General features: G+C 43.3%; 2 protein-coding genes and 1 pseudogene across 2 annotated transcripts; 2 read left to right on the top strand and 1 right to left on the bottom strand.

The window, feature by feature from the left end:
- The first annotated feature begins 63,806 nt into the window (after positions 1 to 63,806).
- Positions 63,807 to 203,572, top strand: Tnks (tankyrase). Its single transcript, XM_032918953.1, has 27 exons — positions 63,807 to 64,484; positions 85,125 to 85,349; positions 110,559 to 110,654; positions 141,782 to 141,818; positions 142,554 to 142,629; positions 157,680 to 157,774; positions 159,271 to 159,337; positions 159,482 to 159,668; positions 164,029 to 164,150; positions 165,545 to 165,636; positions 165,975 to 166,053; positions 170,829 to 171,000; positions 175,361 to 175,440; positions 176,794 to 176,939; positions 179,160 to 179,325; positions 180,723 to 180,942; positions 181,323 to 181,432; positions 183,665 to 183,853; positions 184,191 to 184,428; positions 185,634 to 185,716; positions 189,023 to 189,143; positions 190,157 to 190,254; positions 191,897 to 191,971; positions 192,991 to 193,096; positions 193,380 to 193,566; positions 197,241 to 197,397; positions 201,458 to 203,572. The coding sequence occupies exons 1-27, from the start codon at positions 63,842 to 63,844 to the stop codon at positions 201,542 to 201,544; spliced, it is 3,954 nt and encodes a 1,317-aa protein (XP_032774844.1). The 5' UTR covers positions 63,807 to 63,841; the 3' UTR covers positions 201,545 to 203,572.
- Positions 203,573 to 214,642: 11,070 nt separating this feature from the next.
- On the bottom strand, positions 214,643 to 226,525 carry Dusp4 (dual specificity phosphatase 4). The gene is made up of 4 exons (XM_032919063.1): positions 225,632 to 226,525; positions 217,984 to 218,129; positions 217,141 to 217,360; positions 214,643 to 216,456 (listed from the first exon to the last, which is right to left on the bottom strand). Exons 1-4 carry the CDS (start codon positions 226,065 to 226,067, stop codon positions 216,071 to 216,073), a joined length of 1,188 nt encoding a protein of 395 aa, XP_032774954.1. The 5' UTR covers positions 226,068 to 226,525; the 3' UTR covers positions 214,643 to 216,070.
- A 38,176-nt stretch (positions 226,526 to 264,701) lies between these two features.
- LOC116914823 lies at positions 264,702 to 265,279 on the top strand (annotated as a pseudogene).
- Positions 265,280 to 277,500: the final 12,221 nt, after the last annotated feature.

Consider the following 277,500-nt stretch of genomic DNA (forward strand, 5'->3'; position numbering starts at 1 on the left):
TGCCCAGGCAGGAACTCAGGGAGAGAAGGAGCTTGGAGTCAGGAACTGAAGCAGAGACACGGAGGAATGCTGCTTACTGGATTGCTCCCTGAACACAGTCACTTTTCTTGTACAGCCCAGAGCCACCTGCTCAGATATGGTGGCCTACAGTGGCTGGGCCTTCCCTACATCAACCAGCAAACAAGAAAATGCCCCATAGACTTCCCCACAGGCCAACCTGATGGAGCAATTCCTTGGGTGAGATTCAGTCTTTCCAAGTGTGTCTAGTTCTGTGTCAAGTTAACAAAAGCTACGGCAAGCGCATGAGCCAAGACAGCCCTTTGCGTAGTACGGTGGAAAGTTAGTTGACGTTGTCTTTTGATAGCCTTTGCCAAAACTTAAGGCGAATATCTTAACACATACGCAGTAGGATATTCACTCACAACTTTGATCACAGCAGCAAATATTAGATTTGGCACAATATGAGACTTTAATTAAAATGGGCACACCCCTCCAAGGAAATGGGTTAGACTTCTTAAAACCGAAGAGGAACAGGCACTAAGATCTGTGGTAGAGTGCTTGCCCAGTATGCAGGCGGTCCTGGGTACAGTCTTCAGTACTAGAAAACATTGAAATGGACGTTAGTCAATGCTTACTGATATAAAATGGTGTCCATTATAGCCAACAGTGAAGTGATGAAGGAAATAATCTACTTTTCATGGGCGTGTGCACCTGCACTCATTAAAGCTTTCTAGGAGGCTATGCCAGAAGCTTCTAAAAATGACCATTTCTCTACTAAAGCCCCAGAGTTTGGGGAGAGTTTTGGTCTTCATTTTAAAGTATATATTTATTCATTTTTGCAGAGCTAAGGATTGGCTTGGCATAGGACAAGCAAATACACTCAAAACCCAGTTCTACCCCCAGGTCTTATTTTAATTTATTTTATTTTTCTGTAATATCTTCTCTACCGGAAAGATCGCTTTGGTTTTTTTGAAGAGAGATGGACTTAATGCCCACACCACACGTGGGAACCCACAAGCACACCCACGAGCACATGCATGCATTCCGCGGTCTGTAGAACAAAGGGTTAAAGCAATTTCATATTGTTTAATAGATCCAGGTTTATCGTTTAGAAGCTTTGTTTTCAGAAGGCAAAAGCAACCTGTCATAGTGGTTGATTAAGTGCTCTCCGTCTCCTACATACAAATACATAAGTTCAATGGCGGGGAGGGGGAGGGGAATCACCCAGGCACTTGTTTGGCATTTCGAAGACAAAGCAACCAATCAATAAACCACTTCTCGGCTTTGTGCGTCTTCTTTTTCGACAAGTACTGTGTTTGGGGATTTAGATAAATAATTCTATTTATTCAGCTATGTCCCTACTTACGGTTTAGCACTGGGTGAGGTCTTAGAAGAAAACAAGCAGAGACCCTATCTCAAGAAGTTCGGGTCCGAGATGATGGGATGAGTCGTATAAACACAAAGGCCACGGCCTTGATCGATCGGCTTAATGGAAAAATGAAGAGGCCGAGGCCACGAGCAGAATTCAAGCTGCAAAACCAATAACTAATTTTTTTTTCCCCCGAGAGTTGGCTTTTGAAAGTTAGGTTTTAATAGTCCACGTATCTCAGTAAATTATGACAAATCAGAAATGCTGCTATTAAAACGGACCCCTGGGGCAAAACTCCTCACAGAACCTATTTGAATTCAAGTCCACAGCAAAAGGAGACAGAGAACAAAATAACGTTTCCAACCCCCCTACCGCCCCCCCCCCCCCCCGTTTTCTGAAGGTAATTAACTCTTCTGAATTCAGATATAGGAAGATATTGCATAATGGGAGACAGGGACTATTTTGGGAGCTTGCTAAAGATGCAAGCATTCCGGGAGACTCCCGCCCCCTCCGCTCGCCCTTTCCTGAGTTAGTATGCCCATTATCAACCCGGTGTCTAAATCAGAGAAATTACTGAAATGCAAATTGAGCAGAGCCATTTATCTGTGACTGAAAATATCTCTGTGTTAACAGTGCACTGCTGATGAGATCTAAACAAGCCAGGGACTAGCCCAATTTACAACGGTGTTATTTAACCACAAGCAGTGTATAGCATGAAGCCATTAGGAAACACGATGGGAAATGGAGGGGAAGGTGAGGGACTGCATGGACCATGCTTTGTTAAGAAGAAAGGGGGCACGGGAGCACCACGCTACCGCTGAGTGCACAGCGGGCATTTCAGATTGGTTAGCATAATTAAGGAGGGGAATTTAACAGTAGTGTCTCAGCCTCTTACCCCACACCAGATTTACAGCTAGATAGTTCAGTTTGCTTTATGATTTAAGGTCTCTTAAAAGATTTCTGTAGGAAAGTATTTCAACCTGCCATGATACCCGATATTCTCACAATTTACGGACTCAAACATCTTGTGTCCAAGACCGCTCTCTCCGTTAAAATGAATAAATCCCAGAGAAGAATGACTCTTTATCAGCTAATGCACCAGAGGAGGCAGGCATCCTAAAACTATGGAACTCTGTAGAAGGAAGCGGTGTGAATGGCACAGACACACCTTCCTTTCCAAACGGATAGATGGGGAATTGAGATCCAAAAGCAGTCCAAGATCATCGATCTAACGGTTCATGGGATGCCTCAATGGGTAAGGGAGGTTGTCATGCAGGCCTGGTGATCTGAGTTCAACCCCCTTTAACCCATAGTAGAAACAGAGCTGCAATTCCCAAAAAGTTGTCCTCAGGTTTCCACATGCATACCATGATATATTAGATGTACTCTCTCATGTGTGTGTCACACATTATAATAATACATCATCATCATCACCATCACCATCACCACCACCATCACCATCACCATCATCATCACCACCACCATCACCATCACCATCACCATCACCATCACCATCACCATCACCATCATATCATCATCTGAGGGCAGGGGAGGTAGCTCAAAGGTTACAAGCACTTGCTGGTCTTGCAGAAGACCAGGGTTCTCTTAGCACCCACGTGATGGTTCACAGCCATCTATAACTACAGTTCCAGGTGATCTCAGGCCCTCTTCTGGCCTCCACAGGCAACAGGTACACACGTGGTGCACCATACATACATAGAGACAAACACTTATACATATAAAATAAAAAAAATAAATGTCTAAAAAAGAAACTGCCCCCTAAAGTTTGGATATTGTCTGGGACCAGTAGGACATCCAGATAGACCGAAGCAGGCACTGATGGGTGATGTCCATGGTTGCAGGGGCAAAACTTGGTTTTGTGAGAGCAAAACTAGCATTTGCAAGGGCAAAGGTAGCTTACTTTTGACAAATTACTCCTATCCTTAACTCTTTAACTCTTTGCTCTTCTATGGCCAAAACCCACTGACTTCTCCTGATTTGACTCCTGCGGTCAGCAGCAAGGGATTAAGAAAGGAAGTTAATTACCTGGGCTCTTTGTTCTTCAACTTGAGGTCTGCTTACTGATCTGGGGAATGGCTCCAGTTCATTAACACTTTGTGAGCCAGAGAAAAGGGAAAAACATTCACTCTTGATGAAGCAGAAAAAGAGGTTCAACCCTTTATTGATGAAAGAAAAGTCTTCTACTTCATTGCCATGCTTAGTATTTATACTCTCTCTAAAAAACTACCTCACTACTAACAGGATACTTGATTACAAATTTTTTTAAAATACTTTCACATTTCAACAAGTTCAGAGTAAGTTTAAGGCACTAGTTCACGTCATAGATCGGCAAGGCTTAAGGAATTACAGTAGAATTGTTTACATGTCTTTCCATTACAATTAGTATCTCACTAAACACTTATTGTTACCAGCCCCTGTTAGCTCATTAAGAGTTTAAAGTAATAACTTTTATGTCACAAGTTAGCATGGTTTTGTCACAAATCATCTACACTGTGTCTTATTAGTTTTGAAGTTTTGTGTAGATAAATTAGTCAATATTTTATTCTGTCCTTGCATCTACAATAAATTGTCCGTTCCCAGTTTATGACCTTTAGTTACCAGATAATGGTCTTATACCTAACCTAGAAGGGATGGTTTTCTTGATCGTAAATTTGTTTCAAGCCTGGTTTCTTTTTCTAGCTCAACTAACCGGTGACACAGGAAGGTTCACAAACCTCTATTTGCAGCTTTTATTCTGTAGAGGGCTTGGGATTACTTGTATAGATTTAGGAATTCTATAAAATCATTGTCAGGAATTCTGAATCATCAATTCATCTACACAGCATTACTATATAAAAGTACATCTTCATGTTGATTCTACAGAAATTCTGCCCAATAAGGTGGGCTGGTGCCCAGGAATCATTACTCTATGAAATAGTAACTGGAAAGGCGTATCTGCAGCAAGAAGTAATCCTGGAATGAGGTCTCTTGGTATCTTGCCTTTCAATGCTCACCCATCACGGGTCATGCAAAACAGTGGGTCATCTCCAAAAACCTCATGTGCATGCCTTAGCCTTTCCCAGATGGCTTCCAACAGAGTATGTCTTTCTAAAGATCATGAAGCTGTTGTTGGAACAATACTAAGACTCAGTGTCTCACTCTCTCCCTCACTGGGGCCTTTCCCATGCCTTGCTTCATAGAGCAGTCTCCTGTGTTTTCCTGGTTACTCTCTTCTGAGGGGAATGAGGTAGCCTGCTGTCCGTTTTGTTTTGTTTTTCTACTGATCTAAGATGACAAAGTAGATATAAATGCTAGTGATTCAAACAGAATTTGGGGCACACATTGAGTATGTTGTTTTTCAAATCATTATTTGTCACGGGTTTCGGTAGACAAATGTCTTTATAGGGTAAACTGCTGAAATTAGCAATACTTGGTGTCCTGTTGTCTCCAATCTCTCTGTCATCCATTGATCAGCTCAACACTGGAGTGGTCAACCATGTCCTTGGAAATGACCTCATTCCTCACTACATGACAACTCAATATAGACTCTCTGGCAAGCCAAGAACTTCTTCTAAAAGGGATGTAGAGATGATGGTGACATTTGGGGAACACAAAAGACGGAGCTGGATCTTCTATGGATCCGGTCAGGAGAGGAATGACCTCTATAAACCTTCGGGGTTAAAACAGGAGACAGTCACCATCGTGGCAGAACAGGACGCAGACCGGGAACCTGGACGAGTCATTCTACAAGAGACAGAATGGCATCCTTTATGTTTTCTTAGCCTCCGGTGATGAGCTTTGAAGCACCTAGTGGGCACCCTATAGTCCTACTGGGGCACTAGGACTGCAGAACTGCCAAAGAGAATAGAAACGATTTGAGAGCCGGGGTGGGGGTGGGAGGTGTCTATACAGATGTTTGAATGTTTCACCACCAAGAAATGATGAATGTTGGAGATGATAGATATGCTAATTACCCTGACAATCATTACATACCACACACACACACACACACACACATAAAACATCACACTGTACTGTTGGCATACCTTTTGGTGTACTTTCTTGGGTTCTATTGACTACCACCATTCCAACCCTTATTCTACCCCAATTCTTTTGAACCCCCCAACACTAGGTAGCAGAGAAAGAAGGTTAGAGGGGAAAGAGGGCATAGACTTTAGATTACTTCCTGCTGACTAGAGGTGTAGGGTTCCTTGGGACATGTCCAATCTCCATCATCATGAAATCTCCAAACATCAACCAGCAACCAGCAAGCAGCAATCCAACAATAGCAAAAGCATCAGGGAGTGAAAGAGCGTACCCCAAAACGGGGAGCTGCATCTCTCGCTCCGATCTCGGGGTGGGGTGCCCCCAGGAATCACCAGCAGCCATTCTTGATGTAAAAGCATGAGGTACCTTTATTAACGAGATCCCAGGTCTTAGCGGGATCCCGGTTACAGTATCTCACACAGGAGACAGACAAAGCAAATCTTATATAGGAGGGGCAGTTACACACATGATTGGTCAATTCAAAGACATCGTCAGCAAGGAGTACGTGCTCTCTAGCAGCTGGGCAGGGGGGAGAAGGGGGGGGGAAGGAGCAGATGATCAATGTCCTTGGGGCTGATAGCTGGTTTGGCAAGTCCTATTCTGGCTCTCCTCAGGCACGTCCGGCCCTGCACATCCGGACTGACAATTTATACTTTCTCAACATAAGTAATACCTGCATCTGGCCCTCTTGGGGCTCTCGTTTTAATTTAAAAATGACTGCAGCCTTGTAGAGCAGGAGACAATCATAGTTATCTGTTGTGGGCACTCTGAAGCAGGCCCATATCCCACACCTAGGATTAAAACAAAAACATATTTGCATGATGCAACTGAGTTTTAAGAGAAACCAAAATTCTTACTATACTATACTCCAAAGATTTGTCGGGCAGTTGTATATTAATTATTATAAGTAAAAATGGTTAAAAAAAATTAATGAAAAGTAAATTTTAAAAGTCAAAGGAATGGGCTTTGGGAGACGGCTGAGTGGTTAAGAGCACTTACTCTCTTGCAGAGAAACCAAGTTCCACTCCCAGGACCCGCACTGGGCTTCTAGGAGCTTCCTGTAACTTCAGCTTCATGAGATCTCCTGCCCTCTTCTAGCCTCTGCATGCCCTACCCTCATTTGCACAAACCTTTGAGAAGGAGGATGCTGTTAGATGGCTTTGTACCTCCTAGTGTACAGCTTGGCGATATTTTTCTTCTAAATTCATACAGCTCAAGAGCCTTACACACTTCAGACCTTGCTGTGAAAATCTGGGGGACAGAAACTCTGGTCAAGATGACACTGTACCTACATGCTTTCTTCCTTCCCTGTCCCCTAACCAAAACTAGCAACAATGACAGACAGCCATATAGGATAGGCAAAGCGGAGAGGAAAAAATATAGAAAGATCTCTATGGACCAGAAATAGAATAACCTTCGACTCTAAGAGAGACAAAAGCCATGAGGCAGCTGAGATCAGAGTCCAGAAGCCAGCAGTGGGGCTGGTGACCTCCCTACTGTGACCTGGAGCCATGGCTTTGTGGAAATACCAGGCCTTGGCAGAGGGAAGAATGAGCCAGTCTCCAACTGAGGTGGGTACCGTGTCTTCCCCTGTTGAACAGTTAGCGAATGTGAAATATCCCTGAAGCCCAACAGGAAGCCAGAAGTCCCAGGATTCCATTATAATAAGATCTGTTGCTAGACAGACAAGAGCTAACACTTTCGTGAGCCCGTTCAATCAAAATCACTGGGGACAAAACTATGGCAACAAACGGAAAGCTTCTTACCCCGTTGCTGTGTGGGAAACAGCACCCTTGGGGATGTGTGGGCGTCTCACCAAAACACAGGGGGGGAAGGGATTGGTATGGGATTGAAGGAGTATGGTTGCCTAGGTAAAATGTTGCCTAGGTAAAATGTGAATGAAGGGATCGGGTTGTTTTTGGTCATCTTTATGTTTAAGTGAGCATTTCGGTGATGTTAGCATACTCATGCTGTCTGACCCTTCCACACCGTTACCACCCTTCCAGACTTGTTGCTCCTTATCCAAGGGCAACTCTGAGCACATTACCCAATAACTCCGGTGTCTATACCTCCACCCGAACCAAAACTCCAGCAGCCACTGCACTTTTTCTTTCTGAATCTGACTACTCCAAGTACCTCACGAAAACACTCACGGACTCTATCCTGCGACTGCCTTTTGTTTCTCTGAGTAGAATGTCCCCCAGGCGCATTAACATTGTAGCCTGCTTTAGAATTTTCCCCTTTTAAAGTAAAACAGTATTCTGTGAACATGCATTTTATTTATCCTTCTAGGACAGACACTCTGATTAGTTCCACTTTGGGGCTACTTTTTTTTTTCCGGAGCTAGGGACCGAACCCAGGGCCTTGCCCTTGCTAGGCAAGCGCTCTACCACTGAGTTAAATCCCCAACCCTCACTTTGGGGCTACTAAGAATAAATCCTGCTGCGAATACTAGTGTACAGATATCTCTATGAGCTCCCATTTTCTTTTCTTTTCTTCTTCTTCTTTTTTTTTTTTTAATACCCAAAGTGCAATTCGGGATCATGTGGTAATTCCGTCTGTAAGTTTTAGAAGAACGGTCAAAGTGCTTCCCACAGTAGCTGCAGCATTGCTTCCAATAGCTTGAAGGCTTCCAATTCCCCCCACAACACTTGTAAGTTCTACCTGTTTTTCATTACAGCCATCCTACTGGGTGTGAAGTGGTATCCTGTCGAGGAATGAGGAGTGTTTTGATGGGCACAACGTGAGACAGGAATTCAAGGAGGACCCGGGGGCCCATTCCTTAGAAACTGCAAAGTTGAGTTAATGGGAAACACTGTGCTCAGGAACCTCTTTCCTGCTGCTCCCTGCCTGGCTTGGAAATAAAAGTTGCTTCTCTGCAGCCCCTCAATCTCAGGGTGGGGGTAGGGGGGACACGACAGAAAGCTGCATTCAGACCGAAACAATTTCAAACTAGAACAGTCCTACCTGTAATTTAAGAAAACAAGGTTTCTCAGTGAATAAGTAAAAGAAAAACCCTTACAAAGGGAGGGGCCGGGGGATTCTTTACAATGATAAACATCCTTGGAGAAATACTGATAGCTGCTATCCAAGCGGCCGACTGCATCTGTCTCATATCCCAGTGTGCCGAGTACTTTGCCAGCTCTAAGCTAATTTCCCCTGCTCGGCATCTAAGACAAACGGCAGAGACAAATGAGGAAAGTCACAAATAAAAACTTTCCCACTTAACATCATCCCACCAATTCAACTACAAATCACATAAAATGTAAAGACATATACCATGGGGCCACATCGGCATAAGACAAATGGTAAATGTGTCTGCTAGCCTTTTTCTTTCGTTCTTTTTTTAATTTTTTTTATTGGTTATTCTATTTACTTACATTTCAAATGTTATCCTTCCTTCCCAAGCCCCCTATCCCGTCCCCCTCCCCCTGCCTCCGTTAGGGTGTTGCCCCTCCCACCCACCCACTCCTTCTGGCCTCCCCACCCTAGCATTCCCCTACACTGGGTCTTTGAGTCTTCCCAGGACCAAGGGCCTCTCCTCCTGTCTGACAAGGCAGTCCTCTGCTACTTCTGCAGCTGGAGCCATGGGTCCTTCCATGTGTACTCATTGGTTGGTGGTTTAGACCCTGGGAGCTTTGGGGGATTCTGATTGGTTGATGTTGTTGCTCTTCCTATGGGGTTGCAAACCTCTTCAGCTCCTTCAGTCCTTTCTCTAACTCCTCCATTGGGGTCCCGGTGCTCAGTGCGATGGTTGGCTGCGAGCATCTGCCTTTGTGTTGGTCAGGCTCTGGCAGAGCCTCTCAGCCTTTTTTAAATGTTTTCATTTCATTTCAGTTGGGGTTAATATGACTCCTTAATCTTATGGGACAACTGGAGGAGCCATAAAACTACAATGTGCCTTTCGTAGGTAAAGTAATCCTGTTCTTTATCATTGTCTCTTTTATTCATCTCTGAACAAAACATGTAGAGGCCAGGGACACTGCTGCTCTTGCAGCAAGGCCATCCGGTCTGCATTCACCAGGCTCTCAGAGAGTCTCAGAGAGTCTCCACCATCCTGATGAAATCGGGGCGGGGTCAGCTGGGACCCGCCTCTAGGGTCCTCTTCTGCAATTATTTTGCCCCTTTAGGCTTTGTTTTCCTGGAGGAAGATTCCTATATTTTCTTAATATTTTGGCCTCTCTCCTGTAAATAAAAGGAATGAGTAGGAAGCCTGAAATGCCAACTGCGCAATTTACATCCATCACTGCATAATTAGCAATTAGCTGAGCACAACAAAGGGACAGCCTGCTATGAATACCTCCACACCGACAGCCTGCTATGAATACCTCCACACTGCTGCAATCCGGACCGGAAGGCAGCGTTCACTCAGAGGTGCAAACTGGGAACCATCCAGGTATTTATCCAGAATACAGTATAATGTTTAAATGAGCTGCTTGGAACTGAGGTGGGGGAAGGAGAAGGGGGGAGGGGGGGGGAGGGGGAGAGAGAGGGGAGAGGAGGAGACGACCGCAAACTTGGGACTTCTCCGGAGACCTTTTTGCCTTGAGACCCAGCTCTCTGGTCCAGGTGGACTTTGCAAGGTTGCCTGTACAACTTGTTTTTAAGGAAGATGAAGCATCGTTCTGAGCAAGAACTTCAGGCCCTAAGCTACAGTTAGCAGCTGGAGGGGGTTTTTCAGGCTGAAAGATAATATCCAAGAAGGATAAATTGCCCCTTCAGCTTGATTTCTTCCACACTGAAAGCCAAGTCCTGCTGGCCTTTGCTGGCGTGAAAGGGAACCAGGGCCAGTGTATCCTGTAAGTTTGTGCCTCTGCCCCCTAATTTTCCTGTCATTGTAGGAACTAGAAGCAGTGTTCGGTTGAGACCACAAATTGCCAAGGAACGCTGTGCATGAGGGAAATTCTCCCATTGTGCGAACAGACCAGTTTCCACCCTGAAATTATTGGTCTCTCCCTAACAAAATGAAATTGGAACTTGCTATGCCTGCTGGGCTGTATAAAATCAGACTCGTTTTTAAAAAGACCCTTTAGACAGAGGAAAGCCTTTTCTAGTTTCAATTTTTCAAAATGGAAGTTACTATGTCCAGGTCAAACCAATGGGATGGAAAACTGACCACATTCCCACCCACTGACCCACCCACCGTGTGTGTGTGTGTGTGTGTGTGTGTGTGTGTGTGTGTGTTTCATATACGCATGTGTCTGTGTATGTTTGTTCCTCTGTCTGTATGCCTATATGTCTGTGTGTATGTCTCCATGTGTGTCTGTGTGTACGTGTATGTCTGTCTGTGAGTTTGTATGTGTGTGCTTGTGCGAATGTGTATGTTTTATAGGCTTATATTTTCAAAATCCACTTTAATAAGAGTGAACCCTTTAACCTTCCTTCTAGCCCACCACCCACCAGAGGCAATGGAAAAGAGGTTAATAGAGTGAAGGAAAATGTGGACCTGTGCAGAAAAAGTTCATTGGTGAGATTCCAGTCTTCACTGACAGGATATCAGCAGTAGTAGCTTGATCCATTCACAGACACTATTCATGAATCAGCAATACGGTTCAATCCAGAAAAAATCACAAGGTTCTGCCAATGAGCCCAAGTCCACAGAAGCTCGTGCTTTTTACATCAAGAAGCCACTGGGAATATCGATTGGAGAAGTTCCGTTTGGTGTGATTTATTCTGAATGAAGTCAACAAGAAATGATGATCAGCAAAGCCCAAGAAGGCAAGGCCACTGAAAACTGAGAAAGGCCAACAAAGCATGATGAGCAAAGAAGGCAGTGAAGATCAGTGAAGACCAGCATCTGGAAGCCGGACAGAGACCAGCAAAGAGTGGCAAGGTGAACCAATACCACACGGCTGCCCACTGTCTGTTGGGTTATGTTTATACCCTTTCCAAAAATCATATGTTCTCTCAAGTGTCTGTTCTAGCAAAATAGCACCTGCCCTTTTTCTAAGCAGCTTCCATAAAAACACCATGTGTCTGCTTCAGCAAAAACATCCTCTCATTAGACAGTTTCCAGAAAAAGTCACATGACACAACAAAGAAACCAGAAATTTCCACTTCAGTTAGTATATGTGTGTTTGTGTGTGTATGTGTCTGTCTGTCTGTCTCTTTTGCTCCTTCACTCTCTCCCTTTCTCCCTCCTTCTCTCCATTCAGGCAGAACCATCTTCTGAGGTATCACGGCATAAGAACCAGAGTAGGTTCCCCTCACAGTGTGAGCTGGGCAGTTTTCTACTCTTTTTTACCGCCACGATTTGAGATTTATCCCTTCTGAAATGCCCCCACCTGCTTCCACCACTCCCAGAGACTCACTGTTCCTAGTTTCCTGAGTCCCCAAACCTTCTCCAGACAGCTTTTCCTGTGCTATCCAGGAAAAGATGATTACTCACCTAGGTCAAGCTTTAAAGTGAGCTCAGCTTACACACCTGTAACTGTGTCCCCTCACTAAACCGCGTGTCCCAGAGGTCATGTTTCTTTTGTTTGTTGTTTGTTTGTTTGTTTTGATTTTTGGAGACAGGGTTTCTCTATTTAGCCTTGGTTGACTGCTCACTCTCCACACCAGGCTATCCTCGAACTCAGAGTTCCATACACCTCTACCTCCCTCCCAAGTGTTGGGATCAAAGTGTGTGTCACCTCACCACATCCGGTTCAGAATCTGTTTCAGTCACCTTTGCAGCCTCCAGATCTCAAGACCTGTAAAACATCTTGTTCTCAATAAATGTTTATAAATGAAACACACACACACACACACACACACACACACACACACACACACACACTCATATTTGAGAGAGAATTTCACCATGTAGCTTTTTGCTGGAATTTATTACATGGACCAGGTTGGCTATAAACTCACAGAGATCTGCCTGACTCTGCCTTTCAAGAGCTGGAATTATAGATATTTGCTACCATTCCCAACAAAACGAATATATTTCTAAGCCATAAATTACTGTGTTTTTATAAGTAACAGCTTAAGTGTAGCTTTACTGAGTAGGCTAACATAACAAGATCAAGAATTTAAGTCCAACTTTGGATATATATCAAGTTCTAGGCCCCTCTAGTTATATAGCAAGATCCTGCCAAAAACAAAACAAAACAAAAAAAAGAACAAAAACCAAAAAACCAAATAAACAAAAACCAAGATTAAAAAAAGGGAAGCAAGTTTTTGTTTACAAAAAGAGAGACAAAGAAGCATAGAGACAGATTTATTGCATAAGATCATCTTGGGTGTCACTAGTCAGAGCTTTGAGGGTTCACAGAGAACTGAGGGGCCACCTGCGCTTGGAATAGCTCCCAGCCTACTGGGGAGACAACTCTGAAGACAGACAATAAGAATGAGATATAGAGATATAAAGCAAATCATAAAGAGAACCAATTCTGTCTAAGCTGGGAAGACTCCATGGTAGAACCTGAGGTGTTGAAACATGGGTCACATTCTCCATTCTCCGGGTATAAAATGATGTTCAGTATTTTATTTTTAGATTTATTAATTTATTCACGCAAGTAATTTGCCTGCATGCATGTCTGGGTACTACATACATGCAATACCCATACCCGATACCCATAGAGGTATTGCAAAAAAAAAAAAAAAAAAAGGCATCGGATCCCCTGCAACTGGAGTTAGAGATGGTTGTGAACCACCGTGTGGGTGCTGGGAACCTAACCCAGGTCCTGCAGGAACCACTGACTTCTTCCTGCTGAGCCACAGACATTCTTAAGGACAGGAACAACTGCTGAAAATAACAATTGCAAGTCTCATGTGGCGGCAGAGATGGCAGTCTCAGATGGATAATGCGTGGCTTGGGGTCTGTTTGCTCCTAAGTCCCGGCCTTGGGTGAGCTTCCATAGGAGTCTCACAACTATGTCCTGTGTGTCTTTCCTGCCCTGTATTTGAAAACCATAGATCCCACTAGGTGTGAAAGCTATCTAGATTCTAGATTCTAGAGTGATCATGACTTTAGCTACCATCCTCAAAAAAGTTAAGTCTTCTTTGGCTGCCAGTGGGGTCGCTGGAGACTTCAACTTCTTGATGAACACTTGATGTTTCTCGGTTGGTTTGTTTTCACAGAAAAGACCTCCAAGTTTCCACATCTAGAATCTTCCTAGTACAGCCTTTGCACTTCTCTCTACATTGTGTACAATCAACACTCTGATATCCAGACCCTGCCTCATACCTCACCCCCCCCAACACACTACCTCTATCTACTCCCCACCCAACCTCTCACGCCCACATATTCCACACCCACTCCTACTACCTCTTTCTTTACCCACCCTCTCCTGGACAAAAGTTTCTGAGCACAGCTAGAAAGCTGGCTAGAGAGCACCCCACAGAGACAAGAGCGTGTACACTGTCTCCACCAATAGAAAGCAAGGTGGTGTCTTCTATTTTTACCACCACTTTATCACCCACCCGGGACGTGAAATTGCTTCCCACAGGCCCTGAAGACTGAACCGAGTATAGATTGATAGTGTGGGAACAACACACTCTTCAAAAATTCTGATTAGGTTCTTCTTTTAAATCAAGGCTAACATTAAATATGTTTCTCAATTCTTCCTTTTAACTCTGCTCGCCCCGGTTTAAGTGGCCTGAGGGGAATACATTAAGCTGACTTGCATCAGTGACTAAGATCTAAGATACAACAGTTAGCCATACATCAACTTTAAGAGACATTGACCTATGAAAGTCCTGATTCAACCCCTGTATTTTGTGTTTCTCTTGTACTTTGGGGTCCCTCTCCTCAGCTCTGATAGTTTTCTAGCACTTTTATTGGACCCCTTAAAGTGATCAAGTCGTCCTCAAAGGTCCCTTCCCTAGTCTAGACTTTCTTTCCCATCTAGGCCAATGGTTTTCTGAGCCTAATGCACAGTAAAACCATCACAGATGTTTGCATTTGCTTTGCTTGTGTTTCTCTTACAATGCCAAGGCTCTCCAGCCCCAAAGACAAATGGATCAAAATTGTAGGCCTATGACCAAGGAATTAGCAGTATTTTGAAGCTTTTAGAAATTTCTACTGTTGGCTCATGGTTAGAATCGGTGGCCTAAAACTATTAAGTACATTTAGCAGTTTTAAAACTCCTTTATTTAAGGGCTGAGGAGATGATGGCTCAGTAGCTGACAGTGCAAAGCACTCTTGTAGATGACTCCTTTGGCTCTCAGGACTCATATCAGCAACAGCTCACGATACCCCTAATATTAGCTCCAAGGTCACCAATACCTCTAGCTTCCATTGACACCTGCACACATATGCATACATCAATTCAAGGTGCACACAAACACAACTAAAAATAATAAAAGAAAGTCTTTAAACAGGGCCATGGTAGCACATACCTTTCATCCAAGCACTTGGAAGGCAGAGGCAGGCAGATCTCTGAGTTCAGGACCAGCCTGGTCTACAAAGTAAGCTCCAGGACATCTGGGACTACACAGAGAAACCCTGTGTCAATCAATCAATCAATCAATCAATCAACCAACCAATCAATCATAACTAGCTAAATAAATATTGAAAAATAAATAAACAAATCTTTAAAACTCTGTCTTCACATGAACTGATCACAGGGTACAAAAGAGAATGGGAACGGTTTGGTTGGTTGATGAGTTGTGTGTGTGTGTGTGTGTGTGTGTGTGTGTGTGTGTGTGTGTGTGTGTGAAGGAAGCATATTCATGGGGTCTCTACACAACCCAAGAATTTGCTTAAAAACCAATGCTCTTCTTTTCTTTCCACTCCATCAAAATGTAACTTGCCCTAATGCCACTCATTTAGACTAATGTTTGACATTTTTTCTATAAAACCCTAGTGAATGTTTTGGACTCTGTGAGCAATGTAGTCACTATCACAACTAGTTACCATCATTTTTGTTGAGTGTAAATGCAGCCATACATAAATATGTGGGCATACTTATATCCCAATAAAACTTTATTGACAAAACAATCTATGGGCCAAGCTTAATCTGCCAGACACACTTTTCCAACCTCTACTTAAAAGCAATAGGTTTCTAAGCAAATTGTTGTTCTTCTTACAAACCAAATATATTCATTCGTTACTGCCACCTAGGTTGTATATTGTAACAGGAGCCTCATGATGACAGCCCACATACCAAGAACTGGATTTCCTGTATCACTTTGGCAGGATGAATAAAAATAATTCGACGGTGCACAGAAAGGCTAAGCAATAGGCTAACCTGGGTGGAAGCAACTTCATCTGTTGTCTTTTTAGAGATAAGCAAGTTCAGAACTGAAGTCTCTCCAACTCCTGGTAAGTCTTCAACAAAGGGCTGATTTGTCTTTGGGTTTTTTACAAGGCGGGGTGCAGCCTAGGTGTGTGCTTGACAGGGCCTTTGCCTCTCAGATACTCCCTCAACCCACTAGAGAACGTCGATGTGGAGGAGTGGTGGCTATAGTCCCCTTGATCCTGTGTTGGAGTAAAAATTGCCTTATTAAGTCTGCTCCTGTTTGGCCTTTAAGAGCTTGAAGGATCCTGTTGGCCTCCTTAAAGTCCAAAAAGAGAAGAGAAGAGAAGAATCGCACGGTCTCCAGAACACTTCATGTAGTATTTGGTGTTAATCAGAACTCCAGGGCTACGACAGGCTGAAATGCTGGAGTCTAATCAGGCCCCATGGTAACAATGATCCTCAAAATTAGGATTCCCAGCAGGGTGGCTCTCACCTGCTGGTGCAAGCTAACAAGTCTTGAATCAGACACTGACATAATTTGAGTAAAAAAAAATCTGTCTTTTTTTTTAGAATATGCCAATGTTATTTTTCCAACATCTTATACTACAAGTATCAAATATGCAGCGAAGTTGAGAGAATTTTACAACAAGCATCCGTATACCTAGAATTTATCACTAACTTTTTTCTTCTCACATACCCCCCAACCTCCATCTTTCAATCAGTCAGTTCATATCAGTTGGAGGATCCCACTAAAGGATTCTTACTAAGCCCACACGAGCTGGCCTGAGGGTGCCAGCTCAGGTGGGGGTGTCTCCAGGACAGACTCAGGAGCCACTGTTTTTCTCCGTTGACATAACAATACTGTGTCCCTTTGCCAGATTCTTCTCAGACAGTGGAACTTATTATTCAAGACAGTGGTTCTCACCCTGTGGGTCACAACCCCCTTTGGGGTGGGGAATCAAAGGACCCTTTCACAGGGGTCACCTAAAACCATCAGAAAACACAGGTATCTATATTACAATTCATAACAGTAGCAAATTTACAATTGTGAAGTGGCAATGAAAATAATTTTGTGGTTGGGAGTCACCACAATGGGAAGAACTGTATTAAAGGGTCACAGCATTGGGAAGGCTGAGAACGACTGATTTAAGACAATGTTCTCACCAGGATTTTTTTATTCATTTCAAATGTACTTGGCACTCAATTTTTCCCATTAGGAAATGTTTTGATTTTTTTAAACCTATATCCCCCCCCCCTATAAATCAGAAATGAAAAAGCAACCTACAGTTCTACTCAGGTGTAATGCCTAGGAACCACCACGGTGACCAACATGGCAAGCTGTCCCCAAGAATGCAATAGTGTCACATAAGTACCCACACCTTGAGGGTAACCAATAGCTGTCTAATTGGATGTAAGGCCTGCTTACATCTGGCACTGTAAAACTAGTGTGGTGACTTGACTATGCTTGACCCATGGGAAGTAGCACTCTTAGGAGGTGCGGCCTTGTTGGAATAGGTGTTGGAATAGGCCTGTTGGAGAAAGTGTGTCACTGTGTAGGCAGGCTTTGAGGTCTCCTGGCTGCCTGTAGAAGACATAGTATCCTCCTGGCTGCCTTCAGATCAAGATATAGAACTCTCAACTCCTCCGGCACCATGTCTGCCTGCAAGCTGCCTGCAAACTGCCATGATTCCTGCCATGATGATAAAGGACTGAACCACTGAAACTGCAAGCCAGCACCAATTAAATGTTGTCCTTTAAGAGTTGCCTTGGTCGTTTTGTCCCTTCACAGCAATGAAACCCTAACTAAGACACCTAGCTAACTAGGTTAGGTGAGGTCGTGGACCCTAGAAGAAAACCTATTGCCACATTCCTAAGGCAGTATAAGTTCTAACTGCTCATCCTTATACCCACAAATAAGTGTAGCTCTCATCTCCCACCAATGAAGCTTTGTTTTTTTCAGATGGAGTCCATTACAGAAATCTACAACTAGCCAAAATGCAGAGGAAATCTAACTGTGGAGTTCCCAACCTGAAATGATACATCTACAAGGAGACCCCTATACTAGAGGCTCAGGGAACATCAAAGAGGAGGGAGCAGAAAGACTGTAAGAACCAGAGGACCAGGAGGTCTGCTGTGAGATAGTATCCTCTATCTATATACGACAAGGAAGCTCCACAATATAGTTGCCTAAACAAGACCTGTAATATGACAACAGCAGTTGACATGCCTACATGAGTGACAGAAATCTCAAGAGGCCCCAGTTCTAGGTGACAAGCTAAAGGCAATTATCACTGACAGAGGGAGAATCAGTTTCCGTCAGAAATGAGACCCCTGACAGATTATCCAGTCCCAAGTGGCCAGCCCTAAAAATATACAAACACACACACACACACACACACACACACACACACACACACACACACACACACAAGCACATGCACACACAAACACTAAATAGACTCAGGTTGCATTTCTATATAAGTGTGTGTGTGTGTGTGTGTGTGTGTGTAAAACAATTATAATTCATCAAAAAGAGATGATACATTTGAAAGATTTGAGAGGGAGTTGAGGGAAATGACACAGAAGTCTGGGGGAAAAGGGGTGGTAGAAATGATGTAAATATAATATTTACCTAGAAAGTGCTCCAAAATTTTTTTTAATTAAAATTAGGTGGAGCCTCCCAGAAAAAGATTAGATCATAGGTGTCTCATCCTAAAATGGGTTTAACACAGTCTTGAAGGGCTGGGTTTGTTACCAGAAAAGGTGTTGCTATAGAGCAAGGTCAGTCTGTATGCTTGGCCTCTCTTCTCATGGCTGGTTCCCTTTCCACTCTCATGTTCTAATAGAACCAGCAGACCTTAGCCAAGGATGCTGGGCCATGCTGCTTGGACTTCCCAGCCCTCTGAACTATAACCTCTTTATAAAACTACCCCATCCTCAGTTGTTCAGCTATAGCAATTCAAAACAGACCAAGACAATGACATTAGGCTTTGCCACTTCCTACTGCATTGCACAGGTGGACCCACACTGTTGTTAAAGGATGCGGTTCACTTGGCAACTACTAACCAGGTTCAACGATGTGAACTGAGCTTTACGGATCCTTGAGTGCTGAACATCTGCTTCCAGGTTTTATTATGATGAATGTTTAGTATTACAAACATGCTAGAATTTACCATGCCCATATACCAAGAAATGAAACCGAGAGGACGTTCTGAACAACAGGGGACAGTGCCCATTTGTTTTGCAAAATGGTTTTTCCATTTCTGCACCCACCAGAAATGTCTCACTGTCCTCAGGCAGCACTCACTCCAGACAAATGACACTGCTTATTATTACATAGACGTAAACAATGTGAACAGTAGAGGGGAAACTTCAAGATATGCCTCCTAAGAATGAGAAGTGCTAAGCTGAGTCCCTTTTTTCTCTTTGTTGATATTCATCAGTGTTGTGTCTAGCTAGATCAGTGCTTCTCAACCCATGGGTGGCGACCCCTTTGGGGCGCCAAATGACCCTGTCCCAGGGCCCACATATCTGTCACCCTGCACGGCAGATATTTTCATTACAATCATAACAGTAGCAGAATGACAGTTAGGAAGTAAAAATGAAAATAATTTTATGGTTGGGGGGGTCACCACATCATGAGAAATTATATTAGAGGGTCACAGCATTAGGGAGGTAGAGAACCACCGCTCTATGTTTTAGGAGTCTTTGTTTCCAACCTTATGTTCTTAGATTTGACATTGTTTATGCTATGTGACTCTTCTCCGTTCCTCTTAGTCAGAGACACTGAGGAATGTTTTAAGCTTTCTATTCTCAAGAGAAACCAACTGTCCCCTTCTCAAGGCATTTCTTATATTCTGGGTGAAGTGTGTTAGCCTGCCCACACTACTTCCAAAGGGCTGTTTGTCCTTCCCTGTCTGCAAATTTGCTTCTGTTCAATGTGCAGCCTAGTGGTCGGATATCAGGGGTGCCAAATTAATTGACTTTGATATTTAGCATTCCGATGTCTCAGCTGGGTCTCTGAGATCCGCAGAAAATGCTCCCTACAGGGAACAAACGATTTTGATTCTTGACAGCTAATGCGAGTGCAGTCCAGCCATGGGCATCCCGTTCACATTCAGTAGGTACTGATTATCTGTTAGACCACCAGAAAATGGATAGCCTCCTGCATGCTTCCGGATAGGCATGACCACTCCTCACACCCTGCTCCAAAATAATTTGCATGCGTGCCCTGCACATTGGTTCACTCAGACGGGGAGGGGGTGGGGAGGTGGGAGAGGGGGGTGGAGCCTGCCTGCCACCTGGGCAGCAGCTGCAGGGGTCACCTTACACCTGCTGGCAGCCCCATATTCAGTATGCTGTGGCTATTTCCCAGTGAGTTCCCTCTCCTCAACAAGGCGGCCTTATCAGATAGCGGGTTTCATTATGTGCTGTCCACTGGGGACTCGACTAAAAGCAATAAATTCATTTCACTGTGCAAGTCTCTGGGCTATTAAAGCATTTTAGTCCTGTTTCTCCTTTAACCTCCCATGAGCCAAATATTCACTCTGACGAAATGCTATTCATTACGAAGTTAAGATGACTTTGACTCTATTTCTCTAGCACATAATACAATGAAAAAGCTTTGTCCTGGATTCATCTCCAGCCTGACAGTATCATGGACAGTCTTTTTCCTCTAAAATGGATTGAAATTACCTCCAGCTATCTATGTCTCACTTAGACAAAAAAACAGCTGGGGGAAAAACGCTATTCTGCTCATTTTTAATATCCTGACTGGTATTTATTGCTGAAGGACAATGATCGGGGGGCTGGGGAGGGGGTATGATTGGGGGGCTGGGGGAGGGGTTATGATTGGGGGCTGGGGGAGGGGGTATTATTGGGGGTGGGGAAGGGGGTATTATTGGGGGCTGGGGGAGGGGTTATGATTGGGGGCTGGGGGAGGGGCTATGATTGGGGGCTGGGGGAGGAGTATGACAATAAAGTAAATAAAGGAAACATCCCTAGAGTATAACAAAGTTCAAAGCCTTTTTATTCCTCTTTCATCCACATGTATTTTCCCCCATCCTTTTGCCTATGCTGAGGGTTGGCAAATAGAAGGGGAGTTTGGTAGATTAGAGGCACATGATAAACACTTTGCTGACTGGTTCAGGTAAAACCATAATGATTTACTATGGATGTCTGGGTAGGTCCACACCCTACTTCCGATACATATCACACTGGGCCAATGTGTCAACCCCTGGGCTTTCTCAAATGTAGAACACGGAAGCAGGTACCTTCATGGGGTTATTGTTTGGACTCAGTGAAATCACAAGTGCAAATCTCCCCAGTTAACATTAGACGAGAAAAACGTTTACAGCTCCTTTCCCTCATCCTCCATGCAGAGCAGAGGCAGAAAAGAAGAAGGGGATGAGAATACAAGATTGCCTGTTGTGAGGCTCAGGGACTGACTAACCTTTGTATCTAGAGGGGGGATGACTCTTCTGCCCACACTGTAGGAATTATTTTGACTTACCACAAAAAACAAACAAACAAACAAAAAAACGTTATGGCTGTGTTTGGTGTCAATCTGCTACTGCTGTTATTAGAAGAACTGAGGGGTTTCTTTCTGGGTGAGCAGTGAAAGCTTTCCGTGCATGGCGCAAGGCCAGGCTTGTTCTGGTGTCTTAGTGCTTCGTTCCCTACCCTGGCCCTACAGCTGTATCTTCAGGCCCAGCTCTGTTCCTATCACCCTCCTCCTGTCCCTCCGTTCCCCTCTCCTTCGTCCGTCACTCTTGACTTCCTCAGTCTACACCATTGTCTGCTACTCAGTTATGCAAGCCACCTGTGCCCTGATCTAATTACTCTGTTGATTAATTAAAACTCAGCTCTCTTGATTTCCTCTCCATACCTCTCTTATCCTGTATTTCCGCTGCGTGCCTAGTGGGAGATACAGGGGCTTCTCGGTTCTTACAGTTGAAGTTCTGTCTTGGGGATAAAGGGATTCATCCCTGTCGCTTCCATGAATGGCCAGCACTGTCCCACAGGAAGAGATCTGACTTGGAATTTCCAGAGCCCAGTCCCAAGGAAGTGGGAGCCACCTGTCTTTCTGATTAGAAATACTGCTTTTTGATCATTTATTACTTTTCTAGAAATGTTCCCGCTCATCCTCTTTTAAATGGAGTAATTTTAAGTACTTGATATTGTCAACCCTGAAGGAGTTCCGAAGGAGCTTGTGGAATCCGTTCAAGGACTTAAAACCATCTTTCAATACCTTCTTAAGTTCTGGGGCCACTTCTGAAGGACATCGTTAGCATATTGCACTAAATGAGGTTCTAGAATAATAGTGGACAAACAAGGAGAAATAATTCTGTACTTAGAGATGTGCACTTTTACTTCAAAGTGTTCCGATAACTCCTTGATCATTAACCAGCTGGGAAATTATCCAGGTACCGCACTAAATAAGCAGCAACAGAGACTTCCACCAAGCATCTTGACTTATTGTATTACTTGTGCTATGATCCTGGGAGTTTTGCATTTGGATAATATGTAAAAGTCTCCATGACATATACTCTGCCAGTTATAAACTATCTGTTTTGGATTTTTTTTTTTTTTTTTTTTTTTTTTTTTTTTTAGTGTATGTCTTGGGGTTTCATTGCTGTGAACAGACACCATGACCAAGGCAACTTATATCGGGACAGCATTTATTTCGGGCTGGCTTACAGGTTCAGAGATTCATTCCGTTATCATCAAGGTGAGAGCAGGGCAGTGTCCAGGAGGAAGGCCTGGTGCTAGAGGAGCTGAGAACAGCCACTCCAACTCAGTTGCTCGAGGACGTTTTTGAAAGATGTGGGGCTGGAGAGATGGCTCAGAAGTGGAGCGTGCACACTGTTCTTTCAGGGCACATAAGTTCAGTTCCAAGAGCCTGCCGTTGGGTTTACAACCTCTGGGAACTCAGATTTCACAGCACCCGACTCCCTCTTCTGACCTCATGTACGTATGCAGTACGCATAAAGTCACGCAGGCACACACGCCTACATGTGAATAACAAAAAAAGTCTTCTCTAAACGATGGTGAGATAAAGTGTGTAATACAGTCTTTCACATGGGCAGTATTGAGAAACACTGGTCCCTTCAGAAGCCTAAGACTCACTCTTTTAAATCTACAGCATTGAATAGGCGTCTCAGCTCTTCATGGGGTTTTCACTCTATTGACTTTAGATGATGACATCATCATCATCATCACCATCACCATCATCATCACCATCACCATCACCATCATCACCATCACCATCACCATCATCATCATCATCATCATCATCACTAACCACACTGCTAAACTAGAGACAGGAGGAAAGAGACAATAAGCTAATACTCGCCTCTACTAGAAAACCCAAGGGAGAATGCCATGTTCTCTTTGATTCCCTCTGACTCAGAACAATATCACACACCGCCACCTTGTAAACCGGAATCAACGGGAAGAGCAGGAGGCTCTCGCTCCTCACTTACCCAGAAATCAACCTCAAGGGCCAGGTTGTTGTTTGTCCTTCGAGGTTTATTTTCAACCTTCGGGCTGTGGAGAGAACCATAACCGCGCTCCGTGTTTGCTTAGGTTTTAAGCGATGACCGCCTAGGAAGGCTTGTTAGAGCGTAGTTTGGACAATTAGGAGGTTAGAGTCTAAGGCTGCTAATCTGCCAGAACCTCGAACCACCCCCAAGGACGAATTAATTTAAACTGGGCAAAGACGAACAGCAATTATTACCTCGTGCAGGGCCAAGGAGTGCTTGTTAGAGACGGAATGCACTGTGGAATTCTAATAATGGTCCTGCAGCTGGAGAGGCTCCGAGTGCTGAAGGTACACAGATTGCTTTTGGTTGATGGAACTCTTGTTTCTTGTGAAATTTGCTCCTCAGGGGAAGTGTAAAAGGAAAATGTAAGTCTTTCTTAGATCCACAGTTGAAAGGAGGGAAAAAAATGGCATTGCTTCACGGAATGAGCTGTAAGGTTCAGGGGCACAAGAACTCGGAAGCTTCATCACGTTAGACATTGCAGGGAGCAGGCGTGCCCACGCCTATGGTGCAATTGTTATTCATCAGGTACATTTCTCTGATTACATTTGGAATATAAGTCTTCAGGTGACTTGCCAAGGAGTGGAAAGTTCCCTTGGAAATGTCAGCAGAAAAAGACCGATTTGTTCTCAGCCTTTTAGCTAAGAAGCAAATGTCTCAACCGCGATAGATTCTGAGCCATCTGGAATTCCTTGAGGTTAAGCAGGCCTGCATTGCCAAGAGACGCAGGTGACCAAATGCTCTCCCGAGGCAACTGCACTCTGTATTTATGAAACCTCTTCCTTTAAAATAGTTAAAGACGCCCTCCTGCCTTCCCCGTCTTAGCCCTGGGTATTTCCAAATATGCTCCTACATGTTAGAATAAAAGTGGTTTGCTTCTTCTGTGGTTTCCTCACACTATGAAATGATAGTCCAAGGCGTGTGTCTTACTGCAGTCTGGGGAGAGAAAGTCCTGTGGAGTGACTAGCCAGGGGTTTGGAATCTATAAGACATGGAATTTTTAATAAATTCTTAAACTGTTAACTAATCTTTAATCTTTAACTATTTTAAGGGACAAGATTTCACAAATACAGAATCCAGTTGGCTTGTGAGAACATCTGTTTCACAGAGCTTTAAATAACTGTCTGTGCCTCCCTGGCCCCATGTTGGTATCAAGAGAAAGCAGGACTAACAAAGGACATTTGTTATTGGCTGTTCCTGTTGTCTGTACAATATGATATCTAGTGCCAGAAAGCGGCAGATGGATGGCCTCTGAGCATCCTCTGAGCATCCTCTGAGTGTCCTCTGAGCGATGAAGTGTGTCTTGAAGATTTGCAAAGATGGCGAAGGATATCACGTGAAGCTTTCACCCATCCTTGTCACCTCTCAGTACACACAGAACACCCCAACCTTCTCCATAACCCTGTGATCTGTGACAGAGCAGAGACCTGGGCTTCCTAGTTGCTTTGGTGGAAGCAGGCACTGCAGCAGGACCCCTTTAGATGCAGAAGGCCATCTCTAAGACTTGAAAATTCATGTGTTGACTCCTTTTCCTACCAAAAACCTCGTTCCCCTTCCTCTGGCCTCATTCTTCATTCTACTGAAAGTAAATGGCAACAAAACGCTCACCTCAGAAGAAAATCAATGAACAGAGCTAGCGAGGCCACAACTTTATTCCCTAAAGGTCACTCATTTGTATGTGGTTTTGAAAGTTTGATCCTATTTGCATGTAGAGAAAAAGACCGAAAGTGCAGAATAAGATCCCCACTATTTCGTATTTCCTTCCCAACTACTACAACTTTGAGAAGAGTAAGTCAATTTAAGGTTGGGAAGAAGAATAAAAAAATTGTTCTTTCTAACCCCCCCCACCTCTCTCTCTTTCTTTCTCTTTTTTTTTTTCTTCTTTTTTCTTTTTTTCGGAGCTGGGGACCGAACCCAGGGCCCTGCGCTTGCTAGGCAAGTGCTCTACCACTGAGCTAAATCCCCAACCCCCTCTTTCTCTTTTCCCTTCCTTCATTTCTTCCTTTCTTCCTCCATTCTTTCCTTTTGTTGTTATTTCATCTTTGAAATAGGGTTTGACTATGCAGTTCTGGTTGACCTGAACTCACTACATAGACCAGAGAAGCCTCGAACTCACAGAGATCCTCCATGACTCTACCTTCTGGGAGCTTGGCCATTGTTAATGCTGTCAAGAATGAACAACGTCAACTTGCATCATGAACATTCATTTTTCTTCTCTATGAAAACCCAGTCCTCTGTCCACACCGACGATGTTGTAGGTACTGGCACATCTTATTGGCGTAGCAGCATGGCCCGTGTAACCTTAAGGCCACCAAAAGTGTGCTTGGACCGTGTCACGGGACTCAAGGAAAGTGGGTTTGTCGGGAAACGGCTTCCAATGATTGCTCTAAGAATCGGGAAGTTAGCAGCTTGCCTTTGGATTTCTGGCTGCTCCTGTTTAAGAAAATCAAACTCGTCACCCACATCCTCCACATCGATCAGGTCGAGAGAGCATGCTACCTATGCACAATAAAGTTGTATTCATCCACAAAGAAGCAAGTTATATCATTTGCTGGGAAATGTCTGGCACTGAGGATAATTAAGTAGAACAAGCCAGACTCAGAAAGACGTGGTTTCTCTCCATTGTTGGGAGGCTGCGCATGACGCAAGCGCAGGCTTGACCTGGGGTTAAATGGAACAAGCGCTCCCGACTCTTTCCCTGCTCTGGGTGTAGACGCTGTGTTTTCAGCACCGACTCCACTCTTCTGTCATCTTGCTCCTCACCCTCAGTCGGCTTCTCCTTCACCTGTCACTCTTCGTGATATCCTTATCTGTGGACTGCATCATTTCATGCCGTGGAGCTATGTAAGTCACCCTGTGCCTTGACCTACTTACCCAGTTCATGAATTAAAACTATGCTCTTCTGGTTTTCGTGGTTTCTATCTATGAGTTCTCCAGAATATACAGACATCTGTATGTGGAAAAGACAAAGCGGCATGCTTTGGGGAAGAAGGCAACCGACAAGAAAGAGGAGAAGGAAGACCGGAGAGTGATGGAGGGTGAGTGTAACCAAAGGACATTAAATGCATGTATGAGAGCACCATAATGCAGCTCATTACTTTGAACAATGAGTAGAAACTGTGGTGGTTTATACATGCTCGGTCCAGGGAGTGGCGCTGTTAGGAGGTGTGGCCTTGCTGGAGTGGGTGTGGCCTAGTTAGAGTAGGTGTGGCCTTGTTGGAGGAAGTGTGTCACTGTGGGGATGGGCTTAGAGATGGAAGGAAGTGGTGGAACCTGATTGCGTAGCAGCACAGCTCAGACCATGTCCCTGCCAGGTCAGCATATGTCTAAATGAGAAATCACCGAATCTCCCCTCTCCATGCTGAAAGCCAGCTCTAGTGGAAGAGGAAGGAGTCTCAGTAATGAAAACAAGTCAAAGCCCAGACCGTAAGACTTGACTCTATGGCTGCTGCGGTGTACAACCTCTAGTTTATGTTCTTCAGACCCATTCTTCAACTGGACATGGATTAGCCTCACCTAGGAAACAAGCCCCGGATATGTTTGTGAAGGATTCTCTAAATTGGGTTGGCTGAGGAAGGAAGGAAGTGACACTATTCCATGGTCTGGAAACCTAGACTGGATAAAAAGGAAAAAGCAAGCAAACTAAGCAGTGATCTCTCTCCCTCTCCATCTCTGTCTCCCCCTCCCCTTCTCCCTTCCCTACCCTTTACCCCTTCCCCTACCCTTCCTCCCTTCCCCACTTCCCTTCCCTCCTCCCCTTCCTTCCTCTCACTCTGTCTCCCCTTAGGTCCCACCACTATCACCTTCCCACCATGAATGTACCTTTGAACTGTAAACCAAACCGTTCCTTCCCCCAGTAGCGATCGCCCAGCATTTTGTAAGAGCAATGGGAAAAATAGCTAGGACAAACTCCTCAAACTTCGACCTAATGGGCCAATCTAATAAATTATAGAACACAGTACTTCTTTATGCAGCCTCCAGAAAGCTAAACTCAGAAGAAATATGTGTGACTACAACCAACGGCTATTACAGACTCCAGGAAGAAGCACGGGGTGTGTTGAGCAGAAAGAATAGCTGTTTGTTGGCTCAGGCCATGACTGTGGGGCAAAGACAAGGCTGAACAAAGCAAAGAGGAGCTGAATTAAACCAGAGTCAGAGACCCAGGCTGGTGCAGACTGGTAGGCAGCTGCTCTGGCAAGAGCCCTGGGGACTCACTTTTTAAGTTACCTTTGGTTAGGCATTGTGAGGCACGACTTTCATCCCAGCTGTGGGGAGGCAAAGACAGGAAGATCTAATTTTAAGGCCAGCTTGGTCTATATAGTAAATTCCAGGATAGCTAGGGCTATAGAGAGTCCTTGTATCAAAAAGGCAGGTACATACATACATACATACATACATACATGTATGTTACTTTAAACCCTGACCTTATCTGACTTTATTTTAAATATATTTCACCTTAGCAGACTAAGCTACTTGAGTCTTTCCAGGGATCCAGCTTATACTTGGTAATTCTACAGAACACTATAGAGAGAGGGCAGACTGTTTAAATCTTGGTCCCCCTCATAACTAAACGTGGTATGAGATCAGAAGAGAAATTCAATAAGCGTTTGCAAAAACAGCAAAGAAGAGAAGGAAGATTCAGTGGCTGTTAACAAACAAACTGAAACTCGTCCGCGACTCGGAGTGCCAGGCAGGGACAGTACGGCCAGCACTGAGCTTCGGCTGTGGGATAGGAAATATCAGAAAAGTGCTTGTGACCAATGTCCTACCTGCTAGGAGATGAGAACCAAGGGGCTCCCCAATCATAAAGAAGGAATAGAGAGGGAAAATGAAAAGTCCAGCCTTTGATAGCACAGGAAAAGCAAGGCCTATACCCTGCCTGGAGAAACTAGAAAATAACCAGGCTTTGAATTACCAAGACACAGGAAGATAGTGAGAGCAGGTGCCACACTACAGAAGCCTCAAGGTGAGCAGGATTGATAACCCAAGGCCCTGGCTGCAATCATCCTTCATTGGCATCAGTGTAAGTCCCTACAACGGAGCTGAACCGACCAGAGCATCTGCGTACTGGTCATAGGAAAGGTTTGAGGCCCAGCAGAAAGAGGAGCCTACCATTACTGCACATCTTCCTAGTGGCTGGTCAATAATTTATTTGTTCAGTGCCTTGGATAATAGAAGAAGCAGAGCAAGAGACGCTCTTGGTCTGGTAAAAGACTTCTTTCTCCCATTCTTAGAAAAAAAAAGTGAAGAGGCATCACGTGAGCTGCTCCCTGGGGAAATAAGGCAGTGACACAGTTTACCCCCAGTACAGTCATTTCTGGAGAGTGGTGTGGAGAAGAGCAGGAGTGTCCTTGCAGAGGCACGACGCCCCCGCCCTGTCTTACCAGCTCCAGACCCTGGCAGGACAGTACTGTGTCTGAGGTGGTCTGATACAGCTCTTATTTTCCTGTCTTGCTATACTTAGTACACAGTTACACAGTTTCAATAACGGCCTGGTTATCTTTCCCTCCGGTTAGCCCGCTGACTCTAAGATGAGTACCCTGTCTGTTTCTTAGTTTTTACCTTTGTGTCCCCCAAACCACAGCCTATACTTTCTTTTATTTATTTTTAATTTTTTATTGGTTACTTGATATATTTTCATTTCAAATGTTATCCTCCTTCCCGGTTTCCCCTCCACAAACCCCCTATTTTATCCCTCCCTCCTCCCTGCTTCTATGAGGGTGCTCCCCCACCCACTCACCCTCTCCCACCTTCCCACCCTGGCATCCCCCTACACTGGGGCATCAAGCCTTCACAGGACCAAGGGCCTCTCCTCCCACTGATGCCCGAACAGGCCATCCTCTGCTACATTTGCGGCTGGAGCCATGGGTCCCTCCATGTATACTCTTTGGTTGGTGGTTTAGTCCCTTGGAACTTGAGGGTCTATACTTTCAATACTCAGCATTTAATTGTTGGATGAAGGAATGGAAGGAGGAAGGAAGGGTGAAAGAGAAGGAGGGAGAAAAAGAAGTAGAGAGAGGAAGGGAGAGAAGGACTTTATCTCCAACTTTAACCATAAACAAAAACAAACAGGTTTTGTGAGCAAGAGACTCAAAAGTGTTAGGCTGGCATGATGTAAGTAATTAAGTAGGGAGGTAGGTGGGTAGGTGGGTGGGTGGGTGGGTAGGTGGGTGGGTGGGTAGGTAGGTAGGTAGATAGGTGGGTAGGTGGGTAGGTAGGTAGGTAGGTAGGTGAGTAAGTAGGTAGGTAGGTAGGTAGGTAGGTAGGTAGGTAGGTAGGTAGGTAAGTAGGTAGGTAGGATGCTTGCTGCCAAACCTAGAAACCTGAGTTCAAACCCTGTTATCTACATGGTAGGAACAAAGTTATCCTCCGACCTCTACATGTGTGTACACTCTTTGCCTTAGTTAGGGTTTACTGCTGTGAACAGACACCATGACCAAGACAACTCTTATAAAGACAACATTTAATTGGGGCTGGCTTACAGGTTCAGAGGATCAGTGCAGTATCATCAAGGTGGGAACATGGCAGCATCCAGACAGGCATGGTGCAGGAGGAGCTGAGAGTTCTGTATCTTCATCTGCAGGCTGCCAGCAGAATACTGGCTTCCAGGCAGCTAGGATGAGGGTCTTATAACCCACACCAACAGTGACACATCTACTCCAACAGGGCCACAAACCGTCATACTCTCTGTTTTTCTGTTTCTCTTTCTCTCTCTGCCTCTCTCTGTGTATCTGTATGTCTCTGTCTGTCTGTCTGTCTGTCTCTCTCTCTCTGTCTGTGTATATCTCTCTCTCCCAATGAATAAATAGAATATAAAAGTATTTTTTTAAAGGTAAGTATTGTTTCTAAGCTTCCGACACAGATGTCTCCTGAGGACTGTAGTACAGCCTCATAAAAATCCCTCTCTGCACCGAACTTGGAGCCGGAAGACCAAAAATTACAAGAAAAAGAATAGATTACAAGATGCATGCTGTAACTTAACGGTAATTTCTAGGTCAGTCTCGAATGGTTACCATTAATAATTACAAGCTTTTATTGAGCTCTTTCTATTTTCGGAGTGCTTTGCAGTCGCTAATGTGTTATTCCTCACCACAGCCTAAGAAATAGACCATCATTATTATCACATTACACATGCACCAAGGATGTCACGTTGGATTTAATTGACCCGGGAATGGAGCTATTCTTAGTAGGTCATTTGGGCCCCTGCTTTCTGGTCTTAAAAATCTATGGATGCTGCCTGGAGGGTGTTGCTGCCAGAGTGCAATTTAGAAAGAAACATTGCAGACAGCCGAGAGAATCGCAGGAACCGAGAGGGTACTAAATTTCTGAAAGGAAAGAGATGGCAGAAAGTCTCCTCAACGTGTTCCGAAAGCACACGCATTCGCTTCCGATCATTTGCTCAAAGATGGTGTTTCTGCTCAGGTTGCTGCCACCTTGGAAATATGGATCTTATTTAGCACGCACGGGTCTGTAAAATGCTTGTGTAACTTGGTCTCATGACCCTGAAGCATGTTTCCCATCAGTGGTCCTTCTGACTTCCAGGACCAAATACGTTTTGTTTCTATAGGAGTTATATATGTTAATGCACGTTCACTTTGAGGATGAAAACCAATATAATCACATACTGAGGGCAGTGTAGCCCAGAAAGGTTGGTAAATGCATAAAATGGCGTTTACTTATCGAAATTGCTATCGAAACAGCTTCTTGTATTTAAGGATGATATTTTAGCTGCCTGCTAGTGGGAAGCCGTTCCTTGGGCTCTCCGTTACGTGACTTTCTATTCATCAACAGGCAGAGACTTCTAGACAGGTGTCCTCGTTGTGTGTTTCTACAAAAGCTTTATCCACTAATTCAGGATGTGGTGTGACTTGGAGATGGGTCTCTCCTGAGCTAATGGAGCATAGTGGGTCATTGGTCCAGTATGTGACTGGTGTCCTTATAAAGATGGGGGATTTCCAAATGTATGAGTTCATTAATTCTCTGAATATTTTACGTAATATATTTGGATCGTATTCACCCCCATTTTTCCCAGATCCACCTTCCAAACTTCATGCACTTCTTTTCTTTGTTGTTGTTAAATGAACTCCAGAGTTCAATTTGTGCTTAAACTGATGAGTTTGAGACCATCTACCAGAGAGTGGTTAACTTACTAGGGAACACACACACACACACACACACACACACACACACACACACACACAAAGAAAATTATACTCTCACCAGGATCCACCAACTGCCAATGACTCTGTAGAAACTGTAACATGGAGACAGATATATCAAAAGAACGGTGCTCATGTAAAAATAGAAGATTAAAGCAACTAAAAGCCAAGGAACCCCAAAGGACAGGTAACTACCAGAAGCTAAGGAAGGGAAAGAAATAGCCCTTCTTTTGGCTTCAGAAGGAATGTGTGTGTCTCTACTAAGACACTATGGGGTGTTCCTTATGGCACACTGGAGAAGCTAACACAGGCCTCGTGATGGCTTAATATCAAAATTAGTTAGGAAATGACAGACCGCCACAGTATCCAGTTATCCCTAGCACTGTCACCCCCTGTTGTGTAATAAACTTTGACCTTAGCTGTATAAAAGATAATCCTGATCAGCCAGGTCATTAGGAGACATTTAAAATTACTTCATTGTCAACTACAATCCTGGCCATAGCTTAACCCCATAAAGGTGACTTCTGAAAAGTATTTAGGCCACAGAATCACTATATCCTCGTTGGTTAAGGAGTCTTTCTTTGGAAATACATACTTTGGTCACATAGAAAAAAAAACATTGATTTTTTTTTAATTTGAAGATAGGTATTTATTTATTATTTATTATTTACATCCTGATTGCAGCCTCACATCACTTCTCTCTTTTCAGTTCCACCCTTACAAATCCCCTCCCCCCCATTACTCCTTCCCTTTCTCTGAGGAAAAGCTGCCACTTGGATACCACCTCACCCTGGGACATCCAGTCCCAGTAGGCCTAAGAGCATCCTCTCCCAGTGAGGCCCAACCAGGCAGTCCAGTTAGGGGAAGGGGAGCCAATGGCAGGCAAGAGAGTCAGAGGTAGCCCCTGCTCCAATTGTTAGGGGACCCTCATGAAGACAAAGCCACACGTTGCAAATATGTAGGGCCTAGGTCCGGCTCCTGCGTGCTCTGTAGTTGGTGGCTCCGTCTCTGTGAGTCCCCATGGGCCCAAGTTAGTTGACTCTGTAGGTCTTGTGGTGGTGTCTCTGACCCTTCCTGCTCCTTCAATCCTATCTCCTACTCTTCCACATGACTCGCCAAGCTCCGCCTGATGCTTGGCTGTGGGTCTCTGCATGTGTTTCCATCAGATGCTGGATGAACCTCTCAGGAGACAGTTATGCTAGGTTCCTGTCTGCAAGCATAGCAGAGTGTCATTAATAGTGTCGTGGATTGAATCTCACATGGGGTGTGTCTCAAACTGGGACAGTCATTGGTTGGCCTTCCCCTCAATCTCTGTTCCCTCTTTACACCTGTGCATCTTGTAGGAAGGACAGATATTCAGTCATAAGTTTATAGATGGGTTGATGCTCCCTCCCTCCACTGGAAATCCCACCTGGCTACAGACATGGACACTTCAGTCTCTGTATTCAAAGCAACAATCTTTATTATAAAAAAGTTTTATTACCTTTGAGAATTTCATGTATTCACACAATGTGTCTTGGTCACCTCTACTCCCAAGACCCCTCAACAAGTCTCCCAAGTAACTTCCTTTCCTTTCTTTTCCTTTTCTTTTTTTTAAAACAACCTACCAAATGCCGATTAGTGCTGCACATATGAGCATGTGGGGCCATCCACTACAGCATGGGCAACAAACCTGCTAATGGCCATCCCCCAAAGAAGAAAAGGACAATAATATCAAATTATTAAGTTTAATTTTCTTATTGTGGTAAAATAGATAACATAAAATTTGCCATAAAATTTTTAAACTACTACTTGGTGGCATTAAGTGCAGTCACAATGCTGCCAGCCAGTCAGTGGTGGCACACACCTTTAATCCCAGCACTTGGGAGGCAGAGGCAGGCAGATCTCTAAGTTTGAGGTCAGCCTGGTCTACAAAGGGAGTTCTAGGTCATCCAAGGGTACACAAAGAAACTCTGTCTCAAAGTAAACAAAGAAACAAGTAATAAATAAAAAATTTTCAAAGTATAGTCATAATGTTCTGTCAACCATTGTTGATTTCCAAAACTTTTTTTTACCATCCTCCATATAAAACTTGTACCATTAAAAACATTTTCTATTGGGACTGGAGAGATGGTGTCTAAGAGCACTGACTGCTTTCCAGAGGTCCTGAGTTCAACAGCAACCACATGGTGGCTCACAACCATAATGGGAATGCCCTCTTCTGGTGTGTCTGAAGACAGCTACAGTGTAACATACATGAAAAAACAAAAAAAAAATAAAACATTTTCTATTAATCCTTTGCTGTGCCCATCGCCAGTCTCTGAGAGCCTCTAGTTGACCTTCTGCCTCATGAACATAACTATACTAGTAGCCTTGGATAAGTAGAATTAACAAGATTTATCCTTTCCCAGTTAGCTGATTTCACCTAGTAAAACAGATTCAACTTTCTTCTGTGTTGTAGTATGTGCCAGAATATTCTCTCTCTCTGTGTGTGTGTGTGTGTGTGTGTGTGTGTGTGTGTGTGTGTGCCCTCTGTATCTGTCTCTGTTTCTGTTTCTCTCTTAGCCTCTTTATACAGCCCTGGCTGTCCTCGAACAACTCTCTATTCAGACCAGACTGGCCTCCAAATCACAGAGATCCACCTGCCTTTGCCTCCCAAGTGCTGAACTGAAAGGCATGTGCCACCATGCCTGGCTCCTTTTTTAAAGCTAAACAATATTTTGTTTTGGCCATTAGTGCTCCTATTAATAAACATTTGAATGGTGAATATACTTTGGCCCTTGTAAAGATTGTCTTTATAAATATTAGTGTACAAGTGTCTGAGTCTGTGTTTTGATTTCCTTTGAGGAGAGATACCTAAAAGTAGAACTACTAGACTATAGGGTAAGTCTATGTATAACTTTTTAGCAATCACAATAGCCTTTTCCTTCATAACTTGAACCTCGTAAGTATTTTAAATTCCCATCAGCAATGACAAAACTCTACTTTATATCTTTACCTTCATTGCATTCTCTCTCTCTCTCTCTCTCTCTCTCTCTCTCTGTGTGTGTGTGTGTGTATGTGTGTGTGTGTGTGTGTGTGTGTGTGTGTGTGTGTCCCTGTGATAAATGTGTGAAGAAAAAGTTTATGGCATTGATTTTTCTTTTTCTGTCTTTATATGGGTCCCGGCAGTTGAACTCAGGTCTCCAGACTTGCACAGTGAGTACATTTACCCTCAGATCCTGTTGGCCATCCGGAACTCTGTATTCTCATCAGGATCCCAGGTGACATAGTGGACTATTATTGGCCTTGAGATGACACAAAAGAATCACTGTTTTGGTTTTCCAGGATTTTGATATATTGCCTTTCTTCCTGTGAAGAACAACAGGGAATATGAGATGCTCTGAAAACAGAGCAAAATCAATCAAACAAACAAACAAACCCAGGTTGAACTCCCAGCATCCTTCAGCCTGTATATCCTTATCTGCATGTGTCCCAGTGTGCTGGGGCTGTTAATCCTTCTACAGCGGGCACGGAAGGATGTTAGCGTGGAATCAAAGACTTGAGAAGCTCCCATTTCTGCATCATCATGGAGCCGCGAAGCTCCTGACCAGCAGGAGTCATTTTATATGTGTGATTTATTTAAAGAGAATAATTATCTTAAGGCGGTCTCACTGTTCAGCCTGATTTAAAAGAACCATTATTGGCCTTGTGAATATGTAATTAACATGATTTATTTGTCAGGTGCTGAACATAGGTAAATGTCCTACCTTTTTATTGAGTTTGAGAAGTTAATTAGTATGCCTATTAAGCAAAACTCGGAGAGCATTATACAATGAAGTATTTCCTTATAACTCAAATAAACCAATTTCAAAACCTATCAGGCTATAAATTCCATTCGATAGTTCCCAGTCCTGGTTCCCTTGTACTTATCTTTAACAGTAAAAAGCTTCTATGTCTGTTAAGATGTTTCATGACCATTCTTGCTGGATGTACATAATTAAACTTGTTCTCTGTGAAAAAATCTGTGAAAGTGTCTTTTGGGATTAATAGAAAAGTACAATTTGCCTGATCACTATTACTCGGAATGTGTGTAACATCTCGTATTTCTAGTATTCCCTCTCCACTGCTTGCCTTCGAGCTTTATTTGCATTCGGTTTATTGTGGTTGTGCCTTTTGACATGCTTCAGTGGAATAAAGACCTTAGATGGACTCTTGTCATAGCTGGTGTCCCAAGCCTATCCCCCCAGAGTCACTGGAACTCATCAAAGCCATTACCCAGACACAGTCACAACTCTGTTCGTAGGAGCCAAAAGATAAGGACCAAAAACAGCAAAGGCAAAAGTCACATGGGCCAACAAAGCAAGCTTTCCCAGGGTCTTTTCCCAGCAGAACCACATAGAATGTGCTGAATCCGCCCCTCCCCCACCCGCCGCCGACAGAGCTGGGACAATACTTGTGAGGGTTATCTACAAGTCAAACTCTGATTAGAGATTGCATGCCAAGACTTTCCACGGGAGGCCAGCTAAATACACAGCCTCTGTCTACTACATACCAGACTCCCAGGAGGAAAGTGTGTATTCCACCAGGCCAGTGGATGTTGATTCTATTTTCTTGGCTGGGCTACAGTACCCAAGTAGTTGGTCAAACATTACTCTGGATGCTTCAGTGGGGGTGTTTTTAGATGAGATTTATATTGAATCCTATAGACTTTTGAGTGAAGCAGATTGTCTTCCTAGTGTGGGCAGTAGGCTTCGTGCAATCATTTGAAAAACTTGAAAGACTGGCCTCTGATTAAGGAGCTAGCAGATGGCTTTTGGCTCTGAACTCGAGCATTAGCTCTGCCTGTGTCTCCAACCTGCTGGGTCATCCACGAGATCCTGAACATGCCAGACCATAACCATACCTGCACTCTCCCTTCTCCCACCCCACGCCCACACCCTACTGGTTGTCTCTGTCAAGAACACTAGACGATAAGCAGGAGCCATATTGTCTGTACAGAGAATTTCGGCACACTGAGCTACTCTGACCAACCAACGATGGAGAAGCCCCTAGTATCTAAATTCCCAGATGCCAGTCAAAGGTCAACCTTGCAGGTAGGACCTTCTAAGACTAGCACCACATCATCCTTGCTACATTCATTCTTTTCTCCCTGTATTCTCATCTCATAAACTTTCTAAGCCATAGGAAGTAACCCACATTAGAAAGGGCTGAAGAGAGAGGAAGCTTTCTCATCTCTGGTAGATCCTTGTCCACACGCGCCCGGATTATTTTTGTTGCCCAGCAAGTCAGCGAGGCGTCCTTGTTACTGCAGACAAGCTAATCTACAACTTATACCTTCTTTCTAATTCGCCTTAACATCAGAAATTATTATCCAAATAAAGAAGCTAATGTCAAAATGAGCCAATCCACTCTCGGCGACGGAAGCCTTGCACTGTCCTTCAGGTTCCGCCCTACAACTTTTCATCAAACAACTTATCTTTTTCTCTTAACTTCACAGGAGATTCCACTCATGGATGGGCCCTGAGCACTGAAGAGTTTGCACCCAAGTACTCAGCCGAATAAAAATTGTCTGACAGCAATTCCTGCAGGACTGCGCTAGGCGCCTGGAAGCCATCAACAATGGAGATGCTCCTGGGAAGGGAAAATGGAATTTTCCAGCAGTAGCCAGAATTCATAGAATCTGAACTTGTTTACTCAATGGCTCTAGATAAGGAGCAGACAGGGGTGGGTGTGGGAGATGTATTTTGGTTTCGACATAACATACTTTCATTTTTTTTTTCCCTCCAAACTTCACCAGTATTTTAATTAGCCTTCCCAGTCTTCTCTTCCTACGTTCCAACTTACTGCTGTAAGGATTTTTCTTAAAACCATGGATCTGGTCACATTGTTTCGGTCAATCCATCAGCTCTCTCCACGGCCTGATGAATAGATTCTTAAGTCCTTGGCGCTACACCGGGAGAATTTCACAGTGTAGTTTGAATTTATCTTTCCAAATATATTTAGCTAACTGCCCATCAAGGTAAGCCAGCCGTAATTCCCCTTTGATGGGAAATTTGAGTATTGTCAGAGTCTAAAGCTCTGTGGGGTTTCTGAGACCCTCCATCATCCAATTTTTCATGTAACTTAATCTTGAAATACGCGAACAGAGAAGCACACAGGCAATGGCTGCCCAGCTTAATGTGCAAACTACGGCGAGCCCATATGTCAATCAATAAATGAAGCACCATTGCCACCCCATAGGTCTATTCATCCCCACCCCAGTCACTCCGTTACCTAGGATGACTTCTCCTTGCTTGCAAACTTCATTCAAATGGAATCAACTCTACATCTGAACTCGTGACTTATTTCGTACTGTCTGGATACATTTTCTCAATATCAGGCTTATGGCTTGTTTCTGCATTAGCTTGTGTGGCAACAGTTGTTTGGTTTGTACACATTGTTGTCCTGCATTCCAGTGTATCCATTTTTTTTTAAACCTATTGGGGCTACATCACTGTAACTAGCCTCCTGTATCTGCTTTAGTTAATAGCACCACTGTTGATGTACACTTGCTAAAACTTCTGGCTCTAAGATCGGTATCCTGAAGCTTCAGTCGGTGGTGATATTAAACAACTCTGTTAAAGGGGGTGCACCCACTTCTCCACTCATCAGCCATCGACTCCCGCTTCATTCTTTTCAAAGCCTTACTAACGATGGGTGGGGCAGGTTTGTTTCTGTCTTTGGTTGGTTGGTTTTTGTTTTGTTGAGACAGGATCTCAACTGTGTATCACTGGCTGGCCCAGGGCTCTCCATTGAGACCAGGCTTCCCTCAAACCCTCAGCAATCTGTCTACCTACCTCTGCCTACCAAGTACTGGGACTAAAGGCACTCGCTGCACCTGAACTACTCCTTATTAGCCATCTTGGAGAAAGTACAGTCATGCAGCCTTTGTGGTTTTGATTTGTATTCCCAGTTAACAACTGGTTACAACTGGCCATCTTGACTTTTGTCTTTTGTGAAGGGCTTATTATGGTCCCTTGTCCATTTTATTCCCATTGGTTTTAGTAATATTTGTATGGCCTAAATTTAGGAGAATGTGCTCATACGTTTCTCATATCCCATATCGTCCCTTTTCTCCATCCATGTAATTTTTAATGAACGCAATTCTTTAAAAGTATATTATATTTATTTACTGTTGATGGTGTGGGGGATACATGAGTATGTAGAGGTGAGAAGGCATCTCTCTGAAGTGGATCATGCTTTCCACAACAGGCCTTCTTTTTCTTCTGTGGGTGCCATGGATCAGATTTGCCCACCAAGCTTAAAGATAAGTGCTGTTACCTGACAAGTGATCTCACCCTTGCCAGACACAATCCTTAATTTTACTGAACTCCAGAGCGTGCTAAGATGGTGCTTATTCCCACCATCGAATTTTTCACCTATTCTGGTCCCAGTGCCACGCTGTCTTCATTATTACAGCTGTGTAGGAAGTCTGGGTATTTGGTAGTGTCAGTTGGCCAGCAGTTTCTTGAAGATTATCTTGACAGAAGTCTCTGTATTTTTTATATAACTGACAACAGCCTGTCAACACTCACAAAGATTAAACCGACTCGGATTTCAATTGATCTCATTTAATCTGTAAGTCTATGTGTGGGATTAATTACATTTTTAATAAAGATTAAGTCTGTCTCTTTATCAGAGATCTTCTGAATGAGAAACTGGAGATGGGGCCTCACCCTTTGAGAATTAGAAGACCTCCAGGTAATTCGGATAAATTCTAAAACCCATAGATAACTTTAAAGAGATATAAAGGTCATATCAGAGGGGAAAACCAAGGCAGAAATAATGTCTCTATGGAGCATGTAGAGATAGACTTATTGATAACTGCTTATTGTGCTTATGTATACAGTACTGTTGCCAGTATTTATGTGAGGAGAAGAGAAGAACATGGTTAAGGTTTGTTTTGTCAACTTACAAATATTAAGGAGCATTGATATGGAAAACAGCATTATGAAAATGATTTCTGTAAAAGTCCAGGACTGAAGTACACACCCTTGAAATGTTTGACAAATTTCCTCCAATGGCCACGTCTTCCCCTGTACGGTATTAATCCCTTTCGGGGGAGTTGTGCTGCTGTTGTTTTCTTAAGAGGCTCAGGTTAGCTTTTATCTTTTATCAGTCTGGCTCCATTCAAGAAAAGAAAAGCCACTGGAAGTCTTTCAGCTAATACAGGGAATGGAGCCTAAGGATTATGGAAAGGCAGAGGAAACAAGCAAGAGGGATAATGAGGCACCCCGGAGTGTAGGAAATCAGGCAGCCATTTACCTCTCCTAAGGCAGAAGTCAGAACACCAAAGTCCAGCATCCTCACCGTCTCACAGAGCACAAAGGGGGTCTTTATCAGTCTGGCAGAAATGGGTCACAGAGATCACCCACTGCCTGTGATACCAGAAGAAGCTGAGAAAGAGGAAGAATTTACCTTTGTCCGTCCCTTCTCCTGTCCCCCAGTCGCCCTTGTCTCCCATTCATTGGTCCTGAAAGAAAAAAGAAAAGAAAAAAAGAAAGGAAAAGAAAGAAGGAAAGAAGGAAAGAAAGAAAGAAAGAGACTTGTCCCATGTGGTAGGATGTTAACCAAGGAAGAGCAGGGATGATATGAGCTGTCACCTGAAATCAAGATGCCATTTCATAGACACATATGGCTCAAACAAAGAAGATGCCTTCTTCTGTTGGAAACAAATGCTAAGGCATTTGATTAGGACCTACAGCAGCAGCTGGAATCCGTCAGATGGCATTCTTCACCCTGATTTTTTTTTCATGCATACTAGGGACCTTTCAGAATGTGTGTTATTATCAAGTGGCCAAGGACACTCTTGACTGTAAACCACCATAAGAATACATGGGCCTCTTTATGACAGTAAGGGCCAAAGACAGTGGAAAGAAATCAGCCCTCGTTCCAAGAATGATAGTTAAGACACCACTAACAGCTTCCCAGTGAAGATTTGGAATGCCTCTCTTCTCTCACCTCCCTCTCCTTTCTCTCACTTCCTGTCCTCTCCTTTTTCTTTCTTTTCCCTTCCCATCCTCCCCTCCATCCACTCCTCCAACACCCCTCTTATGCTAGTTAGATTTTTTTTTTTTTTTTGTCAACTTGACACAAGGTAGAGTTGTTTGGGAAAAGGAATTGAGGAAAAGTTTCCACTTGCCTGTAGGCAAGCCTGAAGTGTATTTTCTTGATTTATGATCAGTGTGGGAGGATCCATCCCAAGAGGACTAGGGGCATCCTGAGATGTATATGAAAGCAGGCCAAGCAAGCCAGTTAGCAGACTTCCTCCACGGCCTTTGTTGAGCTCCTGAAAGTTTCCCTGCCTTCCCTCAGAGTTCCTACCCTGACTTCCCTCAGTGACAAAGTGTGATGTGAGAGTTGTGAGCTGAAAGAAACCCTTACCTCAAGTGTCCTTTGATGTTTGTCACAGCAGCAGCGAAATAATAATAATAATAATAATAATAATAATAATAATAATAATGAGGAGGAGGAGGAGGAGGAGGAGAAGAAGAAGAAGAAGAAGAAGAAGAAGAAGAAGAAGAAGAAGAAGAAGAAGAAGAAGAAGAAGAAGAAGAGAAACTAACTGTGATACTCTCTTTTCCTCTCTTTTCCTCCTAACGTTACTCCATGTAAATTGGAAACCTGAATTTTGTTAAGTCGGTCTGCTTTAATGATAGGAGAACTTCCATAGCCCTAAAAGAATTGGCTGGAAGCAGAGTGGAAGCTTTAGGGGTAGCAGTAACCACAGGGAAATACACATGTCTGGGAAACAGTGAAGGACGTGGGGGTTGTGGTGGGAAGAACATGCCGCAAGTACATAAGAGCAGCCATGTTGTGACAATAAGGACTAAAAACAGTTGAAAGAAAGTCTCCCTTGTTCAGAGGTGAATAGCTCTAGGTCATCAAAAACAGAAACTCTTAGCACAGTCATACATAAATATTCAATTGATACTGGGGAAAAATGGGGTCTCCTCCTGGGATTCGTAGTCTCATTCATTAAAGAATTTAACAGTTGACTCAAACAGAAGCTCAAGGACAATTTTATTAGCCTTTAAATGAAAACCCCTAGGCAGTCAAGCTTAATCTCAGCAATTGTTAGAGGAGACCAGAGGAAGGAAGGGGAGAAAGCCATTTACGCAGGTGTGGAAATCAGACACAGGCTGGACAAGCAGCTACGGGGCTGGGAGTGGAGCTGTAGAAAAAGCATAACGAAGTCCAGAGTATCAGGAAAATATACCTGGGTTCTAGCTAGCACACAAAAGGAAGAGACATGGAGAAAGGAGGTGGGGAGGAAAAAAGAAAAGAGAAAAGAGATAAAATATGCTTTTTGTTTGTTTGTTTGTTTGTTTGTTTGCCTCAGACCTCAGAAAGGTGGGCAGCCCCAGTTGAACCTCATGGTGACTGGTAGAGACTACACAGGAGGGCAGGGATTTTAAAAAACAAGGATCTCATTTAAGAAGAGACAACCATTCCATGTATCCTTTTTTTAGCATGGCTAACTTAAGGTGATCCTTGGGGAGGAGGGTGACCTTGTCTGCTGGGTGATTGGCCTGGCCCAGCTGGAATGTTGGGGCTCCCAGGCCAGAGATTCTATTTTCTTGACCAAATGAAGTTTCCCTAAGGGGTTGTCTTAGTCAGGGTTTCTATTTCTGGACAAACATCATGACCAAGAAGCAAGTTGATGAGGAAAGGGTTTATTCAACTTACACATTCACATTGCTGTTCATCACCAAAGGAAGTGAGGACTGGAACTCACACAGGGCAGGAAGCAGGAGCTGATGCAGAGGCCGTGGAGGGATGTTACAGCCTTTCTTCCCCTGCCTTGCTCAGCTTGCTCTCTTATAGAACCCAGGACCACCAGCCCAGGGACAGCACCACCCACAATGGGCTGTGTCCTCCCACCTTGATCACTAATTAAGAAAATGCCTTACAGCTGGATCTCATGGAGGCATTTCCTCAAGGGAGGCTCCTTTCTCTGTGATAACTCCAGCTTGTGTCAAGTTGACACACGAAACCAGCCAGTACAGGGGTCTTTACTATGACTCTAACACAGTGAGATGGTAGAGAATCCGAAGGTCATTTTACAAAAGGATTGGATTATTTCCTAATATTATTTTACTGTGAAGGACTGCTTCAAAATGCCTTTGAGGGATAACTGTTACTATCCCTATCTTCCCCACCCCCAGCAGCCATGAGATGGTAGAAGGCTTCCTTGTTTCATCATGTTAAATTTGTTCAAATGGCATGCAAAAAGTTTTAAAAGATTTTTCTCCCAAAGTTATGGAAACTTTGGAGTCAAGACATTTGTATAATAATACATAACAGGGTTTTTTTTTTGTTGTTGTTATTGTCGTTGCTGTTGTTCAAAAAAATTGTAGTTCCGTGTGGAGCATTAAGAAGACATGGGTTGTTCTTGTTTAAATCAGGGCTAGAGAGCACTTGTTCTTGCAAGGCCCCAGGATTGATGTCCTGCACCCACACGGTCTCGCCTCATCCTCACATCACCAGGCATTCGGCACACAGACATGTGCGCACGCAAAGCACTCAGATTTTTAAAAAAGTAATTCTAAAGTAGTAATAAGCTTAAATGATGAAAGGATTGACTAGAGATGTCAGTTTGTTTCTGAACTGGGATTCTCTTATCATGGTAACGAGTATATGGCAGAGGGATAGCTCTATAAAATACCCTTGTCAGCTATAAAACAATTTAGGCAGCATGGTTTCTAAGATCCCTTGTAATTTTCATTTGATTCAGAAAAGCTCTACCATGAGGAGAACAAAAGCGCAGTTTTGATGTTTGTCTCTTTAAATATCCTAGTAACTACTTGGGAGCATGTTTAGTGAGGCCATAGGCAAGAGCAGGGGTGGCTGACATAGTGCCTCTAACTTTCCTTATACACGCTTCTATTTTACTTTCCAAAGTAGACAGTGACACTAAGGTGGACCCATTAGCCAGTGGTGATTACCAGACAGAGACCGTGAGCAAACTTCACACAGCATGGGGGGGATCAAAGATAAACAGTTAGGGCTTCCTTATCATCAGAACACAGTGGACTCTGACCCTTCACCTTTGCTCCAGGCAGCAGCTGTGAAGAAAGGCAGGAGCTACCACAGGTGTCCTGGAGCTAACTTGAAAAGGAGGGACCTAGGAAAACGTGCTTCTTAAGCATTTAGCAACTGGAAAATGGAGTCACAGCTTGGGCATAAACATACAGCCATATTCCCTGGGTTAGAAAGGGAAATAATAGGTATGTGACCACAAACACTCTAACTGCTTTCTCGTGTACAGATCCGTTTCCTGTAACACTAGCTCGCAGGGAGGAAAGATCTCTGCAGAGGACACAGAATGTCACTGACAATCTAGAAGTCAAGTATCCAAAGAGCAGTAACATATGGAGAACTATAAGACATGGACTTTCAAGTCATAAAGCAAGGGGGGAAACTGAACAAGAGGAGGAGGAGGAGGGGGGGAGGGGGAGGAGGAGAAGGAAGAGATGGGAAGAAGAGGAAGAGGAGGAGGAAGATGAGGAGGAAGGAAAGAAGAGGAGGAGGAGGAAGAAGAGGAGGAGGGGAGGAGGAAGAAGAAGAGGAGGAGGAAGAGGAGGAAGAAGAAGAAGAAGAAGAAGAAGAAGAAGAAGAAGAAGAAGAAGAAGAAGAAGAAGAAGAAGAAGAAGAAGAAGAAGAAGAAGAAGAAGAAGAAGAAGACGACAACTACGACTAAGAAGTGGGTTTCAGCACCAGATGAATGAATTTAAAAAAAAGTCACGGACATGATGCTCTTAAGTACAGTGGAGGAGAAGGTTCGTTGTAGATAAAAGGGAGAGCATAGTCATAGGCAGGGAGATTTGGGAAAATCCAGAGTGTTTAAGACCCCGAGCCACGTGCGGAGAGGGGGTAGGGGAAGAAAGAGTGGGAGAGAAAGGAACCAGGTGCAGCAGCCAGGAAGTCCAAAAAACAGAGGGGTAACCAACATGGCTGGATTATTTAGGGAAGAACAGTTGGAGGAAAGGCAGTCCAGCCCCTGAGCTGGAGACATTTAGGGCAGGGAGCACACGGCAGGGTATCCCAGCCAGGAAGATCTTGTGACTTAGGGACTGAGGGATGCTGGGAGGACCTGGTAACCAGGTCTAATTTGATATGCTAAATAGGCACCTCGGCTGTTTGTGCCAGGGTTTGAGACTTAATAGAAACCATTTGGTACGAACGCCGCAGATGGATGCTTCCGGTATTATTACTGTTATTATAATATGCCCTTGGAAGAAGTTCTTTAGTACACTTATCTTTAGGTGTCTTATGTCTGCTTTTTATTCATTTCATCAATAGGAGCCTGAGTGCACTCTGCAGCTGGAGCCATCGGGCTCCCTATTCTTATTCACGGATCTGTCACTACAGTGCTCCCCATTCTTAGTAACTCCTCTTCTCCTGAACTCCTCCACCTCTCCAAGCCTGAATGATGATGATTATAAGTTCTCCGATGTTAATTGAGGCTTAAGATATTAAGCCAGCCAAATCAATAAAAGCTCGGTATAATTAAAGTTAAGCACCTCTTTTTTTGTGTGTGTGCTTCAAGAAAGCCATAATGATTCTCTCGCTCTTTAGGAAGGGTTGGCTGAAGTCTATAGATTTTCAATAAGTTAAAATTTCCCAGGGGATTTGTTTCTCAGAGGGCCAAAAGCAAAAGGATGAAAAAGAATATTGAGAATACTGTATCTCGAGAGGATTTTAAAGATAATTACCCACATTAGTCACTTTTTAGCCATTTTCTTTCTTTCTTTTCTAAATGACTAGAAAGGGAATCCAATATAACACTTTGTGATAATGGAAGAGATCCCTTCGTGGAGTGTAAGCATTTGAAGTAGAAATCCAATCGACACTGCTTTAACAGCCTGGCAGATGGTCAAATGTGCCATGTGGGGTAAGGTCTGAGATGGCACTGCAAAAGATACCAATTATGGCTATTCATCACCCTGTGTTCGGGTGCTCTCGACTCGACATGGTACTCTCTCGAGGGGTTGTAGGATGATTCTGGGTACTCTGTCCTGTAGAACATCCAAGTCATGGGGATTATCTGAGCTCAGCAGCAATCAGAAGCAACTTTTTCAGTGCTTGGAGTGTCACAACCTCCCCGTGTGGAATGAGTTGGAACAGGTAGTGATGATGACATTTCATGACACGTCTACCTGTCTCATAGCTGTGGACTGTCCCTGATGTTTTCAGTAGTATGCAAGATAGAGGTACTGTTATGGTTGGATACATGGCTTTGTGAAGCTTTCAAACTAGCAAAACTGTGCACATTTAAGCCCCCTCCCTTCTCTTTCCACCATGCCTAGATGCCTCAAAAGTTAATTTCATGTATCCATGTGACTTAGCGAGGGGATACTAAAATACCTAGCGAGGTAACTCTGTGAGGGTCTTTCAGCCATCCAACCTGTTGAATAGAACAAAAAATACATTTATTTTTTTATTCTCTCTGCTTAAGCTGAGGCCATAGCTACCAGAGATACATCCATAGATATCAGAAATCACATATATACATGTATATATGTGTGTGTGTATATGCATGCATGTGTATATATATGTATGGATATCTATGTGTGTGTATATATGTATATGTGTGTATGTGTATATATGTGTGTGTATATACATGTATGTGTGTATATATGTGTGTGTATACATATGTATATGTGTGTATATGTATATGTGTGTATATGTATATATGTGTGTGTATATACATGTGTGTGTATACATATGTATATGTGTGTATATGTATATATGTGTGTATGTATATACATGTATGTATTATTGATGTGTGTATATGTGTGTGTATGTGTGTATGTTTATGTTTGTGAGTGTGTATATACATATTCCTGCCCATAGATTTCATAGATATCATAGATCCTGAGGCTCAGACTTTTGGATTTAGACCAGAATTTTTACCACTGACCCAGTTTTTAAGGCTTGAACTTGGCCTGAACATCAATTTTCTTTGTTCTCCAATTTTGTAGGTGGTAGATTGAGGGACTTCAAACTTTATCTCCCTAATGTATATATGTGTATATAGGCACATATGTATTGATACAAATGGTCTCCCCGTGGCTAAGATAAATGGTCAGGATTAATTCCTCTTCTGGAGTGCATTGTGGGTAATTCAGGGGCTACTAAGATGGCTGGACTCTAGTACCAGTGATTTTCCTCTGGCTGGGTATTTGTATTTTTTAGTTCAAGCTCTAATGACCTATGGCTATACCTTTGAAGCTGTGCTACTGAGCAAAATGCTAAAATACCAAGCATTCCATACCCAACAGGCAAACTCTCCAACAGCAAGCTTGATGTTCTTCACTACTGCTTCCTAAATTCAGCCCTCCCCCACCCTCGTCCACTGTCAAAGTCAGTTCGAGTTGCTATGAAACAGTTTTTAAGGACTGAGTAACAGAAACATTTATTTTCTAATAAAAATTCTGTGAATGAAAGTCTCTTGTAAGGACATCAATCCCATAACGTGGACCCTCTTTGATCTAAAAGCCAAATATAATCATGCAAAACGTTAGTCCATGGACTTGGTGGGCCGCAAAGTCCAGAGATTGAAGAAGCCTGAAAGGTTTTCACCCACTCTTTTCCTTATAGTAAACGCTAGAAAAAATAAGACAAAGATTAGCTCGTTTGTTTGTTTTCAAAACAGGGCCTCACCATGTAGCTCTTGCTGCACTGGAAATCACTCAGTAGACCAGGCTGGCCGTGAACTCCCAGAGATTCACCTGCCTCTGCCTCCCAAGTGCTGGGATTACAGGCATGTGCCAAGCCAAGAACATAATTTTCACATAAAATCCAGTATAGTGGTTATCACAGCAGGAGAAGCGACTAAAGCGGGCTGCCTGGAGCACTGGTAATGTTTTTCTTCTTGACTTAGGTGATACTCTAGCCTTTACTACTAAATTTTTTAAGTGGCCATTTTTGTTTTACATAGCAGAATGATGTCTGAGCATACATCATAATTAAAGGTATTTAATTTTTTTTAAGTGATTGCCAAAAGGCAATGGACTGGAGAAGGAAGTAATAACGTGTCAGTACAGAGACGAAGGTGAAGAACGTTGCTTTAATCCTCACAAAGCGGCAGTTTTGGGTCACAGGCTGACTCATCATGCATTTGCAAGATCGAGTTTTTAGCAACTGTGAACGGCTTAGCCATGGGTGAACTGGGTCAGAAGCTGTTAGTGCACAAGACAGACAAATTCAAAATGATCCTCAGGCTTCCAGGATGATCAGATGAGTTGGTGACTGATACTAATTGATAAGATAGGGACATTACCCATGGTGATAGATGATAGTGATGTCAGTACTGGGGAGGCTGGAAGCAAGAGGAGTACGGAGTCTAGGTTCAGCCTTAGCTGTGTACTAGTGCAACTATGTGAAACAAACAAAACCAAAACTTGGAGCAGGAGAGATGGCTCAGTGGTTGAATGCTCATTTCTAAGCAATAAAAAAGACATTGGCCAATGAGCTGAGGCAGGAAATAGGAGGTAAGACATTGTCAGGAAGAAAGAGGATTCTGGGAAGTAGCAATAGACAAAGAGAGACTTGAGGACAGCCTCAAGAGACATGGGAGAGACAGACCAAGAGATGGGCTGAGGAGACAAAGAAGTGGCCAGGTCTGAAAGAGAGGTAACTAACCAAGTGGTAGACATAGGATAGTTTAAAGGGTTAAATAAGTTACAAGCTAGTCAGAGAGTGAGCCAAAGCGGGTGTCTTAAGCATTTAATAATAAATATTAGTCTCAGTGTCATTATTGATGGGAACTATGGGCCCAGAAGGAAGAAAAACACATTTAAAAATTATTTTTACACTGTTCTTGAAGAGGACCCAAGTTAATTAGGTTCCTAGCACTTATATCAAGTGGTTCACAACGGCTTGTAACTCCAGTTCCAGGGGATCGGAAGATGCTCTTCTGGCCAAAACACACACACACACACACACACACACACACACACACACACACACAGAGAGAGAGAGAGAGAGAGAGAGAGAGAGAGAGAGACAGAGACAGAGACAGAGACAGAGACAGAGACAGAGACAGAGACAGAGACAGAGACAGAGACAGAGACACAGACACAGAGAGACACAGACACAGAGACAGAGACAGAGAGGAGGGAGGAGGGGAGAGGAGAGAGAAATCTTAAAAAGTGACTTTTTAGGAAATTTGTGAAATTTGCAATGCCCACGAACAGCCCAAGTGTAAGTATCGTTGAGGCTAGTGACCACAGAGTCCAGAAATTAAAGAGATGAATCAAGCTGACTTTTCACAACAAAGACAATTTCATTTTTAGATTATAAACTCAATATATACTGATCCTATAATGTAAGGTTGGATTTCTTATTAGTTCTGAAGGTATCTGTTGTTTCTCTTGCTTTATTCTCATCTCCTTGTAGGACGTAAATACAATTGGAAAATCTGTGCCTTTATTTGTAGTTCTCTTCCAGTGGCTGGAACCACTCGCCCTTGACTGCAGGTTTACATCACATAATTTATTTTTTTCATTGTTCTAGTAGTATAAAAATCAAGGTTAATGTTTGGTTTTTAGGTTCTTGGTGTTTTGTTGGTTTTAGATAGAATCTAGTGTAGCCCAGAATGATCCTGGTTATCCTCCCTCTGCTTTCTAGTTTCTCTAACTGAAATTACGGGCACGTGTTACCACATCTGACTAGGCTAGAAACCTAGGATCTGTCTGACAGCAAAATCAGATTCTGGTGAAGGTCTTCATCCTGGCTTACAGAAGACCACCTCTCCCTATGCTTGTTAATATGATATGGCAGAGATAGCAAGGGGAGGCAGGGAGTCTCTCCCTGGTGAGTCTTTGCTTCAGGGCGCTAATCTCACAATGAAGGCCCTGCCCTTATGATTTCATCTCTGTCCAGTGAGCTCACAAACAGGGTTTCATGTTCACAAGGTTCCAGTGAAGCCAAGGGAGCAGTGGAAAAGAGCCATGCAGGCCCAGACCGGAGTGTCTAACGGACTTTGGGAACTACAACTGCTACTATCTGCTAAGGGAACCTGCTTCTGCCTCATGAATATGCCAGCTGTTCTGCGGAATCCAGGAGAAACAAAAGTCCATGAGGGGTGCCAGTGCTTAGATCACCTAACCAATAACTCCTCTGTCCCTGTAAGCACCATGGGAAAGGAGCACATGGAGAGGACAAGTGTTCTTGGTCCAGGAGACTGCACAGTGCTCTAGTGAGCACTGTGACAAAGCTAAACGAGTGAGTGTCTGACGTGTCTCTTGTCCAGCCTGTCACTACTGAACCCCAGGTGAGTTTCCTGTCCAGCTAATCACCACTGGGCTCTAGAAGCATGGTGGGAAGGATGATTTGGAAAGAGTGACTGCAACTGGTACAGTCAGGACCACAGAGCATTGACCATTGTGGACCCTTGCTGTGGGTAAGCTTATTTTTCATAACATCTCTATCAATACGTGTATCTACTGTTAGTTCCTTGTTAGCTTCCCTTCCCTCTTGGCTGAATTTTATTATTTGACCAACAGCTGCCTATGGGCGTGGTCTCTATGACTCACCCCCATGCCTCACGCACTGCCCTACAGTAGCTGGGCTATGGTGGCTGCTTGCAAAGACCTTATGTGCAAACAAGGATGGACTCCACATATGAATTTTAGGGCACATGTGATGGTTTGACCAGGTATGGCCCCCAAAGTCTCATGTGTTTGAAGGCTTGGCTCATAGAGAGTGACACTATTAGGAGATGTGGCCTTGTTGGAAGAAGTATGTCATGGTGGAGGCAGGCTTTGAGGTCTTCTATATATATGCTCAAGCCGTGTCCAGTGACAGTCTCCTCCTGGCTGCCTTAGGATCAAGATATAGAGCTCTCAGCTCCTTCCACAGCACCATGTCTGCCTAGATGCCACCACACTGCTTGTCGTGATGCTAATGGACTAAACCTCCGAAACTATAAGCCAGCCCCAATTAAATGTTTTCCTTTATGAGTTGCCATGGTAATATTGCCCCTTCACAGCAATAAAAGCATAACTAAGACAGTACACAATGCAGTTTAGCCCTGCAGGTCATTGTCTACTCTTCCGTTTGATCCTGGCTTTTCAATTCCACAAAATTTGGGCTTTTAAAAGGTTTAACTAGTCTTTCTGCACTGTTGAATTTCCTTTTTACAGTTATTGTTTCTTCCCTTTGCTCTTTTAAACAGGGTGAATTATAAGGGGCGAGTGGTTAGAAGAATTAGCAACCAATTACAATAGTCTATGAAGCTACAATACTGTGTGCATTACTCTGTAGCCTTTTTCTTTTTTATTAGTGAAAGCATAGACAGGAGAAGTATAACCTCTAACCTCGACCTTCTAGTGTATGTTGGCTTACAAGCCTTCATAACTTAGCAATTATTGGTCATATTGGTAGATGGAGAAAGTGAGTCTCAGGTAATCAGCCAAAGTCACGTAGTATGCAAGAGAGCTAAGGAGGAGACAGGCAAAGCCGAGAGGCCAAAGCCTGGCTTCCCTTTTTCCTTCCATGCCTCAAGGTGAACAATTTATCTTCCATTAAGCCCTCGCAGTTCTTTTCTACATGCTTTCCCACATCTTTACATACACTCCAATTTGTCATTTGACTAGAACTTTATGATTTCTAACAAAGGCAATGTCTTAAATTGAATAATGAGGGCCTGATTACTTTTTATATTGCTACCACCCCTATAAATATACTGCTGTAAGAGCATTTTGGTTTGGTTTGGTTTTTTCCTCCTCAGAGTTATTCCTTTAGAGTAAGTTTCCAGGTTGCTTGTTAGGGATGGACGGCAGGTCCACACTCTTCCTTTGTGATTGCCTGTGCCTTGAAAAAGGGGAAATAAACTTTGAATTTTTAAAGAGTTTCTAATTAGTTTTCTCTTCAATCCTCCTTTGTCAGGTACTCTAAGGAAACAATTAGTCGTACAAACACTGCCTTGATTCAATATATGTGCCACTTGCTGACGAGGCCATCAGATTTTCTTTTTCTAACAACATTGATTGCAAATGAACTTTATGCTCCACAAGAAACTCAATGAGCATGTCTGGATGTCTTCTTTTTCACATCCTATAGCTTCAATACTATAGCAAAGTAACCACCACTAATACACCCTTTTTTAGAGAGTATATTGATAAGAGAGGGAAGGGAATGAAGACGAATATAAGTCAACCTTTGTTATGGAAAAGGAAGAATACAACACTTAACCTTAATGTCTGACTCTGGACAAGTTGTTGTACCTGCTGACCCTAAGAACCTCCCGTTATCCCATTCACACATCCCCTGCGGGCATCTCAGTCGCTCACACTCCTTCCTGTGGCAGAATTACTCAAGCTTGCCTTTTGGAAGCCATTGCAGCACAGTACTAGCAAGGACACAGTAACCTTATGACTGTCTCTGTGACTTACTCCTGCATTATGAACTTCCTCCATGTGTCTAGACATTTCTCACTGCTGTAGAGACATGCTTGTCCTTTTTCCATCTTAAAAACCTCTTTCATGTGTGCTTGTCATTGACATGAGTTTTCCTCTTGGTGCGCCTCGAGGTTTTATTATTGATCACAGCCACTGTGGCAGAACTCTAAATGTGCTGAAGTCTTTGAAGTATGCATGTGTGGAGTTGTGTGGTTGTGTACATACACTCATATGTGTGTGGATGTACATGTAAAAGCCCAAAGTTGGCACTTGGAGTCTTCCTTCATTGTTCTCTGTCTTATTGACTGAAGAAGAGCCTCCCAGTTGAACCCAAAGTTGCCTAATATGGCTAGTCTGGCTAACCAGCTCATAACCCCTATGTCCATATTCCAACCTGTAAACTTAGAGGTGGGCCACTACACCCACTCTCTATTTCCATGGGTTCTGAAGATCTGAGCTCCCGTCCTAATGTTTGGACAGCAAGTATTTTAAACATGAAGCTATCTCCCAAAGCATATATGTTCTATCTGTCTGTCTGTATAGCTATCTGTCTATCTATCTATCTATCATCTATCTATCTATCTATCTATCTATCTATCTATCTATCTATCTATCTATTTTTGAAACAGGGTCTCAATTACATAGTTTTGGCTAACCTGGAACTAGCTCTGTAGACCAGGCTAGCCTTAAACTCACAGAGATCCACCTGCCTCTGCTTCTTGTACTGAGATTAAAGGCATATGCCACCACCCTAGGCTCCAAAGTATAAATATATGATTTTACAGATTAACAGGTAAAATATGATATTTTAAATGCCCAAAATTGAATGGAATGAATCACTATGATATTCCAACTGTCTTAATAGAATGCCTGAATACAGTTGAAATCTCTTTCTATGCAAAATAACATATGCAGGACCTATTTGTTAATAAAAACATAAACTATAAAATAAAATTATAACATAGATGTATATCCATAAGATAAAAACCCTGTCAGTCCATTTTGTTGATATTGTAACCCTCTTCTTCCTTTTGTGCCAACGTTCACTGAAAAAAAATGTATCTATTTTTATTTGGTTTCTGTTTTGCTCGCTGGTGTTGCTCCTACTCCATTCAAATTGCTCTCTAGCCACCTCCCGTCCTCTATGGTGATTTATGCCCTAACAGTTCTCTGTATCAGTCTTACTTCTCTGGTAAGGCTCAAAGTGAGTCTTAACTACTAGGAGACTCCCTCCCCAAGTGAGACACGAGAGGTTTATTTTCCAGCGCGTTGGGGTCTACCTTCCATCAGCCCCTTGTGGCAAGTGACTGAAAAGCAACTCTGAATGGCTATAACAAGCAGATTTTATAATTTTTAGGGGTACAGGTTATATCAGCAAGGTTATAGTTTAAACTTATTGGCTAAGCATATTGACCTTTGAATCTATTGGCTAGCAAGCATATGACATGCATTTGAACTCTATCTGGGACCAGAGGGTCAGGTCACTATCAATCAGTACATTTTTGGGGGTTTTCAAGAATGTCCCTGCTCCTCCCAAGAACTGTGGGTGGAGAATAGAACTTGGCCTATCCTTGATCTGAGGTGGGAAGCTGGAACTTGGCCTAATCTTGACCTGAGGCGGTGGGTGTAAAGCTGGTAGAAGCCCTTAGGGTCCTTCACAGGAACTCCATAACCTACCTACTTTCTACCAAGCCAAGCTTCTTAATGGCTCTTACATTTCAGTGAGAACTAGGGTCCTTCACTCTCTCTCTTACTTAGGCATATCTGATATGGCTTTACCACTTCCCTGTGATTCTTCTAATTGCTCAACTATTGCCATGATAGTCCTGTGTAAGAAATCACTAGCAAACTTAGTAGTATAACATGTTTGTTTGTTTATTTGTTTGTTTGTTTGTCTGTAGGTCAATTGCAGGTGAGGTATAACTACAAGTCCAGGTTGACTTGTAGTCAGCAAGCTAACTCATGTCTACCGTACAAGTGTCTAGATTTTCTTGCGTGAGCATACTGACTGGGATCTGTTTCTTTTATTACTTGATAAAATGCCGGGGTGGGGCACACACACACACACACACACACACACACACACACACACACACACACACAATGCCTCTTACATCCAGACTCAGAACTGGCTCTGATCGAATGTAAGTCCACCAGGAGGCAGTTGCACTTACTGGACCAAGGTTGCCTGTTGGGATCAGGACTTAGGCTGTGACAATTTTATTGAGAGCAATCAGACATTTTCTAATTTTGTAATGGCAATTGTCAGGATTGATACAGTTGGAGTCGCCAGAATACAGTGATGTTTGAAAGCTATACTGGGCACACAAGAATAATGTCTAAGACCAACTGTTCTGTCAAGCTTCCATGTTTCCTTCACTTCTGAGGGGACAGAGAAACACAAATATGCCTGAGCACTTCACTGCCTGAGGGACTACGTCAGTCTCTTAGGAACTGGAAGCCACATTGTGTGTGCCCCAGGAGTCATGGAGTCTAACCTGAAAAAACTATGACACATGCCTCTCTAGGCAGGCAGGCGGGGCCAACTCTATGGTTCCCTGCACCCACTAACAGAAAATCATGTCTTTGAGTCTAAAGTTAAAGGGCTAGAGATCATATTTTTCTCCAGAGGACAACATTGTGAGGTCACAGGACTAACAGTGAGTAGTATGGAACAGAGGTCAATACTAACCCTGTCATAGTCCTTCAATCCTTTTCTTCACTAGTTACCAGAACATTGGACTCTACTATTTTAGTCTGTCTTCCTCTGGATGCTTCCCAAAAGTGCACTAGAATGTCTAAAGGTCAGACTTTGGGTATCTTCTCTAGCTATAGAGTTGTTTATTTGATAATCTTATCAAGCTTCTGGTTTTAGAAGCTCTTGGTATGCTGATGACTACAGTTTGTCTTTACTCTGGCCTCTTTCTTGAACTCCAGGCCCTTATGTACACCTAAGAACACATAATGGCAATTCTAAACTTGATTATTTGTAACCAAACAAATGGAAAGTTCTTTCTACCCAGTCCCTTAGGTTGACCCTAACTATGTCATTCTAGATTCTTCTCTTTTAGAAAAAAATTTTTTTAAATGTGTGTGTGTTTCATGCAGTCACCAAATCCACACACTATTGGGGATGCCAAGAGGTGTATGCTGACAGGAGCCTGATATAGCTGTCTCTGGGAGGCTCTGCCAGAGCCTGACAAATACAGAGGCGGATGCTCACAGCCAACCGTTGGCCTGAGAACAGGGTCCCCAATGGAAGATTCAGAGAAAGGACTGAGGTAGCTGAGGGGTTTTGCAACCCCATAGGAAGAACAACAATATCAACCAACAAGATACCCCAGAGCTCCCAGAGAATAAACCATCAACCAAAGAGTACACATGGAGTGACCCATGGCTCCAGTTGCATATGTAGCAGAGGATGGCTATGTCGAGCATCTATGGGAAATGAGGCTTTTGGTCCTGTGACAGCTCCATGCCCTAGTGTAGGGGAATGCCAGGGTGGGGAGGTGAGGGGGAGTAGGTGGGTGGGAGGGGGAGCACCCTAATGGAGGCAGTGGGTGGGGGGATGGGATAGGGGGTTTCTGAAGGGGAAACCAGGAAGGAGGCTAACATTTGAAATGTAGATAAAGAAAATATCCAATTTAAAAAAATGAGACAAAAAAGAGATGAAAAAAGTGTGTATGTGATGTATGTGTGTAAACACCATGATACACATGTGAATGTCAAAGGACAACTTTGCAGAGCTGGAGAAAATGCTCTGCAGAAAAGAGCCGGGCCTCACCTCCAATAATGAGTTGATATTGAGTCATAGAATGACGAGCCAATAGAATTGGCTTTAACTAGCTGAGTTCTTACTAAATGGTGAAACTGGAGCCTTTGAGATGTTGAGGGTTTGCTGCTGTGGGTTGGTTTTTGTTTTTATTTTCATCTAGAATGCTTGGATTTACACCTTAACCCTATACTACAGTGATTTTTTTTTTCTCAATCCTGGGACAGAATCTTTAGAAAGAAACATACCTACTTCCAGGCTGAGGACTCCTCGTTTGCTCCTTATAGCCTGAAGGATTGATTGTACTTCTCTGAAGATGAGAGGTTGCCTCATTTACTAAGTTAGGATAAAGCCAAAAGCTATGACACCTGCTAACTCCCCACTGAGCAGTTGGATTTACAAAACAAAACAAACAAAAGACTTAAATGGATTTTCTTGGATAATTTATGCTAAGCAATTGGACACCAAAAAATAGATATCCGAAGATAAGATTTGGGGATGAGTGGATATAAGAAATTGCACACACATGTCACTTAACTCACTTTTTATTCATTGACTTCTATCAAGAAGCAGAACTGGGTTTTTTTGTTTGTTTGTTTTTTGTTTTTTTGTTTTTTGTTTTTTTGTCAAATTGACACAAGCTAGAATCATCTGGGAAGAGGGTACGTTAAATGACCGATCACCTCCATCAGATTGACTCTATGCTAGTCTGTGGGTCACATTCTTGATCAAAAATGGATGTGGGAGGGCCTGGGCCCATCCCACTATAGGCAGTGCTATTCCTGGGTAGATGATCATGGGTGTATAGAGAAGCAAGCCATGAGGAACGAGCAAGCAGTCATCAGTTCTTGAACCCATGTCCCTGCCTGGGGTTCCTGCCCTGACTTCTCTTCATAATGGATTGTGAGCTGTAAATAAAGTAAACCTTTTCTTCTCCTAACTCTCTGGGTCAAGCTGTTTTATCATAGCAATCTAGGGCAGAAACCAAGTGAGAATCGTAAGAGGATAGTAGGTGAGAGGCACAACTGAAATGGCAAATGCCTCTCATTGCTCAACCTTTCAGCTGTAAATTCTGGCTTCTGCTGGTCTTCACGCCAGCCTTCACTTGGTGTTAGCATGGTTGAATAAAGGCAGTCAATCATTCCAGATTTTAGGACTGTCTCTGATCAGGTGGTTAGCTTGGTCTAAGAGACTCATGGCTGCTGCTCCTCTGTTGGCTCCTACACTTCTCCCTCCTTATTTTCTTATTTTCTGTCTAGCTAGATTTGTTGGGTTTGCAATGAGAGCAAATAATCATCCTGGCTTGGTGGATGTCCCAATGCTCTAATAGGGAAGTTTGGGTTTTCTGGTTCCGTCTTCCTGTGTTGCAGTAAAAATAAAACAGGGCAGAACGGTTCCTACACATACCCTGGTGGTTGATCTCTCACTAGTTATGGCTCCAGCAGGCCATTGGAACTAGTGCTAATTTATCTCAGCCGCTGCACGCTGCCCCAAATACTTTCTGATCTGCTGTCAGAGAGCCATTCCAGCACCGTACCCCATCAGGCCACCCTGCCCTCACTCATAGCTCTCTTGATGGGTTGCCACCATGCCAGACATACACATCCCAATTCCGTGGTGGGCCTAGTGCATCCTGCCACCATACACTCTCTTGAACTCAATTAAGTCGCCACATGAAAGAACACACCACACGATATCCTCCAATCCCATTGATAAGATATAATTTGCCCATCTAGACAGCACAAAATCCTGTACTCACCCAACCCTTAAGAATAGTCATAACAACCTGTAACTATGCTCAGAGAAGGATCTTAAAATCTGCCGCCACGTTCTCTCTGTTCCTTTTTCCTCGCTCCAGCCTCTCTGCCTCTCTACATAATGACATCAATCCACATCCCTGTCTACTGGATTGCAGTTGTATGGCTCTATTCTGATTGACTATCTCTGAAGTTGCATATGTCATTATGTCCATTGTACATGCATTCCTTACCAATGCATTCCAGAATGTTTAGGAATTTTTCTGAATATGCTTAAGATTTCTGGGCAGAACAAATGCATATGTATACTGGATGTGAGGTAGTCTTTTTTTTTAAATATTTATTTATTTTTATGTATATGAGTGATCTGTCTTTACATACACCTAGAAGAGGGCATCAGATTCCAATTACAGATGGTTGTGAACCACCATGTGGTTGCTGGGAATTGAACTAATGACCTCTGGAAGAGCAGCCAGTGCTCTTAACCATTGAGCCATCTCTCCAGTCCTGTGAGGTAGTCTTTAACGGAGTATATATGCGTATTCTAATTACTTCTGAGAAAAATGTTTATAAGGAAAGAAATACATTTAGTGTAAAAACTTAGCCTTTCTTAAGTAGAACAACCAGGTTTTCAGTCATCTCTGTTAATACGTAGGGTGGCAGAGGCTGTGAGTACAGTTAATTTAGCAGAATGCTTCCCTTGCAAGCTTGGTTCTCAGAACTCATGCTTAAAAGGAGTAGGGGAGGCAGATGTGGTGGCATGCATTTGCAATCGCAGTGTCAGGGAGAAAGAATGGGCAGATCCCTGGGACCTATTGCTTGGTCAACTTGATCTATTTGGCAAGTTCTAGGCAGATCTTGTATTTGAATCAAAGGCTAGATATATGGCCCTGGGGAATGACATCTGATGTTGTCCTCTGGTCTGTATTCATGTGTGTACATACATACGTATATACCCCCTCCAAAAATATGGGGTAGCAAATGCATTAATCCCAAATAGTGACAAAGTACTGATTTGTACCCAAGCGTATGGCATATGGACTCCATAGTCTTAACCTCTACATCATCCAACTGACCCTGGTATGTAAGAGATCATCTTCTAAAGCACCTGGGAGTTTGCTAAAGCAGCTTTGACTTATTGTCATTTTCCTGTCTCAAAATAAATTTCTGTTTTTAAACAAACCCTCATCTGATACAATTCATTTAGTATGATGGCTGCCATGGTAACCGTTGACCCCTTTGTTACTATGACTCATAGATTTCTGGTTGGAACTTTAGCTAAGAGAATGCAGTAGAGAAGTCTGAGCCAATGGTAGATAGCATGGGCATTTCTGGTCTAGTAATCTAAGACTAAAGTGAAAAAAATGGCACTGCCCCGAGTAAGCTTAGCTCTGCCTTGTATTGGATTCGGCAAGGAAGCAGTCTACAGAGCTCCAGAGGACAACTGAACTTGATAGACCCGAAACCTCCATCTGCATCCCATCAACTGGAAACGCACGGCCAGAACAGTCAACCAAGTCTGACTGAGACTGAAATATGGAACCCATGCCAAATGGTGTAACCTTCAAAGAGAGAGTTTATATAATTACGGGGGAGAAAACCCAAATATTTGAACACATTCCAGAATCGAAGTTGGGTTTTTTTCCAGTTAGCAGTTTGTTTGTTTGTTTTTTTTTCTCTTGTGACAATAGTATGGCCCAGGAGAGAGCTGTATGCTTGTACTTCTAAGTCAGTTGAACATGATTTTTTTTGTTTAAATATTTTTGAAAATGATAAGATGCTTCTTTACTGGGATTCTCGGTTTTTGGAGATCAGAGGGACTTATAAGAATCCTGAATTACTCAAACAAGGAAACAGACGATATCTAAGAATTCTGTTACATGCTAAAATGGTAGCTATTTGTTCCCAATGTCTTCTTTGTTATAAAACAAGTTGAGAGGAGAAAGTTGTTAATAGTGGCCGTCCTTCCTGTTAACATTTTATGTGTGCCACCAAAAAGGAACAGCATTAACATTCAAGAAGTACTTACAAAGTAGTTAGGCCTTCTAATCCTTGTGCCAAAATTCCAGTAAAGTCAGATTCTTAGACTGAAACATATCTACCGAGGTTCTGCATGCTGTATCATACCTCATGGAACTGTGTGTAACCACAGATAAGGTAGTGATGATTGTCCTTTCGAGTCTAGAGCTCAACATTAGTCCTTCTGAGCCCATTAACTTTATAAATACTTAATGTTAAGCACCATTAGTACTCTCCACTGAGGACGAAAAAAGCTCTTTCCAATTGACTGATGTTTTTTCAGAATGTATTGCGATCAGTTTCAGGCAATTCAGTCTTTTTATTCTACCCAGCAGAGATTTTCTTATTTATTTTGTTCTGACAAGCAGACGAAATAGATGCATTTTAAAAGAGTTCGATCATTCCTTCTTTCTGCAATATATGGGTAAACGGCTGTCAGAGGATCAGATAAGACATTCTTCATGCTTCTTTTTCAGAGAACACTCAAGGGACAGATGTAGCTATCTGACATTTTGTGGTGATTCACCTCCACTCCCGAATGCTCCACATTGAGAAGATTTAAGACAACAGTGCTGATTCAGCAATTCTGCATGGTCGTTACCCTAAGAAATTTTCCAGATCTTGATGAAGAAGGGAGAACTTATTTTACTGGTGTTGATGATTCTCACAACAAACGGAGTTCTATCTTTTGCTATGTTTTCTTTATAAGAAACTTGTGTGGTCACCGATTGGAAAATAAATATAGAGCCTTCAGTAACTGGGGCCTCATCTACCTTGAGGGTGATAATAATCAACTCATAATAGATTTCTGTTGCAGAATTCTAGAACATCCAAAGAGGTGGCTGAATTACCAGTTCTTGCTCCATTCATCGGATAAGCACTGTGGAAACTGGACATATTTTTTTACAAGTTGGATTATGGATCTCACTGTTCAGAAACGCCTTGGGTACAGCTTTTGTGTTCTGTTTTCCTCATGAGAAACCGGTGTAGTCATTGATTGGAAAATACAAAACCTTCAGTAACCCGGACCTTGATATACCTTGAGGTTGATAGTAATAAACTCACAATGGATTTCTGTGGTAGGTAGCCTACAGTCTTTGGATTCTGGATAAGATACAGAATTTAAGGCAGACCAGTAATAACCACCTTCATAGTCCACAAAAGTACATTTTTTTGGGTTCATGGTAAATTTAAGTTTTGCCCATTGAAAATTTTGTTTAAAGTACTTGAATGTAATCCTTGAAGTGTACAGGGATTTATAAATTTATAAATGGTCATATATAATACCATTTGTTCACCCAAGAAGAGTCAAAACTGGGAGAACATATATTGTGGCCTGATTTAGTTTCACTGTGTTCTCTAAATTGCCTTACCCTTTGTCAAATGTCACTGTGGAAAAGGGCACAAATGTATAAGATACGGGATAATGTTAGACTTATAACCTGTAGTCCTAGATTCAATGAAAACCAAATGCCACTCATGTTCCTGGTCTTATGGTATTTAACTGATATGCCAAAATTCACTGGTTCATTGAAATGGGAATATCCATGTCATGTTAATTATATTTAATAGTGAACATTTAAAGCAACCATTGGCTTAGTATTCTGCCTGATGCACATTGTTTTTTCTTAAGAAAGACTCTTTCTGTGTCTGCTCTATTGGAATAATGAGGTTAATATTTGTTTCCACAATGCCTACTTGAGTAATGAACAATTGGTATGAAGTGGAGTCCTCACTGAGATTATCCCATTCTTGGGTACATCTCCTTACGTCACACAAAACTATAATAATAGGAAGCATAGAGAAAAACAGCTCTAGGAAATGTCATTTTGATGGTTATTGAAGATAGAAATCATGTTTTCAATCTTGGTTTGGGAGGGGAGAGGGAAGTGGAGAGAAATGGAGGGGGGGAACTGAACTTTAAAAAAAAAAGAAAAAGGTTCGGTCCCCAGCTTCCAAAAAAAAAAAAAAATTCACAATTAGTTAAAATTAAAATGAAAAATAAAAGCACAAAGGTAGAATAAGAAAAAAATTCTTAATTTTAATTAACACTTAATCAAATGTGTTGTCTTGCAGGAAGGAAACCGGCAGAATGTTGGCTTTAATAGCCTGCTCAAATGTACACAGCCAGGAACTGGCAAAGGTTAAATTTCAATCGCAACAATCTGAAGCACCATTTAAAATTGGGATCTAGCAAAGTCACAGTGTGTCGTGCGTGAGTGATGGCTATCCTGGTTGTCATCTTGACTACCTCTGGAATGAACTACAATCCAGTAATGGAGGGCACACCTGTGGTCCAGATCTTGAGGGTGGAAGACACAGGCTTCTGACATGGGATGATACACACTTTTGATCCAGATTTTGAGGGTCAGTGGCCATGAAAAGCTTATGCCCAGACAAGGGTTGCCCAGGAGACCGAGGCGAGCAGACCTGAATACAAAGCCAGTTTGGGACTGTGAGTTCCAAATCCAGCTGTGGTGGTACACACCTTTAATCTGGGCTACACCTTCTGCTGAAGGCCTACATAAAAGACGGAAGAAAGAAAACATAGCTCTTCTTTGCCTGCTTGCACTTACTTGTCAGCATATCAGTTGGAACCTACTTCTTCAGGATTCTAGCTTATACAGAAGACCAGCTGAAACAACTAGTCTCCTGGGACTGAGCAACCACTACATTCTTGGACTTCCCATCTACAGCTGCCCATTGTTGGGTTAGTTGGACTGCAGACTGTAAGTCATCACAATACATTTTCTTATAGAGAGACATTCCACAAGTTCCGTGACTCTAGAGAACCCCGACTGGAGTGAGAAAACTTACAGGGAAAATTTTCAATAGACTGTGAGAGTTTGGGCCGCCAACTGCCACAAATGCCAAGGAGCTCAGACAGGATGACTTTTTGCGCTGCTCTATCCAGAGCGCCTGTAATCTGAGAGGACAGGATTAATGGTTCAGAGACCTGCTTTACCTGTTATCTCCCAGCCAGCAAAGTGGAACAAAGAAGTCAGTCATCCCAGACTTTGGTCCTGTCTCTCAAGTCAGGTGGTCTGCCTGGTCTTGGAGATTCTTGTCTGGTGCCTTTTCCCCTCCCCCATTGCTTGCCCCTGTCCCTTCTTAGTCTCTGTCTAGTTAGGTTTGCATACTCCCAATGCCACTGAGACTTGCATACCTCTCAAGGCACCCTAAGTCAGATTTAACTCTGAACAAGCAAAGCAAGCCTCTGTGGTCCGACAATACCCGCCCCTTCTCCCCAGCATAGCTGTAGCCATTTTGTTCCATGCCTGCCAGCTATTTCATATTGTTGCTGTAACATGCCTACCAGCCTTTGACACAGAAAAATAGCTTCACTCAGAGCTATTTTTTTTTCAGACCCTGTTATGTTCTGTTATGTCCTGAGGTTTGTTAATCTTAAGACATTCCTCAAAGTTTTACGTAGGGCTCATCAAATTAAAGGTCAATATAAACTGTTATGTCAAAAAAATGGCTTAAGTCAGAGCTGATCACCGGGCAGAACTTCCTGCACCTGTGTATGAGCTCATTGTGGTTTTTTCTTTTATAAGCTAACATAAAAAGATGTTGTAGTTCAGATGATTCTGAGCTCTGTCCCTGGTCTGACCAGTATTAGGGTGTGCATTCAATAATCCGACTCTTAGACCCCAACACGGAGCTATTTGATAGTGTGGTGTGTGTGTGTGTGTGTGTGTGTGTGTGTGTGTGTGTGTGTGTGTTTGTGTGTGTGTGTGTGTGTGTGTGTGTGTGTATTCCTTTCTCCAGTATTAAGACCACCTGACCTGAGAGACAGGACCAAAGTCTGGGATGACTGACTTCTTTGTTCCACTTTGCTGGCTGGGAGATAACAGGTAAAGCAGGTCTCTGAACTGTTAATCCCGTCCTGTAAGATTACAGGCGCACTGGATAGAGCAGCGCAAAAAGGCATCCTGTCTCCGCTCCTTGGCATTTGTGGCAAGAGTTAAATACCCTCTTAGAGAATAAGGTGCCCTTATCCTTCCCTCCAGTCCTGTCTCTGAATGAGACCAAAGGAGATAGTAAGGTGTACAGATTCAGCACTTCATTTAAAAATATTCCCAATGTGCTAATTTTAGTTATGTATTCTTCAGAGCGTTTTGTATGCATTAGCTCACTTCATCTCTGCAGACAATTTTGTGAGGTGGGTACTATTAATTCCATTTTCGGGCGAGGACATTTGCTAAATGTTTGCACCAAGTTACATTCTAATAGCTTCTTCTGAAGTAAGACACCGCAGACTGACGGACACCTGAGAAAAGACTGAAGCAGTCCAAAGCAATCCCGCTTTGGAAGGAAGACAGAAGTTTCTCGGACAGGTAGTGGCTCGCCAAAACTTTCAAATCTGCCTAGCCAGCCCGCCAGGGCGTCACAAAGCCCGTCTCTCAACTACTAAGCCACGCCCCCAGGCTGGTTGTTCTCTAAGCTTCCAATACTTCCCTTCTTCTCTCCGACTCCACCCACTTCGTCAAGAATCATTTCCGGGTATGTTGACTTCTGATTGGTCCAGAATCCGGAAGTGAGGGCGGGCGGTGGCGCCGTTGCCGCAGTGACAGTACGGGGGAGTGGGAAGATGGCGGCGTCGCGTCGCTCTCAGCATCATCACCACCATCATCAGCAACAGCTCCAGCCCGCCCCAGGGGCTTCGGCTCCGCCACCGCCACCTCCCCCGCCGCTCAGCCCGGGCTTGGCCCCGGGACCTACCCCGGCCTCTCCCACGGCCGGCGGCCTGGCGCCCTTCGCCTCCCCGCGGCACGGCCTGGCGCTGCCGGAGGGGGATGGCAGCCGGGACCCGCCCGACAGGCCGCGATCTCCGGACCCAGTGGACGGCGCGGTCTGCACGGTGGCTGCTACGGCCGCGGCCCCGGCAGCTTCCGCCGCCGTCGGGGTCGCTCCCAGCCCAGCCGGCGGCGGCGGTAACAACTCCGCGTCGTCCACTTCTTCGCCTACTTCTTCTTCGTCTTCCTCTCCGTCCTCCCCTGGCTCGAGCATAGCGGAGAGTCCCGAAGCAGCCGGAGTTGGCTCCACAGCAACTTTGGGACCCGGGGCGGCGGGCCTTGGCCCGGGGGTCCCAGCCGTGAGTGGGGCCCTGCGGGAGCTGCTGGAGGCTTGTCGAAATGGGGACGTGTCCCGGGTGAAGAGGTTGGTGGACGCAGCGAACGTGAATGCAAAGGACATGGCCGGCCGAAAGTCTTCTCCCCTGCACTTCGCAGCAGGTCTGAGACTGTGTTTTACGGGTTTTGGAGCGGAGGGAGGGTGGTCGGACTAGGAAAAAAGTTACAGGTTGTAGTGGGACAAGTAGGGACTTGGTGGTTCTTTTACACCTCACCCTGAGAACTGAAGTTTAGTGTCCGTGTGTTTGGTGGGGGGTTGGAGGGGGGCGAGGTGTGAATTCACTCCTTGGCGTTTGCAACAGTGGTACTTCAACTTATGCAAACTCCGTGTAGCGCTCAACTGTGGATGTGGGCATACTTAAAACCTTTTCAGTTCGGAGTTGTGTCTGAGACAAGTTGGATTTGAGTACCTTTAGGAATAGCTTTGTTGTTCGTGTGCTAGTTCGTTTTGTTTTTTACGACACGGTTTTGTCCTTTGAGTAGGGACAGTCCGGGGCGAAAGAAGTGTAGGGTAACTCAACAAGTGTCTAAGAATCTCTCGTATTCTTAAGTAACACAACGAAAGACAATGGGGTTTGTGGAATTCCACCTTTTCTAAAGAAGTGGACAATCTGGAGAGACTACCTCCGGCCAGTCGGAGACAATAGTGATAAGGGTAGTGTGTGCCTATGATAAGGGACAGAGAGATCAGCTTTGAGGTCCAGTGTGTATTTACCTTGTCTCAGCTAGCTCATTTTCTTAGAGACAAAGATGATAGGTTGTTTGAGTGAGGATTTAGGAAGAAGTCTTCTGACGGGTAAACTCAACACATAGGCACAGATTTCTAAATGCTGAACTTTACTTTTCTTGCCCCTGCCCCTTCTGAGTAAGTAGTTGTTTTCTTTTAGAAACACAGAATATTTTTTATAAAATACAGAAATGTAGAACAAAAACAGGAGGGCCATACTCTCACTGCCTTGATACTTCTGGTTGATTTTTTTTTTTTAAATAAGGTTAATTAGGTTATGTACTTTAAAACAAGTACCTTTGAAGTTTGTACTTTACATATATTATAAATTCAAATAGGACAGAAAGATACAAAATTAAAAGACACACTTTTTTAAAAAGTATCAAAAATTCCTCTTTTAAATGTTAGTTTTCTTGAGTGTGTGTGTGTTTGTGTATGTGTGTGTGTGTGTGTTTGTGTGTCTGTGTAGGGACAAGAGGGCAATTCCCTGGAGCTGGAGTTACAGGTAGTTGTGGGTCACCCAGCTTGGGTGCTCAGCTACTCTGGAAGAGTAAGCCCTGTTTAATTAACTTCAGAGCATCTCTGCAGCGCCCTTTCTGTCTTGAGATGCTGTCTGAGCACCAGAACTTTGCTTTTGCTGGGGAAGCACTTTACCCCTGGGCTACATACACCTCCAGCTCCTCTTGCTGTGCATTTCAGTGGTGTTACTCCTTCAGTTCTGTAAAGTAAGCTTAGAACTTTATATAGAGACCTTTATATATATTTTTCTATAACTCAGCAGGTACTGCAATTCTCGTTTTACAGATGATAAAGCGAGGCACACGTGAGTCTAGTTCTCAAGTAAAGTAGTGAGACATTGACGTTGAGTCAGCAGTTTGATTTAGAGCCTAAGCCATAATCTATAGGTGGGTTTGTATGCAGGGCACAGCTCCTAAGTTACTTGGTGTTTGGGGAAGAAGGTAGTAGTCTGGGGCTCATGGAGAAGGAAAGCTAGTGATTTTTATTTGTTTTTGTTTTTTTTTTTAATTTCAGCCATTGCTTAGAGTTTGTAATGTTGCAGTGCAATCAGAACTTTGAGGAAATGGAAACTGCACCCTTCCTTGCTTGTGTGTTTGTATACTTTTCCACTTCACTTGTAGCAAATTGCATCTGTGATCCATCAATGGACAGTGATCAGTGGTGTGATACCCATTGGGAATGGTCAGATTACTGGGTCTGTGCTCCATATTAGGCCGAACTAGTGAGTGTGATGAACTCACTTATAAGTAGGCTTTCAGCTACGTAGATGAAAAGTCAAGACTCTTGCTTGTTTTATATGAAATAGGATTTCTTTTTCTTGTCTGGCTTTTCTTTCTTTCCTAGTTCTCATTTTCTCTGTCTCTTGAGGGAAGTCTGGCCAGGCTCAAGGTTCTGCCTCAGCCTCCCAAGCTCTGGGATTTCAGCCATGCGCCACTACACAATTTCTTTTTCTTTAGGCTAAATGAAAGGTCTGAGTCTGATTTAATAAATCATCTGAGACCGTTTACTTTCCAAATCAAGCAATATGTTGTCTCACAGATGTCCAGCTACCAACTACTTACGTCTGTTTCTGCATCACTTCACTCATTTAGTGTTGGTCCACACAGAAGAAGGCTTGTTTCCCGTCATGGCTTCCCTTCACCACAGATTGCTTAGGATTCATTCCTGGGGTTTATGTGTACTCTCATCCATCAGACTGCAGACAAGAAACAGCCTTACGGAGTTACTTTGCAGTTAGGAGGACCTAACAAATTCTCCACCGTAAAAACTAGTTAACCTACACTTTCATATTTGTTTGTATAACACTAAGTCTAGTTCCGTTAGCTGTGGACTGAGTAGCTAAGAGTTCTTGTTAGTTGACTATTATTTGACTGAAACTATAGTCATTGTTTGTCCTGGAAGAGCTTTTTTAAGGGTAAGAAATAGGCAATTGTCTTAGATGGAAACATTTTAAGTTATTTTGTTTTATGGGTGTAGTGTTCTTATTGGACAAAAACATGCTAGAATTATGGGATGTTGGGTTAGGTTAATGTCCAGATTGGTAGGCCAAGAGTTCCTGGAAAGTTGTAGGGCTGAGGTAATGAGTTTTATAGAGCAGCTGACAACTATGAAAGCCAGTGAGCAGCAGGATAGGTGAGTAAAATAGAACTTAGACTATGGAATACTCTCATCCTACAATTGCTGAGTTTGATACTTTGAAAGAAAATGAACTCAACCCATATTCAGGAGGCAGTGATTACACAAGCTATATATACTTAGAGTTCCTTGTTAGCGGTAGGGATGTGTTTGGAGAAATCAATCATCCATGTGATAGATTTTGTTGTGTGTGACCATCACACTGTGCCTACAGACACCTGGATGACCATCACAGTGTGCCTACAGACACCTGGATGGCCATCACAGTGTGCCTACAGACATCTGGATGGCCATCACAGTGTGCCTACAGACATCTGGATGGCCATCACATTGTGCCTACAGACAACTGGATGGCCATCACACTGTGCCTACAGACACCTGGATGGCCATCACACTGTGCCTACAGACACCTGGATGGCACAGCCTGATGTACGTGTGTGCTTTGTGCTGTTGCTTTCAGACTTCATGAGTGTCCAATGCACACTGAGTCCTGATAGTCGTAACACAGTGATGGGGACTTGTATGGAAGCATAGAGTATAGACACAGTGTACCCTTAAACACCCTTAGCATGAGTGGAGTTTGCAGAATTGAAGCTAGTCTGGGTGTGTTGGAGAGTAACAGGAAGGCCTAAGCATTCCTGAACTACTGTAGAGTTTTTTAAAAGCATTGTACACTTACAGCCATCCTAATTGATAAAACATGTTTTACTTGAGTGATGTATTAAGCTTAACTTGATTCCCTTTTGTTTGGGAAGTCAGGATCTCAGGGTATCCCAGATAGCCTGAGTTGGCAATCCTCTGCTTCAGTCCCCTGAGTAGCAGTGGGCCTGGACTATCATGCCTGGCCAAGACTTTCCCACTTTTAAATCTTTAAAAATGTTTAAACTTTTGATTCCTTTGTAATACTTAAAACATAAACATTCTGTATACAGTTGAACAAAATATTATCTTTTGAATCCTAATCTTACAATGATCTTTATTTTAAATAATTTTATTTTCAGTACATTATTGTTAAAAAGTAAGACAGCTATATTAAGTAGCAGAAGTCAACACCAGGTTAGAATAATCGTCATCACTGTCCTTCGCTTCCTACTACAGCATTGGACCATCTCCTATGATAGAAGTAGGACCTGCTTGAGGTTGCTTTCCTTGTATATAGATTTTCAGTGTAAAATGATGATGAAAAGCATAATGTAGTTGATTAACACATCCAGCTAATAACTTAGCCTCACCAGGTCTGTGTGCCATATGTGATTGTATGAGCTATGGTTTCGTATGACAGGGAAGCACAAGGGTACCACATTGGGTTTGTTTATACCAGAGTCATCACAGAACACAGAAGTGATGTATTGTGACATCACAGTGGCAGTGACATCACTTCACGATAGTTTTTTTTAGTGCTACTATTATCCTGTCTCTGTCATGTGACTTGATCTCTCTTTGACCCAAAACTGTATTCAGCTTGTGACTAGATCACTAGTGCCACCCTAGAAGCTGCTTTTCCCAGCAACCTGCTTTGTTTGCTAAGAGCAGGTACAACAGAATATTCAATTTTAGGTTTGACTTTTCTAAGAAGTTGGAGAGTAAATGTCTCTTTAACCAGTGCTTTAACATGGGTCCTGTTGCTCAGGGTCCCAGAAAGGTGGCTTCTGGTCAGAACTGTCCTTGGAGTTGCTGACAGGCAACTTTTGAGTATATTCTCATGTGGTGAGCAGAGAGGGGCACAAAGAAAGAGAGCACGTGGAAACGAGCATTCATGCCTTTCTTTATAAAGGCTCTGTGTTTCACTTCCATTGCCCACTCACTTCCCAAAGGCCTCACCTCCTAATCCTGCCACACTGGAAGGTTTCAGTGAATAGAGTTTTAGGAAGGCGTGGCATGAGCAAATGTTGAGTCCGTGTGTGTCTTTCTTTGTGTGCATGTGTTCATGTGCATGCTAGGTGGAGGGAAGCTGGGAAGGTCTAACATGTGAGTAGTGTTGTCAGTACAGTGGAGGACAGTAGCTGCTTTAGGAATGATTCCTAATAAAAGGATGGGTTGGGCTAGTTCTTCACCTAGAGCATGTGTGTGCTGCTATGCCATGTAACCAGCTGGCTTTGCACAGGGAGAGAGAGGGTGCTTGCTGGTTGGGGCTCCTTGATGTTAGACTTGCCAGATAAATTTATCACTTAAATTTTGGGTTTTTATAATTGTCTTTTATGATAGAAAAACAAGCTGAGCTACTTGTGTCATTCATGTAGTTTCTTGATCACAATTGAGCAGGATTAGTCACCATGAATAGGCAGTAGTGTGGTGAGGATGAGGTAAAAGAAAAACGCTTTGCTTTCTATCAAACGAGCCATAATGCAAGAAGCAAATACCCAGAGGTGGACTGTTAGTTTACTGTTTGAAAAACATTGTACTCCTTAATATATATATGTGTGTGTGTGTGTGTGTGTGTGTGTGTGTGTGTGTGTGTGTGTGTGTGTATGGACTAGAATGAGTTTCTTGGGATTTTATTAAAGCCTTGGCACTTGGGATGATGGATTTTGAGCCTAATTTTTTTGAAAGTCATTTTGACTTCAAGTAATAGAGGAGAACGTCTTAGTTGTGGGCCTTGGGGTCCTGTGCTTCATGGACTCTATCAGGTTCTGTGATTGTTGTTGCCTGCTTTGTGGAAATTTGCTTTGCTGTTTGCTCAGGCTGTCTATAGAATTAAAGCACCACGACCCTTTAACTGTGTTCTTTTCAGTTCTTGTGGAATGGCAGTTCCCAGTTCAGTTCAAACAACTGAGTCTTTTTCTTTTACACTGTAGGAAATGGAGAAATAAAGTATGAAGGTTCCTTTTGGTTGTAACTAAATGGCTAGTGGCAGGTTTTTATTTGTTTGGACTTGGAACTTTTTTCTTCTTAAAGAATACACATTTGATAGTTGACATAGATGACTTGTTAACTGCAGGGTCAGGCAGCCTTTAGAAAGAGTTGACTGACTGACCCACAATTCCTAAAAGCTATAGTCTTCATATCACTAGTTATAGTTTTAAAAATTAATGAAACTTCCCAATATGCAGTGCCTTTGAAAAATTCAGGTAAGTCCAAGTAGATCCAACAGGATTGATGCCTTCATTCTGATATAGCTAGGGGAGCCATTTGTAGGTCCCAGCCATCCTGTTCATACATGTGCCTTTCTCCTTTTTCATGTGCTTACCTTATACTGCCTTGAACGGACCATCTTTAAAAAGAGATGACAGTGGAGTACAATTAATAAGTATACCATAGCTGTTTTGTGAAATAATGTCTGGATTACAGATGCTAAGTTGTTCTTTTGTGAAGGAAAAACCTCATTTGGAAAAAAATTCTCAACTAATTTGTAGAGCAAGGTATTAAAAACTAGGCTTACCCGGTGTTCTCCACAAGGTAGTATCCATAATGCAGCTATGAAATGTATAATTGTGGGCTGGAGAGATGGCTCAGAGGTTAAGAGCACGGACTGCTCTCCCAGAGGTCCCGAGTTCAATTCCCAGCAACCACATGGTGGCTCACAACCATCTGTAATGGGATCTGATGCCCTCTTCTGATGTGTCTGAAGACAGCAACAGTGTACAATGTACTCACATACATTAAATAAATAAACCTTGAAAAAAATGTATAATTGTTATCCTATTGGGAATTTATGAAAACAAGGAGAACCTTAACATTGGTATTCGATGCACTTTGGAAGAGGGAGCTTTTTAGGTTAATATTAATATTTCTAGTCTCATGTTTGACTTTCTTAATATAGAAATAATAATATAATGCACTAACCTACCTTTTATTGTCAGAGTCAGAATTCACAGAGCTGCTAGGTGACACAGTAACTAAACCTGTGTATCTGGTTGTCCTAAGATCATTAGGTCTGGCTGCCCAGTGGTAATTTTATAGTAATGAGAAACTAAAATTATGTTTTGAGTTATTTTATAATTTGACAGCTGGCATGACTTTCTCAAATTTGTTTCCTGATGGTTAAAACAATCATCTAAATTTGAAAGAAAAAAGAATAGTCCTTCATCTTACCACTTGAAGGCAGGTAGTGGAATTTGTGGTGGACGGATCCCTCTAGCTCTTTCCTTGGCATTTAAAGTAAAGCTCTTCAGTAAGTAGGCTGTTAGAGTATTTATCGTTATTAGGATTCTTGTCCTAAAGATTGGTTTTTTACACTTGCGAATGTGTGTGTATTTACATGTGTTCATGTGCACCATGTGCGTGTTGGAATCCATGGAGCCCAGAAGAAGGGGTTAGAGCCCCTGGAGCTGGAGTTTGAGAATTCTGCTGTGGGTGCTGGGAACCAGGCCTGAGTCTCTTGCAAGAGCAGAAGCACCCTTAATGTGGAGCCACCTCATCCAGTTCCCAGGGTGTTGGACTGTCTTACCCTTTGTTTATCTGATTGGAAATACATAGTGTTGGGCTGAGTGATCATCACAGAGCCTCACTAAATCAAAGGGCATTTTAGCAATTCTGTTAAGTCTAGAGAGTTTTAAGAAAATCTTGATAAATTTTGTTAAATATTTTTGATTCACAGAAGCAAACTTAAATAGCAAATAAAACGAGGAAGTCACAACTATTTGAAAACACATGATGATACCGAGCTGTAGACTTAAAAACATTTCAGATGGAGCTGGTGAGACGGCTCAGCAGGTAAAAGTGCTTGCCGTGCAAGCCTCATGCCCCGAGCTGATCCCACAGCTGATGTTAGAAGGAAAGTTCCAACCCAGAGCTGTCCTCTAACCTCTTCACGTGTGTTATAGCATGTGCTTGTTTTCACTCACACACATACTGTGCTGACCCCCATACTTATAATAAATACTAAAATAGGTCAGAGGGTAAGTTTTATATAATGTATATTTTGCCATAATTCAAATGAAACAACAAATGCGCTAGTAGATGTTTTGGCCTTTGTTATCTTACAGAGATGTGTGTGTGTGTGTGTGTGTGTGTGTGTGTGTGTGTGTGTGTGTGTGTGTGTGTGTATGCTTGTATAGGTCTGCATGTGTGGGTGTGCATGTGTATATGAATTCATGTGTGGAAGTGGAGGTCAAAGCTGGAGCTCACAGTTTGGCCACTGAACTCTAGGGATCTTCCTGTCATCCAGCCTGAGCACTAAGGTTACAATGTTAGCAGAGTCACCTAGTAACTCTGCTGCTCTCCAAGGCTGCTGGAGAGCCAAACGCTAGTCCTCATGGATGCATGATGGTCACTTTATTGACTGAGCCATCTCCCAGCCTGGGAACTCATTATTTAATATTGCCAATGTGAAATATGGAAACACTGGCCTCAGTAGCATGAATTTCAGCAGTTATGTTAATAATGCCCTTTCAGTTTTTCTGTCAGTTAGTGTTGTGTCTGAATGACTATGGTTCTGGCGTGTGAAATTCACCATTTAAGAAGTGTTGGTGGAAATTCACATGAGCTTAATGGAACTTGCATTAGTTAACAGTTATTGAGACAATTCCACAGTGTATTCCTCACTCTTAGGCCATCTTGATCTCTAGTTCCAAGGGACCTAGATGGTAAGGATTTCTCAGGGCCTCACATAGTTGGACACTACTAAAATGGTATGGTCCTTTGTCAGAAGCTCACCAAATAGTTCTCAAGTCTTCTGCAAGACAATGAGTGGTGTTCTTTCCTGTCCTTGCTGTGTACTGTTCCCTGGGTCAGTGGGAATAATCTTTCCACCCCAGGTCAGGCACCAGTGACAGAGCACAGAGAGAATCCTCCCAAGTCTGGCTTGGTGAGCCATTGAGCTTATTGGGGTTGTATAACTGAAAAGCCTGGGGGGGGTGTGGTTAACCTCTCACAAAAACAACATAAACAGAACCTGCGACTTGCAGGCAGCACTGCCAGAGTCTGCTTTCTATAGCAGTTGTTGGCAGCTGTGAGGTATCCTAAGGGAGAGCATTTTGTCTTTTAAGAGCGGGAAGAAGAGACCAAAGTTTTTTGCTGTTTCATTTGAATTGAGACCTTTCTGTTTCAAAGTGTTAGTAGGGTCTAATGCAACACCAAAAGATCGCATCGCCTGCATCGGTCATCCGTAGATGAGGTGTGGAGCAGGTGTGGCAGCATGAAGGGAGGGACCTTCCTTATAAGGCACCTTATTAGATCTAGATTACAAATACCTCAACACACGATTCTTACGACTACTTCATCTGGGGCTCTTGCACATCCTTATACCCACAGTGGGTTTCCTAGGGCTCCAGCCTGGATGTTTACATCCTTGCCTTCTGTGCTTACTGGGATCCAACTTCCTGTTTCTGACAGGTGTTGATAAGCACCGTGGTTTTGCCCTTTTATGAGTCATACCTGGCTGCTAAAAGGGTTCCAGGCTGGGCAAACATCTTTACCCCTGGTGTGCTTTCTTCTAGGGAGAAGTGTGCACAGCCTACTCTAACGGACTAAGTGCCTGCCCCAGGAGAAGCTTAGTCTTTTTTCTCCTGTACTGTTCTTTCTCTTTGACCCTTTCAAATGTTTCAGGCTTCAAAGTGTTCAGGGACTGACAAGCACAGTGCATGGGTTTTTGTCAGCCTTTACCTGGAAATTCTGGCTTGGTAGGAATCCTGCTGTCTGGAGACCTGGACAGACTCTCTGTCCCCCTGCCTTTCTCTCATGCCCCTTGTTTGAACACTTTATGAACAATGCACATAAGTGAGTCATTTAGATTCCACTTTATAAAGATCATATTTTACCATGGACTCACTCCGCCAAGCCACAAAAGCCCCTTCCCCATCTTAACTTCCCTCTGAACAGAATCCTGTCTAGCCTGCTACTGTGTGACAAAACTTTTCCAGGGGAGACATAACACATGTCTACTCGCCCTAGATAGGGATCCTGTGACAGACAAACCAGAGTGGATACCAGCAAAGTCCAACTTGGTGAACCAATGAGTTTTATTGGGAGCAAAAATGATTCCAAGACAGCTCTGTCACCAAAGCCCACTCCAGCGTGAGTGACAGCTCAGCAACACGAGGACACCTGGAGCACACTGCACAGCTTGCAGGCAGCTCAGCCGCTGGAGAGTCCTACTAAGGACTCTGGCCTAAATCTCTTCCAAGCAGCTAGTCTGCTTTCTGAGTCTACTTTACAGCTCAACTCTGCTCTGCAGAGAGGGACTCTCACCTTTTATTGCTGGCTCTGGTAGGGAGGGGCCTAATGACAGTATCTGGTCAGTTTCAGGGCTCCAAAGCTATTTTGAGTTGTTGACCTTACTATTTAAGGAGCTTCCTGCAGGATGGAATGTTTCAATCTCGAGGAAGGAGACACAGCAACTGGTGGGGGCACACACATGGCATTTCTTACACTCACTTCTGTCCGTCCTACTTGTCGAATATGCTTTGACACAGGAACTCAACTGGCCATAACCAAGTATCCCAACGTGAGCCATTCTAGTCCCTCAGGGACTAATTCTCCTCACATTGCCTCAGATTACACTGCTTTGGTTTCAAGTGGGGGGGGGTGAGTCATTATATTAGTCATGTTCTCTGCTTCTAGGGCAGCCAGACCGAGCTCGTCTATCCCGTGTTCCAGCAGCTTCACGGACAGGCTGCGAGGGACTCTTCATTGTTTTTAGGTGCAGTGTATTATTCCCTGGTTACCACAGCCCCCTGTACTGGCACATTATTGAGGCTGCCATCTGTTTGTTGGATTACAGGTTTTCTCTTCTGTACTAAGTTTAGATGTGAGGGATATCTTGTGCTAATCCTTTGCCATCTTCCTTTTCACTGTTTGATTCTTCTCATGCATTTTTACCCTTTGGATGTTAGTAGGGGTTATTTAGCACAAAACTAGTTTGTACTCTACGCCTCGCACCCCACAGGTCGTGAGAAACAGCAGTCTGGCCCCTCCATCTTAGCCTCCCCCCTTCCCTGCCACAGGCTCGTGTGGAGGATGCATCTACATGTCTTTTTCCTGTTGCAGCTCTCTCTCAGGCTGGCCTGTTCATTCTGAGAAGACAGCTCAGCCTCTGTCGTATGTCTCATCACTCACAGCAGAAATCTGTGTGCCAGCAGCCACTGCCTGCTTACAGTCCTCTCCAGTCTGTGCTGCTTTGGGGGATTGGAGTAGTCTCTAGACCATCAGCTGCTTGGGAGGCATCCTCTTACTCATCAAGGAAGAGTGCCACACCCCATACCACATAGAGGAAACTCGGATTGTCCCAGAGATGCTCCAGGTCTAAATAGTTCAGACTCAGTTGCACATCTTTTTTTTAAAGGTTTATTTTATTTAAGTGAGTACACTGTAGCTGTCTTCAGACACACCAGAAGAGGGCACTGGATCCCATTACAGATGGTTGTGAGCCACCATGTGGTTGCTGGGAATAGAACTCAGGACCTCTGGAAGAGCAGTCAGTGCTCCTAACCGCTGAGCCATCTCTCCAGCCCCTCAGTTGCACATCTTATCACCCATGTTGGGGTACGCAACTACCACTACATCAAGGTGCCATCCCTTATGTACTCTATTCCTGTGCACCCCACAAGTTGTAAGAAACAACAGCCAAATGTACTGTATTTCTTTGCTTTGTTCTCTATTCCTGTGCACCCTCAATTTGTAAGAAGCAGCAGTCTGTGCCCATGTTGGATTGCTGTGCGGATGCTCCTCCACCTTCAAATAGATCAGCTTCAGTTGCACATCCTAGACTTCTTGGGCTTTGTTTGCCCCGGATTGGATGCTAGTTGCATTGTGTGACTTTTTTTGGGAATCTATGACCATACAGTCCTCCACCCCCAAGTATGATGCCAATGGCAAACCAAAGAAAGGGTGATTGACTCAAGTTTACTTGATGAAACAGTGAGTTTATTAAGGTTACTTTGAGGAGCTTCAGTAACTTGGAGTGTATCACCAAAAGCCCATGTCGGCTCATGTCATAAAAGCCACCCCACTTGAGTTTGCTGCACACCTTCCTAGTAGCCCATAGAAGCACCTCTTCCCCCAGTGGTTGTTTACTGCTTATGTATCCTTGCGGAGGAGCATCTTGAGTTTTGAATAACTTTCTTATGAAACGAACCTTCTCCCTTCCTTCCAGGAGGGATTGTTTAATTGTGTTGTTCTCAGATGTTTTCACCTCAGGACTCTTAATTCTTAACGGTGGAGTAATGCTCCTCCCTGACCCTCAGGGTTCTAAGATGCCTGAAATTGGATCATATCAAGTTCTGTATAAATTGTTTTCGCAAAACATATACCCAGTGTAAGGTTTGATTTATAAATTAATAAAGGATTAGCAGCAGTAATACAGAAACAGAAGAGCTGGTGGCAAATTCTGTGCAGGTAGTCTTGATCCTTTCCAGAAGTCTCTAAGTCAAGAACTCCCAAGGAAGCATGGTTAGCTCGTTCTGTTGTATCGACGTCAGGAAAAGAACTGAAATGTCAGGAGAGTGAGGAGAAGCAATGACAATGGACAGATAGATTGGGTACCCTGGGCAGAACACAGAGCAAAGCTCACTTCGCCACACTGCTGCTTTATACATTACATTATTTGTTTCTGGTCTTCTCCATATAATGCTCCCAGTCAGTGGCTGGCTGCAGGCCACTAGTCAGAAAGCACTGTGGAGAGAGGAAATGACTCTGCTGAGTGTATGCTTGTGAATATGGGTTACATCTGTTGAGACTTACGTTATAAGTCAAATTGTAGCAGTAAAAATACATCAACTCCATCGTCTGAGAGTAAATAACACTTGCAGTTAGATAGTTTCTGAAACCAAGATTACTGAGCAAAGGTGGTGGTCTGTGTTTTGAGTCAGTTTAATGACAGATTTTATAGAAGACAACCCAATTCTCGCCTTTTCCCTGCCATTGTGTGTAGTATATGGATTGAACTCATGAAACAGTTAATGGAGTGGAGAAAGAAAATACTATTTCAATAGTCTGTTCAAATAATAGATTTTTTTCTTTATAATACAGGGTTTGGTTAATTCTTGTGAGAGGAGAGTTTTGAGCCTTATCAAAGAATTTTTCGTATTTCTGGTATGTTAAAAACTACTGACTTTATTTTACAGAAATGGATCTTATTGCTATATGGTTTGGCCTTCTGGGAAATAGTACTTTGGAATGCCATGCAGGTCTTTCAGAGTCCAAGCAGCACATGTGTTAGTAACACCAGTCTTAGAAAAGTAATGGTTATTGGAAAACTGCTAACATTATAAAAGCTTGTGTAATACTATGAAATTTGGCATTTGTCTAAAAGCTTAAAGTCTGTCTTTGGGAGCGAAGATTGTTGCTCACTTCTAAGTAACAGGTTCCCGTGTTCATCCTGGAGAAAATGTAGGCCAAACGCCGATGTGTGGACTGGTCCTGGGTAGCTGAGTAGTGAGTAAAGTAGGCCATTACATCCAGGTGCTTAGGTGACTCTCACTGCGGCACAGCCTTACTCAGAGATGCTCTTCAGAGGCTGCAATTCAGGCAGATTATTAACATTTGCATGAAGAATATTCTCACGTGAAATTGGCTCTGGAAAACTACCATGAAAATACCACGAAGTCCTGGCGATAAAGCTGGAGCCTACAGTTTGATGTCTCCCCCTGGGTAGTGTAGTGTTACAGTTTATTTGTGTTGAGAACACTATGGATGCATTTTCCAAATGACCAAGGCATGATGCTATGAAATCAAGCACCATCGCTGTTTGCATCGAGGAAAGCAGTACCAAGTATTGAACTTCTGAGATCCCCAGGAAAGAGCTTCGAGACCACTAGGAACCCATAGCGTAGTGGGTAGTGTGAAGTGTGCTGATTAATACAGATAGCTCAAAATTTTAACATGGGTTTAAGAATCTGCCGATGGGTGTGGATAGTCTCGTATACACCACAATTTACATGCAATTTTCAGAATTATACATTCCCGCAGCTGTATAATCATAGTTCTCAAACTGGAAGGTTTGTTGCTGGGCCATGCCCCAGAGTTTCTCTTCTGGTTAGTCTGTAGCAGAGACTGATAATTTGCCTTTTTACCAAGCCCCAGAGATGCCCATACTTTTGGGGAGCAGATTCCTAATCCTGGACTAATTTTTTCACTGGTGTAGGGTAAGCTTGGGTTTTTAAAAATCCTTCCTTGCTGTTTTCAATCATGTGTAAAATTGAGAATCATTGTTGGAGGATACATAAAATTGAGTTAAGACTCCCATAGTTAGTGAGATGTTGTGACAGTTGGTACTTGCTGTGCATGAACCTTCCAAGTGGTTTTATATTTGAGAGAAACAGTCCTGTGTTCCTTAGATTGTACTTAAGAAGCCCTGGGTGCTGAGTAGGTGCAGTTACTGAAAATTCTCACAACAGTGCTGTAAAGTGCTGTATGTAGAATCTCAGAGTTTAGCTTGGAAATTTGTGCTGCTAGATTGGCTTTCTCAAGAGAGTCTACTAGTTTATGTTCCTCACGCAGTCCTTACACCTTCAACAATACTTCCATAGTTTGTTTTTGAAATGCAGCAAACACAGATAAGCAAACACAAATCGTAAGTATATTATAAAGTGAATTTTCAGTGTTTACGCCTGGGTGTATGGGTACCCAGATTAAGAATCAGTACATCTGCAGCCGCAAGCTTGTCTGACTCTAGCCCTTAACCACACATGGGTCAGCTTTTGAAGTAGGCGAGAGGATTTTGTCTGGTTACTTGTCGTGTGTGGTTTGGCTGTCCCGGGGCAGGAGTTTGTTGGTTTTAGTGCTGTGTTCAATCTGCTGTGACTGCTGCGTCTGGGTATCGTTGGCTGTTGTGAACAGTGCTCTTAGGAACGGTTCTGTGTGTCCCTAATGTCCTCATAGAAAATATATTTCTTAGCTTTTACACTCTTGTTATATTTGTTTATGGAGGTAAGGTGGTTGTGCCATGCACAAGTATGGGGGGCAGAGGAAAATTCATGGACGTTAGTTTTCTCCTTCTGCCACGGGACTTTGGTGACAGAGTTTTTACCCACTGAGCCATCTTGCAAGCCCAGTGTTATAATAAAGCAAACAAATAATATATTTTAATTTACATTTCTAGTGAATCATTGGTTGTGGTTAATCTTTTTCTCTGCCTTTTGCCATTTGGTTGTGGACTTTTTGTGTCACTCTAAATATCTATTGCTCTGCTTTCATTTAATCTGTCAGCCCTAGATTATTGCTTTAAAGTTCTTCCTTTTGTCTCCTTTTCTTCCATCCTGAGATGTTGTGTCCGCCTACATTCTTTTATCGTTTCCTTATTTTATGTTGTAGTCTCTATAGTTTGCTTTGCTATGCACTGAGAAGTAGGGATTTAAAGAAATGGTTTTTCTGAACTATTCTAAAAATGGTTCAGTTGCTTAGAATTAAGATAAAATGAAGCTTGAGGGCTTTAAAAATTGTATTAGTGTTTGTGTGTTTTTCTCTGGGCTTTTTTAAGTTATGATTCATTCATTGTATTGCATTTAGTTTTTTCTTCCTCTGAGAATACCACCATTGTCTGAGGAGCTCTCTGAAGAGATAAAGGAGAGTGGACTGAAAACCACTAACAGAATTCAAGGCTTGGCAGTTTTTCTTTCTTCTGATGCCACTGTTTCTATTCTACACTTAGCTTCTAGTTCTCTACTTGTTAGACGTTTTCTTTCTGAAGGACTTCGGAAGTTTTTTAGCAGTGGAAGTTGTTCTCACTGCAGCCTGTGAGCTCTTAGTCTGGAAGAGTCTTCCTTGAGCGGTGAGGAGCCATTTTTGCAGAGCTTCTTCTCTTCCTACCCTCGTCACTCCTGTCTCTTCTTGAATTCTTGCCTTCTGTACCTGTTCTGAGCCTTCCAGAAGAGCTCTTCAGGCTTGGGTTTCTGGATGATGGAAGTATGCATTCTAGGCTGTGGGAATGTTGATAGGTGTGCTAGGACCCAGAGCGCCCCGGGGTGACTTCTTTAACTGTGTTCCTGGCATTTTCTACACCTTCCTTTTTCTCTAAATGCTGCCACCTTCGATGTAATTGTGCACTTGGCCTCTGGCCTACTTGCAGGAATTTCCCTTGATTTTCCCTCTACTTTGGCTGGAGCTGCACTGGAAATCCTGACTTCATATTTTACAGCAGTGAAGGGGAAACAGTGCCGGTGTTGATTGTAGGCCTTCCCTGGTCCATCGCCTGTCTAGGCAGTGTAATTATCTTCTGCTATTGAACTCGTCTTTTTGAATTGGAATCTAACAGTCTTTTTATTTTATTTTATTTTTTTTTCTGTCCCAATCTTGGGACAGTTTGTTTTTACTCCCCGTCTCTTACCTTTTTTGTTTCTGGTAGTTTCTCCATTAGGTTCAAGGAAAGCACTCTTTTATTTCTCTGTACTTTAACATGAACTTACTTATTTTCTTTCTTTCTTTCTCCCCCCTAAACCAGGTTCTATAAGATAGAATAGTTTTCAGTTAGGGTCTGCTTTTGACAAATGAGAAATCAGCAGGGAACTGTACTCCTTTGTGACTTCTGATCAGATGACCAGGAGCTAGCATATCTTCTAATGATTAAAAGCTAATATCATTGCATTCAAAGTTAGGAGAGAAAGCATAGCGGCTGAGTGTTAAATAGAAAATACTTGTCATTGGCTGTGTATTCCAGAGTAACCTGACGCTTATTACTGGTGTCTGTGCTTCAGTGTGCATTAGGTTGGGTAAATTCACTTGGTCCATAGAAGACAAGGAAGATGCAGGTTCTTTCCACAGTTCCCAGGACAGATGTTCATGACAGCATGCAGGTTTCCTCCTTAAAATACAGTAAACCCGGAAACCTAAAAACATGTCAGAAGAAGAAAGTGGGCAGAGTTAAAGGCAGCTGCCTTCCCACACATCAGCCAGGATACACATGACTCAGAATAAACTTAGCAGAGTTATAATTCCTCCATGTATGGCCCTCCAGAGTAGTCAGTGATGTAGGGAACCGGGTGCATACGCTGGGTAGAGAAGTGTTTGAAAGCTCTGCAGTTACTGTTCAGAGCCTCTGTGTTGGTTAGTTTTGTCAGCTTGACACAGGTCTATCTGGGAAGAGGACTCTCAGTTAGGAATTTTCTCCATCAGGTTGACCTGTAGGTGAGTCTGTGAGACAGTTCTTTGATTACTGATGGATGTGGGAGAGCCCAGCCCACTGTGGGTGGAGCTATTCCTGGGTAGTTGGTGGTGAGATAGTTGTGTAACAGTCTGAACAGGCCATGCAGAGGACACCAGTAAGCAAGGTTTCTCCATGCTACTGTGTCCTGACTTCTTCCCTTCCTGTTGGACTGTGAAGTAGAAGTGTAAGCCAAATAAACCCTTTGATCCTCAAACAGCTGTTGGTCCTGTTTACCCCAGCAGTAGAAAGCAAGTGAGGCCGGTCTCATGGCTGGAATGTGTAAACACCAGACCACTGTAGTCTTCTGAGCTAGCTCCTCAGTCCTCAGTCTCTAAGAGCCTCTTTATCTTTGCCACGAAGTCCGTGTTCTTGACAGTTTCAAGCTTACTTGACTCTTTGAGTGTCTTTTGGGTGTTCTTGATCTTAAAATACTTTCAGAAAAATTTTAAAAATGACGTGTAATGTGAACTTTGTGCGTGTAGCTTTGTTGGTAGTCAACTAACAACAGGTTGGTTGTTGGTTGTTCACTGCTATTTATAAAAAACTTGAGCTTGTAATACTCCAAACACCTTTGATAATATTGTGCATGTTACCGTTAAGGTTTAAGGTTGTTTCTTGCAGGTTTTAATTGTAGGCAAGCTTAAAAATGTTAAATGTTAAGTGGAATGACTTTTTCTTCCTGGATTTTTTAGCTCAGACCTGGGGAATAAATACCAGTGGCCTTATATCTACTTCTGAACCAGTTCGAAGGTCCTTAATTGTAATACTTTAAGATCAATAAAGAATGTTGCTAAGTGTATTCAGGTAGGCCTTGTGTTTTGAATTTAGATTTTTCCTCAAAGTGCATTTTATATTTTCTTTAAACATGTGAAATAATGACATTATTTACCAGCAAATGTGCTCAAATTTACAAATCATACTACTTAAGCAGGAACATTGTTGGATGAGCTTTTGCACCTGTGGCTTACTTGTTTCCCACTTGGACCCTCCACAGACCAAGGTGCTCAACTAGAATTTGGGACCCAGCTGTCCTTGCCTTCTTAATCTATGCCAGGTCTTTATTGTTAGACAGTAGAGCAGGAGTTTTCTTAACTAGTTGCTTCTGGTTTTGTTCTTGATTCTTTTGTTGTGATTTGTGTGTCTGTCTGTCTGTGTCTGTGTGTTCATACAGAAGGTCCATGCTGGGTGTTCTCTGAAGCCACCTTCCATCTTAGTTTTTGAGGCTGGGTCTCTTAGTTGAGCCTGGAGCTCACTAGTTCTAGACTTGAATGACCATGGATCTCCAGGGATCCCTCTGTCCCACACCAAGAGCCCAGCTTTTTTCTTTCTTCCTAACTCAGGTTTGGGAGATTCATATTAAGATCCTTATGTCTGCATACCGAGCACTTGAACAGACTGGGTCATTTTCCCAACTCCTATTGTTTTTAAAAGAGGATCTCCTTATGTAGCACAGGGTGGCCTACAAACTAGGGCTTGCTCAGTCTCTACCGCCACCATTTTGGTACTAGAGGTATATGCAACCATATTTGGCTCTACTTTGCTCATTGTTATATAGTGTATTGTTATATAGTGTATTTGCTGGAGGAACGTGTTATTGTCATTATTATCATTACTATATCAGCTAACATTGAAATAGAGCCATTGACTCACCTGAGAAGCTGAGTACTGCTGTTTGCTCAGACCTCGGGGCTGGGTGCTTAAGCTGTCCCAATCTGGTGCCCAAAACCTGGCCGGTTCTGGAGACTTTGGGTCTCCTATCAGTGTAGGACTGAGCTACAGCGGTAAGGAGGAACTGAAGCAGCAGGGAAGCAGCAGCAGGAGGGAAGCCAAGCCAGTGGGACAGCCTTCCTTCTCCATGCCCCTTTCATCTGGGCTGCTACCTGAAGCACTGTCCACACAGGGTGTTCCGAGCTGTTAGGGCAGTCGGGTGCCGCGCCTTCCTCAGGTGATTCTAATTTGTGCGGAATTGACATTTAAAGTGAACTTCTCATTCAACTATCAGAAAAACCTTTTAAAGACTCAAATAGCATAAAGTAATTTTTCTTATGAATAGTTTCTCGGATCCTTGAAACAAATTTCTACCATGACTTACAGAAGCGATGGCAGATGCTGTTATTTATTCTCCCTGAATTCATCTTCTAATTCTTCACCAGTAGATAACTTGATTTTCTTGAGACAGCTGTGTGCTCAGCTATAAAAGACTTGTTTTTCAGCCTGTTTTTGTAAGTGGGCGGGTGACACATTTTTGGCTAGGACAGCATAGGTATTCATACTTACGTGAAGACACTTACTTTCTCCTTTACTAAACATTCTGTATCTAAGCCTTTCTCTTCCTCTGCCTTCTCTCGTGACTGGGAATCAGGTGTCCAGCTCAGAGTTGTAGCAGTTCCACAAGGGCAGACTGATAAGCAAGTGGACACCAAGTGGACAGGCTTTTCAGGGGTTTCTGACACCGTTACTAGGTGGCAAGTGTGAGCCAAGTGAATTTCTGAACTAGTTTGCTGGTGTCACTTGGAACTGCTTGAGTTTCTTCCTGGTAAATAGACCTCACCTGTCTTCTAGGCCTCATCTTCTCATGTCTACTGTGACATTAAGTGAGCATACAGATTTGGCCTCCTGATAGACCCTTCCTCAAATGCAAGCTCCTTACCTGGGCTCACGGAATATGAGTGTCCCGACTTTCCTGATGTCACCTAATGCATCATTGTCTTTTCCATCCCAGTAGGAACAAAGCAAGCCTTCACATCCCCAGGAGCCTTGCTTTTCACATCGGGAAGGGTAGGGTTATGATGGTAGAGGGAGGAAAAGAGGGATAGAAACAGACCATAGGACCTCTAACTACCACTGCTAGGTACTGTTGTGCCAGGATTAAGAACAGCAGACTGAAACGTGGCCAGCACTGTCTCTAATTTTACTATTCTAATATAAAATTGAGCCACCCCTCTCCCCGATCTCAGTTTATCTTAAGGCATTGTCCAGCAGAAGTATAATTCACTTTGTGATACATGTCTATGGAATTTATTTATTTATTTATTTATTTTTTTACTTTTTGGGAGACTTCCTTAGTACTTGCTTGGATTTCTATAGATAGCATGGAAGACACTTTTTTTATTATATTTTTCATATGACTTTAGTTTTATTTGACATGGCAGTTTCTAAGTTGATTAAGTTATATAGTAGGACAGCTCTGGGTCCTGGTCAGCTCTTCCCTTTCTCCTTTGCTAGCCCCAGACTGTGACACTTGGTCACAGTGTCAGCTTCTATATCTTCAGATGCTTCTAGTCTCATTTTCCACCGTGTTTTCTCAGGTTTGTAATCCCATCACAAATAGCTTTATTGAACTACCTGTTGAACACAGTTTGGCTACCGAGCCTAGTAGTAGTCTGATACCTTCAGAATATTGTAGTATTCTGATATTTAAAATACTTAAATATAAAATTTCTGTCAGCAGCTTTTAAGTATGAGGTCCGTAGGAGCTTATTATGTGATTTTGTTACATGTGGTAACTGTTGAGCAGAAGTCATCTCATTCACTGGCATTTCTGACACAGTTGCCTGCCATAGCAAAAGATTAAGAAATGGTTTCTGAGTCAGCCCCTCAGTAACACGTAACATTTCCCTTCTGGAAGTGGGAAGGTCAGTTTGAGCAAAGTTAATGTTTTTGCTTCTCTTAGCCTTTTTACTATAGTAGAAAGTAGAGAGGGAGGGAGGGAGGGAGGGAGGGAGGGAGAGAGAGAGAGAGAGAGAGAGAGAAAAGTAAATGGTAGGGTACAGTAACTCAGTACTTAGGCATGGATCTTAAGGATTTAACTCAGTGTATGGGACATTTCTGTTCTTCCCTGCAGGTTTTGGAAGGAAGGATGTTGTAGAACACTTGCTGCAGATGGGTGCCAATGTCCATGCCCGTGACGATGGGGGTCTCATCCCACTTCATAACGCCTGCTCTTTCGGCCATGCGGAGGTTGTGAGTCTGTTACTGTGTCAAGGAGCAGATCCGAATGCCAGAGATAACTGGAACTATACGCCTCTGCATGAAGCTGCCATTAAAGGGAAGATCGATGTTTGCATTGGTGAGTGTTGGTGCTGTATGGCTGCTGATCTAAGTTTGCAGTCAGCTTCAGCTTACGGTTACTTGTGTGCTTTTGCTGTGGTGTAACTCGTGCTGTCTCAGCACATGGAAAGGTTTATGGCTTCTAGAGGAATTCCGTTCCCTCAAGGGAAGTAGCGAGCTGAATCCAAAGAATAAGATTCCAGTTGGCTCCCTCATTGAGGCAACTCAGTGTCAGCCGTGTGGAAGTAAATTCTGATTAATTATTCTCTTCCTATGTAGTTAACTTAAGTCTTATTAAACAGCTGGCTTTAACCTTGCGTCAGCAAGAACTATACAAGTATAAATTCTTACTGAATCAGACGACATAGTTGGTTATTTAGATTGATTCAGAGAAAATTACCAAATATTTTGACAAATATCTTTTCATTTGCTGAAATTGAACACTGATCAGTTTGTAACTATTCAAAAGTTTGGGTATGTGTTTCACATCCAGTAGTAGTTCAAAGCTGAACTGTGGGTGTTTGTTTTGCTTCGTTCAGCTTGACACAAGCTAGGATCATACAGAAAGAGGGAAATGCCTCCATCAGATTGGCCTATAGGCAAGTCTGTGGGGACATTGTCTTGATTAATGATGTGTGAAAGGGCCCAGTCCCTGTGGGCAGTGCCATCTCTGGGCAGGTGGTCCTGGGTTGTATGAGAAAATCGACTTAGCAAGCAGTGGAGAGCAAGCCAGTAAGTAGCATTCCTCCATGGTCTCTGCTTCAGTTCCTACCTTGAATTCCTGCCCTGATTTCCCTTTGTGATGGACTGTAAAATGAAATAATCCCTTTCCTCCCCAGGTTGCTTTTGCTGTTTATGACAACAATAGAAAGCGAACTAGGACTGAGAGAAAACAGTTACAGAGAGAATTTAACTTTCCAGCCACTTTTTTGCATTAACGTTTGTACTTTGAAAGCCAATTAAACCTCTTAAAAGACAAATGTTTAGTCTCCTATGGGTCTCATCTATTTCTTGATCCTTCAGATGGTTGAAATGTGTTTAGCCCATGGCAGACTTTGTATTCTTTCTGCATGACAGAACAGTGGCTCTGTCTCTGTGGGTATCAACATTTTATTTCAGTGTTTTCTTTATACTAAAGTATATAGGCCATCTTTAACGTATTCTGGTTAAAATTGCCCTAGATAGTCATTACAACTATTCCCTCCTAGCCATTGTTCTGGCCTCCAGTATAATCTCAGGTTTCCTGAAATTGAAGTTTTCTGTCAAGTTCTCTGCCATTATCCTTAGTCACTAGCATCTTTGGCCTGAGACACATTGACTGTCCTTTCAGTGCCGTGTCATCGGTTACATTCAGACAGTGTCTCTTCCTCCTGGCCTTGCACTAACACATCCATGTCCTACCGTGCATTTGTACAGCTACCTGATAACCTGACCATAGTGCGGCCTCTGTGATCACAAGGTCAGCTACCTGATACCCTGACCATAGTGCGTCTCTGTGATCACAAGTGCTGGCTTGCCTTTTCACATATGATAGCTGTTGTTGAACCCCATAATTGTTTTTATATAGCCTTTTAGAGACTCTATGGTTACAGCACCTAACACTGTGTATCCACTGGATTTTTCTTAGTCTTAGGTCACAGAATTTCCTGGTCTTTTCAGTTCCTAAAAACACCGGTTTTGGTCTCCACTGCAGTGTTTTTCTGTTTATACCTCTGGATTTTTCATTTTGTCAGTACTTTGATTTTTTTTTTTTTAAGTTAGAATCCTTTCTCCATCTTAATCTCTGGACTCAAAATCAGATAATGGAGTGTTTTCCTTAATGCGAGCTATGTTGAAAAATAATGTAAGTGGAGGTTTTATAACCTTTTAAGAATGGACCCCTGCAACCACCACTTGCTGTATAGTCCTTAACGGGCTTTGCACATACTGCCCACCCTTAGGTTAAGTTCTTATGAATTGTAGAAGTTGAAAGGAGGGGAAGGGAACCTTTAAAACATTTACCAAAATATAGCCAGGGTGTGGCTACTGTTAAAGTGTCTGCTGGGACCAAGATGGACTGTAGCCTGGCATGGTGGTTCCCTCCTTGAGTCTTAGCATTTGGGAGGTGCAGGTAGGTGAATCTTCAAGTGCATATGCTGTACTTCATGGACTCAAGTATAGTTAAGAAATTCTGGAATATTCTTAGCTGGACAAAATAGGAAACCTGTTCTTTTTCATGTTTTGTCTGACTTTGGTAGTTTTGAGGCTGGTGTATAAAGTTGATTTAAAAATGCAGTCACCTAGTTGACAATGCTACCCGATTTAAAGTGTATTATGTCTTTGATTGGCCATAGGGATAGGGCCAAATCACGAGACCACCTCCCAGGAAAGCACTGGGCAGATGCTAGGGTACAGGCTCTTGTTTTAGATCCTTGACTCCCCAGTTTTCCACTGAAACCAGGGCCTACAATTACCATGTTTCAGTGATATGCAAAAAGGAATAGTCTACAAAATTCTCCCTGTTCTTGACCATATTGCCAGTACATGATATGTGGAAGAGTAACAGGTATAGTACACATTCAATAATAATAATAATGCCTTTTATTAATTACTAGCTCTACCATTGTTAAAATCTAAACTTCAACTTCTATATGAGGTACCTTGGCTCTCCTACCCTGTTTTGATAGTTTAAGAAGTCATGTGAGCAGTCTGTCTGTTTCTTTCATTGCTGCTCAAAGTTTCTGTAAAATTCAACTTTAAATGCTTGTGAAAACAAACCGTTCACAACAGTTAACGGTTGTTGCTCAGATGTTGATGACATTCTTTCGTGGTAAGGAACAACCCGTGTGCTTTAGAGTCAGTCATTTTCTCTTTAAAGCTTGTTCATTTCTTCCTGTCCTCAGGGTATAATCCCCAGAAAATTAAAGTAAGTGTTTATTGAGCACATGCCATGTGGCTACAGAAGCTGGTTGGAGTCAGATCTGTTTCGTTCTATTCCTGGCTACGAGTGACTTCTGTCAGCCAGGGGCTCCATTCTCCACTGGTAGAATCCTGACCATATAGTTGTGCAGATATTAAAGAATCATTTGTAGCAATCAGGTTTTGCTTCAGTGCTAGTAGTCCTGGCTATGATGTTCCCACTAAAGAACAGTTCATTTCCTTCCACTGTGTGGGGGTTTGGTTTTTGAGGTTGATCTTATTTTCCTTTCAACTTGAGGTAAACTTTGGTCTGTATTACTTCCTTTATGCTTTTATGTATGTGCTGTCCATCCTTGTCCTCTCAGTCTTAAGATCCCACTTTAAAGACTTGAGTGATCTGGGGAGGGTTAGCTTGTGGTCCCATAGCAAATGGTGCATTTTTAAAGCTCAATTTGTACGTGTGTGTGTGTGTGTGTGTGTGTGTGTGTGTGTGTGTGTGTGTGTGTGTGTGTGTTTGAGCACACATACGCAGATCATGTGTCATGTGTGTGAAGATCAGATGACAGCTTCATAGAGTTTGTTCTCTGCATCTACATTGGTTTTCTAAATCAAACCCAGGTCACCAGATTTACATAGCAAGTGCTTTTGTCTACTAGGTCATCTTGCTATCCTGAAATCAAAGAATTCTAAGAATGTAGGAGTGCATGGTTTCTTAACACCTAAGGGATTCTTATTGTTTTGATGCTTCAACATCTAGACCAGAAGTTTTGTAAGCAAAATGAAAAATAACACCCTGTTTTAACCATAGCAGAAGATCTAGAGAATAATTGTGTGTGTGTGTGTGTGTGTGTGTGTGTGTGTGTGTGTATGTGTGTGTGTATGTGTGTGTCCGTCTGTCCAGGAAGCTTAAAAAAAACAAAAAACAGATAAACACAAGCCTGCACAAGTGCACCTCCTGTTCTAGAAAAATTAAATTTAGGAGACTTTAGGGCGAAAGACCCTAGTCTGCTTCAAATAAAACATTCAAAGGCTGTGGAAATAGATGGCTTGCTATGCAAGCATTAGGGCCTGAATTAGGATTTCCAGCACCTGTATAAAACTGGGCATGGTAGCATGTCTCTCTAATCCTACTGTTAGGGGCAGAAGAGTGTGTGTGTGTGTGTGTGTGTGTGTGTGTGTGTGTGTGTGTGTGTGTGTGTGTACACATACACAGTCTCAATAGATGCAGAACATGCTAGTAGTTTTGATGATCTTCAGGAAATATTCCCAAATGCAGAACAGTATATGAACATGTTAAGATCTGGGAATCCTGAACAATAAGGTAAATCTAGGAGTGTTGATAATATTTTTAAAAACCTACAGTTATAGGACTTCCAGATGGAAAAGATAAAAGAACTGATAAAAAGTCAGTAATAAATAAATGATAATAAGAAAATGCTTTACTCCCAGGCCAGATTAATACTGAGGGTAAGTTGTCTACACAGAGAAAAAAAAATAGGCAAAGCATTTTTTTTTTGTTTGTTTGTTTGTTTATAGCATTGAAGCCCTGAAGACAGTGGGATACTTTATGAAGACTCTTGGCAGAAATGGGTTACCTGTAATTCTCTTGATGAAAAGCTCCTTAGCTATTGGCGAGTAAGAGAGGCTCCCCAGTGTGTGACGAATGCTACCATTTAGCTAGTCAGTGAGTGTCTCAAATGTACCCTTGGCCGTCCTGAAACTCAGTGTAGACCAGATTGGCCTCAAACATTAATCCCAAATACTGGGATTAAAGACACGTGTTACCACTCCCTGCTGGGACAGGACCTTTTTAGAACAAAGCTCCAGTTACTTGGTTGCTTTCTTTGTTTATTCAAATAGTTCTTGGGTTTTTTGTTGTGTGTGTAGAGTCCCAAATTCAAGCTGCAGCAGTTAGGCGTGTTTGCCAGGCGCAGTGGCATTTTGTCACAGTGGTTGAAATCAAAGAGACCGGGTCTTTTTGTGAGTTACGTGTTTCAGGGTTGAATTAGGGGTAAGAATATTATCAATGATTTCCAAGGTGGAATGAACAGAGAGGTAAAGCCCTTAGTATGCTGTGGTGGATTAGTAGTGTAATATCTGCATGGGGTATGCTCCGTAGTTTACAGCTCCCTCTACTTATTGGAAAATAACATAGTCTGAAGTAATTTTCCTGCTGCATTATATGTTTCCGATGTGTTTATATTTACTTAAAAATCTATGCTGTCTAGGAAGAGATTAGGCAAATCTATGAAGATAATGTCACTCAATAACAAAATTAAGTTGGTTATTTGAGTGAACTAGTAAAAACAGTTAACTGTAATTCTCATTTTTTTCTACCCTAAATCAGATCCTCAGTTAAATTTTTAACATGTAATAGAATTTTTGGTATTTTTTTCTCATTAAAGTTTCAGTATTTGTTTTCTCTCTTCTTCCCCCTTTTTTTGCTGTATAGAAAGTGACTGGCATGCTTTAGCTTTGATCATCCCTCCAGATAAGCTCAGATTTATTCAGCCAAATACACTAGCAACTGCAGTAGAAGAAGAAAAGTTAAAACCATTACAATTTACAGCAAGTTTAGGTAAACTTGTTTTTACACATGTGTGTACATATATATATTCATGAAATTAGTCAGCATAGACTGAACTACCGGCCTTGTTAGGCTGTCAGTTGATAATGCATGGGACTGTCAGCAATTGACGATTCCTGTCACAGGGTAACTGAGACTGTTGTGATCTGCTGGACACGGCCATGAAATGGGAGGCAGGGGATCTGGAGATCACTCCCACATCACCCAGTAGGAAGGAAGCCTTTGTGTTTGCATAGCCGCTTTGTCAGTGAAAATAGTGAGACTCTTGTATTTATTTTTACTTTGCTTGTGTCTTGTAGAAACAGTATAGGCTGTTGGAATGTTAAATGTGTTACAGTTATTTCTAGGTGTTTCTGCCCATAAGAAGTGATATGTTATAGACAGTAGGCTTTCTGTGTCTAGAGATTCCTTTTTCATAGATTTATTTAATTGAAGAGTGGGCATTTTGGAGTCTTTTTTTTTTTTTTTTTGCTGAAAATATAATTTTTTTTACCTTGTTATTTCCTAAACCATAACTTAATCTTGTTATTCCCCTAAGTCATAGCAACAGTTTGTAGTGTTTATATTGTATTTGATTCAAGTAATCTATAGATGACTTAAATAATATATAGGATATAGATTACATGGAAATACAATACTACTTTTTTTCATAAGAAACTTTCATATTCATGAATTTCGCTTTTTAAGGAACTATTGAAACAAATCCCTTGCAGAGACCAGTGGAACTAAAGACACAGTGATGACTTAGGAATGTCCATGTTTTTTTAGTTTCTGGAACCTGGGAATGGGTGCTACTTTACCTGGTAGATGAGAATTAAGATTGTCAACAGTGGCTGCCCATTTACAGTCTATTTAGTTGCACTTAGTGCCCAATTAGGCATCATATCTAGAAACAGTGACAAGGCCTAGTCATCATTTGGTCCTGTTTCTGTCTTGTTTTGGCCTTGGTATTGTGAGAGGGAGTCTCGGTAATTAAATCAGGCTGCAGTGGCACTCACTGTGTAGCCCAGGCTGTCCTCACGTTGTGGCAGCCCTCTTACCTCAGAACTCTGGTACTGTGATTGTAAGTACATTCCACACACCTGATTTTAACTTCATGCTTAATCTTTCACTTAGGGTTTTGAATAACTAAACTTCTCATTTAAAGAATACAATATACTAAGCCTAGTAGTACTACACCTTGTAGGAATATCAGTGAAAAACATAATTTGAAATTCAGGTCTCCTGGTAAGGTAGTGCACCCTCGTAGACTTACATGTGAACACTGCTCATTTAAGGACTACTTTGCATGGAAAACATGTTTTATCTTGAGAATGCATGTAAAAGGCTTACACAGTGTGTATATAGCTGTATGGTTTTGCTAATGCAGTGCTCTGCCCATCTACATTCCTATAAACTTTGTGAAAAAGCAAGCGAGCAGGTGTTTGCCGTATCTCTGTTGATGAGTAGCTCACTGTAAGACACTATTTAGGTGTTTGACTGGGCATTTTATTTGGGTATGATGTGAGGAAAGGGTTCCAGCTTCATTCCTAACACATGGCTGTTCATTTGTGCATCCATTCCTTGATCATCCTTTTGATTTATGTAAGCACAGTAGTAAATAAACCTTTATAAACCTTCCTCTTATATGTTTCTAGTTCTTTGAGTCACCTTTCTTTTTTCTGGGCATAGTTAGCTAAACATACTATGCGTGTGCACGGTAGTTCTTACATGTATTCAGTTGAATGGGTGTGGCGGTTGGTAGCCACTGGATTAGTTCCTGTTCGTAGCTGTTATAACAGGGCTGATGGGAACACTGGTGTATGTTCTGGTGTGGATGTACGGGAGTTTGGTTGGTTGGTTGGTTGGTCAGATGGCTCCTTTGGGGGATTACTAGCGTCCGTGGACAGATTGCTTGACAGAAGGATTGAGTCTATGCTGGCTGCAAAAGCTGGCATTTCCTGGTTGAAAATGCTTTCATGTATTTATTGATCATTTGTGTGTGTGTGTTTTTGGGACGTGTCTTTTCAGGTCTTTGGACTGTTTTGTGTGTTTGTTTCTTTTTCTTTTAGGTGTGTGAGTTCTTGTGTTGTGGCTGTGGTGGCCATGTGTGTTGTGTGGAGTCTTTCAGTCTGCTTTGCTATTTTTTTTTTTTTTTTTTTTAGTGGTGTCTGTAGACAAATAAAGGTTTTTAATTTTTAGTCAAGAATAAGTCAGAACATCTATTTGTTGTTTTACTAGCATGAAAAATAGTCGTTTTCTGTTTAGTAAATTTTTCGTAGATTACAGGTGCTTTCTAATGAAATAAGGTTACGGTTTTACTTGTAGAGTGGAGGTGCAGAAAGCAGTGTTGGTGTGAGGGTCTCTCCGTTACAGCTTGTGTAGCTTGTGTAGAATAGGCTTTTAAAATAAGTCAGCTGTTTTTATGTACAATTTTAGTGTTGTATGACTTATTTTCGAGATTCAGTGGATTGGTGGGCTTTGTTTAATTAGAAAACTAAAATGCACATCATTATTTCTGAGAAGATTTTTGCTCCTGCTATTTGGAAATAAACTTACAATGTTTAGGGAAATAAGCTATGACATACTCATTACTGAAATCTTTCACTTAATCAAGGTTCATTTCTTAGGGCTATTTTGATTTGTGTTTCCTTTAATATCTCAGAATTCTAAGCATGGGAACACTGTCTGCTGTGGTAGGGTCAAGAGCCAGATGTTTTTAAAGCTGCTACTTCTCATTATTGACTGTGGGGGAGTTCCTAGTCCTCCATACTCACACAGTGAGGAGAGGCAAGAATGTATGTAGATTATGGCACCAAAGATTCATTTTTGTAGTCCAGGTGTGTTCTAAGCCTCCAGGTCTTACTGGTATCTCAAACAGGAATCGGTCTTCTTCCTACTGGGTATGTGTACTTTCCCAGTGCAGCCGCAGGACCAGGGCCTGGTTAAACTAGAACTAGTACAGTTTTAATGTAAGGATATTACCGATGTCTGACTACTTTGTAATGTGTTCCATGGTGTTCTGCTTGGACCTTATTTGGCCCTTGCCTCAGGGATTACTAGTAAGTGAAGCCATCTGCTCCACTTTCACAATCTCATTCCCCATTACTATGGTGTATTTGATCCTCTATTCAGGAAGCACATCGGGTGTCATGAAGCATGTCACCAGAAGATAGCTTGATCAGGTTGCCCCCCACTCCCATTTATCAATATTATGGGTAAGGAGATGAAATACTGTCTATTTCTTGATGAGTTCTTATTTTGACTTTACAATAACTTGAATTTGCATTTTACCAGACACATGTTTTTATTCAAGTATAAACACATTCTATTGTTAGATAATTATGTGCCATCTTTTTAAATAATCATCAGGATAAGTAGTTGAGTATTGACTTTGGTCATTCATAACTTTTGGTTATGGCTGCTTTTCTATAAGAAGGGGCAGCAATCAGCCAAGTGTGATAGTTATGGCCATAAATCCAGCACCGGGGATGGAGGCAGGACGAGGAGCTCAAGGCCAGCTTTGGATATGTCATGGAGCTGAAGCTAGCCTGGGCTGTCAGAGATTTTGTCAAACAAATAAAAGAAACAAACAGCAAAGGAGGGCATGCTGTAGCGGGGCTTTGCCTACTTTGTGGTTCTTCTTCTTTCTTCCACTCTCTCCATCCCCTAACATAGATAGGAGAGAGAACGGTTAGAGGGGATGGGGGTAACATGATCATTAGACTACTTCCTGCTGAGGGGGACATTGAGTTTCTTAGGGCAAGTTTGATCTTTGCTGTCAGGATATTTAATTTCTTCTTGTTTCTTCTTTGTTTGCACATAACTACTTAACAAATGTCAATCATTTATATAACCTAAAAAGTACCCAGAATTCCAAATATCACACAGTTGCAGAAACTATATGCGGCCGGTAAAATCACACCCATGCTAGAGCATGAGGCAAATCATAGTCACCTGTTGTGAACAATCTGAAGCAGTCTCATATCCCATCCCTGGGATTAAAACAAAAATATATTCCCATAATATTTCTATGTTTTTCAAAGAAACTAAAATTCTTACTACTGAACCTTTTTTGTTGTTACTTCTGAAGTAAACCTTGAGTTGCCACTCTCAGAGGGAAAGTTGAGATTGGGTAGTTGGGACAAAAGGATCATGGTCATTACCTCAGATGATATGGAGATGGAATTTGCTTGAGCTATGTCAAAGTATTTAGCAAAGCAATTTCACTACTCTCTTATGTCTTCTGCACTATACTCATGATTCAGATTGACTACCTGTTTTGTTTTGTTTTGTTTTCTGAAAAAAAGGAGAAAATTGCTCCTTTGCTATTGTCTGTAGAGCAGATACAGCAATCTTATAGAGATCAGTTTTGAATTGAGAATTGAAGTTCCTCTCTTCTTGACTGGGATTTATTTAAGATTATATTTTAATCATAAAAATAATTTATTTTAAATCGCCATCTTTTCATCTTTTAATTTAACTGTTTGAAAAGTCAATTATAATTTGTCTTCCAAATTGAGACCAGGCTTTAAACAATATTTTTAGTTAGTGTACAAAATAATGGGTTTCACTATGGCATTTTCATATGCGTGTTTTGTATTTTATTCATCTCCCTCCCCACCCCCAGGAACTCCCATTGTCCTCTTCCCTCCTCTTCCGCCAAACAGTTCCATTCCTGCGCTCATGTGGATATAAATCTGCCTAAGTATCTCTGCTGTGTCGGAGACACCACACTAGGCATCCCCTTTCATTACTCTCTTGTGTCATTCTCCCATCTTGCTTTAAACTTTCTCTTTATGTTATATATAAAATATATTTTAATCTGAATTCAGTATCCAAGAACTTGTCTTTTTGAGTCTGGTTTATTATGATAACATAATGATGTCCAGTTCCATCCATTTTTCCTACAAATAACCTATTTTCAATCTTTATGGTTGACTAAAACTTCAATGTGTGATTGTGTCATAGTTAACCATTCACTTACTGATTGGCATCTGGGTTGACTGTTGGGAACCATGCAATAAATGTGACTAGCCAAGTTTTTATGTAACTCTCCCTTGCAGTAATTTTCTTCTCTGGGTTTCTTGTAACTTTTCACATACACATCTGTTATCTAGAAAGATAAATTTGCTTTCCCTGTATAAATGATCATTGTATAAATTGTCTGATAATTTCCATTGTTACCTTTTCTGTGGTGAAGTTCATACCCTGAGTTGCTGACTTGTATCATAAAAATATTCATTTTATTTTGGGATAGGACAGTTTCCATCCATCTCTGAAATGGTCCTAAACATCTGCCATTTGCTACTACATATTGGTGCTAAGCAACCTTCTTAGCATTGATGATTATAAAATCAAAATATTGATTATCTCCAAAAGATGTGTTAAGTAGACTGCGTGTGCATGTGTCTTGTTGACACAGGGGCCTCGTAGCCCAGACTGGCTGAGAACACGACTATCCAGGGAGATGACCTTGAATTATTGATTTCTACCTCTCCCTCTCCAGTACTGGGTTACGGTGCAACACCAGGTAAAAGCATAAGCCACTAGAGAACAGTCAGCAAGCACTTGAATCTCATTAGTATGCAAGTTTGCTTTCCTCTTTAATAAATGGTAAGACTGTATGCACAATAATTATTTTATAGTCCGTGTCTTTGTAATTGTCTGTAAATGTTGGCTTGTATAGCTACTTTATACGCGTGTATAGCTGTGGTCTTATTAACAGTTCTCAGGTGGACTGGGGAAGCAAGTAGGACTGTAGAGGCTCGCCTTCCTTCCAGAGCATCTCTCAGTAAGGGCTGTGTGGGCCTTGATCACGTTAGGCTAATGGCCTGGAAAGCTGCAGCTCCGTAGTGAGTCACAGCAGCCCCTACTCTTGGACTGCTACTCTAGGGCTCCTGAGTCTAGTCTGTCACACTATCTGGTCATGTGCCATCCGTAAATGAGCTACAAAGGACATTCATTTCCTTTTGCTTCTGCACTCCTTGGAAAAATGAGTTGAAAATTTAACAAAGCGTTGAGAATGATTTAGAATTTATTTTTGAGTTGTGTGTCTGTGTGGGTGTATGTGCTGGATACCCATGGAGGCCAGAAGAGAGCATTGGATTCCCTGGGATAGAGACAGGCAGTTGTGGACTGCCTGAGGTGTGGCTTGGCAGAGCAGAGTTCACCAGAGAGCCATTTCTAGCCCAGCTCTGGGAATTTGATTGCATTAATTTGTTTCATTATTCTCTTCTTTTTCCTTCAGAACAACTCTCATCTTGATTTTTTTTTTTTTTAAAGCATCAATTTTTCACATAAACAGTGAACTTGGGTCTTTTAAATTTTAGTGTAACATTTTTGGATAGCACTCTAATTGGCAGACTTCCATACAGTCCCCTTAACAAAGAGAACAGTAAGGAATGGCACCATTATTTTCTCTTGTGATAGGATAACTGGACTCTGAACATCTTGCCTGCTGGTGTTCAAATGCTTTGACGAAGATAAGGGTATTTATTTATTGACCTGATTAATATGGTACTACTGTAGTAGGGTTTCAAGATAATACTGATGATTATATTCTCATTCTCTCTCTCTCTCTCTCTCTCTCTCTCTCTCTCTCTCTCTCTCTCACACACACACACACACACACACACACACACACACACACACACACACACAATTTGTTCATTATAATTAGAATTCATAGGGAAGGCTAAAGTGATATGGTTTTCACCTAATACTGAAATTCATCTGTTAAAAGAATCGCACTTTCTGTTACTTTAGAATAGGCTGACCACGATAGCTCACAATAGGTGAGCTGTGTCGCTTAAGACAGTGTTGTATGAGGCTGGCACTTGAGACAAGGGGCTCATTGGCTTAGCCTTTTTTGCATTACATACTGTCGTGCTACCTGAAGCTCCTGGACATTAGAGCTGTTTCCTCACTTTGCTTGAGGTTTAAGGCAAAGATTTTAGTCCTCACTAAACTAGAAAGCCAGGTGTAACCTTTGTTTTATAGACTTAAAAAAATATGGGCTCTCTGTACACTTGGCTCATTTAAGTCTGCCAGCCTTTTCAAGTTGGGCAAGTGCTAGACTTTACCTCTAAACAGGGTCCAGACTTAGTAAGAATGTAAGCCTCCCTGTGAGTTGTTTAATAGTTACTTTCTAGATATGATAGTAACAATAAGATTTTCTACAAAATATCCCACTGTCTGTCAAAACCTATATTTATTTTCTATCAAGGCTTAAATTTTGTTAATTTGTCTTGCTACCTCCTGAAGTCTGATTAGAGAGTGAGGCTACATACTTCCTGTGCATATTTGGCACTCAACCGTGGTCTTTTGAAAGAATATTTGTGAATATGGGACTGGGAACATCAGAGGGAAGAAACTATAATGTTTTTCAGAATTATGATTTTGAGCATTTAATTATTGATGGAATTGTAGGGAGGGGGCATTGGATATAATAGGAGCAGAAGAGGTATTTAGGACAGATGTGAAAACTGGCCTTAGAACTCACACATGGTAAGAAAGCTTGGATTGCAATCCAAGGGCAATCTTATGGTCTTATAGAGTGGTGAGAGGTAGGTGAGAGATTTCGGGTACTGACTTTACTATTAAGTATGAAGCCTAGTTTGTAGCTTAACCTGAATTTGTAAAGCCTGGGACACAGAGACACCTTTTTAATCACACATTCATGCCTGTGTCTGGCTATAACACTGAAAGAGATGCACTGAATCCAGTAAGTCACACACAGGAGAAGGCTTCAGTGTAAAGTGAGGGCTTTTTCCAGTTGAACCCAACTTTTGAGCACTGAGGTACAAGGGGAATGTTACACAGATATTTGTGTAATGAAACAGAGAGAGGTAAACAGTTCACTAGCGTGAAATTGTTATTGCATGTATGGTGGATATCAGCAGAATCTTGAAGTTTTGCTCATTTTTATTTTAAAGACTTTTTTAGAGGCATAGTTGAAGCCCTGAATTTTTGCACAATAGTTGTTTCACCATGTATTCTGGAGTCTAAATTAGACTTATTTTACATTGTCTTCATTTATTTAATATTTTACCCACAATGTTAGTCACCTGATGGGAAGAACTCTTTAATTTTTGTTTTGTGAAATGTTGTTTTTGCAAGCATATTAAAGCAGCATGGATGAAGTTTGAGGAGAAATATCACTATATTTGTAATAAACATTAAAATATTTGTCATAAACACAAAAATAATGGACTGGTGTGTAAAGTAGAAGTTTCAATTTTATGAACCCACTGACATCAGTTTTGAACTTGAGATGTGTTCTCACAGTGAGTACCATTGAGATGCCTGCCTAGGTAGATGTTGCCTCAGAACTAGGCCTTCCCATCACCACTGTTGGTATCGCCTTCTGTTCAAACCTTTTAAAAGCAGACACTGAACCAAAATGGATTAAATTCTCTTTAGTGAGAATTTGGAATTAAGAGTTTGGTGATGTCAATGAAAATATTTATTCTTTATGGGAAGGGAGAGGAGATATAGGATAGTACAGTTTTAGGTTGGCTAATTTTATGCTAGAGTCATTTTCAAGAAAGGAACTCAAATTGAGAAAATGCCTCTGTACAGGTAAGTCCGTAGAGCATTTTCTTTATTGTGAATATTGTGGGAAGGCCCAGCCCACTGTGGGTAGGGTTACCTCTGGGCAGGTGGTCCCAGCTCTTTCTATCGTAGATAGAGCCTGCAAGTAAGTCAGTGAGCCACAGGGAGCAAGCCAGTGAGCACCGGGCCTCCAAGATCCTGTCCTTCAGTCCTGTCGGGACTTCTGTCAGTGCTCGACTGTTAACCTGAAGTGTAAGCTGAAATAAACCCTTTCCCCCCAACTTGCTCTGATCATGGCATTTCGTCACAGCAGCAGTAGCTCTAACTAGACAGGCACACTTCAGCTTTTCTTTTTGATGAAGTCTCTCTGTTCTTTAAGAAGTCTTATTAAAATAACTTGTATTCCTTGTACTAAAATAGCGTTAATAAAGTTGGCACTCAAAGACAAAATAACAAATTGTTAATTATTTTACTTTACTGTTTACTTGTGTTTTTATATTGTAAACCTAAGACTATTACAGTAGTTGGCATGTAAGACTGTTTGGAGATGTGTTCCCACTTTGTGTCTGAGTGTTAGAGGAGTGTGGGGCCAGAAGAACCTAAGAGGAGAGAGCCTTTCAGCCAGGGTGAGTTCTTTCTTGTAGCAGAGTGTGGGGACAGTTTAGTGGTCACAGTGGGGAGTCGTGACTGATTCCTAGTGGGCCTGGGTCAGGGTTATTGTTAAAAACCTTAGAAGGTGCAGGATACTGCCCTACTTTTTAAAGTACCCACAGTCCACAGACTGGTTAAGTTGAAGTAAAAGCTGACGACTTCAGCAAAGATCCAGGAAGCTGGAGACAGGGAGGTGAAAGATAAATCCAAGCTGTCAGCCCCTCCCGTCCCCTGTCCACTCACCAAAAAGGATGAGACGGAAAGGAGGGGCCAGATGACTGCATCAAGAATTGAGGGAGGTCTGAAGAAGCCGGAGAGAGGAAGGCAGAAGGCTTCTGTCTCCCTGAAGTGCAGGAGATGACAGCTTCCATTCCCTCATTCTCAGGGGTCAGAAAAAAGTGTGGTTGACACTCAGCTTAACTGCAGTTCCTGTTTTCTCTGTGAGCCTAAGGATGCAAGCAAAGTAGGCAGCATGATGGAGCCCCTACCTTAGGGGCAGGCAGTGTCTGCTCCAGGCTAGCAGTAGCTGGGGGAGCCAAGTCTCCCTTCTCAGTCTGTAGCGCTTGCCCATACCTATGTAATGCTGCACACAGGAAAGTACACATTTCCAGTAGCCACACTTAAAAGATAGGTGACATCACTTCACTGATACTGTTCTTAAAACACAAAATATACAGAGTACTACTTCTATATGTAACGTTTATAAAACATTATTGGTTACTTAACATTTTTTCAATTAGAGTTCTGAAATATGTTTATATGTTAAGTATATCTCAGTTAAACAAAATTTCCATGAGTTTATGTAGTACATATATATATCATACATATATATACTTTTTTTTTTAGTTTAAGATAAGGACATTACTGTTTAATTTTGGCTAGCCTGATTATCATTGTGTAGCCTAGGCTATCCTCAAATTCAGTGATAATCCTCCAGCCTCAGCTTCCCAGATGCTAGGATGGTTGTTCTGTACCACCACACCCAGCTTTGTCAGTAACGCTTAACCTGTATTCGGGGTTCAATAAAATTCGCTGTTCATGAAGTAATTTCACATGCCTAGGTACATGAACAAGCACATGAAACGCTTGTTAGTAACTGCATCAACTAACAAGTCTTTAAATTTAAATTGACGAAAATTAAGTGTAATAGTTTAGATCATCAATCTCCCTAACACATTTCACAAACTTTGGTTACCTTCGCTAGAGGCACCCATATGGGATAGCATGTCCCAGGAATATTAGGACATGATATGACAAGTAAAAAGACCAAGCTAAAACACAGCCATTACTTTAAAACTCTTCCCCAGAACCCCAGCCTAGCCCCTATTCAGTGTATTAGAATATCTGTCCTTTCATCTCCATTTTGGAAGAGCTTTATAAGTGGGTGACATTTGGCTCTGCAGTGCGCAGTGATGTTCTCAGGTCCCCCAAAGGATGTTAATTAAGATGAAAGCAGCTTCCTTTACTCAGTGAATGTGGGTAATCACTCAGTGCAGAAGACACCAGTGAGCATCAAAGAAACGTTTATCTCCTGTTCTCCAGAGAAGCTTGGGTATTAATGAACATGAGTATGTTGAGAGAACAGAGCTGATTACTCTTTCTGGTCCTCAAAACACGCAGCATTTATCTCCTGTGACTAAGGAAATTAAATGAGGGATCCCAGCAAAGTGGCTTAGTGGCTAAAGGCCCTTGCAGCCAAGCCTGACAACACAAATTTGATCTCCAGAACCCACACAATAGAAGGAGTTGCCCTTGGACCTACACAAGGACACACCATGGCATGTTCACATTCACAAAAATATATAAAGACAAATTAAAAATTAATAAAAGTGAACGATTGATTTAGAAGTAGGAACAGTGATAAGGAAGAGTAGATATGTCTGTTTACAAAAACTACTTAAATGGAGTTAATTATGCTAGTTTGTCAGCTTTACATGGTTTCTGGTGTTGTCAGCCATGTGTAGGCATGGTTCTGAGGTCTGTGGTAGTTTTTGTTTTTCTACACGAGTAGAGACTTCTTGAACATGGCTTCTATTAAGTATGGTTTGGTTTGGCTTTAGTTCTATGACAGCTCACAGCGAGTCAGAACTTGGGATTCCATCCACGTCTCTTAAGTTCATTTCCTTCCCATTGTGTTAGTGAAAATACCCTTTGAGCTGTTTTTCACTTCAGTAATTTTACCATCGACTGTTTCTAATGTAGTTAAATGCTCAGATGGTTTAAGTTACTTAAATATACATAAAGCAGCGTTCAGTATTAGTTAATGACATAAAATGAGTATTTTTAAGTCCATTTTCCCTTTTTGTATTGACACACCTGCTCACCGCTGGAACCACACTGTGATCAAAGCGAACATTTGCACCACTCTAGGATGCACTCTGTTTGCCTAGAAATTATAAATGACTTTTCTGTTCCAGCACAATTTGTTGAATAGACTATTTTCCACAAATGGATCACCGTCTTAGTTACTGTTCTATTGTGAAGAGACACCATAGCCATGGCAACTTATAGAAGGAAGTATACAGTTGGGAGCTTGGGAAGGTTGGTCATTTGCATCACAGCAGGGAGTGTGAAGGCTGGCCGTAGGACACTGGTGCAAATGGCACTGGAGCAGTAGCTGAGAGCTACATTCTGGTCTCCTGGCTGGCTGAGAGAGACAGATAGACATAGAGGGAGTGAAGGGGATGAGGAGAGACAGAGACAGCCGATGGCCTGGCAGTGGGCTTTTGTAACCTTAAAGCCTGCTGCCAGTGATACCTGTACTCCCACACGGCCTCACCTCCTAGTCCTTTCTAAACAGTTCCACTCGCTGGTGGCTAAGCATTAAATAGTATGGGCTTATGGGGCCATTCCCATTAAAACCACCACAACCATTTTGTCCTTTGTTGAGAATGGGCTGACTTTGTGTATATTTGCCTTTTTTTGGCGGGATGGCTCAATGGTTAAGAGCACTAGTTCCTCTTGGAGGTCCTGAGCTCACTTCTCAGCACCCACACAGCGGCTCACAACCATCTGTAATAGGATCTGTCACCCTCTTCTAGTGTGCATGAAGACAGAGCACTTGTGTACACAAAATGCATGAATAAATAAATCATTCTAAAAATAATTTAAAACAAAAGAAAAGGACTTTGACCTTGAAGCCGCACCCTGCCCTAGGGAATGGTGGTTGCTTGTAGCTAAGGTGACCTAGGAGGCATTTTGCTTCACTAGCTATAGCAGGTTAGTGAGGTCTGTAGAACTCTGTACTCTCTGAAGGCCAAGACCATTTCTCTCAGCATCCTCTCCTCTGATGTACTCTAACCTGGAGCAACAACACAATGCTTCTAAGCCTCCTTCCTGTGTCCTCAGGTACCCAGGACTAGTTCATGCCCACATTTCCTCATCCTGAGGTATATGCCCCCTCACGATGTATGGAGAATGTTATTTAAAGTTATTATTTGTGGTGGGTTCGGTGCCTTCCTTGCTGCTATTTTGCAACGTGAGACATTGGAAAGACCTTTTTCCTGAATCTGTAACTGGCTTCAGAACAGAGGTGTCCTCCATGTGTCCTACTTTGGGTTCTCTTTGCCCTCCAGGTCCCTCCATTAAGTTTTGAGCTGTCTCAGTAGCTACCACTTGAAGTTACTTTTAGTTTTTGCTTTGTTTTAAATCTCATTACTTTTCATTGTTTAGCACCTAAATGAGTTAGTTTAGCACCCAAAATTGAAAATGCTTGTCCCTTAATTCTAATTTAAATCCAACAAGCCAAATTACCATCTACATTAGTGGTGGTTACTTGAAATTTTATGTTTACTGCTAGTGGTAAATCAACTGTTGAGAGCTAAAAATCCCTACCATGATAGTGACCCTCAGTCTCCCTGTTAGTTCTGTGCCAGGAAGGTAAAACGTGCCGTGAGTGAAAACACCAAACACTTTGATGTTTGTACAGTTTTTAATGGATGACTTATGGTATTATGTAATATCACGCTATTAAATATGTACTCATGTGGAAGAAACTATCACTATATAATCAAGGGAGTATTGTATATTCCAGTTAAAATGAAAAAACATGGGTTCTGTCACTTGGCAATCCCATGTATTCTAATGAGAGTTCTAAATTGAAGAGTATTAGTTTAAATTTGGTTCTTTAGTTATATATTTTGTAAAGAAGAAAAAATTTTGTTGCTTAGGAAAAAAAAACAGATAACAATGGCTGAGATGGCTCAGAGGGTAACGACACTTGTCACCAGGCCTCATGACCTGAATTAATCCCTGGGATCCACATGTAGAAGTGATTGTTCTCTTACCTCCGCATTGTGTCCCCACCCCAGTAAATGTAGTAAAAAAAGCTAAGGACCATTGTGATGAATTTAAAAAAAAATACAGAAGTTTAAAAATAACTTTCCTTGGGGTTGGAGAGACGCTCAGAGGGCTGGGGTCTGTTTTCTGGCGCCCATGTGGCAGTTCACAGCCATCTGTGATCGCTTAGCTGGTCCCACCCTCTGGCCTCTGTGGGCCCGGAATAACATGGCGCCCAAACTTCCATGCAGGCAGAACATTCATACACACTGTGGTGGTTTGAGTAGTTATGGCCCCTATAGACTCGTATGCTTCAATACGTGGCCCATAGGGAGTGGCACTATTAGGAGGTGTGGCTTGTTGGAGGAAGTGTGCCACTGTGGGGCGGCTTTGAGGTCTTCTGTGCCAGCATTGCCCAGGGTGGCCCCAGTTCTTTCTGTTGCCTGGGGATCAAGATGGAGAACTCTCAGCTCCTTCTACTGCACCATGCCTGCCTGGACGCTGCTGTGCTTCCCACCATGATGGTGATGGACTAAACCTCTGAACCTGAAGCCGGCCCTGTGAAATAGTTTTCTTTGTAAGAGTTTCCTTGGTCATGTTGTCTGTTCACAGCAAGAACCTAGCTAAGACACATAAAATGAAGATAGCACAATAATCTAAAGGGTCCTGTGTGATTCCATTTTTGAAACTCAGTCTAGCAAATGAGTATTTGCATCCCTAAGAAGTAAGCGGTTTACAAATACTTGGGATCATTGAACACAGAGCCTCCGTTTTCCTTTCAGTGTCACCTTAGCAAACACTTTGAGACTCTAAACTCACATGATTGTTAGTTTTTAATACTGTTCTGTTTGCCACTTAAAGAAAACACTTACTCACCTTTGTTCCCATTAATTTTTTATTCACTTTGCATCCCGACCACAGCCCCCTGACCCACCCTTGCAATCCCCATGTCCCTGTTTACCCCTCCTCTTCTCCTCAAAGACTGTTTAATTGTCTGATATTGCCTGTGGCTAATATAATAGATTCTGAAGTACTTTGTGTTTTTCTAGTATTTGGCACACTGAAGCTTTGCGTTAAGTTTATTATTCTTTTTAATTCGTAAGAACAATGTAGGCGCTCAAATTTAATAGTTAAAAATAAAATGAGACAACATGGCTAAAGTTGTGTTTTCTGAATCTGAACAGATTCTAGCTAAATAACTAGAAATGGAGTAGGAATATCACATATCACAGCTCATGGGATGCAGTTGAATTATGACTATCTTTTGTGTCAGCTGCTGTAGTTTTTCTAGCTTGCCTACTTGGAAAGGAGATAGTGAAGTAAATGTCTATCAGTAGAAAAACTGGAAGAGTCGAGATGCCGTGGTTGAAGGTCGGATCAGATCTCAGTTGGCTAAAGATAGTAGAAGTTATTCATGACTCCTGAGGTTGAAGCAAGAGGATCATGAGTTGGAGGCCAACTGGGCCATGTCTCAACAAATAAGTGGAATAAAGTAAGGGAGTTTGAATAGCCATGATACTCATTAATTTACATTCTGGGGTGTTCATGTGTTCCTTTCCCCCTCATACCGTGCTGTGTGTTGTGCTTGCATATTCTGAGAGGCTTGTGGTATTTGTATTGATCATACAACACGAATTCCCAATCACATTTTGTGCCAATAGTTAAATTCCCTTTGATGGTTCCGAACTTGGAAAGTACATTTTGAGGCATCTGAGTTGACACACCCCTGGAGTACCACGTGGCATTCCCGAGATCTGCCACTGTCATCTCTGCGTGTTGTGTATGTCATTCTTCCCTTATTAGAATGTAGTCCCCCGCTGCCAAGAGTACTGTGAAGCACCCACATGACTTACAGTCACGACCTGTTCTGCTGTCTCCACTGCATGTAAAAAGCACATTTCCTCTGCACATTTCCTTGTTGACGCCATTCAGGTTGTCCATAACTCAGCTACTGTGGGAAGGGCTGCAGTGAATGCTAATGGAGAAGCGGCTGCTATGGGGCTTAGATGGAATCTTTGGGGGACACACCCAGGAGTGCAATAGCAACCGTGTGTGGTAGGGCTGATATTATGGAGGATCTTGTGTTGCATCCTGAAGGGTCTGCATCTTAAAATGTGCTGTAGAAATTCTGAGTAGCTAATAGGCAGTGGATATTGTCAGACACGAAGCTTGGCCTCTGCACATTGTTTTCTCTCTTCATTTACTCCTCTCTGCAGTGGGAAAGACAGATTTAGACCCCTGTTACTTTAATGCAGATACCTTTACCCCTAAACTTTTTGGAGTTAATTTTTTAAATCTATTTCTGATAAGCTTGTGATAGTTAAGTATTTTCTAACGTGGATTGTGTTAGCAGCAGTTGGTTCAAGAAATTCAGCTGCTCTTCCCTGTTACTACATTGCTCTGCGGTGGGCCTGCCTGTGTTCAGGTCCGAGGAAGAGCTAGGAGTGACTACAAAATGTTTAAAAGCCGTACATTTCAGGCAGGACAGTTATTACATTTGAAACCACCCAAACCAGAATAAAACTGGGCCTAAACAGCCAGTTTCTCTTTCAAAGTAAGAATGTTATAGGTAGAATCCCATTAGAAGGACCAGGGATTTAAGTTCCTTTTGTGGGGAGCAGCCAGGCTTTCAATACTTTGCCTCTACCACTGATTAAAAATTGCTGAATCAAAGTTCCCATTATGTAATTGTCATATTCTGCTAAGTAAAAATGTTTTCACCTCCATTTAAAGCAGGATCTGGTGTTCAACCCCAAGAATGAATAACAGGCAGAGCTTTTCATAGTAGCTATTTCTTTGTTTCTCTTTCCTTTGCACATGCTCACTCAGCAACTAAGCCACAAGTATTTGCCACCTTTGATTCTTGGGTTTGCTTCATGATTGAGAAGCCTTATAAATTTCCAAAATGAACCAATCTGAAATTTCTTTCTGAAATTAAAAACAAACAAACAAAAACCCCCAAGTTTCTGCAAAAAAAGTTTCTGGTCATTTTGATTGTATAGTCAAGTATCTGAAGAGGAATTTACATAATATGTGGGGATTTATTAGAGTAGCTTACAGACTTTGGTCCAGCTAGTCCAACAGTGTCTGTCTCTCAATGGAAAGTCCTAGGAATTATTTAGTTTGTAAGGCTGAGGATAGATGGACTTGGCAATGAGAATTTGCCTCATTTGTCCTCCTTGAGCAAAACCTTTTTCTCCGTGCCCTTTGAATAGGCTGCTACAAAAAGGTTGGCTCAGATTTAGGGTGGGTATTCTGATCCTACCTCAAAGGATCCAGCTAACTAAAAATCCCTCACAAGTGTGCCTAGCTGCTTGTCTGTCTGTCTGTCTGTCTGTCTGTCTGTCTGTTTTTTTATAGTTAATTCCAGATTATTCAAGTTGACCACCAGTAATTGCCCTCAGGGTGATAAAATAGTAATTGCTTGATATTGACTATTAGTTTATTCTTTAACTCTTGACTCTAGAAACCTTTAAAAAATAGTCACGTTTATTGCTACATTCAGGGATTAAATGATACACGGCAGTCCCCGTCCCCTCCCCACCAGTGTACCTAGGACACGTGGTAAGAGTCACAGTGCATGCCTGAAACCGTGGGTAGTACTGAACCTGTATCTGTACTTCCCTGTATACATGGACACACAGAGGAAACTATCTAAGAGGTGGATACTGCAGTTTAATCTGTGCAAGTTGTCACAGATTAGCAGTGACATCTACTCATAAGAAGTAGTGAAAGTTACTGTAAGTAGCTCTAGGGTTCATTACCTTGATATGCAGTAGTAGGGGACTCCTCTCTCCTTCCTCATAGTTTCCGGGACAGATTTGTCCTTACAGAGATTTGAACTCACAGTTTTCTTTTTAAGCTGAGACCTTTTGACTTCTCGTTTAAAGGAGACATGCTATGCTAAGCTGCTTTTTGACATATTTGAATCACTAACAACCAACATCATGAATGCTTAACTCTTTGAGGCTATTCCTAAGTAAAATAAGATTTGTATACATCAGCCCTGCGACGCTCGCTGATGACTTCTGAGTGCAAGAGGGTGGGCAGCATATGCAGTGTGAATACACTAGATAGAGTGCTGGTTCACCTCGTGGATGGATTGAGCAGGGTACTCAGACTGGTGCATGGTGGTGCATGGTCATGCTTTAGACTACAATTGGCTGAAGACAACTGAAACCATGGAGAACTGCACCTGATGGGAGGATGCCAGAGAAGGTCTACAGATCTCTCTGTGTCTTCCCAAGCATGGCTTGTTTTAATACTGCAAGTGTGAAATTACCCCAGATCTAAGGCGAGAGCTGTGAGCTCTTCCTTCAGACAGCTATCCATTGTAGCGAAGCCATAGCCTTGATGGCTTATGCATCACAGATAGAACAGCTTACAAACATCATGACTCAGTACTTAGTAATATGAAGATCGCCTTCCAAATTTCAAAAGAATGTATGGGCTTCAGTGTAGAACTTAGAGTGAATGAAAACTTGAGATTTACTAGTAGTGGCTCAAAGCTCATGACTGTTTTAAACAGCTTTCGTGCTGGGCGGGGTCGGCAGGGGTTTGTATCCACAGTTGCTTGTTAGGAGTGTGCTCGAGTGCATAAGGACACCTATGTTCTTGGATTCCAGAGAGTCCCCATTGAGTGTTAGTCACTCTCCTCGGTATGTTTTGAGACAGTCTTTCACTGAGCCTGGGACACACTGATTTGGGTAGACTTGAGACCAGCTAGCTCCAGGGATCCTTCTGTCCCACTTCCTCAGCTCTGCATGGCCGCAGATGCTGCCGTGCCCACCTGTTTACATGGATGCCAAGGACCGGAACCTGGGTCCTCATGGTTGTGGAACAAGTATTTCACCAGCTGAGCCACCATTTCAGCTCTAAAGATCCCATGTAAGATCTAATAAAATGTATGAGACCGACCCACCCTCCCCAGGATTTTGTAATATTTGCACATATATATATATATATATACATATATATTATATATATATTATATATATATTTTTTGAGATGTTTTGAGTCTGGAATCCAGGTCTCAATGTGAGATTTATTTGTGTTTCACATCTACCGTGGTAGGTGTGTACTCTACCAGCGAGTTACATTCTTAGCCCTCATTGCTACAATCCCATGTATGTCAATGAGAGTTCTAAATTGGAGTATTAGTTTAAATTTGGTTCTTTAGTATATATTTTGCTAAAGAATGAAAATTTCTTTTGCTTAGGAAAAAAATGACCAATAGTGGCTAATGAGATGGCTCAGTGGGTAACGATACTTGTCACCAGTCCTCAGAACCAGAATTTAATCCTTGGGATCCACATGTACAAATGATTGTCCTCTTACCTCCACATTGTGTCCCCACCGCAGTAAATATAGTAAATCCTGCAAGTGATTCGGATAAACTTAGTGCTGTGTAGTTATGTGGTTATGTAGTGCTCAGAGGACTCGCTTTCCTCACGGCTTTGGATTTCGGGGTTTGACAGAAGATAGCTAACCTGTTCTCTGTTTAAAGACCAGATAGCAGAGGTGGTTTAGTGGACGTTAGATACTCACCACAGTGCCCGCCATATTTTATTTACCTGCCATTCATTTATAAGAGGTTCTGAATCTTAAGGATCCTCTGTAGCTTTTATGAAATACCTTGTTATATGCATTTCAGAGGCTGGATTTCTAGTTCTAGAAATTTGAAGGAGGATCATAATACAGGAAGGAGATGGTTCTTTTTCGTAGCGTGGCTGTAAGAGCTGGAGTTGCATGCATTACTGTGTCTGTTAAACTTCTGGAAGCAAGCCAGCGTGTCTATGGTGAGTTTCATGTGTAAGCCCTGAGCCACTAAAAGCCTTGCACAGGGTTACAACCCTTCTGAGAGAGGAAGTGTGTGGAAATTGAGCAGTGAGGCAGCAGCAGCAACAAGCAGTCACAGTGGTAGTAAAGAGAGGGCAGCTTCAGCTAGCGCATCTCACCGAGCGAGCCAGTGAGCAGGCACACAGCTCCCATACTGCTGCCTTGGGAGGCAAGGCAGGACTGTCCAGGCAGCGTCTAGTTTCATGGTTATGATGTCAAGTCATGTGATAGTACTGTACCATAAGTTGCCAACTTCGCTTTACTCTAGAGAAGATCCTTTGCTGCAGTGCTTTTTTTCCCTTTTTCTTTCATTTTTCTTTTCTTGAAAGAGAAAAAATTGTGCAATGTATGTTTATGCCTACACCATGCCGAGGCGACACTTACCAGTAAATAATCTCTGTATCCCCGAGGTAAGATACTGTTTCTGCTTTCCCTGCACAGTGCTGCTGCAGCACGGAGCTGATCCAAACATCCGGAACACCGATGGGAAATCGGCTCTGGACCTGGCAGATCCTTCAGCAAAGGCTGTCCTCACAGGTAAGGAACCAGAGCTAGTAGACTGATTTTATAAGATTCTCATGCACTGAATATTTTCTACTAATGAAGCTAAGAAAGTGCCTTATTGATTGGCTATGTATCTTATTAATCGTGTTGAGATATATACCTGTTTATGTATATATGTCATATAGATTGAGATATATTAATTTTCTGCTTATAGCACTGAGAATTACAGCATTAAATCATAGTGTTTCTCATATTTTGTCAGTGTTATGGCTTACATCACAGTTTTCCTACCCCTCTTCTCAGCTGGTTTTTAAAGCCCTTCACTGTTGAGCAGACAAGGGCATTTGTGTTACTGTGGAAGCAGTTTTCACTGGAAAGCCCACCTGCTGCCCTATCCCTGGGTCAGCAGTTAAACCCCTGGTGCTCTCCTTGCCCACTCTATGTATTTTATTGTATCTGTGCACTTTTCCCCTGAGAGCTAAGTTTTTTGGACTGGGGTAATATATTGTCTTTTTACCTCTGATAAGACAGATTTGGGGCTTTTTAATTTTATTAAAGTGAATGCTCAGAGCCATCACAGAGGAGACCCTGAGGGTAGAAAGCACCCCTCCTCATGGTCTGCAAGATTATGTTTAACGGCTCCATCCTGAGCTGCTGTTCTCATTGATCCTCGTTCTCAGTGCTGCATTGGCTCTGTTTGTTTTTGTTCTCAGCCCTGCTGCCTTTGCCCTCTTTTACTTTGTAATTTGGAGCCTCTTTGTCACCCAGTACTAACAGTGCTGTTGTAGATTGTGTGGAAGTAAGTGACTCTTAACCACGAGAGATCTGTGTTTAAGTTTTCAGTCTGCTGTGCTCTCTTAATAGAGATTGGGAGGTGAATAGAAGGCATTTATGTACAGAAAGCTTTAAAAATATAGGGAATTTTGCTTAATTACTCTACATGGGAAGACAACTTCCCACTGTGCTAAAATTAATATAATCGCTGCTAAATCAGAGTAATCTGATATTTCTCAATTAATTAAAGATTAAATGAGTTGCTGCTGCATGAGGAGAGCATATACCAGAGGAATAAAACTTGTTTCAGTCAGTGGAGATCAAGTTAATGCACAGCTTTAAATGATGACATCAGGCCTACCTGATTTGTCTCCGACCTGCCTAGGTCCCGAAATCTCCAGTCTCTTATTAAACAGCCGTGCCCAACACTATAGCAGCTTTCATGGTCTCTGGCCGGAGGAGAAATACAGTACGGAAACCGCTCCTCTCCGAGTAGCTGACAGTACGTGACAGATGCCAAGCAAGACTGCATTTCTGAGTGTCCTCCCCCTGACCTTTCCTCTTCTCCCTCTCTCTGCCTGCCTGCTCATTTGCTAGGTGCATTTGATGCATCATTGCCTTTAGGACTACTTTTTGAAAGACGTAAGTTTAGACATAAGCCATAACCATAAGAAGCTGCCTCCCAATTTTACTGCAGGTCAGAGAGGATGGTTTTAGGAAGCGCTGTGTATGGCATACTGGTTTGAAGAGGCTGGAGCACGCTGGAGGACAGATACCCTATCTGAAGTGGACTTAGACACTGTCTAGCATTGCACTCTGCTTAGATGGGGAGATTCTACATTTTTCTTAGTTAATAAAACTACTTATACCGGCACGGTTCCTTTTAAAAATATTCTTAAGGCAACTTTTCTTTCAGTTGTGGTTTAAGGCAAAAAGTTTAGAATAGTAGTTTTCTTGGAAATATAAAACATTCTACTGCACATTCATGCTTTCCAACATTAATTAAAGAAACATTCAGGTGAGCTGTTTCAGAGTGGATTTCATCCCATATAGGCTTGTTACTAAGGGGTTCTTTCTGATGGGGTTATGAAGGAAATATTATTTTCCAAACTAAATTTTATAAGTATTGATATTACAAAGGGAAGTGGGCTCAGGACATGGTCCAGTCTTGTCTAGTAAATGTAACACCCACGTTCAGTCCTTATCACATTCTCCTAAAGGAGAGGGAGGCTCTTGAAAGGAATATCTTAGAGGTGTTAGACTTATTCTGAGTTTCATTTTTATTCCAGATGAGTTGCAGTACCGTTATATAACTTGAGAGTGATTTTCTTTCTTTAATTTCCCTGGCGGTGTTTAGTGCTGAAAACCTGATAGTTTATCATTTATGTTACAAGTTTGCTACATTAGCCAAACAATGTGCAGGTATACCTTAAAGCGAGTTACCAAAGAGGAAGTGTCCTTTATAGAACATTAACTGTGTTTGATTGATTCTGTTTTTACATAAAGACTGCTTTAAAAAGCAAGCACAGACTGTCAGTCTGAGTCGACCATTAGCTTTTGCTTTGGGTACTGCCATTAGACATTTGAAAGAGGAGGCTAATTGGAAAGACTGGTTCAAATATTTGCTGAACTGTCTGAGTGAATGATGAAGTTTATAGAAGTCTAAAAGGTTTTAGCTTTTGTTAATTACCTGTGTTCTAGGTAATCAGCTGGGGGACTTGAAAACAGTGAGGGCTTGTTTGTATGGTTTTTGTGTTGGTTTTTAGAACAAGTATATAAAATGTCAAAGTTAATGTAAATATTATTGAACAAGATATTTGGTGTGCTATAATTTTAGATTTTTAAGAGTAACAGTTTAGACTTTTTCTGTTTATAAAAAATACATTTGGAAATAGAGGGAAGTAAGAAAAACATACAAAAAAGATCATAATTTTCCCTTAGAGATGGCCTTGATTTACTTGGTGTAGCCTTTCCTTTTCTACTAGTACACAGCAATGCATGTTATGTAGTACTGAATAGAATATGTACATATACATACATTTGTGGTTTGCTAATGACATTCATATATAATATGCAATGTTTGATGTAATGGTATGTGAGCCAGGGCTTGGAGTATTATAGACAAGCACTCTACAGACTCTTATTTTTGCTTTTATTTATCTTTGTGACTTTGAGATCATCAGTTTCACCAAAATTGTGCTTCTTTACCGTATTCAGGCTCAGTACATAGAAATGGGTGTTTCTGTTCTTGACTTGGATGTATTTGAAGGTTTGTTTATATTGCATGTGATATAATCATGGGAATGCCTAAATGTGTTAAAAAGGCATTGTTAGCCAGGCAGTTGTGGTGCACACCTTTTATCTTAGTACTCAGGAGGCAAAAGCAAGGTTGATCTTTGTGAGTTCCAGGCTAGCCTTCCTCTACAGAGCAAGTTCCAAGGCAGCCAGGGCTGCACAAACCCTGTCCAGAAAAAAATCATGAAAAGAAAAGACATTGTTTCTTAGCAGGTCTAAGGAGGACTTTTTCTGGGTTGGGGATTTAGCTCAGTGTGCTTGCAAGGCCCTGGGTTCGGTCCTATGCTCCCCGGGGGGGAGGAAGGGGGGGAGGAGGATTTTTCCCCCTATGTAAAGTAAAAAAAAAAAAATCTCTGAGAAAGGCACTGTGGAAAGAATGGGATGAATCAGGCGAGGTGAAAACTGGTTAAGACTGAGAGTTTAGGGAAGGGTAGATGGCCCAAGAAATGTTTATCTTTGGCAAGATCAGTGATAGACTATGAACTACGTGTGTTTCTGTGGTCACAAGGTAGGCCTGGAAATTGGCCCTAGACCCTTCCTAGTTACTATTGAGAAACAAAAATAAGGGAGAAGGAGGTTTTGCACAGAGGAGCCTGAAAGCTAAATAACCCTGCTCACTCCTGTAACCCCAGCACGTGGTAAACTGAGGCAGGACCCTCACTGCAAGTTTGAGGTCACCTGAGCTACTGCTTTAACCTGAGCTCATTGTACTTCTGAGGAAATCTTCATCCTTGGTGCTGGGCAGCCTCCCTGTGCTGCAGAGTGACCGGCGATGGCTCAGCACCTCAGACACTGTTGATGTGGAGGGCACCTGTAGAGGCTGGCTCCCTACTCCACTGCTTCCCACTGCTTCTTTAGGCAAGCAGAAGAATTCATGAGGACTTTAAGGATCTGGACTCTGCCTGCCTAGCTCTGACCACTGTGGGTTTACTTAAGGAAAGGGTTTCTCATTCTTTTTGTACATGTCTCATCCACTTTCTTGATGTTAGGTGTACGTACTGTACTTTCAGATCCCTGTACCTCCTGTTTCTCACCATCTTATGCCTTAGCCTTGGGGCCCAAATCTTTATCCTCTTTCTTCCTTGACAACAGTCACTATGGGGCTCTGAATGCCAGGTCTCTTCACTGTAGCCAGGGCATTCTTTATAGTGTCTAAATCAGGATCCTATTCTCTAACATATTCCCGTCACCCCTGGATAAAACCAGTTGTTTTCAGCTATGGCCTGTCTTGATCTTTCTTGCTCGTGTCTTGCATGTTTCAGTGTTTTATTCTCTGCTCCATATTTTCATACAGTTGGATGTTTGTTGTTTCTGAGACACACAGCTCTTTTCTTTGTGTGAAGTAAGCCATACTATAGAACTTTGTGACTCACCAGTTAGGTATCTGTCCAGATGTTCTACCATCTTGCCTCTTGTTCCATGAACTAATCTTGTTTCTTCATGAATTTGTTGATACCTGGCATGTTTTGTGACCTTTATTTGCTTGTATTAATAGAGTGAAAGATTGAACTCAGGACTTACAGTGTATTGAGTGATTAGATCTAACTTTTGGTAACTGAGCAAATGACAGAGAAGATCATCATTAGTCATTAATTGACATATCATAATCTTAATTTAAAAAAAAACATACATTTATGGATGCTTTGCCTGAATGCATGTCTTTGTACCATATGTGTACCTGTGCCTGTGGATGTTAGAAGGGAACATTGGATTCTTAGGAAGTGGTGTTACAGACCACTGCTTTATAGGTGCTGGGAATTAAACATGGGTTCTTTGGAAGAACAGAAAGTTCTCTTAACAGCTGAGCTATCTCTCTAGCTCATAATTTTTTGTTTTTAAATTATTTATTTAATGTATATGAATACATTGTAGCTGTCTCAAGACACACCAGAAGAGGGCATTAGATCTCATTACAGATGGTTGTGAGCCACCATGTGGTTGCTGGGAATTGAACTCAGGACCTCTGAAAAGCAGTCAGTGCTCTTAACCGCTGAGCCATCTCTTTAGCCCCCTCCAGCTCATAATCTTAATATATTTTCTTCTTTATTAAAATTGTTTTGGGCTGCTTACAATTGATGTACTGCCTTCTGAACCATAAGTGTATATGATATTCAAAATGTTTGAGTTATTGATAGAGACAGGTAAAATAATGTAAATAGACCATATAAGAGTTCTTGTCAGAAACACCCATATAACTTCATAATTTCTAACAATGTTGGATGACCCCAGCACTCTAGTATTTCAGGCTATTCAATATCAACTGTTTTTATGTATATTTAAAGTCATCAAGCTTATGTCATCAAAACCAAATGATGGCACATACTTGTAAGACCAGCTTTGACCTTTGTGGGAGTGAAGGCAGGGGATAACAAGCTCAAAGACGTCCAGTGTCCTTTGTCAGAGAGCCCCAGGGCAGAGAATGGAGCCAGGTGATCAGATTGGATACTTGCCTTGTTCTCTCCTTTTAGCATGAAACTCCTGTCCTAAAATTGTGAAGCAAAGCCCAGGGCACTTGGATAGTTGCTGTGATATTCTTGGTACTAAATTCGCAGTTCTGTACATTTTTGATTAGAAGTGTGGCCAAATTGCTATTTTAAATGGTTCTTTTAAATTTCATTATGGTAAACTTACTAGTTTTTGCTTTGTGGGGGGCATTGTGGTATTGGACATTAGAATTTAGGCATCATCATGTTAGGCAAGTGATTTACTATATAGCCAACTCCCACGTTTATGTGTTATAGATGGTGCTAGAATTTATTAATGTTTTGCTGTTGTAAGATTACTAGCTCTTTCCTTGAAATTTTGATGTTGATCCCATTATAGATTCGTGTACATATGTAGCAGATAGTACAAGGAGATACCCCCCACCCCATACTCTTTATTACCTTCCCTAGTGGTCATATCTTGTAAAACTGTTTCACAAGTATCACAAGGAGATTTTGATACCGTATGTTGGTATATAGAATATCTACACCATACGGGTGTTTGCTGTGTTCTAGTTATGTACTGTTGACTGGGGTAGTCTGAAACAGGAGACTTTCCCTTTGCTCTCCCTCCATCACCACCCCCCACCCCTGTCCCTGTTTTTTTCTTTAAGGAGATTGTGAAACATGCCACCCCCCCCCCCAACTTCTCCCCTTTTTGTTAGAATAAACTTCTAACCCTTTGGGCCTGGTGCTTTGTTACCTTAATTGTTTAATACAGATAGGACAGTCAGGTTATGTATTTCTCCTTATGTGGCTCCTGGTAGGTCTTTCGAAGAATTGCTGAGTTATGGTTAAGTGAACACTCAAATTTGTTTATAGAGTTCTTTAGTGTTTTCCTGTGTCTTACAGGCTGCTGCCCTTTCTAGACTCAGTAGTGATATTGTTTCTTCTTGATATTTGTCATTTGTATTTTTCTTTGTCAGTTTCATTGATATTTTAAAAACTTATTAGTTTCAAGTGTTTTTCTATTTTGACATTCTTTCTTTCCTTCTCTCTACACTGAGCCTGCTTTTCTTTTCTTGATGTTTGAAGAAAGAAAGTAGAACTTGACCAGGTGTGGCTTTTTCCTCTAGCATGCATTCACTGTTAAGAAGTTTGTTCTAAACATTCCTTCTACTGTGTCTCATAACTGTTGATCTGTTTTTATAGTTATTCAGTTTGATATTCTTTTAGCATTAAGTAATTCCTCCATAATCCACAGACTTCTTACTGATGTTTGATCTTAAATATTTGAAGGTTCACTGTTACCTTTTTATGTTGCTTTCGTGTGGAGTCGAGTTCTGGGAAAATGCTGTTTCATTTTAAATTCTTTGGGGTATTTGGTTTGTATTTTGTTCATTTCATGGTCCATAGTGTGTTCTCTATTGGTGTAAGTTCTGTGAGTATGATAAAAGAACGTGAGGTTGATAATTGTATCCTAGATGTGTTTGCTCTGTGTCCTGATTGAGTTTTCTCTCTAGTTTAATCAATTAAGAGAGTGGTAGTAAAGCTTTAACTAAAATTGTAAATTTGTACCTCCCTTTAAGTTCTGTCTGTATTTGCTTCAAATGTACTGCATTTTTGTAATTTGGTGCAGGCATATTTAAAATAGCATGTTTCATGGTGAACTAGCCCTGTTTTCCTTATGTCAGGACTGTCTGATCATTTTCTTTATTCTAAATTCTACTTAACTGATAATGATATAGTCTCTCATGCTTTAAAAACATACTTGCAAGGCATTTATCTACCTACTTACTCTTAACCTACCAATTCATTCATTAGATTAGAATTAATTTCTTTCACACAAAATAATTGGGTAGTATTCTGTCTTTCTGCCAGGTTCTGTTATTTTAACTGGTGAATGTAGATTTCCCCAAGGCTCAAGGTAGATTTCTGACTCCTAGAACTTTAGTGTAATATATTTGTTATGATAATTTGTTAGGTAGCAATAAGAAATCGTAGACTATTGATTGTCCCTTTTACTTATTTGCGATGATCGTCCTGTAGCAGATGCACTCATTTCTGTTGACACTATACATTGTGGTGTGAGATTGTGTCTTCATTTTACTCTGCTCTGGCAAAAGAACTGCAAGAGGGAGAGGTACTGCCTCCTGGTATGAGCTGTGTGTAGGTTCATGCCTGGTCAGGCACCCAGAGCAGAGGGAGTGGATGTCGCCTCCTTTCCACACTGCTATTGATAATTTTGTGGTTGGATACTATTGTTTCTCACTACATTTATTTGTGTGACCTCCACTGACGTCATGGTGCTGACCTCACACCGGTGAGAAAATGTAGGAGCATGTTGGGCTTTCTAATTCAAGCCTGGAAAGATTGCACATTTATGGTTGTCACTGGCTTTTAGTTGGCATAGGTGGGATAGGCTATGTATTTGGAGGGTATTTAGATATGGAAGGTATTTCACTGGAGAACGCTGGCCACTTTGCACAAGTTGCCTGTCTTGATAGGTTTTGTTTGGTTCTCAGAGGAATGTAGGGGTCATGTTAGCTATGGCAGTTGATATTTCCAAGTTCCCAGCCTTTTTAGTTCCCAAGTTTTAGGATATGTAGAGTTAAGAAGAGCTTGGGAACGGAATACTATATTGTTCCTTCTCCTGAAGTCCTACTTGGTTGAGCTTTTGTCTACCTCTTAAGATTCTCTTATTTTTGTTTGACGCATCACATGTAAATTTTCTAAGTGTGCTTACTGATAGTAATAGGGAAAATGATATTTACTCTATTTTCCCAGCGATCTAAACTACTTTGATATATGTACATGAATGTTTCGTTTGCATGTATAGGTGCACACCGGAAGAGGGAAATGGATCGCATACTATTTTAGACAGTTGTAAGCTACCATGTTGGTGCTGGGGATTGAACCTTGGATCTCTGGAAGACCAGGAAGTGTTCTTAACCACTGAGCCATCTCTCTAGTCCCATAATTTTTTTAAAAAGCATTTGTTTTGGGAACCAGCAGGATGACTTAGTGGTTAGGAGCACTTGCTGCTCTTCCAAAGGACTCGGTTTAGTTCTCAGCACCCACACAGATGATAGATAGTTCACAACCATCTGAAAGGCCACTTCCAGGGTGTTTGATACTCACTTCTGGTTTTTCACAGGCACTTGTACAAACATACATGCAGTCAAAATCCCCACAAATGCAAAATAAAAATTACCTTTGAATCTCCTTTGAGAATTGAGGATTTTTTTTTTTGCTTTATTTATTTACTTGCTTTTTGTTTGTTTGTTTTGTTTATTAAAGACAGGGTTTCTCTGTGTAACAGTCCTGGTTATCCTGTCCTAGAACTCATTTTGTAGAGAGGACTGGCCTTGAACTCATTTTGTAGACCAGACTGGCCTTGAACTCACAGAGCTCTGTTTGCCTCTGCCTCTCAAGTGCTGGGATTAAAGAGAATTGAGAATTTTATACAATGTATTATAATGATATTTATCTTATTTCCTCCCAGATCTACCCACCCCTTCATACTCACCTAAAGATTTGTTTTTATTTATGTGTATATGTGCATGTTTGTATGAGTATATGCCATGAGCATGCCAGTGCTCAAGGAGGAAGCCAGGGGAAGATGTTAGACCCCCTTGAATTGGTATTACTTGTAGTTGTCAATAGAACATGGGTGCTGGGAATGAGACCTGGGTTTTCTAGAACAGTTTGTGCTCTTAATACCTAAGTCATCTTTCTAGTCTCCTGAAAGTATTTTAATCAGTCATTTCTACTCGTTACTCTTGATACTATGAAGATCTATGAGAATAATCAGCTTGAATTTCTGTGATATTCCTGATTTTCTAAATCTCTCCCAATTAGGGTCCAAGATATAAGCAATTATAAGATGCAATGAGATAATATTGGATCACTGGTATTGTGATATTGACAAGCAGGTAATATAGAGAATTGCTGAATGTTTTAGCTTTTAAAATGGAATAAAAGTAAAATTATGATTTTGGTATTTACTGTTCCATTTACTAATTGTGATGAAAAATAAAAATTGTTAACAGCCTAATGTTTTATCAGTTGATAATGGGATGAGAGGACAATCCCATAGTCTTCCCTTGTGTTGGCCTCTTCCTATGCTGTTTACTAATTCCATCTATTCTTTGACTCAGTTTTAAGTTTAAAATAGCCCAACAACTTTTATATTATAATTTTATATATATAATTTATATATATAATTTCGAAGAAATTTCAAAGACCTTAAAGAGTTACTGAACATATGGCATGAAAATTTTATCATTAAAAAAGATTCTGATGTTATTGAATATTAAAATTATGGGAAAGATCACTTAGGTTTGAGGAAGCACTGTTAATTATATAGTAATATAATTGAATTCTATAATTAAAGTAAGTAGCTTGCTGTTGGAGAGTTTACTTGTGGCCCTATGCAGAATACCATCTTGCCTGTTCTGCTTCAGCCTTGCTGTGCTCAGTACCAGTGTTGCTGTATAATGTTACGCTGAGGCTATGGAGTCTGGGGTAGGATGTGAAATGTTACATTATCCTAAAAACAAAAACCACTTTCACATCTCTACTAATGTGTTTAGGGATAGCTGTTCTAACACCTGTGTAATGACATCTCCCAGCATGCTTTAGGTACCAGTGAAGAGAATGTCAGCTGCTAATAAAAGGCTAACTCAGTTACCCTCATCTACTTAGCAAGCCATTGGATCATCAGTCCCTGACAGCCCTAGACTAGGAAAGCATATTACTGGAATCCCAGGGGACATGTACTCTTAACTTAAACCTTCTGCTGAACAGATCTTATCACTGGCAACACTTTTATATCCAAATGGGGTAGAGGTTAAATGGTTAGAGGATGCAGTAGTTAATTATAAAGGGGAATTTGTGCATGCATGCCACAGTTCATTACTCTTCCCATCCCCACCTGTTCCTGTTTTCAATGACTTCATTTATATATTGCCTGATTCTCATTCCTCCTAGTATTAGATTCTTGAGAAGTAGAATTCTTTTTGCTTATTGTTATGATCATAAGCCTCAGTGATATACCTGTAAAATAAATTAGTCAGTAGATGGATAGTTATTGATAGACTAGAACAGACTTATTATTAACAGTGTAACAATTTTTTATGGGAGAGAAAGCATGACTACGTGTGAAGAAAATTGGTCACAGTCTGTGTGAGCAGAAGTCAGAGATGAATGCTGGTGGGCAGCCCACTTTGTCCTCCTTGTTTTATAGAACCTGGACCTAGACCTACGTTCTGGTGCTGCCCACATTCTGGAGGATCATCCCTCTCAGTTAAAGTTCGGTGGAAACACTCTCACCAGCATCCCCAGATGTCTGTCTCCTAGGTGATGCCAAATCCCGGCAGGGTGATAAAATCAAGTTTTACCGTAATTTTTATGTAGATTTACCAGGCCTACCTAGTCAGACCCACTCTCATGCACACACCCTTACACTTACCTTTACTGTATCATTAGAGTCAGTTACAGTATGTGGTGCTTCGTGGCTCAACTCTTTAGGAAATATTCTCTCCTAAGAACAAAGATACTAGCCAAAACTAACAATCATAATTGGGAAATAAAGCATTAGTGCAGTATTATCTCAGGTATAATACAGTTCATCTTTCTACTGTTTTATGGAAATGGTTCTTAGCTTATGACTTTTTCCAGTAATGCCTGGTAACTGTATTTCTTCAGTTTTTGAACTCTGAACCTTTTTATAAACATTTAAAAGTGGCCTGTCATTTGCTCTGTCTTTACCTAGTAGTTACCCGTTCTTTACAGAGTCTACTGTAACATTTGCGTCGCTCACCCACCTCCCCCCTCACCGCCCTTTCAACACTTTCTGCTCTTTGCTTAGTGATGCCACCGCTATCTCTGTTCCTTAGATTTGCTGGGATGCAGGTAACAGTTACTGATTGTTGTGCATCCTTTATATCAAGTGCTTGAAAAACATATAGTAAAGCTGTTTTAAATGACAGGAAAGGTGCAGTAAGAGTTTATCTCTTTCTTTCAAAAACACGCCAACCAGCACTCTTCTAAACAACTTTAATATATTGGGAATTCAGACTAGATTTTGTAACACATTGTTTTTCAGTCACAAAATATATAAGCAATGGGTTATCTATTTTTAATTACAAAAATTGTAGTCTACCTAAATGGCTAGTGACCAGTATTTTGTATGTCCAATAGAGTATTTCACATATATAAAATAGGTTCTCTGTGAACTATTGATGGGTTAGTCTCCAGGTAGACTTTTAAGATGAGTATGACAAGGTATTTATGATACGACATTCTTTCTGTAAGCAACAATATGTAGTAGTTGGCTCCTTGTGTCTTGGTTTTGACATCTTTATGTTACTCCTAGCCTCTCCATGTATCAGAATTATGGTATGTCATTACTGTGTGGTTTTTGTCTCGGACACGGCCTTCCTTGATCTCTTGGATTATCCTACTCTAGAGACAGCACGGTGCTGTATTTTGAGCGACTCTCTAGGGAGGCCTGTAATGTGGCACTGGAGTACCTGCCCAGTCAGATAACCTGAGGCCTGCCAGCTGTATCCTGTGAAGGCTGCAGTCGATTTCCAGTGTCAAGTCTTGTCCTCAAGCTTGTCCTGTAGCTTAGATGCAGCCCTGAGATGCTGAGTCAAAATCATTCAGCTAACCATTCCCAGACTCCTTTGTTCTTGTAGCTACCAACCATTGAGGTGAATTAATTGTTTCAGCAGAAATAGATTCCTAGTATATAGTGAAGTGTTTTTACTTAATCATTTAAAAACTTTTTCCGTTTGTAAAATGAAACACAGGAATGATAAACCAGAAAACATTAAAATTGATAATATTCAAGAAAGTTGAAATGTCAGAAAAGAAGCCTGAGAGAACGGGACAGGAAGACGGAGGGAAAACATGAGAATCCAGAGGTATTCCTAGAGGGTACTGTTCTGGGGCAAGCTTAACCAGGAAGTCTGCCATGCTTGCTAAGGAAGTCGGGATGAAGAGGAAATCCCAGGCTGTGGATACAGACAAGCTCTCTGTATTTCAAATAGTCACATTTAAGCCCCATTTCAATGTGTCGTCACCAATGAGAGAGTCAGATACATCTGTGCATAAGCAGGGGTGGTACCTGAGAAGACACCAAGACAGATGCCATGTGTCTAGGGCATGGACATATATGTAGAGAACATAGAAGCTCACGGGCACATTGCTGTCCTGTCAGGCACTGTTCCTGTCTGTCTTCTGTGTTCAGTTTTCAAATTCTCTGCGTTTGAAATTATTTCCATTGGAAAGTTTTTAAGCATTACTGGGTAAAACAGAGGGCTTGCTGCTTGGCTGAGGGATCTAATGAACAGTGAGTGCATGTACTGGTTCCCCACTTTCCACTCCAGCCTTCCTAAATGCTATCTATGTGGGCAAAGCACAGCCCCCTCCCTCCCTCCCTCCCTCCCTCCCTCCACTTTACATTTCCCTTCTAACCACAACCATGGGCTTTTGTATCCAATATCTCAAGACTAGGTGTTTCTTTTCAAAATGAATGAAATTTAAACTTCTCTTGCCATTTTAGGCCAGAACATCTTATGAACATTGTTGCAGTTATTAATTCTTTACCTTTTATCTTGCTTTTAAGCTAACTACTAGGCATTTAGTTCTTTTGAAAGCAAATGCTGTCTGTGTGCTTTTGCCTTATGTTTTCTAGGAGACCACAGTAAACACTGTGCTCCTAATTGAGTGACAGTGCAGTGTGTTAACTCCCTTCCTGAAGGATGCCTTAGCCTGCTTGCACACCAGCTATACTGACTAGTTCTCAGGAAGCTTTGTGACCAAATTAGCCATCTCAGCTTTGTGGGCACGACTACAGGATGTGCTCAGCAGCACTTTGTTGAGGAATGGATCAGGCCTACTTAGAAGAGCAGCTGTTTAAGAGTGTCTTGCTTTTATACATTTGATCATAACCCTCTGATGGTTTTGGAATCCTGCACTTTTTTTTTTTTTTTTTTTTTAAACTGTGGCCATTGAAAGTCTTCAGAATTGACAGGCTGACAGGGAATGGAGAAGAATACAGGGAATGATATGCTTTAATTCCCTTTGAGAGAACGTAGAAAATGTGTAATTATCTGAAGTGACTGTATCATTTTATATATGGAAATGTCTTAAAGGAAGTCGTACTTACGAGCTTAATTGAATAGAAAATCAGCCCCAGATAAGAGGAGCTTTCACAGTGGAAAGATTGCCCATGGATCTGTAGCTGAGGGGATCACCCCTCTTATCCAAGCACACTGCCCTTCTTCCTGGTGAGAAGGGCTATTCTGGCATCGTTCCTCCCCCCCCCCCCATTTGTGAGAAAAATTTTATTGCTCTTTACAATTCTAGTTATATGTATTTGGCTTCAATGTTTGGAAATGGGCCCCAGGTAAATGAAAAGGCATCTTTTTTCTCTATTGGTGTTCAGTCTTTCCATATGTTGTTTTTCTATTATTCTACTATCCTCTAATAGTACTGAGAGTGAATGATATATTGTTTCTGACAGGACCAAAAATGACTTTTTAAAAGAAGTTATTAGAATGCCAGGGGCAGTAACAGGCAGATGTAGGCGTCTCCAGAAGAGCAGTGTCTTTGTGCACTTGTTTGCAAAATTAATCTTCTTTTCATCTTCAAAACCTAGTAACTTCTTACCCATGGCTTTTCAAAAGAAAAGTGACACCACCACCACCACCACCACCACTACCACCACCACCCCCCAACAGAAGCATGAGTGGGGATGATGTGGAAGCAAAGGAGAGCTAAGATGGGGAGGGCAGAAGGCCAAGTGAGAGTGGAAGCCACACTCAAACCTCGAGTGCCACCATCTCGTACACGTGTGGGGCCGCCTGCTGGTCCTAAGGCTGGACATCCAGTTGTCTGGATCCTTGAAGGCATTAACGACCCAGCCTATAGTCTGATAGAACGTTCTGGATCCCTTTGTATTCTCTTGTAACTGTTTACGTGGCCCCCGTGTCAGTGCCATCCTCAGTCATTGTAAGTGTCAGGGAATCAAATGCTATGCTGCAATAGTGGTGCTGTCATTTGAGTTAACAGGAGCCAAGAAGTCTCCTGAAAGAGGCGAGAGCTCTAAGTCACATCCTCTGACTTTCCTCTAGGATGCAGGGATAATGCATCCTAGTTTATACGGTCTGTTTCTGAGAGAAAGGTCAGGGAAAGATGAGTCTCTGGTTGGTTGGTTTTTTTTGGCTTTAGATCTTTATGTGATACTTTTTTAGAAAAAAAAACTGTCAAAACTAATCTATGATTAAAACAAAAATGAAAGTAAAGATTTTTTTGAGCCAATAGGTTCAAAAATGTGAACTAGAAAATGTAAATATTCAAAAAAATAAAAAAAATTAAGATTCATAAGGACAATGACATGGTATATAATAAAAAATAAAAGAAATTTTAAAAGGATTTACAAAATGCCTTACCAAAAAATGGTTATACCCACATGGCAAAGACAGCATCCAGAGCATAGGGAAGAAAACGTTCTCTGTTCTTTTATGTAGCATCTTTTAAAGTTTACTTTTAGTCTTCCATGTTTAAGTTTGGGGTGTGCCCACGCACATGACCGGATGCAGATGTGTCACCGGTACGTCAAGTACTCTTGGTATAGAAAGTTTTGCTTAGAAAATATAGAAATGAGGGTGGGAGTATCCTGAAACCTTTACTCAGAGACAAGGTGAGTGAGGTTCTTTGGAAGCTTTCTAAACTCACATTCACCCACCACCATAATGAATGTCCTTCCTGTGGACCAGAGAAAGTCACCAGAGATTCTTAGCATTACTTCCCATAGGGGCTGTTGTTTGGCAGTGCTCTGGAATCAGCAGTGCTTGACAACTGATAGTGGAGGCAAATACCATGGTACACACTGTAAGAAATTGTGTCCAGCCAATTGAGAGAAATAACCTTTGAGAAATAAATAGCATCTTTTAAATTTCATTTTTATCATTAGATGCTTAATTACATTTGTGTGTGTGGTGGTGGGGTGCCCACACACCAAATACATGCATATGTACCACATGCATGTCAAGGTACTCTTGACATGGGCAGGCTATATTTTTCTCCTTTCAGACCTAAATAATTTCATGTAACATCAGCTTCAAGTTGGGGCTTTTGGGAAAAAAAGTTGCCAAGTGAAGAAAACAAGATAACATTGCTAACACAGAGGTGAGCAGAGTCTCTGTGTAGTTCCCAATATTCCCGATACCTTCCTCAGCCAGTTTATGTGTATGACACTTGCCTTTTGTACCTACCCATGGGCATGTCCCTATTTTTTAATTGCAGCCAATTTAGAACAAACCTCTTCTTCCTTAGACTCTTTCCTCAACTCCCCAGCGAATGCCCAAGAACTACTGACTGTCTCTCACACCCTCTACTTGGGTATGGGACTGCTTACTCACAGGCTGCGTTCTCTCTCACTGCAGTCATCAGTCTGGTCTGTTCAATTTCCGATACAGCCTCAGTGCTTTTGGCGGGGGACACTAAGAGGTGTTTCTCAGAATGCTCATTCTTGCTTCAGCATTTAGATGGTGAATGTTTGGTTGATTTGTTTGTGGGGTTTGGTAGATAGGTACAAAACAACTGTTTTTCTTTAATTCAGCATGTTAGCATGTGAGGTTGGGTTTGTGTAGGACCAAGTATGGAGACACCCTGACTGTACTGCCCTCTAGGCTGTGTTTTCATGTACTAACAGAAGCAAGTCTGCTCTATTCATCAGTCTCTTCCCTTAATACCATTTTATAATAAAAGACATGTGAATTCTGGAAATTTTATTTTTCATGGAGTATAGAATTCTACTTACCTCAACAAAAAGCTAAATTCTTGGAGTATATTCATAAGAACTTTAGTGCCAAGGAGTATTCATAACACTATATATGTAGTTTTTTAATCCCCCGGAGAATGCTTCTTTTTTATTTTTTGCTAGTTTTTAAAAAGGAAAACAGATAAACTTGGTTTTGCAACTCAGTTGTAATGATTTTAACACACACACACACACACACACACACACACTCACACACTGTCTCTCACACACTCTCTCACACACACACACACACACACACACACACACACACACACACACACACACACACACACACACACACACACACACACACTATCCCTCCCTTCCCTTCTGGTGGGCAGTTGGGATGATAGGTTGTGTGCCTGTCCTGAAGGAACTTCTGAGTGAGGAAGTGAGTGAGTGAGTGAGTGAGTGAGTGAGTGAGTGAGTGAGTGAGTGAGTTCCTTCCTTCATCTGCCCTCGGATAGACCTGTCTCCAAAGTCATTTTATATAAGACCTGATGGTTTCTCAGTTTAGTCTTCATCATTGGAAGCTATAGATTTAAACACTAAAGCAGAGAGTAGACTAAGGATGCCAAGGAAATAATTGGATCCTCAGTTTAAATTTTTCACTCTTTCAAACAAATTTTTTTTTACTTAACTCTATTAAAGTCATCAAGATGATAAAACATGAGGCTGCCAAGGATCCCAAAATAGCCTGCTGGGGTTTTATACCAATCACAGGCTCTAGGTGGGTAGACTTTGTCACCATTCTTAGATAATTCTATGCAGAAGCCATTATACAAATGACTGCTTCTATCAATTGAGTTACATTTACTCAAATGAATGGATAATATCTATTGCTAACGGAATGAGAGATTGTGTGAGAATCATTTTCAGCCTCTGGCTTAGTGCATTCTCTAAAATGTATGGCTGTTTAAAATGTAAATTTATTTGAAATAGTTTTCTATCTTTGTCACATTAGTTTTCTATATATATATCTAATTCAAATTTTGTGTCTAAATTTATTTGGGCTAGAGACAAATACTTTGGAATGGTACAAGATGAACCAGAATATTGTACCTTATAAATATGATCAGTCATAAATTATCTGGCTATATAATTTGTCACTGTAAAAGAAAAAAATTAGAAAACCGGACATGATATAGGTAAAGAGAAGGACTTTCTACCAGGACTCTGTCTGTTCAAGGATTAAGGCCAGCAGTTGACAAGGAAACTAAAAAACTTCTATACAGCAAAAAGCCAAACCAAGACAAACAAAAAAAACCCCCAAAAACAAACAAAACCAAAACCAAAACAAAAAATAAAACAACAAAACAAAACAAAAAAACAGAAAAACCCAACTAGTTGAAGAGGAAGGCCACAGAAAGTGAGGCAATCTTTGCCAGCTATATATTTGACAGGTGCTTAATAGCCATAACCTATAAATAATTAAAACAAATAAAGCATCAGAAAACCAAACAACCCATTTAAAAATGGACTTAGGGTCTGAACAGTGAGTTCACAGAAGAATAAAGCTGGCTACAAAGTACATCAGAAGTGTTCAGCACCCTTAGCAGTCAGGAAATACTAACTTTGAGGTTTCATCCTACACTTGTCAGAATGGCAAAGATCTACAAATTAACATACAACAAGTGTTGGAGAGGATGTGGGTCAGAGCGGACCCCGCATGACTGATGGTGTGATTGAGGACTGCTGCAGCCACCCTGGAAATCAGCACAGGGAATCCCTAAAACAAGAAAAATCAATCCGTGTGACCCATGTTTACCACCCCCTCTGCATATACCCACGGAACTGAACATCCTGTGCCATACTTAGCTGTGTTCATTGCTTCTCTAACCACAATAACTGGGAATGGAAACAGCCTTACATGGCCTTCAACTGATAGTGGAAATCTGCTATGTATACACTTGCAAGACCATTCAACAGTGAAGAAAAATGAAATCATGAACTTTAGCTAAATGGATAGCATTACAAAAGATCATACTGAGCCAGGCAGTGGTGTCAGCACACACCTTTAGTCCCAGCACTTGAGAGGTAGAAGCAGGCGAATCTCTGAATTCAAGGTCAGTATGATCTACAGAGCAAGTTCCAGGACAGCCAAGACTACATGGAGAAACCATGTCTTGAAAACCAAAACAAAAAAAGGAAGAGGAGGAGGAGAAGGGAAGGAAGGGGGTGGGTCATACTGAATGAGGTGGCCTAGACCCAGAAAGACAATTCCTTTTCCAAGTCTTCAGGTATGAATCTATGGCCTGAAGTAACTGCAGAAGTCAGGAAAGTAAAAAGGAACAGTTAGGGTGTGGGGGAAGTTGGGGCACAGGAAAGAGAGCACTTGAGAGATTTATAGGCCACATGTGACCGAATGGGGAAATGGGAGAAATGGGGGTGGGTTAATTAGGAAGTGGAGGGAGATAAATACAGAAAAGGGAGGGTAAAAGCCTTAAGGAATCATGCTGTTAACTATTTACCTAAATGTACCCACAATACATGTAAGTGTGTATACTTACATACTTTAAATGAGGAATTCCCATCTGGGCTTGGCAGTGTTTCACCCAAGTGCCATAGAGTGTCTGACTTCTCACACCCCAACAACAGTTGTGAGAAGACTTCCTTTGAGGCATTGGTCAGGGTTGTCCAAGAGGCTTCCAAAACAGTATAGACTACTGCTATTGTTCATGGATGCCCCTCTGGTCCCAGGATGCAAGGGAAGCCCCCATTGCTGAAGACACCATACACATTAGACAGAGGACCTGAACAAGCTTCCCTCCCGAGGACTAGCTTTCTTGATACCAGAGTCACCATGCTAGCTTCCGTCCCCTCCCGTGTGTGTGTGTGTGTGTGTGTGTGTGTGTGTGTGTGTGTGTGTGTGTGTATGTATGTATGTATGTATGTATGTATGTATGTATGTATAATATTAGTGTTCTCTTCTTAACTATATTCCCTACTACCCTGTCTTGGTTCCTCCATCCCCCCAGTCTTACTTTAAAAAGTGTCATCTCAGCTGAGCATGGTGACACATGCCTTCAGTAGTGAGGCTAAAATAGGATTACAAGATTGAGGTTGTCCTAGGCTAAAAGTTGAGGCCTTGTCTCAAAAAAACTCCAAAACTATAAAGACTGTAGCAATAAAAAATATAAATAAGAACGTTAAGGAGAATCTCTATGTAAGGACAGACTGCATTGCAGCAGTTAGGAAAGGGGGACCAACAGGACAGGATTAGAACAAAGAATACCAACTTCATTGATGTCTGGAACAAACAGAAAGCTCAGTGGGCGGCAGTCTGAATGGCCTAGAGTAAATGCGTGCCTCTGATTCTGTGAAGACCGTCACAGGTTTGCATATGCACACTTACTCTCCAGCAGTAAGTGCGGTCTGTGGTCAGACTTACAGTGACTTTGACAGGTGCTGGTGGCACATGCCTTCAATCCCAGCTCACAGGAGGCAGATACAGGCTCGGCTCAAGGCCAGCCAGGGCTACACAGAGAAACTCCATCTTTTAAAAAAAAGTTTAGAATGACTTCCTTACCTCTGATAGCATGGCAAATGTATTTGAGGAGTTAACTGTTTGGATTAACTTGTAAAGAAAAAAATTAATAGGCATCAATAAGCTAATCAGATATATAACTATGTTCTATTAAAAAACCATATTCATTTTCTGTTCTCTGGAAAATACTGCCTAAATTATAACTGATTTGTAAAATAAAGGAGGGACTTTGTGTTTTTAGAATATTACAATTACTATTCAGTAATTAGACTAAAAAGAAAATTATCCAGAAGAAATAAATACTGATATTTAAATTATAATCATGCAAAATGTCAAATAAAAAAATAGAGACAGGGTTTAGGGTTTAGTTAGTTACTGGTTTTTTTTGGGGGGGGTTGGTTAGTTTTAGTTTTTTTTTGTTTTTGTATTTTGTTTGTTTTGACATAGGACTCTTTGTCCTATGTAGTCTTGGCTGTTCTGAAATGACAGTGGTCTACCTGCTCCTGCTTCCTGTGTGATGGGATTAAAGCTGTATACCACCATGCCCTTCCATATTTTGTTGTGATTAAAATGTGGTAACTGAATAGAAGTTGAATGTCTGTGTTCAGCTAGCTCATGCTTATGGTGGAAGTACAAAATGGTGGCTAGCATGGGGACTGTAGTGAGATCTCTCAAAAAAGCAAACAAAATAAAAATCCCAGTTGACTAATTGACACCAGGTCTTTTATTTTAGTATATGGAGAGTAAATGGTATAGCAAGTGATGATCACTTGCAGGTTGGGTGTGCTTGTCTCTTACTGGATGCTACCACTAAACATCTGTCAGCACAAACCTTCAGCTAGCTGTGTTACCTTTTATGTTGATGTGAAGTCGAGCAATTTCTAAAGAAAGGGAAGGAACGAGCTAACAGTTATGAAGGTCCCAAAGCTTGTCACCAATCCCTTAGCTTTGCTGAGGGGCTCTGTTGGGAGCAGACATGAGTGCGATGGCTGGATGGAGAGTGGGAAGGATGAGTGGGCAAGCTTGCTTTTCGTAATGACCCATTCCCAAGGGAACTTTCTGTGGGAGCCTGGCATTCATCCTTGCCAAAACTGACGCTTCGGACTATACTATTTACTTTGGACTGAGCCCAGCTCTTAAAGAGTCCCACCATCTCTCAACATTGCCACACCAGGGACCAAACTCCAACCATGTGACCCTGCAGAAAACATTCCCTAGCATCGTCAAAGGTTATTTTGAATGCTGTCTCAAGGCACAGTATATCCCACAAGAATTTTGAGAGTAGTTTGGGAATGTTTCCTATAGGGTCTAGTCTAGGCTTTTACCTGTGTTTCAAAAGGGATAGGCCCTCCAGGCATACAGTATATGTGCTGTGTGGGAGGCTGAGGCAAGAGGATCACAAGTTCAAGATGTGCCCGGGTTCTTGAGTAAGACCCTTTCTCAGGAAAGAAACAGACAGGCCAGTGTTAAGTACAGAAATATTACAATAGTCAGGCTGGCTCTAGGAACGAAGCCAGACTAACAGTGTCATTGTTTAGAAAGCAAGTCACTCTAAGCAAGGATCGTGGTCACTTTTCTAGCTGTTTAATGGCCATACACAGGAAGCATTGTTCCCTGTGTTCTCATCTCATCATTTTGGAGACAATGATTACCAACAGGAAAGACGTACATTTCTTCAATATTAAAATTAAATTCCAATATATTATAAGTAAATATTAAATCTGAAATGGTAATACTAGGTCCATGTTACTTTAAAGTGCTTTAACATGCTGACCAATGCACATAGTGAACTTTAATCAAGTTTTGTATATTGTTGCATATCAAGGTTGGTTGGTACATTCACATGTCATAAAAATAAGCTACATTCAACATGTATTTCATGAAACCATTATGTATGATTTAACGTCAGTTTCTGACTTAAAAAGAACAAGGGTGTGAAGTGTCAAATCACTTGTCTTCGTTATAACTTATCATTCTGATGACCTGTGGATAGATATTCCTGCAGCTGTCAGTGGGTCGGTCACCAGCTAGAATATTAGTGGCCATCATAGATGTCTATGACAGGACCTCCATACGAATAGCATGCTTTTCTCCTTTGCAAGCCTTCTAAGAGCAATAGATTGCCATCCTGGTGAGGCTCCTCCACTGACCATGAGGTTTGGTGTCTTGTGGCACACAGAGGGAGAGATACTGCCTCCCATTGCTCTTACAGTCGTCTCCTTTGAAAGCTTTCACCAATTCTTACTCAATATTTAAGACTATTCTTTCTCTCTTGATTTACTAATAGGTTTTATCAGTTTCTCTACTTTTCTTCTGCTGTGACTACAACTTTCTGGGGACACAACCCCCGAAAAGAGAATAGTAATGTAAAATGCCACCCTCTTCTCACTGGAAAAAAAAAAGCAAAATAAAACAAAAACTCATTACAGAGAAGGATGATGGGGACTGGGAAGTGTGTTTCCTCATATTCTGTAAGTGTTCTTTTAATTAAAAAACTTTCAAGGGGTTTAATGAGAGAAGATGAATGCTGCCCTTGGTTACACAGCAAAATAAGGACCAGTTATTAGTGTAAAAGCCAAGAATTTACATTCTGACTCACGTTCTTCGTTGTTACTATCTTGGGTATTCTCTGGGGGTCAAGCAGTATTGGCTGTTTATTTGTGTTATCCCTGACCCTCAGAGCAATCCCATAAAGTAAGTTTTCTTTTTTAAAAATTGAGAAACATGAGATTTTGAGAAAGGTTAAACGACTTACTTGGTCAAACTCACATGGGTAGAAGATAATAGCACAGCCTGAGATTGTTTGAAGCGTTTCGGCCCCAACAGTGATGCTCTTCGTTACAACTCCTCAGTGATTCCCAAGTCAGGCAGGCCCTGTCCTGCCCTCAAGAGACATGTGGTGGAGGGTTCCTTCACTTTTCCACGGTCATGCGCACGCACCACTCTTAGTGTCATGGTAAAGATGAAAGTAGGAGCAGAATCCCAGCCTGCTGTAAGGGGACTGAGGATGACAGGTTGGAAAGAATTACCCTGACAGTGCTTGTTGGTTACAGGATGCAGGTGTCACTTCAGGGATGCAGAGCATTGTTTAGCCTCTGAGCATTTTCTCTTTGCTCACGTAGTGTATGGCTGTCAGTGACTGGCATGTTCACATTCTGTTCCATAACATGGTATTGTTTCCTTCTATCTAGAAAGGCAGACTTCTCCCTATCCCCACATTTCTTTTAAGTTAAGAAACTGAAGAATCTACCAGTTCTTACTTGTCCAGAGCTGACCCACTAGAAAGGACCTGCATTCTTATATATTCAAAATTAAATGTTGGCATTTAACAACACCAAGAGAAAAGGAAATGAAGTAAGTATTTTGAAGTAAGAAAATAAAGCATTCTAGAAGTGTTTGGCCATTCATCTCATAGGCCCACAGCTTACAGTGTAATAATACTGTACTGAAAGTTCCTGGCAAGAAAAATATATAGCATCATTTTTCAGATAATCCCTATTGAATGCTTACATGTTTATAATGTAGTTCAAAAAGGGATTCTGTCAAAGCCAGACAACTTAAAATGCTAAAGTAACAGTTCACTGAAAATTCCACCATCCAGCCTGCTGTAGTCCTTGAGTGTTCCAAGAGTTAATATTTATGGTACCAGCCTGTTAGCAAGGCCAGTGTGAAATTACTCATGTAATTTTACATACACATGGTGGATACATTTATGAGAGAAAAATACATCCATCAAAGAATTAAAAATACCAAGATATTCAACACTGTCTCTTAATATTTGTATTATCTTATGTGAGGTATATTACAATGCTTTTTTCAAAAAAATGTTTCTTGATTAAACCTCTAGGCAAAATTGATCTCTTTATATAGGAAACTGTTTGATGTGTAGTACCTGCTGTCTCAGAGCTGTGAGGCTATAGGAACACAGCACATGGTGATGTATAGGAACCATATCGCTATCTTTGAAAAGAAAATTGCTTCCCTGCAGTCCTTTCCTTTATCAGGATGCTTTGCCTGCAGAGGCTTCAGAGTTTCCTGACAAGCCTATTTGGGAATTGTCAGACCCTTGCTTCTTGTGACAAGTTTAATCCTAAGGAATTACAAACTAATGTAGAAGTCCGTGGACTGTTTTTCTAATGACGTAAGAACTGTCTTTGATGTCACTGAGCAGTGAGGTAAAACTAAATTAGAAATGAATGTGGCAGTCGTCATTTAGAAATTGAAGACATTAAGATTAGTTACAAAACTATTGTAAGGTAGTTAGAAGAAAAGGGACATACATTTAATAACAGTGAGAATGGAAAGAATTTCAGAGAGAAAACATTAAGTGGACCAGGTGCTAGCAATTTGATGTGTTGGTTTAATTTCTTAGATTTTAAAAAGATGTGGACTGACCACTTCTTACAAAAGTAAATATATTTAAAATGCAACAGGACAATCAGAGTTCCTAGATGTTTGCCCAAGAGAAATGAAATCATATGTCCATTTGAAATGGTTTCTATAGATGTTTAAAGTAGCTTCATTTATAACCACCAAGGACTGGAACTAGGGAAAGGATAGTCAAATATGTCTATGTTATGGAATATTGCTTAACAATTAAAAACCTACTATGTTCTGTGACAAGGATCCAAAAGATTTTATGTGTCCAGTATTTCCATTTAGATGACTTTGTGTGAACTAGAAGTGTCAGGACATGGTGGGGCTGGGTCAGCGTCAATCCTCAAAAATGTACAAGTCACTGTGCTGGGTTCAATCCCCAGCAGCAGGAGAATAAAAAGAAGAAATGTCAAGCAAACAAAATTTAGGGACAGAAAATAGATAGTTGGCATGAAATGAGGCTTTACAAAAGCCTGAGAAATTTTGGGGTGCAATAGAAATATTCTGCTTAGTGGTTAACAACATTTGCTGCTCTCACAAAAGGACAGCACCCATGCTGGAGACCCATAGCTGCCTGGTAACTCCAGCACCAAATCTCAACCCCCCTTTCGGACTTCACCAGCACATTCTTACACATGCATGCGTGTGTACACACTCACACACATACTCTCAAATTTTCAAAATATTTTGCAGTGTGAATACACCAGTCATGGCGGTGCACACTTTTAAATCTCACACGCAGGAGCCAAAAGCAGGTTGGATTGCTTTGGCCTACATAGTAAGGTCTTCCTCCCTCTGAAAAAAATATGAATGTAGCTGCATAAAATATGCATCAATACCTAATATGAAAAGAGCCTCCCTGTAGCATTCCCTATAGCATTTATAGTTTTCAGTGAAACTTGGAAATTATGTGCACCCACTTTAGACTTGAAATTAAGGAAGTGTTCGTTGGTTGTTCTTAGAAAAAAGTCTAGCTGCACAGCATGGTGGCACAGGCCTTTAATCCCAGCACCTGGGAAGCAGAGGCAAATGGATCTTGTTACTTCGATACGACCCTGCTCTGTAAAGCAAGTTCCAAGTCAGCCAGGGCTATACAGTGAGACACCGTTCCCAGTAAACAAAACCCCCACCAAAAAGGCACTGTATCCCCACCTGCTGGGGTACACCCATAAACCTATTATTGGGGGTCAGGCTGGGGACCATCAGCCCAAATTCAAAACCAGCCTGTGTCAAAATACTGAGCTCCAGGGAGGGAAAGGAAAGAATGAAAGGAAGAGGGGAGAAAGAAAAAAATAAAAAAGATCATCAGTATAGCACAAAGCTATTGCCAAGTGGATCAAATATGCAGTTTACTTGTCTAAATACTTCCTTTCTTCAGAGCTATTATTATAATTGAATTGTGTATTTAATTGTAGAGTCCTTCACTTGCTATTGGATTGGTATTTGATGGCTTGTAAATAGGCGTTCTGAGCTCTCAGGTCCTATGAAGTCTGGTACTGTGTATGCCCTGTTGAGAACTTCTTAATGTATCCAAGGGGTTTTCCTCTGCATTGTGTTCTAAAAGGTCATTTTCTTTTAAATTACTCTGTACTCTGTAGATGGCTCACTGGCTAGCAGCTTCCTAGAGAAACACATCCCTGGCCATTAGTTGCCAACTTTAAAGAATATGTGTCTCACAATACAGTCCCCCTTTTTCTCTGTGGTTATTCACATTCATAGTTCCAATTTTTATATAGTTGTCCTCTTGGGTGTTTAAAGGATTGGTTCCAGCCCAGTGTTCCCCAGTATTTTATGGGGATGAGGCAGTTGTTTGATAGTAAACAAAGGGAAAGAAAAACTTAAGAGTTTTGGTTGCCAGAGTTCTAGGAGTCAGAAGAGTGTGTGTGTGTGTGGGGGGGGGGTGTCTCTCAATTATCAGAGTTTGCAATACAAGTTACGGTTCAAGTTTTCAGCTCTCGTGTATTGTCTACACTGTCTGTGTGATAGGCACTAGCTGCACCTGCCCACTACTGACGTACGGTGGTGTGACTTAGCAACAAAAGGTTTTATTTTGTATAATTTTAACTTACATAAGTGAGCACGTGAGTATGTTGGTTACTATAGCCTAGCTGGATTATATTAAGTGCAATTTGTATTTAATGGTTCGTTAATGTTAGCTTCTTAGCTTTTAGGGGACAGTTGATTGAATAAAGGATCTCCACCAGAAAAATACTCTTCACAGCCTCAAAATATTTTGTTTTGGAAAATTGTGGCATGTTTTATTTGATTGTGACTTTAGATTTAACTGCTGGACTTTGAAGCCATGTCAGAACAAATGGAAAGATTTGATGGGATTCAAAGGTAGGAGCAAGGCATTCAAAATTCAAAGAACTTTGTAGATTATGTCTTGAAAATACTCATGAAAGATTTTAGAATGAAACCAGTAGGCTAATTATCCCTCAGACCCTTGTTTCTGTGTAACAGAGTAGCTTTGGAAGATTGGTGTGCCTGAGAACCTAGCTTTAGTGATTTGAGAATAGATTGTTTCAAGGGTTGGGGATTTAGCTCAGTGGTAGAGCGCTTGCCTAGCAAGTGCAAGGCCCTGGGTTCGGTCCTCAGCTCCGGAAAAAAAGAAAAAAAAGAAGAAAAAAAAAAAAGAGAGAATAGATTGTTTCATGGTCATGTAACTAAGTTCTTTCCACAACCATGTGACTAGTTCTGAGTCTTCAAACCAAAACACAATGAAATACATCACTTAAACTAATATTTCTTCCCTAAAATAGGCTGTGAGTTTGGCTAAAAGAATTGATTTCTTGTTTATGCTGGTACCTCAATTCAAAGATTTCTGTGTTGTCTTATCAGTTCTCGGTACTGTTCAGCACTCCCCAGGAGTGTCAGAATTGTCTGTTCATGCCACTGCCGCACGTCCAGCAACATCAAAGTCTTCACATCACCTTGGTAATAGAGGCTCTTGATGAAGTGTTTACAAAGCTCTTCCTTGAGACACCTAATAAGTCCAGAAACTAAAGCATGCTATGGAGACGTGAAATGCATCAATCACTTGAATCAACCAGAAGAACTAACTTCCTTTATTTCTCTTCCTGTGGCCCAGTGGTCACAGAGTGGTCACTGTGGCTCAGCGCTTCAGAGTAGTCCTGATGGGAAATTTTTGGTTGATTGTATTATTTAAAGCTACTAATTCTTTTCTTTATAAAGTGTTCTTGTACTTCACAATTTAGTTTCTTTCCTAAAAGAAAAGAGCCTTTTCTTCCAAGGCTCAAATTTGGTGATTCTTTGTCTAGACATTAGCCTAATTACGGAGCCTGATAGACAGATGATGGGGAAACTAGAAACTCGTTTGACTGCTTCAGGACCAGTTCATTAAGTAAGGAATCTGACAGCCACTGGGCATGGTGGTATATGCCTGTAATCCCAGCACTTGGGAGACCAGGGACAAGGGGATTGCTATGAGTTCCAGGCCAGCCTAGGCTGCATAGCAAGGAACAAGCCTGGCAGGCCAAGTAAGACCACATGGCTAGGGGAAAATGACTTGTTAGATCTGCTCTGGAAGTGTAAGCTGAGGTGAGGTGGGGACAGGTGACTTCTCAGTTACATTTCCTGTGTAATGGGAGCTGTCACTGCTGGGCACAGTGCAGTGTAAAAACAGTTCAGAATTCCCTTTCAGTCTCTTACAACTTTAAACGTCTGTGATTTCCATGTCCAGAAACTTTCTGTGTTATTCCATCTCTGAAAAACAAAAGGGCTCATTTTTACACAGCAATCCGCTTTGATCCTGCCAGTTGCTGGGAGTAAAGACCCCTCAGTGTCGACATTGGGGGTACATCAGTACATGGCTTCTTTATGGAAGTTTCTTCAAAAGAAAAATTTCCCTGTATCCTAAGAGAAAGAGAAATAGGAAGGGGAGTTTTATTTTTAACCTTCATCCTAACAACATTTTAAAAACATTAATTTGTGTATCTGTGTGAGCATACATCTGTTTGCATATATCAATATTTGGTAATAATGACTAATCAAAACAAAACAAACATTGTCCCTACTTGTTTTCACCCCACTTTACTGTAATGAAACAATGGCCTGTGAAGCCGACTCTTCATTCCAGCCTGCTCTTCGTCTGCTGCCCAGCTCACCTCTCATTACTCAACTAAAGAGCACCAGAGTTTATAGAGCACCATGGTCTCTCAGCTGAAGCCATACAGACCTGGTGCTGGGGCTGCCAGTAAGCGGCTCGGCTTTGCTGTCAGTGTACAAAGGACTCTAAATTCATTATGTACCAGTTCCTTCGAGGCAGAGTGTGAGAAATGGCTTCAGCTGTTGACTGATTGTGGTCCTTGGGCACCAAATAGTGGATGCTGGAATGTATTGCAGAAAATCTGATTAAAGCCCTGGATCTCTAACAGGGAGAGTAGAGTCGTTCGCAATGCATACTTACATATTTCCTTTGAAGCATTGCCTTATTATCAGCCTATGCAGAAAGAGATAATATTTTTGCAAAGATGTGTATTTTGGTGAAAATAGCATGCTGTGCCTGATTAGGACCTTTGTACAGGTAGACTGATTGGAACTTTGAGGAACCTGAGTCCTTTGCAGTTTTGTAACTTAGCTTTATTGGAATTATATTTCACTCTGACTGGATGTCAGGAGTAGGTACTTGGAGTTCACAGCGTATGTGCACACAATACAGAATGTCAACTGTGGGAGCCTGGATGTCGTCCCTGTGACCTGGGTGCCTTGCCTCCCAACAAAAGTTTACTGGAGTAAAGTATAGGATGAGGATATTTATGTAGTCAGTAAACTGGAAGATACTGAAATGCAGTGATGTCGCACCCCTCCTGTTAAAACATCCAACATTTTCTCAGCACGTTCAAACTTAGTCCTGTTAAGTAGTCTGCCTCACTGTCCCCTAGGTGTCATTGGGTTGTGGCTTCCTTCTCTCTCACATTCCTTACCTGAAAGCTTTCTGTTTCTTCTTTAAAAGCTGCTTCAGTCTCCTCCAGAAAGGCCTCCTTAGCCCGCCACCGTTAGCCTGCGAGTAATCCCATTTAGACCAGCCAATAAGCCCACAGTAGTACTTCATAGGCTCCCCCAGCCTACTGTGGTCATTTGCTTACTTCTCTTTCCTGCTTTACTAGGACAGTCTTCTCGAAGGCAGAGATGGTGTCTCTGAACACAGTCCATATATATGAGAGAGAGAGAGAGAGAGAGAGAGAGAGAGAGAGAGAGAGAGAGTGTGTGTGTGTGTGTGTGTGTGTATGCGAGCGTGTACACACACACCTTTTGAATGCATGAGTGGCTTTTTATAGATGTATTCCATGATTTGCATTATTTACACTGTAATTATTCAGGCTTTTTAAGTTTTAAATTTGATTTCATGACATTGCATTCCTAGTATATTTAACTTCCATACTGCTGTTTAAAAAAAGTGTTTAATAAAGGTAAGTTTCTTAATCCTTTTGGCCTGAAGATGCAATTTTACTTTTGTGTAGTTAATTATTAAACAATTTGAACTACAGTTTATAGGAAATTGAAAAGACTAATTCTGTGATTCTGAAGTTGTTCAGTCTACTGTATGGGGTTGGGGGTGCACAGAACTGACTTTATTGGTGTAAGATTCCCTTAATAATTTCTCCATTTGAAAATATGGTTATAGTTTCTAGATTTTAGCCTAGTTCCAATTGAAGAGATGAGTAATATAATCATTAATAGTAGATGACAGGATTTAAACTGCTGCTCAGTGGTCCTTGGTATCTTTTAGTGTTTGCATTGAAATAGCTCAATTTTATATCAAAATACAAGGAAAATGTAAAGAAAGGTATAACTGCAAATTTTAAAGTATCTTAAAGTAATTTACAGTTATAACTTTTATTAAATCAGGTCTTCTTTTTCTAATATATACCTGCTATTTTTCACAGGACATATTAAGACAATTTGTATAATTAATTATTCCTTTAATGATATTGCCAGCAGAGTTAATGAATTAGAGCTGAATCACAGCCTTGACTGTTGTTTTTATCTATTGAAGGAACAAACACAGTGTTGTTATTATTAAGGTTCCTTGTCCTTCCTTTGAGCTAGCAAAAGAAACTTGGATGCACTAAGAAATCTGCTATGGGAGATTTGTAAGTTCTGTTTTCACTCTGACATGATTTGAAAAATCCGTTGTGAAAAAGAGTAAAATCACCCATGGCAGGACAGTCGGCTGCCTGCTTATTTCCAGAGACCCTACGCACTAAGCTTTCCTGGCGGTAAAATTAGTGTACCAGGCATGAAGGTCGGCGCAGGTTAGGCTATTGTTGCCGGTTAAGAATGTGCCCTCTGTTTTGGTTTGGGAGCACTGCCTCCAAGAGGCGCCTAGCATTTGGTACGTAGTTCACGTATTTCTAGTCTACAGACCTTCCCTATCAAGGCAAAAGAGGATTCGTGGTTCCAATATTTACCAGTTTTTTTTTTTTTCCCCTTTCCCTGCTGTAAAGCTCAGTGATGGTAATTGATTAAAAAAAAAAAAAACTTTCCATGGCATTACAAATAAAACAGGCTTTTTTTTTTAAGGCTAGTAATTTGTACCGTTAAAGAGCCACATTATTTTGCTTTTGTCTCAGAATGTATTATGCTTCACAAGTATACTGTGACAGTCTGAATACAAATCGGGGGGGAAGGGACATTGTCTTGAGCTGGCGTGCTGTTATCAGAGGGAATGTGTTCCTGGACTCGAGGTTTAGCATTCATTGGTTGTCTGAAGAAAGCCATTTCATCTGAGGATTGGACAAGAAGCTGCGTCAGTTTGCTGCCCGTCTCCAAGGCACTGGTGATGCTGCCTTCACAAGCTGGCTAACGTCACGGTTCCATCACCCAGCGGGGTGTGGACTCTCTTTTCTGTTCTTCTCTATTTAATTCTCTATTTGCTGCCTACTGCATTTCTTAATCTGTCTTCTGCCAAATGCTAACAGCATGATATTTTGCAATCATCTAGGTGAATACAAAAAGGACGAACTCCTAGAAGCTGCTAGGTAAGTGATTCCATTCATTTCAAGTAAGTATAATGCATTTAAGGGAGAAACGGGTGTGGGGGGCAGGTAGAGGAGTGTAAAGATTTATAATGTGCTCTTTCCTTGCTTGGATTTGAGGAGGTAGTGTGGATAAGATCTATTAAGTCTTTGTGTAGTTTATTTTACATTGTTAGTGGACACAATGACAGAATCCTTCACTATACTGAGCATTGTAAGGCTGATTTTATTTGTAACATGTCTTGATGTACTACCTGCAAACCTTTCAAAAGATATTCTTGTTCTTGGAGTGTTTCTATGCCTATATCTTTATTTTGCTTTGACGATTTCCTTTTCCTAGCCATGCTTGAAGGAGAGACATAAAGTAAACGTTAAAATTCTCAGTTAATTTGTTGTTGTTGTTGGTGGTGGTATTAATGGTCATTTATAATTTAATTGATTGCCTCTTTATAGAATTTGTATTTTTAAACTCTAATATTTAGATCACTTTTTGAATAAAGTTTGTAATTAAAATGACTAAGATAAATTTTATATGTAGAAAGCCACATTACTCATGATACCATACCATCACATAATTAACAGGAATTATGATAACTGAAATAAATATTGTAGACATGCATTGTGATCCATATTTAAAAATTAAAGCAAGATCCTTGTTGTTTTCCATTATAAAAGAACTATAAATATTCATAAGAGGCACTATGATTTTACAGAAATTAACTTACTGCCTTTTTATAGGAGTGGTAATGAAGAAAAACTAATGGCTTTACTGACTCCTCTAAATGTGAATTGCCATGCCAGTGATGGGCGAAAGGTGAGCTATTTAAAATGTCACCTCTTCCAGTAATTTCCTTTTGCTTTACCGTGAAATTTTGTTCAGTATGGTTTGTGTACATGTTCATATTTACATATTTGTAGCTGTTTTTCCTGGCATCTCTGTTCTGTAGAATGAAATGCTCTCTCTGCCTGGTGGCTGTGACAGATTCATCGAGGTAGGGAAGCATGGGTCCTAAGTAAGCGTTCCTCTGTCAGACACCGAAAGTTGTTTGTTAAATGAACTGCTTACGCTGTTTTCAGTGAAGAGAATCAACAGCGTGCTTCTGTGTGCCATGATGGAAATATGTGTCTTTGTTAGGATGTACACATTCTTAATTTATTTGGTAGATTTATCTGCTAGATAAGAGCACTTTGTTTATTAAAGGTGAGAAACTGTTAGTGATTTTTTAGATCTCCGTAACAGTTCTGTCTTTTTTTTTTTTTAAACTTAACTGTGGCGTATTGTAAGAAAATAGATTAAAAGAGAAATACTCTGCATAAAGATACACTGTCATAACTGTAAGGTAATATATAAAATGTGCAGCCAGCAGCCTCACTGTCTGCTCCGTGTTGGTGCTGAATGTAGACGGAAATGGAATGTGTGTTAGACTGTGGCACTGACGGCCAAGCTTTGCAGTGACTTACCTAGTAGACTGAAAGAACCTCAGAGCATCTAAGCTAGCTAAGCTGGCAAATTCACTGAGTTCCCTCTCATTCTGGGGAGGTGATTTTAAAGGGTAGCTGCTCATTTCTCCTGGAGATTTGGAATTGCTGAAGGGACTTTAACCCCCACGAGTACTTTGAGCTCCATGTTTTATTTGGATCATGTCAGTAGGTAGAGTTACTCTCTCACTGTGTGGTAGGAGGCAGTCTCATCTCTAGTACGTGCAGCTGTGCCTTGTAGAGGTATCTAGAGCCCAGCTTCCCCTGTAACCACTTTAGTCCTGGGAAGATGATGGGCACTTACTGTAGCAGGAGATGAAATACTATCGCTTCATCCCTAGGCCTCAGCCCTTATGCTGGACAGCCCCATTCTTCTCTCCTAAGGAGAGCCTCTCACTTCCGTGTAGGTGGAGCCAATGTCCTTACCCAAATTCTTCTTCTTCATCAACCACATGGCTTTTGCCAAAAATTTCCTTACACTGAATTTATACTCACATGCCTGTCTTCTACTGTTGTATTGGATTTTTGCATTTTGTAGAGGATCAAGCATCTAGCAGCAGCTTAGTCAGTTTCACTGACAAACATGATTTTATTCCGAAAATGAGAAAATCATCTCTACTAGCCTCGTAGTATTCAGAAAATTAAATTCGTAGTATGTGAATGAGAGAGTGTATCTTTTCTATTATTCTAACTTTGTATTCTGAGTTCGTTTCTAGATAGTTATAATGTGAGAAAGAACTGTATTATTTTCATGTGGAAGACCTCTGTAGTAACATACCTGAGAAATCAGGCTGAAGGATTTCTGCTGAAATAATACAATGATTTTCTAAATATACACTTACACACTCACACACTATCAGATTTTTTCAAATTAAATCAAGTTACTAAGGAAAATTAAAGAGGCATTTATTAGGTATATTGCAATGCATAAGGAACCATTCACAGTTGTCATCTGCGTGCAAAACACAAATAAAATTGCATGCATTAATGTGATATTAACCACACAGAGTGATTCTTTCTAACTGCACCAGTTGTGTAAAGCCACAAGCGGTATTCTTGGTGCTAGTGAGATTGGTGTTTAACGCTCTGGTTATGACAGTGTTTGCTTTCTTGGTGTAGTTATCAAGAAAACACGTGAGCTAATCAAGCTGATAAATTACAAGTGTCTCAAATATTTGATACATTTTTTTAGGACTTTCTCATGTGTTTACTAGAATTAGGGAAACTGCTTTCATTATAAAAGAATAAAGGTATGTTTTCATGTGCAGTAAGTTAGTGAAGTATTTATTTAACAGTTTACTTCTTGGCTTTTATATTAGAACAGGTCATATAATCAAATCCTGTTTTTAGAGGCTCTAAAAAAAAGTTAATACTGAACTGATTCAATTTTTTTTTGTCCTTAGTTTTACTATAGTTCTTGGTTTGTAAATTTCAAAGACCCATGGAAATGTAAATGCATGGCTGGTTTTAGAAAGAAATGTTTCTCATACAGTGACTAGTGGGTGGGGAGTAGTAGAGATGTGTAGGGTATAGGGTAAGATTGGTATTCTTCCTGTTGTGTGTGGGATTATGTAGGGTGTATGTTTTCACTGATTTGTATTTATCACCATGACTTGATGGTTTATTCAGTAATGTGTAAGGGGTTAATATTTTGATTTCCCACAGATGTCTGTTTTTCTAGTCTCTAAGCCCTGAAATCGTGATGCACCAGTGAGACGCTGCCTGTTCTATCTTGCTGTATTTTACTTTCATTTTCATCAAAAGGCAAAAATCACCACAAATGTAGTTTAAAGTTATACAGTGGTACATATACCTGTACTTCGAGCAACTTGGGGAGGCTGAGGCAGGAGGATCAAAATTTTGCAGGGCCAGCCTGGACCACATAATGAAATCCTATCCTAAAAAGAAAGAACATTTTAAGTATTGTGCTGAGCTGAGCCCAGTGGATTGCATTGTAGCTGGAAGAGCAAGGGGCAGCAGAGAGCAGCAGAGCTGGAACAGCAGGCCAGGCGGCGGCTGCTCAGACAGACAGGGCCTCACTGTAGCCCAGAGATCCTCCCGCCTCTGCCACTATGACCACGGGAGTGAGGGTGTGTGCCACCAACTCCCATCCCTTCTGAGACCAACTCATCTTCCTTGTCAGGCTGTACATTCTGTCTATCCTGAGTTCTGCTTAAAGCAACTTCATTTCTAGAAAAGGAGGACAATTTAAAATAATATTTTATTCTAAAATACTACCTTCATTCAATCATTATACATGGTCTTAAGAATAATAATTGCAATAGAAATACATACATCTAAATAAGTTATTTAATTCTTCTGTCTCTGCCCACGGTGATTACATTCTACCACACACTTTCTGATTGTAGTGACACTCAGCTGGAGTTTTTCCTTTCTGGATAACCTTATTCCCAAGCTTTTACACATAATTTTTGGCCATTAAATTACCCTTTATATTATTTATTGTCAACATCAGATGTGTTCATAATTAGCTAAATGTCCTGTCTTCTCTCTGCTATCTAAGTGTAAGGTGGTGATTTTCTTAGGCTGTTGTCTTCATCCAGTATCCCCTAAGTACTCCTTTCTATAACAGATGAATGTATTTGCATGCCCTTCTCCTTTTTCCTTTTGTTTGTTGCTGCTGCTGCTGTTTTAGTCAGAATCTCACTGTGTAGCTCTAGTGTTCCTGGAACTCACTATGTAGACAGGACTGACCTTGAACTCACAGAGATCTGCCTGCCTCTGCCAGGTGTTAGGAGTAAAGGGTGTACCACCAGTCTGGGCCTTTGTTTTGTTTTTATATTTACTAGCATTCAATCCTCTTGGGAGGTCTTTTTGGTTTCCGTCTGTGTTGTTTACCTTTTGAACTTTAGACAAATCCTTTCAAAACAAGTTTTCTGAATTCTGTCTTTACATAACAAAAATGGGTGGAGTTGGAGTTACCATATATTTTTCTGAGATAGAATAATGTGTCTTTCTGCACCCACTCCTGTTGCTGCTTTGATGACACATACAGAAAACAGTTATTATTTGATGTTTTAGAAATACTTTAATATTGGGGGCTAAAGAGATGACTCAACTGTTAGGAGCACTGGCTGCTCTTCCAGAGGTCCTGAGTTCAATTCCCAGCAACCACACGGTGGCTTACAACCAACAGTAACTGTAGCACTGTGGGATCTGATGCCCCCTTGTGGTCTGCAGATGTATGTGCAGACAAAACACCCCTAGACATAAGTAAATCAGTCTTAAAAATAGTTTAATACCATTCCTGGGATTTCACTGTTCTTGCTTCTTCTATGTATTCCCTCAGCAGAGACTCAGTACCTACCATGTGCATTGCAGTCCTGGATATCATAGGATAGAAGTAAATGCAGTGATAGAATGATTGAAATATTATCATGGATATTGAAATTGACGCACTAAAAAGTTTTAATGCTCCTTTCGGTGTGGCAGTTTTGAAGCATAGAGTAAGGAAGAAGTTTTTCTGGACTTTTTATGACATAGATGTTTGTAAAAATCCATACATTTCCAAACTTGTAATTGGGTTCCAGAGTAAAATTAAACAATTGAATTGTCTTTCATGCCACTTGCCACTGGAAATACTGACTGAGAGTCTGAAAACAGAAAGCTAAAGCCATTGAGAAGAGCTCCGGCCTAGAGAGGTGGCTCAGCGACGAGGAGCACGGACTTTGTACAGAGGACTCGCGTGCTTCCGCAGTTCAGAGGGTCTGATGTCCTTCCTCCCTTCGTGCCCTGCAGCCCCCCAGCGCCCCCCAGCGCCCCCGTGCACACACTTACACAGGGCCTGGGTTTGGTTCCCAGCACTCACATAGTGGCTCACAAACACCTGTAACTTGGGTTCTAGGGAATCTAATGCCCTCTCCACAAATACCACACAGATGTTACGTATGTATGCCCATACAGGCTAACATACACACAAGTAAACATGAAATAAACCTTGATAAACTATTTTATATGTAGTTCAGTGAGAAACAATGTAGAACTTTTAAATTTTTAATTTTGTTCTGTGTGACATACATATAAAAATGAAATAAAACTTGAAAAACCATTTTATATGTAGATCAATGGGAAACAATGTAGAATTTTTAAATCTTTATTTTTGTCCTATATGCATTGATGGTTTGCTTGCATGTATGTTGGTGTGAAGGTGTCGGATCCCCTGGGACTGGAGCCACAGAGAGTTGTGAGCTACAGTGTGGGCGCTGGGAATTGAACCCAGGTCCTCTGGTAGTGTAGCCGGCGCTCTTAACCACTGAGTCCCCAATATAGAACTTAATATTGTGCCTTGAAAACACCTGGAAGAAAACATGATAAACCTGAAAGAGGGAATAGACTATAAAACTGGACGGATTGGTGTATGTCCTTGGATCTTCCATCTCCACAGTGTAACTGGAATTTTCTATTTATTTTTCATAAATGTTATTTGTTTCCAGTGTACAAGACATTAGAGAGGGTTAGGTGAAATAATGTGGACCAAGTACATGGGGCAGTTTGAGCACACACTATAACCACAACACATCAAATCTCTACTCCTTCGATACATTTTTGAATATACTTGGATATTAAAAATTAATACATGGCTATAAATCATACCATCATGTTAATGTTGATTTGAATTCTGTCAAGTATGTTCAGTAAAGCACAGAAGAAAGAATTAGTGTAGTTAACTTTTTTTTTTATTTTTGTTTTTTGTTTTTTTTAAGATCTGATTTAAGTTTGGGATTGTATGCATTTGTCCTGCTATAGGTAGAATCTCGCATTCTCCATCAACAGTCCCTTCCCTCCCTCATATACACCACATTGTAGCAGGATTTTATTCACTCATTGCTTGGCATATCATGACTTTGAAGCCCATCAGTGAACTCTCTCTCTTACCCAGGCCTCTGTCTGTTTCCCTCCCACACTGACTTTGGTCTTAGCTGGGGACTAATGTGATCACTACAATAAAGAGGAGGTGGGCTCTATTCTAGACAAGCCCTGGGATGGCCAGGCTGCTGGTTTTTGGAATTCTCTTTCTTGGAATTCAGCTGCCTTGAGGAATGGAAACAGTCACAAGAAGAGATCCAAGTGAAGCGCTTGAGCTCCCAGACAAGCGTGGAAACAGTTGGGACTAACAGACCTCACAGATGGAACTGTCTCCAGGGGACGTCACCACCCCAGTGCCCTTGCTTGTGCTGCAGAGCACAGAGTTCCCCGAGTCACACTGATGTTGGCTGCTTCATTTCAGTGTAGTAGATAGCTGGGATGCCCAGCTAGAAGAGCACTGGGCTTTTTTCCTTCCTGTTTAGCCACACCTTCTTTCCATGGCTGCTAGGAATTACCTGTTCACAGCCACCTGGAAGACTCGAGGATTTAAACCTACCACCAAGATGTGCTCACTTCTTTTTTTTTTTTTTTTTTTTTTTGAGCTGGGGACCGAATCAGAGCCTTGTGCTTGCTAGGCAAGCGCTCTACCACTGAGCTAAATGCCCAACCCCTGTGCTCACTTCTTAAAGATGCATCCATCTGTTTTGGGTTTGTGTCTTACAGTATTTTTCTCCTCTTAGCAGAAAAAACCAAAAGCCCCAACCTACTTTATGTACATTTTTAAGGTCATGGTATTACAGGGAAAAACTAAGGACTTAAAGCTAGGTGACCAGATGCTAACTGTTATTAGTTTTTTGGTCAGATCAAGTTTTAATATATTGTTGAGGTTCTGATTTTTCTCAGCTTAAACAGTAAAGGATTTGAGCCATGGATACTTTCAGTTTTAACATCCCAAACTTGCAGTGTATTTAGTTATTTATGTTTCAGCTGTTACCACTCACACTGAGTTGGACTGCTTAAGAACGTGTAGTTTCACAGTGGGTAGGCATACGTAGTATCCTGGCTGGTTTGTGTGTCAGCTTGGCACTAGCTAGAGTCGTCAGTGAGGAAGGAGCCTCAGTTGAGGAGAGGCCTCCATGAGATCCAGCCGTAAGGTATTTCTCAGTGATCAGTTGGGGAGGGCCCGTCCTTAGGCTGGTGGTCCTGGGTTCTATAAGAAAGCAGGCCCTTTAGCAGCAGCCTCCATGGCCTTTGCATCTGTTCCTGCCCCCAGGTTCCAGCCCTGCTTTAGTTCCTGCCTTGACTTTGTCAGTGATGAACAGCAATGTGAACAGCCAATGATGAACAACCAATGAACAGCCAAATAAACCCTTTCTTCCCCACCTTGCTTTTTGGTCATGGTGTTTTCATTGCAGCAATAGAAAGTCTAAGACAGATTGATACCAGTGTAGTGGGGTGTTGCTGTGACAGACCTTGACCATGTTTTGGAGAGGATTGTAAAAGGACGTTTAAACTTTGAGCTAGAAGAGCCATTGAGTGTTAAGAGCTCTGTAGGATGGTCTGTGGGAGCTTGGACGATAAGATTGTTGAGAGCAATGCAGATGATGGAGGCCTGGCCTGTGAAATTTCAGAGGGAAGTTTACAGACTGTCAGGGCTGTTTGTTATTTTGAATTAAGGTTCTGTGGTTCTGGTTAGCTGGGGCTAAAGAGTCAAATGCGATTAACAAGATAGCAGGACAAGATAGCTAATGTAAGCTAATGCAAGACTGAGCTTTGCTGTCGGCTGGAGCTAAGACTTTAGCCGTGAGTAAGAAACAGTCAGCATCACTGAGGTGAAGTCTTCCGGGAAGTGTTGCAGAGTGGAAGCGTTTCCTCACCAACTTTTGGGCATGGTAATTAAGACACGTGGTTTGTGTCAGCCCTCTTCCACTGTCTGAAGGTGTGAGCATTGTCCAGGGACATGAACGTGGCTTCTCTGCCCCTTACAGCCCTCTGTTGTCATCCTCATTCTTGCCACATCTTGGTAGATAAAGGTCATACCATTTTCTGTATCTCCAGTTCTATGGCTTATGGATGAGATGCTATTTGGGCTCATGGAAGGTCAGAACTCATTAAGTCTGCATCAGGGAACCCTTCAAGTCCTGAAGGTTAATTGTGAATCTAATCAAAGCACTTCTGCAGGGCAGCTCTTGCTGAGCTGTGTCCCCTCACAATAATGCAGAAGTCCCTTAGAGCAATTTTCCTTGCATGTTTCTGTTGGGATACAGTATATAAAATCTTTATGCTTGTGTATATTCATTTCTGTAACAATAAGGACTTGAAAATGCTTTTTAATTTTCTTTAGAGAATTACTTTTACTGAAATGATCTCTTTTATCAAATGCAGCATTTCTATGGTGTTATTAGTGCTGTCAACTGTGCTAGTTCTTTCCCTAAGAAAGTCATTTTTAGTGGAAGGGGACAGAGTGTTGAAGGAAGCCGGTAAAGCTTTGTGTCCTGTACTCAGCCCCTGCTGCCGCGTCCACGGTCCACGGTCCACGGTCCACATCCGTGGAGTGACGAGAGGGGAGTGAGTGCCAAGTCACTTGTCTGTGTGATTCATTATCACAGTTTTATTTAGAAGTTGCGCTCAAAAGCACTGCTTCAACATCTGCCCTCCAAATTGTTTAAGGGACTTTTCTCTCCTGCTTTTACAGATCATTCAACATTAATGATGAAGATAGTCTAAGACGTCCTGCACGGATTGTGACTAGGCACAAATCTGGCTTGAACAGAATGGGCAGTTAGTAACACACATTCAGCGTTCTGCAGAAGTTTCTTCCAGGATGAACCTGTGTCTAGGAAGCATAGAAGTGTGTTGAGAAGCAGTAAGATGATAACAAGGATCTAAGAGGAACTTAAGAATTCTGACTTGATCTGTGTGTGCCTGTGTGTGCACACACGGGCACTAGGATGGTGCTTACTCTTTGCTGTCTCTTTCTTTCTGAGGCAGGGTCTCTGAACCTGGAGCTTACTGCTCTGCCAGATGAGTTGGCTACTTGTTTTCTCTCTTCTGTCCTACCAGCTCCAGGATGAACTAACTTTTACTTTAATATTTTAAAATGTTGTTGTTGTTGTTGTTGTTGTTGTGGTTGTGTGTATGGATGGGTATTTTGCCAACATGCATATCTGTGTCCCCACAAAGCCAAGAAGAGAAAATGTAATCCCCTGGACCAGCATTATAGCTGGTTGTGAACTTCCATGTGGGTGCTAAGAATTGAACTTGGGTGAATTGAGCCAGTGCTCTCTAAACTGCTGAGCCATCTCTCTAGCCCCTAGTCTTTATTTTAGAGACAGGCTGACCTAGACCTGGCTGTGTAGACCAGGCTGCCCCCAATTTACAGAAATCCTCCTGTCTCCACTTAACTAGTGCTGGGATGAAAGGTGCTTGCCTACACATCTGGCTGTATTAGCATTCTTAAAGCAGTTACCTGGCAGTTACAATGTAAACTACTGATTTCTCAGTCAAGAATAGACCACTTACCAGGTGTCTTCATCCTTGCCTGCCATTTGACCAAACATTTCATTCTCACAGTTGAGATGCTAGCAAGTGCAAGGTCAGGTGCCACCGTGTTTGATTGCTGATGAGATTCTGTTTCCACTGCGGCCTTACCAGGTGCTCATCTGCTAAACTGAAGGCAAGGGCTTGTCTCTGTTTAGAGCACACATTCCTTCACAGCAGCCCATGAAGCCTTATTAGCTCCTGCCACTTTAGGAGTGGGCTTCAACACAGGAACTGAAGGGGGTTGAAGTAGTCAGCATAACATCTGTGCCTATTTTACTCAAAGAATTTAAGTTTTGGAAAAGCCTTCTACTGTTTTTTTTGCATGAATATTCATAATTTCAATGATTCAATTAAATTGAAATTATAACACCAAGTTTCTGAAAGTATAGAAAATGTCTGTAATACACCTTTAAAAAGGATGTTTTCAGTAACTAATTAAAAATGTGTTTCTGTTTTAAGAATGACATTGGCAGTAAGACTATCATAACATACATAAACAGTTAAAATGCTTAATTCAGTATGCAGACTAGAAAGTTTAGAAGCACACTAATTCTAAATCTATCATTTTCCTTTTGTAACTCTGACTTAATTTGTATATTGCAGTACAATACACTACTCTAGCATACCATAAAACCACCAGAGGAAATAAACTGCCTTATAGGAAGTTCAGTACCTGTTAGCAGTGGGTAGGAAGGCTGTAAGTGAGGATAGCTGGAGGCCTCTACCTCTGTCACCCTTAAACTGCTGTGTTCATCCCAGAAGAGCAAGGACGCCGACTGAAGGAACCTTGAGCTGACAGCGTATCTCCATTGTGCTAGAGGTCTAGGTCTTCACACCTTCACAGCAGCTCAGAGAAGTGCCTAGTTTCCTGGCATCCACTTACCAAAACTACCTGCATAGATAGGGTAAAAGGGAAATTTCATTATGTTCTCACAGAGCACCAGTAATTGTAATTTAAACTTGTCTTTATCTGTCTATTGTAAATTACTTCAAACTTTTGTAAGATGTATTTTTAGTCTTGTGTATGTGTATACATTTTTCCGTGAAGGCATCCTTGGAGACCAGAAGAGGGCATGGGATCCCCAGATGCTGGAGTTAGAGCAGGCTCTGGGCCATCTGATGTGCTAGGAGCTGAGCTGGGGTCCTGGAAGTACAGCAAGCACTCATCACTGTGTACACACACACACACACACACACACACACACACACACACACACACACACACACCAACACTATTGCTTAGAGCGTTGATGCTTAGGTCTGAAGATTGCACATGTTGCTCACAAGAAGAAACGCACGGCTGAGGCTGTGTCTCATTGGCACGGTACGTGTCTAGCATGTGCAACACTGTGACTCTGGTTCCTAGACCACATGGGAAGGGAAAAGGTCAACCTAACACAACAGCTATCCATTAAAAACATGAAGAGTAAAAGGAGTCATGTGAGTCTGGGGCTGTGAAGACTTTTGTCCTAATACATCTATCAGTGAACCCCGGAGTGGCGAGCCTCGGTAGCAGCTGTTTCTCACTAAGCACTGAAAAGCTGGGGCTGTGCCCTGAGAAGACGTGAGTGTTTCTGTTCTCTCCCCCACTAAAGAGGGTGCTAGAGAAAGGTTTCCATTCTGTATTTGACCTCTGTGGCTGATTCTGGGCTCTAAGGTTAAAAAGAAACTCAAACTGATTGCTGGTTAGTCTCCTTGGGATTTCCATAAGGATGACGTTAAGTTAAAGCAACATTAAGTGGGCATTTAGAGCTCCGTTGTTCCCCAGGTTACCCTGCGAATTCTCATTCTTCTCTACTCTTTTCTTTTATCTTCATCTTCATAATTCATACCTGTAAAATAGTTTTTATAGCTTCACTTTAAAATTACCTTGCAGCATTCCTGAGCTTGAGTCTAGGGCCTCTCCACGCAGGTGCTTCCACGCAGAGATATCTGCAGCCCTCACTTTATTTTGAGATGGGGCCTTACTAAGTTACTTAGGCTGGCCTTGAACTTGCAGGCCTCATGCTTCTAGAACACACTTTGAATCTAAGGTAGTTGAAACGTAGAATACACGATTTACAAAGTATCACATAGTCCTATAACTTTGAATTCAGATATTTGCATTCTTTCAGATATTTTAAGGATGAGTCTGTGTCTCTTTAGAAGAACGTGCTCTCCGAGGCTGTAAACTGCCAGTCACCCTGTCATGCAGCCCATCCAGATTCATAGGCACTCACTAGGAAGAGGCCTCAAGTGACAGTGCAGGTGGGACATTCAAAAGGAACAAACCAACAGGTTGTGCTTAAACGAATTCTTTGAAAGAGCTCTTCCTGACTTAAAACTCAGTGTGATCTGGATTAGCATCTGTTTGGGGTATCTAAGAAGAGACACTGACCGACCAGGGAGTAGCCACCATGTTGTTCAGTAAATAGTCAACACAATTAGAGACGCTTGCTTCAAAAGGAGCAAGTGCCCATCTTTCTGAAGACTCTGGAGAAAACCCTTGTAAGGGAAGGAAGTAGAATAAAACTTGCTCTCCGTGTGTAGCTCCATTACTCCTCCTTGTCCTGTACCTCTAGGCAGCTTCTGTTACTAAGAAGACTATCAATTCTGGGTGCTCCTGGTAATGGCATGGCCTCACTGTTGCTGTAGCTCATTGCAGAGCCCTGAGAGTCTGAGTGCTGACATGCTTAGAACCAATGAGCTCCTTGCCACTCAGTCATACCTGTTCATTTCTGAAGATCCTCTGAGTCTGAGCTGCTAGTCAGTGGAAGGAAAGGAATGCAGACTGAGAGTGGAGGGTGTCACCTCCTATTTCCTGTTCCCTGCTTACTGTGTTAGCCTGTTAATGCACACGTGCTTTGTAATATCCTTTGTGGCTGTTGGTAAGCGTTAAGGAACTGCAAAGATACTGGTCTTCATAATTAGGAGACCTAAAAGGCAGGGCTCGGCAAAGAGATGTACTTATCTCCAGGGCTGCGTGCCCATATTGATTTTCTGCTTTTAATTTGTTTGGATTCTCGTCTAAATATCAGTGTCTCAAAGAGCTTCTTAGAGCTTTCCATCACAGCAGATTAAACATGTCTCTGTTGATAGAAATTTAATAAAGTTCTGATTCTGTTTGTTGTGTTTGCCTAGGAATTTTGATTTAATGGCTGATGTAGTCTTTTATTTGTACCAGAAAAAAAACACTGATCTGTTTTAACCAAATAATAGATCCAAATGAGATATGCTTTAATAAAATAGAGCAAGAATTGAAATCCGTAAATACTCATTTATAGGCAGTGAGTAAATAATTATGGAACAGTCACACAAAACACATACTGTACACCAATTCAAAGAGTCAGACAGTCTTCTCTGTAATAACAGAGGTAGGAAGAAAAACATCAAGTCACAGAAGAATCTAGCAGAGTCCTGTTGGTGTGACAGCAGACTTGAGGACAAGCAGGCACGCTCTCAAAGACACACAAGGTCTTGGAGCGCTGTCACGGTGACTGCCTCTGGGAAGGGGCTCGGCTGCAGAGTAGCACAGCTGTTTATGTTTTGTTTTCTGCACTGCTTGAAGTTCTGGACAGAATATATTCATATATACATCTAAAAGGGATTCTATTCCGGAGAAAGTGATTACTGTAAAGAAGTTGATGATTTAAGACCAGCTAAAATTGAGGAAATGCATATGTGAATTTTTTGAAGGCAGACCTTAAAGGTTAGATTTTATTTATAGGTTAAAAAGGTTGGATTTTCAGGCTTTGTATTTGTTGACATGTATATATAGATTTCTAAGACAGAGTTTAAGTTAGATAATATCTACGTTCACTCACAGATTGATAGAGGCATTCTTGCAGACTGATATAGCACATGCTAACTAAGCCTTAAGGAAAAGCTGCTTGGGCGTCTGTAAAGTGTGTAGGAGTAGGTGAGAGATGGTGTTCAAATGTTTGTTTGGAGGAGGAAAGCTAAGTTCCAATTCATAAGCAACACTGATGTAGCCACAAGCTACTTTAGGAAGGAGCCAGACAAAAGGCGGTGTTTTAATGGCAGCAAAAATCGGGAGCTTGAAAACTGGTGTTCATCTGAGAAATTTACTACTAGACATAGTAATGAAATAATCTTGATTCTCAAAAGCCAGTTTTACTTAACTATAAAAGAGGAATTGATGTCAAATTAGATTCTGAGATTCGTTTTGTTAGATTTGATAATAACTCGGAAGTCTGAAAGAAAAAACACTGTAAGGAAGGTCTAGCGGTGTCTCTGGAATGTGTGAGGGTGAACTGTCAGTGTCTTGAATTTGCTGAAGAATACTTTCAGGGGCAGAGGGGTCAGAAGAGATGACAGAAGGTCAAGGAGCAGTGTCTCATTAATCAAGTGATTATTTAAAAAGGGAAACAAATGCATGGGTATTTTATATTTCTTTCAACTTGTTTTTAGTGAAGCAAAGATTTTCATATTTGTATGTTGAAAAATTATGAAACTTTACAAAATCATGTTGTAGTCGAAATATAGAGAAAGAATCTGGAGTAAGAATTCAATATCTTATATTGTGGAATGTATGAAGGTAAGAAACACTCTTTGGAAGAAGTAACACATTAGATGAAGTCCAGCCGAGGACAACTTGAAGCGGCTGGTCACTCCCACAGTTTAGACAGCGTGAGTACATGGCTGCCAGTGCTCAGCCACTCTCTGCAGTCCATCAGCCCAGGTCCCAGCTGATGAAAAGGACGCCGTCTGTATCCAAAGAGTGTCATAAAATAACATCATGGCATGCGTGGGCCCTGCACATTGCTTCCCTTAGCCCTCAATCACCGTGGCCCTGCTTCCCGCTGTCATTGTGCTTTCCAAACTGACACTATTGCATCTTCACTGTCTGCCTGCCGGAGTAACCTTACCAGCCACCAATTCTTAGAGGCTTTTCAGATTCCTGAGTTCTGTCTTGTTTCACAGCAGTTTATTTCAGGCATCCTCTCATTTCTAACCTGATCAGTCACAGAGCATCCTTGTTTATCTGAGATACATTTGACTGCTTACATTATCGTCATTCATTTCGAGAGTTGTTCATCTTTGGAAATGGAAAGTACTGAATCAACTGTGAACAGTGTTGGGCATTATAACAAAAATCATTTTTGTTCATAGTCGATTAAATTACCACCTTTTCCACAAAATATTAAATGTCAGGTTTGCCAGGGAACAGCTTAGTGACTTACCGACTGGTGTGTGGCAGTGCTGTGTCTTGGGGACCTCCCCATTCAGAAGCTGTGTACAGTCGGGCACCCAGTGCAGCAGTGACACCTTACTGCTGGAAGTCAGGGAATGGATGAAGTGCCTTGTCATTTTGGTTTCCACTAAAGCATCTTCAAATAGTTCTTCAGGGATGCTTGTCAGCCTTTTCCATTAAAGTTCGAAAGTTAGAATATTATGTTTCCTGTTACTGGGTATGGGTGGCCCTTACATGGTTTTAAGTTAGCATAAGAAGGGTTCATGCTGGAAAGGAGAGAAAAGCAATGCAAGGCTTGATCCTGAAGACCAATAAGGGACACAGATGAGGTCTGTGTCCTATCCTATGCTGCTGTAAACCGATGCTGATGAATGGATAAAGAGAAATGTGCTTCGTTTATAATTCTGTGGCTGGAAGGTCCAAATGGCTTGGGGCCAGCATCTGGCAAGGGCCCCTTGCTGCATCATGGCAGAGAGAAGGCCAGGAGGAAAGATCACCTGCAGAGAGAAGCAAGAGAGTGAGCGAGAGCGGACTTGCTTTGCAGGGCTCCCTTTCGTGGTGTCAATCCAGTGTGTCCAGAGCCCTACCTCTCTTCTCGGAGAAAAGCAGGCCCCGAGACCTGGACACTGTTATAGGTCACATGGGTTTTGTTTGATGTAGACAAACCAGAATCAAGCCATTGCAGTGACAGTGGAGAGAGACTTCTCTCCTCTGGAAAGAGAGTTGTCCCTTGTGTAGTTATAAGCTGAGTGGAGACCAAAAGTCGTCTGTTTTTTTTAACCTGAAGTGGTGATGAGCTGAGCTTTCCTTTGTCTTTTCAGTCTACTCCGTTACACCTGGCCGCGGGCTACAACAGAGTGCGGATAGTTCAGCTGCTGCTACAGCACGGAGCTGATGTCCACGCAAAAGACAAAGGGTAGGTGCAGCCACTGTTACTTCTAAAGATTCCATGGGAAGATAATTATACTGTTTTCATCATTTGATAGCCTGAAGGTTTTAGCTCCAAAGAAAGTCATATTACCCATTCCTTAAGAATTTTCACGTGGCGCTGGAGAGAAGGCTCAGTAGTTACAGCACTGGCTTCAATTCCAGAAGCCGGGGTTTGATCCCTAGCAGCACACTGGGAGCTCACACCTATCTCCAACTCTCATTTCACAGGATTCAGTGCCCTCTTCTGGCCTCTGGGCACCAGGTACATAGACATGCAATACAGACATACATGTAAGCATAGCACCCATACACATAAAATAGTGATAGTAAACTAGAAAATGAAGTTCTCAGGTTTGAGCTCAAATCTTATTTTATATACCTGCTGTAGACTTCTCGCAGTCATCTGTTGCACCAATTTAATTTTATTGCAATTCTATTTAAAATTATTTTTTCCAGTTATAATCATTTCCATCTCTTAAATTGCATTTAAGATTTAAAAATACTGAAAAATGTGATAATCTAGTATGGTGGCTATTAAGAGAATCTCCTCATATTAATAAACTAGTAATGAGTAAACGATTTTTTAATTTAGTTATTTTTAAGCTAATTCAATCTAGATGATATTTATAAACATTAATACAGGAAGGAATGGGTAGGAAACAAAATCGTTATGAATTAATAAATATTGGAAGCTTACCAATTTTTTTCTAGTTTCCAATGATCTATGGACATTTGTTCTCCATCCTATATGAGAACTAACATTGCTCATTATCTGGCCTTAGGAGAGCAAGGGTAATTGACCCTACCCAGGTGAAGCAGATTATGTTAGACTTCTGAGATTGACAGCATAAAGAAGCAACGCCCCAGAGGGAGATTTTTCATTCAGCTCACATTCATGTCAGGAAGCACAAAAATGAACTCTGTACTTGACAATTACAAGAAGGGGAACCCATCCATTTCAGATCTGTCCTTTTCCACGCTGCCTGTCTTGCTTGTCAAGTGTTGGGCCTCCTGTGAATGGTGTATCCTGATCACGTAGGGCACAGGTGCCCAGAGTCCTTGTCCACCTGCTTCCACATCAAGAGATGCACAGCAGAAAAGGGCAGCTTTAGCCTCACTTAGGAAGGATACTCTGATGGGGAAGTTATTGTAATCTTGGACATTTAATTCTTACACTGAAAGTAGCATGATTGTGGCTTTGCTTCCCTGCCAGTTAGCGTGCCTGCTACATGCCGATAACTGTTTATTAGTGTGTTGGTCTTTCCTTTCATTCTTCTTCTGTCTGATAGTATCTTATTATTCTTATAGATCCTATTTAAAGACCACAAGATAAATGCTAAATGTGTGGATGGAAGCTGTGCATCGAGTTCTTTCCATAAGCTCTTAAAATGCTTTTAAAAAATAGAACTTAATGGAATTAAGCAACTCACAGCCAGATGGCTGTTTGAAATTTCAGTGTTTTAATTTTCTCTTTTTGTCCAGCGGGCTTGTACCTCTTCATAATGCATGCTCATACGGACACTATGAGGTCACAGAACTGCTGTTAAAGGTAAGAGAAATCCAAAATATTGAATAGTAGCGTTCAACTTAAACTTTTTTAAAAGCTGAATTTAAAACAATTCCAAAAATGATAGCTGGGATTTTCAGTGGATTACATTTACAATCACTCATGTCAGACTTTTTCTCAATCCAGCATGGCGCTTGTGTTAACGCTATGGATCTGTGGCAGTTTACACCGCTGCATGAAGCCGCTTCTAAGAACCGCGTCGAAGTCTGTTCTTTGTTACTTAGTCATGGTGCTGATCCAACCTTGGTCAATTGCCATGGCAAAAGTGCTGTGGATATGGCTCCCACTCCTGAGCTCCGGGAAAGACTGACATGTACGTACTTGTACCCAGAACCCCGTGTGGCTGGCCAGCAGGGAGCACATCTCAGTTCCGCCTCATTCCTCAGGCTGTTTTCTAACGAGACCATGTCCTCCTCCTCACACATGTACGCTAACTTATCACAAGAGCCTTTAACACATACATAGACTATTCATACCTACATACATACATGCATACATACATACACACACACACTTTTTTAAGTCCAATTCTAATTCATTTGTCAAGACTACTGGTTTTTTGTGTAGTTTTGTTTTGTTTTGCTTTTGTGTAGTTTTGTTTCTTTTCCTATATTGTGTTTTGTTCTTGTGACAGCTAGGGACAAGGTCCATCAACAACCATTTACTGAGTATTTTTCTGTGTGACAAACAATAGAAATACATCAGTATACAAATCAAAATGGAAGTCTCTGGGTTCATGGAACTTCTGTTCTTGTACCACTGGTAATAAAAGCTGCTGCTGAGCGTCAACTGTGCGTCTCCAAAGCGCTGCCAGTCATGTTTACATTTACATATGACATATAATATATTTACATTCACATGTAAGTGAGGTGATTTGATGGACATACACTTCATATATAATAATATTAGTGTGTGTGTGTGTGTGTGTGTGTGTGTATTCTAAGGAAACTTTAAGCAGGTTTAGATAAACAGAAAGTTTATATTAGCTAGCTAGCACAGAGAACTGTCATGTGCAGCCTGTCTTAGTCCCTGTATTACTGACCTTTGACACTAGTGCTGCACAGATATCCGTTAACCCAGAAACAATGAGCACATCATGGACTGGAGACACAGTAAGTAGCTCTCCTTGGTTTGGCCAGAAGTCCCGTTTCTATTTGGTCCTCACTCAGGTTGTTGCATTGTGCGTATACAGTTCTGACATGCATTCGTTCTCTCTGTGTGGCCATTGTAGGTTTACCTTACCTGTGGCCTGCCTTCAACCTTATATGAGAGTCTAAGAATGAGAAAGCCTGAGAGAAAATCTTATATGTACTTCCTCAAGGAAAAGAATGCTCAAAATGATACAGCATTTATATTGAAACACCTTTTAAGCTAATTTCTATGAAAAGAGCAAATTTCCTAAAACTTTTAGTCACATTTGGAAGTTGAAAGTTTATTGTAGTCATGTAGTGGGATTGGATTAGATTTTCATCAAGCGAAGCCCATCGTAACTGGGGACATCTTTGTACTCCTGTCTTTGTATCTTATAATCCCATGCTGGCTTGGATTCTATAGTTTATTTTCTATGGGTTGGAGCTCCTTAGAGACATGTGTGTTGTTGGGGGGAAAGCGGCCTGTTGCTATCCCTGGGATCTTCCGTGAGGTCTCTGCATCGTGTCTCATCAACCTAGCCTAGTGTCACGCTTCTGTGAGCTGTGTGTCCAGCAGCTTCAGCAGGTGAATGTGACTCTCCTCAGAAGTACAGTACTGTTTTCTCGTGGCCTGCTCCTGTTTATCCCCAGGTCATCACCGTTCCCTAACTCTGCGCCCAACCATTTTACAAATTAGAGTCTTACCTGAAGTCTTCACCTTCTGTTTATCAGGTTGTCTTAGACTCCTGTAGACCTTAACATCTACATAAATGTGTGTAGCTTTACACAGGGAGCAGTCCTTAGCTGCTGTTAACCTTCTCAGTAGGGGCTGAGGAAGGGAGGGAGGTTGTAAATCTCTTCTCTGGCCGCAGCTTTCAGTGTCCTGATTACGGCTTTGTAGCCAGTGTTTGGTTTCAGAAGTTTCTTAAAAAAAAAATTATCTAGGAGGCTTGAGAAATAGATCAGTGGTTAAGAGTGCTTGCTGTTGGGGTTGGGGATTTAGCTCAGTGGTAGAGCGTTTGCCTAGCAAGCCCAAGGCCCTGGGTTTGGTCCCCAGCTCAAAAAAAGAAAAAAAAAAAAAAAAAAAGAGTGCTTGCTGTTCTTTCACAGGGACTGCAGTTTGATCCCAGTCCTCACGTGACCAGCCAGGCATGTTCTTTATGTGCATGTAATTCCCAGGCTGGAAGTGAAGGAGACAAGACAGTCTCTGCACCTTGCTGGCTGCCGGCCTAGTTATGCAAAGGGCTATTCTGAGATTCAGCTCCATGTTCAGGGAGGATCCCTACCTCAGAGGGTCAGAACACGTCATCAGGGGCCTCCATACATGCATAGGAACACACACACACACAGAGAGAGAGAGAGAGAGAGAGAGAGAGAGAGAGAGACAGAGACAGAGAGAGACAGAGAGAGAGAGACAGAGACAGAGAGACAGAGACAGAGAGAGAGAGATGCTTATACTGTGCCATTATTACAATTGCAACATTCTGCATACTTATCCAGTTTCTTGATTTTATTTATTCTTTTTAGAAAGCCAAATAATGAGCTGTCTAAATTTCATTCTTACTTTAAGATACATTTAGAAAAGCCAACTTTTAGATGTTTCATAAATATGAAATTCTTAGCTTTTAGGGTAGTGTCATTTGTAGTTTTAACATCTTTTAAACTGCATGGTGTCTTTGAGGTTCTGAAACAAACCCGTAGGACTGGGGAGGTGGTCCAGCAGTTTAGAATGCTTCTGGCTTATGCAGACCACTCGGTTCCCAACACCCATTGCTACTGTTCACACTTGTGGGGCTTGTTTGCCTTCAGCTTAAATGTGTCTCAACTGCTCACTCCAGGACACTCTACAGTTCGCTTGCTCCCACTTCTGAATACACCTGCCCCTTTATAGTTGTCAGGGTCCAGCTCTGTGCGTGTGCCTGCCGGTAGTTACCTGAATTTATTAGTCCCTGTGTGTAATATTAAATCAAACACCAAATTTGTCATTGGTGTTTGCTGTTCACTTTACCATCGTAGTCACCCCTGTGTTTGTTCTGAATGTTTTAAAATCTCACGTTGAAAAATGTAACAGTTAAAAGAATAACTAGAGATTGGACAACAAGACGGCTCAGCCAGTAAAAGCACTCACCTGAGGGAGTGAAAACCAACTTCTAAAGGTTGTCCTCTGACTTCTACACATATCCTGTGGCACACACATATTTGTAGTCACACATTACACATACACAAATTTTAAAAATGTTAAATAAAAAGTCATTAGAAATGGTTCATTTCCTAAACTAACCACAACTTAGTACACAGATAATGAATTGGAAACAAGTATTTATTGAGAACTTACTATGTGCCCAACTCCATTCTAAGACTTAAGTGGTGCTCAGCATTACAAGTGCTGTGATCCTAACTGCAGGTATTCAGTAAGAGGAATAGGAAGGCTTATCCAAAGAGTCGAAGCTGCGGCCTTCAGTGCTGACTAAACAGTTCACAGCACGTTGTGTTTGAAGAGCTGTCTGTGCCCGTTTCTCTGCCAGTAGAGAGCAGTGTGCTGGGGCCCTCACAAGAAAGAAGAAACAGCAATACAGTACCATGCAGATGCAAACATCCAAACATTACAACAGCTAAATGGTTCTGTGTAGTGTCAGATTCACTTGTGTTTTTAGACCAGTTTTCAGTGCCTCGTTAATAAAACCATATAAAACAAAACCAAATCTGTAAAAAGAGAAAATAAGGGGTTGGGGATTTAGCTCAGTGGTAGAGTGCTTGCCCTGGGTTCGGTCCTCAGCTCCGAAAAAAAGAAAAGGGGGGAAAAAAAAGAGAGAGAAAATAAAAATCTAAGATTATTCTTCGGTAGTATTGTTCTTTGGAAAAAGCCAGATTCTGGTGGTTCTCAAATTCTGTTAAGTGCTGTTAATATTTTGACTGTTTCTCTAAATCTAATTTTCTGTTCCATGACTTAACATTTAGTTCTGATGGCAGCAGAAGCAAAAACAGAGCAGAGTAGGAAAGGGGTCAGCCTGTCTGTTCTCTGTGACTCTGTGTGTGTGTAGAGACCCGTGTGCTGTGTAAGAGTACAGAGTGCGCGTGTGTGTTGGGGTTGGGGGACGGAGGGGGGAGAGAGGGAGAGGGTGTTAGCTGCTTTGCTTTGGTGGACAATTAGATAAGCTGTTTCAAAAACTTTTTATCTGTGACTTGCCATCAACTTTGAGAATATGGAAGTCTTATTTCAGAGTATTTATATTTCAAAACTTTTCCATAATCTATACATGCATTCCTTGTTAGCATTATCTTATATTACTATTTTAAACTAAAATAGATATGTACATAAAATAATCTTTCTGCTTAAATTTTTTGCTGTATTTGTGTATGTATTGGGTGTGTTTGAGACCGTCTCATACAAGCTGGTCTCAGGCTCCCTTCGTAAGTTATTCTAGCCTCTACTCTGTAGTCCTGCCTCAGCCTTCCAGGTGCTGGGGCTACGGGCCTGCACGTAGACCTTTCAGAATTGATTATAACTTACAAAGCACATGCCAACTGTTGTTTCTTCTGCAGATGAATTTAAAGGCCATTCTTTACTACAAGCTGCCAGAGAAGCAGACCTGGCCAAAGTGAAGAAAACACTTGCTTTGGAAATCATCAACTTCAAGCAGCCACAGTCTCATGAAACTGCCTTGGTAAGGTGACGTTATCCATACGTCCTGTGGGTCCGAAATAGTGGTGCAAGATTAAGTCATTCTTTTCATTTCAGAAGCCTTGAAGTAGCATTGCTCTCTGAAATGCCAGCAATTTGCATTTTAATCTTGGTTGCACTGGTTTTAACTTTGGTTTGGTCACGGTTCTTTGTGGGTGAGGGACTAGATATTTGCTTGGCCGCGATTGAGACTCCTTTTATCTTTGTGTTCACCCAAGCTTATTGTGACAAATTATTTTTGTGCTCAGTGCTTTCATTATAATGCAAAGTATGATCTGATAGAATCTTCTCTTTGGGGTGTGCTTACTAGATAAATAGTGTCTCTGCTTTCTGTAGAAAATAGGGTTTCATAGATATTTGCATCATCCTTCGGAGTAACTGCATTCTTATAACAGATTGTGTTCATGTGAGGAAGTGTTGAAACTGAGCCTTCTGCTCCTGACTGTATAAAGTCCCTGTAAAGCTATCCTTCTTTCTCTAGTCCTCTCTCAGGAACATCACTTATTGTTTGTCATTAAGCACATTAAGGCACAAATGTTGGGCTCGTTAGTGTCTGCCCCTAACTTTAGAGCTTACGCATATGTGCGTCTTATGTTACAGACTGTTCACGCTTCATTTAACTTTCTTAAGCCTGCGTGGCTCAGAAAGGTCATTTAGCCCATTCTGCTGAAAACACTATTGGGCCAAGTTAAATTTAAAACCACCAAGCCTAGTTCAGATAACTTCAGTGTGCATAGTGCTAGGCCAGGAGGTCCACAATCACAGGATAATCCCCAGCACTGTAAGAAACTCAACCCTCGGCTTTGGGGCATTTACTTCATTCAGTTATGAGTAGTTTCATTTTTCAACTATATTAATACAATCATTGATGTAAAATGAAGCAAAATACAAAAGTTATATAAATAGGGTAAAATGTAAGATTGCTAAGAATATCGGTTCCTTTACTTCGCTTCAGGGTCACATATTCTCATCAGTGCCTAAGCAAACCTGCTTATCCTCGGGAGTTCTGTGTCTGTCAGTGACATAGTAGAGAGCCACTGGCCTCTGGCTGATAGACCAGTGAAAGCCTGAGGAATTCCATATAGATTTCAGTAGCTTTGAAAAAGTAGTGTTCCAATACCTTCAGTGGAATATATGCTCAGTAGTGTTTATTGACTGAAAGAAATGAAGCCTCTTAATGCCTAATTGAGAATATAATTTCACTTGCTTTGCACTCCCCTGTGTGTAAAAGGAATACTGACTGTAGAGTGAAATGCATCACTATGTCCTGATGCACTTTGAGATGGCAGTGTGCCCAATAGCTCCGGGTGCTGCTTTATTCAGGAGTTAATGTTTAAGTGGAAGTTTGTCTTGAACTGAGTTCTGTTTGGTTTCCAGCATTGTGCTGTGGCCTCCTTGCATCCCAAACGAAAGCAGGTGGCAGAACTGCTGCTTAGGAAGGGCGCCAATGTCAATGAAAAAAACAAGGAGTAAGTATAGCTACAGAAGCTGATCAGCCTTTCCCTTGCCTCCGCCTGTTCCCTACATGGAGATAACATAACTTACTCATCCAACCTACGCACCCCCACCGTGAACCCCTTCCTCCCAGCAAGCCCGCCCTGGTTTCATGTCTTCTTGTTACCGTGTTTGCTTCATCTTGGTGATCTACGACTCGCTGAGTTAGTTAAGGTGGCTTGGATGAACACACACACGGCACATGACCTACCACATCACTAAAGACAATGGGCCCTCTGTTAGCAGCCAGTATCTACCGAGGGTTGGCGCAGTAGAAGTCACAACATTCTCTTTCCTTTTCTCCTTCCCGTAGCTTCATGACTCCTTTGCACGTTGCAGCTGAAAGAGCTCATAACGACGTCATGGAGGTTCTGCATAAGCATGGAGCAAAGGTAAGCCTTGACTCAGCACAAGGCAGCAAGCAGCCCTCAGGGCTTGAGTCCCCACAACATCACCATTTTCAGAAAAGGCAGTTGGCGCATGCTTTTGTGTTTAAACTTATAGGTTGTCTTTTGAAGTTGATTTAATCTTTTTTTCTAATAAAATTGTCTCTGTCTTTTTTTTTTTTTTTTTTTTTTTTTTTTTAAAACTGAGGGTCCTTCTTCCTAGATAACATTAGCTCTTAAGTTGACAAACAAAACAGCATAGCCACCCATCGGCTTCATAGTTCATAAGCACTAAAACACAAACTTCTGACCTACTTACACAACTCCTATTCTGTCTTTAAGTAGTCTCTGCGAGAGCATAGAAAAGGTGGAATTTGAGTACTGTATTTTCCAGTGAGATTTTTAGCATAATAACCACATTAAAAGTAAAAATATTACTGTTTGCTGAACATAGTTAATACTGCGTTTCTATGATATTTTACACCATAGTAATGAAAGTCTTCTTTCTTTCCTTCCTGGCTCCTGTATTTCCCTCCCATAAGCTTCAGATTTGTGTGTAGTGTTTCAGAGTTGCACTGATAATGTTCTTAATTCTTCATGTTTATTTGTTATCACCTAAGTTACATGAAAACTAAGCTTTTTTATAGTCTTTCTCAATGGCCTTGTGTAGATGCAAGGTCCTCAGTCCTTACTGGCTGTTCATGTGCATAATGAATTTTTATTATTAGCATCTTAGATCAGCAGTGGGCTTCTGGGATTGAAAACAGTCTGCTAGTGACGCAAATGACTTCTAGAGTAGCATGTCCTTCCTGGTCTTCCACCACAGCAAGGAAGTTATTATTGGTTCCTTTAAATACAAAGATAATATATAGGTTGTCATCAGTAGATCTCAAATGCCACATGTGTGTGGTGACAGCCGCCTTCAATCCTAGCACTCGGGAAGCTGAGTTTGAGTCCAACCTGGTCTACATAGCAATTTGTAGGCAAGCTAAAGCAAAAGAAGGGGAGGGAGGAAGGAGGGAGGGAGGGAGGGAGGAAGGAAGGAAGGAAGGAAGGAAGGAAGGAAGGAAGAGCAGTGGCAGCTCCATCCACTTGTTAATGCTCATTCCTGGATCCCAAGGCAGGATGCCAGTCCCACAGGGTTGCTGCGTTCATTCGTTCATACATCAGTAAACATTTTCCTCAGCTACTGTTGGGCCATGTTTTCCTTGCTTAGTATTTTCTTTCTGTGATTTCCGTTTGACTTTTAAGTGGCCCATAGTTTCCATTTGAATCTAACAGCACTTTCTGAACATGCTCACATGATCAAATACCTAATAAGCCACCGAAGGGAGGAAAAGTCAGTTTTGCTCATGGCTCAGAGGTTTAGTTTATAGTGGAAGGAGAGTGTGCTGAAATAACCACATCGTGCCAAACAGGAAGCAGAGTGGAGCACTAGTAGGAAGAGACAAGCACAGAGGACACACCCCTGTGGCCACCCACAGTTCTATCTCCTAGTAGCCTCCAGATTCTGTCACTGGGTTAGCACATTCATTTAAACTGAACCCTTATAGTCATTCATCTCTAGAAAATCCTCTAGAAATATACCTATAAGTTTGCTTTATTACTTATTAACTACTTAATCACTTGCTTAGTCCAATCAAGTTCACAATCAAAATTATCTGTCATGACCTCTAAATGTATGACTTAAGAATGCCTTGACTATTATTAGCACTGTTGAGTATGTATCAAGCTTTTTTTTTCTTTTTCTGGTGGCAGTTTCACATTTTAATAAAAATAATATGTTTAGCATTGAATGTTAAGTATTTGTAGTGGACCAAGGGGTTAAGACTCACAACTCAAACCGTTTTAGAAGGCTTTGGGGACCGTGAGACCAGTGGCTTCAGGGGAAGAAGGAAGGCAGTGGCAGATTTGCTGACTTTGGTGGGAGTTTTGTTGTTGATTTGTTTGTGGGGCAGAGTCTACTCTGTAGTCCTAGCTTAGAAACTGCTGTATAGGAAAGGCAGACCTCAGGCTTGTGAGGATCCTTCTGTGCGAGCCTCCCTGAGAGATTTGTGATGTTGCCTTCTAGTAAAGAGTAACCCCTTCCTCACCAATCCCTGTAGAAAGCCTGTTTACTGCTCCCGTCTGTTACACAGTTAGTGCTCTAAGTGAGCTACATAGATAGACTACGAGCAAATCGTTCTAAGCTCTGCTCTTTATCTCCACTGAGCGAGTGCTTTACTCATTAGTAACGTCAACTTGGTTGCTGAACAACGTACTCCATAGTCCTTAGTAGATGATACTTAGACTTTGAGGGAAGAATTATAATCTCCATTTATAATTTAAAAATACATATTTGTCAAAAGAAATGATTTTGCATTGCACCTAGTGTCTTATACTTTATGGATATGAACATTTTTAAGATACCAAAAGACCAACCTAAAGGAATGAGTTAATAAATATATGCATAGAATGTGTAACATCATTATGTGATCAACTTACCAGTTTCTGTTATAAAACTTTTAAAATTAAATCTTAGTTCTTTTTACAAACTTATTCCAAGAACCATTGATACATTATAAGTTTTTATTCATTGTTAAAATATGAAATTCCCCAGAGTAAGTGAGGGGATGTGAGTGGACCATTTTCCACAGCACTCGGTTCTACCATACTTACTTACAGAAGGTACAGTCTTAGTTAGGTCTTAGTTAGGGTTTTATTGCGGTGAAGAGACACCGTGACCAGTACAGTTCTTCCAAAGCAAAGCATTTACTTGGGCTAGCTCACAGGCTCAGCGATTTAGTCCGTTATAATCATGGCAGGAACACGGTGGCACTCAGGCAGACGTGGTGCTACAAAAGGAGCAAAGAGGCCCATATCTTGATATGAAGCCAGAAGAAGGAGATGTTGTGCTATACTGGGTGTGACTTGAGCATATGAGACCTCAAAGCCCGCCTCCACAGTGACACACTTCCTCCAGCAAGGCCACACCTACTCCAACAAGGCCACTCTTCCTAATAGTACCACTCCCCACCAAGCAGTCAAGCATACGATGCGGGCCGTTCCTATCGAGACCACCACAGTGTTCTGCAGATCTGCTTCAACACTGGAGCTAAAGCTGGCCCGTCCTAGAGATAAACAGAAAACCTTTACAATCCTCCTCCTGCCTGTTACATTTGTTTGCTAAGGGACTGAGCTTTATTTAAAATACTAGAGTCATCCATTCAGATCTTAAGTTGGTAAGATCAGTATTTTAGAAGAATTACTCTCAAACCATATTTACATGATTTAACAAACTAAATCGGAATTCATTGTTAGCATCCATTTTTACAGCTGTATAATTAGTGTGTCTCATCTAATTTCCAGAAAAGTGTGAGTGATTAGGATGTTTGCAGTTCTGGGTATTCCTCTAAAATGAAGTAACATCCATACAAAACTCTATGCCATCTTGTGTTTTCCACTGAGGAATCAATACTTAGTGCTTGTGTGATGGGTACAAAGTCTTTTTTTTTTTTTCTGCTGGAAAATATGATCAAATTAAATTGTGATGCCATTTGATGACAAGTTTTGTGAAGACCAATAAGAATGTAAGTGAACCCTTTTCTGAACAAGCACCATAGCTTTCCCAGTAACAAAGGACTGGAATTAGAGCAGGCTCTTAAATTCTGACCTCTTACTGCTGTGGGATTGAACTGGCATTCTCTTATGAGGACCTTTCAAGAAGACACTCCATATTTTCACCATTAATTGGTCTTGATGAAAAATACTGTGCCAACAGTGTAGTGGTTATGCTGAGTAAGCGCATGTGCTCAGAATTCTGGGAGTTGTTGAGGCCTCCAGAGATGGAGGACTTTGAGAAGAGATTCTGTGAAAGCAGCATGTACACTTGAGAAAGACTTTAATCCCTCTAGAGTAACAGGTGTTTACTAGAACATTCTAAAATACTAGGCCAGTTACATTTGATCAAAATATGAACCTTGACCCAAAAGCAGAACATTTATTCAACATAACTAAATACTGTTCCCCATATACACTCTCCAAGGTTTGAAAATGGCACCTTGAATCTTCAAGGGAGTCGTACAGTCGACTGTATTTATAGTTAAGGTGTCTATAGCAGATGAGTATCCATGACCTGAAAATAGGAATCTATAATGCTTGAAAATCAAAACCTTTGAATTATCAACACCATACAGATAGAAAATTATACACCTGAATCCATGTAATACCACACAGTCACAGAAAAATAGAGTTGCTTCAGCTCTTGTGTACAATGTATATGTGAAACAAGTTTGTGTGTAGACGTGGGTCCTTTCCAAGGTATTTCCTTATTTAGTATGAATACTCTCATAGAGAAAAGAATTTGAAATCAGAAACACCTCTGATGAGGAATATTCATTTAGATTATAAGGCATTTCCTAAAATGAAAGTGTAATGTACTACATTGATAGTCTTTGCGTGTGTATTTGGTTGTCTGAGGATGATGAGAGCCATTTATTCTGAGGTGTTTGGTAAGCAGAGATGTGGTAAGCAGTGAGCACTGGGTGAGAATCCCTGCCCTCTGACAACTGTTTTTTCCCTTTTTTGAGTGGAGTGGCCAAACCATGGTCATTCTGGGAAATCAAGGGTATTTTGTGACCCCCCTCACCCCCCGAGGACACTCATATTTCTATAGCTCTAATGAGCAAAAGCTAATCAACGATGGTTTTCAAAAAAGTTTCGCAGTTGACTCTTCTCTGAGCGCCTATTTGCTACACTGTGAAAGAATGCCCAGTTCACATGGCCATCCAACGATTTTTCAGATGAACGCGCTGGACAGTCTTGGTCAGACTGCTTTGCACAGAGCTGCCTTGGCTGGCCACCTGCAAACCTGCCGCCTCCTGCTGAGTTATGGCTCTGATCCTTCCATCATCTCCCTGCAAGGCTTCACAGCCGCGCAGATGGGGAATGAAGCGGTGCAGCAGATTCTGAGCGGTGAGTCACGTGACCTGCCTTCCTTTTGCTCACCCCCCCCATGAGAGCGGACCCTACCACTGTTCTGAATCACTAGCTTTGTGGCCAGTCTTCCTGACCCGAATGTTTCTTTCTCGCACCTTTCCTTTCTTACACGGAGGTACCCACCTCTGATTTGTGGTAGGATGCAGAGCTGTCAGGAGATCTGCACCATTTCAAAGTTAGTGTCTGGTCGGAATTGAACACAAGCAGAATTATGGGAGCTATGCAATCTGTCAAATGGAGAAAAAGTTGAATTTCTGTAATAATGACCTTTCATTGTTCTTACATGGATAGTAGTCTGACCTATTTGTCACTCTTAACTGTTCTGAAATTATCATATATTTTCTTGATTTAAATGTACTTTTCAACTTCTGGTGAGTGTCACAGTGAATGCCCACTATAGTGTAAGATATTTACTTTGTTGATAGAGATTCAGCAGAAAACTGATAGAACAATAGACATTGACTTCCTAACTCCCAAGTAAGAAGTAACAGCCTTCTGAAAACTTTGGAATTAGACATGAGAGAATTTAAATATAATTACTCTTCTTTTTCTCCCCTCAGCCTTTGTCTGGATAGCCTTTGTCTGGGTTCCATTGCTGTAGACAGACGGAAATTGAAAGCGTAACATAGAGACACCTATAGACTAGTGTAACAGAGAGACACCTGTAGACTAGTGTAACAGAGAGACACCTGTAGACTAGTGTAGCAGAGAGACACCTGTAGACTAGTGTAACAGAGAGACACCTGTAGACTAGTGTAACAGAGAGACACCTGTAGACTAGTGTAACAAAGAGACACCTGTAGACTAGTGTAACAGAGAGACACCTGTAGACTAGTGTAACAGAGAGACACCTGTAGACTAGTGTAACAGAGAGACACCTGTAGACTAGTGTAACAGAGAGACACCTGTAGACTAGTGTAACAGAGAGACACCTGTAGACTAGTGTAACAGAGAGACACCTGTAGACTAGTGTAACAGAGAGACACCTGTAGACTAGTAGTCAGAAGCCTGGCTACTCTTTGCTGCCTGTAAACTGTATGCCCAAGCTCTGTGGGCACAGTTCCCCCTTTTATAGCAGATATCTTATGATGTCCTCTACCCAGAAATAAAATTCTTAAGATTAACTGATACATGATATGACTATTCAAAAATCTACATAAGAGGTTCCTAAACATCTATATTAAAATATCTAAGTGACAGTGAGTTACAGTAAATCTTAGAGTTGTGTGAAAGCTTGGAGATGACAAAGGTAGAAAACCACAATCGGCCTACAAATTTTGGGGGGCTCTCAAGCAATGCATCCTAGTTTAGAAGCACAGAGTGTCCCGGTCCCTGGTGGTTACAGGTGAGCTAGTGCTGCAAGGGGAGCAGTCTCAAGACGAAATTTCACAACCCTGAACACTAGTAAGGATTGCCTCCCTCCTCAGCTCATTCTGGCATGCCAATCATTCTGCCTCAGTCTGTAGGTTTGTTGACAGAGATGAGGAATGAAACTGATAGAAAATAGGCACTGACTCCCCAACTCCCAAATTAGAAGTAGCAGCCTACTGAAACCTCAGGAACCAGACGTGAAAGAATTGCAGTGTGGTTACTTATAGACATGAGTATAATCCAGGCCCAGGGTTTCTACCCTGCCTTTCCCGGATGAAAGACAAACTCACAGCCTTTATATTTATGATAAGCCCTAAACAGCACAAGAGCTGGGCAGCTGCCTCCCCTCCATGCTGTTAGAATCTACTTTCCTATCAATAACCCCGAGTTAATGCTATTTACATCATCTGGGCTGCTCTTAGTTCCAATTGGGCAGCCCTCAGGACTACTCTCCCTTGACTCTCTCATGGCAGCTGCTTCTGCTTCCTCTCTTGCACCTTCTTCTTCTCTAGAGGCAACTTCTCCAGTAATTTCAACAGTAACTCTTCTTTCTCTCCCTTGGCTTTTCCCTCCAGTCTTCACTACCAGAATGTGGCTAGGGTTTTAAGCCTGACTATTAAGCACCTGCCTTGAACAGAGCCCTGGGGTATCTGCTGCAGAAGATAAGATGCTGCTCCCACACCAGGAAGTAGCTCTTTCACGAAATCGCAATCATTTTCTAAATTGGGATTTTTATGAAATATTCTTTTGTACGTTTTTACTGAAAATGATTCAATACTGAATTTTACTTCTGTGAGTTATAATCATACATAAACATACAGCTACTGCATCGGTTTCTCACAATACTATGCATAAATTTAACAGTGGTTAACAAAATGGAGATGAAATATCAAATAAATTCAACAAATTAGATCCATTTAATACCTTTAAGATGCCTTCTAAAGTAAGCACATCTCAAACCCATGACTTCTGGGGATGGGATTGAATACTGAATCATAACTAAAATTCAGTTACTTTTATACTCTAAAATTGATTTTGTGATGCATATAGTTAATTATAAATGCTTACTTTAGCAAATGGTAGGAATCAGTTTGCCACATTCATTGTCCTCTAGAAAGAGAATACAAATAATAGAGCTGTCTTAGATACAGGGCCTTTTAAAAAAAACATGGAAAAATATTTTTATTGGAATTACTCCATGCTTAGGAGAGGATACTGAGTGATCTTTTATAGATATTTCTACATTCTCTTTTTACTTTTTAATCTTGAGTCTGACTAAGTTGCCTATGCTAGTCTTGAATTCACTCTGTCACCTAGACAGGCCTTAGATTTGTACTATTCCTGCCTCATCTACTTTGGAACCCAGGATTTGCCTACCAAGTCCTGCTATATTACGTCTAAAAATAATGTAGCTGTCAACCCATTTTAGATTCATACAGTTGCAGAACTCCACAGTTGCTATCGTAATAAGTCAGCATGTTTAACTTTTACCCATTGACATTTCCGGCATGTAGTTCTTAGAAGCATGTGGTCTGTACACCAGATATATTGCTCGCCTAGAAAATGGCACTGTCCTAGTCATCCCCATGAGCGTGCTGTGATGGTAACCTAAAGTCACACCTAGTCATCCCCATCAGTGTGCTGTGATGATAACCTGAAGACACAGGGTGTTTCTTGAGTTTTCTCTGTCGCTGGGATCTTGCACAGACACAGGGTAGTGTGTGTTGCAGAGCAGCCTCACCCGTAAGTACAGCAGTGCACAGGCACCGTTAGAGTGGAGACTGGTGACCAGTGTCAGCGAGTACAGGCATCAGAAGAGGTAGGGCTTGACACATTGACTCTGATGCTAAGTAGCCCGAAAACCAACCTGGCAAACGCTTGGATTGTTGTTTGTGAGGAGGACACCTGAACAGGAGCGACTCCACAGACTGTACGTGCGGCCTAGCTCTTTCTTAAAGAGAAAGGATTTTAAAATGGACGTCACTGTTTGAGACAATCTTCTTTCCTCTTTAGTCTTGGTATTTTATCTGATTTAATCTTAGTGTTTTATCTGCTAAGAATTATTAATATGATCAAATAGTTTGTCTTCTACAGAAGAATTCTTAAAAACGTCAACCCTTCTGAACAAAGCACTGTAGAAAAATAAAGTATTTCTTTTAAAATCTAAAGCCTTTTATGGCATCACTTGATCCTTCCTACTTGGACTGTGAACTCAGTGTCTCTGATCATAATGTAATGTCATCTTAAACCTGAAAGAGACTTTGAGGGAAACCCTTGGAATGCAAAACTCAGGCATCAGGCTGGTGAGATGGCTCGGTGGTTCAGGACGCTTGCTGGGCAAGCCTGACAGCCTAGTTCAGTCTCCAGAGCCATGATAGGAGAGACCTGACTCCTGAGAGCTGTTTTCTGGCCTCCATCTGCATGTCATGGTGCGTGTACCCCGGCCACTAATAATAGATAAAAATACCAGAAATATGAAGTGTCCTCCAAGTCTACATGGAGCCCGAGTCTATGGTCCTGATCTCGTACTGCTGTGTGACCTTCTGACGGCCACATTTAATATATGTTGAACCTCTTCTTTAAAAGACCAGTATTGAACAATTAAAATACATGGCTTTAAGCATGTAACTGCAACAACCCACCTTAATGTGTCACATTTAACCTTGCTGTCCTGTCTCCCAGTTAGACGGGCATGGGAAAGTCTGGAGCTATTTTTGGTCTCCTGGTTGGAGCTTTCCTCACTCCCCTTCAAAGTGGTCCTTAGCCCGAGCGTGGGGTAACTAGAGTGGGGGTATAAAGGTGTTCCTCTGTGTTAGAGTGTGTTTAAGTTTGACTTAGATCAGGGAGTAGCCATTATATCAGGGTAATGTCTGACCCCTTAATCTCTTCTCCCTCAGTAAGCAATCTTCCATAACTTCCTTCAACACCCTGAGGCCAACAGTAATCTTTCCTTCTTTTCATGCAGAGAGTACTCCTATCCGCACTTCTGATGTGGACTATCGACTCTTAGAGGCATCGAAAGCTGGTGACTTGGAAACTGTGAAGGTAAATTAGTGCCTGTGTCGTTTACTATTGGATTCCTGCTGCCCCACTTCATTTTGATGGATTTAAACAAAACTACCTAAAAACAAACATTTTTTAAAAAGATTTACAAACAATGGGCAGGGTATATACAGATAAAAGAGTACGACCAAGATTTGTTTCCCGTTATGTCCCTCATAGCACCTAAACCATAAGAAAATAAGATACACACATATTTTTATTGCATATAGTGTAATGAAATATGCTCTGTGTGTGTGTGTTCGCGTGCGCGTGCATGTGTGCACATGTGCCGTGGTGCATATGTAAAGCCGAAGGGCGACTTCTGGAATTAGCTTTCTCCTCCTACCACATGGAAGCTGCTGGGCCTGGCAGGTGTGCCGTCACTCCACGCGCCATCCATGCACCGCACAGATTCACTGTCATCTGTTGGCACGCAGGTCACTAAGCAATGCACTCACCGGAAAAGAAACTTTTATCTTTCACAGTAGAGTGTCAGTGTCCAAAGAAGATGTGCAAATTGAGAATTAGGTCTGGTATATTTTTTTTCCTCAAAGGCTAACAATTAGAAGTTAGCTGGGTGTAGTAGCTCGTGCCTTTTATCCGCTTGGAAAGCTGAGGCATGAGAATTGCTATGAGTTCTGGGATAGCATGTACTCTTAAGAGTGATACTCTTCTCCTCCTTTTCCTCCCCACTTCTCTGTATAAAGTATTTTAAAATTCAAAAAACAGGATACGAAATTGTTCTGACATTCAGCAGGGAATGAACAGAATCAAGAAATTGTGAGGCCTTGAGAGCAACTGTTTCTTGACCTACAATCAAGGAGACAGGAACTCTCTTTAGTTCCCTGTAGTCAACTCTGGTTGGTCTTGAGCAAAGACCAGCTAAGTGTACCACAGGATAAATCTGTGAGGATTCTCAGGCAGGGAGATGGACACAGAAAAGACAGGAAGCTTCATTTGCTGCCTTTGGATTTTGGTTAGATTAGGGACTGGTCTAGGGTGTCCAACAAAGACTAAATTCCTCTGTGCATACATGTTGTCACAGTAATGCCAGACATGATATGGATTCTCCTTTAGGGCTTTCTGAAACACCGTGTAGCCCAGACTGTCCTCAGACTCACGGTATAACCCACTCTGGCCCCAGACAGGAGGTCGTCCTCCCTCACCTTCTCCAGCTCAGGGATTTTAGCTGTGCCGCACTGTGTCTGGCTATGGTGCTGATTTTTATACATCTCATCTGTGAAGAATATTTACTGCATCATTACAGTAATCTCAGATGTTGCCCAGTTTTAGAGCAAAGTCTATGAATGATTGTTAATGGTGTCTCCGTCTCTGTCTGTGCGCACTCCACAAAAGCAACTGTGCAGCCCGCAGAATGTGAACTGCAGAGATCTGGAGGGCCGCCATTCCACTCCCTTACACTTCGCTGCAGGCTACAACCGTGTTTCTGTCGTTGAGTACCTTCTACATCATGGAGCTGATGTCCATGCCAAAGACAAAGGGTACGTGTTCAAGTCCCGGCGTACTTTAGAACAAAAAATTTACGAATGACATACTGCTTTTTTAAACATTAGTATTGTAGATGCTTTTCTCATTAAAATAATATACATAATTCATTAAATTATAATTAAATAAACATATATTGAAATTAAAGATTCTCTTCATTCCACCCCCTAAAGACACAACATGAAGTATAATTGTCCATCTCTATCTGGGGTTGTATACAGCAACTGTCAGTCACTTGGGTTATAGGCGTGTTTCTTGGCACCTCTGAATTTGCACTGTGTGGTCCTTGGGTGAGGACGGTGTTCCAGTTTGCTTTGGACTTTACCTGTTCTTGCAGTATGTCTCTCGGTTTGGTGCATCCTTTTCATGCCTGTGTATAGAATTTTGTTTAATTTGTGAATATTTTTATGTAATTTGTCATTTACTGTTCATCCTCTCATCTTTATATTTTTTGCCATTAAAAAAATTCTGCCAAGAAGAAATTCAGTTCATCCCAGAACCACCATTATTAATAGAAATATAATTTTGTTTCTGCTAGTTTAAATTGTCTATATTTTTATATTAGATGAATTACTTGACAAACCAGGTAAAACTTTTAAAGCAGCTACTTGCAAATCTAAGAAGAGTATTTTAACCAAAATCAATTTCTGTATCCTGAGTGACTTTAACACCTGCTCAGATGAGGTGGCCTGGTCTGTGCTCTTACTCAGCATAGCGCCATAAATAACCGCAGCTCAGGCTTCGGGAACTGTCGCATGTTCATCTTTCTCAAGCAGTGCGACACACATGAGGGTTGAGAACCCCGGCAGTGGCTATTTCAGAGAACTTTAATGCACTAGAGGGCAGCCAGTGATGCTAATGTGACCTAGTTATACCAGCACATTTCATCATAAAGCCTGCGTTTTAGATGGCACTAATCTCTAAATAGTCACCACATATCTGGTTGGTTTTACATGTCCTAAATCACCTTACACTGATCCTTTGGTGCATGGCTCTTGAGAGGGTGTCTTTTTGTGCTACCTTTTAGAATGTCAACTGCTTTCATTTGAAAACTAGTCATCTGAGGGAGTTTCCTCAGAAGTGAGGGGTCTCGATTTTCTTAGCTGAATAGAATTTATAATTGAATTTTATTTTCCTTGATGATTCTCTTCTTTTTTAGGAGGAACAGGGATGGAGCTTGGTTTGTTTGAGACAAAGGTCTCCCTCTATACCTCTGGCTGGCATGAAACTTTCTATGGCATGAAACTCAGAAATACCTTCCTGTCTCTGCCTCCTTAATTCTGGGATTAAAGGCGTGCACTGCTATGCCTGGTGTGAATTCATTGCTTTTATCTCAATATTTAAGTAATACAGAGAAACTATTAAATCATTATGAACTTAAAAATAACTAAAACAAGTGGCAACTGAATAAGTATAATGTATTCTATATTTTATGTAATATATATTACATTATTTTATATTGTGTATCATAAGTAAACTGGCCATTTTCAATTAGTAAAAATACAAATCATGGAAAATCTGAAAGATGATAAAAAGCAGATTGGTTAATTATTCGTTTCGATACTTTGTAATATACAGGGCTTTACATTGCTAGGGTGCAAGTAAGAATTGAAAAGATTGTGTTAAGCAGGCCTGAGGTCCCAACCACTTGCGAGGCTGAGGCAGTAGGGTTTGAACTCAGTGCCTGCTTGGTTTATGGAATGAGTTTAGGAAAACCTATATTTAAATTGAAAAGTCTGAGTGTGTCACCCAGTGGTAGAGTGCCACCAACATGAAACCCTGGCTATCAATCCTAGTGCTACCAAAAAAAGTATGGTATTTTATTCTATGTGTGATGTGGTGTGTGGGTGTGGGTGGGTGGTGTGTAGGTGTGTGTGTGGGTGTGTGTGTGTGTGTGTGAGAGAGAGAGAGAGAGAGAGAGAGAGAGAGAGAGAGGAGTAGATAGATCGGTAAAAATAAATAAAAAAAATATATATATATTGTTTCAAGTTTAGTCATTGTTGTGATAGAAGGCTTGAAAGGGTTTGGGGATTTGTGTTTTCATGGTGATGTTTGAGTTGGTGAGGTGGCTTTGATTCCCTCTCCAGCTGAGGATGATCTTGAGCTCTCTCCCACATATTTACCTCCTAAGTACTAAGATTATAAGCATGCACCAGCATTGTAAGAAACTATTTAAACTGAAATATTTGTTTTGTGACTATTTTTCTTTTGTTTAGGGGCTTGGTTCCCCTTCACAATGCCTGCTCCTATGGACACTACGAGGTAGCTGAGCTCTTGGTGAGGCATGGGGCTTCTGTCAACGTGGCGGACTTGTGGAAATTTACCCCTCTCCATGAAGCCGCAGCCAAGGGAAAATATGAGATCTGCAAACTCCTTCTAAAAGTATGTAGATATGAAACAGCTGTCTGGGTTTAGTTACTGCTTTCGAAAACTAACCTATTGTAATCTATGGGAAACAAGTGCTAAGAAGGCTGTCTGTCTCTGGTTAGTCGCTGACAGGTCTTTCAGAATTGACTCAGTGAGGTCATGTCACCAAAGAAGGTTTTGGGAAGAGTTGGTTTACTTCACATGGTTTATCTAATGTAGCATTAGCATTAGAGGAAAATGGCTGTAGGAGCTTCTCCATCAGGTTGCTCTTTGAGGGACTGTTACATTGCTGCTGTCATAACTAATAGTACTGTTAACTCATTTCTTAATATACCTGTAGATTCTCATCTTTTCTTAACCAGAGAAAAAGTATTGTCTATGTAAGTCCAGATTATATTTTATTTAATGCCATAATACCATAAATACATATGGCAAGTATTACCACTAGATAGTTTTCTAAAATCACCTATGAGCCATTGAATCCATTATCTAATTTTAATATTGTGCTTTGTTTGTTTGTTTCTTCATTCCATTTTTAAGAGAAAGTCTCACTGTGTAACAGTCCTGGCTGTCCTGGAACTCAGATCTGCCTGACTCTGCCCCCAGAAATGCTGGGATTAAAGGTGTGCACCACACCTCGCTAGCTTACATCATTTTTAATTTCCACAGTAGGTCAACAGCTCTCTGTATCAGGTCTATAGTAAAACTTGGCTTACAGGTATAGCTAATTTTAAACCAAGGTAGTTTTTTTTTTAAGTATATTTATACATCATGAAATACACTTTTAAACTATCTGACTTTTTTTAACTGATGCCATTTAGAATTCAGTAATTATTTTTCTTTCTGTGTATATTCCTTTTTTCCTTTCTCATGACGCTCCCTAAATACCTTTCTCCAGTTTGAGTTGGAGCCATAATTCATAATTCATATTCCATAATTCATAACTCATAATTCAGTGGTGGGGTGGTTAGCTACCAAGTGTGAGGCCCTAGTTTTATCATTAAAACACACACATTCTCTCTCTCTCTCTCTCTCTCTCTCCTCTCTCTCTCTCTCTCTCTCCTCTCTCTCTCTCTCTCTCTCTCTCTCTCTCTCTCTCTCTCTCTCTCTCTGTGTGTGTGTGGGGCGGGGGGTGCGACTAAAGTCTGGCCAAATTAACGTCTAGACCATTATAAGAAATAAGAGGTTTTCAAAGACAACTTCAAGTCTTGGGAAAAGTTTGTCACAGAAAAGCAAAAGATGCTCACTATCCTCCCAATTGCAAAAGAAAGCAGATTTAGATTCCTGTTTTCAAAGTGGATATAGAATAGATTTCCTTCCAGCTGAATGAAGGTTGGAGTAAATGAAGTGAGTTCCGTTTGTGCTGCCCGCCTACTTGCAAACACACCTGCACATCTGGTTTGTCTTTACAGCATGGAGCAGATCCAACTAAGAAGAACAGAGATGGAAACACACCCCTAGATCTGGTCAAAGAAGGAGACACAGATATTCAGGACCTACTGAGGGGGGATGCTGCCCTGTTGGATGCTGCCAAGAAGGGCTGCCTGGCCAGAGTGCAGAAGCTTTGTACTCCAGAGAACATCAACTGCCGAGACACCCAGGGCAGAAACTCAACTCCTCTCCACCTGGCAGGTAAGCTCTACTGTGTCATCGCGCTGTCCCTTCAGTTAGACACCAGTAAACTGATAGCAGATGCTTAGCCACTTGGCTTGCGGTGAGATAGCCCAACAGGTAACAGTGCTTGCCAGCAAGCTTTACAGCCTGTGTTCAAGTCCCAGAACTCACATGGTCAGCCGAGAGGATCAGCCCTGCAGACTGTCCTAAGATCTTCAAATGCACACTTGGGGCTTGCGGGGCCTGTGAGAGCAGCTGGCACGTGGTAAAGACTAAACTATATGAAGTTAGTATTAGCTTCTGAAGACAAAATAAAATCTTAATTTCCCCAGTCTTCCCTGTCTGTTTGTGAGTTGTATCTATTCTCGTGACCTGCCTGTCCTGTTTTACTCTAACAGCGGGCTATAATAACCTGGAAGTAGCCGAGTACCTGCTAGAGCACGGCGCTGATGTGAATGCCCAGGACAAAGGAGGTTTAATTCCACTCCACAACGCAGCGTCTTATGGGGTAAGCGCGTCACTGTGAACGTCGAGAAGCCTTCCCTGGCATTCAGAACTCTACTGGTTATGGACTGCATGCTGAGGAACAGATTGCTAACCTAAGCATGTTGAGTGCGCTTTGATCATCTTTACAAGCTTTGTCATACCTTCCGTATAGAGAGTTCTTCTTGATAAGCTTTCGCAAGCGCCCTGTGTCTTTGCACATTATCTAATAACACAATAATCAGTGTGTCGGGGGTCACGTTTAAATCTCACCTCTACCTCGGATAGATTTTAGAAACTGTTTGTAACTGCTTACATTTACCTCTAGAATCTTAAAAGTGGCAGGCCAAGTGGTTAAGCAGTTTGTACACAATTTAATAGCCTTTAGTGAGAGAGTAAGCTGCCAAGTAAAAGTGCAAAGCCATCTTTCCAGGCACTAAACCCTGTTCAACAGGAGTAAGACACAGTGCCTTCATGCCGTTTGTCAGAAATGGGAGGAACCGAGGCCTCGGGCCTGATGCTTCGCAGTAGAAATAGTAAAATGTGAAGGGTGTTCGTTCCTGTTTTCTGCCTTTGTACGTAGCCCTCTCTGACTATAAAATCCCAGACCACAGTTCCTGCGTACCAGGCTCTCAGGTGCTATAGTGGCTCCTCCCACTGTTCATTTGCATACAAACCTACTTTGTAGGAATCCACAGTCCCTGCTTTCCATTTCTGTCTGCAAATGAGGAAAAAAGTAGAGAGCATTTTCCTACTGTCTTTCGTTGTTACACTTTTATCCAACCACAAGTTTGAGCTTAGTCTGCTCTTTGGATCTGTAACTTTAAAAAAATTAAAAGCCACCTCATTCTTTTCAAATGGAGAAACAATTAGGCGATTTAAGAAGCTTAAACAAAAGCTACAGGTTTCATGGGAAATTTCCTTTATGATAAAGAGCCTTATTCTGCTTAGCACCCTTTCTATTGTATGTTTCGGTATCGCTTCTTAACCTGTACATACAGAGGACAGCTAATTTCTGTGATATTAATACATATAAAAGTACTGATATTTATTCCTTACCAAAAGCATGTGATTTTATATAAGAATCTATCATTTGGCAGGTGGGTTTTCTTTCTCCATTTTCTCATTTTGCAGCGTTTTCCCTAAAATGTCGATTTGACGATTTCGTGCTATTGTTACAGTAGATCACACATGCACTCAGATGGTGTTAGTGTAGCCCGTGCTCTCTCCTATTACCCACCTGTTTATAATCCAGTCCCCACTTTATTCAAGTGCTGTCACTTGCAGTGCTCAGTGCCTTTCTCCAGGACTGTCGACCTCCTCGCCCAGTCCTCTAAGCTGCAGGTCACTTGTGCATTTCAGTTACTGTTATTTACTCCAGGGGTGTAGCTACTTATAGAGATGAAAGCTTAAGAATTAGTTGTGTTTGACTCTGTTTCAGTAACACTCCTTCCTCTTCAGGGGTCTATAAGACATTTGCCAGCCAATTTAGCAAGCATGTAATTGGTTTCACTAAAGACACTGGATATTCAATATGAAGACAGTTTAACACTGCACACTGGAACACACAGATCATTTATACGCCCACATATATATAAACTATAGCCTTTTTTGGACTAATTTTGGAACTCTATGCAAATTAGTCTACTAAATTGTGTTCCTCTTAATAAAATGCAGGAAGCACAGTTTAAGTAACTTGTAATATCATCTGAGGAATAGCTTCAAATTATCACATGTTTTTGGACTGAGCAGAAGTTGCTTTTCCTGAAACATCCTTTGAATAAAGAAGATAACTTTGGGTTTTTTGTTTGGTTGGTTGTTTTGAAAGTGATTTGATATAATCATAGATAGTTTTCATGTTAGAAGTAAACACAAACTGCAAATTAGTTTTATAATAGTCTTATAATCCAGAGAATCTTAAAGCCTGTTCTCAGAGGACTCCTAGTTGTTCTGTGCAGCCCTCCTCCTGTCTTCATCAGCATGTACCGGGGGCGGAATTAATGATCTTTACTTTTGAAATAAGTAGTTTGGGGCCAGCCTGAGCTACAGGAAACCCAGCCTAGAGGGACAGAAAATAGTTGTGGAGGAAATGAGTCCAAAACACAGTAGAGGGTTGTGCTTGCTTGTTTTTAAGAAGTTTCTATTAAGGATGAGAACATGAGCCTAGAAGGAATGGTTAAATAGTAGCAAGGATAGTTGACGAAAGTCTGCTGGGTGGCTTTCTTCCTAAGCTTCCCTGTTCTCTTGATTTTCTCAGCATGTTGATATAGCAGCGTTACTGATAAAATACAACACGTGTGTAAACGCGACGGATAAGTGGGCCTTCACTCCCCTCCACGAAGCAGCCCAGAAGGGAAGGACACAGTTATGTGCCCTACTCCTAGCACATGGCGCAGACCCAACCATGAAGAACCAGGAGGGTCAGACACCTTTAGATCTGGCAACGGTAAGTCCTTGTTGCAGTGGTAGTCATTGTTCACTAGGACTGCAGGCATGACACTCCCTTCCAGGGCTCAACTGGCAGTTCATTTGGACGAGCTGGTATTCTTCCTGGAAATCTTGTTAGAACTACGTAGTCTCACTTTTGTACTTGCATGATAGCCCATGTGTAGTCAGCCTCCTCTAGCTTTCACTACCTGTTGTCTGACTCTTACAGCCATTACTCAGCATCACTGTCATTGTCTATGCCTGGTAGTCTTAGAGGAAACATTTACAAAACACTTGGTACTTAGTGAAAAACTTAGCATTATTAATGGTTTTTGTGTTTTCTTTAATCATTGTAGGCTGATGACATCCGAGCTTTGCTGATAGACGCCATGCCCCCTGAGGCCTTACCTACCTGTTTTAAACCTCAGGCAACTGTAGTTAGTGCCTCTCTGATCTCACCAGCGTCCACCCCGTCCTGCCTCTCTGCTGCCAGCAGCATAGATAACCTCACTGGCCCGTTAGCAGAGCTGGCTGTAGGAGGAGCCTCCAATGCAGGGGATGGTGCTGCGGGTGCAGAAAGGAAGGAAGGAGAAGGTACGTATATCCCGAAGTGTTTATACTTATTTTAGTTACTTTTTTCTTTTTTATTATTGAAGGCTTAACCATAGCTCTCTCTAAACTTTTCGGTTCAAAGACATCCAGGAATACATCGTGAGGCCCTATCAAAGACAGGGAGACAGAGTTGGGGGATGAGAGGGCGAAGGGGAAGGGACTGGGAAGGGAAAGTACTGGAACTCGCTAAGTGAGCGCTAGATCCAGTGAGATGCTGTCCCTCAAGATAGGTGGGGAGGGAGGGAGGTAGATGATGGATGGATGGATGGGTGGATGGATGGATGGATGGATGGATGGATGGATAGATGGATGGATGGGTAGATAGATAGATAGATAGATAGATAGATAGATAGATAGATAGATAGATAGATAGATAGGAAGATACGCAAAATTGACCTCTGACCTCTACTTATATTATGCATACAGAAATAAATAAAAATAATTCTTAAAAAGAATAAATTAAAACAGTAATTGGTACTTTTTTCTTTCTTTCTTTTTTAAGATTTATTTGTTTTATGTAAGTACACTGTACACTGTCATTGTCTTAAAACACACCAGAAGAGGGCATCAGATCCCATTACAGATGGTTGTGAGCCACCATGTGGTTGCTGGGAGTTGAACTCAGGACCTTTGGAAGAGCAGTCAGTGCTTTTAACCACTGAGCCATCTCTCCAGCTCACTTTTTTCTTTTAATTCATTAAAAGTACTAATTTCTATCAAATAGGGTCTGGAGCCTAGGCACTGCTGTTGTAGAGGACCTGGTTTAGTCCCCAGCACCCATACTGGTTAGCTCACAACGGCTTTCACTCCAGCTTCATATAACCCAGTATTACTCTCCTGGCTTCCAGGGAAACACTCAACATGCATATACTCATGCATAAAAACATACATAAAACTAACACAAATGTTTTAAATTAAATTATGTAAAGCTATGTTAGAAAGTATATTCATCTGTATTTCAGTTCTTTATTCTATGTGTATCAGAATTAATGTTAAGTAGCATTGCTAAGCTAGAGATAAAGTTCAGAATGACTTGGAAGGGCCTGATTTAAATTGACATGTCTGATATTAGTTTATGTCACGTGAAATCATCTGTACAGGCAAGTGTCAAAAAATAGGGTTATACGTAAATATGGAACTTCCATAGAATTAGAAACTTCTAAGAGATTTTAATGTTTTTGTTTTAGTTGCGGGTCTTGACATGAATATCAGCCAATTCCTTAAAAGCCTTGGCCTTGAGCACCTTCGGGACATCTTTGAAACAGAGCAGGTAAACACTCATGTACTTTTCCAGCTTTTCAGCCGTCCAGTTATCGACACTGTTTGTTTTCTTCATTGTGTATACTCTCTATTCTGTGACTTACATTGTTCTGCAGGCTGCCCCATGTCCAGTCTGTCTGTTTGAAGTATGTTCTTACGTCCTGCTTTGTTACGGCATCGCACGGATCTTCACTTGTAGTGAAAATGTTACACGCCACTGTCAGAGCTTCTCTCCCTGTCATCCATCATCCTCTGACTAGAGATCTCCTGTGAGAACACTGTCAACTGAGGCTTTGTAGTGAGACACATATGTACCCCTTCATTCTGGCTCATGTCCACAGGAATTGTGAAATTCATTCACACCTTGGTTAATGAGTCAAAACCTCAGGTTTACAAGGGCCATCTCCTGTTGAGAGCTTCGCTCAGCTTCCTGTTGTGAATCCTCTTGGTCAGAAGCTGACCTGTGCCTGTGCTCATGCTTTTGACTTAGGAGTTTATGAGTCAGCCTTCAGTCAGCTTATCCTCTTATCACTTTTATTGTTCTTTTTTATTGGTTTTCTTCCGAGTAAATCAATGTCCCATTGATTTTTCTTTTGTCCAAAATAATTTGTATATCCTTTTCATAGTCAAGATGTTAACTGTTGCAGTTAACACATATTACCTGGTGTAGCCCCTCTCCTCCAGATAGTAGTGTGCCTTTCTATATATTGACCTATTTTAACTGTCTTTTAGGCCATTGAGCAGACAATTAAGTTTATTTATTATTTCGAGTGCAGATGTTATCTGTAGTCTTCAGGTATAAAATCCTAAGCCTACTTAACTCTTCCACGGCATGCCTTTAGAATTTTCTTTTCTGTCATAAACATTCTGTAGCAGTCTGGTAATGTGATCCATCTCTGTGTCTACTTAATCCTGCTCTGGGTGTGTTTGCTCAGACTCCTGGTGTACTGTATTCTGCCGCCTCTGTTCCTGCCTGCGAATACTGCTGTCCCAGTGAGGCCGGAGGCAATTCTTTTATTTCTTCCCCTAGAAGACTTGAGTGCATCATATCCTCAGCTCCACTGTCACAGTTCTCTTCTCAGAAGTCTGAGTCGTCCTCTTCCATAGATGCTTCATAGAGAAACGTCAGGATCCTGTCTAGTTAACCGTAGCACTGCATAGCATCTCCTCACACTCATAGTGTAGCTTCCTACCTAGAATGCTTTGTTCATGGGAAAGGAAAATTGGATTTACATTATAATTTATGGAGTTCAACTGCTATGACTTGGATTTTCACAGAAAGTAACCATATCCATTTTATTTCAAGTTGTAGTGCTTGGGCCCAACAAATTCATTGTAAATACGGTTACAAAGTCATCACTGCCACCACCAGGGAAAAAGGCCTTTTCACTTACAGTAGTTAATTTTCTCTTCACAGGCCAGGCAAAACAAGCAACTCTTAGGGGCAGGAGGCGACCCTATAGACATAGCCCTTACTCTATATGCAGAACCGTTTTTAGCTGATAGGTGAATAGACTTTATTATTTTATATTAATGTATGTTAGATATGAGTAACTCCCTTCTCCCAAAGAAAAGAACTTGGGGAACAAACTTGTGGTTTCCTCCAAATACCAAATATATTCTCTGTTTCCACCAGATAAGTCAGTAGAGGCATAAAAATAATAAATAATTAAATATAAGGGGGAAGTACTATCCTGTCATTTCCACTATATCACATTAGTTAACTACTCAGTAAGCGTAGCCCACACCCAAAGGGAAGGGACTTTAATTTAGAACACAAATGCTAGAGACCGAAGATGTCCAGCAGCCATTTTAGAGACTGCTCTCCACACCAGGGAGGAGCCTGGCTCCCTGAGCCCTGCTCTGTGGACGGAAGTGTAGTAACTCAGGGTTCCTCTGCTGAGGCAGGGACTTGGGTGAGGATTTTACATTCGTGTTGTGATTGGAAGTCTATATATTAAGCTGTCTTTATTTCTTCTCTAGACATGATTAGAAATCCCTTGGGGTTTTGTTTTGTCTTCTAGCCTGACTCTGACACCCTTCAGCTCTGCACTGCTGTATGTCAATTAGAAAGCTTTTGATGTATGTAACCTGGTTACCTCACATACATGAGGCTGTGTTTTTATTGTCAATATTCATATTTAAACTGAAATATAAAATATCTAGAAGAAGACGGTATCGGCAGTGTGACTTACAGTTACATTAAAATCAGGTCTGACTAAGAATGGACAGACTCCTATTTTGTAAACTGTTCTATTTCAAAGATGACTATTTCCGTGTCGCTGTCTTTTTAAAGCTCTGTTGAAAACTTCCTTTGGGTGATTAGAAGTGACTTACAGATCTTATACCATGAAACAATTATTTCTTCAATGGCCACTTAAAGTAATATGCTAAATTACCTCAGAGAATGAGCAGTGCGGTCCTTGCACGGACGATGCTGCTCATCGTGCAGTGTTTCCTTTTGACAGGAAAAATCAAAGCTCCGACTTTCACTTTAAGTGTAAGGACTAAGAAAGTGATTTTTTTCTTTTAATTTTGAATGAGTTAGAAAAACGATTGTCTACAAAGGATATTTCAGTTTTCCAAAGAAAGAAAATAACCCAGGGCAACAGGCATGTGTTTGCCCCAGGACCATTTTCTGCCCTGAGGAAACTACCAGTGCCATCCTCTGGACATGAGGTGATGTCAGAGCTTTGCCACTGGGTGGAGGCAGAGTCACAATCTGTACAGACATCAGCCGCGTGTTGTCAGCAAGCGTTGCTAACCTGGTATTTATGAACTTAAAGACCATCTCTCCTTTTCTCTTCATTGAGATTTCTTTATCTCTCACAGAATGGCCTGTGACCTAAACTGATAAACCGGCCACCTCCTGAAGCCACGGCAGTACTCCTGGCTTACTCCTTTCCCAGCACTGGGAAGTTCTCATCTTACTTTTGCCACACTGTGGTGACAGATTAAAATGCTCCCCCTCCCTCTGCCATTCCTTTCTCCTACCCACACGGTACAGAATTTGGGGTTTTTTCCCATTTTCAAGCTGCTGATCTGTGTATCTGGAGACACACAAAAGATGGCAGAATGGCAGCCAGAGGGACATGGCAGTGGTCACCTGTCTTCCCATCACAGGGCTCTTCTGCTCCAAACAAGTGCCAGAGGCCATTACTGAACTAGGAGGCCACTGGTCTTCTTAGGCTGCTTGAAGGTGGCGCTTAGAAAAGGAAGCTGTTCGTCAGACTTGTAATTGCAGCCCCTAGACGGCACAGGAGCGCCCGTCCTCCCAAGCCGGCACAGATTTAGTGAAGTTTGCTTTTGTTTTCAGATCACGTTAGATGTGCTGGCCGATATGGGTCATGAAGAACTGAAAGAAATCGGCATCAATGCCTATGGACACCGCCACAAGTTAATCAAGGGCGTTGAAAGACTCTTAGGTGGACAACAAGGTAAGCTGTTGGGGGAAAAGTTGTTTTCAGAACTTAGTGAAGAAATATCAGACTGGATGTGGGGCCTGGGTGGTCTAACCCCAGAGCACATGCAGGTGACTGGTACAGTGTTCTCTGCCTTCCTCGCTTCAGTTACTCACTTGTACTAGCTGGACAAGTCTGAGATCCTCCCTCTGCTACACTTCCCTCAAATCTTTGTACTTTGTCCTTTCCTCTGCTTTCACCTAACTCAGTCTCTCCCTCTCCTGGGCCTCAGAGTCTACAACCTGGACCTTCACCTCCCTCCCTGCCTTCTCCACAGCCTCCAGAGGACTCCAGCACATGCCTATCAACCTTTAATCCTGCTCTTAACCCTCCAGCAGGTTAAGTGCTTTCTGGATAAAATCAGGCACTTACTCCATGGTTTCTCACAGCTTGGCCCTCAGGTTCAACCATTGTCCTTCACTGCCACAGGCCTCTTCTCTTACTTCCGTATTTTCTGTACATCTCTTTGTTAGACACACTTTCCATAGAGCAGAGAAGAGAAGGAACGTATATCTATGGAGTTGAAAAAATTACAGGCAACCAAAACTTTGAAGGTTTTGAATTTGACTCTTTTTTGTTTAACATGTATTTTAGTCAACCTTATGAAATTAACAGAGCTAAGTTATGTCAGTAACCATTTCAAGCCATCCCTGAAAGAGTTTTAGACGGCAGTTCCTGTAGTGTAGAACTCATTCCATTGTAATTCGGTACGTGTTCTCTTTCGTGTAGACATCAGCTATGTTCATGATGATTTTGTTCAGTTCCTGTTTTGAGCCGTGCTGTGTGGAAAGGGTTCATGGGAGGGGCTGAGTCCTTAACCCTTCTTTCTTCTCGTGCCTTTGGTATATTTGCTTTCACACTGTATACTGTATGTTCAGGTGGAGATTGAAAATAGTGTGGGCCGCTCTAAACTGTCGGTTATGTACAGTTAAGTTTCCATGAACTGAGTGACACAGACATGAGCTTTATGTTTGTTTTCTCGTCTACAGGAACCAATCCGTATCTGACCTTTCACTGTGTGAATCAGGGAACTATTTTGCTAGACCTTGCTCCAGAAGATAAAGAATACCAATCAGTAGAAGAGGAGGTAACAGACAGATTCAGACCGTTTTTCTTTGACCAAGTTCTGTTAAGACTGTTTTCCAGAGGCAGGAACTCAACTTATTTGTTACGGGGTCGGGGGGCCCGCTACTCAGCCTCAGTCAGCAGCAAGCACTTACATGTGACCACAGGCTACAACAACACACGCTTTACTCACGACACAAGCCTGTGTGTCGAATAGCTCCATCTTTTTGTTCTAGAGATTTTATAAGTAAGAAAGTAAGAATCTTTTTAAAACATTTTCATACAGTAAAATGTACCTAAGATTGATATGGAACAAGAATCTTGCCTCATAGATAGAATACACATTCTAGGTTTTTTGTTTGTTTGTTTATGTAATTATTGTTTCTTTAGTAATATGCCTGATTGTCATGTCTTTCTGATGTTGACTACATGATTAAAGAAGTCTTTCTTAGTTAATGTCCATAATCACAATTATTCCAAGCATCGTATAATAGGACTACTTTGAACCTCCTTGTGAAAGATGGCATAGAAATCCCTCCTGTGAGGGCAGCGGTTAGGAGCTCTGACTGCTCCTCCAGAGGTCCTGAGTTCAATTCCCAGATACCACATGGAGCCTCACAGCCATCTGTAATGGGATCTGAAGCCTCCTTCTGGTGTGTGTGAAGACTGTGACATAAACAAACAAACAAACAAATCTTTTTTTTTTTTTTAAGAAAGGAAGAAATGTCCCCTGTGCTGAATGCTGATATTTCTTGCCCCTAATGCAATGTCTAACTCCATTATTGTGAGTTACCTCCCTCATCCTATCGCTATACAGACACCAAGCAGAAACAGGTTTGCTTGCAGTTGAGGGTTTTCTGTTTTGTTTACTTTTTAACTAATGCCCATATCATCTCTGTTCGTAGTAATGTTTCAGTTTGTATTAGGTTATCAGGAAGGCATCGTGACTTCGAGGGTCTTACTGTCCAGTTGTCCCCATACTAAGTTCTGATGCAGGCTGCATATCCCTGCAGATGAAGCCATGGTAGAGCTCAATCCACGAGTCAGAAACTCAGGCATTTTTGTGATCTGATGCTAGAAACCTAGGGCCTCGCACATGCTCAGCAGGTATTCTACCTGGAGCCCAAGCACTACATTTTTTTCCATAATAATTATTAAAGTTTGAGGGTGGAAGAGTTAGCAATGCTCAGAGGTCATTCTGTTTAATTATGAAGTATATTAACTTCCTTTGCCGGAGTTGATGTACCAAGATCCCAAAGACTATTGAGATAACATGGAACAAGAATATTTTTAGAATATTTATTTTTAGCATTTATCTAATGTGGTATCAGTTGAATGTCATTTTAGTTTGACTTTCAACTTCTTCTCATTCTTAATAACATAATAGTGATTATACATTTTTAAAGTGCTATTTTTTTTTCAGTTTTTCTGTTGTGTTTACAAAAAAAAAACTCTTCCAAAATTTGTATCAGAAAATGCTTTCATTAGTATTTATGACTATTTTCTCAACCACAAATACTCATTAAATTTGTTGATCAGTTTGTAGTGAACTCCTGATTGAGAGTCAGACTCAGCAGGAGACAGACGGAAGGACGTTACTGAGGTAGCAGAAGGGATTCCCTCTGCTGCCTCTCATGGGGCTACTGTTTCCCTTTGCTCTGCAGATGCAGAGTACTATTCGGGAGCACAGAGATGGCGGGAATGCTGGTGGCATCTTCAACAGATACAATGTCATTCGAGTAAGTGTGCACATTTTTATGGTGAAAGTCAGATTGCAATGTTAACACAAAATTAATCTAGACAATGAACTGTAGGAATTTTAGAAGAAAAAAATTTTAATTGTGAAAGATAATTATCTGTTGTCCTAAGATCAAGTGCTGTTCTCTTCACTACACCCTCTAAGCCTCAAGACCATCCTGGGCCAGAAACTACAACACAGTGAAGACAGCAAAGCCCCAAGCAGAGGGCCGCTTCCTAAAGGCGGCTGGAGCAGGCACCACGGTTGCCCCACCCATTGCGTTCTCAAGTTTGGACCCTCAGCAGCAGTCCTTCATTTTAAGTTGTTTGGAAGTAGGATTTATTAAAGGCCCAGACTGTCAGTCTATTTGTCATTGATGAGATCAGAACGAGTTTATCTCTTAAATCACAGAAAAAAAATTGTTGCCATTACCTGCTTTTTCAGAGGTTGTCATGAAGGTTAATTACATCTGCTGAAACCTGGTTTAATCCTTTCTTAATTGACTTATAGGATTTATACCAGTATAGCAAAATAAGCCATGAACGTTGGCTGGCTGGCTGGCTGGCTGGCTGGCTGGCTGGTTTGGCTTAGTGGATAAAGTGTGTGCTACGCAAACTCTGGGGATCTGAGTTAGAGTGCCCAGCACTCATTAAGCCCAAGCAGAGTGGTGTGCGTGCTGGGCTCCCTCTCAGCGCTGGGAGAGGGAGGTAGGGGCTCCTAAAGCCTCGCTGATGAGTTAGTCTAGCCAGCAGTAAAGCTAGGCTCAGTGAGGGACCAGCCTCACATAAGGTGGAGAATAACAGCAAGATTCTCAGTGTCGATTCTGGCTTCACATTCATGGTCAGGCACATGGGCACACAGAAAACAGCAAGGAGACACTAAATAACTATGTCTGTCACAAGCACATTAACTGAATTCCACTGAAATCCCCAAAACTCACACCACCAAAGGGAAGACTACTTGTCATTTTAAATCAAAGTGTACATTTAATTAATGACAATATTTTTGTCCTTTATGAAGATTCAGAAAGTTGTAAACAAGAAGCTGAGGGAGCGGTTTTGTCACAGACAAAAGGAGGTGTCTGAGGAGAACCACAACCATCACAATGAGCGCATGCTGTTCCACGGTGAGCACCGCCTGCGCCTGGGCAGTGAGCGGGAAAGGTTGGGAGCAGTTAGTGATGTTAGGTTGAGTAATGCCTGGATCTAAGGCTTTGCTGTTAGCACAGACCTCCCGAAGCACGTGCCGTGCAGATGACTTCTGGACTTGCTTGCAAACTCAAGTTCCAAGTTGAGCCACCTGTGGGGTTTTTTTGGTTTCTGTTTTTCTTTGTGAACATTACTGCACTTGGTGAAAATAGTAAACGGCTAAGTGTTGCACAACTAATGTTTCCATGTTTGTATTTTTAGGTTCCCCTTTCATTAATGCCATTATTCATAAAGGGTTTGATGAGCGGCACGCATACATTGGAGGGATGTTTGGAGCTGGGATTTACTTTGCCGAAAACTCTTCCAAAAGCAATCAGTATGTTTATGGAATTGGAGGAGGAACAGGCTGCCCCACACACAAAGATAGGTCATGTTACATATGTCACAGGTGAGTGTCCTGCCTTGACTGCAGTGAGAGCTGTTGCCCTAGAGCAGGAACTGTGGTGCTGGTCTGAGTGGTCCAGACCAGGCAGGCACGCATGCTCGCTCTGTGGACTGCAGATGATCAGAACCTCTTAGTGCTCACTGCAGTGCAGAGCCCTTCTAGCCACAGAGAGACTAGAGTCAGCTTTCCTCGCCGATGCGGCCGGTGTGTGGCTTGTTTGTAGGAGCATAGCAATCCCTCGGAAAGCCCAGCTTCAGAATAGTGGCAAACATGCGTATCAGCTTTTGGAAGGAGAACTTTGTCATTGAGAAGCCGGAGGAGATAACATGGCAGCGAGTGAGAAGGCAGCGTTTCTTTCCTCACTGGAGAACAAGAAGATGGAGATTTAGTAGTTGTTTGCACTGACTCTTCGTCAGTCACACATGTACACACTGTGTCCACCCCACATCCCCTACACTTAGGCCTGACCCGACAGTGCTTTCCCTCCCCTTCACGTCTCTCATTTGAGCTGCTGCAGTGTGCATGAGTGTGCGGTTCCAAATGGGGTGGGTGACTTTCCATACCCGCACCCCCACCCAAAGAAATAGACTTCCTCTCCCAACATCCCTCAGTTGCCAGGAGCTTCTCCGCTAGGGGTGCAGCCTCCTGCTCCCATCTATGCAGAGTATAGATGGCCTTGATCCAGTGCAAGTGACCATAGCTGCTGTGACCTCATGGCTACTGTGGCCATGTTACTATAGGGCAGATGTCACAGCTCTCCCCCAGTGTGCCTGTTCTTCTCCTCTTCCCATCCCGTCCTCCACAACGTTCCCTGAGCCTTGGTTGATGGCAGTGTCCCATTTAGGACTGAGCACACACAGTTGCTGACTCTCAGACTCTGACCAGTTTAATGCTGCCTTGATGGCTGCCTCCCACAAAAGCTTCTCTGGGATTGAGAGCAGTGCTGTAGACAGGTGCACACACAAGCATCTCCATGGCAGTTTGTACCATGTCCATTTACCAAAGCAGCAACAGTGTGTGTGTGTGTGTGTGTGTGTGTGTGTGTGTGTGTGTGTGTGTGTGTGTGTGTGTGTGTGTGTAGACCTCACCAGCCACAGGCATTTGACCGAGTTTATAATGCTGTACATTGCTTTGTAAGCCACTTTACTGTATTGTGTTCATAAGTTATGTGAGTAAGGTAGCATGATTCAGTTAATACCTTACTTAACACGTAATCTTGAAATTCCTTACAACTAATGCCTGTAAATTTATCTGCAGTTGCATTATTTTTTAGACTGGTCATCCGCAGTTCTAAGATGGATGCCGTACGCTCAGAAGGAAACTGTTCTCCATGTAAAGCACTGTGGTTACAAACAGAAATTCCTAAGGATCACTGGTGTCTAGCATGCCTCCCATGCAGACAGAGTGAACCTAAGACGAGCGATAAAGTGAGCCTAGCCGAGGGTTGTGCTCAGTAAAATTCACACGAGTTTATGTCCTAGCCAGCGTCTCCTAGAAATTAGAGCCTGAGCACAAGCACGCAGCCGGCACGCCACTGGCAAGGGATGTCCCTGGGAAGCGGGGAGGAGGCGGAGCACACTGGTGAGCACGGAGAGCAAGCTGGCCCCGGCTCCATTAACAAGAGCGTGGCATGCCTCAGAGACGCTCTAGAAGCTGCTGGGTCAGAGCAGTGATATTCGAGTGGGGAAAGGAGTGGCTTCTGTTGTCTCCTGCCTTGTGTTTGCCAACGTTTGCCCCTCAGGCGTTCGCCCTGTGTTTCTTAGCTGTTGCATCTACGAACACCACAAGTGGGAGGCATCAGCACTTGCTGCTTCATGCACAGGCGCAGTAGGTCCTGCAGACCAGGTTTGCTCCCTGAAACAGGAGGCCCAGTCCTGTCGGGTCAAGTATTGTATGGTATAACAGACGAACAGTGACAAAATCTACTTACTGACAGCACACTGCTGCCATGATGTTAACAATGGGGCTGTGGAAGCCACTTTGGGGGCCACACTGCAGGTAACAGCATTGTTGCTCTTGCAGACAGCCGGGGTTCAGTTCCAGCAGTCTCATGGTGGCACACACCACGCAGCTCTAGGTACAAGGTCAGGGAATCTGGGTATCAGGCACATACGTATATGGAGGCAAAAGAGTCATACAATATAGAATAAAAATAAAGATTTAAAATAAATAAAGTATACTCATAATGTAGGGTGAGACCTACAAGAAAATACAGTAGATAGCAAGTCTTTATCCCAGAGGAGCACTAGTGACGTCCACTAAAACAGCCGGCTAGGCAGGTCTCAGTAATAGCAGAAAGGCCATACTCCAGCCCTACAAACTGTTCACATTTACAGTGTGACTAATTGTATTAAATTGCTAAAACGTGAAGTGTTTAAGGACCGACTTTTTTAAAGGATTGGATAATAATTACCTTGGGCTTTGCAGCCATGCATCCTTGTCAGAGACTTCTGCCCTTGGAGTACAGAAGCAACTATGTAAATGAGTGCATGGCTTTAGTCTAGTAAAATTATACTTAGAAAGCCAGGTGCCAGACGGGCACGGTGGCAGTGCACACTTTTAATCCCAGCACTCAGAAGGCAGAGGCAGAAGCAGGTGGATCTCTTGAATTTGAGGCCAGGCTGGTCCACAGAGTGAGTTCCAGGACAGCCAGAACTACACAGAGAAACCCTGTCTTGAAAAACCAAAACAGGACCAGAAATAAAAATAAAAAACAGATACCAACAGTTTTAAACTGGTGGCTATAGTTTATAATTTCCACCCAGCCAGTTTTTCTTAACCTTGTACAACTTTTAACATCCGTCCTAATTTCAGCTAGGTATTAGGTTTTCAGTCATATATTTAATCTAAATATATTTGTTCCTGATCCACTTATATTACTCTGTCATCCCAGATTTTACTGTTTGGTTTAACCCATGATGAGTGAAGCCAAATCTTATCTGGAGAGATGCCTCAGGGTAAAAACATTGGCCACACAAGTATGATGACCTAAGTTTGAATCTCCATAATCTATATAAAAGCCAGGTGCACGGCATGAGTGGCTTGTGAGCCTTCAACTTTTCCAGAGAACCTGTGCGCTCTCAGGCCAGCCAGTCTGCTTACACATGGGCAGGCTCATCAGAGAAACTGTCCCTAACAAGGCAGGAGGCAAAGCCAACATGAGGCTGCACTCCTCCCTCTGAGTGTACACACACACACACACACACACACTCACACTCACACTCACACAAACACACACAGCTGGGTGTTAATCTCGGATACTCTCCCATCTCCCTCTTTCCATCCTGTGTGCCCACGGGAAAGCTCAGTTCTCTGAGGTGTGGATTTTGCATATAGCACACTTTCACACGAGGTCCTGTGCTACTCCAAAACTGCCTGAAGCTATTGATTCAGCTTGAGCCTGAGCCTGGTAACTGCTAAGTAGTGAATCAGTAGATCACATTTGATCCCATTCCTACACACAGACTTGATAGTAGCATTTCAGTTAGCTTGCATTCTATGAGATTTTCTATAAAAAGCTAATAAACCTAACAGTTACATTTTAAGATTTAAAGTGTTGGGAGGAATTCTGCCGGGGTGCCTGGAGAGGGTCAGCGTTTAGGATATAAATAAATGAATATTTTTTTAAAATGAGATTTAAAGTGTTTTGAACATATTTGTTTTCATTCTCCCTTTAGACAAATGCTTTTCTGTAGAGTGACCCTTGGAAAGTCTTTTCTGCAATTCAGCACCATGAAAATGGCCCATGCGCCTCCAGGACATCACTCAGTCATCGGTAGACCAAGTGTCAATGGACTGGCGTATGCTGAATATGTCATCTACAGAGGGGAACAGGTATGTTCATCAAATCAGCATGAACAAGCCACTGAACACATTCATACCCTAGACATTATCTGCAGTCGTTACAGGCATGCATGCCTTTGAATGGCTGTGCTTGACGTAGGCTGGTCACATAATCGGAATCCTTATGATTCTGATCATAGCCCTACATCCTTGAGAGTCAGAAGGCTGCAGTATATTTAGTTCTGTCACCTTCTTGGGGATCCAAAATGTAATTGGAAAAGAAAAAACAATAGTAATGGAAATGTGTATACAGAGAAACAACTCCCAGCACCAGATCTCACCCAGATTATCTGAATGCAAAAGTTAATTTTTCTAACGTAACCGAAAGCCATAGCTAAGCTGAAGTAGAAGAAAAACGAGAAACTACAAATAGATAATGTATAAAATAACGTGTGTGTGTGCTGCCGTGGGCAGAGTGAGATGTACAGTTGCAAAGAATTGCAGATAACTTGAGCTCCTCCGTAGTGGTCTGCTTACCGTGGTAGTGTGGGTGAAGCAACAAAACTCCATTCAGTGCATTCCAGGGTCAGCAAGTGAGCGAGTGTGTAGGTGTGTGAGCTCTTGGGCGCTGTCGTCCCTACTAGAAGAGGGCATGTCATGGACTGAGGGGAAGGTTTTTACAAAGCAAGTGAGTGTACTGAAGCTGTGTTAATTAATAGGAACTCATAGTTTCTAACAAACATATCACTAGATATATAGATGCCTCTGTGTGTGTGTGTGTGTGTGTGAGTGTGAGTGTGTGTGTGTGTGTGTGTGTGTGTGTGTGTGTGTGTGTGTTAGGTCTGTGTATAAGTATATACCTAATTTTTTTACTCTGCTGAAAGCAAAGACACCCCAGTAGCAGTGAAAAGCTGGAGCCCAGCCCCCCAAACTACTCCTGGCTAGAAGGACCCGGGTTGGAGCACGTACGCACCCATAAGCTTCAGATAGCCTGTTACACCAGAAAGTAATGTCCCGCTCAAGACGGAAAATTAACATGGAGGCTTAAGAGTCATTGAGGGAGCTTCTCGGGCCATATCTGAGACTGTTGCAGACCAGAATACATGCAGTGCTAAGTTGGGGGGGCGGGTGTTGATTACTCTTTACTGATGAGTGAGTGGTGAAGGGAACTTCTTGGGTCATGGTAGAATATCGTAAGTAGAAGTGGTGTGGTGCTGCAGCTGGAAAATTTCTCTTGCAAACTATCATGATAAAGGTTAGCTGGAGAAAGTACAGACTGAGGGTAGAGGGTAGTTTCCATAAGAATAATTGCATGCTTGTTGCTAAGCTACAAGGACAAGAGGCAGCGAGGGAAGAAGGGTATGCCTTGACCAGCTAATCAAAGTTTACATCACTCACTGGGGTAGGTGGTTGAGACAGGAGTATCATAGGCTGGAGAGCAGACTCAGGGGCATACAAGAGAGCCTAAGGTTGAAAGAGGCACTGAAATTGATATGCACCTGAGGAAAATTGCTTTGTGACCTGGTTAGCCTTAAACTGCCAGGAAAGGCTGCTATGTGGCTTCATGGTAAAGCACTTGCATAAGGCCCTAGATTGGATTTGTAGCCTTTGTGGGTGGGAAAGGAGGAATGTCTGTCAGTCTCACGTTTCCACCCAGTATCAGATGCGAAGGAGAGAGACCCTCTGCTTACTGGTTGCTACCAAGGTTTTGTCTGTTTTACTGACATGGCTTACAAGGCTGGCTCATTGAAGGTGGAGAAGGAAATACTGTAGAATGGTTTGTAAAAGTCATTTTCCCAGTGTCCAGAATCTCGTTCAAGAAAGCATGGTATCTCTCGAACAGGAAAGTGGAGCTGCAGAGACTCAGTTTTAGCATCAGAAATGTGGGTGGTGGATCTTGAAACTGAGTGACCCGAGTGAGTTGTTACTAAAGCCCGTGACTCCCCTCTGTGCTCTTGTAAGTAGTGTGGTTTAAAGTGGCCTGATAGGTGATAAAGCTTTTTGGTCCATTCTAACCTTTCTCATCCTGCAGCTAAATGATTGTCCTGCCTTAAAGTCTTATAGGCTTTGTGCGATTTACAGGAAACCGTACACAGAAGCAGTCCCATCTCCTAGCCATGGCCCTGGGCCCTCAGCAGAGGAGTTTGTAGTGATGCTGCTAGAATCTCAGAGTCTGTCTGACTGAGATGGACGTGAGTCAGGAGGCTTTTAAACATGCTGCCAGGTTCCTGATAGATGCCCCTGACTCCTGCTGAAGTAACTTCATAAGCGAATAAAGTCGCAGACCAAGTGTGGCAAAGACAGTGTCACTGGGGCAGAGGGCAGCAGCAGTTACCCTCCCAGCTTTCATGTGTAGCACGTGCCACTGGACACTCAAAATTTTCTTGTCTTGTGTAGCTCCCCAGACAGCTGGTCTGCAGCCTGACATCAAGCTGTGCTTCTGTCACACCTCAGTATTTCACACATGGTTGAGGCCGTAAGCCTGTACTGCGGAACAAATAGTTTCCCAACAGTTAAGCCATGCACACAGTATTTCTCTTTCTCCACTAATGAAGGAGAATATCCACAGCAGCTCATTTTAATATTAAGAATTACTGTGCTGCCTGAAAGCCCTTTAGCTAAGCAGTGCGACTTGAGAACCAACCGCAGTTACTGCACCTTCAGACCCAGAACCCAGAGAGCTGTTGACCCTGGTCATGCCAGGGTGGTCGGTCGCTGATGAAGCCAGAGTGCACTGGACTGAGCACAGGACTGTGAAGGATAGCGCTGCGTACCTTCTGTACACGGGACTGTTAAAGTGCATTTCTGTACTGTGCTTTTCAAGTCCTGAGGCCTCTTAGGAGGCACAGTGTAATGAAGGGTGATGACAGTTATGTTAACAGTACCCAGCACACACTCTGTTCTTACTACACCAATCCTCTTCCAAGACCTTGCACTTAATTTCTCTTAAACAAATGCCAGTATTGCTGTTCCCATTTATAACCAAGGAACCCAAGACAGATAGAGGTGTGCTAATTTACCAAGAAAAATTTCGATAAACCTACCACTTGTACTTTTATTTTAAATGTCTAAAACCTCTATTATTGTTATTGTTGTTGTTATTATTATTATTATTATTATTATTATTATTATCTTTAATAATCTCTATATCTGTTACAAATAGGCATAAATTCTTTGGGACTCCAATCCCTTTGCCCAGTGAGGAATATTATTCTTTAGCCACAGCCATTCTGAAATGCTGGATTTAGTTTTGTCATTCTTTAGGGTTGAAGATTTCATGTGTAGTCCACAAACTAAGACTTTTTTCACTCCCTGCTTTTAAGATCTGTGTCAGCTTTCTCTGGTAGCAACTTCTCTTTCCCATTCCCCATCAAGAAGTCTTTCCATACCAGAACCGAGCTGTCTCACTAACGTCAGGAGAGTAGAGGCATTGATGAAGACGCATGGCGAATGCCAGCCTAAATCTGCGCCATTCTCTCTCAGGAGAGGTGCTTACGGTTGGCACGATCATCGCTAGCCAGCTGTGGTGGCTCTCAGTACCTGGAGGGTGGGGCTGGAAGACACGCCATAGCTATGGAACGAGTTCATGAGAGATACTGTCACAAAGAAACAAACATCCTACCTCAGTCACCCCTACACTGTTGCCATGAGGATTTGTGGTACCTTAGCGTGTCTGACCATCCCCATTCTAGAGACTAGAGTGTGGGCTACAACATTTCCTATGGTTAGTTTGAGCTCTCAGCAGCAGAATTACTGATTTAAGGAGCTTCTTGACTGCCTACTGTGTAAGGTGAAGAGGAGCGATGCTGACGTCTTCCTGTTAATGGTGCATGGCTTTGTAGTGGAGGAGGAGCAGAGGTACCTAACTTAGAGCATCGGAAGAACTGGGGCTCAGGCTGCACGGTGCTGCTGTAGAGTGGTTGGTCCGTGTGAGCAGGGTGCGAGCTTCTATCCCCAACAGTGCAGAGGGTAAAATAAAAGGAGAAATATTATACAAATAACTTTAGGGATGGTGGGGCTTACACATGCATCTAGCCTGACCCCTGAGTGAGTAAGGCTTAAGAGCTGCACCTTCAAGGGAATGAGTCGTTTGCCTTTTTGACTGTTCCAGGCATATCCAGAATATCTCATCACCTACCAGATCATGAAGCCGGAAGCCCCTTCCCAGACTGCAACGGCAGCAGAGCAGAAGACCTAGTGATTGCCCCTGGTAAAGGCCGGAGTGATTCAAACCTGCAACTGGATTACAGTGGATTGCTTCCAACAAAAAAAATCAATATTCTCTAAATCCCAACAGCCAAGAAATAAGCTGTTTGTCTTTTATAAAGCATTGCTAGAGTGACCCTGCGGAGTGAGTCCCCAAGCACATTCACCTGCCCTGGTCCCCTTGAGGAAATGGCTACCAGGCGGCCTTGACCATGTCTCAGGCCGTTTTCATTGCAGTTACCCATTTCTGAAGCAAGATGCTTTGCTCAAGATGTAGAGATGGGGAAAGAGAATATGCTGGCTTACACGTTCTTGGTTCATACACTACATTGTCTTCGTTGTGTTGGCACATGGATAACAGACACATGTGATGGGCTTATTTTTTAATTTTGCCAAACATATTTGTTGATGCTTCTTGTTCTTGTTGTCGCCGTCGTCGTCGTTATTGTTACTTTGAAAATGGCCAGAGTCTTCCTGGGATATTCTGCACAGAGTCACTCTGACTAAAATCATTAGCGGTGCAGCCGAAGCGTCTGGCTAGACACTGGTCCTGTGTCCCTGTTGTCAGAGTTTGTATCTCTGCTTCTTGTGAACATAAAGGAAAAGAGCAATATTTAGTTTCCTTTTATAAACTCCCCACCTTAAAAGGAAGGGCACAAACATCTCTTTGACCTAAAAAGTCAGAGCCTGGTGGACCTGTGGTCTCAGGGTTCTCAGGACCATGCTACAGATGGGAGCGCCTGGGAGAGTGTTAATGGAGGGGTTAGACCCTTGCTTCCCTGGTGGAATGGCTAGAGAGCTGGGAGGGAGGAGCCCAGGGCCCTGACTGCACCCAGCAGACCCAGGGATCTCAACAAATGCTTCACTCCCTGGACCACCAGGGTCATCTAAAGTCAGGGAACTGTTCAACCTCGCCAAGGTCCCAGCATATTTCTTTCTCTCTCCCTCCCTCCCCCCCCCTCTCTCCAGGATATTCAAACCCTACATAATAAATATGCACAAATGCAAGGACATTTTGTTTACTCCTAATCTGGCCTCTGAGTAGTATGTGTCGATAGTTTAGAAAGATCTCTTCTCTCAGTTTTTAAACCATTTCTTCAAAGTTCTTAATGTAGTTAGACAAAGAAAACAAAAGTTGAAACCAAAGGCAGTTTGACCTATTTTTTAGGTGCCACTGATAGAAACATTTCTTTGGGAAAGTGCTTGCTTGTAATGGCATTCGCCAAGTGCGCTCAACAGCAGGCAGAACCAGGCCTGCCGCCTCAGGCCCTGTGGACCCTAACTGAGTACTGAGCTGAACGCATTACTTCACAGGTCCTCCTCAGCTCTGAGGCAGACGTCACATAAGCAGGGAAACAGTGTGACACACTTAACCATTTCAATCGGAAGGCTGAAAACAATGTTTTTAACTTTGTTTTAATGCAAGCATATTAAACTGTGACCACCTTCGTTTCCCTGGTTCTTGAAATACACATTTCTCTCGTTTTATTTATTAAATTTTTGTTAGCTTGAGCCTATGCTAGGACTAGGCATCCGGTCTAGTGTGAGTATTTTAGTTATATCTCAAATGGCTTCCTCAAAATGAAGTCAAAAGTTAGCCTCAGTTTTTACTTCCATTGAAGTTTCAGTGACCTGAGCTTTGTGCGTGTGGTCTTGGCTGGGTGTTTAACAGCAACTAGAGCCCCATGGAAAGCTCCAGACTCTGACGTTCCCTCAGGAGCTCCTGTCCCTCCTTCTTCTCCTTTCTGTTAACAAAGGGTTGAAGAGATCGGCCTCTGTGTCGTTCACTAGCTGTAATGTATATGTTATTTGGCCTGACCTGAATTAATTTAAAATGCTAAACACAGCTGTGATTTTAATTTAGTAATGAGTTACTATGGTGTAGGTGTGGAAGGAAGGCTTTAGCGCCTCTGACGGACGGATCGCCTCCATGAACCAACCAGATTAACTAGGCCTATCGTGCTTCCCTAACCACCAGGACTGTGTCATGTTCTGAGCTGAGTAAAGACTTTGTAAGGAAGCCTTCTGTAGTACTAGTGATCCCATAGTGACTCGCCTATGACAGAGTGCACGGAAATGAGCTGCTTATAAAAAATCAGTCCTGAAAAAAAATTGTTTTAAATGGTCCGCAGAGCTAATAGATAGTTTCAGAGTTTGAAAACCAAAGGCATCCTGAGTGTATTCAGGTTGGCTAAAGGGGACTACAGCAGTAGAGAGCGTGAACGAGCCCTCTGCAAGAGACAAGCGGCATCCAGCTGGAATCTGCTTAATCTCCTGTGTGTGCGTTATTTAGAACTGGCAGGCTTGGGACGCCTCAGCTTCCCAGCAGAGCTGCAGAGAAGGCAGTGTCTCCCACTCTCCCTCAAGGCCGTCCGGGACCGACAGTGCCGGTTTACCAGGTTTTGGCCAGCTTGGATACTTAACTCAGGCATAAAACAAGTACTCTGGGCATGCCTGCCTGTTCTTTGCTTCTCCCCAGACCGCTAACCTAGTCTTAGAAGCTGCTCCCGCACTGGCCTCATTCACCTTCTTTCCTTCTTCATCACGGGTCTAATGTAGGAATCCAGGCGACCCTCATTCTCATATCACAATGGAACTGGGTTTAGTCCTCTCTGCGAAACAGTTCCTGCCAGTTTGCTAACAAACACAAGCGTGGCCTCCCATGCTTCAATTCTGTGCAAAGCCGTAACGGCAGGACAGCCTGCAGTCTAAGCAGGACAGTCTGCTTCCCTTCCTAGCAGTGAGAGCTCCCATCAGCCTAAGCAGAGTAACAACACTAACCTGGGTCTCAGGAAGGCAGCCGCTCCTCTGAGCACTCGTTTCTCTTTGCTGTTGGAATAGTGAGGGGCATTTGGAAGGTAGAGACAGCAGATAAGCATACGTTAGCATCCTGTTATCCTAGATACTATTAACATTGGCTAACGCTAGAACACAGCGTCTGAATGCAGTAGACTGTCCTGGTTCTCCTCTACTGCAGTATATTCCCAGGTGCATGAAGGATACAGAGGCATTGTTCCCTCTCCCCTTTTAAATATCCGTTGTTTAAATTCCTATAAATGGCCTTGTAAACAAAAGTGTGTATTTGTAAGCACATCTTCCTGTCCTGTCCCCGCACCCATGCACCCAGACCTCATTCATGTGCCAGCCTTCTCACTGAGTTTCTGGTGGGCTCATCATCTTGCACAGAGCTACAGACTAATCACTCAGCAAATATTCAAAAATGACATTAAAATGGATGTTTTCATGTATCAGAAATAAAGACTGCTCTCTGACGTTAAGGCAGTGACAGAGAAATGAGGGTAGTTGTGAAAGTGATATTCCAACAGCTGCTGGCTACATCAGCACATGAAAAAGATGACGTAACAAACACCACCCTAAGAAAGGGGGGCTTCTTCAGCCATGGTAAGCACTGCAGTTAGTGGACGGTTACGTCTGCCCTGTTTGCAAAAGCCTTATCTATGGCAGAAACTTTTTAACCTTTTCTACTCTAGCAGTGAAACATGAATCCACTTCTTAATATTTGAAATGTATCAGTGAGTGGGCATGTCTGTTTATTTCATACCTGGTGAGTGCATTTTATGGGGTATATTTTATAAGTAATATTGGCACATTTAGTGGAGTTGATGTAGCCAGTCAGTTCCAACTTCTCTCACAAAAAGTTCTCAGCCTCCAGATCATCTGGTTTGCAGTAACACTAGTGGGATTTCCAAACTTGTGATCTTGGGTGGGGAATTCATAGTACGTGATACCGTGTAGAGTGTGAGTGGTATAGAAGTTGTTTTTTAATCATTTTAAAGTATATACTATGACACGTGAAATTTAAAACCTGTCAGAAGCTGAAGATTTTATATCTGCTATAAGATTCAGTATGGTCAAGGTGTGTGGCCAATTTTATACTTCTACCAGAGTTCTGCAAAATTGAGGTGACACTCACCCCACAGAGACACCCCACACAGGTAGTTACCCCCTCCCATCTGCTCTCCCCTCCCCTCAACCTCCCTTCAGAGTTTTCCTCATGTTTCAGAATCCTCTTGCCGTCCTCTCAGGCAGCCCTGCATGCCTGCTAGCTCACTTTGCTGATGGAGCATCCTGGACCCTCTCTCCCAGCATGCAGGAAGGAAACCCGGAAGTGCACAGTAAAAGAGGGGAGGACTGGAGTCTCTAAAGCTAGTAGCATTAGACTGAGAAGGTGACCGTGCAGTACAGTAAATGCATTTACTACACAGAACACTGAAACTCGTCATGTGTGTTTAGTGCCTGCTTCTGCTCCCTCCGTGTCTTAAGCTCACCTTATCTTTGTGGCGGTAATATTTGTCCTTAACACTTACAAGACTAAAAAGGTACTTTGATTGACAAGGTCTCTTAAGAACTTACAAAACCAGCTTTGAGGAAATCTAGACTGTTCCTGATAACAGTGTTTGGAGTTGTAATTGTACTTTCTTACTGTAATGTCAGTCTGTATAAATAACCAGTAGTGGCCCTTTGGTTTGTTAGTGGTTTTGTTCTGGTCTCTGTGTGACCCACCAGGGCGGGGTTCCAGGTCCACCTTCTTTTTTTTTTTTTTAATTTTGCATTTGTCCATCAGTAGGCTTGTCAGACAAAATACAAGATGCCCAGTTAGATTTGAATTTCAGGCAATTTTCTAGCTCAAGTATATTTCATATTTGACATATCTGTGCAATTTTTTAAATGTTCATTAACTTATCTGAAATTCAGATTTTGACTGAATCTCCTAGATTTTTGTTTTCTATGTAGTTTTTCTAAACCTGGTAGTCCTAACAGTTTGATCACAAAAGGAGGCTCACAGCATGTAAATTCTCTGGTCTTTATAGCTTTCACCAGGAATGGAAGACATTTTTTTTTCCCTCGCCTTCTACTTATTTCTAAAAGAGGGCATCAAGGAACTTAACCGGCCTACATGGTGGGTTTCTGTTTAAAACATCTCTGTGATTATATTTAACCTGTAATTGTGCTTTGGCTTAATGTCTACAGTACTTGTAACGGATTAATATTCAATAAAATCATTTTAAAGTACACTGTGTGTGTAACATTCAGCTTAAGTGTTTCTCATTTCTGTCCTGCTTTGTTCGTGTCAGCTTGACCAAACTCTGCGTCTGCGGCACAGACCTAACCTGTCAGGACAGATCTCCCTTCCTTCCCTAGTGAGGCTCCTTACCCCCGTACGCCCACTGGGAGCCACAGAAACACAGCAATAGTAGGGGAAACTTCAGAAGAGTCTCCCTGAGACGAGCTCGTAGGCCCTCCCAGTAGGACAGTTGGAGGAGAAAGGTTCCGTCAAGGTCCAGCACAGCTCAGTGTCATTCACTAACCTGCAGTCCCATCCTTAGGATGCTGAGGCAGAGGTCTCAGAGTTTCTGGCCAGTCTGGTTACACAGTAAGACCTACCACCTTGTCCCCAAAGAACTTTCTCCACAGGCAGCGACCTTGAAGCTGGGTGTAAATCCTTAGCTTCTGTACCAGAAGGGTCGTCAGAGTGTCTGTGAAGCCATAAGTTGTGCAGGCTGGGTTTATGGAAGGTAGCTGGTAGGTAGAGTGCACCAAGGGCACAGACAGACAGGGAGAAGCAATAAGGAATTGTGAGCTGCGGGCCTATATGGAGGTGTTTTATAATAGGGACTAACCAGGTCTTTGGGCCATCTGTGAGGTCCATGTGCAGGTGCACAGACGAGGGAACAGCTTACATTACTGGGTGGTAAGTTTTAAAGCAGCAGTTGTTCTCTTGACACTGGCCATTTGTGTGAAGTACCATGGGCCACTAGGGGTCAGGCTCTGAGTAGTCCTGGTCTAGTGAGACCTCAACTTGAAGTTCCTTACCACCTATTAGCTGATGTGGAAAAGGAAATACATCAATAGCAGGAGAAACTTCAGAAAACTTCCTGTGTAACCATGCTCATGACCTGGTGTCTAGGAATTTTGCTTTTGGGTTTTTTTGTTTTGTTTTGTCTTTTTGTTGGTTGGCATTATTTTGTGTGTTTCTCTTCATGCTCTTTGTATGCTGTCAATCAAAGAACCCTGAAAAGTCCTTTTATTCCTTATTTCACAGATAAACTTGAAGGTAAAATGGCAAGATAATTAATATATCAGATTACCTTCCACTGTAGAGCCTAAGTACCAGCTGTTGAATGCTGGCCCCAGGTTTTACGTATTGCTTATTTAGATGGAAACAGCTGCTGCTGCTGTGTTGTCTTATGTCCTCCGTGTCTTGCATGAGGATCAGGTGTTCATGACACCCTAAGAACCTTTTGGTTCTGTAGAGCGTGGGGTGCTCAGACCTGTGCACAAAACTACAAGCACACCATGGAGTGAACGCTTGGCATTTCAGCAGCTCACTATGTAAGCTCTGGCAGCTTGGCCCCGTGTGTGATGGCGTGACAGAAAGGAGGAAGATATAAAACACTTCCCAGGACTGAGGAGGTAACTGTGAGGAAAGCACTTGTCCCGCTATGTTTCTTAACACCCAGAACCCATGGAAAAGCAGTAATCTGTGTGATACAGGTGCTCCTGGGAGGAGAGAGAAAATGGAAACACACAAATCCCCCAGAAGTTCACAGGGCAGCAGGGTGGGATAAAACAAGAGACCCTGCCTCACGGTAGAAGACAGGGACTAACACTTGAGGTTGGCTTCTGATCTTCACATGTAATATCCTGGCATTCACACACACATGAATATACACATACATATACGCACACAAGGGTTTTTAAGTCACTTGTCAAATTGGATTTGTTTCTTAAAGGATATTCCAACCAAAACAAACCCCATGGATCTAAAGAGAAGCAGCAGCGTTTTCTTGGGCACCAACTTTGAAAAGGGGGTGGCGGTAGGCTGTCGATGGACCTTCCATCCTTGAGAGATCTTTGTTCTCACCGAGCTGCATCCCCAGTGTGTACAATTTTTGGTTTTTCAAGATAGGGATTCTGTGTAGCCCTGGCAGTCCTGGGTCCCTTTGTGAACCAGGCTGGCCTTGAACTCAGAGAGCTGCCTGCCTTGGCCTCCCGAGTGCTGGAATTTAAAGGTGTCAGTGTGAATTTTTTAAACTTCCGCTTGGTGACTGTGGCCCAGGGTGTCAGGTCAGAGCCTGGTTCGGGAGAGCCAGCATGTTCTCCTTAGAGCGTTTATAATCCTTTAGCATTAGCCTGGTTCACTCTAGCTCTATAACCATAACACACGGAAAAGGAGCACATGAACCTACTAGCCGTGGCAAAAGTTAAAGCTGGTACATCCGGTTAAGCGAGTGAGCACTGGGACAGGATGATTTTATTTCAGACTTATTAAGATTCTTGACATTCTTTTTCTGGCACTGAATTGATTTATTATAAGGTAGGGCCAAGCAGATTTACAATTCTGTGTATAAATGAAGTATGGAATATGAGGAAATGTATGAAACTGGCATGGGAGGAGGTGTGTGGGCTATGGAGAGGATGACGTGCCGTGCACCATTAAACCTTCAGTATTCCAAAGCAAGCTCTGCGAAAGCCATTTGCCTCTACTTCTCTGTTAAGTGGGAAGACTGTCTGCAAAAGTTTTTTGGTTTTTTTTTTTTTGGTTCTTTTTTTCGGAGCTGGGGGCCGAACCCAGGGCTTTGCGCTTCCTAGGCAAGCGCTCTAACCACTGAGCTAAATCCCCAACCCCTGCAAAAGTTATTTAATAGTTTACCCAGATGGTGTACGACACAATACAGCGGTACAAACCGAATACTCTTTTTTTTTTTTTTTTTTTTTGGTTCTTTTTTTTTTTCAGAGCTGGGGACCGAACCCAGGGCCTTGCACTTCCTAGGCAAGCGCTCTACCACTGAGCTAAATCCCCCAAACCGAATACTCTTGGAGGGCCAGTATCTCCAGCAACTCCCCATTTTTCGGCTGAGCAGTCTGAGTTCCCAGGGACTTGGGTGCAGCAGGGATCCTGACCTACATCACAGGCAGGGGACAGTGGCTGGGAGCAGGCATTAAAGATGCACACTGAAGCCTTCTAACGAGCTCTTGGATGGCCGACGATCGTGGCTTTGGAAGCACAACCTTCCAAGGCTGTTTGTTATCTTCCTCATAACCAAGCTGAATGAAGACTAAGAAAAGACTAAGGGCTGCTGAGACTCTGCAGCTGAGAGCACTGGCTAAGGGCTGCTGAGGCTCTGCAGTTGAGAGCACTGGCTAATTTTCCACAACTCCCAAGCCTCTATAAAGGGATCTGATGCCCTCTTCTGGCGTGCAGGTCTGCATGCAAATGGTGCAGTAAGAAAAGAAGCTCAAAACAAGTTACTTCACTTAAAAGAATTGTCCTTCGTAAGTGAGAAGGCGAGGTGTTTTATGAGGCGCACTTCAGTTTTGTGGATGAGCAAACAGTGCTAATGAAGTTTATAAGGTTGGACATTTCTACTACCCTAAGTGTGAAGGATTAGCTGTTGTAGTAGTCTTATTTTCTTTCCCATTTTCTGTACATTGGCATTTTGCCTGCACATATGTCTGTGTGAAGTTGTCAAATCTAGGAATTACAGTTGTCAGCTACTATGTGGGTGCTGGGATTTGAACCCACGTCCTCTGGAAGAGCAGTCAGTGCTCTTAACTGCAGAGCCAGCTCTTCAGCCTCATGTTTTAGTAGGCTCATTTGAGGTGTTTCTTCTGACTGTGGCGTTCTTATCGCATGTAGTCCTTGCAGCAGTTCAGTCATGTTGAAACTCTTGACTTTCAGTTGTTTTTTGTTTGTTTGAATGCAGATCCAAAGTGAGGTCTGCCCCTTTGTGGTATTGGCTGTCCTGTTTTTGCCCTGCCTCAGGGACAGTGAGAGATCTGGGTGACTAAGGGAGTCTGTCCAAGCAGCCAATTTACCAAAACACTACAGGGTGAAGGGGAGGCCCCAGCTCTGCCACCTGCAGTCGCAGCCTGGCCCTGTGACTTGCTAACCAAGCAGTGCCCTTCTAAGTTGCCTCAATTTCTTATCTTTAAAATGAGCGTTCTTACTATCTCTTAGAGTTTATGAGGTGACTAAATGACCTTTTTAATTTAATCTGAGAGCTGGCTCTGTTCTCATCCTTAGTCTCCAAGAAAAAGCACAGTTGACTAGAAAGGGGTGTTGGAAGAAAGCCAATCTATATAACTGCCTAACACCACACTCTAATCATTCTTAGTCAGACCAGGGCCCATGTGCTGCCAAGGCACAAAGGAAATCGACCCTCAAATTCTGGTTGCTCCTTATTGACTCAGTAAAGTTCCAGGAATTTAGTGATACCAAAGAAACCTTACCAGCTAGTCTAGATCTTACCATGTGGCCCAGGTTCTCCAATATTCATACTGAGTACAGCAAGACATGTAGGCCTGACCCCATGGCGGCAGGAAAGTCAGCTTGCTTTGAAACATAAGGAGGAATGACTATCTCCATTAATCAGACTGGAGTGCCATTTTGGAACTAGCGGGGACATGATATGAACACGCAAGGTTGAGTCAGCTTCTCACTGAAGTAAGTTTTTAGAAAGTCATCAGTGCACAGGTGAGCGTGTGTGTGTGTGTGTGTGTGTGTGTGTGTGTGTGTGTGTGTGTGTGTGTGTGTGTGTGTGTGTGTGTGTTTTCCCTGTATGCATGCTGGGGTACACATGTGGAAGTCAGAGAAAACTGTGGAGTTTTCTCTCCTAACTCGGGCCATCAGGCTTTTGGAGGCTAAGCCATCCTGCTAAGTGGGCTGTTTTTCCAGAAGGCAGAGTGTATACTGCCTGGACACCACTGGCTCCTGGGGCTGGAGGAATTCCTTAGGGAACAAGCACTTGGTGACGATACCTTGCCCCTAAAGGCGGTCTTCCTTGCAATACTGGGTGCACAGACCTCTGTGCTTGTCTCTAACTCCTTTCCCCATGCTTTTACCTAGCCGTCTACTGAACAGATTCTGTACTCTCCTATCAACCATCTCTCCCCAATGAGCTCCCTTTTCCAACTGGACAGCCCCAGGACATCCATTGACTTTTTTTTTCCATTCAGAAAAGTCCCTCTGCCTCAAAAAAAAAAAAAGTTTCTCTTGTTCTTCTACCTCAAAGTTGGTATCTTTCCCCCAAAGTTGGTATCTTTCCCCCACGCCCTGCTATTATGAGAGTTCAGGAGATTGTTAAGAGGCCTAGGTTGGGTAATCCAACCAGTTCCAGTAACGGGAAGGTACAGATAAGTCCTGACCATTCAATGTGCTGTTAGAGCGGCAAGACTTAGACAGTCCTACCTTGATTCCCTCCCCGACGTTGTTTCCCTCCACATTTATTCCTCTGAATGAAACGCTCTTTTCCAAATCCTGATAAGAGCTCCTGAGTTGTCTTTATAAATTATAACTAATCAGTCTTATCCATGAACAGACAATAAGCCGTCTTCCCACAGTATGTTATCACTTGTCCATAATATACATCTTACCTGTTCCTACAAGCGTCTCTTAGGCATTTTATCTTTAAATTTTCATTTTAAAATAGATTCTTTTGGGGGGCTGTAGAGATGGCTCAGCAGTGAAACACAGTGACTGCTCTTCCAGAGGTTCTGAGTTTGGTTCCACATGGTGTCTCCCAGCCACACGTAATGGAATCTAACTTACTTCTGATGTGCACAAAAAGTACTCGTGTACATAAAAGTAAGTATTGTTGGGGTTGGGGATTTAGCTCAGTGGTAGAGCGCTTGCCTAGGAAACGCAAGGCCCTGGGTTCGGTCCCCAGCTCCAAAAAAAAAAACCAAAAAAAAAAAAAAAAAAAAAAAAGTAAGTATTGTTTATTGGCTTTTCTGTATAGGACCTTTTATTTTTTTACAATTTTATAATTAATTTTATTAGACTGGTGTGTCTCCAAGATGTTTATGATATAGTAGGGACGTGTTGTTATTTACAATCTGGGAAAGCCATACACCAATGGAGTCAGATAAAAAGGCGTGGTTCAGGATGTCTTCCACAACCAGGTTTCGCATAACCATTAATTTGTTTTCTCACTCTATCCTTGAAGCACAATGGCTTCTTTTCCTGTCTCAACTGACGAGGAGGCCTCTGAGCCTCAAACCCTGTGTAGTAACTCTGTACGTTCTTCGATAGCCCTCTTGGCTCACGTTGGCATGCTGGCCATCACTGGCCTCTTCCCCTGGATCTCCATCTCCTATACTTCCTACAGGAGGTCCCTGCATGGAAAGGATGCCCCGGATCCCGCTGACTCAGCTAGGTACCAGCCCCTCTCCGCTCTCCCAGTGCTCTACCATCAGCTGGTCCCCACTGCAGGTGCTAAGCGGGTGGGATACTTGAGGGCCCAGTCCTTCCTCCCCTCCCAAGTTCTAACAGCAGGATGATTGCCAGCGAGAGGCCACAAAAGCAGAAATGGTTGAAAATGTATTTATTTTTCTTCAAATGATCTTTTTTCAAGCAATAAATAAAAACAGACATGTTTGACTCTTCTAGAAAACAAGGTACAACCTACAGAAATACGAGCATATCAAATGTAGAAATGACAGCACTCAGAAAGACGGGGCTATTTACACACGTTACAAGTATTGCATTGTTATCTTTCTGAAGTCCCTTGAATGATTCGTGAGTTCTAAGGAAGGGTAGGGCACTAGAAGGAGGACTTCAAAACAGACACATACTTTCTCCATCTTTCCTGCAGACAAAGTTTAAGGAAACACATCAACATCCAGACACTATATTGAGCCCACTCACAATGCTCCACAAATTGGTTCCCATTTGGGCTCCCCACAAAGAAACCACAGCATTCCCTCAGCCAGCTGTGGAGAGCGGGACCACAGTGACCCTGTTACAAAGCCCTACTGTACCGTCTGTTTACTACTCTGTGCCTACAGACCTGGCTTTCACCATCCCCAAGCAATGGTGTCTCCAGTCAAAGCGCATAACAGTGAACACTGTAACAGATCGGTGTCTAAGTCCTGTTTCCCCACCCCCCCACCCCCCCACGTCCTGGTTTATTTGGTCAAGGGTCACCTAGATATGAGGATTTTAAAGGCTACCCAGGTGATTATGATGAACCCAGATGAACTACTGCTATCACTGCCACAGGCTTCCTTGGCCACCACCCAGTCCCTTCGCCTTGGGAGTAACTATCAATCTTCCTCCTTCCTGCCTCCTCCTCAAGGGCTCTCAAACCCCTCCCTTGGCTTCCCCAGTGTTACTGAAAGCCAAGAACAAGAGCACAAGGTCTCAGGGGAGAATGGAGCTGAGAACTGCCAGCCACTGCCTCACCCGTACCTTAGCCCTCAGGGTCCCACGAATACCATGGAGGGAGCCAAGTTTCCAGAGGAGAACCTCATTCTCCTACAAATACTCAATGGCTTTCTTTCTGACTTTCAAAACTCCCCATCACCAGAAATCAGCTCATGGACGGGAAATGGTCCTTGACCCTTGGGACAGGGTCTTCATTAGAGCTATTCCAAGCCATTAGAGAAGCTTCTGGAGAATATGTTTAAGGTGTGCCTCCCCTTTGTTCAATCAAACCAGTGTCCTATTTTCTAAGAGTTTTGGGTCTCATGCTGTTATCAAGTACAAAGAACATGACTTTATAAATAGCCCCTTGACACTGTCATAGGAGGTTTGAATTAGGAAGCAGGGGAGGGACATTTGGAGCTCCCACTGCCTGTGCAGTTGGGATCCAGTCTGGGAACTAGGACACATTTGGCAAGCACTCATATAGAAAGTGAATGTAGTCTAACAGATACCTGCTCTCCAGATACCCTTTACTCTGGGAACCCAGGACTTGTCTAGCTACAAAAACACATCTCATCTAATTCTTCACCAAACATGAAACAGCTGCCAGGAAGCAGGGGGCAAACGCAGGACCATCCAACTAGGCATAGGCAGTCCAGCGTCGAGGAGCTCAGCCCCTCCATGCCTTCAGCCAAGTGGCAGTCAGGGAATCAGGGCACCCCTTGCTTCTCAGCCAAAGGCAGGGTTTGACACAGGCCACCCAATACAAGTCATAGCAACGCAAGTTCACGTTTCATGGACGGAAAAACCATGAGCCCGGGCTGTCTGGGACTCTGGATGAGAAAGAGCATTCCATCATGATGTGACATGGACACTTGTAGTTTTATATTTATGCTCAAAGTGGGGGAGGGGGGCGGGACCGTGCTCATTTCTGCCAGGTCTGCAGTGACCTCTATCTAATCTGACATGCCATCACAAAACTGTCCCCCAAAACTACAGACCAAACAGGTTCCCTCCCCACCCTGCACCTTCCCCCTAGAAAACACACTCCAAAGCCTTTCCTCCACTTGGAAAGGCTCTTTTAAAATGGTGTTCGCCCAGTCAGAACCCAACATGGCTTCTGAGTCACTATCAGTAAGATAGGAGCTGGCACGCAGCCCCCCAACTCTGCTCTCTCCCTTCCAGATCTTAAGGAGCCCCAAGTCAGACATACACTTATCTTTTTACTCAAAAGAGGGAGGACTTTTCAAAGTATTCACTTGACAGGGATTTCGTAACAAGAATTTCTTGGTATGTATACTTCAAGTAAACTCCTAGAACTGAAACGCCCAATTTATCCGAGGGAGGGAGGGAGATCAACGCCAAGAGGAGATTCATTTTTAGTTCATCTTCAGTGATCTGGTTCTGAGCTGGCCTTACCAAAATGATTCACGGTAGGAAAATCTGAATTGCACCCAGTTTTCCAGGAGCACCTTAGAAAAGATGGCATTTCCCCAGACGATATCCAGATCCTAGGCCAAATGCTCTACCCGCAGTCAAACTAGAGAGAAAAGCTTGCCCGGCTGGGTCAGTGGGCCCAGGAACCAGCTGCAAAAAGTGACCAACCTTGTTCCTTGCAAGTCACCCTGCCTGCTTCTCAGTGGCAACGATTCAAGACGGTGACCCCAGCGACCACCTACCCACCACTCCCCTCACCGCCAGCACAGCTGTGTGTCTCTGTGTGTGACCTCAACAGAAACATATCCCAAAGTCACCAGACTCCTGCACACACACGCACACACACACACATATGCTCAGGTTCTCAATACTCATTAAACATCAATTATCCAGTTGACGGCTAACCAGAATACTGTGGCCTAGAAGGATCTAGAACAAAACTGCTGTGAGTCCAACAACAGAAGAGTAAGCACACAGAACCAGGCACTTTTCTGGCAAACTCAACTTTCTCCTCCTTCCCTCTCCACTCAATAAAACTGGCTGGGCACGTTTGCCAGGATCTGTGGGCTTCATAACTTTCAAGCTTGATTGCTTTAAATAATAATAATAATAATAATAATGAGGTAAATTTCTACCTGCAAAGGAAAAACCGACACAGAATCCAAGTCTTCTCTGGCAGCGGAAGCTGCTCTTATTGCTCTAGGCTGTGGGTGTGTAGCTGTGTTTGTTTTAAATGTGTATTCAAAGTCATAGTTATTGCCATCCTAGCTGGCCCGGTGGTCGGCCAAGGAGAAATGGATGGGGACGGACCACGGTCACCTGATCCCCCACTGGTCAGTCCCTATTCGCTCCTCACACGCGGCTTGCACACTGGCTGGGGCCGACTCTGGACTCGGTGTCCCGTGACTAGTCCTAACAGCTGGGGGAGGTGGTGATGGGGCTGTGCAGGTAGGGCAGGTTACTGGGAGCCGCGTGCACACCCACGGACACCGGGAAGCTGAAAACGAACTGCGAGGTGGGGGTGGGAGTGGCCTTCCCCCTCTCCCGCAGGGGCCCGGAAGGGCTGGCAGCCTCCGCAGCGCAGGACGTGGTGAGCACCTGAGACTCGAACTGCAGCAACTGGCCCATGAAGCTGAAGTTGGGCGAGATGATGCTACGGCGCTGCTTGACGAACTCGAAAGCCTCCTCCAGCCTCACCCGTTTCTTCATCATCAGGTAGGCCAGGCAGATGGTGGCTGATCTAGAGATGCCGGCCTGGCAGTGAACCAGCACTCGCCCTCGGCAGTCCTTCACTGCGTCTGGGGCAGAAAGTGCGACATGATTAGGGACCTCGGCGGATTTGAGCAGGTGAGGGAGACGCACAGTGGGATGAGGGGCGCTACTGTGGGAAGGCCCCTACGTTACACTGAGGACTACAACCCCACTCATCCCAGTGTGTCTTTTTAAACAAAAAGATTTTTAAAGCACACGCCCAGGGAAGTCACATGGCAGAGCCATCAGATCAAAGATTACAGTGACTCCAATCTGCTCTTGACTTCCTCTCCACGCAAAAAGCCTTACTTTGTACCCACGTGGAGGAGCCATGCAAGGAAGTGGACTGGCTCTCCAGCCAGGCCTGGATAATAACATCCAATTCCCATCACACAGTCACCCCCGTGAGCCTAGGACTTTCTGGTATTTAGGTAGAAATTCCCATAGGCTTACTGTGTGCGCGGAGAAGAACATGAAACCTACAGGAGGGGCAGCCACGCTGAGGAAATCGATTAGCTAGGGGCAGGGGCTCCGCTTCCCTGACTGCACCTGTCACCAGGTCTTCCAGACCATGACAGACTTCATCCTTCTTGAACTGCTTTTTATCAAAAATTTGGTGAGCGCAACGACCACCCAAGGGGAGTGTGTCACAGCCTGCGCATAAAGCCTAAAACCCCCACCAGCAGTCCCTGGCTTCCCCCTCGCTCCCCTGAAGTCGGAGGGCAGCCTACCTATGTATTCGATGGCTTCCATGAACCAGGAGCTGATGTCAGCCTTGTGGTTATCTTCTACCGGGATGCACTTGTACTGGTAATGTCCCTCAAAGTGATTGGGGCAGTCTGAGGAGACATTCAGTAGAGCCGTGATCCCCAGGGCATCGAGCATGTCCCTGCGGGCAGCGTGGTAGGCACTGCCGAGGTAGAGGAAAGGAAGGATCTCCACAGGACCCCCCTGCAGCAAAAAGAAGCAGAAAGACACCAGCGAAACATGAGTGCCAGCAACCAGGACACGCAGGGAAAAAGCACTAGAGAGCTAGGGTCGGTAAGAAAATCCAAAATGGCTTTCCAGGGCTTGGGGGAGGAATTCGACAGGCAGAGCTTTTCTTGGCTCTTCCTTCCCAGCTTGAGTTCAGCAGGACTCCAGTGGGCAGAGACAAGGTACAGTCAGATCTTGTGGGCACCAGCCAGCCATCTTCCCGCGACAACCGAGGGAGCACACCGACCACGGGGCACATTCAGCCACACTGGGATTTACACGAAGATGTCTCAGACAAGGAGAAATGGTGGCGTGACGGAATACTTTAAATTCACGATAAGATTTATGGACAGAGATGGTGGACTCCCCCCACCCCCTGGAGCTGAGGACTGAACCAGGGTCTTACGCTTGCTAGGCAAGCGCTCTACCACTGAGCTAAATCCCCAACCCCGATGGTGGACTCTTAACTTCAGGCCCAGTCCATCTGATTTCCGGGAAGGGTTGGTGGGCGTATCTTGAAGTACAGTGACCCAAGCGGTTCCTTCGCGTTCTCCTGCAATGCCTGATCTGAACTCTGGCCGGGATCCTACTACACATACCTGGTCGTGCAGTGGGGTCCCACAGGAGCTGCAGCCCAGATCCAAGGACTCATTTGTGCTGGGAGGTACGGGGGGTGGGATGGCGGCCAGGGCCTTGGTTTTAGAGCAGAACTCTGGGTACTCAGAAGAAAACCTCTCATAGCCACCTGTAAAGGAGAAAAGTGGTTCAGGTTAGTGGAGACTCGGAACCAGTAGGAAAAGAGGAAGAACAATCTCACCAGGGTAAGGGGAGCTGTTGGCTCCTTCTGTGCCACTAGGTGGCGCTGTGGATTTAGAGATGATGGCGGTCAGAGGACCTTATCAAGGAAGGATGCTTTGAGAGGCAAAGCTTTATGGGCAGTCTTCCATTTGAGATGAAAATACACAAAAGGCAGATGTACACGGATGTGCCAGAGGGATATTCTAGAGTGTCACGTGCAGTGAGGGACCCATGAGCACTTAGGCAGCCTGTTAACCAGTTGTGCCCTCCCCTGGTCTAGTGCGGAATCCTGCCATCACCAGTTCCTTCTGATGGGGAATACCCTGACAGGAACCCTGCCTTCTGTCTCCAGTTGGAGCAGATACCACATGCCCTGACCATCTCTACCAACAGGACTACATAGAAGGGGAAACAGGCTTCCATCACACAAACCAACCTTGCCACACAGGTTGGGGCAGCAAGGATTTTTCTGACAGGAGCAAAGGTGAGGAGTCCTGCAAAGATTATCAGTGCGTGTTCTGTGGTTTATGACAAAGACAGTGCCAGGCCCGTTATCTGGTACAGCTGGGCAGTCCCACAAGGACCTGAGGTGTATTAGAGTCGGAACTGTGGTTCTCGTTTTCTGGTGATTATTGCCAATTCAAAACAGTCTACGTGTCAGGGATCGACCACTCTCTCATAAGGTACCCACACAATGGGCTAAAATGGTAGGTGCTTGTTTGCTGGTGGCTGACTCCTTCCCTCTGCCTGGCCCTGCTAGGAAGGCACAAAGGGATGACATGTGACCCCTTTAGTGACGTTTGGTGGGCCCTAAATCCCAACCCTGGAAAACTGCTTCCTGCTGCTTCCGAGATAAAGGGGAACTCTTTGGGCCACACCACAGGGCTTTCAAAAGCAGGGAATCCATTTTTCCCTCTCTGTCCGGAGGTTTTGCTTGCCCTCTGCTCACTCCCTCCGGACATTAAAGGATTATCTCTGTGGTCAGCGTTCTTCCTGCCGGAAGTGACCAGCCTCCAGGGGTGGGAAAGCCTGCTGCAGACCTGGTGCTGCCAGCTATGGACGTTAGTTCTCAGCCGCCATAGCTCTCAAGGGTTACCTCTCCCTCTCAGTATAAATCCTCCTTCTTAAAGAGGACCCAGAAGGTAGGGATGAGAATCTGAGAGATGAGTGAGCAATAAAGGTCTGTCACCAAAGAACCCTGATCCCTACCAAGAAACTCTGCTCCACCGCCCCCATTAGGGATAGCAGACTGCACCTCCATTAATAAAGGTCATTTGCCCCTCTATGTACTTCTGTAAGACTTCAAATTTTTAACGATCCATTTGTCTATCAACATCCATTCGAGCAATCAAAACTTTTTTTAAAAAAATGAACACTAGTTCCAGACAAAATATTTTCTACCCAGGAGACAGGCACAACCTACGTCACTTAAAAATAAAGTGGGGGTGGGGTGGGGGGACGCACCGCAGCCCAGACTCCAAAATGACAAAGCAGGACTCTACAGACAGCCTCCAGGCAGGAGGAAATGTTCCCACCCTTCCCATCATGGAAAGGGTAAGGACCAGCAGCCCGAGGGTCCAGAAAGGGCTCTGCAGACAGATTCCATCCCAGTCTTCTGAGTCATCAACTGTGCACCCACCCTACTTCCGCCCTCCTCTGACCTCTCACAGCCCCCTGCTCCTACTCGGTAATTGATTAATCTCCCCTGGCACAAGTTCCCGATACAGGCACCTTGAGAGAGCTCTGTACCCGAGTCACTGCTGGCTTTGGGAAGCTGTGGCTGGTTTCTATGAGGACAGAGTGGGGGCTGTGCAGGAAGGATCGGTACAGGTGAGTTGTCACCCACACAGGAAGAAACTGAAGTCCTTGCCTCACGCGGCCATGCCGCTGTTAAGCCTTCAGATGAATCCTGCGTTACTAAAAACTAGATACACCAAACAGGAGAGTACTTCCTTCCTATGTGTCAAGCGGCCTTGTAGACAGAGTGAAGATCAGCAGAGTTAACACATACAGCATACAAGGAAGCTATGTGGGGTCTCTCAGGCTGCTTAAGGGCAGGGGCCAGCATTCACCCTGGCAAGCTTGAAGTCCGCGCTCATTCACATAGGCGTTCTCTTGGGAACACTGCTGGCATGCGCATGCCCATGGGATCCCAGAGTATGCTGGCAGCTATGCTCCTGCCCAGACACAGGTTATTTCCAGTGAGCTTTAGAGGCCACTAAAGAGGCCTGCCCTTCAAAGAAGCCAACTGAATAGTACAAAGTGCTTCTTTAAAAAGCGTGTCAGTTTAGAGAAGGTCCAAAGAGTACATGTGACCACCTTCCTGATCATGATGCCAACTTCATGGGTCTGGTTTTATTGACGCAGGGTCCCCCTTGGTAGCTCAGGCTGGCCTCACTCACGGCCATCCTCCTGCCTCAGACTTCCCACTCCCCGTGGGCTAGGATTACAGGTACTAACCGTCACCCCCACCCACACCCAACCCCCACCCGGAGCTCTGTTATTTCTTACAGTGTGTAGGGAAAGCTGTCCTAAAATGTTTTCCCCTCAAGCCCCCCTACTAGCCCCATCTTCACGCAAGTAGCATAATGGCCACAGAGCCTCGGTAGTAAAGAGCCAGCTTCAGATGACCCAAAATAAAAAATTTAAAAGAAAAAAAAAATCAAAGAATAAAGAACTTATTTCCCGTACTTGTTACATTTCAACCTGCTTAAGTCGGAAATGGAAACTTGCTTGAAGGACAACTACATCTCCAGTTAACTCCATGGCTCTCCTCCAGGAGTATAAACCATGACTCCAGGGCCTCCTAGCCATAAATCCTCCACTCTGGTTGGTTGCCAGGCCACTCGGGAGAAGAGGTAATATATATAATATATGTGGAGTGCCTTACGTTGGTGCTGGTAATGCCACCAATAGGGTCCCTAGAGGGGAGTCGCTGGGGTGGTGACTATGGCTATGGATCTTAATGAGGCTGCCTGCCACTTTTGCTATATCCCTCAGTCAATATCGAGAATACACCAGAAGCCCCCACCCCCACTCCCATCGTCTCTGGCCCAGAAAGGAAGTCTAGGTTGTCCAAAGGTTCTCAGAGCGTTTTTTTTTTTTTTGTTTGTTTTGGTTTTTTTTTTTTGGCGGGAAATTTCACTTGAAACAGTCTTCAGGAGACCTAAGTGGACTTCTGACCTTGGGACTCCCAAGTCAAGAGAGCTGTTCCTCCCCAGGTCAGCTGGGAAGCTCCTAAGGAACTGACTCTCAGCCTGGGGGTGCTGACCCTTGGTGGTGGAGGGGTGTGTCAAAGGACCCTTTCACAGGGTAACATCATATATCCTGCATATCAGATATTTACATCATGATTCATTACTAAGAAAATGAGTTACGAAGAAGCAATGGAATCGTTTTATAGTTGGGAGTCACCACAAACAAGAAGAACGGTATTAAAGGGTGGCAACATTAGGGAGCTGAGAACCTCTACCCTGAGGCCTTGCTTGGGGACTAGATCTTTCTTGCACTCCCTCCCAGGCCTCCTGCCCTAACTGCTATGTCCAACAGAATGGCTTCTGTCACAGAGTCACTTGACTTCCGGCCATGTTCCCTCTCTCTCTGCCAGGAACTGCCTCTCTAAGGAAATTAGCTATCCAGTATTTACAGGATTGGAGTATTTAAAGAGATTTCTTGGCTCTTAAATGACCACCTTTTCCTACAAGGTAAGAAGCCCTGGTGGTCTTAAAAGATAAAGGAAACACTCCATGGACAACTGGACCTGTCTGTAGTTTCCTTTGTTGACTGGAAACATCCACTTACTTAATGCCAAAGTTGTACTTTCTCCATTCCTTGTAACTGGGTTGCTAATGTCACTAGGCTTGGGCGTCTTGCTTAATTCTAACACTCCAAGTACTCTTTCCCTCTCTGGAGCACTCTGCTCTATTTACAAATAGAAGAGGCCAGAAGTCATCATCCCTCTGAGTCTAAAAGGTAGGGGGTGTAAGTAGGCCCCAGAACTAGGCCCTGGAGAGGCCTCAGCTACGAACTGGGAAAGTTGGGAGATAAGCAGGCACCAGCAGAGAGGTCCTGGGTGAACAGGACCAGTCTTCCATTCAACTCTGGGGCAAGCCAAAGACCTGTTACAGGTCTTTGTTACAGGTACAGGTAACAAAGGTTACAGGTACGTTTTACCCAAGAGGAAGGAGACTGTCTGGATGACTATATCCCAAAAGCTCAAGGCAACCCCCTGCATAATTTGCAATCAGGTTTGAATAAAAACTTAGGTCACAGGGTAAATTCTACACAGGAGGGAAGATAAAATTGCACAAAGAAGGTCTTGTGTGTGGGGCAGGCTGGTCAAGACCTTGTAATCCAGTCGCCTCAGCCACAGAGGTACAGAGGTCTGAGATCACAGGCATCGGCCACGCCAGGTTGAAATTATGTGTGTATCAGATTAATTTGTGATTGGGGATACTGTCATTAAAAACAAAAATTTCCTTTAGGATAAGATTTTTTTTCTTTTAAAAGGCACGCAAGTCTAAAATTCCAACCCAAACATTTATGGAAGTTAAGAATCCAAAACAGGGAAACTAAGATAAAATCTGAAAAAAAAAATTTTTTTTTAGAACTGTCCCTAAAATGCCTTATAGGATTTTAAGTTAAATTATTTTCTATGTTTTTTGACTCACAAAAAGGAAACGTCAAGATTCTTAGTTTTTGCCAAGACTTGATCAATGTACAAGATTAAGAGTAGTTTAGCAAAGTTTTCCTGCTTTTAAACCCTTACTTGTGGGGCGGGGAAAAAAAAATCATCAGTCATCTTTTAGGAGAAAAAAAATAGGAAACCGTGTTTCTTTTAAAGTCACGTGGGGGGGCTCTTTGGCCTGGAGGGACATCACTTCTAAAAGGGTTATCGTCTCCCCCATGCCTAGGATGGGGGACACCCACTCTGTCTCCCTACACTTGCCTGCTATCTGCCTGCCCCCTCACTCCACCAGCTTAAGAGGGCCTTGAGCAGATTCTCTCACACCAAGCCACATTTCCCGAACCGGAATGAGAGGGGGTGGGGGTTGGGGTTGGGGTTGGGGGGTTGCTTAGTTCCCACGACCTCCCCCTTCCTAGAGCAGACATTTTCTTGCTGCTCTACGAGGTCTTCCAATAGCTGGCTGTACAGAAGGAAGGGCTAGGTCGTGGTTCAGCACATCCACATAAACTAAGGCTGACAAACGTTGGTATCTCCACAGGACAAGGAGGAACCCCCCCCCCCGATATATCCCTTTAGGCTCTTGCTTCCAACGGCTGCCGAACTTCTGGCTAGAAAAGGGGGTGAAGGTGAGGTAGCAGCTGTTCCCGAACAAATGAAAACTAAGGACTCCAGGCGACTGGGAAGAAGGCCTTTGGCTTTTGAGGGGCATGGGGTGATTGATCCTCACCGCCCAGTAAGAGAAGGGGGTAGAAAGCGCGGCTTAAAGGACATGCTGCCTTTCTGGGGGACAGACACCCATTAGGGATGGGACTGTCATCTTGCCCAGAGGCCACCTGCCCTGTCCAGTCTTACATCAGCATTCACCCTGAAGCATCTCTCAGAACTGGCCTGGCCTCACGGTCTCCAGTTCCGAATCAGGACCGGTAGAGTGCCGCGAGCCACAAGGTTTAACATTAAAAATATGCCTCCCTTCCTAGGCGCCTGGCCTGCCCCGGAGCCTGCGCCCCGGAAGGAAGCCAAGGGCTCGGGATCAAGGCAGCTGCCGCTCCAGGGCGGTCCCATTCGGAATTCTTCCAGGAAGAAAAACAAAACAGTCCCTGACTCCACGTGGGGCTGAAGTCCTCCTGAAGCCAGGGTTGGAAGGCATGGGCCCCGACTCTCTCAATCCAACCGCTGGGGAACCTAGGACAGCCTGGGACTTTCACCCCGAAACCGTTTCACCTTTCCCACCCGCGCGATCTCAATTCAGGGACAGCGGGCAGGCTGGAACAATAGCACAGACGCGCAGCCCGGAGCCCAAGCAGGATTCCGCCGACAGAGGACCCGGGACCTGCGCCTGATCCAGGGCTCCGGGTACCGCGTGGGCCCGATTCCCGAGATCTGGAACCCGTCGTTCCTAAAGCGTTTTAGGGACATCAGCTGGGAGAGCAAAAGGCGGCCCTCGCGGAAAAAGAAAGAAAAGTCAGCAAAATGGCCCTGGCAGTTCAGCCTCGGGTCAACAGCAGCGTCTCTCCAGCAGCTGACGGGTCAAATGGTCAGGAAACAACTGCGGAGAACAAAGACACCCGCTGTTCCGCAGGGCCAGCCCCGCTCGCCGGCAACCGGCTGCTTCCCGGTGCTGTTCGGAAGGGGACGGAAGAAAGGGCTTCGCTCCGGGCCTCCCTTTCTTAAGGTGGACAAGATACCAAAAGAAAAAGTATAGAAGGAGGAGGCGAAGAGCCTCTGCAGGGAAATGGGCGGCTCTTCGAAAGCGGAGGTCGAACAAATCTCCCCGCTTTGGAAGCGAAGACCGGACCCGCGCGAAAGAATGCGCGGAATGCGGTGGCCGGAGGTGGGGGGTGCGCGGCGCAGCAGGGGGCGCGCGACCACCCTCCTCCCACCCCCCCACCGCAGTGCTCCCCAGCCCGAGCCCGCACACGGACCGAGCAGGCAGGTGCGGAGAGCGGTCTGTCCCTTCCTCCCGCGTCTGGGATACTGCCCGATCCTTTCGGGGTGCCTGACTTCTAAATTTGACAAGCCACCCTCTCTCCGGCCACCTATTTCCCAGGCCAGGGTTCGCTTTCACCAGGCACGCGCCGCTAGCAGAACCGAGAATGATGTGTGAACAAAAGGTGGTAATTCTCTGCTCCCGGGATTAGCAGGAGCTGACGCGGTTCTGCCTGGTGTCCCCCCAATACAGCACTCCAGCCTCCCTTAGACCCGGGCAAGGGGGGGGGTGGTGGCCGCCTTCCAAGAAGGCTCTGAGTTGAAGCAGCGGGAGAGGAAATACAGCTCGCTCCCCAGATCTGCAACCCAATTCTCCTTCCCTCATTTGCCGGTTGTGTAGGAACTCCCGAGACAGATCCCACCTCAGCATTCACCTTCCTTAACCCCTCTCCAGTTCTCCGGGTTATACCGAAACAGGCCTCTCTGGACCCTGTGGGACTTAAGAGCGCGTGCGTGCTCAGTACTTGAGGCTGGGCTGCGCAGAGGAATAGCTGCCAGCATCCAGGCCAGAACCGCTCATGTCAATAAACACGGAAACTCTTCGGACGCGTGCGGACTGCAGGTGACTGGGGAAACGCGCCAGCACGGCCTCCCCAGGACTTAGTACTCAAAACCACAGCAAAACCGTGCACACAGACACGCACAAAGACACGCAAGGAAGGGGACTCCAGCAACTCAAAGTCACTCGGGTACTTTCCTCCCAATGCCCAGCAGGGCTCAGGCCACCAAGTCCCTTACACCTACCCTCCACCTCGCTCCCGGGCGCCCAGGTTTACCTTTAAGCAGGCAGATGTCTGTGCGCTCCGCGTTCCGGCGCAACGCCTGCACGACCAGCGACACTGTGCTGTCCTCCCGGAGACTCTCGGCGCGCGGGCTGCGCTCATCGTAGACGATGACAGCCGAGTAGAGGCCAGAGCGCAGGCGGGCGCGCACCTCTTCCTCGGCGGGCAGAATCTGCTCCAGGCTCACGGAGCCCTTGGCCCTCCGCCGCACGATGGTATTGCAGCGCACGTTCACCGAGCCTCGGATGTAGCCCGCGCTGTGAGCCAGAAACGGCCTGCAGTCCAGCAGCAGGCACTTGCCGCCGCTCAGCAGCCCCAGGGCGCCGTGGCTGCCGCCGCTGCTGCCCGCGCTGCCGCCGTTCTCATCTCGGTTCATCAGCCTCTTGAGCACGCTGCAGTCCATCTCCCGCAGTTCCTCCATCGTCACCATGTCGCCGGCAAAGCACAGCAGCTGGGGAGCCGGAGAAGACCAAGGGCACCCAAGCCAGCTAGGCTACAAGAAGGAACAGGCGAAGGCTAAGAAGGCGCCTGCCGAAGTGACCCGCAAACTTGGCCCCAAGGCTCTTCTCCCAACACCCCTTCCTCCTCCTCCCGCAGCCTCGACGTTACATAGCAGTCCGAGCCTTCTCTGGCGCCAAAGCAGGCGGGCGCGCGGCACCCGGAGCAAGTGACCGAGGAGGGGAGTGTGTTTACGAGAGAGAGGGCTCCTCTCGGTTTGTTGCCCCTGGTGTGTTTTGCTAGCTAGGCTGCTCCTGCCTTAGGCACCGCCGTTTTCCCCCAACGCTCCGCCGGAGCTGCACGCACTGCCCCAGCCAGAGTTTCCTCCTCTGCTTAGAGATTTATTAATGCTCGCCGGCTCTCCCGGGGGAGGGAAGAGTCATTACTACCTCTCCAGGCCCCGCCCCCCACGCAAGCTCCCCGCCCCGCCCCCACCCCGGCTCGTGAATGGAGCGCCGGCCCCCTCGCACCCAGTCACGGGAACTCGACGTCACAAAGAGAGGAGTAAACAGGGCGCTCGGTGCTCGCTGCCAGGCCCATTCATAAAACCGAGACCTAGAGGAAAAAGGAGGCAGCCTCCGACCCGCCGGCGAGCCGGCAGCTCCCGGACTTTGTGAATGGAGCCGCCGCGCGGCTCCGGGTCCTTCCTCAGCCCGGGAGCGCGGCGTTCGGCGTTGAGTTAGTAGCGGGTGGCGACGCGGGCCTAACCGAGGCCTGGGCTCTCAGCTTGGAGGTCTTCACCCCTGCGCTCCCCCCGCCCCCCAAGTCTCCGAGGGCTCGCTGGTTGGAACCTGACACTGTATGGCTGCCACCCCGCAGGGCTTGGGACCTCTTCTCGCCGGACTAAAGCTTGCTCTTCGGGTCCGGCCGGTTGTGTCTTGTTTTGTTTTTAATGCGATTCCCCGGACTTAGTTTATACATTTGCGTGATCGATTTCCGTCCGGAGCTATTAGATCGGTTTTATAGCTTCCCGCGGAACCTGGGCAAACCCGGGACTTTGAAAGATGAAAGGGAAGGTCCTCGCGCCAAAGCCCAATAACAAAAGAGAGGTGTAGGGGTTTGTTACTTTACAACCCAGAGGGGGGCGTTAATTGGCCGAATGGTGTGCCTGTGCAGGGGAATGGGAAGCACTCCGGCCCAAGCTTCCTAAAACCTGATTATTTAACCATGGGAAGGGGGCGGGGGAGGGATATACCCGGAGGTTTTCCGCTTTGGTGGAAGTCCTCGCCTCCCTCTTGCTCACACGCAATGTCCTCTAAGGAAATAATTGTTAAGGTCTACATTTGGTGCGAAGGAAGATGTTGAAAAGTGTCCATGCGAAGAGTGACCTTTTAAAAGGCAAATTTAATAAGCTCAGAGACGATTCGAGTTTCTACATCCCTCTTTCCAGGTCACGTAGCATCTGCACCCCGCTTTTACCTTCCCGGGGACATTTAATTTCCCAAGGGCTTGATTTTGGCAAGAAAGGAGGTTATGCGCGCATGTGGTGGGGACCTTACAGAAGCCAAAAATTATTCGGCCGAGATCTTGCCAAGTCTTGTTAGCAAGAATTAATCACCGAACAAGGGAATTACGGGGTTTGGTAGCGGCCAGGTCGAATATTCCATTTCAGGTTGCGAGTAGCAGCCTGACTGAGGCAGCGAGGGCAGCCAAAGCCTCAGGGTCCTTTCCCCCGGTTAAACCCCCTCTCCACTCAGTTACCCTTGCTTTGTTCTCTGCAGAGCCGCTCTCCGGAGATCACCTCCAACTCCCATTTTCAAGGCCTCCTACAGACTCTCTGCACCCTGAAGTCCCCAACACCCTTTTCTGGGTCCAGTGGGCGTTGCAGGGGGGCAATCATCTGCGGAGAATTTTCCTTTTTACCTTGGGTTCCAAAATGGCACTGCGTTTCTTATTTTGTTTATGGGTTTTTTCATTTAAGGAATGAGCTATTACATGCGTATTAATTTGTTGCTGACATATTAGCGACCCCCTAATGCACCTTGTATTTTGGTGCCTGGGGTGCGCGATCACTCACATCCGGGTTCCGGAAGGAGCCACAACAACAGAGTGACATCGGCTGCCTGGGGCAAGGTCTCGAGCACTGGGCCTTCAAGCTAGGAGAGTAGCAAGGGCGTCCAGCACCAGTGAGGAGGGCAAAGTGGTTTCTCTTGCTTGGTTCGGAGCTTGCTGTGAGGACATCTAGTGCTTCCCTCTGGCTGGCCCACTATGGGTGCTAGACATGCCCGGTGCCTCGACAGCCGGGATCAGATTCACTCTCATGGGTCCTCTCCCCGCAATTTACAAACCCAGCGGCCAGCAGCCCTTAGCTCCGGATGCTAGTCACCAGAGTCACAGAGGGGAATGAGGGTGAGGTTGTCCCCCGGGCAGCACTGGCCAAGCTGGCCTTTGTCTCCCCAGCCTCAGGGGTGCTCCTCCTACCCCTGGCAGGCCAGGCCCCTGCCCAGTGCTCACAGGGTTTGTAAATAACAGTCAAATCCGGGGAGGGGTGGGGATGCCCACCGAACAAAAGGCTGCTTTCTGCACCTGACAGTAATCCTTGCCGGAGAAGCCCATAAATCCCATAGGCGAGTCACGCGCAGGGGGTGTGGGCAGGCGCGTGTCAGTGTGTGTCCACGTGTGAGTGCCCGCGCCTGCGCGCCTGTTCCTGGAGAGGGACAGCTACTTCGGACTTAGCACATTTAAGCCAAGAGAGGCTTTTGTTGAGAAGATGATGTTGAATAAAACAACAACAGCCCCCCTCCCCCGCGCGCGCCGCCGCCGCCGCCGCCCCCTTCAGGAACTGCCTTCAGCAGTGTGAATGTCAGCAATGAGCTTTAAATGACAGCATTGTGTTTACCCGGATACTGTGAGAGCACCCTGGATAATTTTCTTAATGGAAGCGTGTGAGCCATTTGGTCCACAGTTTTAGGTGAATATGGTTTAAGGTCTACCCAACACCGGCTGTAAAACCCTCCTTCCATCGGTCCTCAGGCTGAAGGGTGAGAAACACTCAGTTTGCACAGGAACTTCGTGAGTCAGTTTGTCAATAAAATCCTGCAGTAAACAAAGGCATTCGGAGGAAGCCTAAGCTTGCACGTCCTTTCAGAGTTATTTAGCTTAGGAATATCTGCAGGGATTGGACTGTGAATGCCCGATTTACACTGGGCAGTAAAACTGGGGTGGAAATGCTTGTAAAATTTCTCCGTGACATGTGAATCCAACTTCTCTTTCATCAGACAGTCCTTAGACCGACCTTATTAGTCACTGTCAGGCTCCAACAAAATCCCTGCGCTTGTTTAAGAACTTTGCTTTCCCAATTAGAAAGTTTTGTGATCTGGGGATTCGAAGCCAGGAGTAGAATCCCCAGAGATGGACTGTGGCTTCTATTCTGGTTTTGATGCCAGCCTCTGACTCACGGCTCTGTCCCAAAGTAACTGAATAAAACTTACCTTAAAAAAAAAAAGATCACTGATAAGTGAATAATCACAGTGGCAGTGGATAGACGCTGGGTGGATTCCCTGGCCTCTAGAGCCTTGCTTCTTACTCTGAACTACACATGAAACATCCTTTTTACCTGCACTAATGGTATATACTAGGGAGACCTGGAGGCCAACTCAGGCTTCAATCAGGAAAGATCTCCACAATATGTCCTTCCCATGTCTCTGTCTGACCCATCTCTGATCCTTAAGCCAAAGTTGGAAGGAAGTGGAAATCTTCAACACCTAGAAATCAACGAAAGAATTAAAAAGCACAATCTAAGCAGAGCTCTGGTGTAGTTTATGAGATAGTTTCCAATAACCCAGGCTGGCCTGAAACTTGCTCTGTAGATGAGGCTGGCCTTGAACTCTCAACCCCTCAATAGCTATAAGAATTCTCAATAGCTATAAGACTATTGAAATAGTGGATTCCAAAGAATTAAAATTTCCCCAGGAATTGCATGCTGGTAAAAGGGGAAAGTTGAAGCCCTACTTCAAGAAGAGACTCACTCCATGGAAGAGACTTCACTGTTTATCGAACCACTTTTTAGGACAGACTTACAGCCGAGACGGTGATAGATACTATTAATTATACATACTCTTTGCTCCCTATTTAACCATAAACCTCCTGCTAGTGCCTGGAAGACTGACTGAGTGGCATTCGCCTCTTTATTTGTTCTTCCCAATGGGAAGAATTTTTCCCTACTGTTCCCTGTTACCCCGTCCCTTTCTTGGTATATTGGGCACGGCAGCTGAGCCTATACGCATGCGCGTTAGACTTTTGTTCTGGGCTTGAGACCCAGCATCAGAGCCTGCCAGAGTTCAATCTCTGAGCCTAAAAACTTCCCTAACATTGTGTCCGTTTCCAAAGTCCTGGGATTGCAAACAGGTACCAGCAAGTCCGCCTGAAGTTGTTTTAGTGATGACTTTACCAGATGAGTTTACAGTTTAACATTTTGTTTGTTTTGTTGTTCGTTTTTCAAGATAGTGCCTCTCTGTCTAGTCGTAGCTGTCCTGAACAGTGCTGGAATCAAAGGCGTCGGCCTCCGCCCCCCCACCCCCACTCCCCATCCTCCTCCATTTTCTATGGGTGGCATTGTCCCACATGTACGCTAGGTTCCCAGCCAGGTACACTGAGGAGAGTCTTAGTGCATTGTTGCTTCCCCGAGTATTTCATTTGATAATTGTTCCATCAAGACGATGCTCCCATGTGTAGCTTAGTGGCCTTGGGCAAGATGTTCTCTCCCTTAGCCAAAAGTTCCTCAACTTGAAAAAGAGGCTTGCGGGGTTGAGGTTTTAGCTCAGTGGTAGAGCGCTTCCGTAGCAAGCGCAAGGCCCTGGGTTCGGTCCCAAGAAAGAAAGAAAGAAAGAAAGAAAAAAAGAAAGAAAAAAAGAAAAAAAAAAAAGAAAGAAAGAAAGAAAGAAAAAAAGAAAGAAAGAAAGAAAGAAAGAAAGAAAGAAAAAAAGAAAGAAAGAAAGAAAGAAAGAAAGAAAGAAAGAAAGAAAGAAAGAAAGAAAGAAAGAAAGAAAGAAAGAAAGAAAGAAAGAAGAAAAAGAGGCTTGCTCAGCCCTGGGTTCGGTCCCAAGAAAGAAAGAAAGAAAGAAAGAAAGAAAGAAAGAAAGAAAGAAAGAAAGAAAGAAAGAAAGGAAAAAGAAAAAGAGGCTTGCTCAGGTGTTTCCAGTCAGTGTGTTATTCTGAGCAGGTGAGCCCTTTACACACGTGAAGGGTAATTTCCAGCTCTTCTCTGTCCCCGCTTTAGAATATATGCTCTTTGAGAGTGAAGTTGACGGATTTTCTTATTTGAGGCAAGAATGTCTCAGACATCCTTATGAAACTTCAGGGAGGTTTGTTTTGCCAGGGATGATGGCGCATAATCAGTCTTAGAACACAGGATGCAGAAGGATTAGAGAGTCAGGAGCTAGCCTGGGCTACATAAAAGGCCGTGTCTCAAGCGGTGGAGGATGAGGTCTTTTGAAAACAGGGATGGTCTCAGTCTTTTCTCAGTTGTGCTACTGGGCATATTTTCCTTGCCTAATCATTTGCTCAACAAGCCAAACTCAGCCTGAAAATAAATGTGTCCGAATCACGAACGATGATGCTGTCTTAGTTTTGGTTCCATTGCTGTGAAGAGACACCAAGACCAACTTGTAAGCTTAGGTTTTTCAAAACCTACTTTTAATAAGGTAGCCTCCTAGACCTTCTAGCCCACCACCCACCAGAGGCAGTGGAAAGGAAAGGTTAACAGGGCAAAGGAGGATGTGGACCTGTTTAGAAATAGTGGGTTTTTTGGGGGGTGAGTCCGGTCTGCATTACCAGCACATCAGCAGTTGAGTTCACACGAATCAATAGTGATAGCTCGATCCACTCACAAGCACCATCCAGGAACCAGCAATGGCAGATCAATTAAGAAAAAACAAAAAACACCCGGATACGCTCTGCCAATCGGCCTGAGTTTGCAGAGGAATCAAGAGGCCTCTGGAACGCCATCATAAGGTCTTTGGTGGGTTTCTTTCTAGGAAGTCATGGCATACAATGACCAGCAAAGGATGGCAAGCCATACCAATACCACACAGCGTCGTCCACTGTCTATTGGGCTATATTCATATCCTTTCCAAATATCACGTGTTCTCTCAAGCATCCATTCTGGCAAAACATCACATGCCCTTTTCCCAGGCTGCTTCCAGAAAAACACCATGTGTCTACTTCAGCCTAACATCCTCTCATAAGACAGTTTCCAGAAAAGCATCACATGATACAACTGAGTCTCCAAAGAAACCAGAAATTTCCACTTCAGCAGCTCCTATAAAGGACAACATTTAATTGGGGCTGGTTTACAGAGGTTCAGTCCAGTATCATCATGGCCAGAAACATGGCAGCATCCAGGCAGGCATGGTGCTAGAGGAGCTGAGAGTGCTACATCTTCATCTGAAAGCAGCCAGAAGAGAGTCTCTTCCACAATGGGAGGAGCTTGAGCACCAGGAGTCCTCAGAGCCCTCTACAGGGTGACACACTTCCTCCAACGAGGCCACACCTTCTAATAGCGTCACTTCCCATGGGCCAAGCATATTCAAACCACCACAGATGACATCAAAGTCTTCAATCAACTACGTTAAAACAGTATGACTGCCAATGCGTGCTATCAGATAGCAGGACACAGTAAACATCCTTATAGAAGCAAGATAAAAATGCCAGGGAGAAGAGAAAGGAATTGAACTGTATTGCCAGATTAGGGACACGGAAGAAAAATGGCCAAATAAGATATCTTTGGTCACTTAAATGATACCCTGGGAACGTTGCCCTTGACTTCTCTCAGGAGTCTACCAAAAATAAAAATAAAACCTGCTATCTCACCTCTGACATTCATTCTGCCCTTGTGCCTTGCGCTCTTTCCCTTTTATTTGTTAGCCTCTCTCTTCCCCCAGTGGATTTCGCCTGCTAAAAATAGACAAGCAATTGTCTGAAACCACAAGGAAGCAAGATGATGCAAACGCTGTGTGAAAATCAACCGGCCCTCCATGTGCCAAGCTAGATGGTGGTGACCCAGGGGTGAGCCTCACTCTAGCTTTCATTACCGTATCGATTAAGTCCGTCACCTTACTACCTTGATTTCTATAAAACCCAAGAGAGTAATGGAATTATTTTTCACATTTTTTTTTTTAAGATTGAAAAGTATCTAAATTACTTCACCAAGGATTTGGCAAGGCCCCTGTGTGTCAGGCCAAATACTGTGGTGCACGGTCAGAATTTCTTTGGGCCTTGTGGAATTCGTATAAAAAGTCCCACAAAGTCCTAGTGTGATGGTGAACACCTTTAACCCCAATACTCGGGAAGAGACACAGGGTCTGAGGCCGTCCTGGAGACATACCAAGTTCTGGGCTAGCCAGGGCTACATAGTTACACAGTGAGCTCCTGTCTCAAAACAAAAACAAAACAAAAAGCAAACAAACAAACAAACAAACAAACAAACAAAAGTCTAAAAATTCTTCCTAAGAAATCAACATAAAGTCAAATTAAGATATATTTTCTCTATCTTTTTATTGCAAACAATAAAGAGATCCGACATGAAGTTCATCAGGAAACCTGGGGTGTGGCTCAGCATACAGTGCAGGTCCAGCATACACAAGACCCTGTGCTCCATCCCAAGGGGACCTGTGAGAAAATGTGCAACTGCCAGGCGTTATTTCTTCAATGGTGAAACGGGGGAAAAGCTAGAGAAGCCACCCGACTGTTGTTTAACTCTATAGCCCCAGATTGTATTATCTGTGCTATCCACAGGACAAAGGATCCTAGACATAGCCCATTGCTGCCCAGTCAGTAGAGGGAGTGTGCCCCCAGGCGCTCTCATGTATTGGCTACTCTCTGCTTGCACGTCATGGCCTTGTGGAGAGTTTTTATTTATGTGGTGATCAATGGGTGCTCACTGTGGGCACATCACTTTTTTGAGGAGGCATGGGGCAGTTCAGGAGAGGGATTAGAGCTTATGATGTTAAGAGGGTCCTACCAACTAACCAGTGGCTTTCAAATGCCACATAGTCCTTCACAGATACCATATAGTACTCCTGTCAGAAATTTCAGGTAGGCCAAAGGATGAAAGACTAAGAATTAATGGAATTTCTAATGGGAAAACATCTACCTTGAATGGACTCTTAGTCTATGTCAATGCTGGAGAGAGTCGTCATTCCCTTTCAAATAGTAGATCATTTTGTTTTGTTTGGGTTTTTTGTTTGTTTATTGTTGTTGTTAGGTTTTTCAAGACAGAATTTCTCTGTATAGCCCTGGCTGTTCCGGAACTCCACCTGTTCCGGAAGACCAGGCTGGCATTGATGTCACAGAGATCTCCTGCCTCTGCCCTAGTGCTGGGATTAAAGACATCCAATGTCACCACCAGCCACATAGTGGTTTTCTGAACTCACATCATCAACGACCTCCTGCGGCTGGATTGAACACTCCAATGAACAGCTTAGGAAGAAAGGAGACATTGAAGTGGGGAGATGTAAAAGGACCCACATCACCACACGCTTCTCCCTGGCAGGCCAGCCCCAAATGAGTCTGTAGGGCCCCCTCTTCCTCCCACCAAGGCTGTCTTAAGCATTCTGAACCTCATAGCTCCTCCACAGAGGGCTTCTCTTTTCTCCAGGGGCCCTCATCTTCTGTATGTGTCACCTGGCCTTTTACTTTAAAACATGACCCAGGGGCTGGAGAGACAGCCCCGTGCCTAAGAGCTACTTCTCTTGCAAGGGATGAGCTAGGTTCCCAGCACCCACATCAGGCACCTCATAACTTCCCCTAACTCCAGCTCCAGGGGATTAGACACTCTCTTCTGGACTCCACAGTCACCTGCAGCACATGTGCACATGCGCGGCACACACACACACACACACACACACACACACTCCACATACGCATATACACATAAATTAAAACGAAGTATTCTCTTTTTATTTGAAAAAAAAATCAACATGGCTTGGGAGTCAGTAAGTCAGCACGCTAGGTAAAGCGGTTGCAGTGGAAGCCTGTGGACCTAGTTGACCAAAGGGTCCACTTCCTGGCCCGAGTCTTAACCCTGCCCATCCCCCTCTTCCGGCTCTTTGAAAGGGAATACCCTCCCACCAGTAATAAAGTTAGAACACATTCTCCTCCAGAATATAAGATCAGGTAGAGACCCCCCCTTTTGTTTTATACATGTGTATAAAGATGAAAGAAACTAAATACAATACTAAATGTTTTACACACATATCAGTATAGCTTCCCTGTCAGTTTAACATGAAAGATGAATCTCTGTGCCCTTGCAGTGTTTCCACAGACTTTGGATGAGGAAAAACACAGACTCGAGAAGAAGAGAGACATCCTGAAATTTGTCATGTCTTAAAAAAATGCCAAACTGCAGAATGCTAAGAAGAGTGGTGTATGTGTGTATGTATGTATGAGGGTATATGTCTTTGTGTGTGTATGTGTATTTGTGTGCATGTTTGTGTGTGTGTGTTTGTGTGTGCATGTATATGTGTGCATATATGTGTTTGTGTGTATGTGTATTCGTGTGTATGTTTTTGTGTGTAGATGTGTATTTGTGTGTATGTTTATGTGTGTACGTGTATATGTGTATATTTTTATGTGTATATGTGTGTGTGCATATATGTAAGTGTGTATGCATATATGTGTGTATGTGCGTATGTGCATATGTATGCATGGGGGTATATGTGTTTGTGTGTGTATGTATATTTGTGTGCATGTTTGTGTGTGTGTGTTTGTGTGTGTATGTATATGTGTGCATATATGTGTTAGTGTGTGTATGTGTATTTGTGTGTATGTTTTTGTGTGTATGTGTATTTGTGTGTATGTTTATGTGTGTGTATATGTATATGTGTATATTTTTATGTGTATATGTGTGTGCATATATGTATGTGTGTATGCATATATGTGTGTATGTGCGTGTGTGCATATGTATATGTATGTGCATACATGATGTGTATATGTGTGCACGTGTGTATCAACAAGAATCAACAAGAGTGTTAGAGATGAGCTAATCTTCTCTACAGGGCAGTTCTGTGGTTTTTTCCCCAGGATTTTGTGTTGCTAAGCAAGCAATTTGTTTGTAGATTTCTCTCCTTCTCCTCCTCCTCCTCTTCCACACCCTCCTCTTGTCGCCCGCCCCTTCTTCCCTGTGCTGAAAACTGTGTTCCGGCCCTGTGCATGCAGAGAATACCCCATGCCACAGAGCTACTTTTTCTTCAGGAAACACTCCTTTCTGACCTTCCTCTCTGTCTATGGATTCATTCTTATAAAAACCCCGGTTCCTCCCCACCCCTTACAATTCAAAGGGACTTTCTTCTTAACCTCTTCTGTGGGCGTTAACTCATGACAGGATGTGCTCAAATTAAATGCTCACAAAACTCAGGGTCTGATCTCCTCCCACCCTCAGGCTGGCCTCTCACTTGCCAATGTATTTTCAGGACAGAGGGTCATCGGCAATCACTGGATGGGGACTGATGGGTGGGATTCAGGCTTGGGGAGCAAGTACTCAGTCTCCTCGTCGTCTGTGACTATGATTAGCCCACAGGGAGAAGTGCCTGGCGTGTCTCCTATCCCTGATCTTAAGGTCAGTGGCACCGGCAATCACGAAAGATCCGTCTCCCTTTGAATTCCTGGTCTGGGTTTTCTTCTTCGATTCCTGTCTTGGGTGTAGCTTGATGGTAGTTGTTGTCAAGAAAGTCAACATGGAAGGGCAGTGGAAAGGAGCGGGCCACATGCTGAGCTCTATAAGGAAAATAGCAGTTGGGGGGCGGGATGTCTTAGTCAGGGTGTGTATTCCTGCACAAAACATCATGACCAAGAAGCAAGTTGGGGAGGAAAGGGTTTATTCAGCTTACACTTCCACATTGCTGTTCATCACCAAAGGAAGTCAGGACTGGAACTCACACAGGACAGGAAGTAGTAGTTGATGCAGAAGCCATGGAGGGGTGCTGCTTGCTGCCTTGCTTCCCCTGGCTTGCTCAGCTTGCTTTCTTATAGAATCCAGGACCACCAGCCCAGGGATGGCACCACACACAATGGGCTGGGCCCTCCCACCTTGATCACTAGTTGAGAAAATGCCTTACAGCTTGGTCTCATGGGGGCATTTCCTCAACGGAGGCTCCTTTCTCTGTGACAACTGCACCTTGTGTCAAGTTGACACACAAAACCAGCCAGGACAGGGAGCTTTTGCACACCCGCCGTTTGCCAGTGTCCCTTCTTACGTCTCCTGGTGCATTCTGTTTGGAAGGCAACTCCATGTCCGCACCCTGCACAGGGTTAGCAGCAGAACGTGCGTGACAATAAAGGGAATTTGCTTGAGTCTGCTGGGCTTGTCCTTCCAAAGTACACCAACAAGCAAAAGTGACTGGCACCTAGGTCAGCAAGCTAGAAATCTGAATTCAAGACACAGCAGGACCAGTCACCAGCTTCACCCAGTGCCACTGTAAGGTCACTCCCCTGTTGCTGTGAGGATGCTAATCTAATGGGATCAGGACCCACTCTAAGGATCTCAGTTAACTAACACACTTCTGGTGTGCTGGGGCTTTCAGAGGACATATTATAATGAGCATTATGTCCTAGGAGGAGCCTGAACACCTCCATGACCGCTTACACGGCCACCAGCAGGTAGCTCTATGTGGTGACAGTCAGCGTTCTAGAGGCCCAGCACTGCCCTTCTGACTGGTGCACATTCCCTCTGTGGTGACATGGGGATAAAATGCACCAGGGATAAAATGCAAGCCCCAGGATTCAGGGAGATGACTTAGCATGTCATGGTGCCTGGTGCCATTTTCCAATACTCTAGCTGGATTCGCTTCTTGGGGGTCCCCCAAAGACACGTCATCCAGAGACGAGATGGTTGCATTTATTTCTGGGAAGTGGAAATAGTATCTGCTGGGCCAGTGGATCATAGCATGCTAGGACATCTTTCCATCTCCAGGCTCCTTGGGCCTTCAATTCTTCGAGGTTCTCAAAAGAATAGCGGAAGCAATGTCTCCTCTGGGCTGAGGAAGGAAGACAGCTGGGGAGTCTCCATCTTCTCAGGACACATGCCATAGACAAGCACAGGGTGGGGAGAGGTTGGCAGAAGGTACCAGTGTGGCTATAATGGCTGAAACAGGAACAACCCAGCCTTGGACTAACACCATGGCTAGAACCACCTGCACAAATGCTCTATTCCAACGATTGTCAGGTCCCCTGGCTGGCTAAGGGGACCTCTTCCTTTGTCAAGCGTCTGAAGCGCTTGCTAAGAGCAGCTGACGGTAGCCAGGGAGATGGAGGCAGCATCAGATGAGCTGGGAGCACTCCAGACAGGCTGGGAGCACTTCAGACAGGCTGGGAGCACTCCAGACAGGCTGGGAGCACTCCAGACAGGCTGGGAGCACTCCAGACAGGCTGGGAGCACTCCAGACAGGCTGGGAGCACTCTACTCTCTGGCCCCCTTAGGCAGTGTGTGGAGGACGAGTCCCTGAGAATGGGGAGGGGTTTCCCAATCTGAAGGGTATTGTAGGCCGATATAACACCCCCACGCCTCTCCAAGCCTTACTGATCCTCTGAGATTTGGGTTCTATGGTTTCATAGGAGAGAGACAGCTCACAGTACATTTTGTGCTGGCATGACATGGGGCAAAGTGACCTGTCCATGACAGGGTCCCTACATCTCCGGACCTTGCCTTTTTTTGCGTTTGCACTGCTGGTTCTTATCTTCTCCAGAAAGTGACAAAGAGGAAGAAGTGACAGAGGACAAACTTGTTTGAGTTATTTGGGTATTTTATACTCAAAAGCACCCCCCGACACACACACACACACACACACACACACACACACACACACACACACACACACACACCTCTTTTCCCAATACAACAAGAAGTAGGCCAAATAAACCAGCTACTCTGTGGCTGAAATTTTCATAACTGAGGTGGTTATAAGTTAAATTATTAAGGGCTGGAGAGATGGTTCAGCGGTTAAGAGCACTGACTGCTCTTCCAGAGGTCCTGAGTTCAATTCCCAGCAACCACATGGTGGCTCACAACCATCTGTAATGGGATCTGATGCCCCTCTTCTGGTGTGTCTGAAGACAGCTACAGTGTACTTACATGTAATAAATAAATAAATCTTACAAAAAATAAGTTAAATTAAAAAATTTAAGAGTGTGTGTGTGTGCATAAGTGTGCACGCACATGCCATGCATGTGAACATGCAGATGCCACACCCATAAATCCACATACAGGAGGCCAAAGCATCTCTGGATCTGAGCGTTTCTGTCATCCAATGCTATAGGAGTATCCATCCCTGCCCAGCTTTTTATGTGGACGCTGGGGATTCCAACTCCAATCTCATGCTTGTAAAGCAAGCATTCTGACCCACTGACCCACTGACCCACCGACTCCCAACCCCAGCGACCGGATTCTCTACTCAGGGAATCTCTCCTTGAGGCTTTGCTGGGCTCTAAGGAAGGACTGTTGAACTAGAAGTGGGTTGAGCAGTCCCTGCCCCCCCCCCGACTGTGCATGAAGGTGTTTTGTTCTCTTCACAATCAGCCAGCCTTTGAGCCTGGCGGAAGTCCTTCCCCATCAACTTGGAGGTCCCATGGTCTCTTTCTTTGGTAGCCTCATCTTGGGTCTGCCCAGAGCCCAGGAGTGGCTTTCATCAGAATAAGACTGATTTCTGCCCTGTTATCTCCTGGCCCTGGGTGCTTGCTACCCAAATCTTGTTTTCTTGGCTGAGTTTAGTAGCTGAGGATTTCCTGGGGTTAGGGTGGAGGTGGGATGAGGTGGGACCCACTACATGGGGCCTGCTCTGTCTGTCTGGACCCTCAGTTCCTGAACTTCTGTAATGATGCTCCAAGTCACCCCAGGGCATGGTGAACCTAGATGCTCTGTACTCCAACATTAAGATTTGCATTTCCTGTCCACCCTTCCCCCACACTTCCACACAGTGGCTAGCTAAACCTAACGAATTCATCTTCGTGGTCCCCGATTTGCTGCTGTCAAGCTTTAGGGTTGAGCATGGCGGTCTCAGGACCCAGGGAAGCTCTGTCTTTGACTTCAGACTGTGGCCTCTCCTAGGAGCAACTTTGTCTCTCCTCTTTGACCACCACCACAGTGACGGCCCTGCTTGCCTCACTGCCTCCGAGTCTAAGGTCGTAGCTGAAATATTGCACCAGCTTCCTCACTGAGCCTACGTTCCTAGTCCCACAACTTTGGACCCATTCTCTCGTTAAATGTCCAAGTATTTTATGTCTCCATAGCTGCGACATCCCTAGGGTCTACCATTTTGACTCTTGCCTTCCTGACATCTCTTACTCTGGCCTGGACTCACCCTTTGCTCTGTTCCCTCGAGCCATGAGTCTTCTTGGATGTGTTCTTTAATTTCTTCCCTGAATGCTTTGTCTCACACTGTCCTCTCTGCCCTTCTCGTGGATCTCTTGAGATCGTTTACCAAAGATCTTGCTAAGCTTGGGGAACACACAGACCAACTTGCTCTCTGTGTTACTCCCGGCCGCTCTTGAACCAACCTTAGGCAAATCCAGGGATCTTTTTGAGAACTGCTCCGGGCCTTGGCGATGCAAAACCAGACTCTCAACTCCTCTCAAAACAACTTCACTTTTTAATTAACTGGAATTGTAGAGGAGACTTCTCGGTGCTGTAGGAGATCCTTCCCCTCTTGGTTTAAGGAGACTCGCTGACTTTTCTCAAAGTCACTTCTCAGGCCACTGATACAAGCACGTCCATAACTTTGGGCTAATACTGATTACCTTTGTTGTGTGAACTGATCAGATTCTGTGGAGTGTCTGTTTGTTTGTTTGTTTGGTTTATTTTGTTTTGATAGTCCAGTCAAAAGTCACCCTGTTCTCCTTTGAACGACAGTGTTTTATTTCTTGGAGCCCCTCTTCTGCTTTCTTCTATTCATTAATGTTGCAGACACGCAGGTCTTGCTGTTGGAGCAGCTACTGCATTTGGATTGGTTATGATGGTGAACAAACTGACAAGTGCAGACAGTGACCCCTGACCTCACGGAGATTATGGCATGCAGGGCCAGGGAGAGACTGAACAACTTAAACCGAATACAGAGCAATGCACGTGCAGTGTCAGACACCAATGGGCTGTGGAGGATCGAAAACAAGAATGCGGATTGGAAGATCTTATAAACGTGACCAGTTTGAATATAGACCATTTTGAGATTTTAATTTGTAAGAAAACATGTAATGCATGCCTGCATGTGTGCGTGTGTGAGCGAGTGAGTGTGTGTGTGTGAGTGTGAGTGTCTGTGTGAGTGTGTGTGTGTGAGAATGTGTGTGTGTGTGTGTGTGTGTGTGTGTGTGTGTGTGTGTATGTGACATAGCACGCATGATGGTCAGAGGACACCCTCTGGGGTTAGTTGGTCCTTGCCCTCTACCTTGTTTGAGAGAGGGTCTCTTGTGACTTACAACGATGACCACTAGACAGATGGCCTGTGAGCTTCCAGAGATCCTGTCTCTCCTCTCAGTCTTGTAATAGTTTACAGACACTTGTCTCTGCACCCAGCTTTCTGTGGGTCCTGGAAATGTGAGCTCAGGTCCTCTCCTTACACAGCAAGCACTTTCCTCACTGAGCTCTAATTGTGATGTGCCTTTTGGTTAAAAAAAAAAAAAAAGGAAGTCTCTAAGGAGTAGAAAGTCAGGGAGGTAGAGAGCCACTCCTCCATAATGTCTTGGGTAGAGTTTCCCTGCTGTGAGCAGACTCCATGACCAAGGCAACTCTTATAGGACAACATTTAATTGGGGCTGGCTGACAGGTTCAGAGGTTCAGTCCAGTATCAAGATGGGCACATGGCAGCATCTAGCAGGCATGGTGTAGGAGGAGCTGAGAGTTCTACATCTTCATATGAAGGCTGCTAGGGGAAGACTGACTTCCAGGCAGCTAGGGTGAGGGTCTTATAACCCACACCCACAGTGACACACTTACTCCGACAGGGCCACACCCTCTAATAGTGCCACTCCGTGGGCGGAGCATAGACAAACCGTCACAGTCACTATCAGAGAATACTTGTATTGAGCACCAAGTTTCGTTCTGCAGATGGTGTTTTTCAACCAAATAATTATTATAAACCAAGTCCCCAAATTGTGCAACCTGTTCTGAATTCCAGGTAACCTTACGTGTTTCTGGAATTCTATGTGTCTGAGGATCATGCAGCCTCAAATCCTTCCAAATCAATGGTGGGACATAAAACAGACGAGGGACCAAGTCCTCCATAAGGGGTGCATTTGTAAGCTTCGCTGAACTCTTATTCTTTGTTTACGTGAGATTATGTCGTGTCCCTAAATGATTGCAGCCATCTGTCTGAGTCAACTTTTTACCCTTCCCTTTAGCATGTTGCTAGTTTTACTAATCCAGGCAGATCTCTTCTATTTAGCATGCTAATTAGCAGACTGTCAGTTGCTGCCTAAGATGGGAATGGCAGGATTTCGGATCTGCGGCCTCTGGAGGGTGGCCCTTCTGGCAGAATGCCAGCTGGCCCTCGCATTCCTGTCTTCCTGTTGGCTGGCCATCTCTAAAGGATACCTTAAAGGAATAGGCACACACACACACACACACACACACACACACACACACACACACACACACACACACACACGCTATCCCACAAATGATACTGCTGGCATTTTAAGTAAGGTACGAAGTAGCGTAGCAGGTGGCTGGGAAAGACTTGCAGGTAGAAGCTTGTAGGCCTGGAGAGCAGTGGGCCACAGTGACGGCTGCAGGAGTGTGCCTGGCCTGTCGGAAGAAACAGCAAGGAGGCTGGCATGCCAGGCAGCAGTCAGAGCCCAGGGGAGACGGTCATGGCATAAGGTGCCACAGAGGAAATGGAGTCGGACCATGTCTACTTTATAAGATGGGGACGATTAGAGAGTTTTACAAAGAGGGATATGAAACGGCTCCCCTAGAGTCAATCAAGCTGAGCGTCAGGGTAGATGGGCAGGCCAAGTAGAATCCCATCAAAGTACTTCAGGGGAGGTTGGCTGGATTCTGTAGACACACAGAAGGTGTGATGAAGCAGGACGAAGGGTCGGGTACGGTGCGAGAGAAAGAAAGAACTCAGCGTTGCTCTAACAGTTGTGAGCTGAGAATCCAAGTCTTGAGTTACAAGTGCTGATTCCTGACCATCGGACGGAAAAGTGGAGGGTGAGGAACGTCCATTTAGCAGGCATGAGAAGCAGAATGAGGAGCATTCATTCAGCTGCACACGGAGCCTTTAGCCTGAGAAAGGAAAGGAAGCAACAGCTCTAAGCGTGTGGGTAACCGGTAGAGAGCCAGCACCTGGAGCCTTGCCTCTTCAAGAGGAAGCCAAGACAGCAGAGGACACGAGAAAGAAGAGGCCCCAGGCCTGGCTCCAAGACTCTGCCTTTCAAAGGTCAGGGAGATAAGGAAGGACAAGCAGAGGAGAGACCACCTGAGGACCGGCAGCGCAAAGGCCCGATTACCGGGTCTAACTACAAAGCCCTGGTGCCCATGGTGGGATGGAGTCCAGGTTAACAGTAGGATGGAGTGAGTTCAAGATTGCTGGTAAAGGGTTATAAACCACTCCGATCAGCATTGCTGGAAGAATAAGAGGGAAATATGAGAGAGAGAGAGAGAGAGAGAGAGAGAGAGAGAGAGAGAGAGAGAGACAGAGACAGAGACAGAGACAGAGACAGAGACAGAGAGACACAGAGAGACAGAGAGACAGAGACAGAGAGACAGAGACAGAGACAGAGAGAGAGTCAGAGAGAGAGAGAGAGAGAGAGAGAGAGAGAGAGAGAGGTCTCTGAGTTTGAATGACAAATTTTAGTAGGTGAAGTCCATATTCTACTATACTCACTATACTATACTTTATATTGTACTATATATACCTACAAGACCTCCACTCCCTACACCCACTCCCGATATATACTGTATTATGTGGTATTGTACTATAATAGATCACTGTGTGCTGATCTGCTAATGTGCTGCACAGGTATCACAGAGACAGGGCTGGAGCCATGATTGCTCCCACAAAGGGTTCCAAACAAAACCTCCTACAACGATGATCCCAAGTTACAAGCACTGTGAGAAGAACAATGCCGAGCTCTGTGTGAGCAGAAGAGACAGAGGCAGAACCTGCAGGAGTCCAGGGAAGCAGCCAATGACTTAGTTGTAAGAAAGACAGGGAGTGGCAGCCCGGTGGTCCAGGAGGTTTTTCCAGACAGATGAGAGTACCAATGTACCAGACGCAGCATGGATGCCTGGGCTGTGTGGGACAGTGGTCAGAACTGAGTCAGTCAATGCTGACTGTGTTAGCAATAGCCTTATGTGGAATTCAACTTTTTAACAAATGTATTATGTATACAGTGTGTTCTGTCTGCATCTATGCCTGCACTCCAGAACAGGGGGCCAGATCTCATTACAGATGGTTGTGAGCCACCAGGTGGCTGCTGGGATTTGAACTCAGGACTTCTGCAACAGCCAATAGTGCACTTAACCACTGAGCCATCTCTCCAGCCCTGGAATTTAACTGTCATCGTTAAATGAGAAAGACTGGGTATCTTTAAAATATATAATTAATTATTAAGATTTTATATTAATTACATATAATTATATTATAATAATTATATATTATTTTTATTAGTTATTAAGATTGATAAATAGAGAGGTGCCTCATATGCACATAAAATATAATAATGCATATTATATTATAAATTATGATGTATAACATGCTTAGAAATACATATATTGTGGAATAGCTATAAGAAGCTTATTAATATGCATATTTACCTCTAAAGCTCATCAATTTCTAATACGTGATGAGAACTTTTCAAATCTATGTGGAGAGACTGGCTCAGCAGTTCAGAAAACATCTATTGCTCTTCCAAAGGACATGAGTATGGTTCTTAGCATCCACACTGAGGAGGTCCTATAGCCTCAAATCCAGGAGACCCCCACTCCATTTCCAACCTCTGAGGATACCCACACATATGCACCATATATTTACACAGGCACATATGTGTTAAAGAAATATTCCAAGGACGCATCATCTAGTGACGTGCATACATTATATATAATAATGTTATATTATTATTAGTCCTCTTGATCTCCTACTTTTACCTTGCTGCCTCTCCCTCAGCCTCTGGCAACACTTGCTCTCTGCTTCCAGAGGATCCATATTTTTCCATTCCACATGCGAGCTTTGTGAAACAGTCTTTACTTTGAAACAGCAGATTTAATTTGTGTTTCAGAAACTGTTTCCAAGATATTGGGCATAGGGATAGGAGGACGCCTGCCACAATGTAAGCAAGAAGCAGAGGACCACAGATCAGGGCAGGGGAGGCTGGTGAGAAAAGGTTTGAGATGAGTGGGTCACAGGACTCTAACCGCTTGGGACAGACCAGGAATGAACAAGTACTAAGGACTTGTAAGTTTCTGACTTGAACATACTAGGTGGGTCGGTAAATCTTCTCATCCTCATAACATCCACTTAACATGCGATAAGTCTCTTGGTTGTTTGCACTTAAATAGGAAAAGTTGGGACTGGAGAGATGGCTCAGAGGTTAAGAGCACTGACTGCTCTTCCAGAGGTCCTGAGTTCAATCACATGGTGGCTCGCAACCATGTGTAACCCTGGTGCCGTGGGATCCGATGCCCTCTTCTGATATCTGAGGTCCCCAGGCACACGTGTCATGCACTTACATACATGCAGGCAAACCCCTGACATACATGAAATAATAAAACAAATCTAAAAAATGTAAGGCTCTTATGAGAATTTGGAGAAGAGAAGAACCGAGATGACCTTTCCAGAGGTTAGAATTAGGGCAGGGGGGAGAATAGCCAATGTTAATCATGTACTTGCTCTGTGTGAGACTTTAAGTGCACAATAGTCCACGAGGTCTTCACAGTGGACCTAGGAAAGTAGTCTGATGGATGAGGACAGTGTGGGGTACTGTCTTAGTCAGTCAGGGTTTCTATTGCTGTGATAAAATATCACGACTGAAGCGACTTGGAGAGGAAAGAATTTATTTGGCTTACACTTTTGTATCACTGTTCATTGTCAAAGGAAGTCAGGACGGGAACTCAAACAGGGCAGGAACCTGTAGACAGGAGCTGATGCAGAGGCCATGGAGGGTGCTGCTTACTGGCTTGCTCCCCATGGCTTGCTCAGCCTGCTTTCTTATAGAACTCAGGACCTCCATCCCAGGGATGGCTCCACCCACAATGGTCTGAGCCCTCTCCCATCAATCATTAATTAATAAAAGATCCCATAGCTGGATATTATGGGCATGTTCTTAACTGAGGTGCCTACTGTCATCTCCGATGATTCTAGCTTGGGTCAAGTTAACATAAAATACCCAGGAGAGGTATCCAGAGCTTAAGTCCCCTCTCCAGATTCCCTGGTAGTAACTAGTAGCAGAGCAAAGGTTGTGACTCCGGTGGGTTGGCTCTGGGGGCTCCTTTCCACCCCCCACCCCCATGGCACTCACCAACATTACAGGCGTGAGAGGCCGAGGGTCCTTGGGGTACCAGGAGCAATGGGATACTTGGGTCTGGTGAGTTGCTATGACTGATCTGGAGAAGCTGTGCTAGACCAAGCAGAAGGTGAACTTTGACAAGCTGTGGGAAGGTTCACCTTCATAGCCATTTCTCCATCCGCTGTTACTGAGGGCCACTCTTTCCCAACCACAGAAGCCATGGGGTGGGGAGCAACAGAGGGGAAGGAAGTTGCTAGGCTGCAAGAAAGGTCCACAGCCCCCATAAGGATTATAGGGAGCCAGGGGAAGAGGTGATTCTCAACCAGGAGACTTCAAAGAAGCCAGGGCAGCAGCCCTTCAAAGGTTAGCCTTGAGGGATGGGGTCACTGTTTGCTTCTGAGTTACAGGAGAGTTGTTTTCCTCAGCTCGAAGCCTTCTTTCCAAGCCTCTTTCTTCTCTCTCCTTTTCATTCTCTGGCTGGAGGATGGGAGAAGGTGCTCACAGGTTTGGACACCCCTGCCACACCCAGCCTTCCCTCCTCCAAACACCCCCACCACCACCCCAGTTACCCCAGCACTGTTCTGTTAGTAACCAAGCTTTTCCTCAGGGCTCATCTGCTGCAAGCAGCTGTCTCAGAGAGCCACCGACTTCTTTCCAGAATAGCTCTAGTCACCTCTCTCTGATGACATTGTGGACCGAAGGAGATTCTTTTTCTGCACACACACAGGCCCAGACACAACACTCCTCTGGGTTTTCTTTTTAAAAGAAATACAAAAGTGGAAAAGTGGGAGGTCTTTGGGCTGGAAACAATTGTAAACAAAAAGAAACAAGAAGCCCTGGGTGGAAGAGCAGATGGAGGTGATCTAGCCAGATTGTTAAGGGCGGGAAAAGCCTTGCAGGTCTTGCCTCCTCCCAACCCTCCTGCCTATGTTACACCTGCCCTGACCCTCATCCCAAAGGACACAGTAATGGATTACAGGGACAGCCTAGATCCCTGTGGGTTCTCCTGACCAAACCACCCCAAACCACCTTTACCTGCCTGCAGCCCCCCAGTCCCCCGGCAGTAGGACTGTCAATGTTAGGACACAACTCTCAAGCCAGAATACCAAAATCATTCTATGGGCACGAGGACAACCAGTGCAAGCTTGTTCCTTCTCCTAGAGTCCACGGAAGTTTCTAGAAGTAGGCAGCACTGGGGGACAAGGGAAGAGTCAGGAAGTGGGGGTTGGGGGGAGAGACAGACTTTTAAGTTAAACCAACCTCCAGGATGAAGCTGCCACTTCAAGGAAGGGGTGACCTTTTACCTCTCTAATGGCTGCTCATGTCGGGTCTGGGATGCATTCTTCCTCAAAGGCAGCAGCAGACAGTCTAGGAGGCCAGCCTGCCTCATCTGCTTTCAGCTTTAACTCTGGGCTGCAGCAGTCATTATTCTCAGAAGGAAATAAGCACCGCCCTTCCTTAGGTTCAAGTCTGGTTAGGACAACCACGTAGCACAAGTGTCTTAAAGGAACATAAGCATCTTAGTTAGGGTTTCTGTTGCTGTGATAAGACACTGAGACCAAAGGCAACTTGGCGAGGAAAGGGTTTATTTTATCTTAGAGGCCTCAGGTCACTCTCTCCTATCACTGAGGGAAGCCAGTGCAGAAACCGAAAGGCAAGAAATGAAGCAGAGGCTGTGAAGGATGCTGCTTACTGTCTTGCTCCTCCTGGATCCCTCAGCCTGGTGCTTCCTTAGAACCCAAGACCACCTGCCCAGAGAGAGCGCCAATCCTGGTGAGCTGGGCCCTCCCCGACCAACAAAAGAAAATGCCCAACAGACTTGCCCACAGACCAATCCAATGGAGGAATTTTCTCAGCCAGGATTCTCTTGACCAAGATAGGATGAGGTTTGTATCGAGTTCACGAAAACCAACCAGCACACTGGGCTCACAAGGAAGACAGAGGTTATGATCTCTGATTTCTTATGAATGTAGGATTTCATCACTCTGCTTCTATTTCACCAGTTGTGACTTTGAAATCTGGCTTGAATATGACGTATTTCAAAAGATACTTAAAGGTACAGAAACAGTAAATCAATAACAAATGCATACGTACCCCCAAACTGTCAGTACTTGGTTTCCTCCTGAGCTCTAGATAGAAATGGAAATGGAAACACAGGTTTGTGTTTCAAATTATTCATTTAGGTGTAATTTACATATAATAAAATGTGGTGATTGTTGGGGATTGGTTCTAATGCTTTGAATTAATCTGGCCCCCCCAAATCAGGAATCTGCCTGGCCAACACTGAAGGTCCTTGTCCCCAGTTGGTTTTTGATCGATCAATGAAGAGTCAATGGCCAATAGCTTGGCAGGTAGACTGAGGAGAGACCTTTAGATTTGCATGGGCTAGGCACTGGGAGAAAGAAGAGTATTGCCATGATTTGAAGTGCGAAAGATCAGAGTTAGAGATGTAGAAGGAGAATCATCTGAAATGTAGTTGAGGGAATGCAGTTCTGGAAGGACTGCAAGAAGCATTTTGGGCAGCAAAGACTAGGGCTGGCCAGAAGGGAGCCAAGGGCAACAAAGATTAAAAATATAGAATCAGAGGGGTGTTAAAGGATAGAGGGAAAAAGCTAGGAGGGGGTGGGGGAGATTGTAACTCCCAGCCTTTGAGCTAGTCAAGGCATTTAAAATTAACTGGTGTGTGTGTGTGTGTGTGTGTGTGTGTGTGTGTGTGTGTGTGTCTTTCATTAGTGAATCCAGAGAGCTCTGGCAGGTGGTTGGGAGCATAACTGCAGGGAGCACACAGCAGTATAGCTCAACTCTCCACCTTGGCCTTTAAGCCTAAGTTCCATCCATGCAATTAATCCTGTAAAACGCAGGATCGTGCATCTTTTCTAGTCAATACCTCACACTGTGCCAGAGTGAGCCACTGTCCTGCTTCCTCACACTAAAGTTTAGGGTTTTTTTTTCCTGTTCTAGTTCTTTATATAAATAGAATGACATAGAATAGACTTATTTCGTTGTAAGTCGTGGTAACTCATTCTTCTTTACGTCAGAATCATATTCCATTGAGTGAACATACCACAAGTTATCTATTCACCCAGCACCTGGCATTAGGGTAATGAACTTTACCAAGATAAAAGATACCTTGTGCTCACAGGAAGTACCATAATAATAGGAGTTCTTTTCATTGTTTGGTTCCCAGTCCAAACAAGCTCAGATAAGCCCTTGTCCCAGTCATGGTGACTGAGACACCATGAACAAAGGCAACTTTGTGGGGAGGGGGGGTGATTTATTTCACTCTCAGTTCCACATAATAGTTCATCATTAAAAGCAGTGAGGGCAGGAACTTTGATAGAGGCCATGGAGGGATGCTGCTTTCTTGCTCCCCCATTTCAGCCTACTTTGGACTCCAGTCCAGGGATACTTGGGTGGGTTGATCACTAAGAAAATTCCGGGGTTGGGGATTTAGCCTCAGTGGTAGAGCGCTTGCCTAGCATGTGCAAGGCCCTGGTCGGGTCCCCAGCTCCAAAAAAAAAAAAAAAAAAAAGATAACTGGATCTTACGAAGGTAGTTTGACAATTGGGGTTTTCTCCTTTCAGATGGCACACCAAGTCAAGTTAACAAAACTAGTAGACAGTTTTATGGAACCAATCTCTATTAGACCCAGAGGGCCCGAGGCCCACTCGATGACTCGCTGGTATACTTTCACCATGTTTCTAGGTCATCAGCATTTTTGTTGAATGGATGAAGGTCAGAAAGAGGAGGATCCTGCATTCCCCAAACCTAGTTTAAGGCAGTAGGAATCTACTCTAGTCAAATGGCTAAGGCTAAGGCAAGGTGTGGGTAGGGAGAATGTAGGCATTTGCTCAGTCCATAACTCCCATCAATAAATCCATGGCCCTGAACACCATAAGTATCACAATTTGTGTGAATGAATGAATGAATGAATGAATGAATGAATGTAAAGGTGCCAACAGGCTGCCCAGAGCTGAAATGGTTGGAGACTCTTGCATCCATGTCAGCCTTGCTTCCTGGAAAGTCAAAGAGAGAGACAAGAGACAGATCTAGAGACAGACGTCTTAGACACCAAGGCAAAGAGGCTAAATGTTTAAGGTGAAGAATAAACTAGGTTCTCTCTTGCTCTCTAGCCGAGACCCGTAGCTTCTCTCTTTACTCCCTTGAACCGACCCACCTGGGCATAGCACTTCCTCCCACTAGGATCTGCATATTCACCTGGAGAGCCCCAGAAAGCCTGGTCAAGGTCCTAGACTGGTGGCCTTTCAGTCTGCTTCAGACCAACTGCTCAAAAGCTTACAAATGTGTCAATCAAATCAGGTGGTGCCCTGATTTTCATTCATTCCAGCTGGGGGCTCTAGGGCTTCAGAGAGGAAGTTTATTCTACAACAGGCTGAGTATTACTTAGCATATGCAAAGGCTGTGGAATTGGTCTCTTGCATGGGCGGATCAGGAAGGAAGTGAGGAAGGAAGAAGGAAGGAAGAAAAGGGAGGAAGGGAAGAAAGAAGGGGGAGGGGAGAAGGAAGAGAAGGGAAGGAAGGAAGGAAGAGGGAGGAAATGTGGCTTTATTTCAGTATGTTTGTTTCAATGTAAAAACTAGTATGTTTCATTAAATGGCAAGTTTGAAAAACCCAAGTCCTAGATAAGAACCAACAATTTCAAAAGAAATAAGAGATGGGGCAGCTTATCAGGTACTCCAACCTCAGTGCTGATCAAAAGACCCAGATTAGGACCCAGATGTGTCAGGCTGGAGCTCCCAGGCAGTGCAGTTTCCAGCAAGAAGCGGGTCTCTGGAAAAGGACACTAAGATCCCAAACCCCTCCACTTGCCTGGAGCTTACCGGGCCTCAGTGAACTTGTTTCCCTATCTCGGTAATGAGAAGGCTGAATTCGTTGGTCTCTGTGACTAACTGTTCTGTAGCTGGCGGGTTCGAGGCATGGCTGTCTGCAGAGCACAGCTCTCAGCCACGATAGACTTCTATATAGGTTCCTGTGTCTCAAACATGGAGACAGATGTTTTTAAAGACTGCAACTCAAAATTCTTCTCCATTGTGGCATTTGCTCTTTCTCCTTTTGGGTCCAATTCAGAAATGTTTCTTGTAGTCACCGTGTCACGGTGGATAAGGAAAACTCTTGAAGCCTTATGTTCTATATCAGTGTTAATAATGCCCCAGCGGAAGGCCTGTTGCCCTCGGAGGAGAGTGGAGATGGGTATTTGTGTCCTCTCAGGTCATGAGACCTGATTGGTGGTCCAGGCGGTCTGGTGGATTGAGAAAGGCATGGCTGAGAGTCTCAGCACAGGGAAGAAAGGGTTCCAGGCCCAGGACACCCTCACTAAGGACAGCCGGCCTTTTACCTCAGAGCACATGGAGAAAGCTGTTTGTGGTTTACCCTTCTTTTATTTCATGGCCCAATGCCGAATTTCATATGTCTAAGTACACACCGTCAAGTCAAACACTGTTTCTTTCCTGTTATGTACTTAGCCTGACCTTTACAGAGCTTAGAGCAGGAGGAGGCCTCTTAAGAACTCACTTCCTGGAAGACTGTTAAGATGAAGGTTTCTTCTTGTTGACTGACACCACAGGGGGCCTGGAGTCTTTTCCTCCTCTTTTCACTTAATCTCTTCTCTCAAGGGGCGGCTGGGCTGTGGACTGAGTAGAGGAGGGGAGCTGGCCCCAGATTCTGCCTTTATTTCCAGGAGCTGTGACTTTTGCCTAACCCAGTCTCTCCACTCAGCAGATGGGCGGAGGAGGTGAGGGGTGGGAGGAAGGATCTCTTGACAGTAGTGTGCTGAGGTCCCTTTCCCCAGAGCTCAGCTTCCAGAGTTAGTGATTCTACAACCAACCTTCTGTTAGATTCAGACAAGAGCTCCTTCTTACCTGCAAGGTGTACAAAACGGCCACAGCATATGCTTGCCAGACTGTTTTACATGATAGGTACCTTGCACACCTTATGGTAAGGCCCACTGGGAAGTGGGGAGGCAGAGGGCCCACCAATGGTGATAGTCTGTGACATGAGGCTCCTGCTGGTGTCCTTGGAATGAACACACGCAACTGGACAGGGACAGTTTACAAACCGAACATGTGGAAGGGTACTAGGGTCTGTATATTTCTAACCAGTGACCTAATTCATCCCCCTGGCAGAAATATTTCTAGCATCCCTCTACTAAGGAATAAACTCTTTAGGGTGGATTTGCACAGTATAATCTAAATGCTAAGTGGTGAGCTCCCGACTGCCAGAGGGGTGGCTCCTGACTCATCCCCTAATTAACTTCTCCTAACCACCCTCAGCAGATAGATTAGAGTGATGTTGTCCCAAGCTGCTTTTAAGGAAGTATTGTTAGAATAAATTACTGCTGAAATTGTGCAGCAGTGGCCAAGGGTAAACTACTTCGGCTCTGATTTCTCTTCCGTAAAATGGTGATATTACCCCCATTAAGGTCTGTTGTGAAGATTTAAGGAGAAAATACATGCACACATACATACTGGCATACATACACACAGACAGACAGACACACACACACACACTCGTGCACACACATACACTCATACACACACACACACACACACACACACAAACACACACACACACCAGAACTATTTAAGGTACACAGCCTTCACACCTTGGTTCACATGCACTGTTCTCTTGGGATGGGTGTGCAAAGGGGACACAATGGCCGAGATGAGGAAAGCTGACCCATCAAACAAAGGAGGCTGTCGGACACCAGGAAAGGTCTGAAGTCTAAGGGAGACACAGTCACACCCCAGCCTTCTTCTAGACGGGCGTCCCTTCAGAACTTAGCAGAACAATAATAAAAAGGAAACCAGCCAAAGAAAAATGCTACCTAGAGCATTTTAAAAATGGGTGTGTGAGCATGTGAGAGTGTGTGTGTGTGTATGAGTTAGTGAGTGTGTGTGTGTGAGTGAGAGAGAGAGAGAGAGAGAGAGAGAGAGAGAGAGAGAGAATGTGTTCTCTGTGTGGGGGTGGGTAGAGCAGGAACCAATGTTTAATATTGTGCTTTCTACCTAACTTTTTGAGTCAGGATCCCTCAAACAACATGGAGTCAACAAATAATTCAACTGGAGCCCTGTCAGAGTCTGGCCAGTGAGCGCTGGAGACCGGTTTGTCACCCCCTCCCCATACCCCTCTGTGCTGACTTTACAGATGTGTGTGCTGCTCCTGGCTTTTACATGGGTGCTGGGGAGCCTGAATTCAGATGCTTATGTTTCTGTAACAAGCATGGTACCTACTAAGGCGTCTCCCTAGTACCTTGAATATTTTTTAAATGTTTTCCTCAGTGCTACCTCTCCACTGCCGTGCGTGTGTGTGTGTGTGTGTGTGTGTGTGTGTGTGTGTGTGTGTGTGTGTACTAAACTTAGGGCATCATTTGCTCTGTACATGTTTTATTGGTGAGCCACAGCCATAGGCAGCCTCACAAACTAAAATCATCAAAATCATCAGGCTCTAACAGGCTCTAACAGCTCTGGGAGGGAAGCCTCAGAGGGCTGGATCTCTATTAGGTCATGAATGACCATTGTTGACTCTGGCTTGCCCAACAAGTTGAGCCCAGGTCTTAGAGCTCATCTTCATTTAGAGTACTTACAGAAGTCCCCCTCTTCAGGGGCATGAAGAATGGCTGGTTCTTATACTCCTGGTTGTCATTGAGGACACCAAAGCTTGAGAGGACGCTGCACACAAACTCGCGTTCGCAGCTCTGCCTTGATCACTTACTACCCTGTGAGCTTGGGTGGAAGACTTCACTTCTGGGAGCCTCCGATGCTTTCTGTGAAAACAGAGGTGGATAAAGCTAAGTCTGTACGGGTGTTTGTAGCCCATGGTGCCATTCAAACGCCATTAGTCAATATTTGTTGAAGAACATTTAAAACTGATTTTCGATTTTATGTTTGATCGGAAAAGATTGAGATTGTGTCATAAACACACAGATACACAGACACACACCTAGACATACACACACAGAGAGACACACAAACAGAGACACACCCGCAGACACACTTACACACACACTGCACTTACCTCTGGGAAAATCTCAGTTCTTAGTCTCAGTTGCTTAAAAAGGAAGTAGTGTTTTGTTCTTTTAAATATGGTGTAGGAAACAGGAAGTGGACATGACAGGAAAGGAAACTGGGAGCAAACTGCAGCTGGAAATTTCCTTCCTGAGCCAAGTTCCCTTTCCTCTGTAACCAATGACATGAAGAGATAAAGACTTTTGCAATCTTTATTTGGGGCCTGCCTTTCTTCCTTCCTTCCTTCCTTCCTTCCTTCCTTCCTTCCTTCCTTCCTTCTTTCTTTCTGAGACAGGTCTGAGGCAAGTCTGGTTTGGAACTCACTATGTAGCCCAGGATTGCCCTGAACTCATGGAAATCCTCATGCCTCACACTCTTGTCTTGGGGATTCCATGGGTGAGGCCACCATTCTTGCTCTTGGGACCTCCCTGTTGGGGTGGTTCTGAGACACGATGTCTTAAACAGCCCTCACCACCACCAAAATCTTGATGCTATAGCATGCAGGCTCAGGCAAGCTGGGTCCACCACACGTCTCCAGGATTCTGGCCAGGCCTGGGTGCACCAGCATCAGTTGCTGCATTTCTAGAAGAATCATCTTATCCACTGCAGAAAGGTTAGGGGAACCTTCCTTGTCTTTGCTTCTTCTGCTATTGCCATTATAAAACATTGTAAGGAAGGCACCTTAAGGGAGAAAAGGTTTATCTGCCTCATAATTCCAGGTTACAATCTATCTATCACCGTAGGGGAATCAGGGTGTGTGTGTGTGTGTGTGTGTGTGTGTGTGTGTGTGTGTGTGTGTGTGCTCAGATCTCTCTCCTCACTAATACAATCCAGTATCCCCTGCCTAGGGAAGTGTCCAGTGTAATTATGAGGTTATATGAAAACTAGAAGGTTGGGAATGGTCTCTCGGAGCTCACTGCTGGGTTCGCTAGGCACCGCTGGCTTCTCTAACCACCGTGTTGATGCCCTTTGGAGAGAGGACTTGAGTGAGGCTCTGTGTGGCACCCTTGCTAGGACCACACCAGTGCTAGCGTTGGCCTACACACTCCTGGACCCCCTGGACTCACACCAGTGCCATCCTCCCAGCCTGCCACAGCGGGCAGACTTTTATGAAGGACGTGGGTCAAGCCAGCAAGTTTCCACAGTGTCCTCAGTGGAGGAGATTCCCACGTGGAGCCCTGAAGCAGCACTTCTGCCTTGCTTTGGGAGATGTCTGTTTAACCTTGACATTAGCATGATATTCTGAGGTGTGTTTGGGTGAGTAAACAGAGCGTAAGAGAAAGACAAATCTTGTGCAGACATCCTGTAGGCGGGTGCTCTCCCAACCTGGTAAGATGGTTTAGCAGGTGCCAGGACGAATGGTCAAACCTAAAACTGGAGCTCAGATACTGGAAGAAGAGAATTGATTCCTGAAAGCTGTCCTTTCAGGACATGTGTGGAATACACACACACACACACACACACACACACACACACACACACACAAGCTTTGGCAAATTGTAAACTAAAACATCAATTGCTGGATGCTAAAATACTCTTAAGACACACTGAAGTTTGTCTTTTAACGTTTCATAGCTCCAGGGCCCAAATGGCATAGTTAGAGAGATACATTTTACCTTGAAATGAAGTGTGTTTGGCACTTTATTAAAGGCTTCTCTGGGCTTGATTAGATTTGCCTGATGGTTTCTGCTTCCTGCCCAGCGTCTGCCAGTGTGCGAGCCCGAGGCTGTTTGCTTTCACTGTCTTCTCCAAGGTTGAACCATAGATCTGGTCTGGTTACCTTGGAGAGCTCACCACCCTTGACAGCTGCAGCCATGGGACACATATGTCCTTCTCTGTCCCCTTCCTCAGAGTCTGCTGCGAAGTCTATGGGAAGCAGAACCAGGCTTAAAACCTACGGAGAGCTGTTACTGGATGTTCCCGAAGCCTCTTTTTGCTTTTAATTATTACTTTTCATTTCTTTTTACAATCTCACACATGCACTCAATGTATTGTGAACATATTGATCCTGCTTGTTTGTTTGCTATTTAAGCCTCCGATGAGCAAAGGGATGATAGACCAGTGTAGTAACCATCACCATTCAGAGAAGAGCAGCTTCATTCCCCCAGATGCTTGGCTGATCCAGTGCAGAGCAACGGTTCCAATCCATGCTGAGGCTCCTGTTGCCTGAGTGAAGGTCCTGGTTCCTTTTCCTCATCTTTATGGCCACTTGGATTCATGAGAGAGTTATGGAAGACAGTGTGGTGATCATCTCTCCCAGGGAAAGGGCTTGGAGATGGGGGTTAGGTGACCTACTAGGGTCTCTCCTACTCTGTGTGGTGTGACTTCAGGAAAACTCTGAGCATGCTCACCCCCGCCCCCCAGTTAAGTAGTCGAGGGTCTTTTATATATGAACTGAGAAGAAGCTACATCAGGGTTAGCTGGGCCAGTCTTGGCCCAGTACCCACTTTTGATCCTCTGCAGCCCCTGTAGACATCTTCCTTTCAACCTCTCTTCTAACTTCCGTTCTTTATTTCCTTGTGCAGCCCCCCAGCAGGTAGCCACAGCTGCTGTATGCTCATGTTACAAAGTCTGGTATATTGACCATCAGATGGAGAAGTGATTTCCAGAATACATGAAAGACTTAAAACACACACGCGTACACACGCGCACACACACACACATACACACACACACACACACACACACACACACCCTAAACATCAAGAAAAGAAACAACCTAATCTAGAAATCGGCCACGGATCTGAACAGAGAACAAGGGCTAGTAAACATCTTCAACTGTGTTCAACTTCTACAGCCATGAGCAAAGTACAAATTAAAGCTACTCTGAGATGGTTCCGCTCTCTGTCAGGATGGCTACTATCAAGAAAATACATGATAGAAAAAACACAAGAGAAAATGTGGGGAAGGAGAATCCTCGTTCACTGTTGGGATTTGGACAACCTGTTGCAACCACTATGGAGATTTTCTAAAACACTAAAAATAGAATTCCCTATGACCCAGCCCTACTACTCGCTCCAAGGGTATACCTAAATGACTTCATACCCCATACCAGAAAGACCTGTACTGAATGAAAGTAGTTTCTGGGGTGTTGCTACACCCCTTTTAATCATTAATAACTATAGGGGGTTTCTACCGCACTTTTGCTAGTATAGTTCTCAAGTAAATGACACTGATTTATTAGTAACATGTAGGCTCCATGCTGGGGTAGGTTCTGAGTTATTCTAATCCTTCCATCTGTTAAGATCCACACAAATGCCAATCACTTGACAACCTGTGTCTTCCTAGGCTGCTTCTGCTCCATCACTCAGTCCTTAGGGTGAGCTGCTCTTGGCCACATGCTCCTGATGGCCTGTCCCATCTGATGGTGACCTCCTCTCTCTCTGCCTTCTCTCTCCTTCACCCTGGTGGACTGGATTCTAAGTCCCGCCTCCTACCCTTCCTGCCCAGTCATAAGCCCTAGCCATTTATTGACCAATCAGGAATTTACAGAGAGCATCTTTACAGTACATTGGTTAATACAACATCGCAATATCAGGTTATAGTCTGGTCTAGGGCACAGTATTCAGCTTCTGAACACACAAGACGAACCCCAACAGACCTGTGCAACATACTCATTGTTGCTCTGCTCCCAATATCTAGCAACCCAAACAGACTAAGATGTCCATCAACTGATGAATGGATAACGAAAATGATGAATGGATAATGAAAATGATGAATGGATAACAAAAATGTAGAACATTTATGCAGGAGGATTCTATTCAGCACTATAGGAAAAGAACTATAAAACCTATAGGAAAATGGATGGACTGGAAAAACTGATACTACACGAAGAAACCCAGGCTTGCTCAGAAGGAAGGCCTCATGCTCTCTCATATGTGGAGTGGAACTTTGGATGTTTCGATGTCTGGGTTGGAATGAGTGTCTGTAGGGGCCAGGAGCAAGAAAGGAACCATGAGCCAGGCAGTGGTGGCATAAGCCTTTAATCACAGTACGTGGGGAGCAGAGACATGTGGATCTCTCTGAATTCGAGGCCAGCCTGGCCTATAGAGCTAGTTCCAGAACAGCCAGGGCTACACAGAGAAACCCTGCCTTGAAAAACACAAAACTAAACAAAAACAAAAAGCAAAAAGGCAAAGCAAAACAAAAACAACAAGAAGAAGAAAAGAAAGAAAGAGAAGAAGAAAGGAGACAAGAGCTTTGGGAGTAATGGGAGGGAGGGACTGAGGGCAGGGACAGTAAAACCCATATGAGGTGAAAGTGGGGTAGGACATTGGGGTTGGGGAGCTGATGAAGGCAAGGGCAGGGGATGGGGGAGGGTGAGCCAAAACTTAGGACTAGGAAAGGCCCATATAGAAACCTATAGCTGTAAGTGACTAATAGATTCAATTGATTCTTAAAAATGTACAGAGGGATCCTGCATGGGTGGATAATATTGGTCCCGGAAACCATACTTCATTAACCAAAAATCCCAGTGCCAGGCTATGGGATGCCTTCTAACGAGTTGTTGGCCAGGGAGCCCCTAAGAGGCTCCCAAAGCAACAGAGGACATTGTCATCGCTCTTGGTCACCCACAAGAACTCCCTGGTGCCCAAGGCACCGCACCCTTGGGTCGCAACACACAGGCAAATCAGGCTGGAACTGAGCTGGGAACCTCCATCCACGATGACAATCAGGGTCTGAAACTCTATTCAGGGTGTCGAAGGGCAAAAGGGCATCAGCCGTCTTGCTCAGATGATGATCTTGAGTACTAGGCCAACTGTCAGGCGAGATGTTCCCACTGGTGCGCTCCTGCTATGGTTGTTTTGAGGGTAACCCATCAGAAGCCCGTTCACAAACCTCAGTTCACACTGGGGGAATCTGCCTGCTTCCTTGAGCCTGCATTTTTTTTTTAATAACCTGGAAGGCGTTTTGTGTGTTTGCCTTCCCCAAATACTCGTGTGTGTGTGTGTGTGTGTGTGTGTGTGTGTGTGTGTGTGTACACGTGCACACACACTGGGGGCAGGGCTTGCTTTGCAAACTTTGATTTTGTGTGCTGGGCTCTCTGTGAAGGGGCTCACAAGGAAATCAAATCTAGGGAAAGTGTTTTTTACCAACACTTTGCCAGATGGCTCTTCTCCACTTGTTTATTTAGCGTGCTTTGGGGACTTATGAGTAAATGTCCCTGTACAATTACCCACAGGAGCTACAGAGTTAGCGAGAGTGTGTCAGAGGAATAGCTAAATAAATCCTGAGCAAACGGGAGTTTTCAATTAGAAAACTTCTCGGTGACTCCGGTCACAAAGGAGTCTTCCAGGGTGAGAAGGAGGGTGCTTGTGAGTTTTGGAGATAGGAGATGGAACTAAATGAACTCAGTGTGAGCATATGTCTGACTCCCTTTCTTGCTTGGTATGGTTGATCTTTTTTTTTTTTTTTTCTTCAGCATCTGGGATTAGATGGTCAAAAATAGTTCCTACAACACTGGCTTTCTCAGGCTGCACGGATCTCAGGAGGAACAGGAAAATGCCAAAAGTTTCTCAAGGCCAAACACGTTCTATATTTTTCCCATGTGGAAAAGTTAGAGGGAGGGCCAATCGTTTTGTCAACTACAATGGGCTACCACCGTCCGCTGGAAGAGCCCAGAAGTCAGAAATATTTCTACCATAACGTCTATGGCTCAACAACCGAATGATTTTTCCATGTTTAGTTTGTTCTTCCCTGACACTTTGCATCCAGCCAAGCTCATTCACCAAGGCCCCTGATAGCCAGTGATGGCTTTGTGTCTGCAGGGGCTACTGGGAACAGGGGGAAAACAAGGTATCCAGTAGGCTCTACAGTTGTGTTCACAGAGACTCATGCGTCTCGTTGTGATCCTGTTTGAGTTGAGGTGCATCGGTGTAGTAAGCATTATCCTTTGTTCAGTTGAAGAGACAAATATTGACCACATGCTTGGTTCAGTCTTTCAGGAAATGGAATGGCTGCCACCAAGAGCATGGAGACCGGAAGTCAGGGGACCTGGGCTCTCTCTGGTTCCAGTTGTGCCATGGATTTAGTTGTCACATAAGCACTGTGATTCTTGCTTTGTCCAGCTGTGAAATGGGAGTGAAAGGAAACACAGCTGTTAAGACTCCTCTGGATATGAAACTCTTCTCCTCTTTCGACCAAAGGAGCCCTGATTTCCTTTGGGCAAGGCTGGATAGGTATGGCATCTTTAAAATGTCATAGAAGCACATTGATGTGGAATGTGGATGTGTATTCCTGTCTGAGATTGCACGTATAAGTTTCAGGTGTGTAAAAAAAAGCGTCATCAATTGAGGAGACCTTGAAAATTATCACTCTGGTTAACAGTGAAGCAAGGCTACACCTTGAGTTTCTAAGCGGCTACCTTAGTGTTCAGGGGCCACTCCTTCCACCTCCTCACCCCTGTGCTCACTTGGACACCTCTGCATCTACTTCCGGTGCTGTTGGCTTCTAGCTCAGGCCTGCGCCCATCTGTCTAAAGATGCCCGCTTCCCCATCACATCACACTGTGTTGCCCTCCCTTTAGTCCGTATCTCCATGGCGTCCATGCTGGTGCTCATTTCCTGCCTGTGTCTTTCATCTGAAACAGGACTTCTCAAATGTGTGACCCTCTCACGGGGGTCACATATGAGATGGCCTGAATATCAGATATTAGTACTATGATTCATAACAGTAGGAAAATTACAGTTATGACGTGGCAACGAAAATAATTTTATGGCTGAGGGTTACCACACTGTGAGGAACTGTATTAAAGGGCTACAGCATTAGGGAGATTGAGAACCACTGATCTAGAAGGGAAACCTGGGAACGCCTGAGCCTTATCTTGATCTCTTCAAAGTCCACACAGAAAGTCCTTACCCACATTCAATGAATGTTTGCTGGGTGAATGAGCGTCCTCATTTCTTTGTACTTCCTCTCCCCGTCTCCAGCGTTGCCCATCTCGGTGGCACCTACCTTTCATGCCAGCACTTGAAAGGCAGAGAGGCTGGTGGATCTCTGAGAGCTAACTTCAGGACTACACAGTGAGTGAGAATGTCTCAAAACAAACAAACAAACAAACACAAAACACAAAACAAAAACCTTAAAAACTAAAACACAAGAAACAAACACAAGAGCCAGTCACCCCCAGGCATGTGCATGCCGCGTGCTGAGTTAAGAAGCCCCTATCAGCTACACTCCTATCTGACTAAGATAACTCGGCTCAAATGCTACACCTTTTACCAGCACTCCTTTCCTCTCTCTTGGATAGTCTTTTCCACAACGGTCTAGCTTTGCTTTTCTATTTAAGCTACAAGCCCGAAGGGCGCCTAATGAGAGGAAGTAAATAGTGCTTAGTTTTGCATCTCAGAGTTAGCAAAATGTCTGCTTCCTAGCAGGGATCAAAACTTGTGAATAGACGCCCCCTTACCCCCCAAGCTTTGATTAAAATAGATTAGTATATGCTATCCTGAGTTTGAGAGAATTCTATGTTATTGTGGAGGGGACCAAGCATTCATGGTGTTATCATAGCCTCGTGTTTGCATCTAGAAATGATAGAAATAAATCCGGACCCAGAGGGATGCAGGGAAGGTTTTCTGGGGACATCTGCTCCAGCCAGAAAGGAAAGGCAGATATGACATAGGGGAGGTAATCCAGGCAGCTTCTAGAACAAAGGTAAGGGAGTAGGTAACAAAGAATGACGGAGCAAGCAGGTCCTCCCTGCAAAGGGATTCAAACAGTAGCTTCTGGCCTTGCGTGGTCAGAGTCTGAGCTCAGTTCAGGTAGCGTATTGATCCGTTTTGACATCTAAGGGAAGATGGCCTTCTGAAGGCTGAGCTTGTTTGCATCTGTAGAGCTGGAGCTCAGGGTTTTGTTTTGTGTTGACTCAGAAGCAGTTCTCATCTCAAAAGGAACGAGGTAGTTTATTCTGGAGTCAAGCAGAAGTGACTCTGGCCCAGAAACACAGATTTGAGTTTCCTCAAACACTGGGTTCCACTGTGGAAGATTACATGAGAGCCTATTAGTTTAGGACAAAGAGAGCCATATATTAAAGTGTCGATCAAGAACAGATAGGTGGGTCAGAGAAAAGCAGGAGAACTCTGCAATAGGTTTCAGACCTATTCCAAATGGGGGTGACCATTTGGTAGCAAAGACATGCTGATAGAGAGAGACAGAGAGACAGAGAGACAGAGACAGAGAGACAGATACAGAGGGACAGATACAGAGTCAGAGACAGAAAGGAGACAGAGACAGATCAAGAGAGACAGAGACCCAAAGACATAGAGACACAGAGACAGAGGCAGAGGCAGGGACAGAATGGAGTAGGTGGCACCAGCTGTCCATCGTTGAGGGACCCAAAGTATCAGGAACATGTGCACCCCTTTTCCTTGTCACCTTCATCAACTTCCTCCATCATCTGCATTAGATTCCCAAGCCACAGATGTTTGCAGCCTGGGAGCTGTGGAAGCTTTCTCTATTAACTTTTTCCAGCACCAATCTGGAGCGAACCACAGAGAGGAATGCCAGGCTTATCCCACTACAGGTGCCAGTTCCTAAGGCTGCTTTCCCAAATCTGGCTGGGAAGGGGCCCAGTGAAATGGTCAGTGGAGAGTGCAGGAAAACCACGCCTCTTAACAGTCCCCTCACTTCTAGTCCTATCCAGAAACAGAGGTGCCATCTTGCTTTAAATCAGTTTCTGACTGCCTGGTCGGTCCATGACATCTGCCCTGCTAACTGCAAGTAATGTGGGCAGAGGCTACTCACTTTCATTAAGAATTGCCTTTGGAGGACAGACCTCCCCACATGGCAACAGCAGTGGTAATATTCCTTTATGGGGGTGAAGACATTTAGACTACCAGAGAGATTTCCTAAAAGTATTGAGAAAGCAACACCAGGAAGACACTATAGCATCGTGCAAGTGTTTACTGCTCAAAATGTGAAAATTGTTTTCTATTTTACAAAGAAAAAAGCTTGAAAAATTAGAAGGGTAGAAAAATGACGTTTAAATAATAAGACTGGCCTTTGAGATCAATTGACAGTTGTGTAGATCTGAGGTCCTCTGAAACAACGTTTTGGGGGATATCTAATGTTACAGTTTAATTTTTTCTATATTTAGGAGTTTATTTTTATTTTATGTGTATGAGTGTTTTGCCTACAGCCTACACATGTGTCCGTGCACCCTGGATGTGCCTGATGCTGGAGGAATCCAGAAAAGGGTATTGGATCCCCTGGAACTGGAGTTCCAGATGGTTGCAAACAACCATGTGGATGCTGGGAATTGAACCTAGAACTTCTGGAAGAGCAGCCAGTGTCCTTAACCACTGAGCTGTCTCTCTAGCTCCAGATACATGGCAAGGGTGGAATGAAGTGGTGGTGATGGGGGGATGGTCCTGTCTAAACGCTGCGGTGCTAATCCACTGGGATTATCTCTCAAGTGACTTTTGAGGTTAACGTGATAATTTCTTGGCCTCTTTTAGGTATTTTACTTTTACTGTCTCATATGGCCTAAGAGACGGTGACAACTGCTTGTTCCTATAATTCCTACATAATTCAACAGAGGGACGAGAATTCAGCACACTGATCTACTTTCGGAATTCACTTAGTGCTGTGGGTTGACTCTGTCTCCAAAGTCCGTGTGTTGAAACTAACTCCCTTGTGCAGCATGGTGGGGAGGCAGAGCTCCACCCTCTCGACTCAACTAATGCTGTAATGGTGGATGCGGGTTTGTTATACAAGGGAGTTTTGGTCTCCTATTGCGTCCTCCCTTTTCTCCTCACTTGCCCTTGGGTCTTCTTTTGTGGAGTGACAAATCATGAAACCATATTCATTGAGCTCGGCCTCTAGAACCATTTGTTAAAAATAAACATTCTGTTCTTTGTAGATTGCTATATTGGTTCATGTTCTCATCACTGAGACAAAATGCTTGGTACAGACATGTAGGATGATGTCATTATGCAGGTGAAGGCAGGTACAGGATAGAATGAGGCCTGTCATTGGATGAGACGGAAGGACGGGTGGGAGAAAAGTTTTAGAGAGGAGGAGGAGACTGGAGGGAGGAGAGAGAGCAGCCAGGAGAACATGGAGGCAGACGTTAAGATTCCATTCTGGCTCTATTTGCCCCATCTACTGCGAGAATGAAGACCGTTCTCAGCAATCAGACTGTCGACATTCCAGAAAATGTCGCCATCACTCTGAAGGGGCGCACAGCCATTGTGGAGGGCCCCAGGGGAACCCTGCGGAGGGACTTCAATCACATCAATGTAGAACTGAGTCTTCTTGGAAAGAAAGAGAAAAGACTCCGTGTTGACAATTGGTGGGGTAATAGGAAGGAACTGGCCACTGTCAGAACCATCTGCAGTCACGTTCAGAACATGATCCAGGGTGTGACACTGGGCTTCTGTTACAAGATGAGGTCTGTGTATGCTCACTTCCCCATCAACGTCGTTATTCAGGAGAATGGGTCTTTGGTTGAAATCCGAAATTTCTTGGGTGAAAAATACATCCAGAGGGTTTGGATGAGGACAGGTGTTGCTTGTTCTGTCTCTCAAGCCCAGAAGGATGAGTTAATCTTTGAAGGAAATGATATTGAACTTGTTTCAAATTCAGCGGCTCTGATTCAGCGAGCCACAACGTTAAAAACAAGGATATCAGAAAGTTTTTGGATGGCATCTATGTTTCTGAGAAGGGAACCGTGCAGCAGGCTGATGAGTGAGACCTCAGTTTCCCAGCTCCAGAAACAAGATCCTGATCACAAGTACAATTTGGGCTCTATGGGGACAATAAAAGACTTATATATTGAAAAAAATTCCATTCTGTACCTTTACAGGTTATTATGAATATTCTTAAGGGATGAATGTGTATAGGGCTTTGTATGTCTGGATGAGTAAATTGTATCTTATTAATTGGATCAGAGGTATTGTGTTGTGTGTTCTTTCATGTGGCGATTTAATTGAGTTCAAGAGAGTGTGTGGTGACTGGACACACTGGGTCACTGTGGAATTGGGATGTGTATGTCTGGCACGGTGGCAACCTGACTTGGGAACTAGATGGGTGGAGAGATTGTTGCCAGGCTCAGAGAGTAGCCATCAGCAGGTGAGATGGGATGGAGCTTAGCAAGCAAGATGCTTTATTGCCTGAAATGAAAATATCCCACAGATAACATGTGGCACTACAGTGCTCGATATAGTGTGGGTTAAAAGACAGCCTTTTTTTTACCGCAAAAGAGGCAACCTACGGGAGGAAGGATCTGTCTCAGCTTATGGTTTGAGGGTATAGCCCATCTTGATTGACAAGGCATGATACAGGTCATTAAAACAGGGGCATTAAGACTCCTGTCATCTCGGTGGAGAGGGAGGCAGAGAGAGTGTGGGCTGGAACCAGGAAGGGTTACAATTGACCAAGCCACCCCACCTCTAGCTAGGTTATCCAACCGTCTGATATTGTGAAATGCTCTTGTCTTCTATCAATGTGCTGGGCTTCGTTCATAGTTATCCTGGGATGCAAGCAGCCTGCAGTCACCAGGATGGACACGTCTGTGAGAGTTCTACATCCTCCCAAAACAATTCCATCACCTGGGACCCATGTGCTCAAATCCCAGGAGCCCGTAAGGAACAACCCACATTCAAACCATAACAGTGACCTAGCGGCTTCTGTTCCAGAGGCACAGACAAACTGAGATATGTAACCAAAATCAAAAGCTAGGAGAGAGAACATGGGAGAGTGACTTACCAACTAGACGCCAATCTATGGCTGGAGTCGTGCTCAGGCTGCTGCCAAATATTTGTGGATCTTTCCACTTTGGGATACATTTCCAGTTTACACTTCCTGCCTCCCTTCTGAGGAAGGGAAGTGAGGAAGAAGAAGAGTAGGTAAGGAAGAGTAGTGAGACGGGCTTTGGAGTCTGAGCTATGAGCAGGGACACCCTCTGTCATATCCTGGCTGCAGCAAAGGTGACCAGCCCTTCCTCTTTCCTGAATGAGCGGTTTCCCCATCGTGCGTGATTGACAGTACCAATCAAGGACAGAGGGATTGGCAACGTGCCAGGCAATAGATTCTCCCTTCTCCCAGGAGGATGTATGACTCCGTTATCAATGGCAGTATCACTGGCTCTGATGGACAGAGGACTCACCCACCCAGCATGTCTCTCCTTCCGCCTGTTTGCTTGGCCTTTTTTTTTTTTTTTTTTTTTCGTTTTTCTTTAAAGTTTATTCAACACAACATAATCTCCAACCTCACTGAGGTGGCTGACCACATCCACGACCGAAACCCCCTCTAAACTGGAATTCCGTTGCTGAGCCAGCCCCAACATCAGCTTTCTTGTCCGCTCCAGGGGGCACAGCGCTCCTTCTGTAGGTGCCTCTGTCTGCCTCCCCTCTTGTGAATCTTGCAGGCCGCTCACCCTCTGGACCTTTGGGCCGAGGCCTGCTGGTCTCCGGACGGCTGCGGCGCAGGGTGGCGGGCACGATCTCCGGAGGTAGGTGCAGGTAATCTCGGAGATACTGGATGCCCTCATTCGTGAGGTACCAGTAGAGATGTCTTTGCTTGGCCTTTTTAATGGGTTTCCTGCAAGTGGCTGCTTAGAGGTTATGGGTGGATGCTAGTTTGCCAACATCAGTTACTGGGTCTTCCTTTTGGTTTTGGTTTTGGTTTTTGGAGGTTTGGGTGTGCATGTACATTTCCCCCAAGGCATTTTTTTTTCTTTCTGAAATGTTGAAGATAGAATTTAGCCTTGGGCCTGTAGTCTTTTAGAATTTTTAAAAAATGATTTATGTGTAGGGGTGTGTGTGTGTGTGTCTTCGTGTATGTATGTACATTTAAAAATGATGTATGTGTCTGTGTGTGTCTGTGTGTCTGTACACACATGTGTACACAGTACCTGCAGAGGCCAGAGGAAGGCATAGGCGCCCCTGAAGCTGGAGTCGCAGGTAGTTAGAACTTCTTGATCTGAGCATTGGGAACTGAACTTGGGTTCTCTGTCAGAGAAAGTAAGGCTCTTGTGCTTATAGTCTATATAAAATACGGTTCTTATTTTATTCAATAAAATAATGCCATGTATCAATGACCCAAGTCACTTCCTTCTAATTTCTCTCTCATAAAATAAACAGGACAAAGCCTTCTTTTTGGAAAATTTGCCAGTCAAATGCAAGGCTTTGCTTTTTTTTTTTTTTTTTTTTCCAGTTACTATTTGGTAAGGGAAGGAGGGTAGGGGAAAGGGGAAAAGGCGTGGGAGAGTAGTGCATATTCTCATAGATTCCCTTTAGGAACACAGTGGAAGGGCTCACAGAACGTATCTAGCAAGCTGGAACATCGCCAACCGCATGGCTCTGTCCCTCCATCGGTGGGAAAGTGCTCATTTTGAACACAAGCTCTTTACATGCCGACATTCCCACTGCCCTGGGATATAGGGAATGTGCCTTGCCTGCCATTTTAGAAAGCTCTGAATTTTTGTGACCACGAGACCTTAGTGACCTGGAACAGAAGAGCTGGGAACTCTCAAGTCTCCTGAATTCCTTTGCTCAATCCTTTAGTGACCAGAATGTTCTCTTGGTTTCTAGGCAAGCTGAAAGCTGGTTTGTGGTCTATATAATACTTTTGTTTGTTTTTTGTTTTTGTTTTAAATGAAATATGTGATCTTACTATGCCACCCCCATTTGTTTTTGACTAATGGACTTATTATATAATCTTCTCGGCCCCGCCTCTGGAGTGGCTGTGACTACGGTCATGCGCAGTAGTAACACCTGGCTTGACCACGGAGAGTTTAAAAACCCTTGCCTTCTCTTTGCCAAGCTTCCCACACTGGAGTTTTATGGGGGGAAATTAAGCCCTGTAACTCTGTGTTTTCTTGTGTTAGGGACAGCTTATCGGTAAGTTAGTCAAAGCCTAAGTGGAAAAGTCTACTACTCCGTGGCGGTGTAAGCTCTGTTCGGTGGTTTGCCTATGAGTATAGCAGCTCTTTTCTTCTGGCTGTGAAACGGACAAGGGCTCCAGAGCTCGTGGGCATAGAAAACAGGAGACTGCCGCGTTTCTTTATCCACAACATAGACACTCTCCTTTCCACATTGTAGGGACACACGCGCTAATAGTTAAGATTTGTACAGTGTTGCCCTACTTGGGGTTACTATTGCTGTGATAGAACAGCAGTTTGGGGAAGAAAGGGTTTATTTGGCCAACACTTCCATATCACTGTTCGACATTGAAGTCGGGACAGGAACTCACACAGGGTAGGAGCTGGTGTAGCGGCCATGGAGGGGTGCAGCTACTGGCTTGTTCCTCACGGCTCATTCAGCCTGCTTTCTTATAGAACCCAGATCCACCAGCCTAGGGTTGGCTCCACCCACAGTGGGCTGGGCCTTCCCCCATTTGTGCCGAATTGAGGAAATGCCCTACAACTGGATCTTATGGAGGCATTTCCTCAAGGGTGTCCCCCTTCTTTCGGACAGCTCTATCTTGGGTCAAACCGATATAAAAACAAGAACACATGTGTACTAAGTAGTTTGAATTGGATTAATTTATTTTATATTTATTTTTGAGCCATAGTCTCATGGATCCCGGACTGGCCTCAAGCTTGCTACATAGCTGAGGAAGGATAACATTTCTGACCCTAATGCCTCCACCTTCTGATTTCTAGAATTTCAGGCTCTCAGTTTTCCCTGTGCTGGGGCTCAAAGCCAGGGTTTTATGAATCCTAGTCAGGAGCTACATCCTTAGGTCAGGTTCGTATTTTTTAGAATCTTCTCTCTGAAACGTCACAAAAACTCCACAGGAAGTTAACGTCACAGATGAAAACCCAGAGACTTTAGCCTTCTATCAGTGTCCCCACTTTCTGAAGGCAAGGCCAGCTTCTCCTTTGTCTCCTCACTTCTCTAAAATATATTGTTCCTTGTTGAAGGTGTCGAGTGAGCTGGGCGCTAAGCCACTGCCTAGAATTAGTTCTGGACTGAGGTTTCTCTGAGTAAAGCGTCGTGTATGCATTTGTAGCAGATGTCCAGTTTGGTCTTCATGTGGGTCCCCTGACAATTGGAGCAGAGGTTGTCTCTGACTCTGTTGCCTGACATTGGATCCCCTTCCCCTAGCTGGACCACCTGGTTGGGCCTCGGGAGTGGGAGGGGATGTGCTTAGTCCTACTGTGACTGAATGTCCCAAGGTGAGGGGTACTCAAGGTGGGTGGGGCTTCCCTTTCTCTGAGGAGAAGGGGAGGTGCTAATGGGGGAGGGATTTGTAAGAGTGGGCTTGGGAGAGGATGGATGGGGGGGGAGTACATTCAGTGTGTAAAGGGAATAAATACATTAATTTTAGAAAAAGAGGCGTATGTACTGTTCAGTAAGTTTGCTTTCCTCTCAACCATGTTCTCTGTTGCAAGAGCTGGTGACAACTGCAAATTTACAGGCGTTGAGAAAAAAGAATCGTAGTTTCTCCCTTCCACTGTAAATACGTTGTGTGATACACCGAGGGACCACAGCATAAGCACAAGCTGAACAATCAGCCTTTTTGGACTTATTTGCGCATCTCTGGTGTGTCCTGGGTTTGTTTTAATGTTAACTCTTCAGAAGGAGGTCACCGTTACCAACACAATACAGTCAACTATGAGGAAGTTTTACTTCTTTGAAAGAAATAGTGTGGACACAACATTCGTTTCAAAGGAGCACAGAAGATCTTGTCCATGGCTGGAACTTCTCCCTCAGCAGTGGACGATGTGAAGAATCTCATGACTGATGCAGTTCATTGATGTGGTTGAGGGTGGCCACTTCCTCTTTTCTGGGAAATTGCAACAACCCTAGTCTGTCCAGATTAGAAATAATAAGCGTACTTTCTCAAGAAATCCTGGAGAACTGCTCATACTGAGTGAATCCACTTTTTCATTACCCCCAAAAAACTAAAAATTGTTTTATGTAAGATTATCATGGCCCATCTTCAGTACATATGAGTAGAGTTATCAGGAACATGGGTAGGCAGAGCTCTCTCTCCTTTAGGCTGGTCGCTGCTTGTCTCAGAACTCTGAGAGCAGGAAAGTCACAGGTAGTTAGTTACATGACTAAGCCCACGATCATAAAAAAAAGGGGGGGCAGCCTCAAGGTCCAAATGATTTCTTTAATAAGGTTCTGAGCCCTAACACATGAGATTCCCGGCCTCTGTGAGCAGACAGGAGTGTCTGATGATCAGGGATGTAAAAGAACCATTGCCTTGGGCCAAATCAGCATGTCAGACGTACTTGCCTTTTCTCTATACTGATGTCTCTGTCTGCAGAAATGACTGTCAAATGTGTAATTATTTTTATTCCCAGCACCATATTTGTTGAAAGGCTTTAAGTGGAAAATAAGTCAAAGCATCAGGTGATGAATTAAGACTGAGTTTTGAAATGGACTCTCTCTCTCTCTCTCTCTCTCTCTCTCTCTCTCTCTCTCCTCTCTTTTGGATCTGGGGTCTGAACCCAGGTCCTTGCGCTTGCTAGGCAAGCCCTCTACCGCTGAGCTAAATCCCCAACCCCTCTCTTTTTAAAAAAGAGTTATTTATTCTATGTATATGAGTACACTGTAGCTGTCTTCAGGCACCCCGCAAGAGGGCATTGGATCCCATTACAGATGGTTGTGAGCCACCCTGTTGTTGCTGGGAATTGAACTCAGGACCTCTGGAAGAGCAGTCAGTGCTTTTAACCACTGAGCCATCTCTCCAGCCTGGACTCTATCTCTTTTTAAGCTAATTCTACACCTAGGTCTTATGGTTGCTCAGAGACTCATGTTTCCAGTGTTTGTTTCCCAGGGATGACACTAATTTAAAAGTTTCGGAGCCTTTAGTAGACAGGGCCTACAGGCTGCAGAGGTTATAGACCAGTCCCCACCTCAATCTAGCGCTCTATGCTTCCTGACTTGCTGCTGTGAGAACAGCTCTTCTGCATACTAGCACCCCCACGGATCTCACCACCTCTTCTCTGTTATGCCAGACTGAGACTCTCTCAAACTATAAGCAACAATAAAGTCTTTCTTCCCATGAATTACTTCTGTCACATATTCTGTCACAGTGACACAAAAGGAACTCATCCATGAGACTTAGTCATAGGTGACCAAGATGATGTCTGTGAAGGTTGGAGGAAGACAGTCTCCAAGTGGTTCATTCTGATAGAATTACAGCTCATTTCTTCTTCGGGTGTAGGAGATGTTTTAAAGTATCTTCTACAGTTGCGATGTAGAGACTATTGGATGGTGGGGGAGTACTCCTTTAATCCCAGCACTCGGGAGGCAGAGGCAGCCGGATCTCTGTGAGTTCAAGGCCAGCCTGGTCTACATCGTGATTTCCAGGACAGCCAAGGCTACACAAAGAAACCCTTCCTCAAAAAACAAAAGCAAAGTCAAAAACAAACAAATGTAGAATCCAAAACCAGGCAGCTAGAGAGAGCAAGTAGCTCTCTTGATTAAATATGTCTTTTGATCACACAGCAGGGTTGAATCACGGATCAAGTTAGATACGCCCTCCCCACTCCTAAGGCAGAACTTCGCCATCCCTATGTAGAACAGGCTTCACAGAGCCTAGCTTCTCAGTGGCTTACCTACCAGCACGTTGCCAAACTTTCTTATCCCATGAATAACCTCCAAGACCTCTGAGATTTTACCTCACTAACATATATAATCAAGCCCCTCCCTGCACAGCTTTAAAAAAACAAACTTCAAAACGTGTATACTCTCTGATACTTTACCCCCAGGTCTGGAAAGCACCTGTTCAGTACTTTTCCTTGTCGGTAGGAATCTTTAACTCTTCTATGTTTCGCTTAACCAAATCCTTACTAGTTCATTCACTCTTCTCTGTCCCCAAGGTTCATTTCTCCTCCAGCATAGGAGACAAGAACAGAAATACCTACAATACCATTGCTGTTACCCGGGGAATAGTATGGAAGATTTGTATGTTCTGAGCCTCAAAATTAGACCTGTTAGGAATGGAGAGATCATTCAGCTTTTAAAAGGTTGGGCTCATGACTGAACAACAAGTTAGTCCTTTTACCACATATCGGAAGCAGAGGGTTGGGGGCTGGTTATGACAGTCTGCTGTAGCTTCCGTCTATATTGTACACATCCCCCCACTAGTAACTGGAATTGCTGTCCCATTACATTCAACGCTGTTTATAAGAGAGTTCATGTATGCATCAGTTAAGGTGAATTCCATTTCTACACATTTTATTTATATACAGATTTAATATAGATCAGCAGGTGATAAATACCTCTATCATTCAACACAAGAAGCCCTCTCCCTGAAAGGCAGTGTTATCTGCCTCACAGATCCCCCAGAGTTTTCTCTTACCTTTATAAGTAAGCAAGCATACATGTTCACACACACGCACGCACGCATACACGCACGCACGTGTGCACTCACACAAGAAAGGGGGCACAATTTGACTTGGTGCTAAAACTGAAAACAAAGACGAAAACCAGGAATAAAGTATCTTTTGGCTTGTGCTCCTTAAAATGGATCTACTTATGTTCATTTGTGGGTATGTGCTGGGGTCTGGGGGTGAAGCTGAGATTTCTACCTTGTCATTCAAGAGTCTAAACTCTTTTTCTCCTCTTCCAGTTCAGAAACAGATATTCCTCTTTTATTTCCTGATCCCCAAACACTTATTGCTCTCCTGGTTTACTACTGGATGGAAGGGAGGACAGAGCTTTCAGGCAAGTGACCCTTCAAGAGGGTGACCTTTGACCTCACAGGGTATGATGTCTTTGTAACTCCTGCCTGCATCCAGACCCGAAGACTCAGTCTGTCATTTCTCTGGCCTGCAGTCCAGTACATCCCAGGTGCCCTCTATGCCTTTATGGATTCTCATTTCCCTGTAGGAAAAGCTGCTTTGTCACAGTGTGAAGGACTCAGAATGGGGGAGCGATTATGGAGCCTTCCGCCTATTAATTTATAGCCATTATGGCAGCAAGAATCACAGAACTATGATGTTTTTGTTTTTTGGTTGTTTTTTTTTTTTTAACTAGTAATTTACTCTCCTCTCCCACTGATGTTCAGTTTTAGTCAGAATCAAATATATTTCCTACTCCCCAGTTTCCCTGGGCACCGAACCGCAGGTTTGCTGAGGAGGAAGGCCAGGACGGCTCACGCTGGTCCTCTCAATGTATGGGCCCACACAGCTCTCACCAATCTGACACAGACTTTCAGGCCTCAATTTCATGGTCAGGAAATATATTTGGTTTTTCCTGAAAGAAAAAAAAAGTCCCACAGCCAAGGTCGACTGTCGGTTTCTGGTGGAGTTTGTCATACAGCTTCGAATACGGTGACTCATAGTCACAAGTCTGAATGGACCTACTTGCTATCATTTATTAAAAATGAGTTCCCACCGTGAGGGAGGCTGGCTGGCTTGTGTAAATCATGCCCCTGGAGCCCAGGGCTGATGAAATTAAACTCAATGACACCATAGTCTCGGACACAGCCCAGGTTTGCTATTTCTGTGGTTCCTTTTGGTCTCTATTTGTTTTGCTCCATGACACAAGGTCCTTTGCTGATGTCCCAGCTCTTGAATGAGGCACAGAAACATGGACGATGGACAAAACTGCCCAGTACTTCTCTCCCTGCTGGAAATGGGCTGTCAGGAAGTCATCAGCCAAAAACAAAAAACAAAACAAAACACCCCAACAACCTTGGGCGTTAGGGATGATTGAAGGTGGTACCTGGACAAACCCAGCCCGGATTTTCTTCCTCTGGCAACCATCCTTATGGTGGGTGGAATATTCTAGATAAACAGCTAGAGGTCTCTCATACAGATGGGGCCAGCTACCCTCAGTAGAGATATTTCAAGGCAACTCTCCCTACCAGGACCTGGTCTTTTGATTAAAGTTGCATAATCTTTTATTCTATTTAGGCAAAAAAAAAAAAAAAAAAAAAAAAAAAAAAGTACATAATGACCCGAACCCCCCAGAGGAAGCTATCAATTTAGAATATGAAATATAAGCCCAGCACACGATGACGATAGCCCATTGACTATCTCGTTTCCTCCCTGTAGGCTTGTGTGTGCACAGAGCCAATTATAACCGAGAGAAGAGCCTGGTAAAACGAGGCTCGGGGGAGAAGGTGGCGGATTTAAAATGTGCATCCAGTCTTATTTACCCCTTCTCTATTCTCCAGAGCATGCTCGCCCGTCCGTGTGTGCGGCAGACTTGGTAAACCAAAAGCAAACCAGATGACTGGCATGCTGTTTATTACTGTTTTTCCATAAGGATGATAAACGTCTATACATGCTAAAAAAAAAAAAGGAGAAAAGTTCAACCAGAAGTAAATGAAGTGAAAACAGAGCCTTGCTTCTGGCTTCATCTCCAGTCCCCATGATGATCAATGTCCTATGTTTTCCTCCAAAGACAGTCTGCATGTGAGCAACATACACACGTGTTCTTGCTTCTACTGTCTGTATGCACAGGTCATCATCTCTGTAAACCCTGTTGGACAGCTCACTTTTTCATTTTTTTTTTTTAACCTGATGGTGTATCTTGGACATTCTTCCAAGATCGCTATCCTACAACTTTTTGCTAATACAAAACTACCACCAAGAATGAGGTGATGGACCTAAGGTTTATTTTTAACCCCGATGTGAACGGTGGAATGCCCACCTCTCATGGGGAGTTCCCTCTCATATGACATGACCTTATTACCCAGTGGCTTTCTTCCTAAACTCTGACAACTCTATCTTCCAGCTGCTTTTTGTTTTACTACTACTCAGCCCACCCTGTCTCAGTCAGGTTTCGGGGATCCCCCGACCCTTTCTCTGGGTATAATGTAGTTCACTGGATTTCATTTAGATTCGTCTCAGTAAACGGTTTTCTGAAACAGGACTTAAGCCAGTTAAATGTTAGATTCTTATTGGATGGGGAGTGGTGCACACACCTTTAATCCCAGCATTCAGGAGGCAGAGGAAGGTGGATCTCAGAGTTCAAGACCAGCCTGGTCTACAGAGCAAGTTCCAAGACATTCAGAGAAACCCTGTCTCAAGAAACAAAAATAAAACAAACAAAAGTGTTAGCTTCTTTATGGTTATGTCTTTGGAGAAGACGGTTTCCGTTACTTTAAAGATGTATCACATCTAGGGTAATTCAAGCATTTGTGCTAATAGCCACTTATCAATGAGTGCATACCATGTGTGTTTTTCTGTGATTGGGTTACCTCACTCAGGATGATATTTTCCAGTTCCTCCATTTGCCTATGAATTTCATAAAGTCATTGTTTTTGATAGCTGAGTAATATTCCATTGTGTAGATGTACCACATTTTCTGTATCCATTCCTCTGTTGAAGGGCATCTGGGTCTAGAATACAGCAAATACATAGACGAATGCCAGCAGCAAACCACTGAACTGAGAACGGGACCCCCGTTGAAGGAATCAGAGAAAGGACTGGAAGAGCTTGAAGGGGCTCGAGACCCCATATGAACAACAATGCCAACCAACCAGAGCTTCCAGGGACTAATCCACTACCCAAAGACTATACATGGACTGACCCTGGGCTCCAACCTCATAGGTAGTAGCAATGAATAGCCTAGTAAGAGCACTAGTGGAAGGGGAAGCCCTTGGTCCTGCTAAGACTGAACCCCCAGTGAACGTGATTGTTGGGGGAGGGTGGTAATGGGGGGAGGATGGGAAGGGGAACACCCATAAAGAAGGGGAGAGGGAGGGATTAGGGGGATGTTGGCCGGGAAACCGGCAAAGGGAATAACATTCGAAATGTAAATAAGAAATACTCAAGTTAATAAAGAAAAAAACGGAAAAAAAAAAAAGATGTATCACGCATGCTCCAATGCTTAACCAAATCTTCCAAAGGGCACCGACTATGTGTCTTTTGATCAATTTACTTTCTAATGAATCTAGTCATGAATCTTGTAAAAGAAAATGTTTAAGTAGGCTTATGATTTCAGAAGGTAAGAAGCCATGATGGCCGATCTGGAGCAGCTGAAAGCTCACGTCTGGTTCCACAAACAGGAAACACAGAGCACATTGGGAATAGCTCAAGTCATTTTAAACCTCAAAGGCCACTGCCACTGACACGCCTGCTCTGAGGGGGATCCTGCAGGTATCCACGCAGGCAGTGATCTTCGAAGAGATGAGAACGAAAACCTGGTTCAGATTGGTTCGTCAGCCTGGATCAGACTTGAGGGAGTCTAAAGACAGGCCGTTCATTGTCGGCATATTTAAACCACGGTCCAATTTGGGAAAAAGTTTCTGGGCAACCATCCCGGTGCACAGTAAAGTTTAATGTGTGATGACACAGAAACTCCTTAACATATGAGCATGAAGGCGGGGTCTATCGCTAATAGGCTTAGAAGTTAGTATGATCTCTGGCTCAACCAAATAGAGATCAGCAAGCTACAAAAGACTCTGGTATGTCTATGAGATATGGGGTTCACTGGGAGCTGAGGAGGGAGAGTCTGCGATAAACATAGGGCATTCAGGTGAGATCCGCCTCTATAGCAAAAGGTGGGTGAGGTCCACAAATAGCCAAAAGCCCAACAAGTTAACAAAATCCACTTTCAGAGTTCAGGGTGGGAAAACAGGGATCCTATCTCCTCCCCTGAGGAGAGCTCTCTGTGTGTTTAACATTCCTGCTTCCCTAGTGTGCTTCGTAGGCACAAGGATCTTTGAGTCCCCAACACTCCTCCAACAAGGCCACATTACCTAACCCTTCTCAAACAATTCCATCTACTGGGGAGTGTGTATTCAAACATGTGCCTGTCTGGAGACCATTCTTATTCAAATCACCACATCTTGCTTTTACACTTGTGACATATGTCATTAATTTAAATTTTTGAATAAAATCTCATTCCTTTCTGATGCTCCCTCCTCCCTGTGGCTGGTCTGTGGCTGTTTCAATATTGTTCTGGTGTGTGTGTATGTGTGTGTGGGGGTGTGTGTCTGTGTATGCATGGGGAGAGATTGCATATATGTGTCAGATTGGTTAAGATTTTGAAC

The sequence above is a fragment of the Rattus rattus genome, chromosome 13 (assembly GCF_011064425.1).
Source record: "Rattus rattus isolate New Zealand chromosome 13, Rrattus_CSIRO_v1, whole genome shotgun sequence".
Taxonomy (NCBI): Eukaryota; Metazoa; Chordata; class Mammalia; order Rodentia; family Muridae; genus Rattus; species Rattus rattus.

What these genes read in the sequence shown, in the direction of transcription:
- Tnks (XM_032918953.1), top strand. Translation starts at nt 63,842, where the DNA reads ATGGCGGCGTCGCGTCGCTCTCAGCATCATCACCACCATCATCAGCAA. An exon ending in TCCCCTGCACTTCGCAGCAG is followed by an intron (nt 64,485 to 85,124) that starts GTCTGAGACTGT and finishes TCTTCCCTGCAG; the next exon opens with GTTTTGGAAGGAAGGATGTT. An exon ending in ACTCTTAGGTGGACAACAAG is followed by an intron (nt 189,144 to 190,156) that starts GTAAGCTGTTGG and finishes TCTCGTCTACAG; the next exon opens with GAACCAATCCGTATCTGACC.
- Dusp4 (XM_032919063.1), bottom strand. Translation starts at nt 226,067, where the DNA reads ATGGTGACGATGGAGGAACTGCGGGAGATGGACTGCAGCGTGCTCAAG. An exon ending in AGACATCTGCCTGCTTAAAG is followed by an intron (nt 218,130 to 225,631) that starts GTAAACCTGGGC and finishes TCTCCTTTACAG; the next exon opens with GTGGCTATGAGAGGTTTTCT. An exon ending in GGAAGCCATCGAATACATAG is followed by an intron (nt 216,457 to 217,140) that starts GTAGGCTGCCCT and finishes TTTCTGCCCCAG; the next exon opens with ACGCAGTGAAGGACTGCCGA.